Source organism: Pimephales promelas, chromosome 5 (genome assembly GCF_988280905.1).
Source record: "Pimephales promelas chromosome 5, fPimPro1.hap1.1, whole genome shotgun sequence".
Classification (NCBI taxonomy): domain Eukaryota; kingdom Metazoa; phylum Chordata; class Actinopteri; order Cypriniformes; family Leuciscidae; genus Pimephales; species Pimephales promelas.
This window is the reverse complement of record NC_142773.1, coordinates 14,687,521-14,975,878: the sequence shown is the minus strand read 5'-3', so window position 1 is coordinate 14,975,878 and position 288,358 is coordinate 14,687,521. Positions and strand designations below refer to the sequence as shown.

Here is a 288,358-nt window from a genome sequence, read left to right as displayed (position 1 = left end):
AGAATTTCGATATCTCAGCTCTGGAAGGGTCTAGAGCCTCCATTGTTGCACGCAGGTCTATGTCTCATGGCCCTCTATCAGAATCCAGAGTTTTGAGAAGATTGGGGATACTTAATTTTTCGCCCCAAAAAAAAAAACGTAAGGGGTAACACTGTCGTTTTTTTTTTCTGGTAGAAATTTTGAATTTCGATATCTCAGCTCTGGAAGGGTCTAAAGCCTCCATTGTTGCACTCAGGTCCATGTCTCATGGCCCTCTATCAGAATCCAGAGTTTTGAGAAGATTGGGGATACTTAATTTTTCGCCCCCCAAAAAAAACGTAAGGGGTAACACTGTCGTTTTTTTTCTGGTAGAAATTTTGAATTTCGATATCTCAGCTCTGGAAGGGTCTAGAGCCTCCATTGTTGCACTCAAGTCTATGTCTCATGGCCCTCTATCAGAATCCAGAGTTTTGAGAAGATTGGGGATACTTAATTTTTCGCCCCAAAAAAAAAAACGTAAGGGGTAACACTGTCGTTTTTTTTTTCTGGTAGAAATTTTGAATTTCGATATCTCAGCTCTGGAAGGGTCTAGAGCCTCCATTGTTGCACTCAGGTCTATGTCTCATGGCCCTCTATCAGAATCCAGAGTTTTGAAAAGATTGGGGATACTTAATTTTTCGCCCAAAAAAAAAAAAACGTAAGGGGTAACACTGTCGTTTTTTTTCTGGTAGAAATTTTGAATTTCGATATCTCAGCTCTGGAAGGGTCTAGAGCCTCCATTGTTGCACTCAGGTCTATGTCTCATGGCCCTCTATCAGAATCCAGAGTTTTGAGAAGATTGGGGATACTTAATTTTTCGCCCCCCAAAAAAAACCGTAAGGGGTAACACTGTCGTTTTTTTTCTGGTAGAAATTTTGAATTTCGATATCTCAGCTCTGGAAGGGTCTAGAGCCTCCATTGTTGCACTCAGGTCTATGTCTCATGGCCCTCTATCAGAATCCAGAGTTTTGAGAAGATTGGGGATACTTAATTTTTCACCCCCAAAAAAAAAAAACGTAAGGGGTAACACTGTCGTTTTTTTTTTCTGGTAGAAATTTTGAATTTCGATATCTCAGCTCTGGAAGGGTCTAGAGCCTCCATTGTTGCACTCAGGTCTATGTCTCATGGCCCTCTATCAGAATCCAGAGTTTTGAAAAGATTGGGGATACTTAATTTTTCGCCCCAAAAAAAAACGTAAGGGGTAACACTGTTGTTTTTTTTTCTGGTAGAAATTTTGAATTTCGATATCTCAGCTCTGGAAGGGTCTAGAGCCTCCATTGTTGCACTCAGGTCTATGTCTCATGGCCCTCTATCAGAATCCAGAGTTTTGAGAAGATTGGGGATACTTAATTTTTCGCCCCAAAAAAAAAAACGTAAGGGGTAACACTGTCGTTTTTTTTTCTGGTAGAAATTTTGAATTTCGATATCTCAGCTCTGGAAGGGTCTAGAGCCTCCATTGTTGCACTCAGGTCTATGTCTCATGGCCCTCTATCAGAATCCAGAGTTTTGAAAAGATTGGGGATACTTAATTTTTCGCCCAAAAAAAAAAAACGTAAGGGGTAACACTGTCGTTTTTTTTTCTGGTAGAAATTTTGAATTTCGATATCTCAGCTCTGGAAGGGTCTAGAGCCTCCATTGTTGCACTCAGGTCTATGTCTCATGGCCCTCTATCAGAATCCAGAGGTTTGAGAAGATTGGGGATACTTAATTTTTCGCCCCCCAAAAAAAACCGTAAGGGGTAACACTGTCGTTTTTTTTCTGGTAGAAATTTTGAATTTCGATATCTCAGCTCTGGAAGGGTCTAGAGCCTCCATTGTTGCACTCAGGTCTATGTCTCATGGCCCTCTATCAGAATCCAGAGTTTTGAAAAGATTGGGGATACTTAATTTTTCGCCCCAAAAAAAAAAACGTAAGGGGTAACACTGTTGTTGTTTTTTCTGGTAGAAATTTTGAATTTCGATATCTCAGCTCTGGAAGGGTCTAGAGCCTCCATTGTTGCACTCAGGTCTATGTCTCATGGCCCTCTATCAGAATCCAGAGTTTTGAGAAGATTGGGGATACTTAATTTTTCGCCCCCCAAAAAAAAACCGTAAGGGGTAACACTGTCGTTTTTTTTTCTGGTAGAAATTTTGAATTTCGATATCTCAGCTCTGGAAGGGTCTAGAGCCTCCATTGTTGCACTCAGGTCTATGTCTTGTGGCCCTCTATCAGAATCCAGAGTTTTGAGAAGATTGGGGATACTTAATTTTTCGCCCAAAAAAAAAAAAAAAACGTAAGGGGTAACACTGTCGTTTTTTTTTTTTCTGGTAGAAATTTTGAATTTCGATATCTTAGCTCTGGAAGGGTCTAGAGCCTCCATTGTTGCACTCAGGTATATGTCTCATGGCCCTCTATCAAAATCCAGAGTTTTGAGAAGATTGGGGATACGTAATTTTTCGCCCCCCCCCCCCCCCCAAAAAAAACGTAAGAGGTAACACTGTCGTTTTTTTTTTTGGGTCGAAATTTTGAATTTCGATATCTCAGCTCTGGAAGGGTCTAGAGCCTCTATTGTTGCACTCAGGTCTATGTCTCATGGCCCTCTATCAGAATCCAGAGTTTTGAGAAGATTGGGATACTTAATTTTTCGCCCAAAAAAAAAAAACGTAAGGGGTAACACTGTCGTTTTTTTTTCCTGGTAGTAATTTTGAATTTCTATATCTCAGCTCTGGAAGGGTCTAGAGCCTCCATTGTTGCACTGAGGTCTATGTCTCATGGCCCTCTATCAGAATCCAGAGTTTTGAGAAGATTGGGGATACTTAATTTTTCGCCCCCCAAAAAAAACCGTAAGGGGTAACACTGTCGTTTTTTTTTTGGGTCGAAATTTTGAATTTCGATATCTCAGCTCTGGAAGGGTCTAGAGCCTCCATTGTTGCACTCAGGTCTATGTCTCATGGCCCTCTATCAGAATCCAGAGTTTTGAGAAGATTGGGGATACTTAATTTTTCGCCCAAAAAAAAAAAACGTAAGGGGTAACACTGTCGTTTTTTTTTCTGGTAGAAATTTTGAATTTCGATATCTCAGCTCTGGAAGGGTCTAGAGCCTCCATTGTTGCACTGAGGTCTATGTCTCATGGCCCTCTATCAGAATCCAGAGTTTTGAGAAGATTGGGGATACTTCATTTTTCGCCCAAAAAAAAAAACGTAAGGGGTAACACTGTCGTTTTTTTTTTTTGGTAGAAATTTTGAATTTTGACATCTCAGCTCTGGAAGGGTCTAGAGCCTCCATTGTTGCACTCAGTTCTATGTCTCATGGCCCTCTATCAGAATCCAGAGTTTTGAGAAGATTGGGGATACGTAATTTTTCGCCCCCCAAAAAAAACGTAAGGGGTAACACTGTCGGTTTTTTTTTTCGGGTCGAAATTTTGAATTTCGATATCTCAGCTCCCGAAGGGTCTAGAGCCTCCATTGTTGCACTCAGGTCTATGTCTCATGGCCCTCTATCAGAATCCAGCGTTTTGAGAAGATTGGGGATACTTAATTTTTCGCCCCCCCAAAAAAAACGTAAGGGGTAACACTGTCGTTTTTTTTTGGGTCGAAATTTTGAATTCCGATATCTCAGCTCTGGAAGGGTCTAGAGCCTCTATTGTTGCACTCAGGTCTATGTCTCATGGCCCTCTATCAGAATCCAGAGTTTTGAGAAGATTGGGATACTTAATTTTTCGCCCAAAAAAAAAAACGTAAGGGGTAACACTGTCGTTTTTTTTTCCTGGTAGTAATTTTGAATTTCTATATCTCAGCTCTGGAAGGGTCTAGAGCCTCCATTGTTGTACTGAGGTCTATGTCTCATGGCCCTCTATCAGAATCCAGAGTTTTGAGAAGATTGGGGATACTTAATTTTTCGCGCAAAAAAAAAACGTAAGGGGTAACACGGTCGTTTTTTTTTCTGGTAGAAATTTTGAATTTCGATATCTCAGCTCTGGAAGGGTCTAGAGCCTCCATTGTTGCACTCAGGTCTATGTCTCATGGCCCTCTATCAGAATCCAGAGTTTTGAGAAGATTGGGGATACTTAATTTTTCGCCCCCCAAAAAAAACCGTAAGGGGTAACACTGTTGTTTTTTTTTTTTGGTCGAAATTTTGAATTTCGATATCTCAGCTCTGGAAGGGTCTAGAGCCTCCATTGTTGCACTCAGGTCTATGTCTCATGGCCCTCTATCAGAATCCAGAGTTTTGAGAAGATTGGTGATACTTAATTTTTCGCCCAAAAAAAAAAAAAACGTAAGGGGTAACACTGTCGGTTTTTTTTTCTGGTAGAAATTTTGAATTTCGATATCTCAGCTCTGGAAGGGTCTAGAGCCTCCATTGTTGCACTCAGGTCTATGTCTCGTGGCCCTCTATCAGAATCCAGAGTTTTGAGAAGATTGGGGATACTTAATTTTTCGCCCCAAAAAAAAAAAAAAAACGTAAGGGGTAACACTGTCGTTTTTTTTTTTCTGGTAGAAATTTTGAATTTCGATATCTTAGCTCTGGAAGGGTCTAGAGCCTCCATTGTTGCACTCAGGTATATGTCTCATGGCCCTCTATCAGAATCCAGAGTTTTGAGAAGATTGGGGATACTTAATTTTTCGCCCCCCCCAAAAAAAACGTAAGGGGTAACACTGTCGTGTTTTTTTTGGGGTCGAAATTTTGAATTTCGATATCTCAGCCCTGGAAGGGTCTAGAGCCTCCATTGTTGCACTCAGGTCTATGTCTCATGGCCCTCTATCAGAATCCAGAGTTTTGAGAAGATTGGGGATACTTAATTTTTCGCCCAAAAAAAAAAACGTAAGGGGTAACACTGTCGTTTTTTTTTCTGGTAGAAATTTTGAATTTCGATATCTCAGCTCTGGAAGGGTCTAGAGCCTCCATTGTTGCACTCAGGTCTATGTCTCATGGCCCTCTATCAGAATCCAGAGTTTTGAGAAGATTGGGGATACTTAATTTTTCGCCCCAAAAAAAAAACAAAACGTAAGGGGTAACACTGTCGTTTTTTTTTTCGGGTCGAAATTTTGAATTTCGATATCTCAGCTCTGGAAGGGTCTAGAGCCTCCATTGTTGCACTCAGGTCTATATCTCATGGCCCTCTATCAGAATCCAGAGTTTTTGAGAAGATTGGGGATACTTAATTTTTCGCCCCCCCCCAAAAAAAACGTAAGGGGTAACACTGTCGTTTTTTTTTTGGGTCGAAATTTTGAATTTCAATATCTCAGCTCTGGAAGGGTCTAGAGCCTCCATTGTTGCACTCAGGTGTATGTCTCATGGCCCTCTATCAGAATCCAGAGTTTTGAGAAGATTGGGGATACTTAATTTTTCGCCCAAAAAAAAAACCGTAAGGGGTAACACTGTCGTTTTTTTTTCTGGTAGAAATTTTGAATTTCAATATCTCAGCTCTGGAAGGGTCTAGAGCCTCCATTGTTGCACTCAGGTCTATGTCTCATGGCCCTCTATCAGAATCCAGAGTTTTGAGAAGATTGGGGATACTTAATTTTTCGCCCAAAAAAAAAAACGTAAGGGGTAACACTGTCGTTTTTTTTTTCTGATAGAAATTTTGAATTTCGATATCTCAGCTCTGGAAGGGTCTAGAGCCTCCATTGTTGCACTCAGGTCTATGTCTCATGGCCCTCTATCAGAATCCAGAGTTTTGAGAAGATTGGGGATACTTAATTTTTCGCCCCCAAAAAAACTTAAGGGGTAACACTGTCGCTGTCATAACACCCCTTACGTTTTTGTTTTTTTTGGGCGAAAAATTAAGTATCCCCAATCTTCTCAAAACTCTGGATTCTGATAGAGGGCCATGAGACATAGACCTGAGTGCAACAATGGAGGCTCTAGACCCTTCCAGAGCTGAGATATCGAAATTCAAAATTTCTACCAGAAAAAAAAACGATATTGTTACCCCTTACGTTTTTTTTTTGGGGCGAAAAATTAAGTATTCCCAATCTTCTCAAAACTCTGGATTCTGATAGAGGGCCATGAGACATAGACCTGAGTGCAACAATGGAGGCTCTAGACCCTTCGAGAGCTGAGATATCGAAATTCAAAATTTCGACCCGAAAAAAAAAACGACAGTGTTACCCCTTACGTTTTTTTTTTTGGGGGCGAAAAATTAAGTATCCCCAATCTTCTCAAAACTCTGGATTCTGATAGAGGACCATGAGACATAGACCTGAGTGCAACAATGGAGGCTCTAGACCCTTCCAGAGCTGAGATATCGAAATTCAAAATTTCTACCAGAAAAAAAAACGACAGTGTTACCCCTTACGTTTTTTTTTTTTTGGGCGAAAAATTAAGTATCCCCAATCTTCTCAAAACTCTGGATTCTGATAGAGGGCCATGAGACATAGACCTGAGTGCAACAATGGAGGCTCTAGACCCTTCCAGAGCTGAGATATCGAAATTCAAAATTTCGACCAAAAAAAAAAAACAACAGTGTTACCCCTTACGTTTTTTTGGGGGGGGCGAAAAATTAAGTATCCCCAATCTTCTCAAAACTCTGGATTCTGATAGAGGGCCATGAGACATAGACCTGAGTGCAACAATGGAGGCTCTAGACCCTTCCAGAGCTAAGATATCGAAATTCTAAATTTCTACCAGAAAAAAAAAACGACAGTGTTACTCCTTACGTTTTTTTTTGGGGGGCGAAAAATTAAGTATCCCCAATCTTCTCAAAACTCTGGATTCTGATAGAGGGCCATGAGACTTAGACCTGAGTGCAACAATGAAGGCTCTAGACCCTTCCAGAGCTGAGATATCGAAATTCAAAATTTCGACCCGAAAAAAAAAAAAACGACAGTGTTACCCCTTACGTTTTTTTTTGGGGGGCGAAAAATTAAGTATCCCCAATCTTCTCAAAACTCTGGATTCTGATAGAGGGCCATGAGATATAGACCTGAGTGCAACAATGGAGGCTCTAGACCCTTTCAGAGCGGAGATATCGAAATTCAAAATTTCTACCAGAAAAAAAAACGACAGTGTTACCCCTAACGGTTTTTTTTTTGGGCGAAAAATTAAGTATCCCCAATCTTCTCAAAACTCTGGATTCTGATAGAGGACCATGAGACATAGACCTGAGTGCAACAATAAAGGCTCTAGACCCTTCCAGAGCTGAGATATCGAAATTCAAAATTTCTACCAGAAAAAAAAACGACAGTATTACCCCTAACGGTTTTTTTTTTGGGCGAAAAATTAAGTATCCCCAATCTTCTCAAAACTCTGGATTCTGATAGAGGACCATGAGACATAGACCTGAGTGCAACAATAAAGGCTCTAGACCCTTCCAGAGCTGAGATATCGAAATTCAAAATTTCTACCAGAAAAAAAAAACGACAGTATTACCCCTTACGGTTTTTTTTTGGGCGAAAAATTAAGTATCCCCAATCTTCTCAAAACTCTGGATTCTGATAGAGGGCCATGAGACATAGACCTGAGTGCAACAATGGAGGCTCTAGACCCTTCCAGAGCTGAGATATCGAAATTCAAAATTTCGACCCAAAAAAAAAAACGACAGTGTTACCCCTTACGTTTTTTTTTTTTGGGCGAAAAATTAAGTATCCCCAATCTTCTCAAAACTCTGGATTCTGATAGCGGGCCATGAGACATAGACCTGAGTGCAACAATGGAGGCTCTAGACCCTTCCAGAGCTGAGATATCGAAATTCAAAATTTCTACCAGAAAAAAAAAAACGACAGTGTTACCCCTTATGTTTTTTTTGGGGGGGGGGCGAAAAATTAAGTATCCCCAATCTTCTCAAAACTCTGGATTCTGATAGAGGGCAATGAGACATAGACCTGAGTGCAACAATGGAGGCTCTAGACCCTTCCAGAGCTGAGATATCGAAATTCAAAATTTCGACCAAAAAAAAAACGACAGTGTTACCCCTTACGTTTTTTTTGGGGGGGCGAAAAATTAAGTATCCCCAATCTTCTCAAAACTCTGGATTCTGATAGAGGGCCATGAGACATAGACCTGAGTGCAACAATGGAGGCTCTAGACCCTTCCAGAGCTGAGATATCGAAATTCTAAATTTCTACCAGAAAAAAAAACGACAGTGTTACCCCTTACGTTTTTTTTTTTGGGCGAAAAATTAAGTATCTCCAATCTTCTCAAAACTCTGGATTCTGATAGAGGGCCATGAGACATAGACCTGAGTGCAACAATGGAGGCTCTAGACCCTTCCAGAGCTGAGATATCGAAATTCAAAATTTCTACCAGAAAAAAAAACGACAGTGTTACCCCTTACGTTTTTTTTTTGGGGCGTAAAATTAAGTATCCCCAATCTTCTCAAAACTCTGGATTCTGATAGAGGGCCATGAGACATAGACCTGAGTGCAACAATGGAGGCTCTAGACCCTTCCAGAGCTGAGATATCGAAATTCAAAATTTCTACCAGAAAAAAAAAACGACAGTGTTACCCCTTACGTTTTTTTTTTTTGGGCGAAAAATTAAGTATCTCCAATCTTCTCAAAACTCTGGATTCTGATAGAGGGCAATGAGACATAGACCTGAGTGCAACAATGGAGGCTCTAGACCCTTCCAGAGCTGAGATATCGAAATTCAAAATTTCGACCAAAAAAAAAAACGACAGTGTTACCCCTTACGTTTTTTTTGGGGGGCGAAAAATTAAGTATCCCCAATCTTCTCAAAACTCTGGATTCTGATAGAGGGCCATGAGACATAGACCTGAGTGCAACAATGGAGGCTCTAGACCCTTCCAGAGCTGAGATATCGAAATTCAAAATTTCTACCAGAAAAAAAAACGACAGTGTTACCCCTTACGTTTTTTTTTTTTGGGCGAAAAATTAAGTATCTCCAATCTTCTCAAAACTCTGGATTCTGATAGAGGGCCATGAGACATAGACCTGAGTGCAACAATGGAGGCTCTAGACCCTTCCAGAGCTGAGATATCGAAATTCAAAATTTCTACCAGAAAAAAAAACGACAGTGTTACCCCTTACGTTTTTTTTTGGGCGAAAAATTAAGTATCCTCAATCTTCTCAAAACTCTGGATTCTGATAGAGGGCCATGAGACATAGACCTGAGTGCAACAATGGAGGCTCTAGACCCTTCCAGAGCTGAGATATCGAAATTCAAAATTTCTACCAGAAAAAAAAACGACAGTGTTACCCCTTACGTTTTTTTTTTGGGGCGTAAAATTAAGTATCCCCAATCTTCTCAAAACTCTGGATTGGGATAGAGGGCCATGAGACTTAGACCTGAGTGCAACAATGGAGGCTCTAGACCCTTCCAGAGCTGAGATATCGAAATTCAAAATTTCTACCAGAAAAAAAAAAATGACAGTGTTACCCCTTACGTTTTTTTTGGGGGGGCGAAAAATTAAGTATCCCCAATCTTCTCAAAACTCTGGATTCTGATAGAGGGCCATGAGACATAGACCTGAGTGCAACAATGGAGGCTCTAGACCCTTCCAGAGCTGAGATATCGAAATTCAAAAATTCGACCCAAAAAAAAAAACGACAGTGTTACCCCTTACGTTTTTTTTGGGGGGCGAAAAATTAAGTATCCCCAATCTTCTCAAAACTCTGGATTCTGATAGAGGGCCATGAGACATAGACCTGAGTGCAACAATGGAGGCTCTAGACCCTTCCAGAGCTGAGATATCGAAATTCAAAATTTCTACCAGAAAAAAAAACGACAGTGTTACCCCTTATGTTTTTTTTTTTTTGGGCGAAAAATTAAGTATCCCCAATCTTCTCAAAACTCTGGAATCTGATAGAGGGTCATGAGACATAGACCTGAGTGCAACAATGGAGGCTCTAGACCCTTCGAGAGCTGAGATATCGAAATTCAAAATTTCGACCCGAAAAAAAAAAAAACGAAGTGTTACCCCTTACGTTTTTTTTTTTGGGGGGGCGAAAAATTAAGTATCCCCAATCTTCTCAAAACTCTGGATTCTGATAGAGGGCCATGAGACATAGACCTGAGTGCAACAATGGAGGCTCTAGACCCTTCGAGAGCTGAGATATCGAAATTCAAAATTTCGACCCGAAAAAAAAAAAAACGACAGTGTTACCCCTTAATGTTTTTTTTTTGGGGGCGAAAAATTAAGTATCCCAAATCTTCTCAAAACTCTGTATTCTGATAGAGGGCCATGAGACATAGACCTGAGTGCAACAATGGAGGCTCTAGACCCTTCGAGAGCTGAGATATCGAAATTCAAAATTTCTACCAGAAAAAAAAACGACAGTGTTACCCCTTACGTTTTTTTTTTTTGGTGGCGAAAAATTAAGTATCCCAAATCTTCTCAAAACTCTGTATTCTGATAGAGGGCCATGAGACATAGACCTGAGTGCAACAATGGAGGCTCTAGACCCTTCCAGAGCTGAGATATCGAAATTCAAAATTTCTACCCCAAAAAAAACGACAGTGTTACCCCTTACGTTTTTTTTTTTTTTGGGCGAAAAATTAAGTATCCCCAATCTTCTCAAAACTCTGGATTCTGATAGAGGGCCATGAGACATAGACCTGAGTGCAACAATGGAGGCTCTAGACCCTTCCAGAGCTGAGATATCGAAATTCAAAATTTCGACCAAAAAAAAAAACAACAGTGTTACCCCTTACGTTTTTTTGGGGGGGGCGAAAAATTAAGTATCCCCAATCTTCTCAAAACTCTGGATTCTGATAGAGGGCCATGAGACATAGACCTGAGTGCAACAATGGAGGCTCTAGACCCTTCCAGAGCTAAGATATCGAAATTCTAAATTTCTACCAGAAAAAAAAAACGACAGTGTTACTCCTTACGTTTTTTTTTGGGGGGCGAAAAATTAAGTATCCCCAATCTTCTCAAAACTCTGGATTCTGATAGAGGGCCATGAGACTTAGACCTGAGTGCAACAATGAAGGCTCTAGACCCTTCCAGAGCTGAGATATCGAAATTCAAAATTTCGACCCGAAAAAAAAAAACGACAGTGTTACCCCTTACGTTTTTTTTTGGGGGGCGAAAAATTAAGTATCCCCAATCTTCTCAAAACTCTGGATTCTGATAGAGGGCCATGAGATATAGACCTGAGTGCAACAATGGAGGCTCTAGACCCTTTCAGAGCGGAGATATCGAAATTCAAAATTTCTACCAGAAAAAAAAACGACAGTGTTACCCCTAACGGTTTTTTTTTTGGGCGAAAAATTAAGTATCCCCAATCTTCTCAAAACTCTGGATTCTGATAGAGGACCATGAGACATAGACCTGAGTGCAACAATAAAGGCTCTAGACCCTTCCAGAGCTGAGATATCGAAATTCAAAATTTCTACCAGAAAAAAAAACGACAGTATTACCCCTAACGGTTTTTTTTTTGGGCGAAAAATTAAGTATCCCCAATCTTCTCAAAACTCTGGATTCTGATAGAGGACCATGAGACATAGACCTGAGTGCAACAATAAAGGCTCTAGACCCTTCCAGAGCTGAGATATCGAAATTCAAAATTTCTACCAGAAAAAAAAAAACAACAGTATTACCCCTTACGTTTTTTTTTTTGGGCGAAAAATTAAGTATCCCCAATCTTCTCAAAACTCTGGATTCTGATAGAGGGCCATGAGACATAGACCTGAGTGCAACAATGGAGGCTCTAGACCCTTCCAGAGCTGAGATATCGAAATTCAAAATTTCGACCCAAAAAAAAAAACGACAGTGTTACCCCTTACGTTTTTTTTTTTTGGGCGAAAAATTAAGTATCCCCAATCTTCTCAAAACTCTGGATTCTGATAGCGGGCCATGAGACATAGACCTGAGTGCAACAATGGAGGCTCTAGACCCTTCCAGAGCTGAGATATCGAAATTCAAAATTTCTACCAGAAAAAAAAAAACGACAGTGTTACCCCTTATGTTTTTTTTGGGGGGGGGGCGAAAAATTAAGTATCCCCAATCTTCTCAAAACTCTGGATTCTGATAGAGGGCAATGAGACATAGACCTGAGTGCAACAATGGAGGCTCTAGACCCTTCCAGAGCTGAGATATCGAAATTCAAAATTTCGACCAAAAAAAAAACGACAGTGTTACCCCTTACGTTTTTTTTGGGGGGGCGAAAAATTAAGTATCCCCAATCTTCTCAAAACTCTGGATTCTGATAGAGGGCCATGAGACATAGACCTGAGTGCAACAATGGAGGCTCTAGACCCTTCCAGAGCTGAGATATCGAAATTCTAAATTTCTACCAGAAAAAAAAACGACAGTGTTACCCCTTACGTTTTTTTTTTGGGGCGAAAAATTAAGTATCTCCAATCTTCTCAAAACTCTGGATTCTGATAGAGGGCCATGAGACATAGACCTGAGTGCAACAATGGAGGCTCTAGACCCTTCCAGAGCTGAGATATCGAAATTCAAAATTTCTACCAGAAAAAAAAACGACAGTGTTACCCCTTACGTTTTTTTTTTGGGGCGTAAAATTAAGTATCCCCAATCTTCTCAAAACTCTGGATTCTGATAGAGGGCCATGAGACATAGACCTGAGTGCAACAATGGAGGCTCTAGACCCTTCCAGAGCTGAGATATCGAAATTCAAAATTTCTACCAGAAAAAAAAAAACGACAGTATTACCCCTTACGTTTTTTTTTTTGGGCGAAAAATTAAGTATCCCCAATCTTCTCAAAACTCTGGATTCTGATAGAGGGCCATGAGACAGACCTGAGTGCAACAATGGAGGCTCTAGACCCTTCCAGAGCTGAGATATCGAAATTCAAAATTTCTACCCAAAAAAAACGACAGTGTTACCCCTTACGTTTTTTTTGGGGGGGGCGAAAAATTAAGTATCCCCAATCTTCTCAAAACTCTGGATTCTGATAGAGGGCCATGAGACATAGACCTGAGTGCAACAATGGAGGCTCTAGACCCTTCCAGAGCTGAGATATCGAAATTCAAAATTTCTACCAGAAAAAAAACGACAGTGTTATCCCTTACGTTTTTTTTTTTTGGGGCGAAAAATTAAGTATCCCCAATCTTCTCAAAACTCCGGATTCTGATAGAGGGCCATGAGACATAGACCTGAGTGCAACAATGGAGGCTCTAGACCCTTCGAGAGCTGAGATATCGAAATTCAAAATTTCTACCAGAAAAAAAAACGACAGTGTTACCCCTTACGTTTTTTTTTTTTGGTGGCGAAAAATTAAGTATCCCAAATCTTCTCAAAACTCTGTATTCTGATAGAGGGCCATGAGACATAGACCTGAGTGCAACAATGGAGGCTCTAGACCCTTCCAGAGCTGAGATATCGAAATTCAAAATTTCTACCCCAAAAAAAACGACAGTGTTACCCCTTACGTTTTTTTTTTTTTGGGCGAAAAATTAAGTATCCCCAATCTTCTCAAAACTCTGGATTCTGATAGAGGGCCATGAGACATAGACCTGAGTGCAACAATGGAGGCTCTAGACCCTTCCAGAGCTGAGATATCGAAATTCAAAATTTCGACCAAAAAAAAAAACAACAGTGTTACCCCTTACGTTTTTTTGGGGGGGGCGAAAAATTAAGTATCCCCAATCTTCTCAAAACTCTGGATTCTGATAGAGGGCCATGAGACATAGACCTGAGTGCAACAATGGAGGCTCTAGACCCTTCCAGAGCTAAGATATCGAAATTCTAAATTTCTACCAGAAAAAAAAAACGACAGTGTTACTCCTTACGTTTTTTTTTGGGGGGCGAAAAATTAAGTATCCCCAATCTTCTCAAAACTCTGGATTCTGATAGAGGGCCATGAGACTTAGACCTGAGTGCAACAATGAAGGCTCTAGACCCTTCCAGAGCTGAGATATCGAAATTCAAAATTTCGACCCGAAAAAAAAAAACGACAGTGTTACCCCTTACGTTTTTTTTTGGGGGGCGAAAAATTAAGTATCCCCAATCTTCTCAAAACTCTGGATTCTGATAGAGGGCCATGAGATATAGACCTGAGTGCAACAATGGAGGCTCTAGACCCTTTCAGAGCGGAGATATCGAAATTCAAAATTTCTACCAGAAAAAAAAACGACAGTGTTACCCCTAACGGTTTTTTTTTTGGGCGAAAAATTAAGTATCCCCAATCTTCTCAAAACTCTGGATTCTGATAGAGGACCATGAGACATAGACCTGAGTGCAACAATAAAGGCTCTAGACCCTTCCAGAGCTGAGATATCGAAATTCAAAATTTCTACCAGAAAAAAAAACGACAGTATTACCCCTAACGGTTTTTTTTTTGGGCGAAAAATTAAGTATCCCCAATCTTCTCAAAACTCTGGATTCTGAAAGAGGACCATGAGACATAGACCTGAGTGCAACAATAAAGGCTCTAGACCCTTCCAGAGCTGAGATATCGAAATTCAAAATTTCTACCAGAAAAAAAAAAACGACAGTATTACCCCTTACGTTTTTTTTTTTGGGCGAAAAATTAAGTATCCCCAATCTTCTCAAAACTCTGGATTCTGATAGAGGGCCATGAGACATAGACCTGAGTGCAACAATGGAGGCTCTAGACCCTTCCAGAGCTGAGATATCGAAATTCAAAATTTCGACCCAAAAAAAAAAACGACAGTGTTACCCCTTACGTTTTTTTTTTTTTGGGCGAAAAATTAAGTATCCCCAATCTTCTCAAAACTCTGGATTCTGATAGCGGGCCATGAGACATAGACCTGAGTGCAACAATGGAGGCTCTAGACCCTTCCAGAGCTGAGATATCGAAATTCAAAATTTCTACCAGAAAAAAAAAAACGACAGTGTTACCCCTTATGTTTTTTTTAGGGGGGGGGCGAAAAATTAAGTATCCCCAATCTTCTCAAAACTCTGGATTCTGATAGAGGGCAATGAGACATAGACCTGAGTGCAACAATGGAGGCTCTAGACCCTTCCAGAGCTGAGATATCGAAATTCAAAATTTCGACCAAAAAAAAAACGACAGTGTTACCCCTTACGTTTTTTTTGGGGGGGCGAAAAATTAAGTATCCCCAATCTTCTCAAAACTCTGGATTCTGATAGAGGGCCATGAGACATAGACCTGAGTGCAACAATGGAGGCTCTAGACCCTTCCAGAGCTGAGATATCGAAATTCTAAATTTCTACCAGAAAAAAAAACGACAGTGTTACCCCTTACGTTTTTTTTTTTGGGCGAAAAATTAAGTATCTCCAATCTTCTCAAAACTCTGGATTCTGATAGAGGGCCATGAGACATAGACCTGAGTGCAACAATGGAGGCTCTAGACCCTTCCAGAGCTGAGATATCGAAATTCAAAATTTCTACCAGAAAAAAAAACGACAGTGTTACCCCTTACGTTTTTTTTTTGGGGCGTAAAATTAAGTATCCCCAATCTTCTCAAAACTCTGGATTCTGATAGAGGGCCATGAGACATAGACCTGAGTGCAACAATGGAGGCTCTAGACCCTTCCAGAGCTGAGATATCGAAATTCAAAATTTCTACCAGAAAAAAAAAAACGACAGTATTACCCCTTACGTTTTTTTTTTTGGGCGAAAAATTAAGTATCCCCAATCTTCTCAAAACTCTGGATTCTGATAGAGGGCCATGAGACAGACCTGAGTGCAACAATGGAGGCTCTAGACCCTTCCAGAGCTGAGATATCGAAATTCAAAATTTCTACCCAAAAAAAACGACAGTGTTACCCCTTACGTTTTTTTTGGGGGGGGCGAAAAATTAAGTATCCCCAATCTTCTCAAAACTCTGGATTCTGATAGAGGGCCATGAGACATAGACCTGAGTGCAACAATGGAGGCTCTAGACCCTTCCAGAGCTGAGATATCGAAATTCAAAATTTCTACCAGAAAAAAAACGACAGTGTTATCCCTTACGTTTTTTTTTTTTGGGGCGAAAAATTAAGTATCCCCAATCTTCTCAAAACTCCGGATTCTGATAGAGGGCCATGAGACATAGACCTGAGTGCAACAATGGAGGCTCTAGACCCTTCCAGAGCTGAGATATCGAAATTCAAAATTTCTACCAGAAAAAAAAACGACAGTGTTACCCCTTACGTTTTTTTTTTTGGGCGAAAAATTAAGTATCCCCAATCTTCTCAAAACTCTGGATTCTGATAGAGGGCAATGAGACATAGACCTGAGTGCAACAATGGAGGCTCTAGACCCTTCCAGAGCTGAGATATCGAAATTCAAAATTTCGACCAAAAAAAAAAACGACAGTGTTACCCCTTACGTTTTTTTGGGGGGGCGAAAAATTAAGTATCCCCAATCTTCTCAAAACTCTGGATTCTGATAGAGGGCCATGAGACATAGACCTGAGTGCAACAATGGAGGCTCTAGACCCTTCCAGAGCTGAGATATCGAAATTCAAAATTTCTACCAGAAAAAAAAACGACAGTGTTACCCCTTACGTTTTTTTTTTTTGGGCGAAAAATTAAGTATCTCCAATCTTCTCAAAACTCTGGATTCTGATAGAGGGCCATGAGACATAGACCTGAGTGCAACAATGGAGGCTCTAGACCCTTCCAGAGCTGAGATATCGAAATTCAAAATTTCTACCCGAAAAAAAAAACGACAGTGTTACCCCTTACGTTTTTTTTTTGGGGCGTAAAATTAAGTATCCCCAATCTTCTCAAAACTCTGGATTCTGATAGAGGGCCATGAGACATAGACCTGAGTGCAACAATGGAGGCTCTAGACCCTTCCAGAGCTGAGATATCGAAATTCAAAATTTCTACCAGAAAAAAAAAACGACAGTGTTACCCCTTACGTTTTTTTTTTTTGGGCGAAAAATTAAGTATCTCCAATCTTCTCAAAACTCTGGATTCTGATAGAGGGCAATGAGACATAGACCTGAGTGCAACAATGGAGGCTCTAGACCCTTCCAGAGCTGAGATATCGAAATTCAAAATTTCGACCAAAAAAAAAACGACAGTGTTACCCCTTACGTTTTTTTTTTGGGGCGTAAAATTAAGTATCCCCAATCTTCTCAAAACTCTGGATTCTGATAGAGGGCCATGAGACATAGACCTGAGTGCAACAATGGAGGCTCTAGACCCTTCCAGAGCTGAGATATCGAAATTCAAAATTTCTACCAGAAAAAAAAAACGACAGTGTTACCCCTTACGTTTTTTTTTTTTGGGCGAAAAATTAAGTATCTCCAATCTTCTCAAAACTCTGGATTCTGATAGAGGGCAATGAGACATAGACCTGAGTGCAACAATGGAGGCTCTAGACCCTTCCAGAGCTGAGATATCGAAATTCAAAATTTCGACCAAAAAAAAAACGACAGTGTTACCCCTTACGTTTTTTTTGGGGGGCGAAAAATTAAGTATCCCCAATCTTCTCAAAACTCTGGATTCTGATAGAGGGCCATGAGACATAGACCTGAGTGCAACAATGGAGGCTCTAGACCCTTCCAGAGCTGAGATATCGAAATTCAAAATTTCTACCAGAAAAAAAAAACGACAGTGTTACCCCTTACGTTTTTTTTTTTTTTGGGCGAAAAATTAAGTATCTCCAATCTTCTCAAAACTCTGGATTCTGATAGAGGGCCATGAGACATAGACCTGAGTGCAACAATGGAGGCTCTAGACCCTTCCAGAGCTGAGATATCGAAATTCAAAATTTCTACCAGAAAAAAAAACGACAGTGTTACCCCTTACGTTTTTTTTTTGGGCGAAAAATTAAGTATCCCCAATCTTCTCAAAACTCTGGATTCTGATAAAGGGGCCATGAGACATAGACCTGAGTGCAACAATGGAGGCTCTAGACCCTTCCAGAGCTGAGATATCGAAATTCAAAATTTCTACCAGAAAAAAAAACGACAGTGTTACCCCTTACGTTTTTTTTTTGGGGCGTAAAATTAAGTATCCCCAATCTTCTCAAAACTCTGGATTGGGATAGAGGGCCATGAGACATAGACCTGAGTGCAACAATGGAGGCTCTAGACCCTTCCAGAGCTGAGATATCGAAATTCAAAATTTCTACCAGAAAAAAAAAATGACAGTGTTACCCCTTACGTTTTTTTTGGGGGGGCGAAAAATTAAGTATCCCCAATCTTCTCAAAACTCTGGATTCTGATAGAGGGCCATGAGACATAGACCTGAGTGCAACAATGGAGGCTCTAGACCCTTCCAGAGCTGAGATATCGAAATTCAAAAATTCGACCCAAAAAAAAAATGACAGTGTTACCCCTTACGTTTTTTTTGGGGGGCGAAAAATTAAGTATCCCCAATCTTCTCAAAACTCTGGATTCTGATAGAGGGCCATGAGACATAGACCTGAGTGCAACAATGGAGGCTCTAGACCCTTCCAGAGCTGAGATATCGAAATTCAAAATTTCTACCAGAAAAAAAAACGACAGTGTTACCCCTTATGTTTTTTTTTTTTTTGGGCGAAAAATTAAGTATCCCCAATCTTCTCAAAACTCTGGAATCTGATAGAGGGTCATGAGACATAGACCTGAGTGCAACAATGGAGGCTCTAGACCCTTCGAGAGCTGAGATATCGAAATTCAAAATTTCGACCCGAAAAAAAAAACGACAGTGTTACCCCTTACGTTTTTTTTTTGGGGGGGGCGAAAAATTAAGTATCCCCAATCTTCTCAAAACTCTGGATTCTGATAGAGAGCCATGAGACATAGACCTGAGTGCAACAATGGAGGCTCTAGACCCTTCGAGAGCTGAGATATCGAAATTCAAAATTTCGACCCGAAAAAAAAAAAAACGACAGTGTTACCCCTTAATGTTTTTTTTTTTTGGGGCGAAAAATTAAGTATCCCAAATCTTCTCAAAACTCTGTATTCTGATAGAGGGCCATGAGACATAGACCTGAGTGCAACAATGGAGGCTCTAGACCCTTCGAGAGCTGAGATATCGAAATTCAAAATTTCTACCAGAAAAAAAAACGACAGTGTTACCCCTTACGTTTTTTTTTTGGTGGCGAAAAATTAAGTATCCCAAATCTTCTCAAAACTCTGTATTCTGATAGAGGGCCATGAGACATAGACCTGAGTGCAACAATGGAGGCTCTAGACCCTTCCAGAGCTGAGATATCGAAATTCAAAATTTCTACCCCAAAAAAAACGACAGTGTTACCCCTTACGTTTTTTTTGGGGGGGGCGAAAAATTAAGTATCCCCAATCTTCTCAAAACTCTGGATTCTTATAGAGGGCCATGAGACATAGACCTGAGTGCAACAATGGAGGCTCTAGACCCTTCCAGAGCTGAGATATCGAAATTCAAAATTTCTACCAGAAAAAAAAACGATAGTGTTACCCCTTACGTTTTTTTTTGGGGGGCGAAAAATTAAGTATCCCCAATCTTCTCAAAACTCTGGATTCTGATAGAGGGCCATGAGACATAGACCTGAGTGCAACAATGGAGGCTCTAGACCCTTCCAGAGCTGAGATATCGAAATTCACAATTTCTACCAGAAAAAAAAACGACAGTGTTACCCCTTACGTTTTTTTTTGGGGCGAAAAATTAAGTATCCCCAATCTTCTCAAAACTCTGGATTCTGATAGAGGGCCATGAGACATAGACCTGAGTGCAACAATGGAGGCTCTAGACCCTTCCAGAGCTGAGATATCGAAATTCAAAATTTCTACCAGAAAAAAAAAAACGACAGTGTTACCCCTTACAGTTTTTTTTTTGGGAGAAAAATTATGTATCCCCAATCTTCTCAAAACTCTGGATTCTGATAAAGGGGCCATGAGACATAGACCTGAGTGCAACAACGGAGGCTCTAGACCCTTCCAGAGCTGAGATATCGAAATTCAAAATTTCTACCAGAAAAAAAACCGACAGTGTTACCCCTTACGTTTTTTTTGGGGGGGGGGGGTGAAAAATTAAGTATCCCCAATCTTCTCAAAACTCTGTATTCTGATAGAGGGCCATGAGACATAGACCTGAGTGCAACAATGGAGGCTCTTGACCCTTCGAGAGCTGAGATATCGAAATTCAAAATTTCGACCCGAAAAAAAAAAGACAGTGTTACCCCTTACGGTTTTTTTTTTGGGGCGAAAAATTAAGTATCCCCAATCTTCTCAAAACTCTGGATTCTGATAGAGGGCCATGAGACATAGACCTGAGTGCAACAATGGAGGCTCTAGACCCTTCCAGAGCTGAGATATCGAAATTCAAAATTTCTACCAGAAAAAAAACGACAGTGTTACCCCTTACGTTTTTTTTTTTGGGCGAAAAATTAAGTATCCCCAATCTTCTTAAAACTCTGGATTCTGATAGAGGGCCATGAGACATAGACCTGAGTGCAACAATGGAGGCTCTAGACCCTTCCAGAGCTGAGATATCGAAATTCAAAATTTCTACCAGAAAAAAAAAAACGACAGTGTTACCCCCTACGTTTTTTTTTGGGGAGAAAAATTAAGTATCCCCAACCTTCTCAAAACTCTGGATTCTGATAGAGGGCCATGAGACATAGACCTGAGTGCAACAATGGAGGCTCTAGACCCTTCCAGAGCTGAGATATCGAAATTCAAAATTTCTACCAGAAAAAAAAAACGACAGTGTTACCCCTTACGTTTTTTTTGGGGGGGCGAAAAATTAAGTATCCCCAATCTTTTCAAAACTCTGGATTCTGATAGAGGGCCATGAGACATAGACCTGAGTGCAACAATGGAGGCTCTAGACCCTTCCAGAGCTGAGATATCGAAATTCAAAATTTCTACCAGAAAAAAAAAAACGACAGTGTTACCCCTTACGTTTTTTTTTTTGGGGCGAAAAATTAAGTATCCCCAATCTTCTCAAAACTCTGGATTCTGATAGAGGGCCATGAGACATAGACCTGAGTGCAACAATGGAGGCTCTAGACCCTTCCAGAGCTGAGATATCGAAATTCAAAATTTCTACCAGAAAAAAAAAACTATAGTGTTACCCCTTACGTTTTTTTTTTGGGGGCGAAAAATTAAGTATCCCCAATCTTCTCAAAACTCTGGATTCTGATAGAGGGCCATGAGACATAGACCTGAGTGCAACAATGGAGGCTCTAGACCCTTCCAGAGCTGAGATATCGAAATTCACAATTTCTACCAGAAAAAAAAACGACAGTGTTACCCCTTACGTTTTTTTTTGGGGCGAAAAATTAAGTATCCCCAATCTTCTCAAAACTCTGGATTCTGATAGAGGGCCATGAGACATAGACCTGAGTGCAACAATGGAGGCTCTAGACCCTTCCAGAGCTGAGATATCGAAATTCAAAATTTCTACCAGAAAAAAAAAACGACAGTGTTACCCCTTACAGTTTTTTTTTGGGAGAAAAATTATGTATCCCCAATCTTCTCAAAACTCTGGATTCTGATAAAGGGGCCATGAGACATAGACCTGAGTGCAACAACGGAGGCTCTAGACCCTTCCAGAGCTGAGATATCGAAATTCAAAATTTCTACCAGAAAAAAAACCGACAGTGTTACCCCTTACGTTTTTTTTTTTGGGGGGGCGAAAAATTAAGTATCCCCAATCTTCTCAAAACTCTGTATTCTGATAGAGGGCCATGAGACATAGACCTGAGTGCAACAATGGAGGCTCTTGACCCTTCGAGAGCTGAGATATCGAAATTCAAAATTTCGACCCGAAAAAAAAAAGACAGTGTTACCCCTTACGGTTTTTTTTTTGGGGCGAAAAATTAAGTATCCCCAATCTTCTCAAAACTCTGGATTCTGATAGAGGGCCATGAGACATAGACCTGAGTGCAACAATGGAGGCTCTAGACCCTTCCAGAGCTGAGATATCGAAATTCAAAATTTCTACCAGAAAAAAAAACGACAGTGTTACCCCTTACGTTTTTTTTTTTTGGGCGAAAAATTAAGTATCCCCAATCTTCTCAAAACTCTGGATTCTGATAGAGGGCCATGAGACATAGACCTGAGTGCAACAATGGAGGCTCTAGACCCTTCCAGAGCTGAGATATCGAAATTCAAAATTTCTACCAGAAAAAAAAAACGACAGTGTTACCCCCTACGTTTTTTTTGGGGGAGAAAAATTAAGTATCCCCAACCTTCTCAAAACTCTGGATTCTGATAGAGGGCCATGAGACATAGACCTGAGTGCAACAATGGAGGCTCTAGACCCTTCCAGAGCTGAGATATCGAAATTCAAAATTTCTACCAGAAAAAAAAAACGACAGTGTTACCCCTTACGTTTTTTTTTGGGGTGCGAAAAATTAAGTATCCACAATCTTTTCAAAACTCTGGATTCTGATAGAGGGCCATGAGACATAGACCTGAGTGCAACAATGGAGGCTCTAGACCCTTCCAGAGCTGAGATATCGAAATTCAAAATTTCTACCAGAAAAAAAAAAACGACAGTGTTACCCCTTACGTTTTTTTTTTTGGGGCGAAAAATTAAGTATCCCCAATCTTCTCAAAACTCTGGATTCTGATAGAGGGCCATGAGACATAGACCTGAGTGCAACAATGGAGGCTCTAGACCCTTCCAGAGCTGAGATATCGAAATTCAAAATTTCTACCAGAAAAAACAACAACAGTGTTACCCCTTACGTTTTTTTTTTTTGGGGCGAAAAATTAAGTATACCCAATCTTCTCAAAACTCTGGATTCTGATAGAGGGCCATGAGACATAGACCTGAGTGCAACAATGGAGGCTCTAGACCCTTCCAGAGCTGAGATATCGAAATTCAAAATTTCTACCAGAAAAAAAAACGACAGTGTAACCCCTTACGTTTTTTTTGGGGGGGCGAAAAATTAAGTATCCCCAATCTTCTCAAAACTCTGGATTCTGATAGAGGGCCATGAGACATAGACCTGAGTGCAACAATGGAGGCTCTAGACCCTTCCAGAGCTGAGATATCGAAATTCAAAATTTCTACCAGAAAAAAAACGACAGTGTTACCCCTTACGTTTTTTTTTTGGGCAAAAAATTAAGTATCCCCAATCTTCTCAAAACTCTGGATTCTGATAGAGGGCCATGAGACTTAGACCTGAGTGCAACAATGGAGGCTCTAGACCCTTCCAGAGCTGATATATCGAAATTCAAAATTTCGACCCGAAAAAAAACCCGACAGTGTTACCCCTTAAGTTTTTTTTGGGGGGGCGAAAAATTAAGTATCCCCAATCTTCTCAAAACTCTGGATTCTGATAGAGGGCCATGAGACATAGACCTGAGTGCAACAATGGAGGCTCTAGACCCTTCCAGAGCTGAGATATCGAAATTCAAAATTTCTACCAGAAAAAAGAACGACAGTGTTACCCCTTACGTTTTTTTTTTTTTTTTGGGCGAAAAATTAAGTATCCCCAATCTTCTCAAAACTCTGGATTCTGATAGAGGGCCATGAGACTTAGACCTGAGTGCAACAATGGAGGCTCTAGACCCTTCCAGAGCTGAGATATCGAAATTCAAAATTTCGACCAGAAAAAAAAAACGACAGTGTTACCCCTTACGTTTTTTTTTTTGGGGCCAAAAATTAAGTATCCCCAATCTTCTCAAAACTCTGGATTCTGATAGAGGGCCATGAGACAAAGACCTGAGTAGAACAATGGAGGCTCTAGACCCTTTCAGTGCTGAGATATCGAAACTCAAAATTTCGACCCGTAAAAAAAACGACAGTGTTACCCCTTACGTTTTTTTTTTTTTGGGCGAAAAATTAAGTATCCCTAATTTTCTCAAAACTCTGGATTCTGATAGAGAGCCATGAGACTTAGACCTGAGTGCAACAATGGAGGCTCTAGACCCTTCCAGAGCTGAGATATCGAAATTCAAAATTTCGACCATAAAAAAAAACGACAGTGTTACCCCTTACGTTTTTGTTTTTTTTTCGGGCGAAAAATGAAGTTTCTCCAATCTTCTCAAAACTCTGGATTCTGATAGAGGGCCATGAGACTTAAACTTGAGTGCAAAAATGGAGGCTCTAGACCCTTCCAGAGCTGAGATATCGAAAATCAAAATTTCGACCAGAAAAAAAACCGACAGTGTTACCCCTTACAATTTTTTTTTTTGGGCGAAAAATTAAGTATCCCCAATCTTCTCAAAACTCTGGATTCTGATAGAGGGCCATGAGACTTAGACCTGAGTGCAACAATGGAGGCTCTAGACCCTTCCAGAGCTGAGATATTGAAATTCAAAATTTCTACCAGAAAAAAAACGACAGTGTTACCCCTTACGTTTTTTTTTTTTGGGCGAAAAATTAAGTATCCCCAATCTTCTCAAAACTCTGGATTCTGATAGAGGACCATGAGACATAGACCTGAGTGCAACAATGGAGGCTCTAGACCCTTCCAGAGCTGAGATATCGAAATTCAAAATTTCGACCAAAAAAAAACGACAGTGTTACCCCTTACGTTTTTTTTTTTGGGGGCGAAAAATTAAGTATCCCCAATCTTCTCAAAACTCTGGATTCTGATAGAGGGCCATGAGACAAAGACCTGAGTAGAACAATGGAGGCTCTAGACCCTTTCAGTGCTGAGATATCGAAACTCAAAATTTCGACCCGTAAAAAAAAAACGACAGTGTTACCCCTTACGTTTTTTTTTTTTTGGGCGAAAAATTAAGTCTCCCTAATTTTCTCAAAACTCTGGATTCTGATAGAGAGCCATGAGACTTAGACCTGAGTGCAACAATGGAGGCTCTAGACCCTTCCAGAGCTGAGATATCGAAATTCAAAATTTCGACCAGAAAAAAAAAACGACAGTGTTACCCCTTACGTTTTTGTTTTTTTTTCGGGCGAAAAATGAAGTTTCTCCAATCTTCTCAAAACTCTGGATTCTGATAGAGGGCCATGAGACTTAAACTTGAGTGCAAAAATGGAGGCTCTAGACCCTTCCAGAGCTGAGATATCGAAAATCAAAATTTCGACCAGAAAAAAAACCGACAGTGTTACCCCTTACAATTTTTTTTTTTTGGGCGAAAAATTAAGTATCCCCAATCTTCTCAAAACTCTGGATTCTGATAGAGGGCCATGAGACTTAGACCTGAGTGCAACAATGGAGGCTCTAGACCCTTCCAGAGCTGAGATATCGAAATTCAAAATTTCTACCAGAAAAAAAAACGACAGTGTTACCCCTTACGTTTTTTTTTTTGGGCGAAAAATTAAGTATCCCCAATCTTCTCAAAACTCTGGATTCTGATAGAGGGCCATGAGACATAGACCTGAGTGCAACAATGGAGGCTCTAGACCCTTCCAGAGCTGAGATATCGAAATTCAAAATTTCTACCAGAAAAAAAAAAACGACAGTGTTACCCCTTACGTTTTTTTTTGGGGGGCGAAAAATTAAGTATCCCCAATCTTCTCAAAACTCTGGATTCTGATAGAGGGTCATGAGACATAGACCTGAGTGCAACAATGGAGGCTCTAGACCCTTCCAGAGCTGAGATATCGAAATTCAAAATGTCTACCAGAAAAAAAAACGACAGTGTTACCCCTTACGTTTTTTTTTTGGGCCGAAAAATTAAGTATCCCCAATCTTCTCAAAACTCTGGATTCTGATAGAGGGCCATGAGACATAGACCTGAGTGCAACAATGGAGGCTCTAGACCCTTCCAGAGCTGAGATATCGAAATTCAAAATTTCTACCAGAAAAAAAAACAACAGTGTTACCCCTTACGTTTTTTTTTTGGGGCGAAAAATTAAGTATCCCCAATCTTCTCAAAACTCTGGATTCTGATAGAGGGCCATGAGACATAGACCTGAGTGCAACAATGGAGGCTCTAGACCCTTCCAGAGCTGAGATATCGAAATTCTAAATTTCTACCAGAAAAAAAAACGACAGTGTTACCCCTTACGTTTTTTTTGGGGGGGGCAAAAAATTAAGTATCCCCAATCTTCTCAAAACTCTGGATTCTGATAGAGGGCCATGAGACATAGACCTGAGTGCAACAATGGAGGCTCTAGACCCTTCCAGAGCTGAGATATCGAAATTCAAAATTTCTACCAGAAAAAAAAACGACAGTGTAACCCCTTACGTTTTTTTTTGGGGGGGCAAAAAATTAAGTATCCCCAATCTTCTCAAAACTCTGGATTCTGATAGAGGGCCATGAGACATAGACCTGAGTGCAACAATGGAGGCTCTAGACCCTTCGAGAGCTGAGATATCGAAATTCAAAATTTCGACCGGAAAAAAAAACGACAGTGTTACCCCTTACGTTTTTTTTTTTGGGGGCGAAAAATTAAGTATCCCCAATCTTCTCAAAACTCTGGATTCTGATAGAGGGCCATGAGACATAGACCTGAGTGCAACAATGGAGGCTCTAGACCCTTCCAGAGCTGAGATATCGAAATTCAAAATTTCTACCAGAAAAAAAAAACGACAGTGTTACTCCTTACGTTTTTTTTTGGGCGAAAAATTAAGTATCCCCAATCTTCTCAAAACTCTGGATTCTGATAGAGGGCCATGAGACTTAGACCTGAGTGCAACAATGGAGGCTCTAGACCCTTCCAGAGCTGAGATATCGAAATTCAAAATTTCGACCAGAAAAAAAAAACGACAATGTTACCCCTTACGTTTTTTTTGGGGGGCGAAAAATTAAGTATCCTCAATCTTCTCAAAACTCTGGATTCTGATAGAGTGCCATGAGACATAGACCTGAGTGCAACAATGGAGGCTCTAGACCCTTCCAGAGCTGAGATATCGAAATTCAAAATTTCTACCAGAAAAAAACGACAGTGTTATCCCTTACGTTTTTTTTTTTTTGGGCGAAAAATTAAGTATCCCCAATCTTCTCAAAACTCTGGATTCTGATAGAGGGCCATGAGAGATAGACCTGTGTGCAACAATGGAGGCTCTAGACCCTTCCAGAGCTGAGATATCGAAATTCAAAATTTCGACCAGAAAAAAAAAACGACAGTGTTACCCCTTACGTTTTTTTTTTTGGGCGAAAAATTAAGTATCCCCAATCTTCTCAAAACTCTGGATTCTGATAGAGGGCCATGAGACATAGACCTGAGTGCAACAATGGAGGCTCTAGACCCTTCCAGAGCTGAGATATCGAAATTCAAAATTTCTACCAGAAAAAAACGACAGTGTTATCCCTTACGTTTTTTTTTTTTGGGCGAAAAATTAAGTATCCCCAATCTTCTCAAAACTCTGGATTCTGATAGAGGGCCATGAGAGATAGACCTGTATGCAACAATGGAGGCTCTAGACCCTTCCAGAGCTGAGATATCGAAATTCAAAATTTCGACCAGAAAAAAAAAACGACAGTGTTACCCCTTACGTTTTTTTTTGGGCGAAAAATTAAGTATCCCCAATCTTCTCAAAACTCTGGATTCTGATAGAAGGCCATGACACATAGACCTGAGTCCAACAATGGAGGCTCTAGACCCTTCCATAACTGAGATATCGAAATTCAAAATTTCGACCCGAAAAAAAAAACGACAGTGTTACCCCTTACGGTTTTTTTTTGGGTAAAAAAAATTAAGTATCCCCAATCTTCTCAAAACTCTGGATTCTGATAGAGGGCCATGAGACATAGACCTGAGTGCAACAATGGAGGCTCTAGACCCTTCCAGAGCTGAGATATCGAAATTCAAAATTTCTACCAGAAAAAAAAACGACAGTGTTACCCCTTACGTTTTTTTTTTTTGGGCGAAAAATTAAGTATCCCCAATCTTCTCAAAACTCTGGATTCTGATAGAGGGCCATGAGACATAGACCTGAGTGCAACAATGGAGGCTCTAGACCCTTCCAGAGCTGAGATATCGAAATTCAAAATTTCTACCAGAAAAAAAAAACGACAGTGTTACCCCCTACGTTTTTTTTGGGGGAGAAAAATTAAGTATCCCCAACCTTCTCAAAACTCTGGATTCTGATAGAGGGCCATGAGACATAGACCTGAGTGCAACAATGGAGGCTCTAGACCCTTCCAGAGCTGAGATATCGAAATTCAAAATTTCTACCAGAAAAAAAAAACGACAGTGTTACCCCTTACGTTTTTTTTTGGGGTGCGAAAAATTAAGTATCCACAATCTTTTCAAAACTCTGGATTCTGATAGAGGGCCATGAGACATAGACCTGAGTGCAACAATGGAGGCTCTAGACCCTTCCAGAGCTGAGATATCGAAATTCAAAATTTCTACCAGAAAAAAAAAAACGACAGTGTTACCCCTTACGTTTTTTTTTTTGGGGCGAAAAATTAAGTATCCCCAATCTTCTCAAAACTCTGGATTCTGATAGAGGGCCATGAGACATAGACCTGAGTGCAACAATGGAGGCTCTAGACCCTTCCAGAGCTGAGATATCGAAATTCAAAATTTCTACCAGAAAAAACAACAACAGTGTTACCCCTTACGTTTTTTTTTTTTGGGGCGAAAAATTAAGTATACCCAATCTTCTCAAAACTCTGGATTCTGATAGAGGGCCATGAGACATAGACCTGAGTGCAACAATGGAGGCTCTAGACCCTTCCAGAGCTGAGATATCGAAATTCAAAATTTCTACCAGAAAAAAAAAACGACAGTGTAACCCCTTACGTTTTTTTTGGGGGGGCGAAAAATTAAGTATCCCCAATCTTCTCAAAACTCTGGATTCTGATAGAGGGCCATGAGACATAGACCTGAGTGCAACAATGGAGGCTCTAGACCCTTCCAGAGCTGAGATATCGAAATTCAAAATTTCTACCAGAAAAAAAACGACAGTGTTACCCCTTACGTTTTTTTTTTGGGCAAAAAATTAAGTATCCCCAATCTTCTCAAAACTCTGGATTCTGATAGAGGGCCATGAGACTTAGACCTGAGTGCAACAATGGAGGCTCTAGACCCTTCCAGAGCTGATATATCGAAATTCAAAATTTCGACCCGAAAAAAAACCCGACAGTGTTACCCCTTAAGTTTTTTTTGGGGGGGCGAAAAATTAAGTATCCCCAATCTTCTCAAAACTCTGGATTCTGATAGAGGGCCATGAGACATAGACCTGAGTGCAACAATGGAGGCTCTAGACCCTTCCAGAGCTGAGATATCGAAATTCAAAATTTCTACCAGAAAAAAGAACGACAGTGTTACCCCTTACGTTTTTTTTTTTTTTTTGGGCGAAAAATTAAGTATCCCCAATCTTCTCAAAACTCTGGATTCTGATAGAGGGCCATGAGACTTAGACCTGAGTGCAACAATGGAGGCTCTAGACCCTTCCAGAGCTGAGATATCGAAATTCAAAATTTCGACCAGAAAAAAAAAACGACAGTGTTACCCCTTACGTTTTTTTTTTTGGGGCCAAAAATTAAGTATCCCCAATCTTCTCAAAACTCTGGATTCTGATAGAGGGCCATGAGACAAAGACCTGAGTAGAACAATGGAGGCTCTAGACCCTTTCAGTGCTGAGATATCGAAACTCAAAATTTCGACCCGTAAAAAAAACGACAGTGTTACCCCTTACGTTTTTTTTTTTTGGGCGAAAAATTAAGTATCCCTAATTTTCTCAAAACTCTGGATTCTGATAGAGAGCCATGAGACTTAGACCTGAGTGCAACAATGGAGGCTCTAGACCCTTCCAGAGCTGAGATATCGAAATTCAAAATTTCGACCATAAAAAAAAACGACAGTGTTACCCCTTACGTTTTTGTTTTTTTTTCGGGCGAAAAATGAAGTTTCTCCAATCTTCTCAAAACTCTGGATTCTGATAGAGGGCCATGAGACTTAAACTTGAGTGCAAAAATGGAGGCTCTAGACCCTTCCAGAGCTGAGATATCGAAAATCAAAATTTCGACCAGAAAAAAAACCGACAGTGTTACCCCTTACAATTTTTTTTTTTGGGCGAAAAATTAAGTATCCCCAATCTTCTCAAAACTCTGGATTCTGATAGAGGGCCATGAGACTTAGACCTGAGTGCAACAATGGAGGCTCTAGACCCTTCCAGAGCTGAGATATTGAAATTCAAAATTTCTACCAGAAAAAAAACGACAGTGTTACCCCTTACGTTTTTTTTTTTTGGGCGAAAAATTAAGTATCCCCAATCTTCTCAAAACTCTGGATTCTGATAGAGGACCATGAGACATAGACCTGAGTGCAACAATGGAGGCTCTAGACCCTTCCAGAGCTGAGATATCGAAATTCAAAATTTCGACCAAAAAAAAACGACAGTGTTACCCCTTACGTTTTTTTTTTTGGGGGCGAAAAATTAAGTATCCCCAATCTTCTCAAAACTCTGGATTCTGATAGAGGGCCATGAGACAAAGACCTGAGTAGAACAATGGAGGCTCTAGACCCTTTCAGTGCTGAGATATCGAAACTCAAAATTTCGACCCGTAAAAAAAAAACGACAGTGTTACCCCTTACGTTTTTTTTTTTTTGGGCGAAAAATTAAGTCTCCCTAATTTTCTCAAAACTCTGGATTCTGATAGAGAGCCATGAGACTTAGACCTGAGTGCAACAATGGAGGCTCTAGACCCTTCCAGAGCTGAGATATCGAAATTCAAAATTTCGACCAGAAAAAAAAAACGACAGTGTTACCCCTTACGTTTTTGTTTTTTTTTCGGGCGAAAAATGAAGTTTCTCCAATCTTCTCAAAACTCTGGATTCTGATAGAGGGCCATGAGACTTAAACTTGAGTGCAAAAATGGAGGCTCTAGACCCTTCCAGAGCTGAGATATCGAAAATCAAAATTTCGACCAGAAAAAAAACCGACAGTGTTACCCCTTACAATTTTTTTTTTTTGGGCGAAAAATTAAGTATCCCCAATCTTCTCAAAACTCTGGATTCTGATAGAGGGCCATGAGACTTAGACCTGAGTGCAACAATGGAGGCTCTAGACCCTTCCAGAGCTGAGATATCGAAATTCAAAATTTCTACCAGAAAAAAAAACGACAGTGTTACCCCTTACGTTTTTTTTTTTTGGGCGAAAAATTAAGTATCCCCAATCTTCTCAAAACTCTGGATTCTGATAGAGGGCCATGAGACATAGACCTGAGTGCAACAATGGAGGCTCTAGACCCTTCCAGAGCTGAGATATCGAAATTCAAAATTTCTACCAGAAAAAAAAAAACGACAGTGTTACCCCTTACGTTTTTTTTTGGGGGGCGAAAAATTAAGTATCCCCAATCTTCTCAAAACTCTGGATTCTGATAGAGGGTCATGAGACATAGACCTGAGTGCAACAATGGAGGCTCTAGACCCTTCCAGAGCTGAGATATCGAAATTCAAAATGTCTACCAGAAAAAAAAACGACAGTGTTACCCCTTACGTTTTTTTTTTGGGCCGAAAAATTAAGTATCCCCAATCTTCTCAAAACTCTGGATTCTGATAGAGGGCCATGAGACATAGACCTGAGTGCAACAATGGAGGCTCTAGACCCTTCCAGAGCTGAGATATCGAAATTCAAAATTTCTACCAGAAAAAAAAACAACAGTGTTACCCCTTACGTTTTTTTTTTGGGGCGAAAAATTAAGTATCCCCAATCTTCTCAAAACTCTGGATTCTGATAGAGGGCCATGAGACATAGACCTGAGTGCAACAATGGAGGCTCTAGACCCTTCCAGAGCTGAGATATCGAAATTCTAAATTTCTACCAGAAAAAAAAACGACAGTGTTACCCCTTACGTTTTTTTTGGGGGGGGCAAAAAATTAAGTATCCCCAATCTTCTCAAAACTCTGGATTCTGATAGAGGGCCATGAGACATAGACCTGAGTGCAACAATGGAGGCTCTAGACCCTTCCAGAGCTGAGATATCGAAATTCAAAATTTCTACCAGAAAAAAAAACGACAGTGTAACCCCTTACGTTTTTTTTTGGGGGGGCAAAAAATTAAGTATCCCCAATCTTCTCAAAACTCTGGATTCTGATAGAGGGCCATGAGACATAGACCTGAGTGCAACAATGGAGGCTCTAGACCCTTCGAGAGCTGAGATATCGAAATTCAAAATTTCGACCGGAAAAAAAAACGACAGTGTTACCCCTTACGTTTTTTTTTTTGGGGGCGAAAAATTAAGTATCCCCAATCTTCTCAAAACTCTGGATTCTGATAGAGGGCCATGAGACATAGACCTGAGTGCAACAATGGAGGCTCTAGACCCTTCCAGAGCTGAGATATCGAAATTCAAAATTTCTACCAGAAAAAAAAAACGACAGTGTTACTCCTTACGTTTTTTTTTGGGCGAAAAATTAAGTATCCCCAATCTTCTCAAAACTCTGGATTCTGATAGAGGGCCATGAGACTTAGACCTGAGTGCAACAATGGAGGCTCTAGACCCTTCCAGAGCTGAGATATCGAAATTCAAAATTTCGACCAGAAAAAAAAAACGACAATGTTACCCCTTACGTTTTTTTTGGGGGGCGAAAAATTAAGTATCCTCAATCTTCTCAAAACTCTGGATTCTGATAGAGTGCCATGAGACATAGACCTGAGTGCAACAATGGAGGCTCTAGACCCTTCCAGAGCTGAGATATCGAAATTCAAAATTTCTACCAGAAAAAAACGACAGTGTTATCCCTTACGTTTTTTTTTTTTGGGCGAAAAATTAAGTATCCCCAATCTTCTCAAAACTCTGGATTCTGATAGAGGGCCATGAGAGATAGACCTGTGTGCAACAATGGAGGCTCTAGACCCTTCCAGAGCTGAGATATCGAAATTCAAAATTTCGACCAGAAAAAAAAAACGACAGTGTTACCCCTTACGTTTTTTTTTTTGGGCGAAAAATTAAGTATCCCCAATCTTCTCAAAACTCTGGATTCTGATAGAGGGCCATGAGACATAGACCTGAGTGCAACAATGGAGGCTCTAGACCCTTCCAGAGCTGAGATATCGAAATTCAAAATTTCTACCAGAAAAAAACGACAGTGTTATCCCTTACGTTTTTTTTTTTTGGGCGAAAAATTAAGTATCCCCAATCTTCTCAAAACTCTGGATTCTGATAGAGGGCCATGAGAGATAGACCTGTATGCAACAATGGAGGCTCTAGACCCTTCCAGAGCTGAGATATCGAAATTCAAAATTTCGACCAGAAAAAAAAAACGACAGTGTTACCCCTTACGTTTTTTTTTGGGCGAAAAATTAAGTATCCCCAATCTTCTCAAAACTCTGGATTCTGATAGAAGGCCATGACACATAGACCTGAGTCCAACAATGGAGGCTCTAGACCCTTCCATAACTGAGATATCGAAATTCAAAATTTCGACCCGAAAAAAAAAACGACAGTGTTACCCCTTACGGTTTTTTTTTGGGTAAAAAAAATTAAGTATCCCCAATCTTCTCAAAACTCTGGATTCTGATAGAGGGCCATGAGACATAGACCTGAGTGCAACAATGGAGGCTCTAGACCCTTCCAGAGCTAAGATATCGAAATTCAAAATTTCTACCAGAAAAAAAAACGACAGTGTTACCCCTTACGTTTTCTTTTTTTTTTTCGGGCGAAAAATGAAGTTTCTCCAATCTTCTCAAAACTCTGGATTCTGATAGAGGGCCATGAGAGATAGACCTGTATGCAACAATGGAGGCTCTAGACCCTTCCAGAGCTGAGATATCGAAATTCAAAATTTCGACCAGAAAAAAAAAACGACAGTGTTACCCCTTACGTTTTTTTTGGGCGAAAAAATAAGTATCCCCAATCTTCTCAAAACTCTGGATTCTGATAGAAGGCCATGACACATAGACCTGAGTCCAACAATGGAGGCTCTAGACCCTTCCATAACTGAGATATCGAAATTCAAAATTTCGACCCGAAAAAAAAACACGACAGTGTTACCCCTTACGGTTTTTTTTTTGGGTAAAAAAAATTAAGTATCCCCAATCTTCTCAAAACTCTGGATTCTGATAGAGGGCCATGAGACATAGACCTGAGTAGAACAATGGAGGCTCTAGACCCTTCCAGTGCTGAGATATCGAAACTCAAAATTTCGACCCGTAAAAAAAACGACAGTGTTACCCCTTACGTTTTTTTTTTTTTGGGCGAAAAATTAAGTATCCCTAATTTTCTCAAAACTCTGGATTCTGATAGAGAGCCATGAGACTTAGACCTGAGTGCAACAATGGAGGCTCTAGACCCTTCCAGAGCTGAGATATCGAAATTCAAAATTTCGACCAGAAAAAAAAACGACAGTGTTACCCCTTACGTTTTTGTTTTGTTTTTCGGGCGAAAAATGAAGTTTCTCCAATCTTCTCAAAACTCTGGATTCTGATAGAGGGCCATGAGACTTAAACTTGAGTGCAAAAATGGAGGCTCTAGACCCTTCCAGAGCTGAGATATCGAAAATCAAAATTTCGACCAGAAAAAAAAACGACAGTGTTACCCCTTACGTTTTTTTTTTTGGGGCGAAAAATTAAGTATCCCCAATCTTCTCAAAACTCTGGATTCTGATAGAGGGCCATGAGACTTAGACCTGAGTGCAACAATGGAGGCTCTAGACCCTTCCAGAGCTGAGATATCGAAAATCAAAATTTCGACCCGTAAAAAAACGACAGTGTTACCCCTTACGTTTTTTTTGGGGGGGCGAAAAATTAAGTATCCCTAATCTTCTAAAAACTCTGGATTCTGATAGAGGGCCATGAGACTTAGACCTGAGTGCAACAATGGAGGCTCTAGACCCTTCCAGAGCTGAGATATCGAAATTCAAAATTTCGACCAGAAAAAAAAACGACAGTGTTACCCCTTACGTTTTTTTTTTGGGCGAAAAATTAAGTATCCCCAATCTTCTCAAAACTCTGGATTCTGATAGAGGACCATGAGACATAGACCTGAGTGCAACAATGGAGGCTCTAGACCCTTCCAGAGCTGAGATATCGAAATTCAAAATTTCTACCAGAAAAAAACGACAGTGTTACCCCTTACGTTTTTTTTTTTTTGGGCGAAAAATTAAGTATCCCCAATCTTCTAAAAACTCTGGATTCTGATAGAGGGCCATGAGAGATAGACCTGTGTGCAACAATGGAGGCTCTAGACCCTTCCAGAGCTGAGATATCGAAATTCAAAATTTCGACCAGAAAAAAAAAACGACAGTGTTACCCCTTACGGTTTTTTTTGGGCGAAAAATTAAGTATCCCCAATCTTCTCAAAACTCTGGATTCTGATAGAAGGCCATGACACATAGACCTGAGTCCAACAATGGAGGCTCTAGACCCTTCCATAACTGAGATATCGAAATTCAAAATTTCGACCCGAAAAAAAAACGACAGTGTTACCCCTTACGTTTTTTTTTTGGGTAAAAAAATTAAGTATCCCCAATCTTCTCAAAACTCTGGATTCTGATAGAGGGCCATGAGACATAGACCTGAGTAGAACAATGGAGGCTCTAGACCCTTCCAGTGCTGAGATATCGAAACTCAAAATTTCGACCCTTAAAAAAAACGACAGTGTTACCCCTTACGTTTTTTTTTTTTTTGGGCGAAAAATTAAGTATCCCTAATTTTCTCAAAACTCTGGATTCTGATAGAGAGCCATGAGACTTAGACCTTGGTGCAACAATGGAGGCTCTAGACCCTTCCAGAGCTGAGATATCGAAATTCAAAATTTCGACCCGAAAAAAAAACACGACAGTGTTACCCCTTACGGTTTTTTTTTTGGGTAAAAAAAATTAAGTATCCCCAATCTTCTCAAAACTCTGGATTCTGATAGAGGGCCATGAGACATAGACCTGAGTAGAACAATGGAGGCTCTAGACCCTTCCAGTGCTGAGATATCGAAACTCAAAATTTCGACCCGTAAAAAAACCGACAGTGTTACCCCTTACGTTTTTTTTTTTTTGGGCGAAAAATTAAGTATCCCTAATTTTCTCAAAACTCTGGATTCTGATAGAGAGCCATGAGACTTAGACCTGAGTGCAACAATGGAGGCTCTAGACCCTTCCAGAGCTGAGATATCGAAATTCAAAATTTCGACCAGAAAAAAAAACGACAGTGTTACCCCTTACGTTTTTGTTTTTTTTTTCGGGCGAAAAATGAAGTTTCTCCAATCTTCTCAAAACTCTGGATTCTGATAGAGGGCCATGAGACTTAAACTTGAGTGCAAAAATGGAGGCTCTAGACCCTTCCAGAGCTGAGATATCGAAAATCAAAATTTCGACCAGAAAAAAAAACGACAGTGTTACCCCTTACGTTTTTTTTTTTTGGGCGAAAAATTAAGTATCCCCAATCTTCTCAAAACTCTGGATTCTGATAGAGGGCCATGAGACTTAGACCTGAGTGCAACAATGGAGGCTCTAGACCCTTCCAGAGCTGAGATATCGAAAATCAAAATTTCGACCCGTAAAAAAACGACAGTGTTACCCCTTACGTTTTTTTTGGGGGGGCGAAAAATTAAGTATCCCTAATCTTCTAAAAACTCTGGATTCTGATAGAGGGCCATGAGACTTAGACCTGAGTGCAACAATGGAGGCTCTAGACCCTTCCAGAGCTGAGATATCGAAATTCAAAATTTCGACCAGAAAAAAAAACGACAGTGTTACCCCTTACGTTTTTTTTTTGGGCGAAAAATTAAGTATCCCCAATCTTCTCAAAACTCTGGATTCTGATAGAGGACCATGAGACATAGACCTGAGTGCAACAATGGAGGCTCTAGACCCTTCCAGAGCTGAGATATCGAAATTCAAAATTTCTACCAGAAAAAAACGACAGTGTTACCCCTTACGTTTTTTTTTTTTGGGCGAAAAATTAAGTATCCCCAATCTTCTAAAAACTCTGGATTCTGATAGAGGGCCATGAGAGATAGACCTGTGTGCAACAATGGAGGCTCTAGACCCTTCCAGAGCTGAGATATCGAAATTCAAAATTTCGACCAGAAAAAAAAAACGACAGTGTTACCCCTTACGTTTTTTTTTTGGGCGAAAAATTAAGTATCCCCAATCTTCTCAAAACTCTGGATTCTGATAGAAGGCCATGACACATAGACCTGAGTCCAACAATGGAGGCTCTAGACCCTTCCATAACTGAGATATCGAAATTCAAAATTTCGACCCGAAAAAAAAACGACAGTGTTACCCCTTACGTTTTTTTTTTGGGTAAAAAAATTAAGTATCCCCAATCTTCTCAAAACTCTGGATTCTGATAGAGAGACATAGACCTGAGTAGAACAATGGAGGCTCTAGACCCTTCCAGTGCTGAGATATCGAAACTCAAAATTTCGACCCTTAAAAAAAACGACAGTGTTACCCCTTACGTTTTTTTTTTTTTGGGCGAAAAATTAAGTATCCCTAATTTTCTCAAAACTCTGGATTCTGATAGAGAGCCATGAGACTTAGACCTTGGTGCAACAATGGAGGCTCTAGACCCTTCCAGAGCTGAGATATCGAAATTCAAAATTTCGACCAGAAAAAAAAACGACAGTGTTACCCCTTACGTTTTTGTTTTTTTTTTCGGGCGAAAAATGAAGTTTCTCCAATCTTCTCAAAATTCTGGATTCTGATAGAGGGCCATGAGACTTAAACTTGAGTGCAAAAATGGAGGCTCTAGACCCTTCCAGAGCTGAGATATCGAAATTCAAAATTTCGACCAGAAAAAAAAAAACGACAGTGTTACCCCTTACGTTTTTTTTTTTGGGGCGAAAAATTAAGTATCCCCAATCTTCTCAAAACTCTGGATTCTGATAGAGGGCCATGAGACATAGACCTGAGTGCAACAATGGAGGCTCTAGACCCTTCCAGAGCTGAGATATCGAAATTCAACATTTCTACCAGAAAAAAACGACAGTGTTATCCCTTACGTTTTTTTTTTTTTGGGCGAAAAATTAAGTATCCCCAATCTTCTCAAAACTCTGGATTCTGATAGAGGGTCATGAGACATAGACCTGAGTAGAACAATGGAGGCTCTAGACCCTTCCAGTGCTGAGATATCGAAACTCAAAATTTCGACCCGTAAAAAAAACCACAGTGTTACCCCTTACGTTTTTTTTTTTTGGGCGAAAAATTAAGTATCCCTAATTTTCTCAAAACTCTGGATTCTGATAGAGGACCATGAGACATAAACCTGAGTGCAACAATGGAGGCTCTAGACCCTTCCAGAGCTGAGATATCGAAATTCAAAATTTCTACCAGAAAAAAACGACAGTGTTACCCCTTACGTTTTTTTTTTTTTGGGCGAAAAATTAAGTATCCCCAATCTTCTAAAAACTCTGGATTCTGATAGAGGGCCATGAGAGATAGACCTGTGTGCAACAATGGAGGCTCTAGACCCTTCCAGAGCTGAGATATCGAAATTCAAAATTTCGACCAGAAAAAAAAAACGACAGTGTTACCCCTTACGTTTTTTTTTTGGGCGAAAAATTAAGTATCCCCAATCTTCTCAAAACTCTGGATTCTGATAGAAGGCCATGACACATAGACCTGAGTCCAACAATGGAGGCTCTAGACCCTTCCATAACTGAGATATCGAAATTCAAAATTTCGACCCGAAAAAAAAACGACAGTGTTACCCCTTACGTTTTTTTTTTGGGTAAAAAAATTAAGTATCCCCAATCTTCTCAAAACTCTGGATTCTGATAGAGGGCCATGAGACATAGACCTGAGTAGAACAATGGAGGCTCTAGACCCTTCCAGTGCTGAGATATCGAAACTCAAAATTTCGACCCTTAAAAAAAACGACAGTGTTACCCCTTACGTTTTTTTTTTTTGGGCGAAAAATTAAGTATCCCTAATTTTCTCAAAACTCTGGATTCTGATAGAGAGCCATGAGACTTAGACCTTGGTGCAACAATGGAGGCTCTAGACCCTTCCAGAGCTGAGATATCGAAATTCAAAATTTCGACCAGAAAAAAAAACGACAGTGTTACCCCTTACGTTTTTGTTTTTTTTTTCGGGCGAAAAATGAAGTTTCTCCAATCTTCTCAAAATTCTGGATTCTGATAGAGGGCCATGAGACTTAAACTTGAGTGCAAAAATGGAGGCTCTAGACCCTTCCAGAGCTGAGATATCGAAATTCAAAATTTCGACCAGAAAAAAAAAACGACAGTGTTACCCCTTACGTTTTTTTTTTGGGGCGAAAAATTAAGTATCCCCAATCTTCTCAAAACTCTGGATTCTGATAGAGGGCCATGAGACATAGACCTGAGTGCAACAATGGAGGCTCTAGACCCTTCCAGAGCTGAGATATCGAAAATCTAAATTTCGACCCGTAAAAAAAACGACAGTGTTACCCCTTACGTTTTTTTTTTTTTGGGCGAAAAATTAAGTATCCCCAATCTTCTCAAATCTCTGGATTCTGATAGAGGGCCATGAGACATAGACCTGTGTTCAACAATGGAGGCTCTAGACCCTTCCAGAGCTGAGATATCGAAAATCAAAATTTCGACCAGAAAAAAAAACGACAGTGTTACCCCTTACGTTTTTGTTTTTTTTTTCGGGCGAAAAATGAAGTTTCTCCAATCTTCTCAAAACTCTGGATTCTGATAGAGGGCCATGAGACTTAAACTTGAGTGCAAAAATGGAGGCTCTAGACCCTTCCAGAGCTGAGATATCGAAAATCAAAATTTAGACCATAAAAAAAAACGACACTGTTACCCCTTACGTTTTTTTTTGGGGGGGGGGGGGGGGGCGAAAAATTAAGTATCCCCAATCTTCTCAAAACTCTGGATTCTGATAGAGGGCCATGAGACATAGACCTGAGTGCAACAATGGAGGCTCTAGACCCTTCCAGAGCTGAGATATCGAAAATCAAAATTTCGACCCGTAAAAAAAACGACAGTGTTACCCCTTACGTTTTTTTTTTTTGGGGAGAAAAATTAAGTATCCCCAATCTTCTCAAATCTCTGGATTCTGATAGAGGGCCATGAGACATAGACCTGTGTTCAACAATGGAGGCTCTAGACCCTTCCAGAGCTGAGATATCGAAATTCAAAATTTCGACCAGAAAAAAAAACGACAGTGTTACCCCTTACGTTTTTGTTTTTTTTTGGGGCGAAAAAATAAGTATCCCCAATCTTCTAAAAACTCTGGATTCTGATAGAGGGCCATGAGACATAGACCTGAGTGCAACAATGGAGGCTCTAGACCCTTCCAGAGCTGAGATATCGAAAATCAAAATTTCGACCAGAAAAAAAAACGACAGTGTTACCCCTTACATTTTTTTTTCGGGCGAAAAATGAAGTTTCTCCAATCTTCTCAAAACTCTGGATTATGATAGAGGGCCATGAGACTTAAACCTGAGTGCAAAAATTGAGGCTCTAGACCCTTCCAAAGCTGAGATATCGAAAATCAAAATTTCAACCAAAAAAAAAAAACGACAGTGTTACCCCTTACGTTTTTTTTTTTGGGCGAAAAATTAAGTATCCCCAATCTTCTCAAAACTCTGGATTCTGATAGAGGGCAGACCTGAGTGCAAAAATTGAGGCTCTAGACCCTTCCAGAGCTGAGATATCGAAAAGCAAAATTTCGACCAGAAAAAAAAACGACAGTGTTACCCCTTACGTTTTTTTTTTTTGGGGCGAAAAATTAAGTATCCCCAATCTTCTCAAAAATCTGGATTCTGAAAGAGGGCCATGAGACTTAGACCTGAGTGCAACAATGGAGGCTCTAGACCCTTCCAGAGCTGAGATACCGAAAATCAAAATTTCGACCCGTAAAAAAAACGACACTGTTACCCCTTACGTTTTTTTTTTGGGCGAAAAATTAAGTATCCCCAATCTTCTCAAAACTCTGGATTCTGATAGAGGGCCATGAGACTTAGACCTGAGTGCAACAATGGAGGCTCTAGACCCTTCCAGAGCTGAGATATCGAAAATCAAAATTTCGACCCGAAAAAAAAACGACAGTGTTACCCCTTACGTTTTTTTTTTTGGGGCGAAAAATTAAGTATCCCCAATCTTCTCAAAACTCTGGATTGGGATAGAGGGCCATGAGACTTAGACCTGAGTGCAACAATGGAGGCTCTAGACCCTTCCAGAGCTGAGATATCGAAAATCAAAATTTCGACCCGTAAAAAAAACGACAGTGTTACCCCTTACGTTTTTTTTGGTGGGGCGAAAAATTAAGTATCCCCAATCTCCTCAAAACTCTGGATTCTGATAGAGGGCAGACCTGAGTGCAAAAATTGAGGCTCTAGACCCTTCCAGAGCTGAGATATCGAAATTCAAAATTTTGACCAGAAAAAAAAACGACAGTGTTACCCCTTACGTTTTTTTTTTTTTGGGGCGAAAAATTAAGTATCCCCAATCTTCTCAAAAATCTGGATTCTGAAAGAGGGCCATGAGACTTAGACCTGAGTGCAACAATGGAGGCTCTAGACCCTTCCAGAGCTGAGATACCGAAAATCAAAATTTCGACCCGTAAAAAAAACGACAGTGTTACCCCTTACGTTTTTTTTTTGGGCGAAAAATTAAGTATCCCCAATCTTCTCAAAACTCTGGATTCTGATAGAGGGCCATGAGACTTAGACCTGAGTGCAACAATGGAGGCTCTAGACCCTTCCAGAGCTGAGATATCGAAAATCAAAATTTCGACCCGAAAAAAAACGACAGTGTTACCCCTTACGTTTTTTTTTTGGGCGAAAAATTATGTATCCCTAATCTTCTCAAAACTCTGGATTCTGATAGAGGGCCATGAGACTTAGACCTGAGTGCAACAATGGAGGCTCTAGACCCTTCCAGAGCTGAGATATCGAAATTAAAAATTTCGACCAGAAAAAAAAACGACAGTGTTACCCCTTACATTTTTTTTTGGGCGAAAAATGAAGTTTCTCCAATCTTCTCAAAACTCTGGATTTTGATAGAGGGCCATGAGACTTAAACCTGAGTGCAAAAATGGAGGCTCTAGACCCTTCCAGAGCTGAGATATCGAAAATCAAAATTTCGACCAGAAAAAAAAACGACAGTGTTGCCTCTTACATTTATTTTGGGGGGGGGGGGGGGGGGGCGAAAAATTAAGTATCCCCAATCTTCTCAAAACTCTGGATTGGGATAGAGGGCCATGAGACTTAGACCTGAGTGCAACAATGGAGGCTCTAGACCCTTCCAGAGCTGAGATATCGAAAATCAAAATTTCGACCCGTAAAAAAACGACAGTGTTACCCCTTACGGTTTTTTTTGGGGGGGGGGGGGGCGAAAAATTAAGTATCCCCAATCTTCTCAAAACTCTGGATTCTGATAGAGGGCAGACCTGAGTGCAAAAATGGAGGCTCTAGACCCTTCCAGAGTTGAGATATCGAAATTCAAAATTTCGACCAGAAAAAAAAAACGACAGTGTTACCCCTTATGTTTTTGTTTTTTTTTTGGGTGAAAAATTAAGTATCCCCAATCTTCTCAAAACTCTGGATTCTGATAGATGGCCATGAGACATAGACCTGAGTGCAACAATGGAGGCTCTAGACCCTTCCAGAGCTGAGATATCGAAAATCAAAATTTCGACCAGAAAAAAAAAACGACAGTGTTACCCCTTACGTTTTTTTTGGGGGGGGGGGGGGCGAAAAATTAAGTATCCCCAATCTTCTCAAAAATCTGGATTCTGAAAGAGGGCCATGAGACTTAGACCTGAGTGCAACAATTGAGGCTCTAGACCCTTCCAGAGCTGAGATATCGAAAATCTAAATTTCGACCCGTAAAAAAAACGACAGTGTTACCCCTTACGTTTTTTTTTGGGGGCGAAAAATTAAGTATCCCCAATCTTCTCAAAACTCTGGATTCTGATAGAGGGCTATGAGACTTAGACCTGAGTGCAACAATGGAGGTTCTAGACCCTTCCAGAGCTGAGATATCGAAAATCAAAATTTCGACCCGTAAAAAAAACGACAGTGTTACCCCTTACGTTTTTTTTTTTTTGGGCGAAAAATTATGTATCCCTAATCTTCTCAAAACTCTGGATTCTGATAGAGGGCCATGAGACTTAGACCTGAGTGCAACAATGGAGGCTCTAGACCCTTCCAGAGCTGAGATATCGAAATTCAAAATTTCGACCAGAAAAAAAAACGACAGTGTTACCCCTTACGTTTTTTTTTTTTGGGCGAAAAATTAAGTATCCCCAATCTTCTCAAAACTCTGGATTCTGATAGAGGGCCATGAGACATAGACCTGAGTGCAACAATGGAGGATCTAGACCCTTCCAGTGCTGAGATATCGAAACTCAAAATTTCGACCCGAAAAAAAAAACGACAGTGTTACCCGTTACGTTTTTTTTTTTTTGGGCGAAAAATTAAGTATCCCCAATCTTCTCAAATTTCTGGATTCTGATAGAGCTGGAGCGTGTTAACGCAAACGTGTAAGTTAAACCGTGACATCTACACATTTTCCAAAGTGGACCAACATGATTATTTCACGTCTCTTCGTGATACGGGTTGGGTTATCGGTTAACGTGGTTTAACGTCGATGTAATACGTTGTTTTAGCGTACCTTTTGCTTAAACGAGGAGCTGGGGGACGCCCAAAAAAATAGACATTTAATTCATTAGGCTGCTTCATTAAAAACGTGACATTTAGACGTTTTCTTCGGCGTGGATCCAGGCAAAAGAATCCTTTTTTTACTTTGAAAATAATAAATGTTTTTTTTTTTTTTTTTTTTTTGCATTTTAAATAATAGAACATTTCTCAGTGATTGAAATAAAACAAAATTCAATTTTTTCGGTTTATTGAAAACCTGACATCTACACATTTTCCAAAGTGGACTATTTAGGCTGCTTCATTAAAAATGTGACATTTAGACGTTTTCTTCGGCGTGGATCCAGGCAAATGAATCCTTTTCACCTTGAAAATAATAATGTTGTTTTTTTTTTGTTTTTTTTGCATTTTAAACAATAGACCATTTCTCAGTGATCGTAAATAAAACTTTTATGATGGACAGATGGACTTTTATGATGGATAGATGCACTTTTATGATGGACAGATGCACTTTTATGATGGACAGATGCACTTATGTGATGGATAGATGCACTTTTATGATGGATAGATGCACTTTTATGATGGATAGATGCACTTTTATGATGGACAGATGCACTTGATGGACAGATGAACATTTATGATGGACAGATGCACTTTTATGATGGATAGATTCACTTTTATGATGGACAGATGGACGTTTATGATGGATAGATGCACTTTTATGATGGATAGATGCACTTCTGTGATGGATAGATGCACTTTTATGATGGATAGATGCACTTTTATGATGGACAGATGGACTTTTATGATGGACAGATGGACTTTTATGATGGACAGATGCACTTTTATGATGGATAGATGCACTTTTATGATGGACAGATGCACTTTTATGATTGATAGATGCACTTTTATGATGGATAGATGCACTTTTATGATGGGCAGATGGACTTTTATGATGGATAGATGCACTTTTATGATGGACAGATGCACTTTTATGATGGACAGATGCACTTATGTGATGGATAGATGCACTTTTATAATGGATAGATGCACTTTTATGATGGACAGATGCACTTATGTGATGGATAGATGCACTTTTATGATGGACAGATGCACTTTTATGATGGACAGATGCACTTTTATGATGGTTAGATGCACTTTTATGATGGATAGATGCACTTTTATGATGGACAGATGCACTTTTATGATGGATAGATGCACTTTTATGATGGACAGATGCACTTATGTGATGGACAGATGCACTTTTATGATGGGCAGATGCACTTTAATGATGGATAGATAGTTATTTCAGGTGGGGATCATCAACATTTGCTTCTTAGACATCATAAAGACTGTAAAAGTACAAAAGTTAGAAAACATATATCAATAGGGTCCTGAGGACAGGAGTTCCAGTGATCCAATGTCACAATTTATTTGTACATTTTTTGGTGTTCATTTGAGTGTTTATGCACTATACATCATCTAATCATGACTTGATGATGAATTTAGGGTCTCAGGTATATCTACCATAAGGGAGCGCGTCTTTTTCCACTCGTAGAGTGGGAGCATTCGTGGAATTTCCAGAGAGTTGGGGGCATCAAATTCAGGTTTCACCTCCTGTATCATGATCCCACTGGTCCAGTTCACCACATTTGAGCCATGAATGTTTGTTGTTCTTTTGTTCAGATTGTCCCACTCGAGATGAAACACATTCCCTCACCAGTAGTAATAATAATAATAATGAAAGTATAATTAATTAATTATTAAGCATAACATTTTTTTTTCAACTTAACAGAAACCTGGAGAGACCATTATCTGCCAGTTAATGTGGGCTTCCATAACGCTAAATGCTCTTCACCAAGAAAGACCTTTCTAATTGTGTGTTGGTGCATGGTGTAGGCTATGTATTTGTGTAGTTAGTTTAAAAATGTATGTTAAATAAACCTCACATTACCAGTGAATCCTAATTACATGATGTGATTTTTAATTAATGTATATTTTTGAACACGTTGTATCTTAAAATGTATTATTTAATTAAAATATCTATGTTATATTTTTAATGTGCAACAAGTGAACATTGGGAACAAGCTCAACATGTGCTCAACAATAATTTACATAGCCAGTTATGAAAAATGGAGGAGATTTATCAAATCGAAAACTAAAGGAGAAAAACAGACTGCCTATAAATGTGCTTTTTTGCTTTTTTGGATATCCAGGGTGGCAACCAATATAGCCAGAAAATACATACATGTGACAATATTTCAGGTGGGGATCATCAACATTTGCTTCTTAGACATCCTAAAGACTGTAAAAATACAAAAGTTACAAAACATATATCAGAAGGGTCCATAGGGGAGGAGTTCCAGTGATCCAATGTCACTATTTTTTGACATTTTTTGGTGTTTATTTGAGTTTTTATGCACTATACATCATCTAATCAAGACAATCCTCATATCTATCAATTCCTCATGCAAAGACGAAGAGAAAATGGGGTAGATTGTCTGTCTGTAGGATGTATTTTTCAGATTCTATGTAGGTTTAAAGTTTTCATTTTCCGCAGCCAAAAATCAAGCACGGACACAAAAGATGATACAAAAAATCACATATGGGACAAAAATTTGCGCGGGGAACATCAAAATTCCTTTTCTAGACACCTTAAGGATATTAAGAATATATATATATATATATATATATATATATATATATATATATATATTGCATTTGAAATAATAGAACATTTCTCAGTGATCGTAAATAAAACAAAATTCCATTTTCTCGGTTTAATGAAAACCAATAGGTCGTTATGGCAGAGGCAATAAACATCCGGATATCTCTCCAATGGAGCGTGTTAACGCAAACGTGTAAGTTTCACGTTTGAGGGGGTTAAACCGTGACATCTACACATTTTCCAAAGTGGACTATTTAGGCTGCTTCATTAAAAATGTGACATTTAGACGTTTTTTTCAGCGTGGATCGAGGCAATTGAATCCTGTTCACCTTGAAAATAATAAATGTTTTTTGCATTTTGAATATTAGACCATTTCTCAGTGATCGTCAATAAAACAAAATTCCATTTTTCTCAGTTTAATGAAAACCAATAGGTAAGTTTCAGTTTAAGTGTAAGTTTCACGTTTGAGGGGGTTTAAACCGTGACATCTACGCGTTTTCAAAAGTGCACCAAAGTGATTATTTCACGTCTTGTCGTGATACCGGGTTTAAGAAATGTTGTTTTGGCCACATTGTTTGATATAATCACAACAATTTAACGTAAGCAAGAATGGGAATTAAACTCAGCTAGGTCTTCTTGATTAAAGCCCAACGGTTTATCAACTGAGCCACTGAGTCTGTTGAGCTCAGAGCCGGCCCAAGGCATAAGCGAACTTCTCAACTAAGCGGCCGCTTTCGGGGTTATTTTTTATTTTTATTTTTTTAAGATTACTTAAGTGACATAAATCAATTTGAATGAAAATGACTGAATGAAAATGACTGAATGAATCATTCAAGACAAAACTCTGATTTAATGATCAATATACCTGCCTACAAGTCACAACTGTTGCTGTGTCTGCCTGCGTTTAAGTCGTGCGCGTAATCCTCGATCCACCTCGCGCGTGCATAGACAATTTGTGCGCAACTGCGCTTTTAGTCACGGTATCGGTATTGGAGAAAACAGCCCGCAGGGGAACTTAACCTTCAAGGTGTAAAGGGTAGCAGTTTGAATAAATAATAAACATAGCAGTTTGAATTCTTCTCCACTTTATTATACCACACATCATCAGACCTCCAAAAACCCGCAACACTCCAGTAGCCTACCAAGTGCAAGTACACCTGTCTGCAGCCTGCAGATCGGGGTGGGGCTACACCTGGGGCGGGGCTACACGTGCAGCTCCGCCCATAACAATTCTCATTGGTTAGTGACAAAGTGATGACGTCGATCGAGCCAGGTGCTTCTCCAAGTGCGCACGACCCATCTACGGCAAGCCCCGAGGGGAAAAACACATTGCATACACATACAACGAGCGCCAGAACATCATTACCGGTATTATAGTAACAGACTTTGTTGGATTATGTCATGTAATATCTAACAAAGTCTCTTACGATAATAATAATAATAATAATAAAGCTTTTGAGGACAGTTACACTGTATTGAGACAGTTGAGAAATAGTAGGCCAAATATTTTTAGTTTTCAACAATAGGCTTGTTGTTATGTTTCTCAGTTTTGTCATAATTTTAGCAAATAATTTCTTTTATATGTTTTGTTAAGACTGTTAAAACTTTTTTTATTTAAGTAGGCATCTTTTTTCTTTTTATTAAATATTAATTTAGTTGTAGCCTAATGCATAACCTAAGTGTATTCATTTATAATGCATCATTATTGCGTGACATTTGTGTCAATAATCGTCAAACACAGGTGACTCCGCGTCGTGGGAGGGGCCCCCAATCAAATTCTGCTTAGGGCCCCCAAAAGGCTCGGGCCGGCTAGGAAGCAAGATAGGATTCCTGAAGATAATTCGTATTTTCTTCGATAATACCAATTGGGAAAAATCCTATCTTATCCAATCTTATCTTAGCCAAATCAGATACTTCATCTACATTCTTCACAAGAAACGGATTATGATGACTCACAAAATGGATTAGCTTGTTTAGGCGAAATAGTAAGGGCCCACGTACTTTACACGTTCTGCATTAAAACCACAATGAGTAACGTCTGGTTGGAGGGATTCGATAACCTCTGGAAGTGGTCGAAAGAGGACAAACTCTTCACGCATCTTAGTACCAGGTGTAAACAGGGCCAATGATTTGTGCATTCCTCTTCATACCTACACACACATAATTCTAGCACACCGCTATTATTAAGAAACACATGAATCCATTAAACATAATAATGTCTTTATTTCACTCTGGTTGATAAAGATGAATACAGTTATCACCTCGTTGTGAAATTGATGTAAAAGCCAGACTGTGAAATTCAAATCATTTCCCTTTCCAGCTCACTCATTTCCGCTTCAACTACAATAAATCACTATTTCTGGCACGCTTAGCACGATATAATGAATAAAGTTACGATATAAAAAAAACGCTCTCCAGCGGCCAATCCTTCATGCTTCTCGGTTTTGTTGATTTCAGTACTCAAGGATACTGATTTGAGTCCAAAAACACCAAAACGGCACCAGACTGTAGTAAATAACCCTCTTTCTGTGTTTTATGAAGCTGAAAGCTAGCTTAAGCATACAGGTTCGATACCAAGAGATAAACACAGGTGATTTATTGGGCTGGTATTTACAGTGAACGATGATGATGTGAAAAGAACAGGTGCCAGTTTTCCAAGTGGAAGTGCCATACAGAAGCTGTTATCACAGGTGTGTGTGTGTGTAAATGTGAGAAGCTGTAGGTGATGGTTTTGTCCTCCAGGGGGCAGTGCGAGTGCAAGCTCTCTAACAGGAGTCTAAGACGAGGCAGATCTGCTCAAAGACGTCTTCCGGGGGCTGCTCGGCATCAATCTACATACACACACACACACACACACACACACACACAACACGGCTGTTAGAAATCAGAAGCTGAAAAGTAGGGCATCAACCCACAGGAGAATCATCATACAGCGCTAATAAATCCTACAAGCACAAAGATGTTCGGAATGTGTTCACTCTTTACATGTATAGAGACACAGGTTAATCTGTCATCATCACTGGATCAGATACGATTAAAGTGTCATACATTTTGTTCTATTAAAAGGGTTTTCTGCAGTAAACTTATTATTAATAAATTATCATTATTTGTTGTGGTAATTGGCCTGAACTGCAAGATTTTCTTTTGTAGCACTAAATGCACTAACAAACAAAAAAAGCTTTTCCCTTTAAGATTATTTTATAGATATTTCAGCTGGTGGATTTACATTTGCATGTCAGTTACTAATCCTTTGAATGATTGTTATCTTTAAATTACTCAGTGGGCAAACTGCTCAAAGAGCAACATTTAGTGCATAACTAGAAAAATCTTTTAAAGGGTTAGTCCACCAAAAAAAATCACCCTCATGTCGTTCCAAATCTTCAAAACTTTTGTTCTTTGAAAGATATTGGTAATGTAATCTGAGATCTTTCCCTCCATTGATGGTTCCCAACTACCACTTCAAAAAATCTTCAAATCTTCATCTTCAAATCCCGAATGATGATTTTTAATGTAATCTGAGCGATTAACAGTCTAGTCTACGCAATACCACGTTGATACTTTAACGGTTCATAAAGAGATTGTAAAACTAATCCATATGAATTGAGCAGTTTAGTTCAAATTTTCTACAGATTGAATTTAGGCTTTTATTCACATATAAACTGATCAGTGTACATAAGCTCACCCATAACCGCTTGATACAGAAGAACAAACCTATTTGGTTCTAGTAAAGCTCAAAATGATCCACTTAACGGCCAAATAACACTGAAACTACTACTAACTGTATCTTATCTTCTCCACACCGACCTTATGCAGAACCTCTCTGTGTTGGTAGTGGGCGACCACGGGATTGACCAGACTGCAGAACCCGTCCACCCTACGACCAGTGTCTCTGTCTCGGGCTTCTTTAGTGTGCAGGCTGCAAGTGGCCCTCTGCTGCAGCCGTCGGCTCATGATGTCCGCAGAACATTCCAGAAGCAGGACAATGTCGGGCTGCCCCATCTGAAACACAAACACACACACATATACTGTCAGATCAGTGATTGAAGGCATTAACACAGAAGTCTCAAGAAACCCTATTCCTGGCCACATGTCAATGTCGGGTCACTGTGATTTTGCCAAGTAAGATCAACATATTTAATTGATCCTGGAACAACATTCCCGTCCAAAAATGCAGTCCTAACCCTAACTTATCCATAAAATCAGGAGGAAATGATAGGCGAATAACAGAGATGTACAAGCACCTAAACCTGGTTGTAAGCCTAACTTGACATAAACTCTAAGCTTGTCTTTTAAATCTGATTTGTTGATTGGAATGCTTTTCCAGGATCAACAAAAATGTTCATCTAGGAATGTTGTACTTTGTGAAATCACGTTCACCGTCAATGTCAATGGACCAAAGTTGTAAGGATCACTGTCGAGTCCAGCTGCCTTCAACCAGGGGGATTGTTGTGTGTTCAGGTGGGAAAGTTATATCAATGCATAACCTCGATTTCTTCTGGGCCAGTGAACACATACCATGAGTGTGTGAAACAAATCAAACGTTAATCCAATAGTCATTGGAAATCTGGTCCTCGGAAATAGCTCTCAGATCTTGGCTGTCATGTTTGGTACCAAAGTGACTGGCATCAATGATGTTAAAACTGGTTATACTCAAATGCAAATGACATTTGAGAGCTGCAGTGAAGAGAACATTTTCAGCAAATTACATTAGATGTTCCACCTGTATCTCAAAGAACGCAATCATATGGCTTTGGAAGACCTGGAATCTGCTTTTGTGGGCGTGAACACTTTTCAAAATGTCTCAGTTTGTGTATCATAAAGATAAAGCTAGTCCACTGACTTTAAAACAACATGAAGGTAAAGTAAACAATGCCAGAATTTTCATTTTGAGAAACTTTTTCCTTAAAGTAGTTAAGGTAAACTACTTTAGTAAACTTCTGCTGACAATTTACCCCCATGTCATTCTTTCTTTAGTCGAAAAGAAATGAAGGTTTTTGATGAAAACATTCCAGGATTTTCTCCATATAATGGACTTCAGTGGGAACCAAACAGTTCAAGGGCCAAGGTCAAAAAGACACTTTCAGTACAAACTGCAAACTGTTCAAAGGGCTTTAAATGATTCCAGACGATGAATAAGGGTCTTATCAAGCGAAACACGCAATCGCTCATTTAAAAAAAAAAAAAAGTTTACGTTTTATAAGCTCAAATGCTCGCCTTGCTCTGTTCTGTGACGCACATTTGTGACTCTCTTGTTCAAACTAGTTCATCAAAATGAACAAATCTTTTTCCAAGATTTGTTTTCCGAACAAATCTTTTTTGGTTCGTTCAACGAACGAATTGACTCAGAAAAAGATTCGTTCATTTTGATGAACAAGTTCGAACAGGAGTGTCACGAACGGGCATCGCAGAACAGAGCAAGGCGAGGGTTTTGAGCTTATAAAACTTAAACTTTGTTTGTTTTTTTAAATGACTGATCATTTCATTTGATAAAACCCTTATTCATCGTCTGGAATTGTTTAAAGCCCTTTTGAACAGTTTGCAGTTTGTACTGAAAGTGTCTTTTGGACCTTGAACCGTTTGGTGCCCATTAAAGTCCATTATATGAAGAAAAATGCTGGAATGTTTTCATCGAAAACCTTAATTTCTTTTCGACTGAAGAAAGAAAGACATGGACATCTTGGATGACATGGGAGTGAGTAAATTATCAGCAAATGTTTTTTGAAAAGTGAACTACTCCTTTAATATTGGTAACTTCCTGTCGTTGTGCTCAACATAGTGCAACAACTGTGTTATAGCATTTGTTACTGGTGACTGCAGTCTTACTCCCAGTGATTCTACCCTTTCCTGAAGACCACTGACCTTGGCTTCATATTCTTGCGCCTGCTTCACATTCTTCGGGAAGCCAGTGACCAGGAAGCCCTTCCCCTGACGTACAGTAGACGCCATGGCCTCACACAACAGATCCAGCAGTGTATCCTTAAACACACCCAAACAGAAGCGAACAACAGATGAACACTCTCATACAGATATGCATTCAATGACAACAGCTGGACACATAAAAACACAAACACATATTAGATAAGAAGTGAGAAGTTCTGATGTCTGGGATGACTAAAAAGTAGTTCACAGCAAATGTTAATGACAGACGTGTTGCTAAGCAACACCACTGTAACATAAATCATCTGATTAGGAGTGAATCTCCCTGAGCCACATGCTAAACCTCAGCAAATAAAACTTAACAACAAGAGATGATGAAACGACGACCTCATCTGACCCGCTACTGAAAAAAAAGAAGTGTAGACATTTAAACGATTGCTTCATTAAATGTGTTTGTAAGTGATGGTGGAATATACTGTGTAATGATGACATACCTTAAAATATAACAGTGCCATTGTTTTGTTTCAAGATTCACGCCAGTAATGTTTATTAAAGCCACTTAAAGGGATACTCCACTTTTTTTTGGAAATAGGCTCATTTTACCACTCCCCCAGAGTTAAACATTTGAGTTTTACCGTTTTCGAACATATTCAGTCGATTTTTTGATATTTAGAAGAATATCAGTAAACAGACAGTTTCTGGTCTCATTGACTTCTATAGTATATTTTTTTCCTACTATGGAAGTCAATGAGACCAGAAACTGTCTGGTTACTGATATTCTTCTAAATATCAGAAAATCAGCTGAATGGATTCGAAAACGGTAAAACTGAACTGTTTAACTCTGGGGGAGTGGTAAAATGAGCCTATTTAAAAAAAAAAAGTGGAGTATCCCTTTAAATGTCCTCACTGAACTAAGGCTTAATTCGGACTTAATCTAAGCCCTGTCCTAAAGGCCCCGATATACTTCAAGCAAAATCGAGGAACAAACTGATCTGAAGTCATTTCATGCCGAAACAAAGTTCGTTTTGGGAGTTCGAAACAGCTTGCAAATGAGAACTTTCTGGAAAAGAATGTTTTAACCCTAAATGAAGAACAAAATAGAACTTCGCCGTGAGTATATCGAGGCCTTAAAAGTCTTAGGATTAGCTCCATCTCTAATCAAACACACCTGCCTGTAATTTTAAAGTAATCCTGAAGATTTTCCAAATGTGTGTGATTTAATACTATAGGACCGTGGACTTCCAGAACTGGAGTTATTGGACTAGAGGCCAAGACTGAGAGGCTGCTTGTGGGCATAAAACCCAAGTCAGAGTCTATATTTCTCTCCTGGGTGGTTCAGCTGAGTAATGTTTGCCATGAGAATTTACTTTAGCCCTCCCTCCTCCCCAGCACCACTTGTCTAGATCCTCTACAGCAGGGTTTCTCAAAATCGGTCCTCAAAGGCCGATGTCCTGCAGAGTTTAGTTCCAAACCTGATCAAGCCACCTGAGCAAGCTAATCAAGGTCTTCAGGATCACTAGAAAGTCACAGGTAAGAGTGATCAGGGTTGAAGATAAACTCTGCAAACATCTGCCCTCCAGGACCGAGTTTGAGAAACCCTGCTCTACAGCTTCTCCCTACCTTACCTCGCAACAGCAACACACTACCTGAAGAGTCTTCTGAGTATGCTTTTGCACAGGAGCAGTGTAGCAATATACTAGTCTGCTAAGATGAATCGTACTTACACTGCATTCTTATGTATAAAATGAGAGTTTTGTGGCTTTTTCCAGAACTGTCAGGTTTAAATGAATCTGTGCTCTTAAAAGTTGACAAAATTACCGATAAACACATTTAAACGTCTTTCTCTTCTGGGAAAATGGACCAAAACTATTGGAATTGGAAATGCTTTCAAGCATCACAGTAAAAGGTGTCAAGGTGTGTCCAAAAAAAGCGTTAAAGGGTTAGTTCACCCAAAAATGAAAATTCTGTCAGTATTTACTCACCCTCAAGGTGTTCCAAACCTCTATGTGTTTATTTTAAGGAAGATATTTGATTTTTTTTTTTAAATCAAACAGATTTCATTCCCCATTGACTACAATGGGGAATGAGATCTGTTTGATTAAAACATTCTTCCAAATATCTTCCTTTGTGTTCAGCAGAACAAATAAACACATAGAGGTTTGGAACAACATGAGGGTCAGTAAATACTGACAGAATTTTCATTTTTGGGTGAACTAACCCTTTAAACCCAGTAAAGCTTCTCTTTTTATCGTTATAATTTTCAGTGATGGACTTTCTCGAGATTGCGCACCTCGGGAAGCTGCTCTCCTCTCTCCAGAAGGTCTCGGAGAAAGCGTCCTCTCTCGCTGTGAGACTGGAGCTCGCTGCACAGGATGTCCCCGGGACACAGGCGCTTCAAACTGTACCGCTCCTCGATTTTCTCAGACTGGAGAGCTTTCCCCGATCCTGGCCCACCTGGTCAGAACGAGAAAAGTCAAGAATAGATCTGTAATGGAAAACTGTTATAGACAATGGATGGGAGAGACGGTTCTAAACACTCAGGAACAAGACCCACATCCTCAGTAATTGCCTGTCTTGGGAGATGTGAAATCAGTAGATGTCGTACGGTTTGCACCTCACACACTATTCGCTGGCTCTCCCCGACCCTGCCATCTGACTGAACTCCCACAGGCCTTCATTAAGATTCTGCACACAGCTCAGGGCAGCACTTATCTATCCAAACAGTCCACATCTAACAGATGTTGTCTATAACGCTGATGACGAGGATGTGGCAGGCTTGCTTTCAAACTTTTAAGAAAGCTTCTGAAATACACAGCAAAAAGCAAAATGTACCAACCAGCCAAAACAATAAGTGGCAGAACGTTGTTTAGTCTATACTGGATGAGCCCAGCGACCAACAAATCAATCAATATCATGCTTCATTACTAGAATGCAGAGATGGGGGACTCAAGTCACATGACTTCACTCGAGTCTGACTTGAGTCGCACATTTAAGGACTTGAGACTTGCTTGACTAAATTAAGAAAATTACTTGAGATCAAATGACTCAAGACTTGATTTGACTTGAAGTGTATGACTCGAGAATGACTTATATATATATATATATATATATATATATATATATATATATATATAAATCATTGCAACATCAATTGATGAACAAAAATGAAAGCAACTGAACCAATGACGCAGTCATCATCAGATTGCGTGATGCTGCACAAGCACAGGAGCGGTGAGCACGGTAAATACAAAAACATCTCCCAGCATCGTTTCTTTTTGGATATAAACACTAGAAATTGACCATATTCCTACAAGAAGATTGCTGTACGCATAATAACTGACAAAGGATATCGGACACGACCATCACAACCCCGAACTTCATTCACCATGTCTACAAGTAAGCTATATCTTGTTTAATCTGTTTGTTAGTTCACTTTACTAACGTTTAATCTAGAGAGAACAGTGGTGAAAACAGCATGCCTCTTTATACAAAATTATGTTTTCAAATGAAGCTTAAGGCTGTCAATAGATTAAAATGATAATAATTAGTGATGGCATACAGTATGTTTGGTAACGTGCATTGGTAAATCATGCTTTAAAGCCAAATATTTTGCACTTTCCAGTGATGAAAAACAACATAAGAAATATTTTGTGAAATGAATGTTGCTTTTAGTGTGGAATAACCGGTACCAATAACTCTAATTTAGTTAATTTAGAGTTGATAAATATAAATAAATATATTTAGCCATTCACCATTATGAAAGAAGCCTCATATATCTCACCTGAACTGCATTTATAAAAATAAAATAAAATGTAAAAATGTAATTTATTCCTGTGATGTCAGTTTCTCATCCCAAGGCGTCATATAGTGACAATGCGTAGACATCCAACGCACATGGCACCCTTTAGCGTCAATATAACAGGCTTCGGTTGTGGGTAGGTTTAGGTCTGGGGTAGGGTTAGGGTTAGACCACTAGGAGGCGCCTTCTGGCCCATATATATCTGCGTCTCATATTGACACCAAAGTGTGCCATGTGCGTTGGATGTATACACATTGTCAAAAGCGTCACTATATGACGCCTTGAGATCAGAACGGGCTGGAATTTTCATATGATCCTTCAGAAATCTTTCTTGTATGATTTGCTGCTCAAGAAACATTTCACATTATTATCAATGTTGTAAACCGTTCATTTTATGTAGGAACTGAGATGCACTTTATTTCAGGATTGTTTGATGAATAGAAAGTTTGAAATCAAAATCTTTTATAGCCTAAAAGTCTTTACTCTCATGTTTGATCAATTTAATGCATCATTTATACATCTGTGAGTCCAAAAACGTTTACGTTGTCAATGTTTTTGCAAAACCTACTCTGAATCTCTCTTTTACTGTCAAAGGAGCCAGAGTCCGACTATTAAATCTAATCTATTCCCTTTCTTGACAGGTACCACAGTGCAGATACAAAGCTGATAAATCTTTCCGCGAGTCTTTAACGTGTCAGTTAGGCTGGTCAAGTGCACTCTAGAGCGTAATTCACTCATGCTATCAATCTCAGATCAGCCATATCCAAAGCAATATAACAAGCATAAGCACTGCATGAATCTGCTGACGCAGCAGGACAGAAACACAGGCCGTATCCACCGGGTTCCTTTCAAAGCAACCAAACTCGTTTCTTCACGTCTCTTTTCGCCACAAAGAGATGTTAAGCTTGGCTTTTAGTTCACTTCACTACATTAGCTGGAGCTTTTGAACAAACGTGAGGGGAGGGAAGGCCCTAGCACACAAAGCCTCGTACCATCTTGACCGTCCGCTTTCCATCTATCCAGAACATGAGTCATTCTCAAATGAAGACTGCCAACAGTTTCAATTAGGAACCATCAGAAGCTTTCACCTGCCCCCAATTTTCAAACACATGCTGCTTGTGTGTCTGTTATTATGTCTGATCTAGCTGTGATGTATGTACTTTATATCAAAACATTGCTTCCTGATCTGTTCTTCTGGAGGAAATGAAGGCACAATAAAACAGTGCGTTGTGTTTCTGTCTATAATGACAATAATGTGCAATGAAAGTAATGTATAATGTGCTAATGCAGCTTTATTGACTAACATACCAATCACAAAGATGACCTTTTGTTTTTTGGTCTCCACCGGAAAACCTGGTGACATTTTGGAAAGAAAAAAAAACACACACACACACAATTATATTATGATCAGATAACAAAGTATAGCTTTGTCGTGTCATGTGGTCCAATCATTGTTGGAAATGAATGAGAATAATATGCAGGGTTAAAAAATGCAGGTTTACCACTAACAAATATAATAATATAATATATCATATAATGTAGTATAGTATAATAGAATATCATAAAATATAACACATTTATATTATATTATAACATAATGCATATAATTAATATAATATGATATAATATAAAAGCCTTGAATTTGAAATAAATAAATTAAAGGGGTCATGAACTGGCTTTTTAAATTTTTTTTATTTTATTGTTGTCTGAGGTCATCTTATGACGTTCGCTTGGTAATAGACTATTTTCTACCCTAGATTTAAAAACGCTTGGTTTTTATGGGCGGCTCGCACTGAAGACTTGGAAGTAAACGCCCACTGCTGTGAGTGGATAACAGTTTTGCATATTATAATGAGTTTCAACTCACTCGTCGGTCCACGTGGGGGAAATTGTTCTGAAAACGTCCAATGTTGTAAAATGGCAACCGGAATAATTCGCCCATACATGTTCGACCCAGAGTCCGTGTGTTGCACCATTCCTGTCAGATCCAATATAGATGGCACAGCACCGTTCTTTAATCTTAATCATCTGCAAAGCCAGTCTTGTTTACAAAACAATCCTCAGTGAAATTAAGCGAACAGACCGACAATGTTTTACCCTCATCAGCTATAAAGTTTATCCATGCAGTCCTATTGTAATCCAGAGGAAGCATATGCAGCGACTGTCTTCTTTCACAACCAGGCACTGCATAATATTCTGTTTTGCTCGGTAGCTCGATCCGGATTGTCATCACGAGGTAGGCATCTATGTTATTTAGCTATGCGTGAATGCGCGAATCGGTGGGCGGGGCTAAACCGGCCGTGTTGAAGTAGGAGTTGATCTTTTTCTGCGGGGGTGGTGTTTTATCCTCTTTGACGTCATAGTTCCCCACTTTGAAAAACGAGTCGTTTGCTGAGCATGGTGTCAATAAAAGCTTTTATTGGACTAACTAGGATGTTTTCAGTTCTGAAACTTACAGGATATTCTTATAATATGATGATGTCAAAAGCTCAAGGAAAATTTGATTTCTCAGTTCATCACCCCTTTAAATAATAAATGTATGGTCTTGACCGAAGGATTTGGCATTACTTGGTATCACTGACAATCAAATTTTAGAATCTTAAAAATGTAAAAGCAATTGTACCCAAATTTAAAACTATGTTTTTAAAATTGAGCTGCAAAATTCAAATCTCTCTTGGTTGCTGATATATTGAAAATCTTCGGTATAATACATCAAATATTAGTTGTTATTTCAAGATCAAGATTTTAAGTCTGGTGAAACTATTATGGCAACACAGAATGTGTTTGCTCTGCATCACTGTTTATGATTAATGCCACTGTACAGACATACAGACTTTAGAGGGCTATTAGACATCTGGTGCTGCTTAAACAAGTGTATACTCATTCCTCTATCAATAATATAACAAGAAATATACACACACAAATAAAGTATAGATCAATTAAGAGATACAACTCTCACTTTCTCCAAGCGCCTCTGCATATCCAGCCACCTCTTCATCGATCTGCCATAGAGAAAGACACATAAGAAACATGCTTTTATAAAGACCACAAATGAAGTGAAAGAGCAGATGATTCCCAAAATAGGCTCCATGTTTTTGATGCAAAAGAAAATACGATGCCTCTGGACGGTCATTTCATGAGTTTCACTGAGCTAATTAAAACAAAAACTGTGAGGTTTCCAGTGTTTGAATATAAACACATCGCCGGAAACTGGGAACTTAACAGTTTTGTGCCGTGATTACTGTGATTAAAAGAGTTCTGGGCTGTTTAACAGCAAAACCTTAGGTGGTATCTTGCCACTTTTTTGCAGCATTAGAGAAGATGAGATGAAAAAGAGAGTGTGTGTGTGTGTGTGTGTGGGAGGAGTGCAAGGTGCCACTGATGAGCGTGTTTGTGATGTGGGCAGGCCAGCCGGTCTGATTAGTCACTGGCAGAAAGAGAGAGAAATGATACACAGCCAACAATCCTGCAAACTTGGAACATTCAGGCCACAAATCCTGCGCCATAGACAATAAGGGGTACACGTCCACCCCAGTATTTACCTTAGTGCTTGATCAATATTGTTTCGCATGTTTGTTTTTGGACATAATCCCCCAATCTTGAATATTTTGATACATCCATTGCCTACATGCATTCGATTAAAAGCGTCAGTTTCTTTTCAGGACACTTCATGAGCATAACATCCTAATACAGGACCGATTCAAGCATGACACACCTTATCGCAACATATAAAGCCAGATTTAAGCTACTATCTAACCCCTCAACTGATATGCTGGCAATGATAGAGCAATCTATGAATCTGATTGGTTATTTCGCCTGCAAATGCTTCTCCATATGGTCACATGAAAAGCAAAGCAATATATGTTTGTCTTAATCAGTTTTTTATTTGTCAAAATAGAGCCAAACTGTGAAATATTATCTTTGCATATATTTCACTGAGGAGAAAAAGTGCTCAAACCATAAATCTAACAATATTCAGTGAAATTTGTACTTAAAAAAAATATTGCCGACCCCCCCGAGGCATGGACTACTAGACTCCTGAAGGTGTCCTGTGGTATCTGGCAGCAAGACATTACCAGTAGATCCGTCTAGTCCTGTAGGTTGCGAGGTATATATAACTATAACTACCACATTGGCTCCTAAAGGACTGCCTCTTGACGGCCCAGAAAGTCAATGAAGAAAATGTTTAAATATCCCAAGTGACTACCGTGGCTCAACTATATGTTTATCAAGCGACGAGAATACTTTTTTGTGCGAAAAAACAAACAAAAATAACGAGTTTATTCGACTATTTCTTTTCTTCCTTGTAGGCCAGAACGAGACTTCCTTAGATTTCCACGACGCATGCGCGAGAATTGCGATCTAAAGTAGTGTAAGCTGGTGTAAGCAGATCGCAATTCTCGCGCATGCGTCATGGAAATCTAAGGAAGTCTCGTTCTGGCCTACAAGGAAGAAAAGAAATAGTCGAATAAACTCGTTATTTTTGTTTGTTTTTTCGCACAAAAAGTATTCGCGTCGCTTGAGGCGACAGTCCTTTAGGAGCCAATGTGGTAGTTATACAGCTCTCAAATTTAATCAAAAATATCTTCATTTGTGTTCCGAAGACGAACGAAGGTCTTACGGGGTTGGTACAGCATGGGGGTGAGTAATTAATGACTTAATATTCATTTTTGGGTGAACTAACCCTTTAAACTCTTCATCATGTTCCTGAGCCACTTCCATTGTCAAGAAGGGGTGTACCTGGTCTGCAACAATGATTAGGTAGGTGTCACGTGTCAAACTTACATCCACATGATCCAGAGCATCGCACTCCCTCCACCAGCTTGTCATCGTCCTTCCCTAGGTAAATGACAAACATGTACACGACGGTGCGTGTGATGTAAAAGAAAACGGGACTCATTGGACCAGGCGACCTTCTTTCACTGCGTTAAGGTCCAGTTCTGACGCTCGTGTGCCCATTGAAGGCACTTTCGACAGTGGCCAGGGGTCATCACAGGCACTCTGGTTGGTATGCACCGTGGCTAGACAGGCAGAGTGTGATGCGCTGTGTATTGTGACACATTCCCCCATAACCATCATTAAAATTTGTTGTGACCTGTGCCACAGTAGACCTTCTGTTGGCTCGTACCAGACGGGATCGACTTCATTGTGGGGGTATGGGTAAATTAAGAGCAATCTGCTGTGACGTCACAATCATGGTACATTATGATCTATGGATCTGCCTGAAGTGTACATGTTGAGTAGACTTGCTCCCTCGGTCCAAACTGAGGGGTCGAGGGTCTGTCCAAATAAACATCCCTCGTCCACTTAACGAAGACAAACGCACTTCAAAATGGCAGTGGGGATTCCCCAGAGGGGAAGTGCTAAGGGAAGTTTGCGAGTTTATGTCAAGCGTGCCGCACAAGCCCTCAAAAGTGAAGCCAAAACGTCTCGATCGCCCCCCTGTGACCGGACCTAGTATAGCTGATAACCCCCGCCTCCCCATGTTAATCAATGGGACGCGAGACCAACTAAACAATTAAATTACACTTCACATATCCTTTTTCCAAAGATGGTTTCTGTCATTTACTGTAGTTTCTATCACGTTGATGTAATTTCAAGTGTTAGTTTTTAAAATAAGTTTGTTTTTAGTTAGTTATGTGATGATAATAACGGTGCTCTGACATCATGATTGACAGGTTCTCTGTGCGAGGTAGTCACTGAAGCACCAGCTGACTTTTTTTAAACTTTTTTTGTTGATTATGTGGTTAGTTGTATTTACCTTATTTTAACGAGGTTCTTCAATCAGCAGACATCATTGGAGAAGAACGAAGCAGACAGAGGACACTTAATGAAAGTGCGGGGGCGGGGCGTGTGCTTGAGTTTGATTCAGCGAGAATGAGGGCGCGGCCTTGATATCGCGGCTTTACTTCCTGCTTCCGACTGCGCATGACTGGTCCCGAAACACGCAAGTGCGCAGACTCAAGTTCCAAGATGTCAGCGTCATATCGAGACACTGGCGGCTTCAGTTCTCTCTGATGGAAAAGAGCGAAGGGGCGTCGTCCATCTTTTTTTTTTTACACTCTATGGTTTATGTCTATAAGTGTTAAGAGTTAAATGTGGCCCCTGTTGCTAGTTTGTGGTTTGTCCCTCTTCCGATCACTCACTGTTGGTAAATTCTCACCACTTCCAAGCCTTTCAGAGATGCTCTGACCCAGCCGCCTTGCCATTAAAAACTGACCCTTGCTAAAGTCGCTCAGATCTTTATTCCTGTCCATTTGACATGGATCCAACTCATTGATTAAGAGAACCGATTGTTTGCTTACAATCTAATCTATTCAGACCTTAATATGTGGCCTTGTTAGGAGATCCTCAGCAATATAGGGGTGACTGGTCAATGTTTTGGCCCATCAGTGTATTCCCTGAAAACCAATTTAAATATAGCCGCGTTTCCACCGCAGGAACTTTCCCCAGGAACCAGGAACTTTGGGGTGGTACTCGGTGTGTTTACACCGCAGGAACCAGGGTCTAAATGAAGTTCTGGGTAAAAATTTCCCCCCAGAAAGTCCCTGCTGGCGAGGTAGTACTTTTTCAGAGTTTGGGAACTTTCGGGGTGGGACTTATGCTGATTGGTTCTTACCACTTGTTCTTTCTGCCCGATGGCGCACATTCGTCCCATCCGTCTCACGGTCAATCTGCTGATAACAAACGTCTACTTTTATATCTAGCATTTCGAGCTTTCTGAATACACTTTGGGTGCTCGTCTCTTTTCTGCCATTTTGTTAATTACCTCGTTAGTAAACCAATCGCACACAAAACAAGCAGCACAGCTTGAATCTCCTCCATACAAAACTCAAAACAAACGCGCAGACTGGGAGGAGCAGTCACACGCAGTTCAACGTCACTTCATAATCTTCCCGCCCCGGACCGGTACTTTAGTCAGTGGTGTAAACGCAGTAAGCAAGTGGTCTGGGGCAAAAAAGTTCCTGGGACAAATAGTTCCTGGTAATTGCGGCGGAAACGTGGCTTATCTTCCAATGTTTAACCTCTGACGTACATTATATATATATATATATATATATATATATATATATATATATATATATATATAGGATGCTTAGGCAATTTGTCACTGAAAGCAACAGTAAAATGTTGATTAAAATACTGATTATTTTGCAGTGAAGTCCTTTGAGTCTAAATCTCCTACATCTCATGTTTTTGCCCCCCCCTCTTTTACTCGCTCTCTCTCTCTGAGCCTCTCATTAGCTGTGCAGACTGAACAGTGGCGAAGGTAGACGTTTGGCTTGTTTTTGTGCGTGGAGGAGCCGTGGGCGCTGCAGAAAGTGCTGGATGCATGATTTCAGCAGTCACCCCCTTCTATTAAAGCAGCACAAGCTACTATATGAGACACTCGTCCTGTTGTGCTGCAACATGTCTGCATTTAATTGTCTGATTGTCAATAGATAGATGTTACTGAAAGAACACCATATTTCATCCTTTGGAATGTAATCCCATACTATGTTATTTTCATGGTATTCAAAGGCACTACAAAGAATACAATAGAATTACCGGTGGATGGTAAGAAGTGTAACCACTGATGCATCAGATGAGAGACAACTGAAAGGAAAATCTGCTACCTCCTCAGGCATTTTGTTTTAAATAAGTACACTTATTTTTATGTGTTGACTAACAAGTACTTGATTATAATTTGCAATAGTGTATAGTAGTGTATATTACAAAATGGTGTTCTCAGTGTAGACTCAGTGAGCATGTGGTGAGAACGAGCAAATTAAAGAGCACAGACGCAGCCGGATCATTTCCATAATGACCAACACAATTTACCAATCTACGCATTAGAGTCTGGTTTAAAGGTGCACTGTGTAATATTTATGAGGATCTGTTGACATTAATGCAATATCATATACATAAATATGTTATCAGTGGTGTATAAAGACATTACATTCTGGACCGTTATGTTTTATCACCTTAGAATGAGCAGTTTCTATCTATACACAGCGGATTCCCACTTGTATGTATATAGAACAAGAACTTACATGTTAAGTGGCCATTTTGCGCCATCATGTTTCTACAGTGGCCCTAAACGGACAAACACGTTTCGTCACTATGTTGTTCTTCGTGCAAAGAAGCTAGCTAAAGTCAGCGAATAAAAAAACTGACACAATAATGAATAAGTAACAATAATATTCACAATAACATTTCGTTTGACTGAATAATTGCGTAAACATAATTTCTTACTTCATCTTTGTAAAGAAACCTCATTGCTTAACTGTCTAAAAACGCTTGTTTCGTCTCTTGGGCCATCAATGTGTACTTACATTTACGAGTCATTAAATCATGTTTAACCCTCTGGGGACGGATTGGGCGGTACCGCCTAAAATGACATACTTTAACAAATGTGTACTTATCTTAAAAACTATTTATGATAGAGAGGTGCGGTCTTTTTTGCAGTCTTCCTCAGATTCTGCTGAAAACAGTGAAAACTTAGCAGGCTTGTAGACACACCATAAAAGGCCAATGAAATCAATGTTGTTTGGCAGATTCACAAGCAACAACCAATGGAAAAATTGCCAATGGAGAAATATTTTCCTTACCCAATCAGGGGAAGGTTACCAATACGTATTCTAGCAAATCGGAGGACTCTGTAGCCTTACAAGGGATGGTACTATATTAAGTGATATGACGCAAACAGTGTCATGTGGTGGAGGAGACGACATTTACTGGAGAGTGACGAGGACAAATTCTAAGCATTCCTAAGAAAAACGCCTGGGATTATTTATAAATAAAGTTCGATTTTTCATTGTTCTTTACACATTTTATTTAACAATTACACATGTCTGTCAAGCAAAGGCTTTGACAAATATATTTTTTTGTTCAAAAACTGTTCACTATTGTTGTGTGATGTGTGATTTTCAGAAATAAGTGACAAAAATCTAATTTCCATTTTTGAAATTCTCTAACTAATGTACATTTTTCAATCATACTTTCTTTATAAACACATTACATGCATGCTTAAGTTAGCTTAGGGTCTTCTGAATCCATAGATACCAAACACATAGTGTTCCATCTCCATTACATATAGTTTATGAGCCCAAATGTAAAAATAGAAAAAAACGGACCAAAAATGGCTTAGTCCCTAGGGGGTTAATTTGGACTTCTCTGTGCATGCTCTTTGAGGTGGTGACCATAGACCTGCATTATATGATTGACAGACAAGAACGGTTTGACCTAAAAATATCAAAATTGAAAATACTGCGGAAACAAAGACACCTACATCTTGGATGCCCTTGCGGTAAGCTAAAACATATCAAAAAATAATTTCAAAGTGAACTATCCCTTTAAGTACTCCCCTTCCATAAATTTTGCATCTGAAAAGGAAACTCCTACAAAATGCACAGCCTAGGTCTGCAGCAAAAGCACAATTTTGTCCACTGCGTGTCTTTAGTAAATCCTGACAGTAATTGTTTAACACCATAAGAGGGTTTTAAAAACACAGGAAGCTATATAACAAGTACTGAACAAGTACAAAACTTTACTGAAGCTTTTCTGCACTACAGTTGGAATGTCTTAATCCAAGTGTGGCTGGCAAACATTCACAGTACAGAATGGAACCAACATGGCCGGAGCCAAAAAACCAGTTGAACACGTCGCACGCCGAGCCGAGAACTGCTCTGAGATCTGTTCTCATCTGCACAAGTGTTTTTCCCTGCGTGATGCCGACGGCGCGGAAAGTTTACTGTCAGCAGCACCGCTGATGGACACAGATGAAAGAGTCACGGTGGGAATGTGGGCTGATCCCCATCCACAAACACTCTTCACACTATCCTCCACCAAAGAACCTTACGGACTGCTTTTGTCTCACCCAGACACGATTTTAACCTAATAATAATGGAGAAAGCATGACAGCATCTCCATGGAAATGCATTGAGGAGCAACATATTCAGGAATTCAGTTTGACAGACATCTAGCAAGAGGGAGGATCTAATTGGTTCGCCTTTTACATGTAACCCTGCCGTATCGGTTGGTAGATAGCGAAAACCCTCTGAATAGATAATGTGTGTGTGTGTTTGTGTGAGGAGAAAGAAAAAAACATGTGAAGAGAACAAGATGCTCCCAGAAAGAAAGCAAAAGCAATGATAGTTTTGAGCTTATTCTGAATTGCTCATGAATCTGTGAAGCTGAAAATAGTGTAGTATAAAAAATGTACTATAAATATTATAAAAAATATAAAAATACTACGTATAAATACTATAATTTTTTATAGTGTACTTTTTATAGTGTAGAATTTAGGTCTGTTTATCACACACATATGTTGGGAATCCATGTTTTATGGAGACATTCAATAGACATATCAATTTTGATATCATTTGGCATAATGAACCTACCCAATTCACAGAAAACTTTCTGCATTTTTTTCTGATCATTATTAGTCTCCCTGGTAGTTAGTTAGTTCCTGGACCAGTTCTTTTTACCTTGATTACTCCCCTGTGTATTTAAGCCCTCAGTTTTCTTTGCTCCAGTATCTTTGCTTTATGTGGTTGTTTGTTAGTTTGCTCATGCGATCTCCTGAATGTTACTTTGTGGTTTAACCCTTGAATGCATGAATGTTTCGCCAATCATTTGAACATAATTGGGTCTTTAGTGACCCGGATTTATATCTAACATGGATGGATGGACCTGTCGCGATAATAACTCTCCTGATATTAGAATAACAATTACAGAAGAATAAACAAAGCATTTTTTTGGAGCTTGGAAATGTTCAGTTTGAGCAGATGTTTTACACCATCATCACTGTCCTCATCAGAGCTCATTTCCCAATACATTCAGCATTACAACAATACATTCCCTCAAACATATCTTAAAACTATCATTTTAAACATCTTTTTTACCAGATCCACCATCAAGTGACAGTAATATTTGATTCAGTACTTGCACTGTAGTAAATCACTGAGCCATTTTTTTTTTGTTGCTGATGATACTTTCTATTCTTTTGTTTTTTGTCTGTGATAACTCTGGGAAACATCACTTCATCATTGTGTATCAGACATTACCACATTATAGACTCGTCACTCATGACATGCTACTTGAAAACTTTTTACCAGGCCTTTATTTATCTGTGCTGCTAATTAGGAAATGGGGATGGTGATGGCACAGTGGATAAGACACATGCCTTTGGTGTGAGATACCCGGGTTCGAATCCACTGTGAGACACCAATGTGTCCCTGAGCAAGACACTTAAACCCTAATTACTCCAGAGGCGTGCGACCTCTGACATATAAAGCAATTGTAAGTCGCTTTGGATAAAATCATCAGCAAAATGAATAAATGTAAATAAATGTAAATGTGAAATGCCTTTTGTGTAAGGATGTAAGTTGTTTTACCCTCGCCCTAGATCCAGACTTCAGAAAGAAACTGCATAAAATATTACATTATTTTTATTTTTCTAAAAATATGTGTTATTTAAAAAAAAAAATTAATGAATCTGTTTATAAAGGGCCGGGTGTTTGACACGTGACGTGGTAGATATCACAAACAGAATATTTTTACTTTGCATGTAATCAAGCTAAATAACTATTTACATAGAATGCTAAACTAAAATGCATTTAAAACAATTAAGTTGAACACATACACACAAAATATATTTTGAGGGATATTGGTAACCAAAAGGAAAGGATTGAAAGAAGTTTGAATAGGGCATGAAATCTATTAGGAGCTACATGCGTTCCATCTCATAAGGTCAGAGAACATGGATGTATTGAGCTCCATATGGAATAATTCAATACTAAAAAAACCTTACTTTACAAGCTTCAGAGACAGAATCCGGGTGGGGATTACATAAAAATCTACTCTATAGCTCTATAGCTATTCTTCCTGACCTTGAGGAAAGAAATGGTCTCAGACAAACCCTTTACACACACACAGAGCTACATTTCTCATTATATCTGTATAACACACACTCAAAGACTCCAAGAGATAATGATTACATTTCCATATTGAAGGTCAGTGAACATATACCAGGTATTAATGCAATAATTGCTATTTAAATACCCAACAAATACACATGGCATTATTCTATGGGCTATTTTTAAAAGGGAACCAATTACACCCCTTTTTCCAAGATGTAATATAAGTCTCATGTGTCCCCAGAATGTGTTTGTGAAGTTTCAGCTCAAAATACCCCACAGATAATTTTTGTAAATTGCCATTTTCGTTCATGTCTCTTTAAATGCAAATGAGCTGACGCTCCCCACCCACTGACCCCTATTTAAAAACACACAATGTCGGTGTAACAACAACAACAAAAAAAGTTGGTTAGGTCTGTCCATAGATATCTATGTAAAGGCTAGATATTTCGTCCACGCTGCTGGCCAATGGAGGTCGACGTCTGCACCTGGCGGCCATCTTGTCACAGGCAGCTCGCTTACTCGTAACATTGTGTTAATGGTACATGTACTATTTAAATGACCATAACTTGCTAAATTTTCTACCGATTTTCAAACGGTTTGTTTTGTTATAAACGTCAGAGATGTAGTTATGACACGGCATACTTATGAATAAAAAGTGTATAAATAAATAATCATCCAGATAATTATAGCCACGTTAATAACGTTTGTAAGAAACCAAATCGTTTGTAAATACGTCAAGATTTCAACGAGATAAGAGTATTTGTGTTCGTGCTGACCACTCATCTTACATCAGCTTGTCTGTGACAAGATGGCCGCCGGTGATGACGATGGAAACTCTGCCGTAACACATCTAGCCTTTATATAAATATTTATGGGTCTGTCAGTATCCAACTTAAACAGCGGGGAACGAAATTGCAAGTGTATATTAGATCTGTTTTTTAAAGTGACAGCAGCATAATATACAGTACCTGTTTATGTGAATCAAACCACAAAAGAATAACATTAAATAACTTTAATAAGACTATATTTCTTACTTGATTGCTGCTGTTAAATGCCCTGGTGAGTAGAATAACATGGCGGACTGTGTACAGCTCACTGAGGGGAGGAGCTAAGCTAATAGGCCAGATTCCGTCGCCAGTCGTGGGCGGAGCCTGTTGCAATGTGATGTCCCATTGGATCACATTCTTAAACGGCTCATTTTGAGACACTAGTTCAGTTTTATGGGGGAAATACCAAAAGGAGTGGGTGGATTTTTACCAACAATAGGGATAGGTTGTGTACACACACTAGCCTACGGAATATTATGCTCAAAAAGCGAATTTTGCATAGGTCCCCTTTAAAAGATTAAAGGGTTAGTTCACCCAAAAATGAAAATTAAGTCATTAATTACTCACCCCCATGCTGTACCAACCCCGTAAGACCTTCATTCATCTTCGGAACACAAATGAAGATATTTTTGATTAAATTTGAGAGCTGTATAACTACCACATTGGCTCCTAAGGGACTGCCTCTTGACGGCCCAGAAATTCAATGAAGAAAATGTTTAAATACCCCAAGTGACTACCGTGGCTCAACTATATGTTTATCAAGCGACGCGAATACTTTTTGTGCGAAAAAACAAACAAAAATAACGAGTTTATTCGACTATTTCTTTTCTTCCTTGTGGGCCAGAACGAGAATTCCTTAGATTTCCACGACGCATGCGCGAGATTTGCGATCTGCTTACGCCAGCTTACACTACTTCAGATCGCAATTCTTGCGCATGCGTCGTGGAAATCTAAGGAATTCTCGTTCTGGCCCACAAGGAAGAAAAGAAATAGTCGAATAAACTCGTTATTTTTGTTTGTTTTTTCGCACAAAAAGTATTCGCGTCGCTTGATAAACATATAGTTGAGCCACGGTAGTCACTTGGGATATTTAAACATTTTCTTCATTGACTTTTTGGGCCGTCAAGAGGCAGTCCCTTAGGAGCCAATGTGGTAGTTATACAGCTCTCAAATTTAATCAAAAATATCTTCATTTGTGTTCCGAAGACGAACGAAGGTCTTACGGGGTTGGTACAGCATGGGGGTGAGTAATTAATGACTTAATTTTCATTTTTGGGTGAACTAACCCTTTAAGCTGAAAAGAGCACACTAATGAAAGTCAAGGACTATGGCTTAAGCTTCATCCATACAGAAGCTAATGCAGGAGAGAGAGTCATTCATAATGACCATCCGCTAATGCAGGACTGTCACTCAACAAGCATTTCCATTAAATACAGACTCAATCTGCCTATAATGGCCCTTCAGCAGTCTCATCTGAGCCTAATCTGAGACTCCAATAACTTTATAATGAATTAGTCCAGACAGATGGGACGTTTTCTGACATGCTAAATGCTATTGTGATATCACAATAAAGGCCGCATAAGATACCATCAAACCATTGTGTTGTTGGATTAAGAATTCGCAGTACACCGTAAAATTGTAAAACAAAAGATTACTGGAGTATCTTTTAGAAGAAATTACTATTTCAGTCTTTCTAGTTCATGTTTAATTCATTGTTACTTGCCTTTAATATTGTGCCGGGCCAGATCTGGCCCACATCTGGCACACGTGGAATCCACACATAACAGATGTGGGCCGGACCTGGGCTGACACTACGTTGCAGTCTGGGTTGTAATTATTTGTGAAATTTACTAGCAATTTCTAAGGGAAAATTGCTTATAATACACCAAGTATCTTTAAGTGTAGCCATCAAAGACAAGCAAAGGAAGAAGTGCTTAGGAAAGAACAGAAAAGATGAGGTAAAAGATATTCTCATACCTGTTCGTCAAATTTGGTGGGCATATCTGCCAGACTGCTGCTGTCTGTTAACAGACTGAGGTCGAGCTCACTGGGTCCTATGGAGAAAAGCAAAAGATTCAATCAAGCTCTAACAAAACGCATTTGAAAGAAACATTGTATTGAGGTCTGAAAGAGGAAAAATACAGCAATTACAGCAAACCCTTGTGTGAAAATAAAGGCGCTCTTGGACCTCTGTCATTGAAACGAAGTGCTGATGCTTCTTTATTGTTCTTTACCAGTAATTGCTCAAGGAACTCGGGCGTCCTTTCGGCATAGGCAACAATCACAAAGGTTTCGTTTCCTATATGTTAATTGGTCATTCATTTGTGGCACGAGTACATGTTTCACCACAGCAAAGAAAGAGTTATGAAACTGATAGTGTACTGGGTTCTTTCTACAAAGATGCATAGATATTTTCCTTGTTAAGACGGTTATAGTCATGTTTACTTCTGATGATTCTCTGGACATAATGTATTATTTGTTAATCGGAAACCCTTTTAGAACTTAGTAAAGGAAAGATTAGACTCGAAAAATCACACTGAGCATACGTTTAAAGAATGTATTCTGTATTTTAAATGTAGGTGTGCAGCAAGCAAACTGAAACGACGCTCTCATTTTTTCCAGGCGCAGCGAGATTTTCAGAATGTGACAAGAAACAAACAATGAGCTTCACCCTTTCCGTAACAACATTGAAAGCTCAGTTAACATGAAGGATGGGGGTGCACCCAAACACTACGGGGGGTTTTCTCTTCTCCGTAAATACATCTTTTAGCAGAGCTATGTTGTGGAGAGCAAACTGCATGGTTGCATAGCAACAACAGACGCCACGGCAAAATCGGACCGACGTTTACTATTAAATAACAAAAGATAAGCTAATGTGCATTGTAAAATGTCAGTATAATTTATCTTTTTTCTATCATTGTTTTTTTTTTTATAAAAATTGATGATTTATAGGCTGAAATATGTGAGGTTTATCTACTATAAAACCTTTTTGTCAAAATTTAATTTGAACTTGTACATGTACATGTAGATAACATGTTGAAAGCCACTCCATTAAAATCTGGCCATCATTTTTTAGATTATTATTTTAGTGTTTATGTAAACAAAACGAGCTAATTTTATTTGTTATTTGCTGTTTTTTTTGACACAAAACTTGGTGAATTGATTTTATTAGTACTTTTTGAACAGGATTCTGTGATAACCATGATCACTTTGGTCACTATAATTATGAAATGTAATTTTCATGCCATTTTTATCTCTAGTTATGATATAAAATCAATAAAAACAATATAAAACAATATAAAATCAACCATAATTTATTTTTTAATTGATTTAAAGGGATATAGTTCACCCAAAAATGAAAATTAAGTAATTAATTACTCACCCCTATGCTGTACCAACCCTGTAAGACCTTCGTTCATCTTCGGAACACAAATGAAGATATTTTGGATTAAATTTGAGAGGTGGATCACTACTACATAGGCACCCTAAGGGATATATGATGCATGCGTGCGAACTACAATATTTTTTTCTACTACTTCTTGTTCAGTTCTTGCATATGCGTCGTGAAAATCTCTTGAACTCTCGTCTCAGGCCCACAAGGAAGAAAAGGAATAGTCGAATAAAGTCGTTATTTTTGTTTTTTCGCACAAAAAGTATTCTCGTCGCTTGATAAACTTATACTTGAGCCACTGTTGTCACATGGAATATTTAAACATTGTCTTCGATTACTTTCTGGGCCGTCAAGTTTCAATCCCTTAGGGTGCCTATGTGGTAGTGATCAAGCTCATCAAATTTAATCAAAAAAATCTTCATTTGTGTTCTGAAGACGAACGAACTTCTTACCGGGTTGGTACAGCATGGGGGTGAGTAATTTTTGGGTGAACTAACCCTTTAATAATTGACTATAATATAATATGCAACGTACAATTTTCTATAAAAAAATGTATCTCTGTCATTTAGGGCAGTGTTTCCCAACCCTGTTCCTGGCGGCACACCAACACTGCGTGTTTTCTTTGTCTCCCTTATCAAACACACCCGATTCAACCCATCAGCTCATAATCAGGTGGGTTAATGAGCTGATGGGTTGAATCGGGTGTGTTTGATTAGGGAGACAAAGAAAACACGCAGTGTTGGTGTGCCGCCAGGAACAGGGTTGGAAAACGCTGATTTAGGGTGACATACAGGCCAACAAAAACTCTTTTAGTTCTAAAACAGTTTGGATAGTTGTTAATAGGATAGTCATGAGACATTATTTAAGAGATTTAAGTATTGTATTACATGAGTAACTCTCGGCCACATTCATTTTTAAAAAGTAGCTCTCAAATGAAAAAAGAGACCCCTGGTGTGAAGAAACTACGTGCCTATCGACTGAACACGTAATACGCATGCGCATAATGTCAATGTTTCACAAATTCATCTTTTTGTAGTGTACATGGTGATGATGATAATGGCATCGTTTTCAAAACTGGACCCCAAAACACTGTTGTCCTGTAAATGAACAACCAAAACGCATAAAAAGTTTTCTATTTTTTTTTTCAGTTGAAAATGGTGTTGTGTAAACGGCCCCTAAAACTGATGTACAGTAGCTTTACATAACAACATTTGGGAACCTTGTAAACAGCAAAATAGTGAAATAAAACACTACATTTCACCAAAAATGTCTCTTAACACTATAGAAATACTGCTTAAAGGGATACCTTTTTTCATTTTACAACTCCCTCAGAGTTGGGTTTTCCCATTTTCGAAGTCAATGAGAACAGAAACTGTCTGGTTATAACCTGACATTCTTCTAAATATCAGAAAATCGGCTGAATGGATTCGAAAATGGTAAAACCCAAATTTTAACTCTGGGGGAGTTGTAAAATGAGCCTATTTCCAAAAAAAGTGGAGTATCCCTTTAAAAGACAAAAGTTCAGTTTTCAGAAGGGATGATTTCTGCTTGGCAAACTTCAGTATTGTGTTCATAGTTAATCTGATGAATTACACTCTGATAGAAAGTAGCTAAAGCCTGCTCAAAAAGTCACTAAATGTAACTAGATGACGTAATGTACCAACTGTCTGCACTCTACATCTGTTTTCTCTCTTAATCCGTGCTCACATTACTGTATTTTAATATAACATAGCCGTATGTCCTGTAAAGTTGTTCTTATCTACAGATTTTCTGTCAGACAACAGAACAAGTATGATATAGTGACGGACTACAAGTTAACCAGCAGTCCAAAAAGTTGGCAACACTGGATAGAAAATTGTTACAATTCTTCCTTTATGTAGTGTATCTCGTTAAAGGAGTTGTTCACTTTTGAAAAAACTTTTGCTGATAATTCACTCACCCCCACGTGATCCAAGATGTCCATGTTTTTCTTAAGTCGTAAAGAAATAAAGGTTTTTGATGAAAACATTCCAGGATTTTTCTCCATATAATGGACTTCAATGGGAACCAAACAGTTCAAGTTCCAAAAGAGAGTTTCAGTGCAAAAAAGGGCTTTAAACGATTCCAGACGATGAATAAGGGTCTTTTTAAGCTAAACGATCACTCGTTTAATAAATAAATAACAAAGTTTAAGTTTATAAGCACAAATGCTTGACTTGCTCTGTTCTGTGATGTGCGTTCGTGACTCTCCCGTTCAAACTCGTTCATCAAAATTAACGAATCTTTTTTCGAGTCAATTGGTTAATTCACAACAAAACGAATGAATTGACTTGACAGAGCAAGGCGAGCTTTTGAGCTTATAAAACTTAAACTTTGTTAGTTTTTTTAAAAAATTAGAGATCGTTTCGCTTGATAAGACCCTTATTCATCATCTGGAATCGTTTAAAACCCTTTGAACAGTTTGCACTGAAACTGTCTTTCAGACCTTGAACCGTTTGGTTCCCACTGAAGTGCATTATATGGAGAAAATCCTGGAATGTTTTCATGAAAAAGCTTAATTTCTTTTCGACTGAAGAAGAAAGACATGGACATCTTGGATGACATGGGGGTGAGTAAAATATTAGCAAAAGTTTTTTTTTTTTAAAGCTCCTTTAACCGAACTATACAGTAACTATACGAAGCAATGGAGTGAAATCTCTACTTCTACTTCCGGGATCACTAAATATAACATCTGGATTAGAAGATCTAAGTGATATAACTGGGAGAGCATCACATAAACAACTTTAACCAATTCGAGTGCTGCACGCCTGAGTTCAATTGACATCAGAGTTTGGTTAGTTCAGATCAAATGAACACAGTTTTCCGTACATGAGTGTGCATAAAAAGGCGGTTTACGTGAATTCTGGTACGGTTCGCTGCAGATATGAATGTAATCATACCAAATGGCGGAAGTCAACCGTTTTATGTTTGTGTGCGTCTCACTCACTTTCCTGACAAGCATGACTCACACACTGCAAGCAGAGAGAATGTGCTCGCCTTCATGGAACAAGCCAAAAATGGCAAAATATTTAGTGGTCTTTTAATGGTCTTATCCATTTGAATCTAAATCACTGCTCAGGAAATTAGCAAGAATTGCACAAATACTGATAAACTTGGCATGGAATAGCCTTCCCCAACTTGGTAATTTCCATACCAATAATTTGTGGTATGTAAAACATTCAAAACTATAAAAGGTTAAGATTATTTCTGTTGTTTCATTTATTTTTAAATGTCAAAGTGTTTTCAACCATTCATTGACATTTTAAAGAGAGTTTTGTTTATTACAATCTAAAGACAGATACATCACATTATTATTTTTTTAATGAACACATCTGAACACATCTGGTCAAAAAAAAAAAAAAATTAAAAAATATAGCTGCGAGCAGCGATGGCGGGCCCAAGCCGGTGGCACCGCAACCCCTGGCTCCTTTAGTTACCTAAAGGCACCGGGGTGGCGGTGCCGAAGGCTTTGGCCCTTTCATGATTAAATGTTAAAACGGCTTGCCATAGTCTGTCATTTTGACTAGTCACAATTATGTTACAGATATCTTAAATGATAATACAAACTATCCAAAATGTAATTACGACTAGACAGAAAGACATTGTTGATATCTACAATGTTAATTTACGGATAGGCAAACTTAGCTTTTAAATGTTAAAAGGGCTTGCCATACACGGACGTAGGCTCAGAGAGAGTCTCACCATATTCAAACCAAAATATCTGACTTCCTCTTGGTCTGAGCTAATGACTATGAATTAGAAAGTTGTCTGGCTTGAGGAGTACAATGTATATAACGATTTTTGTAACTGTAGATAAAAATAACAACCCCACTTTTGTCAAAAGGTGGCGCTATTTAGTCCCTGCACCATGCCCGTTTCTGAAACTTTGCACATGTCTACTGGCTAATAAATGTGATGTGTCTGTTGAGTTTCATGCAATTTCAAGCATGCTAAGAGTCTCAAAAGCATCCTAAAATAATTTCAAAGTTTGAAGCTTTGCCACGGCAACAGTTTAAAAGATATCAAGAATCCATTCACAGGTCTACATCTACCGTATGTTTACATTATACAGATGAAGTTTTTCATCTGTTTTTCATCATTATACAGATGAAGTTTTTCATCTGTTTACATTATACAGATGAAGTTTTTCATTCATATTATTACATGCAAGCGTGTTTGATTTATGGACCAAGTTTTCGGACCCCGTTCCAGGGGGCGCTGTCTAGCCCCCCTGCCACGCCTAGGTACCATCTTCAGCCCGGGCCTGATGGCTGTGGGATATGACCTGTGTGCAAAGTTTCAAGAGTTTTCAAACCCGTTAAGGGCCTCAAAAGCCATTAAGAGTCTCAAAATCATCAAAAAAAAAAAGAATTTTAAAGTTTGATGCGTTGCCACGGCAACAGTATCAAAGATATCAAGAATCCATTCACAGGTCTTCATCTGCCATGTATTTACATTATACAGATGAAGTTTGAAGCAAATCGGGTAAAAATAAGAGGTTGATTTCAAAGCATTTTGAAAGTGACACACTTCCTGCTGCCAGTTGGTGGCGCTATAACTTTGACTCGAAATAGTCACATCCATGTGATCGTCCTCTTACAGCGAACACACTGATGAAGTTTCATCAAGATATGTTAATGTATGCTGAAGTTATAACACACTTCCTGTTTCACGTTTCTCGCCATAATTTTGTTTCCTCGCCACGGCCAAACCGTTTGAGATATCAAAAATCCCCTCACAAACTTTCATCCTCAATGTCTTGACTTCTTGCACACCGAGTTTGGTTGTGATTGGTAAACACATGCGTTGTAATTTGATGTATTTCTCCTAGGACAACTATTCAAACAACCCATAATTCTCAACTTCCATTTTAATTGTCGTAAAACTTAGAGCACGAAAGTTGTTTGGCCTGATGTGATCTATAATTGTACCGAGTTTCATATTAATTCACGCAAGTGTGTTTGATTTATGGACAAATGTTCGAATCCCAGTCCAGGGGGCGCTGTCGAGCCGCCCTGCCACGCCCGATGACCAGCTTCAGCCCGGCCCTGATGGCCATGGGTTCTGACCCGTGTGCAAAGTTTCAAGAGTTTTAGAGGATGTTAAGGCCCCCGAAAATGCCAGAGAAGTTGCACACAGCAAATAAAGGGTTAAAATTAACCTGACAGGCGCCCCTCCTCTCACTCACACAGAGAGACACTGAGAGACTGGCAAAATTCTAAGATTTTCTCTACATTCAAACAAAGATATCTGACTTTCTGTGGGTCCTAGCTAATGAGTGTCAATTAGAAAGTTGTCCGGCTCGAGGAGTACAATATACATACCGATTTTTGTAACTCTAGTTAAAACTAACAACCCCACTTTTGTCAAAAGGTGGCGCTACTGAGCCCTCACCACGCCCGTTTCTGAAACTTTGCACATGTCTACTGGCTAATAAATGTGATGTGTCTGTCGAGTTTCATGCGATTTGAAGCATGCTAAGGGTCTCAAAAGCATCCTAAAAGAATGGTAAAGTTTGATGCGTTGCCACGGCAACAGTTTAAAAGATATCAAGAATCCATTCACAGGTCTACATCTGCCGTATATTTACATTATACAGATTAAGTTTGAAGCAAATCAGGTAAAAATAAAAGGGTGATTTCAAAGCATTTTGAAAGTGACACACTTCCTGCTGCCAGTTGGTGGCGCTATAACTTTGACTCACAATAGTCACATCCATGTGATCGTCCTCTTACAGCGAACACACTGCTGAAGTTTCATCAAGATCAGTTAATGTATGCTGAAGTTATAACACACTTCCTGTTTCACGTTTCTCGCCATCATTTCGTTTCCTCGCCACGGCCAAACCGTTCGAGATATCAAAAATCCCCTCGCAAACTTTCATCCTCAATGCCTTGACTTCATGCTGACCGAGTTTCGTGCCGTGTGTTTGAATTCTCTAGGAGGAGTATTGCACATTCCATTGCGAGCGTTTTACAAACAAACCTCAATAGCCGACTTCCTGTTGGGCTGGGGTAAAAAGTAATAGTTTGAGGTATATATGAACGATGAGATCAACATGTGTACCGAGTTTCATATTATTACATGCAAGCGTGTTTGAGTTATGGACCAAGTGTTCGGACCCCGTTCCAGGGGGCGCTGTCTAGCCCCCCTGCCACACCCAGGTACCATCTTCAGCCCGGCTCTGATGGCTGTGGGATCTGACCTGTGTGCAAAGTTTCAAGAATTTTCAAACCCGTTAAGGGCCCCAAAAGCCGCTAAGAGTCTCAAAATCATCAAAAAAAAAGAATTTTAAAGTTTGATGCGTTGCCACGGCAACAGTATCAAAGATATCAAGAATCCATTCACAGGTCTTCATCTGCTATGTATTTACATTATACAGATTAAGTTTGAAGCAAATCGGGTAAAAATAAGAGGGTGATTTCAAAGCATTTTGAAAGTGACACACTTCCTGCTGCCAGTTGGTGGCGCTATAACTTTGACTCACAATATTCACATCCATGTGATCGTCCTCTTACAGCAAACAAACTGCTGAAGTTTCATCAAGATCAGTTAATGTATGCTGAAGTTCTGACACACTTCCTGTTTCACGATTATCGCCATAAGTTCGTTTCCTCGCCACGGCCAAACCGTTCGAGATATCAAAAATCCCCTCGCAAACTTTCATCCTCAATGCCTTGACTTCATGCTGACCGAGTTTCGTGCCGTGTGTTTGAATTCTCTAGGAGGAGTACTTCAAATTCCATTGCGAGTGTTTTATGAACAACCCTAAATAACCGACTTCCTGTTGGGCTGGGGTAAAAAGTAATAGTTTGAGGTATATATGAACGATGAGATCAACATGTGTACCGAGTTTCATATTATTACATGCAAGCGTGTTTGAGTTATGGACCAAGTTTTCGGACCCCGTTCCAGGGGGCGCTGTCTAGCCCCCCTGCCACGCCCGGGTACCATCTTCAGCCCGGCCCTGATGGCCGCGGATTCTGACCCGTGTGCAAAGTTTCAAGAGTTTTTGAGCATGTTAAGGGCCCCAAAAGTGCCCAAATAGTCGTATAAATAATAATAATAATAATAAATATAGCTGCGAGCAGCGATTGCGGGCCCAAGCCGGTGGCACCGCAACCCCGATGCCTTTAGTTACCCAAAGGCACCGGGATGGTGGTACCGCCGGCTTTGGCCCTTTATCGCTGCTCACAGCTATATTTATATTTAATAAAAAGCCGGTGGCACCGCCACCTTGGTGCCTTTAGGGTTATTCTGTACGACGTGTAAAAACGTAACCCCCGCTTTGACTATCAAAAAGAAGTGTATTGTAGAGCTTGCATCAATGCGGACTCGATGCGCTGTGCGCTGTAACTCCATGTGGCTTTAAGCACATCATTCTCTACTCGGGATGCGCATAAGCGTTTTGTGCCACACTGTACTGAGCCTTTCATATCATAATGCAGTGACGCAATGACAGATTATTAATTGCCTTTCTTGTTCTGTTCCATCTATTATATGTTGATAATAGATAGGACAGAGCACTAAAAACCTCAAACAAAAGCACTAAAAACTTAAGCTGTTTGCTGTGTAGTCTGAGAATGAGCTGTTTGATTTGCACCCTCTTCCTCTTCACTGTCCTCCATAAAAACCAGCTATCCAGGTCCATGTTGTTCTAGAAAGTTTGTATGTTGCTGCCTCAATTAACATCTCTGCTATACATTTAAAACATGGCTATATCTAAAATAATTTATCTTTTTGATTTTTGTTATCTTGTTTTTCATGAATATTTTACAACAATACAAAGAGCAATGTGTATTTTCCAATAATATAGTTTGTAATGGCTTTTTTTGTCATAGATTATAATCATATATTTTTTGGATTTGTTATTTATCTTTATAATGAAGTTGTCTGTATTAAGTAGATTGTGTTTAACACACACAAGAGTGATTTATTATTTCAACACATAGTTATAGAAATTCTACTTTATCTAAAAAAACCCTGCACTTTATATACACACACACACACACTCACACATAAATACATGTAAATAAAAATACCAAAAAAAAACATCAAATGTGTTTTTAGTCAGAGTATTATTTTATACAGAAACAAATATTTGTAATTCAGATAACAATGAAGTTAGTGTTTTAAAATCTTAAGGAAAACAAATATATTGAATGAAATATAGCACATTAATTTTAAATTCATTCAACTTCAATTACAAATACAATCTTACTTTTATTTAAAGCAATCTATACATTTAAAAGATGGGGGTTATATGCCTATTTTGTCATTTAAAAATATTGTTATACAAAATTGTTATGCAAAAAGACAAGGACTTAGAGACAAGGACTTGAAGGAAAAATCACAGCCAGCCACACACACACACATAAACACAGACAACAGCCCTCCCCTCCCCACACACACACACACACCCACACACACACACACACACACATAAACACAGACAACAGCCCTCCCCTCCCCACACACACACACACACCCACACACACACACACACACAGAGAGAGAGAGAGAGAGAGAGAGAGAGAGAGAGAGAGAGAGAGAGAGAATCGCAGGGGAAATAAATCCATTCAAACTACAATATCTGACTTTCTGTTGCTCAGAGCGAATGACTTTAAATTGGAAAGTTGATCGGCTTGACGAGAACAATATACGTGGTAAGTTTTGTAACTGTAGGTAAATTGAGCAAAGTTATAACACACTTTATGTGTCCTTTTTTAGTCATAAAATTCATTTCCTCGCCACGGCCAGACCGTTCGAGATATCAAAAATCCGTCCGGAATTGAGCATCCTCAATATCTTGACTTCATGCACACCGAGTTTGGTTGTGATTGGTAAACACATGCATTGTGATTTGATGTATTTCTCCTAGGACAATTATTCAAACAACCCATAATTCATAATTCATAAATAACTTCCATTTGAACTGTCATAAAACTTAGAGCACGAAAGTTGTTTGGCCTGATGTGATCTATAATTGTACCGAGTTTCATATTAATTCATGCAAGTGTGTTTGATTTATGGACAAATGTTCGAATCCCAGTCCAGGGGGCGCTGTCGAGCCGCCCTGCCACGCCCGGTTACCAGCTTCAGCCCGGCCCTGATGGCCATGGGTTCTGACCCGTGTGCAAAGTTTCAAGAGTTTTCGAGGATGTTAAGGCCCCCGAAAATGCCAGAGAAGTCGCACACAGCAAATAAAGGGTTAAAATTAACCTGACAGGCGCCCCTCCTCTCACTCACACAGAGGGACACTGAGAGACTGGCAAAATTCTGAGATTTTCTCTACATTCAAACAAACATATCTGACTTTCTGTGGGTCCTAGCTAATGAGTGTCAATTAGAAAGTTGTCCGGCTCGAGGAGTACAATATACATACCGATTTTTGTAACTGTAGATAAAACTAACAACCCCACTTTTGTCAAAAGGTGGCGCTACTGAGCCCTCACCACGCCCGTTTCTGAAACTTTGCACATGTCTACTGGCTAATAAATGTGATGTGTCTGTCGACTTTCATGTAATTTGAAGCATGCTAAGGGTCTCAAAAGCATCCTATAATAATGGTAAAGTTTGATGCGTTGCCACGGCAACAGTTTAAAAGATATCAAGAATCCATTCACAGGTCTACATCTATCGTATGTTTACATTATTCAGATGAAGTTTGAAGCAAATCGGGTAAAAATAAAAGGGTGATTTCAAAGCATTTTGAAAGTGACACACTTCCTGCTGCCAGTTGGTGGCACTATAACTTTGACTCACAATAGTCACATCCATGTGATCGTCCTCTTACAGCGAACACACTGCTGAAGTTTCATCAAGATCAGTTAATGTATGCTGAAGTTATAACACACTTCCTGTTTCACGTTTCTCGCCATAGTTTCGTTTCCTCGCCACGGACAAACCGTTCGAGATATCAAAAATCCCCTCGCAAACTTTCATCCTCAATGTCTTGACTTCACGCTGACTGAGTTTCGTCGAACTTGGATCAAAGCTCTAGGAGGAGTATTTAACATTCCATTGCGAGCGTTTTACAAACAAACCTCAATAGCCGACTTCCTGTTGGGCTGGGGTAAAAAGTAAGAGCGTGAGGTATAGATGAAACGATGAGAGCAACATGTGTACCGAGTTTCATATTATTACATACAAGCGTGTTTGAGTTATGGACCAAGTGTTCGGACCCCGTTCCAGGGGGCGCTGACGAGCCGCCCTGCCACGCCCAGGTACCAGCTTCAGCCCGGCTCTGATGGCCGCGGGTTCTGACCCGTGTGCAAAGTTTCAAGAGTTTTCGAGCATGTTAAGGGCCCCAAAAGTGCCCGAATAGTCGTTAGAAAAATAAAAGAAAAAAAAAAAATAATCGGAAGGAAAACAATAGGGCCTTCGCCCTTTCAGGGCTTGGGCCCTAATAATCGTTAGGAAAACAATAGGGCCTTCGCCCTTTCAGGGCTTGGGCCCTAATAACAGATTTCATTGAAGAAAATGCAAGTGCCCTGAGGAAAAGGAAAATATTCCATGAAGACTCTGACGGATCAGTGACTCTGACATGAAACCGTCGTCACAGGGGTCTGGCTTCAGCCATGTGTTGACGTTTGCCATAAAAGCATCTGTTCTGAGTTCTGATTCAGCGCTGCACTAACACAGGCTGGGAGAGGCTGATGCCTTTTGACATCGGTCGCCTCTGTTATCCCCTGACAGCTTCATTCCCTGTCCCCCAGTGCGAAACCAAACGTGGCAGCATCTTCCCATACCAAAAGAACAGGCTGTTTCAGCCTGCTACCCTTTTTCATATGAATGAGTCTTAGGGGAAGTGCAGCTGTCTGACAGACTGTTCCTCATACTATGAAGTGCATGTGGTGGGATTATATATTAAGGGAGAGTATTTGCACCTGAGACCACAGGAAGTAATGGAACATTTCTTGCCCCGGTAGGATTGTGAGTCACAGATATATATTTGTTGATAGAGACGTGGCATTATTGGAAGAGCGTTTGAGGGATCGTGCGAGTGGGCGGCAAGGTCATTCCTGTGATGCAGTACCTTTTGAACTCTGCCACTTTTAATAAATGAACATGCCTGACGTATTTCTATAAAAGGGCAACAGACTTTCTGAAATATGCTCTGGTCAGGATCTGGCACCATTATGTGAATAATCAAAGTTGATGACAAGAAAAACATTTCAGTGAGGGACTGGGAGTTAGTTTACATGAGGGGGTGAACTGTTCGACAACCAGTAGGGGCTTTTGCACCCTATAACTAATGGCGAAAGTACCCACGTATTGCCATGTTCACTGGGAATGTTGTTTTTTTTGGGGTGGGGGTGGGTACTTAATTATTCGTAATTAGGACTTAATAATTCTTGAGCACCATATGATTTCTCAAGGTACTAAAAATGGAGCTTTACCTTCACAGATTTTATTTTATTTTTTACATTTGAAGAGTTCAGATGCAAAAGCCTCTGAGTGCCATTTGAAATTTTCTTCTAGAATGATACGTTTTATCAAGCTGGATAGGTAATCTTCATTGCCATTTAAGTGAAATTACTGAACTTTAATATACAAGCTTGATCAAGATCATTCTAGAAGAAAATTTCAAATGGCACTTAGAGGCATCTTGAACTCTTCATTTATTAACATAGAAAACAGTTGTACTCAATTGTAATAACATTTCACAATATTACTTTTTTATTGATAGAAAAAAAATGCCACACTCTCAGAAAAAAAAGGTACAAAAGCTGTCACTGGGGCTGTAGCTTTTGAAAAGGTAAACTTTTGTACATTTTAGGTGCTAATATGTCCATTTTAGGTCCTAATATGTACAGTACATTTTAGGTGCTAATATGCACATTTAGGTACTAATATGTACATTTTAGGTGCTAAGTACATTTTAGGTGATAATATGTCAATTTCAAGAGCTAATATGTACATTTTAGGTGCTAATATGTCAATTTTAGGTGCTAATATGTACACTTAGGTACTAATGTGTACATTTTAGGTACTAATATGTACATTTTAGGTGCTAATATGTCCATTTCAGGAGCTAATATGTACATTTTAGGTCCTAATATGTACATTTTAGGTGCTAATATGTACATTTTAGATGCAAAGTACATTTTAGGTGCTAATATGTACATTTAGGTACTAATATGTCCATTTCAGGAGCTAATATGTCCATTTTAGGTGCTAAGTACATTTTAGGTGCAAATATGTCCATTTCAGGAGCTAATATGTCCATTTCAGGAGCTAATATGTCCATTTCAGGAGCTAATATGTCCATTTCAGGAGCTAATATGTCCATTTTAGGTGCTAAGTAGGCCTACATTTTAGGTGCTAATATGTCCATTTCAGGAGCTAATATGTACATTTTAGGTGCTAATATGTACATTTTAGGTGCTAATATGTACCACTAAGGTACCAATATGCAGCCTTTCGGTACAAAAGTGTACAGTGACAGCCCCAGTGACAGCTTTTGTACCCTTTTTTTCTGAGAGTGTACCATGGTGAGCATAAGTGACTTCTTTCAAAAACATAAAAAAAAAAATCTTACTGACCCAAAACTGTCATTGGTAAATACATTTTTATACCCAATCCAGTATATTGAGTGAATTCTTAATATTATACACAGCACAAAACAACTTTGCACCAGAAAGCTATAGGCCAATATCGGCTAGTACGAGCAAATGCACACCATGACAAATCTAAGGGACGGTTTGATTTGAAGCATTAAATTGCATTACCACGGGAGTTCTATTATTAATATCACAGTTTGCTGACAGTAATAGACTGAGAACACTGAAACCACTGTCCAGTGACGTATTTTTTTCTGTCAGCATGAAACAAATAATGACACAAAAATCATTATTAGCAGGGTTAACATGGCGGGCTAGGTGGAGGTGTTATTAACCTATGCCCGATTTGATCTGCAAACACCACAAACCTGGTCTATAAATCCAACGGCTAAAAGCTTGACAGAGCCTCATTAGTCTCTGATGCAATCAAATCAGAAGTTGCCCTGGTTTCCTACAGGATTCCACTGGCGCACAATGCCATCTAATTAACACTAGCACTATTATTATGCACTGTCAGTGTAATGTGGCACATGCATTGCAACTGCCGCCTTCACTAAAATCAACAGCTGTTCATTATAAATGAAAGATTAACTTTTTTATAAGTTTAGATGTGTGCCAAAAACATTGCAAATACATTAAGATTGAAGAGTTTGGTGGTCAAAAAGATTTAAAAAAAAAAAAAAAAAAAAAACACATTTTAATTCACCATGAGTTTAAGGGTTTGGGGCTATGTTCACTTCTGAAATCTTCTGGTCAAGTGCTTAAATGCCAGTATATTTATACATCGTTAACTGCATCCTATCAGCATCCAAGTACTGTTTCTGCTCTACGTCTTTCTAAAGTAGACCTCTATCAATACCTTCAAGTCCTCCTGATGCTGGTAAGGTTGTATCAGGACACGCTGGACAGATTCAGAGGCGTTCAGACGCTGTTATCTCTGGCTGTTCTGACTCAGGTTTGACAAGCTTTGCATGTGTTTGATCAGCTGGGTTGGGTAATCAGTGAACTTATAAGTAGAAAGTATGCAAATCTGCTCAAATTTTATTGGGCCGATCACACATGACAGGATTTGGCCATGATTTAACTGTTTACGCTGCCATTTTTTACCTCTCTTCTTACTGTTTTTCAGAATCTCGCATCATGAATGCCACATTTTTAAGATATCCAGTTAAAAGTAGTTTAATTTCTGAAAGCTTGAGACTGTGGTCTTGAGACCCCTGCATTCTGATCCGTTCTGTTCTGCTCAGTTGAGTGTTTTTTTAACGCAATAACAAGTTCATACTGTATGTGAATGGATTCTCACAACGCTGGTACTTCATGTTTGAACCTCTCAGATGGCAGGAAAACAAAATTAACTCAGCAAAATTTACTGGTCAGGAAAAAAGGCTTCTTTTTTTTTTTTTTTTTTTTTTTACAATTGCTGATCCATTTCCTAACACACACAGTATCAACTATCTGCTTGGTATACAGCAATTAATTTCACATCCAAAATGCACTAAAATGACCAAAAAACTTAACTCAGCTTATTCTTCTCTAACTATAAGTTCTATAAGTTATAAGTTCTAACTATAAGTTCTTCTATAGCAAAAGGTTTCACACAACAAATACACTGTATCACTCATGAAACAATGACTTAAAAAAGGTACAGTGTTTCTTTTGTAAAATCTCTTTACACTCTCTTACATGCACACTGCTTATACTGTAATTCACTGCAGTATATGTTACATAGTCCATGTTTACAATTAAAGTACAAAATTATACCTAAGTTTCCCTTTTACATAGAATTAATTTTTTTAGATTTTAAATATATTTCAATATGGTGTTGCTGTAGCAAATTGCTCTTATTCAGTTTTTTTTTTTTTTGTATTATGTTCAGGTTTTGGTGGTATTTGTGTCATTTGAAAGTAGTCACTGAATGCATTTTGTGCAAAAGCAATGTGGAATTTTCACAGTTTAGCCCACATACACTGCTGTTGTGTTCACTGTGTGAAGAGTTTTGAAAAAGTATTGAGAAATTAGACCAAGCAATTAAAAAAATAAAATAAATGTGTTGTCTGCTGGTAGCACCGGAGAAACTGCACCGATAAGCAATTAAATACGCTCTTAGGTTTTAGGCAGAACAGATGAAAAAAATATTCACCAGTAATATGGCTTAATTGCAATTTGGAATGGTCAGTGTGAGGTGATAATGACATATGCAAAGTGTGGGGTCAATATGCCAAAACATTACAGAGTTAGAGTATCAGTTTGGCAGTTAATCAGTTTGGCACCATGCCATTAAATTCATTGATGATGGATTGGTTGATCAAATATGACATAAATGCCAATGACCTTAGTTTCGTAACGATAGCATTTTATGATAAAATGGGAAAATTCGATTCAGACTGCACTGAAGAGACCAGATTCATGATTTTTGGGAAAACTGTTCAGAAGTTCTAAGCAAAAATAGCCATTTTCATATCTCCTGACCAGTAGGTGGTGCTGTGCCGAAACACAGCATGTAGCCTTAGGTCCTAATTGTGATGACAAGTACCAAGATTCGTTGCAATATGCTAAAGTGTTCTTCGTCAAATTAGTTAGTGTTATTAGAGAACAGTTTGGTTCATCAAAAAACAAACAAACAAACAAAAAAAAAAAAAAACCCAACTGTTTTGCCATCATGGATTTGACGAATATGTGAACCACTTTTTGTGAAAATCGGACAAACCATCTAAGTTTTTGCGAACATTTTTAAATGGCTGATTTTTTTTTTATTATGGAAAATTATGAAAATGCAATCTAAACATCTTGAGCCAAGGAATCAGAGGAAAGCTCTTACAGTACAAATGTTACTTGCATGAACGTAAGTGCAACTTCGAACAAAGACTCCAGAGACTCCAAATTTGGTGTGGTTTAGACTACTCAGACTCTCCTCTATCTGTGTGCCAAATTTCATCCTTTTCCCACAAGCGGTTCTATGGGCTGCCTGCCATAGACTTCCAGAGCGAAAAAAAGCAAGAGAAGGAGAAGAAGAACAACACCTTCCGTGACTGCATCTAGGGTTAGTGCCCATGCTAAACTTTTGGATTTCATTTTGAAAATCAGTATATAAAACGTCAAATGAATGTTTAATCTTTTGTTTGATAGATATTCTTTCCATGCAAAAGAAGGGAATAAGATGCTATGTCTGAAAACATTTCAGGTAGGCTTGAATGGTATTTATTTAGTTTCAATAATAATCCAAAATGTGTTCATTTATTTTTTTTCAATCTTTTCAAAAGTTCAAAGAACATTGTTAAAAAAAACACAATAAAAGATCACATAAAACAATGTTGTGTATAAATGCATGTTATCTGTTATAACTGTACTCATTCCAATACACAGTTTTATCTAAGCTACAGTACACCGTAAAAAATAATCCTGCAAAAAACGGTAAACTACTGGCAACTGTGGTTGCCAGCATCATACCGTAAAAATATGGTGTGTTACTGTTTTTAAAATTAACAGCTAAATAGCGTTTTGTCAGCTACAACTATATGCTGTTAAATTACAGTTATATACTGTAGCTGACAAACCGGTATTTAGCTGTTAATTTTAAAAACAGTTACACCGTATTTTTACGGTATGATATTGTTTACTAGCCTAGATATCTAGACGCACCCTAGCGGCAGCAAAAATGATTTTGCAGCAAAGTGTGGCCAACTCTGGTCAGGCCAATCACAATGTGTATAGAGTTGGTGGGCGGGCTTAACACAATGACTGCAGAGTTGTGACGGTTCTGCGCCGTGATTTCCCTGCTAAAACAAACAAGATGCTGCTGGCGAACAGCGGCCGTTCGATTCGGCTTTGGCCGTGACTCTGAATGACTTGGAGTTAAGAGAACGTCACTTAAGTCATTCTTAAAAAAGGAAGATGTGTTCAGAGTTTTGATGACCAGATATGGCAAAAGTTTAATATATCAACTTGCTCCACTGGAAGGAAAATGCATTGGACTCACTCATCCACAGCCGTTCGTTGCTCTGGTTGTTTGTGGTGCTATCCTATTGCGCCTTGGATTGAGGTATGCCAATTATGAGTTTCCAGACCTAACATCTTGATATGTTTGGCTTGCCAGGCTAGTTGTTTACCATTTTTTTTTTTTACAGTGTAGACATATATAACGTCTAACATCAACTTGCTGTTTCCAATGTGAGCCCTGACACTCACGTTAATAATTCAGCAGCAAGTAAAGGACAAAAGTGTATTACAACACTCACAAACTAGCTTTCCCTGACAGCCCAAATCCACTGAGGCCAATTTATTCAACCCCTCCATGTCTTTTGGTGGTTTCTGCTACTCTGAATAACACAGAAGAGAAAAATAGCCTCTGAAGTGATTCTATGGACTTTGTCTATTCTTTACTTCTGAAGTTCTCATCTTAATCTTTGTAAAGAGCACGTCTTCTCTGTTTTTACATGTTTCCTATTGAAACAGAAAGTTGGGATTGGGCATTTTTCTTTAAGGATGAGGTAAGATTTGTATTAAACTGGATGTTTTATGCAGCTGATGTGGGCGTTTTCATGGCTTGCCTCAAAATTAGCGTTTGAATGGCGCTCGCTCTCAGTGGGCGTGGTCACATTACGCTAAATTAGGTGAAAGGAAAAAGACTGACATCTCTCTCTATTTTCATACAGATTACATCAACTGAGAATAGTTGTTTTTTATATAAATTCCTTCATTTAAAAGAAGAGAATTTCAGCTTCATAAAGAGAAATCGTTTGCGTCTCTGTGACAAGTATTTACTGAGTTACAGTTCATTTTTCGGACGCGTTTCAGAATGACAGAGAAAAGGCAAAACGCGCGTCATGTTAATTTTTCTTTATTTGACAAAAAGCACAACCAAAGATGGCTTCTCTCAAATGATCTATATTGCAATTGCAAATAAGATAAAGCAGGCCTTGCGTTACGATTTTATCTGTCATCCCAAGTTGCTGTATTTGCTTTATTAACTTTCTAAATCATATTTTATGAAAACATATGTTAATAATCATACATTATGATTTGGAATAATTGCTACCATTTACATACTACTGTATGTACTTATTATAGCAATTATACAATACAATAACTACAATTGTATAATAACTAGGGCTATCAAAAGATTAATCGCAATTAATCGCATCCAAAATAAAAGTTTGTGTTTACATAATATATGTGGTTGCACTGATATATAAATACACACACATGATTGTATATATTTAAGAAATATGTTCATGTATATACTGTATATAGATTTATATACAGTATACGTTATACTTTATTATATATACATAATATTTTTTTTCTTAAATATACATGCATGTGTGTGTATTTTTATATATATATATATATATATATATATATATATATATATATATATACAAAATAATTATACACAGTGCACCCACATATATTATGTAAACACAAACTTTTATTTTGGATGCGATTAATCGCGATTAATCATTTGACAGCCCTAACAATATCTAATAACAAGGTACTTACCTTGAGCCTACACTTTTAACCCATAAACTTTATACCCATGTTGGGTAATTACACTGTAACTACACTGTAATAACCAAAATAAAGTGTTATTTAAACATTTTCATGTTGTCTGTATGCTACATCGCCTTGTATATTACGTACTAAACGTATATATCCCATCAACAATATTTCCTAGTATACTTTTTCTAGCAAAAGCTAATTTAATTTTTATAATTAAAAAATAAAATCCACTTTTAAGAGTACCATCACAGAAATGGCTTCAAATGTCACTGATTGAGACCTCATTAAACGTTTGCTTTTAGTTCATATCTATGTTGATATTATGAAAGAATGACTTCTCTTTACCTGCCACGGGCTCTTTTGAGGGGAACAGTTTGTTGTCGACTGTCATGCTGATGTCACAGAAGACTTCCTCTTCATCTCGATCTGCATCAAGCTGTATAAACAAGAAAGCACTTGTGTCAGGCAACATAATTAAAACAATACTAAAGAAATGATTTAAAAAGGAAAGCAATGAATGTCCTGAGTATCCAAACTTTAGAACTTTTTAAGTATTTTCATTTTGACGAATTTCTTTATTTTCAATACTGGCTTTTGTGTGCATGACATGTCTTGTCCCTTATCTCAAGAATCAGTGATGTATATTGTGATCATACATGGTATGACTTTTGTTTCCGTATAATGAGTTTCATTAGGTGGCTCGACACGATCACATAAACAAGATAACGAGATAACAAGATTTCAGACATCGTGCATCGACCTAAGGCTCGGCCAGAGATTCATTCATTTGAAACCATGGTGTGATTCACCATTAAAAGCAGGCTTCTTCACAATCTAACCATTACCTTCATAAACATTGAAAAAAGTATAAAAGCAGAACATATAACTAGACACTCTTAGTCCTGAACTGCAGAAGATTATCAAAAACACACTTCACAAGAACCATTTCTTGAGAAATGGGGAGGCGAAACAACGACCTCCTCCAACCTGTCTGAATGTTTCCATGACAACAGACTATAACGGGCCACAGCGTAGCAGGTACAGCGTGGGAGTGTCCCTTGGGCTTCAGAAGACTGTGTACCTGTCATATCATTATTGGATACACACTATTGTTGATTATTAAAAACGAACTAACATTTATTGGGTTTTCCGACCTTTCCCGCCTCAAAGACTGCGGGCCAAAATATGTCTAGCCAAAGTCCACCTTGAATCTATTTTTTATTTATTTATCTCCATATAAAAGCACTGTGGGTGTCACATTTTACTGACTTATTTCCATATTCCTGACTTATATATCCATTTCCATACTTTAAAATATGATTTGACTACAAATGCATGTGCACTTTATATCCTGTGAAGTTAAAAAAGGAATTTAGGTACAATTTGGATTGGATCAAAACTGATTTTGATTCTTTTTTTCAGTTTTTATTTATGTTTGCATTGTATATACATTTCAGTCATGGCAGAATCAAGCTATTATGGCTTTAGTCACTCTCAGCTTCACAAAACAGTCTTTGATAGAGGTCAGCCTAATGGTAATTGTAGCCATTCTCTTGTTTTGTTTCTTAGAAATCATAAATGGCCAAACACAACTAAAAAACGTGTGTCAACACAGCTTAGTGAGAGAGCAATCCCATTTCAGAGTGCTAAAGTGGTGCAGGGTATTCATTTTCTAAGGTCTGAGAAAGATAGAAAAAAACATGACTCGGTTCATTGCAACAGTCAAATCCATCTCTGAGGTCTGAGCTTAACACTCATGATGAAATGGCAGATCACACAGTGTGACCAAACTATTCCAGACTGCTAAAACTGCTGTTCACTTTTCTCTTTTTACCATGTAGATGTAGACTCATCAAAATACAAAATATGCACTGAACTCTATTAATGTTCAGATCCACATATACCGCATCTTTGCAACTTCTTCCTAGATTTTTTGCTGGCACTAGTACAGTTATGTGTAGACACCAGGTACATTGAATTCATACATCCTTGAAATGTTAATAATATAATTTGTACATTAATAAAAATTTTTTTGCAACATTTCTATTAATTGTGATTCAATTCATCAAAAATCAATGCGATGTTAGATATAGATATAGGTCACTAAAGACCAAAATTTGTAATAATGATTGGTGAAATATTCATGCATTTAATGGCTTATTTTTTTTTAAAGCTCAAGCATCAACATGTAAGTATATCATATTATATTTTCCCTACAAAATAACAAATTGCAAAAAAAAAAAAAAAAAAAATGTGATTCAATCAATGTGTATTCAATCAACCAATAATGATTGGTGAAATATTCATGCATTTAATGGCTTATTTTTTTCGAACGCTCATATCAACATGTAAGTTTATCATATTATATTTTCCCTACAGTTACAGCATGACGAGAACAAAATCCAATGTTGGTAACACTTTATAATACCTGCACGCTATTAATTATTAATCATAATACATTAATAAGTAGTTTATAAATACAGCTATTAATGCTTTTTTTCTTAATTTATAAGCATAATGTGTTTAATGATTGAATTTTCATACTTTGTTAATGATCAATTAATGAAGTATCATCTAAATGAAGTATAGCATTATTTACAAACCAGTAATTTAAGAGTTGTCAGTCTCTTCATAAGATCACTTAGAAAGTAAATGTAGTAAATACAGGTAGTTATAATGCATTTAGAAGTGCTCAGTAAACTATTTTGTGAGCTCATCTAAAGTGAGGACTATTCATGACTTGTAAAGCATTTATAAAGGAGATTTAAAGACTCGCCAATCTTCTAAACAGTAAAATGTAACAAACACAACACAGTGATACAGAACATAGAAATATTTAACAGCTTTTAAATCTCCTTTATAAATGCTTTACAAGGCATGACTAGTCCTCACTTTAGATGAGCTCACAACTTAGTTAACTGACCACTAATTGCTTTATAACTAGCCGAATTAACCCTGAATTACAGCATTAATACATGTTAATAAAGCATTTATTAACACACTAAGTAACCATCACTATGTCTGAATAATAGGATGTATGAATGTACATTTAAATACCTAATTAATCATTTACTTACACTTTCAAAGTGATCTTATGAACCAATGAAAACTGTTTGTAAATTATGCTTCATTTAGAAATGATAAATTTATCATTAATGAAGGATGAAAATACAATTATTAAACAAATTATAGATATGCTTTTAATAAATACCTAATTAATCATTTACTTACACTTTCTAAGTGATCTTATGAACCAATGAAAACTGTTTATAATTATGCTTCATTTAGAAATGATACACTTATCATTAATGAAGGATGAAAATACAATTATTAAACAAAGATATGCTTTTAAATGAAGAATAAAGCATTTATAGCTCTATTTATAAACTGCTTATTAATGTGTATAAATGCTTTATGAATGATGAATTAACTGTTTACTCATGCTTGACTAATGATTATTAACGTGTAGTTATTATAAAGTGTTACCCTAATCGATCCAAATAATAAGTAAATTAACCTCAGAGACCTGAACATCAGCACACACTTTTGTTCAACGGTCATTCCAGAGTTTTTTTTTCCTCAGGAAAGCACATCAAACCCCATGTGGCGACACTAAAGCGACTCACCACCAAAGATGGCTAATTAAATCAGTCTTTTTTTTTTTTTTTTGCTATGAAGGGATACACTTCAATCAAAACTCCACCACCATCAATTATTGCTCTCTCTCTCTCTGCAGTTACGCTTAATAGGTTAGAGCAGCGCCCATCATCAGAGAGCTCTGCTGGAATGCAGGAATTACTCATATATGAGATCCAAAGCAAAATAAAACAAACAATAATGTCACAGTGTGATTCTAAATGTATATGTTGTTTGTGTGTGATGCTTTTTATCTGGAATGCTTGCAAGTCAGGGCTGGGTAATTACTGACCTCAGATGACATCAATCAAAATGTATTGCAGGATAATGAGCAAGATATTGAGGGCATTTACAATTACTGTTTACAATTTACAACTATCTGTTTGTCAAGCCCAGGCATACTGGTTATAAATTATTTTGAAAATATCATTTGAGAGGCTTCATAATTATTTGATCTAACAGACTTGTTTAACATAATCTTCAGCCGGTCGTTCCTCATGGAGAGGTTCTTCAGAAGGACACGCAGCCAGGAACAGCACATGGTTTCATAAACTTTTTCGCTTTTTATTCTTACAACATTTAGAATTGATAGTATCTACCTCCTCATTACTTAACAGCGACTCGACAGACCAAAAAGTTGCCACGCAAAGAAGTAGGTAATGTCCAAAGTAAGCGGTCAGGCTGCAATCAGTTTTATGAAATCAAATGATTGTTGTAGTCTGCTTTCAAAAAGTGAGTGGTGTAAAGCATGTGATATGATGTACATGTATTAAGTTACTATACTCAAGTATCTTTTTGCTAGTAGTTACTGAGTGTCAAATATATTAGCAACTTTTACTCTCTACTTGACTACATTTTTGCACTGTAAAAAATATTGTTGGTTTAACTCAAAAAATGAAGTAAGTTGCCTTAAAATTTTAAGTTCATTGAAATGAAAAAATGAGTTAATACAATGAAGGAGATTAATTTAATCATACAAAACTCAAAATATTGTGTTATCTGAACAACGTAAATTAAGTTGATTTGACATAAGAAAAAATGTTGTGAATTCAAATCATGAAAATATTTTTTTACAGTGTGAGAGATTGTACTTTTGTATAAACTTGCTCTATTGCTTATACGTTTCACAGATTATCCATCATCACAATAAGTAAAGATAAAAGAATTTAGTTCTGATGTGCAGCAAGAGATTGTTGAGCTTCACAAAATAGAAAGTGGCAAGAAAATAGCTAAAGCATTGAAAATTCCCATTTCCAGAAGTTCCAATCAAGTAAAGATGTTTTACGAATCTGCCTGGAGTAAGATGCGAGTGTTGTCTTAATGTACAGCGAGGAGAGAAGTTTAAATGGCCAAAGAATCTTCAAGGATCACAGATAGAGAATTGCAGAGATTAGTGGGTTCAGAAAGCCTAAAAAGTTAAATCAATCAACCCCTACATCCCCACATGTTGTCTGGGAGGGTTTCAAGAAAAATCCTCCTCACCCAAAAACAAACTCCAGCATATGAAGAGTTCAGATGCAAAAGCCTCTAAATGCCATTTGAAATTTTCTTCTTTAATGATGATTTTTATCAAACTTGTATATTTAAGTTCAGTAATTTCACTTAAACAACAATTAATAGGTAATTATCATTGCCATTTAAGTGAAATCACTGAACTTAAATATACAAGTTTGATAAAAATCATCATTAAAGAAGAAAATTTCAAATGGCATTTAGAGGCTTTTGCATCTGAACTCTTCATTTCCAGGACACGGGGATAAAAAGTGTGCCATGTCCATGGTTAGTGCTGGAACTCTTATGCTGTGGTTGGATCGTCCATCAGGACAAGGACAATGATTCAAACCAAACATCAAAATCAAGACAAAAATGAGTCACTGAGCAATAAATGAAGCTTTGCCAGCTGTCCCAGACCCTGACCTGAACCTTACAGAAAATAGGGTTCAGGTATAGGGTGTGGTGAACAGAAGATGAGAAGCACCAACATGGTCATGAAGTCATGAATGGTCTCTGATCTCTTGTCAGGTGTTCTCCAAACTCATCAGGAATCTGTAACAACTGAGGCCAATCATTTGTTAAGGTTAACAAATAATCTTTAATAATCTTAACATCCCACAACAGTGCAAGAAGGGTCTTTGGGTTACCAGGAATACGATCCGATAAGTTGGTTTTATTGCTGTTAAAAATGTGGTCACATGTTCAAGACAAAGACGATGGGGAAGAAAGAAACAGCCTTTGCTGCATTAATTATAGACAAACTGATCTATAAATGAACATGAAGAACATTTTGTGAAAGATTTACTGTCTTTTGATACAATTATTTGATTGATGCTGTGTATTTTACAATAGAATCAATGGTCATATATACCATGTTTGGTCTCTATAAATTGGTACTTTGCAGATCGAAATGATTGGGTACATGATATTTCGATAGATGTGCAACATATTACCAGAATCGTTCTTAGTTTCTTCATCAGAAACAAATCCAGCTGCACATGCAAATGAACACGAGATTCATAAGTCAACCATAGTGGAATTTTCCCGCTTGGAAATTCCACCCTTCTCATTGGTCAAGCAAACCCGCAGAGGTGGGGCCTTTCTCAGGTTTTATTAGAGGCTCTCGTTACCTGCTGGTTGATGTCTGTGGGAACCCCCACCGGGGCCCATGATCCCCAGCAGGCTGTGACCACAAGCCCGCTATGCTTTCACTCTCCCAACAGAGTCAGACTGTTGTTTCTTCAATCCAAAACTGCAACTTTGCCATTACTGAATGGGCAACCATGAACTCTTCCGACTTCCTCATCTCCATGGTTACCTTAAGAGACTCTCCGGCACAGGGCCAACAGGCCTTAACTCACAACCAGCCATGTGCTCATGGAGAGAAAAAACCTTCATCCAGAACAGAGTCGAACTACCCATGCAAGTTCATCATATCTTCATCCAAAGGAGAAGAAAACAGAATTACAAATTCAATGTTTGACACTCAAAGGAAACGTCAACAGTTTTTCAAGATCTTCAAGAAATGTGTCTGGTGCAAATGTCATGCAAGTATATACATTTAATGAGGTATTCTAAAAATGATAATCTGTAAGCTTTTCATAGTTAAATGAATCTCGTCCATAGTTTCATTTCCGGCTTCCAGTTCTAATCTATCACTGACCCCTTTACCTATATGCAGGGCCTGAAATTAACTTTTTCGGCCACTGGCCACTGTGGCAGGTGGATTTAAAAATTCACCTGCCACAGAGATTTTTTACCAGCCACTTTTTTTTTTTTTTTGCCTCATATTTTGGCTGGTAATGGCAAAAAATGGCTGGTAAAAAGAACAATATTGTGAAATTCCTGTTTGTTTGTTTTTTCACCTTTATATAAAGGTGAAAAAAAAACAGGGATTTCACAATATTGTTCTTTCACTTGTAAGAATACACATTTAAGTGCTGTCAAGTAATAATAATAACTCTAAGAACATACATTTTTAAAAATCTTTTTATTCATTGATTTTGACACTCACACAACATATATAGTATAGGCTATATAGTAGGCTACTCAACAGATAGACCTACCGCAGCACGTATGTAGACAAATCACACGCGGCTGTGTTGATGGCTGATTTAGTCACGTAGACAGATCCTGACAGCTTTTAGTTACAGCGTTCAGGAACCGTTAACTATGAACTAAATTAATATTGTTATTACTGGTAAAGTTACCGGGTACCGGATATTTTCTCACTGGTTCCCAACTCCCAACACACATCTGTGCAACTCTCATTGTACTGTACATCAGCGTTACATTATCTCATCCCATCTCACCAACAGTTTAATACTCGCACATCCACAAATGTCAGAAAAGGGCCTCGTCTTCTTCTGATCGCATGAACGTTACGAAACAACAGTCGCTGTCATACCGGTAAATCAGCCTCTCACGAACCTTGCCATTGCCGCCAATTGTCCACTTTGTATTAAAATGTCTTCTTTTATTTTCTTTTTCTCATCCTCATCTTTTTGTTGGTATTTTGTTTCAGCTGGCCTCTTTACCCCAGTAATAATGAGCCGGCCCGCCACATTTGAGCTAAAATCAAACGCAATGGCGGACTTAGTTGAAATGTAAAAATCCTAATGAATCACTCAATTCTCATTGGCTACCTGCCAATGTGGCAAGTAGATTGACAGTGTTACCCGCCAATAGAAAAATATTCACCCTCATTTGGCAGGTGGTCGGGTGTTAAGTTCAGGCCCTCTATATATGTGTGTATTTATCTATGTATGTTTGTGATTCAGTTAATAAAACTTGTGCACAATATGTATTTGGTTCTGATTCTCCACTTGCATCAAAATCTATTTTACGATCTTGATCTTGTTACATGCTCTAAGCGCTGTGCATGCTAAGAAATAATTATTCTTCGGTGGCCATGGAAGATATTTATCTTGTGCGTTTTGCTCTTACTCACCCAAACTTGTCAACGAGCTGAGAATATGAGTGCATTAGCAGGTAGTTGTGAATCACAGGTGTTTTATATTTGAGATGAGGACATGACAGCAGACGGTGAAAAGACCGAAACCAGCACGTTCAGTGCAAGTAGCCTTTGACTATTTCATTTTACCTATCCGTTATACTGAACAAACCTTAAAGGATATTACTTATTCCCGTTTTGAGTCCTTTAGTTTTACTGAGACTTCAGTGTAGACGTCTAAGAGACTGTTGTGTTGACCTTGATTTATTGCAATTTTAAGGTGTTCAGTTTTATTTAGATTTTAAAAAATGAACATCCGATTGCTCTCCTCACGAATCAACTGTTTCTTGTTTTTTCACTGGCATGCCTAATGAGGACTAATGCATTTTGTGCCTACATTCAGTACAAGTAAAATACTTAAATACTGCTAAAATCAGACACCCCTAACTCCCAGTTTTACAGACAAGGCTTAAGCCTAGTACAAGACATGTTTGAGCTGTTTTAACTGAAAGCAACTTGCACTGACATATATCTTACAATGCTGTTGTTTTGTCTCAAGATACACACCAGTAATGATTTTTTTTTCTTGTAACTTGTAATAGAGTCGATGTTAGGTATCTTTACTTGTACTCAAGTATGGTTTTCAGGTACGCTTTACACCACACATCTTCATCATTGTCTCGGAAAAATCTCTTATGTGGTAAAAATGTGCTTTCACAGATATGTATTAAAAGTGGGCAGAGACATTCTGATGATACAAGGTGAACGGTGTTCATAAATATTCATTTAAAAGCATGAATATCAGGCCAGTTCAAACACTATCAGTATCAAACACCAAATCAAACACTTCACCTGTGCCTCGATCTGAGCTCTACGCCTGCAGATATCATGTATCATGTTTTTGTGAACCTTATATCTTCCTGTCACAGGGTAACGTCGTGTTAGATAACAGCACCAATTATAACATTCTGTATTCTTCAGAGATGCTGCATTCTTCTCCTCTCAGACTAATGAAGGTTGCTTCACCATAGCAACATATTGAAGAAATTACAGAAGACACAAGAGAATCCCAAACAGCATTTTCTGAGTCATTCTTCACATCGCTGCCACTTCCGAGAGTTGTCTGTAGTCAGAGCTTATTTTAAACTCCAACAACCAATTACAAACTTCTAGCGGAGATTATTACCACACAACATCTGTACCTGTAACTTGCATTTCTCCCCCCTCCCACAATCAAAAAAATGAGGGATCTGAACATGTTGGGCTTAGTTCGAGTGAATGAGTCATACACATCTACTATCAGCGCATATTATGCCCTGCTGTTCAGAAAGAAAGAAAGAAAGAAAGAAAGAAAGAAGAAAGAAAGAAAGAAAGAAAGAAAGAAAGAAAGAAAGAAAGAAAGAAAGAAAGAAAGAAAGAAAGAAAGAAAGAAAGAAAGAAAGAAAGAAAGAAAGAAAGAAAGAAATTCATTAAAGGAGTCATTCATTAAAAGATGTTGGCTTTAAAGGCTTTAAGTATAGATATTGTATTTATTTAAATGTAATAAATATATGAAATAATGAATTCATTCATCTACAGTAACAAACATTTTTCTGATATTTTACATTCAGTCTACATTTGGTCCATAAAAATTACTTTGCGGTAACACTTTACAATACGGGTACACTAATAAGCATTAATTCATGCTTAACTAATGTACAGATAATACTGAATTAATGTGTAACTAATGATTATTTAAGCTATTCATTAATGATTACCACATTAGGAACTAATTAAGAGTCTGTAAGGTTAATGTATTAGTTCATACATGAATTGTTATAAATTAAATATGTAATTGTGGATTAATTCCATAATAACTCATTTTTTTAACTAATGGTGTCAATTAATATGTTAATTACCAGAATGAGCCAAAGCCTTGTATTTCAGCTTCCAGATAATATGACAGGTACACTAATATGCATCAATACATGATTAATAACTTCATTGTTACTGCAAATTCATGTGCAAATTACTACAATTACTAAATGACTAGTTAATAATGATGTGCCCCATCAAGTAAAGTCATAACATAATGATACCTTTGCAAATCATTAGCTAATGATTAATTAAAGCAGACAACTAGAAGTTGTCCAGTTCATAGCTTTGACTAATTGTGGTAATTAACACATTAATTTACACTATTAGTTAATAAAATATGTTATTAAGGAATTAATACACAATGGCACGTTGAATTAATAGAAATTTGTGTATTACTTAATCTATTCATCATATAGACTCTTTATTGCTGATGCAGTAATCATTAATTAATGGTTTAGTTCTTTATGAGTTATACATTAACTCATGATTATCTGTGCATTAGTTAAGCATGAATTAATGCATATTAGTGCACCCGTATTGTAAAGTGTTAAGCCGCCTTTCCACTGCACACGACATTCGCATACGATTGTCGCATTTCGCCCCCTAGTGTCAGTCACACGGAACTTTGAAATTGGTCGTGAAGCAACCGTTACCCTAGGATATTCACAATGGTAAAATTAATGATTTTAATAAATGTAATGCATGCATGAATATATCTACACAAAACAAATGACCCTCAATTCATCTCAAATAAAAATATAGTAGTATAAATATTGGTTTAATAGTTATAAAATATTTTTTCTGCTATAGTTAATTATAACCAACATTTTACAGAGCGAGCGTTTACAGAAAAACATTAAAGAGTTAAAATATTGGTAATTCTAGCCTCGCGCTCATAGTTTTTATTAGAATACATCACTTCCGGTTGGCAGGTCGCATACGGCCTAGCCGCAGAAGTTCAGATATTTCAACGGATCCAAAGCTCAAAACGGATCCGAATTTTCCGCATACGCATATGATCGGAACTCCCCGCAGCTCCCGTACGACTCTCCATTGGAAATGAATGACTTCCGGTCTGACGGCGGTCGTTTGTCGTGTGCAGTGGAAAGGCGGCTTTACCGACTTTGCTTTTGTTTAATAATTTTGCTTTTAAATTACCTTTCCCTGTATATTTAAACCCTGAGTTCTGTCAGTTCCTTGTCTGGTATCATCAATGTTTTATGTGGTTGTGTTTGCTTGGTTGTATTCCTTGATGGGTTTATTATTAAAACATTTTCTGTTTAGTCTCCTTCTGTAACGAATGAGTTAAGTATCCATTCAGCCGACCTCCAGGGGGAGCCCTCTCCCAAATACTCGCCATGAACTTCATCTTTAATGGTTACTTCCTGTTATCACCTGCATAAACCATGCTTAAACATACTTTGCGAAGTTTCGCCAGTCTTTTCACTGCCTTACCGAGCAAGCGTTTCTCCTTTGCCTGTTTCACCAGCGCAGTCTCATCCCAAGACGTTGAGTACCCTTAAACGTCGGTTAGATGACGTTATCGGATCCTAACTCTAGCTACCCCATCACCTAACTGACGTTAAAGGTAAAGCTTCAGTTGTATGACATCCCAGGATTGTCATATAACCGACGTTTAAGGGTACCCTAAAAAGGCGGATATTAATGTATGGTCAAAAGACGTCCCAAGACGTCAGTTATATGACTTCTTGGGATGAGACTGTGTTAGTTTCACTGCCTTCCTGTTATGACCATTGTACTTTACTTATTGGGTTACTGTTGTTGGATTACTGTTTTTGCTTTATTTGCCTGGTTGGACGGATTACTTGTCACTGAATACCATGCATGCTTCACCAACATTGTCTCGGCCTTGTGTTTTGGATTTGTTTGCTGAATTTTATGAAAACTTCCTGCAATTTGATTGTATCTTTGTCTCCATATCCTTCACAGCAACCTTGTCCACTCATTATTGCAGCCAAATATGGCAATGATAATATCTGATATGAATATATATATATATATATATATATATAAATTTATAAACAGTGTCTATTTACACCAAGTGCAAACAGCCCACCTTGTTGGAAGAGGCTATTTACACTAACTCCGCCCACCATTGTTTGATTGAGCCGGAAAATTACAAAAGAAATACCATTCATAACAGGATCAGTGGCATGTAGAGTTGACAGGGATATGGGATTAATTACAGGGATAATTAATGTCCCATTCAGGCAGCATCCATTTATGTTTTTAATAAACATAAGCATATTATGTTGTTATTGCATTCTGTTTTATACTACACTAACATACACCAGAGATGGATTTACGATGATGATAGAAAATTGTATTGTTTGTCACACTTGCCGAACAGATACATGCCATTTCCATCAGTAATAGATAAACAGAGGCAGCGTGTGTGACACTGGAGCAGTGAGTCACGCCTTTTTTCCCAACTTTTTCTAAGCCTTCTTTCTACTCTGAAGCAGCCATTCTCCACGCCAGGAAACTGGGGCAGCTTGTTGAGGTGTTAACCATTTGGGCTGTGAGTGCTTAATTTCCCCAGTAACTTACAACAGAGATAAAATACTTATTTTTGTTTAATAGAACAAAAGTAAAGTGACTGTCTCCGCTTTCCTTTGGAGGACGTAGAGAGTGATACATTAACTGCATACCATTCTGATACATTGACCTGCATGTATGAGACCTATATAATTCACCCTTCCACTTGAACATATATGACTAAATTAAACCAGTATTTCTTTCCACTTGTCAATGTGCTCATTATGCTCACTTTGTCAAAGCAGACCGAGTGGATCAGGTAGTCAGAGCTCTTGTGATTGAGTGGAAGGGGAATAATCAACACTATCTCACAACCAATTCGCACGAATTCGACGCATGATTAAAAAGTGTCTAATTCGTACTAATTCGTACGACCTCACTCGTACTAATTCGTACGATTTGTCTAAACCCATGTGATGGTTAGGTTTAGGGGCGGGGTAAGGGGTAGGTCATTCGTACGAATTCATACGAATTGGCCAATTCGTAAAATATGTACGATTTAGCAAAATCGTATTAATTCGTACGAGTGAGGTCGTATGAATTGTTACGAATTAGCCACTTTTTAATCATTCTTTGAATTCGTACGACTTGGTCGTGAGATCGGGTTGGAATAATATGCATATTCATGGTTAAATTCATACAATACGCAGATCTGCATGATATACTAAATGAAGGAGGGGTGTAGAGTTACATTCAAGCTACTTTCAGGCATGAAGAAAATTACTCTCACAGTGACAACAAAACATTTAAATGTGTTATTTTGGTGATCAAAGACGAGTTTTAAGGGATAAAATTAGGCAAAATAAACCAATAAACATCTCAACAGAAAAAGAAAAGGCTATCAAGCTCCAAAAATAACTAATAGTTAACCTATATGATAGGTTTGTGAGAGTGAAAGACGGAAATTTAAGCTGTTGACGTGCTTCGTTTTGGTTTTTTCACAAACTGACTCACTTCAGGGAAGATAATCAGTGCATACAATGTGTTTTCCACTGATAAATAACAGCATGCAGATTTGAAGATGAGTAAATAATGACACAATTATGTGTTCAACTTTTCTTCAATAATACAGAACTACAAAAGAAATGTCTGACGCTTCCACAAACTTCTAACCACAAATACGCCACATATTCATTTTTTTCAATTAGCATTTAGTTCCCTATCGAGGGAACTCAACACTGCGTCGATAAAATCGACTCTTTGGGGACGCTCCCTAAGCGTGCGCCTCTGAAGTATGAATGAAACTAATCCAATCCTGATTGGTGTTGCGTCGTGACGTAACATGTGACGGCATACCCGGAAGTATAAAAGTGACGCTGTCACAACACACACTAGCTTTCGCTCTTCAGCAAGCGCTTTATGTTGAAACTGTCTGTCTTATTTGGTGTTGTTTGTCTTATTATTGAAAGAAAGTATGGCCAGTGAACAATTCAAGAGGTGTGTGCATCCCTGCCCTCGTTTCATCACGGGTGGGGACGCACACTCTCTCTGTGTGTATTGTTTGGGAGTGCAGCACGCACGGGCAGCTCTCGAGGGGGCTGCTTGTGAAATGTGTGAGGCTTTGCCTATTAGAGTGCTGCGCTCCCGGCTGGCGTGCTTTGACGAGCACGGTCAGGCTCGCGTTCCCCAGGGTTCCGGTCCCGCATATGTCGAGGCGATGCGGCGACTGAGATCCTGGGGTTCGCAGCGGGATCTGGCGGAGGAGAGTGAGAATGCTGAGGCATTTTCTCGCTCGCCATCGGCTGGTCCCGCAGCCTCTGAGAGTGGTGTGGGAGCCCGCGCTGCGGTTTCTCCTACCCGCGATCAGGTCCCGGTGCTTGAGCTGTCTACTTCTGAGGAAGGGGACGTGCTCAGCATCGATGCGGACGACCGTGATCTCAGCACGCCATCACGCGGCCTGGGTTATGAGGAGCTGGTGGAGGTTGTGACACGCGCTGTGGCCAGACTAAACATCAGCTGGCCACAACATGAGCAGGAAACGCAAGTCACCAGTAAAATGGACGAGCGTTACCTGCAGCGCAGGTCACAGCCTCACCGCCGGGGTCTGCTGTTTTTCCCTGATCTCCATAAAGAGATCTCGAGAACGTGGGAAAGACCGCATTCGTCCCGTATTTCGAGTCCCAATGTAATAGATTACAGCAATGTTATGGGGGCTCGAGATATGGGATATGGGAAGATGCCGAAGGTGGAGGAGGCTTTAGCGAGCTATCTCTCTCCCGACTCGGCGTCTTCCCTAAAGACCCCGGTGTTGCCTAGTAAGCCCTGCAGAGAGACATCTGCATTGGTGGGCAGGGCTTACATGGTGGCGGGTCGGGCTGGTTCGTGTCTGCACTCAATGGCGATTTTGCAGGCATACCAGGCCGACCTCCTGAAAGATTTGGATGAGGGGGAGGGGCCTACTCCTGAAGATGTCGCGGAGTTGAGGAAGGCCGCAGATTTGTCTCTCCGGGCCACTAGGGAAGCGGCCAGCGCTATTGGCCGCTCTATGGCGGCCATGGTGGCCACGGAGAGGCATCTGTGGCTGAACTTATCCGGTATTAAAGAAAAGGATAGGTCCTTCCTGCTGGATGCGCCGCTTTCGGCTTCTGGCCTGTTCGGCGACGCCGTTAATTCGGTTGTCGACAGGTTTCAGGAGTCGAGAAAACAATCTGCGGCGTTCCAGCAGTACCTCCCCCGGAAAGCGAAGGCCAAATCTAGTAGGGGGGGGCAAAGCAATCAGCCCCAGCCATCAGCCAGCTCCTCCCACAGGGCAGAGCAGAAGGAGAGCGTTTCCTCTAGAGCCCCCCCTCCGGGGTCTTGGCAACAGAGGAAACGCTCCCAAAAACCGAAGTCCTCCAGCCAGAGGGGCGACCTGAGGGACGTCATTCAGGCTAAGAGGACTTCGGAAAAGAGGTCCTAGCCAAGGCAGGACTTCAGAGGGCTGCCCCCTCCGCAGTGAGACAACCGAGGTTGTTCTCACAACGGGGCCCTCTAGGAAAAGATGCAGGTCCGCCGTTAACAGCGCTTCGGGCCGCATCAATTTCCAGCGAAAAGACACCAGAGGCCAGCCTCGAGAGGCTGGTACCCTTAGCAGATTTTGTAGAGGGATGGTATCATCTTCCCAACATATCTCCATGGGTCCTGCAGATAATACGAGTTGGGTACAGACTGCAGTTCGCGCACCGCCCCCCCAAGTTCTCTGGGGTGGTGCTCACTGCGGTGGTCCCAGAGCAGGCTCAGGTGTTGGGACAAGAAGTACAGACTCTGCTGTCGAAAGGAGCCATAGAACGTGTTCTTCCGGTAGACAGGGAGTCCGGGTTTTACAGCCGGTACTTTATAGTTCCAAAGAAGGATGGGGGGTTAAGGCCAATTTTGGATCTCAGGGTGTTGAACCGGTCTCTGAGAAGGTTCAAATTCAGAATGTTGACCATTCCAACAATCGTGAGTCAAATCAGATCCGAGGACTGGTTTGTCACGATAGATCTGAAAGACGCCTATTTTCACATCTCCATCCTTCCTTGTCACAGGAGGTACCTGAGGTTCGCTTTCGGGGGCGAAGCATACCAATATCGGGTTCTTCCGTTCGGCCTAGCACTCTCTCCCCGCACATTTACCAAGTGTATGGACGTGGCCCTTGCTCCACTGAGACTTCAGGGGATTCGCGTATTGAATTATCTCGACGACTGGCTTATTTTGGCCCAGTCTCGGGAGATGGCAGTTCGGCATCGAGATGTCGTTCTTGGCCATATTCAAAAATTGGGGTTAAGACTCAATTTGAAGAAGAGTGTGCTAGAACCGTCCCAGGGCACGACCTTTTTGGGAGTCGTGTGGAACTCGATTACAATGCAGGCACGTATGTTTCCCGCACGTATCGAGTCAATTCTGGCGATGGTGTCCAGGGTGAGGCTAGGTCAGGCCGTCACTGTGAAACACTTTCAAAGGATGCTGGGCCTCATGGCAGCGGCATCCAACATTATTCCTCTGGGCCTCCTTCACATGAGGCCCCTCCAGTGGTGGTTGAAGACCAAGGGGTTCTCACCCAAAGGAAATCCGTTCCGTATGATCAGAGTAACGTGCAAGTGCCTTCAGTCTCTGCAAATATGGAAGAAGCCTTGGTTCCTATCCCAAGGGCCAGTGTTGGGGGTGTCATGTCGCCGGGAAACCGTTTCGACAGACGCCTCCCTTACGGGCTGGGGCGCGGTCATGGACGGCCGCTTTACCAGGGGTCTGTGGCAGGACCATCATCGCACTTGGCATATAAATTGCCTGGAGATGATGGCGGTATTCAAGGCTTTGAGGAGCTTCCTCCCAGACATCGAGGGTCGCCACGTCCTTATACGGACGGACAATACGTCAGTGGTGGCCTATCTGAACCGACAGGGGGGACTCAGATCGCGCCCTCTGTGCAAACTGGCGCATCAGATTATCCTTTGGTCCCAGGGAAAGATATTGTCAATAAGGGCAATGTATATCCCAGGGGTTCAGAATCGGGGAGCAGACATCCTGTCGAGGCAGGGGCTGAGGCCCGGGGAATGGAGACTTCATCCGGATGTGGTGAAGTCGATATGGGAGAGGTTCGGACCGATGGAAGTGGATCTGTTTGCGTCTCGAGAGACGTCCCACTGTCCACTTTGGTTCTCCCTCTCACATCCAGCCCCGCTGGGGTTGGATGCCATGGTACAGGCTTGGCCGAGGCTTCGCCTGTATGCTTTCCCCCCGATCGCTCTGCTCCCAGGGGTCCTGGAGAGGGTCCGTCAAGAGGGCATCAGTCTACTTCTGGTTGCCCCGAGATGGCCGACACGAGTATGGTTCTCGGATATAATATCACTCCTCATAGCTCCGCCATGGCCGATTCCTCTGAGGAGGGATCTATTGTCTCAGGCGGAGGGCACAATCTTCCACCCTCGCCCAGAGTTGTGGAAGCTGTGGGTCTGGCCTCTGAGGGGGTTCAGTACCTAAATGCTGGCTTATCAGCTGAGGTGGTTGAAACCATACTTAGCTCTAGGGCCCCATCTACCAGGAGATTATATGGCCTCAAGTGGAAGGTGTTTCACACTTGGTGTGGAGAACGAAGGTTGGATCCAGTAAACTGCCCAGTGGCTTCAGTTCTGGAATTCCTTCAGGATCGTTTCTCTGCGGGTCTCTCCCCGTCCACTCTTAAGGTGTACGTGGCTGCCGTTTCGGCTTTCCACGCGCCAGTAGATGGTGGACCTCTGGGGAGGCACCAATTGGTCATTAGGTTTCTCAGTGGTGCTTGGAGGATGAGGCCGGCGATCAGGTCCAGGGTGCCTGCCTGGGATCTGGCAATAGTTCTGGAAGGGTTGTCCCTCGCTCCCTTCTAACCTTTAGAGTCGGCTTCGCCTAAGGACTTAACGTTGAAAATGGTCTTTCTCTTAGCGATTACCTCTCTTAAGAGGGTGGGAGATCTCCAGGCCCTGGCGGTAACGCCAGCTTGCTTGGAGTTTGCCCCTGGCAAAGTAAAGGCCTTTTTGCACCCGAGTCCGGGCTACGTGCCTAAAGTTCCTTCGAGTACGGCTCGCTCTGTAGTCCTTCAGGCATTCCATCCTCCACCTCATGTGTCGGCGGGAGAAGAGAGGCTTCACTTGCTCTGCTCCGTCAGAGCTTTGAGTGTATACTTGGAAAAGTCTGCTTCTTGGAGAAGATCTGACCAGTTGTTAGTATGCTTTGGGTCACCTAAGAGGGGGCTCCCGGCGACCAAACAAACTATAAGTAACTGGATTGTCCAGGCTATTACTGAGGCTTACAAGGTGCGTGGGGTTCCTTCACCTTTGGCCTTAAGGGCTCACTCGACTAGAGGCATGGCTTCCTCTAGGGCCCTTCTGTCGGGAGTACCTCTGCAGGAGATTTGTGAGGCAGCCGGCTGGGCTACCCCGCATACTTTCATCAGGTTTTACAGTCTCAGCCTTCCCAGTACGCCCGGTGCACACGTACTCGGCCCTTGCTGAGTGCCTAATCAGTTTCACTCTGGGGCGGGTCTGTTCGGTGCGTGGCCTAGTGGGTACTCGTTCCCCAAAGAGTCGATTTTATCGACGCAGTGTTGAGTTCCCTCGATAGGGAACGTCTCGGGTTATGACTATAACCCTTGTTCCCTGAGAAGGGAACGAGACACTGCGTCGTGTTGCCACGCCCCCTTTTCAGACCCTTGAGCGTCTTGCTTCATCGCGAGGCTAGTGTGTGTTGTGACAGCGTCACTTTTATACTTCCGGGTATGCCGTCACATGTTACGTCACGACGCAACACCAATCAGGATTGGATTAGTTTCATTCATACTTCAGAGGCGCACGCTTAGGGAGCGTCCCCAAAGAGTCGATTTTATCGACGCAGTGTCTCGTTCCCTTCTCAGGGAACAAGGGTTATAGTCATAACCCGAGACGTTTTGCTGAGAGCAGTAGCATAATTTATATTCTCAAAGTAGTTTTTAAGAAGGTTTTTCTGTACATAGAAGATCAGCAGGAAGCAATATGAGGAGTTATTATTATAGATCTTCACAGCCAGCGCTGAACTAATGCGGTTTCTCAGAATCCTGAGATATAAATATGTCTCAGGATCTCTCATGTTCATAGAAAATATAAGAGCACTGTAGCATATTGCAATTAGGCTCAGCTTGTTGTCCGCAATGAGGGGTTTGAGAAATAACTCAAACTGTTCAACATAATTATAAAAAAAACTGAATGAATTTGATGCGCCCTGAATTCCATTACCTTATTTAATGCAATCATTCTCACAAAAATCTCAATTAACAGAGGAAAAAGATGAAGGAAATATATAATAGATAACAGATATAATCTACTCACAAAACACTGATTCAATATTTTTTGTCTTTGTTAGATAAAGAATGTGAATCTACAGGTTAATGAGCTAGTGCAATAATCAATGTGAGTTTCCCAATAGGTAAACACAGATTTAGCCTGTATCAATGTAGTTAAGCTTTTCATGAAAATATAGCCTGTCCTGAATCAAGAAGATTTTCTGAGGACTTAATTAGCTATGAACAGTAGCACCCTTTAACATTCTGGCGTTCCCAAAACCCATGACAAAGCATATATTGTTCAAGTGGAAACATGTCATTTCTATTAAAGGAACACTGACATTTTCAGCTTGCATAGTTCACACAAAAACAAAAATTATTGGTTAGCTTATTTTAAAGTGTCCTTTTTACAGTGTAATCCCACCTTTTAGTGCGGAGTAATATTGTACATATTATGGGGTACATAATTTATACATAATTTAGTTATTACTATAAGTTCATGTAACACGGACACTAAAAGGTTACCAAAATGTCATCATTTAATCGCCCTCATGTCGTTCCAAACCTGTATGAAAAAAGGGAAGTAAGGGAAATATTTTAAAGAATGTTTCAGCTGTATAATGAAAGTCAATTGTATTTTATTATATGAACTATAAACAATTTTCTCCTTTATGTTTAACATAAGAAAAAAAAAAGTTAAAGGGGTGGTTAATTGTGATTTAATTTCTTCATTTTAAATAGTGTGTAATGTTGCTGTTGGTGAATGAACAGTATCTGCAAAGTTGCAGCGCTGAAAGTCCAATGTAAGCAGAGATATCGTCTTTTAAAAATCAGGAAGTTTAATGCCTACAAAAACGACTCGATTGGGACTATAACAGTTTTTATACGTCACTAACCTATACATTTACATCAACCCTCTCTCCAAAATATGGCAAAAAAAGGCATGGCCATATTTTTTGTGAATCATCGAAAGTGTGTTATTTTCACCAGCTGACAGGTCTTCTGTGTTCAGGCTTCCCACGGACGTTGTAGTTCGTCAACAATGGATAAAATTTATGTTTGATTATGTTCCTGAAAATGACGATCGTAATTTAGCTCTCTGTGCTGCGCATTTTACGAAAGACAGCTTCCAGAATCTTCAATCTCCACGAATTGAACACCGGATTCAACAACAAACTGTTACTAAAACATGAAGCAGATCCAACTTTAAAAGCAGAGGCAGCAGTTGTTGGGCCACAACCTGTAAGTAGGCTAAGACTTAATCATTTTAAATGTATTTGCATGTATAATTTTAGACGTAATGTTTTAGTTTTATCAAATGCCAGCGCTGGCTTTATAGCTACTAGGCTACTAGCTATGCTATTTTATGTCTATGACAAATGCGTACAAACATTATGGACCTGAATTTTGTATATGTACTAATATTTTAAATGTATTTTTCATGTATATATGCTTTAAGACGTTATTTTTCGATTTGATCAAGAACGTAAACCAGTGCCAACGCTGTTTGTATATATAGTAGCAAGTCAGTTTGGTGCTAAACAAACGTGTATAAAGTAAAAAAATAAATCTAGGCAAATTACCATTCAGAAACGTTTTGTAAGAGCCGTGTGTGGTGAGGTTCTGCTGGACTCTCTTCATCGCCGCTTTCTGGGTCTGATTCTGGCTCATAATGATACTGCAGTATCGATACCATTATTTACATTTGACATGAACAACACATGCAACTTTCGCCCGTAAAGGTAATGGGCGTTACGTATCCGGACAAAGTACACTACTCAGTTTAGCCAATCACAACACACCGGCCCAAACTAGCCAATCTGAGCCCACTGCCTGTTTCTGAGGGAGTGGTTATGGTTTCATAGACTCAGAAAGTCAACCAGTCCTTCAAATGACGAGGAGAAAGCGGCTTACAATAAAGGTGAAATTTATGAAAAATAAAACTTTTAAAAAAAGAAAAACCACAAATACATGTTATATTGCACCCCATAAACACAATCATGCAAAGAAAAAAAACAGTAAACCCCCGCCTTTAAATAGGTTTGGAACAACATGAAACTAGCTATGAAAGATCTCTGTTCTGCTGTTAATAAGCTGCAGACAGCGCATCCAGATGGTGCTTTTATCATTGCTGGTGATTTTAACCATGCCAATTTGAGGTCAGTACTGCCCAAATTTTATCAAAATGTCTCATGCCCTAAGAGGTGGTAAAACTCTTGATAATGTTTATGCAAACATCTCCGATGCCTACAAAGCTATCCCCCAGCCCCATGTTGGACAATCTGATCATTTATCTCTGCTCTTACTGCCCAAATACACCCCCGTTATTAAACGTGTGAAACCTACTGTGAAGACTGTAAAAGTGTGGCTAGAGGACGCCGACTCTTTATTACAGCAAGAATTTCAGAATACCGACTGGACTATATTTGCTCGTCAAGCTACTTTGGTCTCTCATACAGACATCAATATCTACACAAGTTCCGTTCTGCACTACATCAACAGGTGCGTTGACAAAGTATCCACCCAAAAAAATTATTAAAGTATTACCAAACCAGAAACCCTGGATGAACAAGGAAGTTCGACTCCAGTTAAAAGCACGTGATGCTGCCTTTAAAACTGGCGATGCCTACGGTTTATCCAGAGCCAATCTGAGAAGGGGTATCAAAGCAGCTAAACATAATCACAAACTCCGGATCGAGGATAAGTTTAACAACAACGATCCTCGACGTATGTGGAGAGGCATGCTGTCACGGATTATAAACCATCTAACAGCAACTATTCAACCAGCAAGCCTACTCTCCTTGACGATCTGAACGTCTTTTATGCTCGCTTCGATTTGGAAAATACAGAATCTCCTATCAAAGCTGAGCTTCCACCTGATCATCTGCTGCTCACACTTACCACCGATGATGTGTGCTCTGCCCTGAGCAGGGTGAATGCACATAAAGCGTCTGGCCCTGATGGCATTCCAGGCCGAGTGCTTAGGGCATGCGCTGAACAGTTGGCAGCTGTCTTCACCAATATCTTTAACCTCTCTCTGGCCCAGGCCATTGTTCCGACCTGTTTCAAAACAACCACTATTGTGCCAGTACCCAAACATGGAGCTGGACTGGCCCTTAATGACTTTCGTCCTGTTGTCCTCACGCCAATTATCGCTAAGTGTTTTGAGAGGCTGGTTCTCTCCCATCTGAAAAAGTGCCTGCCCCCAGCACTTGACCCATTTCAGTTTGCCAACAAATCCAACAGATCAACTGAAGATGCCATTGCCTCAGCTCTCCCAGCCTGGTCTCATTGTTAATATATAGGTATTTTACGTTTTTTCAAAGATAGAAAACGTACTTTTTAGTACGTTTGGATAGATGCTGAAACGTATAATATAGACATATCTGAAACATTTAAACGTAACATTATTACGTTTTTACAGCTACAAAACGTAAACTATTTACGTATATTCTATATCATAAAGATATCTGTATAATTTCTCTTTTTACCATTTTATAGATGAATGTAAGATCCCGTAACCCTAATCCCAAACCTAAACATACCCATTTTATACTTAATATAAAAAAGGATAAAACGTAACGGACAGGTGTTGGGAAAGGGCAGTTTTATTAACAATATAGCATTAAAATATATTTTGAGCCACCAATCCTACTCCTACCCCTAAACCTATTCATAACAATTCCTTAAAACTACGTAACAAACTGCAATTTTTAAGAAAAACATAACTAACAGACAAGTATAATCACAATAATTTATTTATTGCGAAAATGTCAAAACCGATACCAAAAGCCAAAGCGTTGCAGTCGCAGTCTTCTCTCTGGCAGTATTGTAATAGTTTTGTATGAAGTGCAGAGCATTAAATTACTAATAAAAATGTTAATCCGGCTTCGGTTCGCGCTTCTCCATTTCAAAATTCAAATGAACTAAACTAATCAACCGTCACAGTCCTTCATGTCGCAAACTGTGACGAAGCAGGGAAGAGCCAATGAACGTTTGATATCACTGCCGTAAAAGATGACGTAACGCTTCTCTACGGCGCAATGTTTGAATTTGAATTCATCACCAGTGCAGGATTTGACGTGTACGGTCGCTGCTGAGAATGGAGAGATCACGACTGGATAAGAGGCTGAATTAGTAGTTGTTTCTTGCAAACAACTATGGATTCTAAAGATTTGGATTACATCAAACTAATAAAATGGATGTCGTTTGGGAATTTTTGTTGTGTTTTATAGGAGAAAACGCTTTATGTGTCTCAAGGTAAATAAACTATTACAAAATGGTTGAACGAGTAACGTTAAAGAATGTATTTTTAAGGTTTTATAATCTATTGTTTAACACCATGCAGGCGAAACGAGCAAAATGTTCATATTTATGAGTATTATATCAATAAATGTGACTGAAAACTTAATTAATAAGTGGAATGCAATCGAGTCAAAACATAATGCTACGATATTAATATGCATAAATTGTGATACGTACAATGTGTACGTCAGTGGATTTGTTCATACGTAAATAAATTACGTTTTTGTGCTGTCAATACGTAAATATTTTACGTTTTAGTACTGTAAATACGTCAGTATTATACCTTTCTGTGCATATAAATTGTAATTATATACACGTATGATAGAACGACACTTTACGTACAAATACATACGTATTCTCATGAGATCACGTTGGCTCTCCATACTTCTTTGAATCCACCTGGATAAAAGCAATACATATGTTAGAATGTTATTTATTGATTTTAGTTCTGCTTTTAATACTGTGATCCCATCCAAGTTGATCTCTATGCTCACTGAACTCAGCATCAGCCCTTCCCTCTGCAACTGGTTCCTGGACCACAGTCTGTTAGGATGGACAACCATCACTCCTCTATACTCACCTTGAACACTGGTGTGCCACAGGGCTGTGTTTTGAGCCCAATCATCTACTCTATCTTTAACTACAACTGCCAACCTGTGCATGTCTCAAACTCTATAATTAAGTTTGCAGATGATATCACTGTGGTAGGCTTGGTCAGCGATAATAATGAAGATGCCTACAGGGAAGATGTTCAGCACCTGGTAGAGTGGTGTGTATCCAATAATCTTATATTCAATACCCAGAAAACCAAGGAGCTGATTGTGGACTATCGGCGGTCTAAGAAAGACACACACTCCCATTTATATTAATGGGTATCAAGTGGAACGAGTGACCAGTTTTAAATTTCTGGGTGTTCATATTTCTGAGGATTTTACCTGGACTATCAACACTTCTAGTCTCAATAAAAAGGCACAACAGCACCTCTACTTTCTTAGGAAATTAAAGAAAGCCCATCTGTCCCCTCCTATATTGCAGAACTTTTATCTATGTGTAATTCAAAGCATCCTAACAAACTGCATCACAGTGTGGTATGGCAACTGCACTGTTTTAGACCAGAAAGCCCTCCAACGTGTGGTCAAAACGGCCCAAAACATCATTGGTGCTAAATTGCCCTCAATACAAGACATTTACTTTAAGCGATGCCTACGAAAGGCAAGATGCATTATTAAAGACACTTCTCATCCCACCCATGGACTATTTACTCTTCGCTGTCGTACGAGCAGATTTAGGAACAGTTTCTGCCCATCTGCGGTCAAGATGCTAAACACTACCTCCAATTTCTGAGACATTGCATTGAGCTGATCCCTGCAACTGTACTTATTTATTCATATTTATATATTGCAACTACAGCTTTTTTATGTTTTCTTTTAAATTATTACTATTGTTTGCACTTCTGGTCAGATGCTAATTATGTTTTGTTGGCTTTATACTATTTTGTCAATGACAATAAAATTAATCTGAATCTGAATCTAAACATGAGGGACAGTAAAATTTGACAGAATATTTATGTTTGGGAGAACAGTCCTTTTAAAAGAAGAATGTCTGACATTTGAGGAGGTCAGTAAAGGACTGATAGGAAAACGACAGACAAACACTCAGGAAAGTGATTTCACTTTCAGTTCTTAGTTTTTTCCCCCTTTCAATACCACCCTGGCTCTCAGTTTAGATAAAAAAGGCTTTGTAAAGATCCATTCTAGGGTCATTTTTGGTGTAAAAAGTTTTGCAGTTGGCAATATCAGCCCTGAACTTGCTTCTACAATATGTGTAGGCAGAATGAGACATACTGCAGCAAACTAGCAAAGTTAGAGCAACACTAAAACTGAAAATGACAACCTGACAGCCAGCACACAAACTCTACAGTTGACATTAAGCAGGTAAATGACACACTTCATTCATCTCAGGGGAACTTGAAATGTCCCATAATTGACATTACAATCTCTCCTGCATCTCTAACAATGTTGCATCACCAGTATTTGCAACATCCAGTGACAAGATGTCTGCTAAACTAATTCATTGCAAACAAATTCAGCAGATGGAGGTCTTAAGTGCTTGTTGTGCCAGCAAATTGTGTCGGCCTAATGCTTTGCATTATATTTTTGTTTAATTTCCCCTATAAATAATGAGTAGCAAGTACGTTTCTAAACCTGTTGCATTTAATTTTTTTTTTCAATGGATCTAAAAATAAGCCCCATTATTTATATTATTTTCACCTGCATCCCACAGGGACCCCGTCACCATGGGAACTGCCGTGGTGATTGGGAAAAGATTTCACATCTTAGGCTTATCCAGCCTGTAACGCAAGCAGTTGTGTTTCATGAGATGCCAGACTCACTGACATGTAAACATATCTTCTCAGAAGGGAGCGTAGCATTCTCTCCACTTCTCACCAGCGGCAGTCAAACACATCAGCTGATTGGATTTCCCTCATATACGTATAAGAGAGGAAACCTCATTCACTAGTTTATGTCCGTTATAATCACTTATTTAAACTCTAGAGAGCAAAGGCTGATGGGTTTACATGCAATCTGCAAGCAATTACATCATTACCACATGGCACAAGATGATTGGTGCTGACATGGCACTTGAGGAGATTTCTTCCTCAATATTTAACTAGTGTGGTTCAGTGTTTGCTGTAGGCTAGTCTTGCAGCGAGTTCTTCTGAAACCCTCCACCTCCCCAGCTCCACAAGTCTATATGTGTTACGGGGATTCATGTATTTATTTATGCAGATTGTCCAGGCTCACATCGGCAGCAGCAATGTAGCAGATCTAGTCTGACATATTCAATAACATGCAACAACTATGTCGAGAGCTGTCTTTGAGAAAATAAAAATATATTTCTGACGATTTTTTTCACTCAACCATCCATCCGATATAAATGCTGCTTTTAAATTTGACTTAAGGATGAGTAAATAATGGAACTGTTTTTATTTGGGGAAAAACTATTCTTTTTGTAGTTGTTATGTATGCACATTTACTACACATATACTGAATAACCAGCCCGTTCTCTGACGATTTTGGACAATGCGTATACATCCAACGCACATGGCACCGTTTAGCGTCAATATGAGACGCAGATATATATGGGCCAGAAGGTGCCTCCTAGTGGTCTAAACCTAACCCTACCCCACACCTAAACCTACCCATAACCGAAGCGTGTTATATTGACTCTAAAGGGTGCCATGTGCGTTGGATATACAGTGGTGTGAATAAGTGTTGGCACCCATGCTAAAGTTGCCTAAAAAGAGGAATAAAAAATCATCTTTTGGATATTGATCTTAATGCCTTAATTAGAAAAATGAGGAAAACTCCAAACTTTAAGGACACCAATTTTCTTTGTGAATGAATAATGCATCATAAATAAATGTTTTTCCTTAAAATACAGGGTGCATAAGTCAGGGCCCTCCTGACTTATGTTAAATTCCCATAGAGTCAGGCAGATTTTTATTTTTAAAAGCCAGTTATTTAATGGATCCAGGATAATATGCATCCTGATAAAGTTCCCTTGGCCTTTGGAATTAAAATATCCCCACATCATCACACACCTTCCACCACACCTAGAGATTGGCATGGGGTACTTTCCATAAGATCATCTTTCAATGCAAATCAAACCAGCTATTAGGCTAACTGAAGTAAAACCATGCCAATCTCTAGGTGTGGTGGAAGGTGTGTGATGATGTGGGGATATTTTAATTCCAAAGGCCAAGGGAACTTTATCAGGATGCATATTATCCTGGATCCAAGAAATAACTGGCTTTTAAAAATAAAAATCTGCCTGACTCTATGGGAATTTAACATAGGGGGGCCATGACTTATGCACCCTGTATTTTAAGGAAAAACATTTATTTATTTATGATACATTATTCATTCACAAAGAAAATTGGTGTCCTTAAAGGTTGGAGTTTTCCTCATTTTTCTAATTAAGGCATTAAGATCAATATCCAAAAGATGATTTTTTTATTCCTCTTTTTAGGCAACTTTAGCATGGGTGCCAACACTTATTCACACCACTGTATACACATTGTCAAAAGCGTCACTATATGATGCCCTAGGATGAGAATGCATTGGAATAACAGATGTACTTAAATGGTTTATGACACATATTGCTTTGCACTTCATGGAGGACATCAGAGTCAAACACAGGCACAGTCAAATCTGAATGATCTACAAGGACATATCAAAACCCTCAAAATATCATTTAGGAATAGTTCAGATAAAAATGAAACTTCTGTCATCATTTATGCTTTCTCATGTAAATCTAAACCGGTTTGACTGGCCGTTTTCTGCGGAACACAAAATGAGTTATTCTGAAGAATGATCTGTTTTTGTCCATATACACACAGATATACACAGATATTTTGAGTGGCCGCACAAACGTTGAGTTTAGAGCACAAAAGACAATCTGACAACTATCCCATTAGCCTCAAGAGAACAATTATATGCTCAGACGTCTCTCTCTTCTTTTTCCCTGTGTTCCTGCCCTGGTGTCATTTCTTCTTGTATTCAACTGCCATGTAATTTCACTGAGCTTTGGGGGTTCAGTTCTCTGACAGCTCAGATTGAGGTTAATGGTCTGACATGCCAATGACCTGGCAAGTCATTCACTCACATCTCACTTGGTTTAAATGTGATTGGCTCTCTCACAGTACAGTATGTGAAAATAGCTTCGTGTGGTGCACTTACAGAGGGAGAAGAATGTCACAATGATGAATATCAAGATTTTGCTCAACTTTCATATTTCAATCCTCAGGTGGCATCCAGTATTTAAAAAGGTACAAAACTTTTAAAAAGATTCAGCAGTAATAATACATTAATTTAATATGAATTTAAACTTTAATACATTTTCATTTAATTGCAAATGGCATGCAGTTAAGCATCCAAAAACGTATCACAATCAAATACATTATTTTAAAGTATGTTATTTTTCGTAATCCTAAAGCAGTAAAACGTTACTTATTTTTCCACAAAGTCTCTCAATTGCTTCACAGAAGGCAGTGTGAAAATATCACAAAAACTTGGGATGCACAATATATCGACCACAATATGTTTTCGACCCGAAAAGTTCGCCGATATGCTAAAGCTGATAAATAATGGATTATTTCCATAATTGAGACACTTCAGATGCGCACTGTTCGTTGAAATCGCTTCAAAAAATATGTTTAAGTTCATAAAGTCAACATAAAATTATAATGAGAACATCAGAAGTGTATGCTTGGGAATTGGGATGAACTTTAATGGTGAGACTTTTGTTTTTTTAATCAGGTTCTCAAAAATTATATAAAAAATTGGATTCCGATTTATCGGTCAATATATCGGTTATCGGCTTTCAAGTATAAAGAATTATCGGTTATCGATGTCGACCAACATTTTCATATCGAAATTCTGTTTATATTTGTCTGTTATTCAAGAGCAAGTTTTCTCAAACTGGAGTTCATGATACCCTGGGCGAACCAACCACCAGTTGAATATATATATATATATATATATACAGTATATATATATATATATATATATATATATATATATATATATATATATATAAATATACTTGTTACCTGCACATTCATGCAACTCCAGTCTTTAGTGTCTCATGATCCTCCCGAAATCATTCTAATATAATCAGATGTTTAAGAAATACTTGAAGAGTTCAGATGCAAAAGCCTCTAAATGCCATTTGAAATTTTCTTCTTTAATGATGATTTTTATCAAACTTGTATATTTAAGTTCAGTAATTTCACTTAAATAACAATTAATAGGTAATTATCATTGCCATTTAAGTGAAATCACTGAACTTAAATATACAGGCTTGATAAAAATCATCATTAAAGAAGAAAATTTCAAATGGCATTTAGAGGCTTTTGCATCTGAACTCTTCACTTCTTCTAATTATTTATTAATTTTGAAAACTGTTGTGCTGCATAATGTTCATGTTCTTGTCCTTGTTTTTGAGTTTTTCATGCCACACCATGTTTTTGTTTCATGTTTAATCTTGTGTGTATAAACTGCACTTGGGTTCTCATCTACACTTGCCTCCAGTGGATCCCGTTACAGCAGTAGATTGAGCACATCCTCATTTACACTCATGCGCAGACTAATGAGAAAACAATTCATTCCTCATCTTATACACACCAACCATGTTATAAATCACACCACAGAAACAAAACCATTGACAATGCATATATTTGCGATTCATAAACATAAAAAAATGCCATATAGCTGCAACGTGCCCTGCAGCTGTGACAGAGAAAACATGGAATTTATGTTTGTGATTTATGATGCTATACAAATAGATTTTGCCAGAATAAAAACGTCTGAATAACTATAAATGAAGCCAAATAATGGTTCATAATTAATTATGGTGATCTGCCAGGGCTGGCCAAACAAACTTTGGCTTGAATGAGGTTTGGGGGGAAAAAGAAAAAAAAATCTCTGTTAAAACATGAACTGTTCGGTAATTAAATTCACATTAATAAGAAATGTCATACAGCTTATTCGACCTGATTATTGCAGTGTGCTTGTGGTACCGCAGATGGAAGAGATTAAGATTAATTCAGTCATCTCGCCTGAATCACATTAGCCATCTGAAATGCCATTTAACACAAGCCTCTTCACTTTATACCATATCAACACATTTTATTAAAAACTACGTCACATAAAGCATTGATTAAATATTCACACTTATTCAACCCAACTAATCCACTTTGACTAAGTTGAATGCTTTAATTTGATCAAAGATTGTCACGTCTTGGTTTTAGGTAAAGCTTAATTTGCAACCAAACGAATATTTAAAGGACTGCTATCATGAGGAATCAAACTTTCCATTATCTTCTGAAATAAATAAAATGTGCCATGGACTTTTGGGAACATTCCACCAAAGATAAAACGACCAATAATAGAAACTAGGCAAAAACGTCTCATTCTGAAATCCGGAAATATTAACACAGAGTCATAGTGAGGTAATACAGTGAAAGTAAGATCATGTTAACTCTAAACACCAGAAGAACTAATGACAAGTATAAAATCTAGGTCCCTGTGAATGAGATTTTTATAGCGACCCTTGATAATTTCAGCATATATTAGGGCAAGCTGTTGAAGGTTATTATTAAAGGATGAGGCAGTTAAAAACTATATTGGATCTGACAGCAATCCAACAGCTTGGTAGCAAAAATTCAGCATAGCACTATCACTCCAGGGAGGAAGTTTTGAGAGCCAACCAGCAAAAAATAACTCTTTTCTATTTAAACAAACTTTAAAATGTAATTTATTCCTGTGACGCTAAAGCTGAATTTTCAGCATCATTACTCCAGTCTTCAGTGTCTCATGATCCTCCAGAAATCATTCTAATATAATCAGTTGATGTTTATGAAATATATTTCCTATTATTATTTATTAATGTTATTTTTGTGGAAACCAGGATACATTTGAAGCATTTTTTGATGAATAGAAAGTTCAAAATATCAGCATTAATTTGTCACATTATTATGTCTAGGGTTACTTTTGATCAATTTAATGCATATACACTCACCTAAAGGATTATTAGAAACACCATACTAATAGACCCCTTTTGCGCCGACGTTACAGTTACATCACGGCGCTAGCTGGAGGCAAAACAAAGTGAAAACTGGAGGCGGCCAATACAAACCAGCACAGATTCGGCTACATAATAAGGAGTTAAAATTATTGTTACTATTATTAAATGTCATCTTGTTGTGTTGTTTAGTGCAAGAATTGATGAAAAATTAATATTCTGTATCTGGAATTTTCATTTCTAGAAAATATTCACATCATTAAAATCACACCGTAATGTCACTCTTTACATTGTCGTCTTGTACAGGACCATATAGTTATAGGCATCAAAAGATTTATATGCCCTCAGTTTCTCTTTACGATCGGTTTCTCTATAAGGTAGGTGTAGAAGTCAGGCCACTCAACCGAGGTAACCTAACGTTAATCCTGTCAGATCGTCCATGCATTGAGTGAGCATGGCATGTGGGCGGCTACGGGTCGGCCAATCTGGTTCCGTCCGTTAAAAAAAACTTTTGGAAATAACAATCACGGCCCTGGACACTGAGTGACCTTACACATTAAGATAAAATCGGATTTTCTCCAGTCATTGTTTAAAAACAAGCCAACAATACTTAATAACTAGCGTTAGTGAAGCAGCCAGAGGGATCGTTCTGCCTCCACCTAAGCTCCGCCCACATAAAAACGTCACCATGTTTACCAACTGAAAAGAGGTCTATACTGTGTTTGACCCCCTTTCGCCTTCAGAACTGCCTTAATTCTACATGGCACTGATTCAACAAGGTGCCGAAAGCATTCTTTAGAAATGTTGGCCCATATTGATAGGATAGCATCCTGCAGTTGATGGAGATTTGTGGGATGCACATCCAGAGCATTAAGCTCCCATTCCACCACATCCCAAAGATGCTCTATTGGGTTGAGATCTGGTGACTGTGGGGGCCATTTTAGTACAGTGAACTCATTGTCATGTTCAATAAAACAATTTGAAATGATTCGAGCTTTGTGACATGGTGCATTATCCTGCTGGAAGCAGCCATCAGAGGATGAGTACATGGTGGCCATAAAGGGATGGACATGGTCAGAAACAAAGCTCAGGTAGGCCGTGACATTTAAAAGATGCCCAATTGCCACTAAAGGGCCTAAAGTGTGTCAAGAAATCAACCCCCACACCATTACACCACCACCACCAGCCTGCACAGTGGTAACAAGGCATTATGGATCCATGTTGTCATTCTGTTTACGCCAAATTCTGACCCTACCATAATACATTTTATTTATAATGCACTTTACATCAATTCAATGACCTCAAAGTGATACAATATAAACAGAATAAAAACAGAAACATTAAAATAACACTTTTAGTCATAAAAGGATTTTTTAAAGAGTCCACAGTCTGAGGGACCCTTAGATGGACAGGGAGAGCACTCCAGAGACTGGGTGCAACTGAACAGAAGGCTCGGCCACCCATAGTAGGAAACCTTGTCCTCAAAGGCAGAAGGAGATTGGCCTGTCCAGAGCGGAGATGGCATGATGAGGAAAGGGGAGTGATGAGTTGTTTGAGATATGGTAGAGCAGTGCCATGGAGGCAAAGATGGGCCAGAAGGAAAACTTTGAATTCAATCCTGTATTGGACAGGAAGCCAATGGAGCGATTTAAGGATGGGTGTGATATGGTGGTACTTCTGTACGCCCATCAAGATCCTAGCCCCACAGTTCTGGATGTACTGCAGTGGCTTGATGTTCTTGCTTGGGATCCCGATTAGTAGTGCATTGCAATAGTCCAGCCTGGAGGAAACAAATGCACGGACAAATTTTTCGGCATCAAGGAAAGTGAGAATTGGGCGAAGTTTTGCAATGTTCCTAAGATGAAAGAAAGAGGCTTTACAAAGATGTTTAATGTGGGCCTCAAAGTTCAAGTGAGGGTCCATTCTAACACCAAGGTTTGTGACTGAGAGTGAGAGGTGGATATAATGACCAAAGAAGGTGATGCTGGTGGATGACCGGGTCTAGTGCGGAGTGCCAACAAGAATGGCTTCCATTTTTAAGCTGTTGAGTTGCAGAAAATTATCCGCCATCCACATCTTTACCTCCTCCAGGCAGGTTAAAAGTGTGGAAAGGGCTTCAGAGGGGTTAGGATTTGTTTTGATGTAAATTTGAGTGTCATCAAATCAGCAGTGAAAAAAAATATTTCCTGACCAAAGCAGTTTTCGTACTGTGGCCAGAGCGAAAACCAGAGTGGAACTTGTCATAAAGACTGTTTGTTGCGAGATGATTGTGGAGCTGAGCAGAAACTACCTTTTCCAGCACCTTTGACAAGAAAGGGAGATTGGAGGTGGGGCGGTAGTTGGCAGATACTTCGGGGTGAAGGCAGGGCTTTTTGAGTATTGGCTTGATGACCGCAGTTTTCAGAGACTTAGGAACATGGCCAGATCGGAGAGACTGATTAATGATGTTGGTGATCATGGGACTTATTGCGGAGGAATGACTTTTTATCAGGGCTGAGGGAAAAGGGTCTAGATCACAGGTGGAGGGCTTCACCTTCCTTAGAATGTCTTCGATGTCATGCTGAGTGATATCCCTAAAACAGCAGAGCCGTGTAGGGCCAGATTGAGGGTCAGTGAATGTAACTACGGGAGCAGAGGGGCTAGAGAGAAGGGAACGGATCTTTTTAACTTTTGTTTTGAAGAAGGAGATGAAGGTGTTGCAATGCTCCTGCATGTTCTCTGAGTGTAGGGGGAGATGATTTACGGTTGAGAAAAGTTGCTTGGAGTTACCATGGCTATTGTTGATTATATGGGAGTAGAACCGGGACTGGGTGTCACTGAGGGACTTGCTGTAGGCCCTCTGATGTTCCCGATATGCTAACTTGTGAACAGCAAGCCCTGAGTGCTTGAAACGCCGTTCAAGGACACACCCTGTTCTCTGCTGCAGCTCCCTGGTGTACCAGGGAGCTGAGTTTTTTTAAGGTGACGATTTAGGACTTGACTGGGGCATGATGGTCCAGTAGGGTGCTTAGTGATGAATTGTAAAGATCCACGGATTCAATGACTGAAAGGGGATTAGCAGCAAATAAAACACGGAGGTTGGTAGTCAGGGTGACTGGATTCATGTTTTTAAGATTCCTGAAACTAATTTGTCTGGGGGGACACAGTATGGGAAGCTCCATTGAAATAACCTTATGGTCTAACACACCCAGATCGTGCACCGAGAGATTGCTGATAGAGGTGTAATTGGTGATCAACAAATCCAGCGTGTTGCCTCTGGAGTGTGTTGGGACATTGAAGTGTTGAGTGAAATTGAGACTGTCAAGAAGATGAATAAATTCAGCTGCCGAGTAGGAAGAGGGATCATTTACATGGATATTAAAATCACCAAGTATGATGATATTCCCTGGGGTTGAGTAAAACATGGTAAGGAGATCATGTATCTCAGGAAGGAAAGCTGGGTTCGGTTTGGAGGGCCAGTAAATCAGGAGCATTGTATTGTGGCACATGAAGTGTATATGCTCATTGATGATGTGGTCATGAATAACAAATGCCTTATTATTAAGGGATTATGCATTTAAAAGTTCAATTTTGACTGGGGGTGATGGGTTAAGGGTAGCAGAGTTTCTGTAGGGGCAGGAGTAGGCTGAGATCCACTCCACGTTTTATTTCCCGCTTGGAATGAAATAGCCTCTTGGTGGCAGCGCTCTGATGACGTGTCAGTTGTGCGACGGGCATCCAGAAAAAAAGCCAGACACAGAGGACGGCCGACAGACAAACAAAATTAAAAATCTAAACCCGCGATGACAAATAGCCCCTCAGGTTAGTCAAACTTTGATTAGTATCTAAACAATCCGAAAGACTCCAGACAAATTTGTGAAGAACTGAAACAGAGGACCTTTTTTCCCAGGTTGGTCAAAAATTTGGTTTATATAAAACAGTCCAAAAGATTTAAATAAAACAGTCCAAAAGGAGAACTCTAATCCCAGTGAGCAGCAGCAGCCAAACGCCATCTGAACCATCTGCATGTCTCAACAGAAATCAAGACTCATCAGACCAGACAACATTTTTCCAGTCTTCAACTGTCCAATTTTGGCGAGCTCCTGCAAATTGTAGCCTCTTTTTCCTATTTGTAGTGGAGATGAGTGGTACCCAGTGGCGTCTTCTGCTGTTATAGGCCATCCGCCTCAAGGTTGTGCGTGTTGTGGCTTCAAAAATGCTTTGCTGCATACCTCGGTTGTAACGAGTGGTTATTTCAGTCAAAGTTGCTCTTCTATCAGCTTGAATCAGTCGGCCCATTCTCCTCAGACCTCTAGCATCAACAAGGCATTTTTGCCCACAGGACTGGCGCGTACTGGATGTTTTTCCCTTTTCACACCATTCTTTTTAAACCCTAGAAATGGTTGTGCATGAAAACAGTAACTGAGAAGATTGTGAAATACTCAGACTGGCCCGTCTGGCACCAACAACCATGCCACGCTCAAAACTACAAATTAATGATGGAGCATTTTCAGGTGAACTACCTGTTACGTCCTAGGACGTAGTGTGTTTTGCTGTTATGTTATTTTTTTTCTAATTTGTGTTGTGATTTGAGGTGTGTGCAGTTGGTTCCTCCCTCTTTCTTTCTCTCTCTCTTTCTCTCTCCCTCCGTGCAGGCCTTGATTGGGTTCAGCTGCGGCCGATTACGATGAGGAGCGGGAGCGCTTAAAAGCGGAGACAGACTGCAGTGAAACAGAGCTCCTTAGAACGCGCGTCGCGGAGTTCCGTGGTCCTTGTCTCCTGCCCCAGACACGCTGTTGAGATCAATGATATTGATGTGTTGATCTTTTAGTGAGTTTTCCTAGTGGGGAATACTCACGGTGTGTTTTAGAGAACACTTTTCTCTTGAGTTGATTGTTGTAAGTTTATTTCCTTGTTTACTGATTTGTGTTTACTTGTTTTCGTTTATTTCGTTTTTGATTTATGTCATTAAACTAATGTTTGGAATGTTTCTTTAGAAAGCCGTAGGGAGGAGGTTGCCATTCTTTTTTTTTATTTAAACATTTTCTCTTGGTTATTGACTAGTTAGGGAGTAAGGGAAGTTTGTTGTATTTTCTTTGGGGATTTTTATTTGTTAGGTAATTTATATTTAAGTCGGCGTTAGTTAGAATTCATTTTGGTTTGTTATTTTGGCTTGAACCCCTCCTGAAGATTCACGCTTTCAGCTTTCTTTATTTCTGTGTAAATAAAAAAGCTTATTCTTTTGACACTATATTCTGGTGTGGTACTCTGTTTGTGATCTGGGACAGGAGAGGGGATATCTATATTGTTTTATTTGTTATTGGCGTTCCTAACCCTGGACTAGGAGGTCGTAACAATTGGGGGCTCGTCCGTCCGCGTATTTTAATATTCGTAAAATCTATTGACCGTTTCCAGTAGTGTTGCTTGGCTGCTTTGAATTTTTTTTGTGGGGGAGGAAGTGTTATTTAATATGGATTTTGATCTAGTTAAGTTTACGCTTTCACCTACATTAAAGGAGTTTGAGCGGTGTAGAAAAGTAGATCTAATTGTAATAGCAGAATTTTACAATGTAACCGTCCCGAAAGAGGAAAAGAAACAAGTCATTAAAGACGAGTTGTATGGTAAGTTAGTTGAAATTGGTATTTTTCCTCGGTCAGAGCCTGACGAATCCGATTTGGCAAGCGGTAAAGGGGCTGGTATAGATCCGAAGGTGACTGTTCGCTTAAGAGAGTTAGAACTGGAGTTAAAGAAGCAGGAGCATGAAACGCAATTACTTTGACTGAAAGAGTTAGAGTTAAGGACTGACCGGGATGTTCAATTGCGTAGGCTGGAGGTGGAAGCTCAGAGGCAGCGTGACAGACCAGGTCCGTCACCGCGCGCTAGAACTGATTCCAGTAGTTCTGATGTGGGGCAACCTGATTTTGATGTGGGTAAGTACATTAAGCTTGTACCTCCATTTCGTGAGTCTGAAGTTGACTCGTATTTTGTGGCTTTCGAACGTGTCGCGGCTAAATTAAAATGGCCCAGAGATATGTGGGCGTTATTGTTACAGTGTAATCTCGTTGGCAAAGCCCAGGAGGCTTGCGCAGCTTTGCCAATCGATGATTCGCTGGATTATGATCTTGTGAAATCGGCTGTGTTGCGTGCTTATGAATTGGTACCGGAGGCGTACCGGCAGAAGTTTAGGGCGTGTTCAAAGACAGCCAAGCAAACGTTTGTGGAATTTGCGCGTGAAAAGAGATCGCTATTCGAGAAGTGGTGTGGTTCTATTAAAATTACAACTCTTGAGGAATTGCAAGAACTGATTTTGCTCGAAGATTTTAAAAATAGTTTGCCAGACAATATTGTAGTGCATTTAAACGAGCAGAAAGTATCTAAGCTTTTCGATGCGGCAAAATTTGCAGACGAATTCGCACTTACTCATAAAACTGTGTTCCCAGTGATGCGCGCTCTCAAACCTTCTTTAGTCGTGGACGTAGGGAGGGATAAAAGAATGACGAGGGACAACTCTTTTAGGGTCGAGGGTGAAGCACATGCACAAAAGCGGCCTGATAAAAAAAGAGCTTGTTTCTATTGTCTTGATCCAGGTCATCTGATTACCAGCTGTAAAGCTTGGCAGCAGAAAGCAGGCGGTAAACCTAAAGGGGTAGCGTTTACCTCCATTCCCGAACTCTCATCAGGGGAAAAATTGAATGCGTTTGGATCGTTTTTACAAACGTGTTTAGTTTCGCTTTCAGACAATGACGAGGAAAAACCTATAGTGATGCTGCGAGATACGGGAGCCGCACAATCCCTAATCTTAGAAAGTGCTCTGCCGTTCTCGGTGAAATCGTATACCGGTAATGATGTGCTCATTCGTGGTATAGAAATGGGCTGTACTCCCGTGCCTTTGCATACCGTTCAGTTGAAATCTGACCTTATTTCCGGCACGGTTAATATCGGGGTGCATTCACAATTACCTGTGGATGGTGTGAGTATGATCTTGGGTAATGATTTGGCTGGAACTAAAGTGTTTCCGTACCCGATTGTATCTGCTGAGCCGAACGTAAACACTCCGGTAGCTGCTTTGTCACAGTTTCCCACAGTTTTTCCAGCATGTGTTGTAACACGCGCGCAGAAAAAGAAATTTGAAGATGTGGTGGATCTTTCAAGCTCTTTTCTCGCTGCATCGCCAGATAGTGTGGAATGCAAACTGTTTGTTAAACCTCAACCGCTTTTGAGTGATGAGTATATGAATGCAAACGAAATTCCCTTAAAAGTGGGTAGGGAACAGTTAATTGCTGCGCAAAAATCTGATTTAACTTTAAGCAAATGTATCAGTGCGGCTGCGGACAAAACTCAGGTTTCGGATGGGTCAGTAGGGTATTTTTGGGACGAGGAAGTTTTGATGCGCTGGTGGAAGCCGTCAAACTCTGAAGGTGACCGTGTTTCCCAGATTGTTCTTCCTACGGGGTATCGGTATCAAATCATGCAGTTAGCTCATGAACATCCATGTTCAGGACACCTTGGTGTTACGAAAACATACGATCGAATTTCCAGAAATTTCTTTTGGCCAAGTTTAAAATCATCAGTGTCTGCATTTGTTCGATCCTGTCATGTGTGCCAACTGGCTGGCAAGCCTAATCAAAAGATTCCTCAAGCGCCACTTAAACCCATTCCTGTAGTAGGAGAACCTTTTGAAAGACTCATTCTTGATTGCGTTGGCCCATTGCCGAAGGCTAAGTCAGGTCATCAGTATCTCCTTACCATAATGTGTGCCACCACTCGCTATCCGGAAGCTGTGCCATTGCGCTCGATTAAAACGAAAGCCGTGGTTAAAGAGCTGATTAAGTTTTGCTCTATGTTCGGATTGCCTAAAGTAATTCAGACAGATCAGGGAACAAATTTTACCTCCCGCCTGTTTGAACAGTTGGTACACGAACTGGGGGTAGAACATCAGATGTCAAGTGCGTACCATCCTGAGTCGCAAGGTGCACTCGAGCGCTTCCATCAGACGTTAAAGTCGATGCTGCGCACCTACTGTGTCGAAACGGGTAAAGAATGGGTGGATGGGTTACCGTTATTAATGTTGGCCATAAGGAGTACAGTGCAAGAGTCTTTGGGGTTCAGTCCAGCCGAACTTGTGTTCGGACACACTGTTCGGGGACCATTGGAATTGATAAGTGATCAGTTTCAATCTAAAGATCCTCCCTCTGTGCCGATTTTGCAGTATGTGAGTTCATTTCGTGAACAACTCCACAAAATGTGGGAAGTTGCGAAACAGCATCTTGTTGAGTCTCAATGTAAGATGAAGAGCAGATATGATAAAACCAGCGTAGCCCGTAATTTTGAACCGGGTGATTCTGTGCTCGTGTTCTTGCCTGTACCTAATTCTCCGATGTCTGCTCGGTTTGTTGGTCCATATAAGATAGAGAAAAAACTGAATGAGACCAATTATACAGTTTTGACCCCTGATCGACGACGTAAAAGTAGAGTCTGCCACATAAATATGCTGAAGAGGTATGTTTCCCGAGATGCGCCTGAAGTTAACCCTGCTGTGGTTGAAACGGTGGCTGCTGTTCACGCTATTGAAGTGCCGTCTACTTATGTGGTAGAATCAGATTATCTAATTGAGAAGGCTGCCCAAGTCTCTTGTGGAAAACTTTCAAACTCTGCTGTCCTGGCCAACTTATCGTCTCATCTTTCTTATTTGTCTGAGAGTCAGCGTCGGGATATCGTTGCGTTGATTAACCGTCATCCTACGTTGTTTAATGATGTTCCTTCGCAGACAAATGTGTTGACGCATGATATTGATGTGTGTCAAAGCCCACCAGTTAAACAGCATCCATACCGTGTTAATCCGCTCAAACGTCAAGTCATGAAGGATGAAGTTAATTATTTGGTGCGTAATGGTTTTGCTGTACCCAGCCAGAGTCCATGGAGTTCGCCTTGTATACTTGTGCCGAAGTCTGATCGCTCTTTCCGATTCTGTACGGATTTTCGCAGAGTTAACAGTGTCACCAAAGCTGACTCCTTTCCTCTCCCCAGAATGGAGGACTGTGTGGACAGCGTAGGTTCTTCACGTTATGTAACAAAACTCGATCTGCTGAAGGGCTATTGGCAGGTGCCATTGACACCGCGCGCCTCTGAAATCTCCGCCTTTGTCACGCCTGATGCATTTATGCAATATACAGTAATGGCTTTCGGGATGCGAAACGCACCTGCCACATTCCAACGGCTAATGAGGATTGTGTTGTCAGAGGTACAGAATTGTGAGGTCTATCTAGATGATGTGGTGGTTTATTCTATGACATGGGAAGATCACTTATGCACTCTGAGATTGGTCTTGAAACGCTTGGCTGAAGCGTCCTTGACGCTTAACCTCAGTAAGTGTGAGTTTGCGAGAGCAGCAGTGACTTATCTCGGTAAAACAGTCGGGCAAGGTCAGGTTAAGCCTGTTCAAGCTAAAGTCGAAGCTATTGTTGCATTTCCTTCACCCACTAATAAACGCGAGTTGAGGCGTTTCTTGGGAATGGCTGGATATTATAGGGGTTTTTGTCAGAATTTTGCCACAGTGGTTGCACCCCTTACTGACCTTTTGAGTACGGAGCGGAAATTTGTGTGGAACGAAGTATGCGAATCTGCTTTGTCTTCTGCTAAAGATTTACTATGTAATGCTCCTGTGCTTTCTGCCCCGAACTACACTCAACCTTTCAGCCTGCAGGTGGATGCGAGTGCTCATGGCGCCGGTGCGGTGCTGATGCAAGCAGATAACGCTGGTATTGAACATCCCGTGAGCTATTTCTCAAAGAAATTTACCCGGTGTCAGAGAAATTATAGCACAATAGAGAAAGAGGCTCTGGCGTTGCTGCTGGCTGTCCAACACTTCGAGGTGTATTTGAGTTCCGGTGATCATATTGTGGCATACACAGACCACAACCCTCTAATCTTCCTGGCTCGTATGGCTAATTCGAATCAGCGTTTGATGAGATGGGCACTCATCTTACAAGAGTTCAACTTAGAGATACGCTATAAAAAAGGTGCCGATAACGTCGTAGCCGACGCGCTGTCAAGGGTGCATTCTAATGATGATTAGTTGACTGTTGCAGACAAGTAGGAAATGTTGATTTACCTAACTCATTGTTCCAAATCCGGTTTTGTAACTAAGGGTGGGGGTGTTACGTCCTAGGACGTAGTGTGTTTTGCTGTTATGTTATTTTTTTTCTAATTTGTGTTGTGATTTGAGGTGTGTGCAGTTGGTTCCTCCCTCTTTCTTTCTCTCTCTCTTTCTCTCTCCCTCCGTGCAGGCCTTGATTGGGTTCAGCTGCGGCCGATTACGATGAGGAGCGGGAGCGCTTAAAAGCGGAGACAGACTGCAGTGAAACAGAGCTCCTTAGAACGCGCGTCGCGGAGTTCCGTGGTCCTTGTCTCCTGCCCCAGACACGCTGTTGAGATCAATGATATTGATGTGTTGATCTTTTAGTGAGTTTTCCTAGTGGGGAATACTCACGGTGTGTTTTAGAGAACACTTTTCTCTTGAGTTGATTGTTGTAAGTTTATTTCCTTGTTTACTGATTTGTGTTTACTTGTTTTCGTTTATTTCGTTTTTGATTTATGTCATTAAACTAATGTTTGGAATGTTTCTTTAGAAAGCCGTAGGGAGGAGGTTGCCATTCTTTTTTTTTATTTAAACATTTTCTCTTGGTTATTGACTAGTTAGGGAGTAAGGGAAGTTTGTTGTATTTTCTTTGGGGATTTTTATTTGTTAGGTAATTTATATTTAAGTCGGCGTTAGTTAGAATTCATTTTGGTTTGTTATTTTGGCTTGAACCCCTCCTGAAGATTCACGCTTTCAGCTTTCTTTATTTCTGTGTAAATAAAAAAGCTTATTCTTTTGACACTATATTCTGGTGTGGTACTCTGTTTGTGATCTGGGACAGGAGAGGGGATATCTATATTGTTTTATTTGTTATTGGCGTTCCTAACCCTGGACTAGGAGGTCGTAACAATTGGGGGCTCGTCCGTCCGCGTATTTTAATATTCGTAAAATCTATTGACCGTTTCCAGTAGTGTTGCTTGGCTGCTTTGAATTTTTTTTGTGGGGGAGGAAGTGTTATTTAATATGGATTTTGATCTAGTTAAGTTTACGCTTTCACCTACATTAAAGGAGTTTGAGCGGTGTAGAAAAGTAGATCTAATTGTAATAGCAGAATTTTACAATGTAACCGTCCCGAAAGAGGAAAAGAAACAAGTCATTAAAGACGAGTTGTATGGTAAGTTAGTTGAAATTGGTATTTTTCCTCGGTCAGAGCCTGACGAATCCGATTTGGCAAGCGGTAAAGGGGCTGGTATAGATCCGAAGGTGACTGTTCGCTTAAGAGAGTTAGAACTGGAGTTAAAGAAGCAGGAGCATGAAACGCAATTACTTTGACTGAAAGAGTTAGAGTTAAGGACTGACCGGGATGTTCAATTGCGTAGGCTGGAGGTGGAAGCTCAGAGGCAGCGTGACAGACCAGGTCCGTCACCGCGCGCTAGAACTGATTCCAGTAGTTCTGATGTGGGGCAACCTGATTTTGATGTGGGTAAGTACATTAAGCTTGTACCTCCATTTCGTGAGTCTGAAGTTGACTCGTATTTTGTGGCTTTCGAACGTGTCGCGGCTAAATTAAAATGGCCCAGAGATATGTGGGCGTTATTGTTACAGTGTAATCTCGTTGGCAAAGCCCAGGAGGCTTGCGCAGCTTTGCCAATCGATGATTCGCTGGATTATGATCTTGTGAAATCGGCTGTGTTGCGTGCTTATGAATTGGTACCGGAGGCGTACCGGCAGAAGTTTAGGGCGTGTTCAAAGACAGCCAAGCAAACGTTTGTGGAATTTGCGCGTGAAAAGAGATCGCTATTCGAGAAGTGGTGTGGTTCTATTAAAATTACAACTCTTGAGGAATTGCAAGAACTGATTTTGCTCGAAGATTTTAAAAATAGTTTGCCAGACAATATTGTAGTGCATTTAAACGAGCAGAAAGTATCTAAGCTTTTCGATGCGGCAAAATTTGCAGACGAATTCGCACTTACTCATAAAACTGTGTTCCCAGTGATGCGCGCTCTCAAACCTTCTTTAGTCGTGGACGTAGGGAGGGATAAAAGAATGACGAGGGACAACTCTTTTAGGGTCGAGGGTGAAGCACATGCACAAAAGCGGCCTGATAAAAAAAGAGCTTGTTTCTATTGTCTTGATCCAGGTCATCTGATTACCAGCTGTAAAGCTTGGCAGCAGAAAGCAGGCGGTAAACCTAAAGGGGTAGCGTTTACCTCCATTCCCGAACTCTCATCAGGGGAAAAATTGAATGCGTTTGGATCGTTTTTACAAACGTGTTTAGTTTCGCTTTCAGACAATGACGAGGAAAAACCTATAGTGATGCTGCGAGATACGGGAGCCGCACAATCCCTAATCTTAGAAAGTGCTCTGCCGTTCTCGGTGAATTCGTATACCGGTAATGATGTGCTCATTCGTGGTATAGAAATGGGCTGTACTCCCGTGCCTTTGCATACCGTTCAGTTGAAATCTGACCTTATTTCCGGCACGGTTAATATCGGGGTGCATTCACAATTACCTGTGGATGGTGTGAGTATGATCTTGGGTAATGATTTGGCTGGAACTAAAGTGTTTCCGTACCCGATTGTATCTGCTGAGCCGAACGTAAACACTCCGGTAGCTGCTTTGTCACAGTTTCCCACAGTTTTTCCAGCATGTGTTGTAACACGCGCGCAGAAAAAGAAATTTGAAGATGTGGTGGATCTTTCAAGCTCTTTTCTCGCTGCATCGCCAGATAGTGTGGAATGCAAACTGTTTGTTAAACCTCAACCGCTTTTGAGTGATGAGTATATGAATGCAAACGAAATTCCCTTAAAAGTGGGTAGGGAACAGTTAATTGCTGCGCAAAAATCTGATTTAACTTTAAGCAAATGTATCAGTGCGGCTGCGGACAAAACTCAGGTTTCGGATGGGTCAGTAGGGTATTTTTGGGACGAGGAAGTTTTGATGCGCTGGTGGAAGCCGTCAAACTCTGAAGGTGACCGTGTTTCCCAGATTGTTCTTCCTACGGGGTATCGGTATCAAATCATGCAGTTAGCTCATGAACATCCATGTTCAGGACACCTTGGTGTTACGAAAACATACGATCGAATTTCCAGAAATTTCTTTTGGCCAAGTTTAAAATCATCAGTGTCTGCATTTGTTCGATCCTGTCATGTGTGCCAACTGGCTGGCAAGCCTAATCAAAAGATTCCTCAAGCGCCACTTAAACCCATTCCTGTAGTAGGAGAACCTTTTGAAAGACTCATTCTTGATTGCGTTGGCCCATTGCCGAAGGCTAAGTCAGGTCATCAGTATCTCCTTACCATAATGTGTGCCACCACTCGCTATCCGGAAGCTGTGCCATTGCGCTCGATTAAAACGAAAGCCGTGGTTAAAGAGCTGATTAAGTTTTGCTCTATGTTCGGATTGCCTAAAGTAATTCAGACAGATCAGGGAACAAATTTTACCTCCCGCCTGTTTGAACAGTTGGTACACGAACTGGGGGTAGAACATCAGATGTCAAGTGCGTACCATCCTGAGTCGCAAGGTGCACTCGAGCGCTTCCATCAGACGTTAAAGTCGATGCTGCGCACCTACTGTGTCGAAACGGGTAAAGAATGGGTGGATGGGTTACCGTTATTAATGTTGGCCATAAGGAGTACAGTGCAAGAGTCTTTGGGGTTCAGTCCAGCCGAACTTGTGTTCGGACACACTGTTCGGGGACCATTGGAATTGATAAGTGATCAGTTTCAATCTAAAGATCCTCCCTCTGTGCCGATTTTGCAGTATGTGAGTTCATTTCGTGAACAACTCCACAAAATGTGGGAAGTTGCGAAACAGCATCTTGTTGAGTCTCAATGTAAGATGAAGAGCAGATATGATAAAACCAGCGTAGCCCGTAATTTTGAACCGGGTGATTCTGTGCTCGTGTTCTTGCCTGTACCTAATTCTCCGATGTCTGCTCGGTTTGTTGGTCCATATAAGATAGAGAAAAAACTGAATGAGACCAATTATACAGTTTTGACCCCTGATCGACGACGTAAAAGTAGAGTCTGCCACATAAATATGCTGAAGAGGTATGTTTCCCGAGATGCGCCTGAAGTTAACCCTGCTGTGGTTGAAACGGTGGCTGCTGTTCACGCTATTGAAGTGCCGTCTACTTATGTGGTAGAATCAGATTATCTAATTGAGAAGGCTGCCCAAGTCTCTTGTGGAAAACTTTCAAACTCTGCTGTCCTGGCCAACTTATCGTCTCATCTTTCTTATTTGTCTGAGAGTCAGCGTCGGGATATCGTTGCGTTGATTAACCGTCATCCTACGTTGTTTAATGATGTTCCTTCGCAGACAAATGTGTTGACGCATGATATTGATGTGTGTCAAAGCCCACCAGTTAAACAGCATCCATACCGTGTTAATCCGCTCAAACGTCAAGTCATGAAGGATGAAGTTAATTATTTGGTGCGTAATGGTTTTGCTGTACCCAGCCAGAGTCCATGGAGTTCGCCTTGTATACTTGTGCCGAAGTCTGATCGCTCTTTCCGATTCTGTACGGATTTTCGCAGAGTTAACAGTGTCACCAAAGCTGACTCCTTTCCTCTCCCCAGAATGGAGGACTGTGTGGACAGCGTAGGTTCTTCACGTTATGTAACAAAACTCGATCTGCTGAAGGGCTATTGGCAGGTGCCATTGACACCGCGCGCCTCTGAAATCTCCGCCTTTGTCACGCCTGATGCATTTATGCAATATACAGTAATGGCTTTCGGGATGCGAAACGCACCTGCCACATTCCAACGGCTAATGAGGATTGTGTTGTCAGAGGTACAGAATTGTGAGGTCTATCTAGATGATGTGGTGGTTTATTCTATGACATGGGAAGATCACTTATGCACTCTGAGATTGGTCTTGAAACGCTTGGCTGAAGCGTCCTTGACGCTTAACCTCAGTAAGTGTGAGTTTGCGAGAGCAGCAGTGACTTATCTCGGTAAAACAGTCGGGCAAGGTCAGGTTAAGCCTGTTCAAGCTAAAGTCGAAGCTATTGTTGCATTTCCTTCACCCACTAATAAACGCGAGTTGAGGCGTTTCTTGGGAATGGCTGGATATTATAGGGGTTTTTGTCAGAATTTTGCCACAGTGGTTGCACCCCTTACTGACCTTTTGAGTACGGAGCGGAAATTTGTGTGGAACGAAGTATGCGAATCTGCTTTGTCTTCTGCTAAAGATTTACTATGTAATGCTCCTGTGCTTTCTGCCCCGAACTACACTCAACCTTTCAGCCTGCAGGTGGATGCGAGTGCTCATGGCGCCGGTGCGGTGCTGATGCAAGCAGATAACGCTGGTATTGAACATCCCGTGAGCTATTTCTCAAAGAAATTTACCCGGTGTCAGAGAAATTATAGCACAATAGAGAAAGAGGCTCTGGCGTTGCTGCTGGCTGTCCAACACTTCGAGGTGTATTTGAGTTCCGGTGATCATATTGTGGCATACACAGACCACAACCCTCTAATCTTCCTGGCTCGTATGGCTAATTCGAATCAGCGTTTGATGAGATGGGCACTCATCTTACAAGAGTTCAACTTAGAGATACGCTATAAAAAAGGTGCCGATAACGTCGTAGCCGACGCGCTGTCAAGGGTGCATTCTAATGATGATTAGTTGACTGTTGCAGACAAGTAGGAAATGTTGATTTACCTAACTCATTGTTCCAAATCCGGTTTTGTAACTAAGGGTGGGGGTGTTACGTCCTAGGACGTAGTGTGTTTTGCTGTTATGTTATTTTTTTTCTAATTTGTGTTGTGATTTGAGGTGTGTGCAGTTGGTTCCTCCCTCTTTCTTTCTCTCTCTCTTTCTCTCTCCCTCCGTGCAGGCCTTGATTGGGTTCAGCTGCGGCCGATTACGATGAGGAGCGGGAGCGCTTAAAAGCGGAGACAGACTGCAGTGAAACAGAGCTCCTTAGAACGCGCGTCGCGGAGTTCCGTGGTCCTTGTCTCCTGCCCCAGACACGCTGTTGAGATCAATGATATTGATGTGTTGATCTTTTAGTGAGTTTTCCTAGTGGGGAATACTCACGGTGTGTTTTAGAGAACACTTTTCTCTTGAGTTGATTGTTGTAAGTTTATTTCCTTGTTTACTGATTTGTGTTTACTTGTTTTCGTTTATTTCGTTTTTGATTTATGTCATTAAACTAATGTTTGGAATGTTTCTTTAGAAAGCCGTAGGGAGGAGGTTGCCATTCTTTTTTTTTATTTAAACATTTTCTCTTGGTTATTGACTAGTTAGGGAGTAAGGGAAGTTTGTTGTATTTTCTTTGGGGATTTTTATTTGTTAGGTAATTTATATTTAAGTCGGCGTTAGTTAGAATTCATTTTGGTTTGTTATTTTGGCTTGAACCCCTCCTGAAGATTCACGCTTTCAGCTTTCTTTATTTCTGTGTAAATAAAAAAGCTTATTCTTTTGACACTATATTCTGGTGTGGTACTCTGTTTGTGATCTGGGACAGGAGAGGGGATATCTATATTGTTTTATTTGTTATTGGCGTTCCTAACCCTGGACTAGGAGGTCGTAACAATTGGGGGCTCGTCCGTCCGCGTATTTTAATATTCGTAAAATCTATTGACCGTTTCCAGTAGTGTTGCTTGGCTGCTTTGAATTTTTTTTGTGGGGGAGGAAGTGTTATTTAATATGGATTTTGATCTAGTTAAGTTTACGCTTTCACCTACATTAAAGGAGTTTGAGCGGTGTAGAAAAGTAGATCTAATTGTAATAGCAGAATTTTACAATGTAACCGTCCCGAAAGAGGAAAAGAAACAAGTCATTAAAGACGAGTTGTATGGTAAGTTAGTTGAAATTGGTATTTTTCCTCGGTCAGAGCCTGACGAATCCGATTTGGCAAGCGGTAAAGGGGCTGGTATAGATCCGAAGGTGACTGTTCGCTTAAGAGAGTTAGAACTGGAGTTAAAGAAGCAGGAGCATGAAACGCAATTACTTTGACTGAAAGAGTTAGAGTTAAGGACTGACCGGGATGTTCAATTGCGTAGGCTGGAGGTGGAAGCTCAGAGGCAGCGTGACAGACCAGGTCCGTCACCGCGCGCTAGAACTGATTCCAGTAGTTCTGATGTGGGGCAACCTGATTTTGATGTGGGTAAGTACATTAAGCTTGTACCTCCATTTCGTGAGTCTGAAGTTGACTCGTATTTTGTGGCTTTCGAACGTGTCGCGGCTAAATTAAAATGGCCCAGAGATATGTGGGCGTTATTGTTACAGTGTAATCTCGTTGGCAAAGCCCAGGAGGCTTGCGCAGCTTTGCCAATCGATGATTCGCTGGATTATGATCTTGTGAAATCGGCTGTGTTGCGTGCTTATGAATTGGTACCGGAGGCGTACCGGCAGAAGTTTAGGGCGTGTTCAAAGACAGCCAAGCAAACGTTTGTGGAATTTGCGCGTGAAAAGAGATCGCTATTCGAGAAGTGGTGTGGTTCTATTAAAATTACAACTCTTGAGGAATTGCAAGAACTGATTTTGCTCGAAGATTTTAAAAATAGTTTGCCAGACAATATTGTAGTGCATTTAAACGAGCAGAAAGTATCTAAGCTTTTCGATGCGGCAAAATTTGCAGACGAATTCGCACTTACTCATAAAACTGTGTTCCCAGTGATGCGCGCTCTCAAACCTTCTTTAGTCGTGGACGTAGGGAGGGATAAAAGAATGACGAGGGACAACTCTTTTAGGGTCGAGGGTGAAGCACATGCACAAAAGCGGCCTGATAAAAAAAGAGCTTGTTTCTATTGTCTTGATCCAGGTCATCTGATTACCAGCTGTAAAGCTTGGCAGCAGAAAGCAGGCGGTAAACCTAAAGGGGTAGCGTTTACCTCCATTCCCGAACTCTCATCAGGGGAAAAATTGAATGCGTTTGGATCGTTTTTACAAACGTGTTTAGTTTCGCTTTCAGACAATGACGAGGAAAAACCTATAGTGATGCTGCGAGATACGGGAGCCGCACAATCCCTAATCTTAGAAAGTGCTCTGCCGTTCTCGGTGAATTCGTATACCGGTAATGATGTGCTCATTCGTGGTATAGAAATGGGCTGTACTCCCGTGCCTTTGCATACCGTTCAGTTGAAATCTGACCTTATTTCCGGCACGGTTAATATCGGGGTGCATTCACAATTACCTGTGGATGGTGTGAGTATGATCTTGGGTAATGATTTGGCTGGAACTAAAGTGTTTCCGTACCCGATTGTATCTGCTGAGCCGAACGTAAACACTCCGGTAGCTGCTTTGTCACAGTTTCCCACAGTTTTTCCAGCATGTGTTGTAACACGCGCGCAGAAAAAGAAATTTGAAGATGTGGTGGATCTTTCAAGCTCTTTTCTCGCTGCATCGCCAGATAGTGTGGAATGCAAACTGTTTGTTAAACCTCAACCGCTTTTGAGTGATGAGTATATGAATGCAAACGAAATTCCCTTAAAAGTGGGTAGGGAACAGTTAATTGCTGCGCAAAAATCTGATTTAACTTTAAGCAAATGTATCAGTGCGGCTGCGGACAAAACTCAGGTTTCGGATGGGTCAGTAGGGTATTTTTGGGACGAGGAAGTTTTGATGCGCTGGTGGAAGCCGTCAAACTCTGAAGGTGACCGTGTTTCCCAGATTGTTCTTCCTACGGGGTATCGGTATCAAATCATGCAGTTAGCTCATGAACATCCATGTTCAGGACACCTTGGTGTTACGAAAACATACGATCGAATTTCCAGAAATTTCTTTTGGCCAAGTTTAAAATCATCAGTGTCTGCATTTGTTCGATCCTGTCATGTGTGCCAACTGGCTGGCAAGCCTAATCAAAAGATTCCTCAAGCGCCACTTAAACCCATTCCTGTAGTAGGAGAACCTTTTGAAAGACTCATTCTTGATTGCGTTGGCCCATTGCCGAAGGCTAAGTCAGGTCATCAGTATCTCCTTACCATAATGTGTGCCACCACTCGCTATCCGGAAGCTGTGCCATTGCGCTCGATTAAAACGAAAGCCGTGGTTAAAGAGCTGATTAAGTTTTGCTCTATGTTCGGATTGCCTAAAGTAATTCAGACAGATCAGGGAACAAATTTTACCTCCCGCCTGTTTGAACAGTTGGTACACGAACTGGGGGTAGAACATCAGATGTCAAGTGCGTACCATCCTGAGTCGCAAGGTGCACTCGAGCGCTTCCATCAGACGTTAAAGTCGATGCTGCGCACCTACTGTGTCGAAACGGGTAAAGAATGGGTGGATGGGTTACCGTTATTAATGTTGGCCATAAGGAGTACAGTGCAAGAGTCTTTGGGGTTCAGTCCAGCCGAACTTGTGTTCGGACACACTGTTCGGGGACCATTGGAATTGATAAGTGATCAGTTTCAATCTAAAGATCCTCCCTCTGTGCCGATTTTGCAGTATGTGAGTTCATTTCGTGAACAACTCCACAAAATGTGGGAAGTTGCGAAACAGCATCTTGTTGAGTCTCAATGTAAGATGAAGAGCAGATATGATAAAACCAGCGTAGCCCGTAATTTTGAACCGGGTGATTCTGTGCTCGTGTTCTTGCCTGTACCTAATTCTCCGATGTCTGCTCGGTTTGTTGGTCCATATAAGATAGAGAAAAAACTGAATGAGACCAATTATACAGTTTTGACCCCTGATCGACGACGTAAAAGTAGAGTCTGCCACATAAATATGCTGAAGAGGTATGTTTCCCGAGATGCGCCTGAAGTTAACCCTGCTGTGGTTGAAACGGTGGCTGCTGTTCACGCTATTGAAGTGCCGTCTACTTATGTGGTAGAATCAGATTATCTAATTGAGAAGGCTGCCCAAGTCTCTTGTGGAAAACTTTCAAACTCTGCTGTCCTGGCCAACTTATCGTCTCATCTTTCTTATTTGTCTGAGAGTCAGCGTCGGGATATCGTTGCGTTGATTAACCGTCATCCTACGTTGTTTAATGATGTTCCTTCGCAGACAAATGTGTTGACGCATGATATTGATGTGTGTCAAAGCCCACCAGTTAAACAGCATCCATACCGTGTTAATCCGCTCAAACGTCAAGTCATGAAGGATGAAGTTAATTATTTGGTGCGTAATGGTTTTGCTGTACCCAGCCAGAGTCCATGGAGTTCGCCTTGTATACTTGTGCCGAAGTCTGATCGCTCTTTCCGATTCTGTACGGATTTTCGCAGAGTTAACAGTGTCACCAAAGCTGACTCCTTTCCTCTCCCCAGAATGGAGGACTGTGTGGACAGCGTAGGTTCTTCACGTTATGTAACAAAACTCGATCTGCTGAAGGGCTATTGGCAGGTGCCATTGACACCGCGCGCCTCTGAAATCTCCGCCTTTGTCACGCCTGATGCATTTATGCAATATACAGTAATGGCTTTCGGGATGCGAAACGCACCTGCCACATTCCAACGGCTAATGAGGATTGTGTTGTCAGAGGTACAGAATTGTGAGGTCTATCTAGATGATGTGGTGGTTTATTCTATGACATGGGAAGATCACTTATGCACTCTGAGATTGGTCTTGAAACGCTTGGCTGAAGCGTCCTTGACGCTTAACCTCAGTAAGTGTGAGTTTGCGAGAGCAGCAGTGACTTATCTCGGTAAAACAGTCGGGCAAGGTCAGGTTAAGCCTGTTCAAGCTAAAGTCGAAGCTATTGTTGCATTTCCTTCACCCACTAATAAACGCGAGTTGAGGCGTTTCTTGGGAATGGCTGGATATTATAGGGGTTTTTGTCAGAATTTTGCCACAGTGGTTGCACCCCTTACTGACCTTTTGAGTACGGAGCGGAAATTTGTGTGGAACGAAGTATGCGAATCTGCTTTGTCTTCTGCTAAAGATTTACTATGTAATGCTCCTGTGCTTTCTGCCCCGAACTACACTCAACCTTTCAGCCTGCAGGTGGATGCGAGTGCTCATGGCGCCGGTGCGGTGCTGATGCAAGCAGATAACGCTGGTATTGAACATCCCGTGAGCTATTTCTCAAAGAAATTTACCCGGTGTCAGAGAAATTATAGCACAATAGAGAAAGAGGCTCTGGCGTTGCTGCTGGCTGTCCAACACTTCGAGGTGTATTTGAGTTCCGGTGATCATATTGTGGCATACACAGACCACAACCCTCTAATCTTCCTGGCTCGTATGGCTAATTCGAATCAGCGTTTGATGAGATGGGCACTCATCTTACAAGAGTTCAACTTAGAGATACGCTATAAAAAAGGTGCCGATAACGTCGTAGCCGACGCGCTGTCAAGGGTGCATTCTAATGATGATTAGTTGACTGTTGCAGACAAGTAGGAAATGTTGATTTACCTAACTCATTGTTCCAAATCCGGTTTTGTAACTAAGGGTGGGGGTGTTACGTCCTAGGACGTAGTGTGTTTTGCTGTTATGTTATTTTTTTTCTAATTTGTGTTGTGATTTGAGGTGTGTGCAGTTGGTTCCTCCCTCTTTCTTTCTCTCTCTCTTTCTCTCTCCCTCCGTGCAGGCCTTGATTGGGTTCAGCTGCGGCCGATTACGATGAGGAGCGGGAGCGCTTAAAAGCGGAGACAGACTGCAGTGAAACAGAGCTCCTTAGAACGCGCGTCGCGGAGTTCCGTGGTCCTTGTCTCCTGCCCCAGACACGCTGTTGAGATCAATGATATTGATGTGTTGATCTTTTAGTGAGTTTTCCTAGTGGGGAATACTCACGGTGTGTTTTAGAGAACACTTTTCTCTTGAGTTGATTGTTGTAAGTTTATTTCCTTGTTTACTGATTTGTGTTTACTTGTTTTCGTTTATTTCGTTTTTGATTTATGTCATTAAACTAATGTTTGGAATGTTTCTTTAGAAAGCCGTAGGGAGGAGGTTGCCATTCTTTTTTTTTATTTAAACATTTTCTCTTGGTTATTGACTAGTTAGGGAGTAAGGGAAGTTTGTTGTATTTTCTTTGGGGATTTTTATTTGTTAGGTAATTTATATTTAAGTCGGCGTTAGTTAGAATTCATTTTGGTTTGTTATTTTGGCTTGAACCCCTCCTGAAGATTCACGCTTTCAGCTTTCTTTATTTCTGTGTAAATAAAAAAGCTTATTCTTTTGACACTATATTCTGGTGTGGTACTCTGTTTGTGATCTGGGACAGGAGAGGGGATATCTATATTGTTTTATTTGTTATTGGCGTTCCTAACCCTGGACTAGGAGGTCGTAACAATTGGGGGCTCGTCCGTCCGCGTATTTTAATATTCGTAAAATCTATTGACCGTTTCCAGTAGTGTTGCTTGGCTGCTTTGAATTTTTTTTGTGGGGGAGGAAGTGTTATTTAATATGGATTTTGATCTAGTTAAGTTTACGCTTTCACCTACATTAAAGGAGTTTGAGCGGTGTAGAAAAGTAGATCTAATTGTAATAGCAGAATTTTACAATGTAACCGTCCCGAAAGAGGAAAAGAAACAAGTCATTAAAGACGAGTTGTATGGTAAGTGAGTTGAAATTGGTATTTTTCCTCGGTCAGAGCCTGACGAATCCGATTTGGCAAGCGGTAAAGGGGCTGGTATAGATCCGAAGGTGACTGTTCGCTTAAGAGAGTTAGAACTGGAGTTAAAGAAGCAGGAGCATGAAACGCAATTACTTTGACTGAAAGAGTTAGAGTTAAGGACTGACCGGGATGTTCAATTGCGTAGGCTGGAGGTGGAAGCTCAGAGGCAGCGTGACAGACCAGGTCCGTCACCGCGCGCTAGAACTGATTCCAGTAGTTCTGATGTGGGGCAACCTGATTTTGATGTGGGTAAGTACATTAAGCTTGTACCTCCATTTCGTGAGTCTGAAGTTGACTCGTATTTTGTGGCTTTCGAACGTGTCGCGGCTAAATTAAAATGGCCCAGAGATATGTGGGCGTTATTGTTACAGTGTAATCTCGTTGGCAAAGCCCAGGAGGCTTGCGCAGCTTTGCCAATCGATGATTCGCTGGATTATGATCTTGTGAAATCGGCTGTGTTGCGTGCTTATGAATTGGTACCGGAGGCGTACCGGCAGAAGTTTAGGGCGTGTTCAAAGACAGCCAAGCAAACGTTTGTGGAATTTGCGCGTGAAAAGAGATCGCTATTCGAGAAGTGGTGTGGTTCTATTAAAATTACAACTCTTGAGGAATTGCAAGAACTGATTTTGCTCGAAGATTTTAAAAATAGTTTGCCAGACAATATTGTAGTGCATTTAAACGAGCAGAAAGTATCTAAGCTTTTCGATGCGGCAAAATTTGCAGACGAATTCGCACTTACTCATAAAACTGTGTTCCCAGTGATGCGCGCTCTCAAACCTTCTTTAGTCGTGGACGTAGGGAGGGATAAAAGAATGACGAGGGACAACTCTTTTAGGGTCGAGGGTGAAGCACATGCACAAAAGCGGCCTGATAAAAAAAGAGCTTGTTTCTATTGTCTTGATCCAGGTCATCTGATTACCAGCTGTAAAGCTTGGCAGCAGAAAGCAGGCGGTAAACCTAAAGGGGTAGCGTTTACCTCCATTCCCGAACTCTCATCAGGGGAAAAATTGAATGCGTTTGGATCGTTTTTACAAACGTGTTTAGTTTCGCTTTCAGACAATGACGAGGAAAAACCTATAGTGATGCTGCGAGATACGGGAGCCGCACAATCCCTAATCTTAGAAAGTGCTCTGCCGTTCTCGGTGAATTCGTATACCGGTAATGATGTGCTCATTCGTGGTATAGAAATGGGCTGTACTCCCGTGCCTTTGCATACCGTTCAGTTGAAATCTGACCTTATTTCCGGCACGGTTAATATCGGGGTGCATTCACAATTACCTGTGGATGGTGTGAGTATGATCTTGGGTAATGATTTGGCTGGAACTAAAGTGTTTCCGTACCCGATTGTATCTGCTGAGCCGAACGTAAACACTCCGGTAGCTGCTTTGTCACAGTTTCCCACAGTTTTTCCAGCATGTGTTGTAACACGCGCGCAGAAAAAGAAATTTGAAGATGTGGTGGATCTTTCAAGCTCTTTTCTCGCTGCATCGCCAGATAGTGTGGAATGCAAACTGTTTGTTAAACCTCAACCGCTTTTGAGTGATGAGTATATGAATGCAAACGAAATTCCCTTAAAAGTGGGTAGGGAACAGTTAATTGCTGCGCAAAAATCTGATTTAACTTTAAGCAAATGTATCAGTGCGGCTGCGGACAAAACTCAGGTTTCGGATGGGTCAGTAGGGTATTTTTGGGACGAGGAAGTTTTGATGCGCTGGTGGAAGCCGTCAAACTCTGAAGGTGACCGTGTTTCCCAGATTGTTCTTCCTACGGGGTATCGGTATCAAATCATGCAGTTAGCTCATGAACATCCATGTTCAGGACACCTTGGTGTTACGAAAACATACGATCGAATTTCCAGAAATTTCTTTTGGCCAAGTTTAAAATCATCAGTGTCTGCATTTGTTCGATCCTGTCATGTGTGCCAACTGGCTGGCAAGCCTAATCAAAAGATTCCTCAAGCGCCACTTAAACCCATTCCTGTAGTAGGAGAACCTTTTGAAAGACTCATTCTTGATTGCGTTGGCCCATTGCCGAAGGCTAAGTCAGGTCATCAGTATCTCCTTACCATAATGTGTGCCACCACTCGCTATCCGGAAGCTGTGCCATTGCGCTCGATTAAAACGAAAGCCGTGGTTAAAGAGCTGATTAAGTTTTGCTCTATGTTCGGATTGCCTAAAGTAATTCAGACAGATCAGGGAACAAATTTTACCTCCCGCCTGTTTGAACAGTTGGTACACGAACTGGGGGTAGAACATCAGATGTCAAGTGCGTACCATCCTGAGTCGCAAGGTGCACTCGAGCGCTTCCATCAGACGTTAAAGTCGATGCTGCGCACCTACTGTGTCGAAACGGGTAAAGAATGGGTGGATGGGTTACCGTTATTAATGTTGGCCATAAGGAGTACAGTGCAAGAGTCTTTGGGGTTCAGTCCAGCCGAACTTGTGTTCGGACACACTGTTCGGGGACCATTGGAATTGATAAGTGATCAGTTTCAATCTAAAGATCCTCCCTCTGTGCCGATTTTGCAGTATGTGAGTTCATTTCGTGAACAACTCCACAAAATGTGGGAAGTTGCGAAACAGCATCTTGTTGAGTCTCAATGTAAGATGAAGAGCAGATATGATAAAACCAGCGTAGCCCGTAATTTTGAACCGGGTGATTCTGTGCTCGTGTTCTTGCCTGTACCTAATTCTCCGATGTCTGCTCGGTTTGTTGGTCCATATAAGATAGAGAAAAAACTGAATGAGACCAATTATACAGTTTTGACCCCTGATCGACGACGTAAAAGTAGAGTCTGCCACATAAATATGCTGAAGAGGTATGTTTCCCGAGATGCGCCTGAAGTTAACCCTGCTGTGGTTGAAACGGTGGCTGCTGTTCACGCTATTGAAGTGCCGTCTACTTATGTGGTAGAATCAGATTATCTAATTGAGAAGGCTGCCCAAGTCTCTTGTGGAAAACTTTCAAACTCTGCTGTCCTGGCCAACTTATCGTCTCATCTTTCTTATTTGTCTGAGAGTCAGCGTCGGGATATCGTTGCGTTGATTAACCGTCATCCTACGTTGTTTAATGATGTTCCTTCGCAGACAAATTTGTTGACGCATGATATTGATGTGTGTCAAAGCCCACCAGTTAAACAGCATCCATACCGTGTTAATCCGCTCAAACGTCAAGTCATGAAGGATGAAGTTAATTATTTGGTGCGTAATGGTTTTGCTGTACCCAGCCAGAGTCCATGGAGTTCGCCTTGTATACTTGTGCCGAAGTCTGATCGCTCTTTCCGATTCTGTACGGATTTTCGCAGAGTTAACAGTGTCACCAAAGCTGACTCCTTTCCTCTCCCCAGAATGGAGGACTGTGTGGACAGCGTAGGTTCTTCACGTTATGTAACAAAACTCGATCTGCTGAAGGGCTATTGGCAGGTGCCATTGACACCGCGCGCCTCTGAAATCTCCGCCTTTGTCACGCCTGATGCATTTATGCAATATACAGTAATGGCTTTCGGGATGCGAAACGCACCTGCCACATTCCAACGGCTAATGAGGATTGTGTTGTCAGAGGTACAGAATTGTGAGGTCTATCTAGATGATGTGGTGGTTTATTCTATGACATGGGAAGATCACTTATGCACTCTGAGATTGGTCTTGAAACGCTTGGCTGAAGCGTCCTTGACGCTTAACCTCAGTAAGTGTGAGTTTGCGAGAGCAGCAGTGACTTATCTCGGTAAAACAGTCGGGCAAGGTCAGGTTAAGCCTGTTCAAGCTAAAGTCGAAGCTATTGTTGCATTTCCTTCACCCACTAATAAACGCGAGTTGAGGCGTTTCTTGGGAATGGCTGGATATTATAGGGGTTTTTGTCAGAATTTTGCCACAGTGGTTGCACCCCTTACTGACCTTTTGAGTACGGAGCGGAAATTTGTGTGGAACGAAGTATGCGAATCTGCTTTGTCTTCTGCTAAAGATTTACTATGTAATGCTCCTGTGCTTTCTGCCCCGAACTACACTCAACCTTTCAGCCTGCAGGTGGATGCGAGTGCTCATGGCGCCGGTGCGGTGCTGATGCAAGCAGATAACGCTGGTATTGAACATCCCGTGAGCTATTTCTCAAAGAAATTTACCCGGTGTCAGAGAAATTATAGCACAATAGAGAAAGAGGCTCTGGCGTTGCTGCTGGCTGTCCAACACTTCGAGGTGTATTTGAGTTCCGGTGATCATATTGTGGCATACACAGACCACAACCCTCTAATCTTCCTGGCTCGTATGGCTAATTCGAATCAGCGTTTGATGAGATGGGCACTCATCTTACAAGAGTTCAACTTAGAGATACGCTATAAAAAAGGTGCCGATAACGTCGTAGCCGACGCGCTGTCAAGGGTGCATTCTAATGATGATTAGTTGACTGTTGCAGACAAGTAGGAAATGTTGATTTACCTAACTCATTGTTCCAAATCCGGTTTTGTAACTAAGGGTGGGGGTGTTACGTCCTAGGACGTAGTGTGTTTTGCTGTTATGTTATTTTTTTTCTAATTTGTGTTGTGATTTGAGGTGTGTGCAGTTGGTTCCTCCCTCTTTCTTTCTCTCTCTCTTTCTCTCTCCCTCCGTGCAGGCCTTGATTGGGTTCAGCTGCGGCCGATTACGATGAGGAGCGGGAGCGCTTAAAAGCGGAGACAGACTGCAGTGAAACAGAGCTCCTTAGAACGCGCGTCGCGGAGTTCCGTGGTCCTTGTCTCCTGCCCCAGACACGCTGTTGAGATCAATGATATTGATGTGTTGATCTTTTAGTGAGTTTTCCTAGTGGGGAATACTCACGGTGTGTTTTAGAGAACACTTTTCTCTTGAGTTGATTGTTGTAAGTTTATTTCCTTGTTTACTGATTTGTGTTTACTTGTTTTCGTTTATTTCGTTTTTGATTTATGTCATTAAACTAATGTTTGGAATGTTTCTTTAGAAAGCCGTAGGGAGGAGGTTGCCATTCTTTTTTTTTATTTAAACATTTTCTCTTGGTTATTGACTAGTTAGGGAGTAAGGGAAGTTTGTTGTATTTTCTTTGGGGATTTTTATTTGTTAGGTAATTTATATTTAAGTCGGCGTTAGTTAGAATTCATTTTGGTTTGTTATTTTGGCTTGAACCCCTCCTGAAGATTCACGCTTTCAGCTTTCTTTATTTCTGTGTAAATAAAAAAGCTTATTCTTTTGACACTATATTCTGGTGTGGTACTCTGTTTGTGATCTGGGACAGGAGAGGGGATATCTATATTGTTTTATTTGTTATTGGCGTTCCTAACCCTGGACTAGGAGGTCGTAACAATTGGGGGCTCGTCCGTCCGCGTATTTTAATATTCGTAAAATCTATTGACCGTTTCCAGTAGTGTTGCTTGGCTGCTTTGAATTTTTTTTGTGGGGGAGGAAGTGTTATTTAATATGGATTTTGATCTAGTTAAGTTTACGCTTTCACCTACATTAAAGGAGTTTGAGCGGTGTAGAAAAGTAGATCTAATTGTAATAGCAGAATTTTACAATGTAACCGTCCCGAAAGAGGAAAAGAAACAAGTCATTAAAGACGAGTTGTATGGTAAGTTAGTTGAAATTGGTATTTTTCCTCGGTCAGAGCCTGACGAATCCGATTTGGCAAGCGGTAAAGGGGCTGGTATAGATCCGAAGGTGACTGTTCGCTTAAGAGAGTTAGAACTGGAGTTAAAGAAGCAGGAGCATGAAACGCAATTACTTTGACTGAAAGAGTTAGAGTTAAGGACTGACCGGGATGTTCAATTGCGTAGGCTGGAGGTGGAAGCTCAGAGGCAGCGTGACAGACCAGGTCCGTCACCGCGCGCTAGAACTGATTCCAGTAGTTCTGATGTGGGGCAACCTGATTTTGATGTGGGTAAGTACATTAAGCTTGTACCTCCATTTCGTGAGTCTGAAGTTGACTCGTATTTTGTGGCTTTCGAACGTGTCGCGGCTAAATTAAAATGGCCCAGAGATATGTGGGCGTTATTGTTACAGTGTAATCTCGTTGGCAAAGCCCAGGAGGCTTGCGCAGCTTTGCCAATCGATGATTCGCTGGATTATGATCTTGTGAAATCGGCTGTGTTGCGTGCTTATGAATTGGTACCGGAGGCGTACCGGCAGAAGTTTAGGGCGTGTTCAAAGACAGCCAAGCAAACGTTTGTGGAATTTGCGCGTGAAAAGAGATCGCTATTCGAGAAGTGGTGTGGTTCTATTAAAATTACAACTCTTGAGGAATTGCAAGAACTGATTTTGCTCGAAGATTTTAAAAATAGTTTGCCAGACAATATTGTAGTGCATTTAAACGAGCAGAAAGTATCTAAGCTTTTCGATGCGGCAAAATTTGCAGACGAATTCGCACTTACTCATAAAACTGTGTTCCCAGTGATGCGCGCTCTCAAACCTTCTTTAGTCGTGGACGTAGGGAGGGATAAAAGAATGACGAGGGACAACTCTTTTAGGGTCGAGGGTGAAGCACATGCACAAAAGCGGCCTGATAAAAAAAGAGCTTGTTTCTATTGTCTTGATCCAGGTCATCTGATTACCAGCTGTAAAGCTTGGCAGCAGAAAGCAGGCGGTAAACCTAAAGGGGTAGCGTTTACCTCCATTCCCGAACTCTCATCAGGGGAAAAATTGAATGCGTTTGGATCGTTTTTACAAACGTGTTTAGTTTCGCTTTCAGACAATGACGAGGAAAAACCTATAGTGATGCTGCGAGATACGGGAGCCGCACAATCCCTAATCTTAGAAAGTGCTCTGCCGTTCTCGGTGAATTCGTATACCGGTAATGATGTGCTCATTCGTGGTATAGAAATGGGCTGTACTCCCGTGCCTTTGCATACCGTTCAGTTGAAATCTGACCTTATTTCCGGCACGGTTAATATCGGGGTGCATTCACAATTACCTGTGGATGGTGTGAGTATGATCTTGGGTAATGATTTGGCTGGAACTAAAGTGTTTCCGTACCCGATTGTATCTGCTGAGCCGAACGTAAACACTCCGGTAGCTGCTTTGTCACAGTTTCCCACAGTTTTTCCAGCATGTGTTGTAACACGCGCGCAGAAAAAGAAATTTGAAGATGTGGTGGATCTTTCAAGCTCTTTTCTCGCTGCATCGCCAGATAGTGTGGAATGCAAACTGTTTGTTAAACCTCAACCGCTTTTGAGTGATGAGTATATGAATGCAAACGAAATTCCCTTAAAAGTGGGTAGGGAACAGTTAATTGCTGCGCAAAAATCTGATTTAACTTTAAGCAAATGTATCAGTGCGGCTGCGGACAAAACTCAGGTTTCGGATGGGTCAGTAGGGTATTTTTGGGACGAGGAAGTTTTGATGCGCTGGTGGAAGCCGTCAAACTCTGAAGGTGACCGTGTTTCCCAGATTGTTCTTCCTACGGGGTATCGGTATCAAATCATGCAGTTAGCTCATGAACATCCATGTTCAGGACACCTTGGTGTTACGAAAACATACGATCGAATTTCCAGAAATTTCTTTTGGCCAAGTTTAAAATCATCAGTGTCTGCATTTGTTCGATCCTGTCATGTGTGCCAACTGGCTGGCAAGCCTAATCAAAAGATTCCTCAAGCGCCACTTAAACCCATTCCTGTAGTAGGAGAACCTTTTGAAAGACTCATTCTTGATTGCGTTGGCCCATTGCCGAAGGCTAAGTCAGGTCATCAGTATCTCCTTACCATAATGTGTGCCACCACTCGCTATCCGGAAGCTGTGCCATTGCGCTCGATTAAAACGAAAGCCGTGGTTAAAGAGCTGATTAAGTTTTGCTCTATGTTCGGATTGCCTAAAGTAATTCAGACAGATCAGGGAACAAATTTTACCTCCCGCCTGTTTGAACAGTTGGTACACGAACTGGGGGTAGAACATCAGATGTCAAGTGCGTACCATCCTGAGTCGCAAGGTGCACTCGAGCGCTTCCATCAGACGTTAAAGTCGATGCTGCGCACCTACTGTGTCGAAACGGGTAAAGAATGGGTGGATGGGTTACCGTTATTAATGTTGGCCATAAGGAGTACAGTGCAAGAGTCTTTGGGGTTCAGTCCAGCCGAACTTGTGTTCGGACACACTGTTCGGGGACCATTGGAATTGATAAGTGATCAGTTTCAATCTAAAGATCCTCCCTCTGTGCCGATTTTGCAGTATGTGAGTTCATTTCGTGAACAACTCCACAAAATGTGGGAAGTTGCGAAACAGCATCTTGTTGAGTCTCAATGTAAGATGAAGAGCAGATATGATAAAACCAGCGTAGCCCGTAATTTTGAACCGGGTGATTCTGTGCTCGTGTTCTTGCCTGTACCTAATTCTCCGATGTCTGCTCGGTTTGTTGGTCCATATAAGATAGAGAAAAAACTGAATGAGACCAATTATACAGTTTTGACCCCTGATCGACGACGTAAAAGTAGAGTCTGCCACATAAATATGCTGAAGAGGTATGTTTCCCGAGATGCGCCTGAAGTTAACCCTGCTGTGGTTGAAACGGTGGCTGCTGTTCACGCTATTGAAGTGCCGTCTACTTATGTGGTAGAATCAGATTATCTAATTGAGAAGGCTGCCCAAGTCTCTTGTGGAAAACTTTCAAACTCTGCTGTCCTGGCCAACTTATCGTCTCATCTTTCTTATTTGTCTGAGAGTCAGCGTCGGGATATCGTTGCGTTGATTAACCGTCATCCTACGTTGTTTAATGATGTTCCTTCGCAGACAAATTTGTTGACGCATGATATTGATGTGTGTCAAAGCCCACCAGTTAAACAGCATCCATACCGTGTTAATCCGCTCAAACGTCAAGTCATGAAGGATGAAGTTAATTATTTGGTGCGTAATGGTTTTGCTGTACCCAGCCAGAGTCCATGGAGTTCGCCTTGTATACTTGTGCCGAAGTCTGATCGCTCTTTCCGATTCTGTACGGATTTTCGCAGAGTTAACAGTGTCACCAAAGCTGACTCCTTTCCTCTCCCCAGAATGGAGGACTGTGTGGACAGCGTAGGTTCTTCACGTTATGTAACAAAACTCGATCTGCTGAAGGGCTATTGGCAGGTGCCATTGACACCGCGCGCCTCTGAAATCTCCGCCTTTGTCACGCCTGATGCATTTATGCAATATACAGTAATGGCTTTCGGGATGCGAAACGCACCTGCCACATTCCAACGGCTAATGAGGATTGTGTTGTCAGAGGTACAGAATTGTGAGGTCTATCTAGATGATGTGGTGGTTTATTCTATGACATGGGAAGATCACTTATGCACTCTGAGATTGGTCTTGAAACGCTTGGCTGAAGCGTCCTTGACGCTTAACCTCAGTAAGTGTGAGTTTGCGAGAGCAGCAGTGACTTATCTCGGTAAAACAGTCGGGCAAGGTCAGGTTAAGCCTGTTCAAGCTAAAGTCGAAGCTATTGTTGCATTTCCTTCACCCACTAATAAACGCGAGTTGAGGCGTTTCTTGGGAATGGCTGGATATTATAGGGGTTTTTGTCAGAATTTTGCCACAGTGGTTGCACCCCTTACTGACCTTTTGAGTACGGAGCGGAAATTTGTGTGGAACGAAGTATGCGAATCTGCTTTGTCTTCTGCTAAAGATTTACTATGTAATGCTCCTGTGCTTTCTGCCCCGAACTACACTCAACCTTTCAGCCTGCAGGTGGATGCGAGTGCTCATGGCGCCGGTGCGGTGCTGATGCAAGCAGATAACGCTGGTATTGAACATCCCGTGAGCTATTTCTCAAAGAAATTTACCCGGTGTCAGAGAAATTATAGCACAATAGAGAAAGAGGCTCTGGCGTTGCTGCTGGCTGTCCAACACTTCGAGGTGTATTTGAGTTCCGGTGATCATATTGTGGCATACACAGACCACAACCCTCTAATCTTCCTGGCTCGTATGGCTAATTCGAATCAGCGTTTGATGAGATGGGCACTCATCTTACAAGAGTTCAACTTAGAGATACGCTATAAAAAAGGTGCCGATAACGTCGTAGCCGACGCGCTGTCAAGGGTGCATTCTAATGATGATTAGTTGACTGTTGCAGACAAGTAGGAAATGTTGATTTACCTAACTCATTGTTCCAAATCCGGTTTTGTAACTAAGGGTGGGGGTGTTACGTCCTAGGACGTAGTGTGTTTTGCTGTTATGTTATTTTTTTTCTAATTTGTGTTGTGATTTGAGGTGTGTGCAGTTGGTTCCTCCCTCTTTCTTTCTCTCTCTCTTTCTCTCTCCCTCCGTGCAGGCCTTGATTGGGTTCAGCTGCGGCCGATTACGATGAGGAGCGGGAGCGCTTAAAAGCGGAGACAGACTGCAGTGAAACAGAGCTCCTTAGAACGCGCGTCGCGGAGTTCCGTGGTCCTTGTCTCCTGCCCCAGACACGCTGTTGAGATCAATGATATTGATGTGTTGATCTTTTAGTGAGTTTTCCTAGTGGGGAATACTCACGGTGTGTTTTAGAGAACACTTTTCTCTTGAGTTGATTGTTGTAAGTTTATTTCCTTGTTTACTGATTTGTGTTTACTTGTTTTCGTTTATTTCGTTTTTGATTTATGTCATTAAACTAATGTTTGGAATGTTTCTTTAGAAAGCCGTAGGGAGGAGGTTGCCATTCTTTTTTTTTATTTAAACATTTTCTCTTGGTTATTGACTAGTTAGGGAGTAAGGGAAGTTTGTTGTATTTTCTTTGGGGATTTTTATTTGTTAGGTAATTTATATTTAAGTCGGCGTTAGTTAGAATTCATTTTGGTTTGTTATTTTGGCTTGAACCCCTCCTGAAGATTCACGCTTTCAGCTTTCTTTATTTCTGTGTAAATAAAAAAGCTTATTCTTTTGACACTATATTCTGGTGTGGTACTCTGTTTGTGATCTGGGACAGGAGAGGGGATATCTATATTGTTTTATTTGTTATTGGCGTTCCTAACCCTGGACTAGGAGGTCGTAACAATTGGGGGCTCGTCCGTCCGCGTATTTTAATATTCGTAAAATCTATTGACCGTTTCCAGTAGTGTTGCTTGGCTGCTTTGAATTTTTTTTGTGGGGGAGGAAGTGTTATTTAATATGGATTTTGATCTAGTTAAGTTTACGCTTTCACCTACATTAAAGGAGTTTGAGCGGTGTAGAAAAGTAGATCTAATTGTAATAGCAGAATTTTACAATGTAACCGTCCCGAAAGAGGAAAAGAAACAAGTCATTAAAGACGAGTTGTATGGTAAGTTAGTTGAAATTGGTATTTTTCCTCGGTCAGAGCCTGACGAATCCGATTTGGCAAGCGGTAAAGGGGCTGGTATAGATCCGAAGGTGACTGTTCGCTTAAGAGAGTTAGAACTGGAGTTAAAGAAGCAGGAGCATGAAACGCAATTACTTTGACTGAAAGAGTTAGAGTTAAGGACTGACCGGGATGTTCAATTGCGTAGGCTGGAGGTGGAAGCTCAGAGGCAGCGTGACAGACCAGGTCCGTCACCGCGCGCTAGAACTGATTCCAGTAGTTCTGATGTGGGGCAACCTGATTTTGATGTGGGTAAGTACATTAAGCTTGTACCTCCATTTCGTGAGTCTGAAGTTGACTCGTATTTTGTGGCTTTCGAACGTGTCGCGGCTAAATTAAAATGGCCCAGAGATATGTGGGCGTTATTGTTACAGTGTAATCTCGTTGGCAAAGCCCAGGAGGCTTGCGCAGCTTTGCCAATCGATGATTCGCTGGATTATGATCTTGTGAAATCGGCTGTGTTGCGTGCTTATGAATTGGTACCGGAGGCGTACCGGCAGAAGTTTAGGGCGTGTTCAAAGACAGCCAAGCAAACGTTTGTGGAATTTGCGCGTGAAAAGAGATCGCTATTCGAGAAGTGGTGTGGTTCTATTAAAATTACAACTCTTGAGGAATTGCAAGAACTGATTTTGCTCGAAGATTTTAAAAATAGTTTGCCAGACAATATTGTAGTGCATTTAAACGAGCAGAAAGTATCTAAGCTTTTCGATGCGGCAAAATTTGCAGACGAATTCGCACTTACTCATAAAACTGTGTTCCCAGTGATGCGCGCTCTCAAACCTTCTTTAGTCGTGGACGTAGGGAGGGATAAAAGAATGACGAGGGACAACTCTTTTAGGGTCGAGGGTGAAGCACATGCACAAAAGCGGCCTGATAAAAAAAGAGCTTGTTTCTATTGTCTTGATCCAGGTCATCTGATTACCAGCTGTAAAGCTTGGCAGCAGAAAGCAGGCGGTAAACCTAAAGGGGTAGCGTTTACCTCCATTCCCGAACTCTCATCAGGGGAAAAATTGAATGCGTTTGGATCGTTTTTACAAACGTGTTTAGTTTCGCTTTCAGACAATGACGAGGAAAAACCTATAGTGATGCTGCGAGATACGGGAGCCGCACAATCCCTAATCTTAGAAAGTGCTCTGCCGTTCTCGGTGAATTCGTATACCGGTAATGATGTGCTCATTCGTGGTATAGAAATGGGCTGTACTCCCGTGCCTTTGCATACCGTTCAGTTGAAATCTGACCTTATTTCCGGCACGGTTAATATCGGGGTGCATTCACAATTACCTGTGGATGGTGTGAGTATGATCTTGGGTAATGATTTGGCTGGAACTAAAGTGTTTCCGTACCCGATTGTATCTGCTGAGCCGAACGTAAACACTCCGGTAGCTGCTTTGTCACAGTTTCCCACAGTTTTTCCAGCATGTGTTGTAACACGCGCGCAGAAAAAGAAATTTGAAGATGTGGTGGATCTTTCAAGCTCTTTTCTCGCTGCATCGCCAGATAGTGTGGAATGCAAACTGTTTGTTAAACCTCAACCGCTTTTGAGTGATGAGTATATGAATGCAAACGAAATTCCCTTAAAAGTGGGTAGGGAACAGTTAATTGCTGCGCAAAAATCTGATTTAACTTTAAGCAAATGTATCAGTGCGGCTGCGGACAAAACTCAGGTTTCGGATGGGTCAGTAGGGTATTTTTGGGACGAGGAAGTTTTGATGCGCTGGTGGAAGCCGTCAAACTCTGAAGGTGACCGTGTTTCCCAGATTGTTCTTCCTACGGGGTATCGGTATCAAATCATGCAGTTAGCTCATGAACATCCATGTTCAGGACACCTTGGTGTTACGAAAACATACGATCGAATTTCCAGAAATTTCTTTTGGCCAAGTTTAAAATCATCAGTGTCTGCATTTGTTCGATCCTGTCATGTGTGCCAACTGGCTGGCAAGCCTAATCAAAAGATTCCTCAAGCGCCACTTAAACCCATTCCTGTAGTAGGAGAACCTTTTGAAAGACTCATTCTTGATTGCGTTGGCCCATTGCCGAAGGCTAAGTCAGGTCATCAGTATCTCCTTACCATAATGTGTGCCACCACTCGCTATCCGGAAGCTGTGCCATTGCGCTCGATTAAAACGAAAGCCGTGGTTAAAGAGCTGATTAAGTTTTGCTCTATGTTCGGATTGCCTAAAGTAATTCAGACAGATCAGGGAACAAATTTTACCTCCCGCCTGTTTGAACAGTTGGTACACGAACTGGGGGTAGAACATCAGATGTCAAGTGCGTACCATCCTGAGTCGCAAGGTGCACTCGAGCGCTTCCATCAGACGTTAAAGTCGATGCTGCGCACCTACTGTGTCGAAACGGGTAAAGAATGGGTGGATGGGTTACCGTTATTAATGTTGGCCATAAGGAGTACAGTGCAAGAGTCTTTGGGGTTCAGTCCAGCCGAACTTGTGTTCGGACACACTGTTCGGGGACCATTGGAATTGATAAGTGATCAGTTTCAATCTAAAGATCCTCCCTCTGTGCCGATTTTGCAGTATGTGAGTTCATTTCGTGAACAACTCCACAAAATGTGGGAAGTTGCGAAACAGCATCTTGTTGAGTCTCAATGTAAGATGAAGAGCAGATATGATAAAACCAGCGTAGCCCGTAATTTTGAACCGGGTGATTCTGTGCTCGTGTTCTTGCCTGTACCTAATTCTCCGATGTCTGCTCGGTTTGTTGGTCCATATAAGATAGAGAAAAAACTGAATGAGACCAATTATACAGTTTTGACCCCTGATCGACGACGTAAAAGTAGAGTCTGCCACATAAATATGCTGAAGAGGTATGTTTCCCGAGATGCGCCTGAAGTTAACCCTGCTGTGGTTGAAACGGTGGCTGCTGTTCACGCTATTGAAGTGCCGTCTACTTATGTGGTAGAATCAGATTATCTAATTGAGAAGGCTGCCCAAGTCTCTTGTGGAAAACTTTCAAACTCTGCTGTCCTGGCCAACTTATCGTCTCATCTTTCTTATTTGTCTGAGAGTCAGCGTCGGGATATCGTTGCGTTGATTAACCGTCATCCTACGTTGTTTAATGATGTTCCTTCGCAGACAAATGTGTTGACGCATGATATTGATGTGTGTCAAAGCCCACCAGTTAAACAGCATCCATACCGTGTTAATCCGCTCAAACGTCAAGTCATGAAGGATGAAGTTAATTATTTGGTGCGTAATGGTTTTGCTGTACCCAGCCAGAGTCCATGGAGTTCGCCTTGTATACTTGTGCCGAAGTCTGATCGCTCTTTCCGATTCTGTACGGATTTTCGCAGAGTTAACAGTGTCACCAAAGCTGACTCCTTTCCTCTCCCCAGAATGGAGGACTGTGTGGACAGCGTAGGTTCTTCACGTTATGTAACAAAACTCGATCTGCTGAAGGGCTATTGGCAGGTGCCATTGACACCGCGCGCCTCTGAAATCTCCGCCTTTGTCACGCCTGATGCATTTATGCAATATACAGTAATGGCTTTCGGGATGCGAAACGCACCTGCCACATTCCAACGGCTAATGAGGATTGTGTTGTCAGAGGTACAGAATTGTGAGGTCTATCTAGATGATGTGGTGGTTTATTCTATGACATGGGAAGATCACTTATGCACTCTGAGATTGGTCTTGAAACGCTTGGCTGAAGCGTCCTTGACGCTTAACCTCAGTAAGTGTGAGTTTGCGAGAGCAGCAGTGACTTATCTCGGTAAAACAGTCGGGCAAGGTCAGGTTAAGCCTGTTCAAGCTAAAGTCGAAGCTATTGTTGCATTTCCTTCACCCACTAATAAACGCGAGTTGAGGCGTTTCTTGGGAATGGCTGGATATTATAGGGGTTTTTGTCAGAATTTTGCCACAGTGGTTGCACCCCTTACTGACCTTTTGAGTACGGAGCGGAAATTTGTGTGGAACGAAGTATGCGAATCTGCTTTGTCTTCTGCTAAAGATTTACTATGTAATGCTCCTGTGCTTTCTGCCCCGAACTACACTCAACCTTTCAGCCTGCAGGTGGATGCGAGTGCTCATGGCGCCGGTGCGGTGCTGATGCAAGCAGATAACGCTGGTATTGAACATCCCGTGAGCTATTTCTCAAAGAAATTTACCCGGTGTCAGAGAAATTATAGCACAATAGAGAAAGAGGCTCTGGCGTTGCTGCTGGCTGTCCAACACTTCGAGGTGTATTTGAGTTCCGGTGATCATATTGTGGCATACACAGACCACAACCCTCTAATCTTCCTGGCTCGTATGGCTAATTCGAATCAGCGTTTGATGAGATGGGCACTCATCTTACAAGAGTTCAACTTAGAGATACGCTATAAAAAAGGTGCCGATAACGTCGTAGCCGACGCGCTGTCAAGGGTGCATTCTAATGATGATTAGTTGACTGTTGCAGACAAGTAGGAAATGTTGATTTACCTAACTCATTGTTCCAAATCCGGTTTTGTAACTAAGGGTGGGGGTGTTACGTCCTAGGACGTAGTGTGTTTTGCTGTTATGTTATTTTTTTTCTAATTTGTGTTGTGATTTGAGGTGTGTGCAGTTGGTTCCTCCCTCTTTCTTTCTCTCTCTCTTTCTCTCTCCCTCCGTGCAGGCCTTGATTGGGTTCAGCTGCGGCCGATTACGATGAGGAGCGGGAGCGCTTAAAAGCGGAGACAGACTGCAGTGAAACAGAGCTCCTTAGAACGCGCGTCGCGGAGTTCCGTGGTCCTTGTCTCCTGCCCCAGACACGCTGTTGAGATCAATGATATTGATGTGTTGATCTTTTAGTGAGTTTTCCTAGTGGGGAATACTCACGGTGTGTTTTAGAGAACACTTTTCTCTTGAGTTGATTGTTGTAAGTTTATTTCCTTGTTTACTGATTTGTGTTTACTTGTTTTCGTTTATTTCGTTTTTGATTTATGTCATTAAACTAATGTTTGGAATGTTTCTTTAGAAAGCCGTAGGGAGGAGGTTGCCATTCTTTTTTTTTATTTAAACATTTTCTCTTGGTTATTGACTAGTTAGGGAGTAAGGGAAGTTTGTTGTATTTTCTTTGGGGATTTTTATTTGTTAGGTAATTTATATTTAAGTCGGCGTTAGTTAGAATTCATTTTGGTTTGTTATTTTGGCTTGAACCCCTCCTGAAGATTCACGCTTTCAGCTTTCTTTATTTCTGTGTAAATAAAAAAGCTTATTCTTTTGACACTATATTCTGGTGTGGTACTCTGTTTGTGATCTGGGACAGGAGAGGGGATATCTATATTGTTTTATTTGTTATTGGCGTTCCTAACCCTGGACTAGGAGGTCGTAACAATTGGGGGCTCGTCCGTCCGCGTATTTTAATATTCGTAAAATCTATTGACCGTTTCCAGTAGTGTTGCTTGGCTGCTTTGAATTTTTTTTGTGGGGGAGGAAGTGTTATTTAATATGGATTTTGATCTAGTTAAGTTTACGCTTTCACCTACATTAAAGGAGTTTGAGCGGTGTAGAAAAGTAGATCTAATTGTAATAGCAGAATTTTACAATGTAACCGTCCCGAAAGAGGAAAAGAAACAAGTCATTAAAGACGAGTTGTATGGTAAGTTAGTTGAAATTGGTATTTTTCCTCGGTCAGAGCCTGACGAATCCGATTTGGCAAGCGGTAAAGGGGCTGGTATAGATCCGAAGGTGACTGTTCGCTTAAGAGAGTTAGAACTGGAGTTAAAGAAGCAGGAGCATGAAACGCAATTACTTTGACTGAAAGAGTTAGAGTTAAGGACTGACCGGGATGTTCAATTGCGTAGGCTGGAGGTGGAAGCTCAGAGGCAGCGTGACAGACCAGGTCCGTCACCGCGCGCTAGAACTGATTCCAGTAGTTCTGATGTGGGGCAACCTGATTTTGATGTGGGTAAGTACATTAAGCTTGTACCTCCATTTCGTGAGTCTGAAGTTGACTCGTATTTTGTGGCTTTCGAACGTGTCGCGGCTAAATTAAAATGGCCCAGAGATATGTGGGCGTTATTGTTACAGTGTAATCTCGTTGGCAAAGCCCAGGAGGCTTGCGCAGCTTTGCCAATCGATGATTCGCTGGATTATGATCTTGTGAAATCGGCTGTGTTGCGTGCTTATGAATTGGTACCGGAGGCGTACCGGCAGAAGTTTAGGGCGTGTTCAAAGACAGCCAAGCAAACGTTTGTGGAATTTGCGCGTGAAAAGAGATCGCTATTCGAGAAGTGGTGTGGTTCTATTAAAATTACAACTCTTGAGGAATTGCAAGAACTGATTTTGCTCGAAGATTTTAAAAATAGTTTGCCAGACAATATTGTAGTGCATTTAAACGAGCAGAAAGTATCTAAGCTTTTCGATGCGGCAAAATTTGCAGACGAATTCGCACTTACTCATAAAACTGTGTTCCCAGTGATGCGCGCTCTCAAACCTTCTTTAGTCGTGGACGTAGGGAGGGATAAAAGAATGACGAGGGACAACTCTTTTAGGGTCGAGGGTGAAGCACATGCACAAAAGCGGCCTGATAAAAAAAGAGCTTGTTTCTATTGTCTTGATCCAGGTCATCTGATTACCAGCTGTAAAGCTTGGCAGCAGAAAGCAGGCGGTAAACCTAAAGGGGTAGCGTTTACCTCCATTCCCGAACTCTCATCAGGGGAAAAATTGAATGCGTTTGGATCGTTTTTACAAACGTGTTTAGTTTCGCTTTCAGACAATGACGAGGAAAAACCTATAGTGATGCTGCGAGATACGGGAGCCGCACAATCCCTAATCTTAGAAAGTGCTCTGCCGTTCTCGGTGAATTCGTATACCGGTAATGATGTGCTCATTCGTGGTATAGAAATGGGCTGTACTCCCGTGCCTTTGCATACCGTTCAGTTGAAATCTGACCTTATTTCCGGCACGGTTAATATCGGGGTGCATTCACAATTACCTGTGGATGGTGTGAGTATGATCTTGGGTAATGATTTGGCTGGAACTAAAGTGTTTCCGTACCCGATTGTATCTGCTGAGCCGAACGTAAACACTCCGGTAGCTGCTTTGTCACAGTTTCCCACAGTTTTTCCAGCATGTGTTGTAACACGCGCGCAGAAAAAGAAATTTGAAGATGTGGTGGATCTTTCAAGCTCTTTTCTCGCTGCATCGCCAGATAGTGTGGAATGCAAACTGTTTGTTAAACCTCAACCGCTTTTGAGTGATGAGTATATGAATGCAAACGAAATTCCCTTAAAAGTGGGTAGGGAACAGTTAATTGCTGCGCAAAAATCTGATTTAACTTTAAGCAAATGTATCAGTGCGGCTGCGGACAAAACTCAGGTTTCGGATGGGTCAGTAGGGTATTTTTGGGACGAGGAAGTTTTGATGCGCTGGTGGAAGCCGTCAAACTCTGAAGGTGACCGTGTTTCCCAGATTGTTCTTCCTACGGGGTATCGGTATCAAATCATGCAGTTAGCTCATGAACATCCATGTTCAGGACACCTTGGTGTTACGAAAACATACGATCGAATTTCCAGAAATTTCTTTTGGCCAAGTTTAAAATCATCAGTGTCTGCATTTGTTCGATCCTGTCATGTGTGCCAACTGGCTGGCAAGCCTAATCAAAAGATTCCTCAAGCGCCACTTAAACCCATTCCTGTAGTAGGAGAACCTTTTGAAAGACTCATTCTTGATTGCGTTGGCCCATTGCCGAAGGCTAAGTCAGGTCATCAGTATCTCCTTACCATAATGTGTGCCACCACTCGCTATCCGGAAGCTGTGCCATTGCGCTCGATTAAAACGAAAGCCGTGGTTAAAGAGCTGATTAAGTTTTGCTCTATGTTCGGATTGCCTAAAGTAATTCAGACAGATCAGGGAACAAATTTTACCTCCCGCCTGTTTGAACAGTTGGTACACGAACTGGGGGTAGAACATCAGATGTCAAGTGCGTACCATCCTGAGTCGCAAGGTGCACTCGAGCGCTTCCATCAGACGTTAAAGTCGATGCTGCGCACCTACTGTGTCGAAACGGGTAAAGAATGGGTGGATGGGTTACCGTTATTAATGTTGGCCATAAGGAGTACAGTGCAAGAGTCTTTGGGGTTCAGTCCAGCCGAACTTGTGTTCGGACACACTGTTCGGGGACCATTGGAATTGATAAGTGATCAGTTTCAATCTAAAGATCCTCCCTCTGTGCCGATTTTGCAGTATGTGAGTTCATTTCGTGAACAACTCCACAAAATGTGGGAAGTTGCGAAACAGCATCTTGTTGAGTCTCAATGTAAGATGAAGAGCAGATATGATAAAACCAGCGTAGCCCGTAATTTTGAACCGGGTGATTCTGTGCTCGTGTTCTTGCCTGTACCTAATTCTCCGATGTCTGCTCGGTTTGTTGGTCCATATAAGATAGAGAAAAAACTGAATGAGACCAATTATACAGTTTTGACCCCTGATCGACGACGTAAAAGTAGAGTCTGCCACATAAATATGCTGAAGAGGTATGTTTCCCGAGATGCGCCTGAAGTTAACCCTGCTGTGGTTGAAACGGTGGCTGCTGTTCACGCTATTGAAGTGCCGTCTACTTATGTGGTAGAATCAGATTATCTAATTGAGAAGGCTGCCCAAGTCTCTTGTGGAAAACTTTCAAACTCTGCTGTCCTGGCCAACTTATCGTCTCATCTTTCTTATTTGTCTGAGAGTCAGCGTCGGGATATCGTTGCGTTGATTAACCGTCATCCTACGTTGTTTAATGATGTTCCTTCGCAGACAAATGTGTTGACGCATGATATTGATGTGTGTCAAAGCCCACCAGTTAAACAGCATCCATACCGTGTTAATCCGCTCAAACGTCAAGTCATGAAGGATGAAGTTAATTATTTGGTGCGTAATGGTTTTGCTGTACCCAGCCAGAGTCCATGGAGTTCGCCTTGTATACTTGTGCCGAAGTCTGATCGCTCTTTCCGATTCTGTACGGATTTTCGCAGAGTTAACAGTGTCACCAAAGCTGACTCCTTTCCTCTCCCCAGAATGGAGGACTGTGTGGACAGCGTAGGTTCTTCACGTTATGTAACAAAACTCGATCTGCTGAAGGGCTATTGGCAGGTGCCATTGACACCGCGCGCCTCTGAAATCTCCGCCTTTGTCACGCCTGATGCATTTATGCAATATACAGTAATGGCTTTCGGGATGCGAAACGCACCTGCCACATTCCAACGGCTAATGAGGATTGTGTTGTCAGAGGTACAGAATTGTGAGGTCTATCTAGATGATGTGGTGGTTTATTCTATGACATGGGAAGATCACTTATGCACTCTGAGATTGGTCTTGAAACGCTTGGCTGAAGCGTCCTTGACGCTTAACCTCAGTAAGTGTGAGTTTGCGAGAGCAGCAGTGACTTATCTCGGTAAAACAGTCGGGCAAGGTCAGGTTAAGCCTGTTCAAGCTAAAGTCGAAGCTATTGTTGCATTTCCTTCACCCACTAATAAACGCGAGTTGAGGCGTTTCTTGGGAATGGCTGGATATTATAGGGGTTTTTGTCAGAATTTTGCCACAGTGGTTGCACCCCTTACTGACCTTTTGAGTACGGAGCGGAAATTTGTGTGGAACGAAGTATGCGAATCTGCTTTGTCTTCTGCTAAAGATTTACTATGTAATGCTCCTGTGCTTTCTGCCCCGAACTACACTCAACCTTTCAGCCTGCAGGTGGATGCGAGTGCTCATGGCGCCGGTGCGGTGCTGATGCAAGCAGATAACGCTGGTATTGAACATCCCGTGAGCTATTTCTCAAAGAAATTTACCCGGTGTCAGAGAAATTATAGCACAATAGAGAAAGAGGCTCTGGCGTTGCTGCTGGCTGTCCAACACTTCGAGGTGTATTTGAGTTCCGGTGATCATATTGTGGCATACACAGACCACAACCCTCTAATCTTCCTGGCTCGTATGGCTAATTCGAATCAGCGTTTGATGAGATGGGCACTCATCTTACAAGAGTTCAACTTAGAGATACGCTATAAAAAAGGTGCCGATAACGTCGTAGCCGACGCGCTGTCAAGGGTGCATTCTAATGATGATTAGTTGACTGTTGCAGACAAGTAGGAAATGTTGATTTACCTAACTCATTGTTCCAAATCCGGTTTTGTAACTAAGGGTGGGGGTGTTACGTCCTAGGACGTAGTGTGTTTTGCTGTTATGTTATTTTTTTTCTAATTTGTGTTGTGATTTGAGGTGTGTGCAGTTGGTTCCTCCCTCTTTCTTTCTCTCTCTCTTTCTCTCTCCCTCCGTGCAGGCCTTGATTGGGTTCAGCTGCGGCCGATTACGATGAGGAGCGGGAGCGCTTAAAAGCGGAGACAGACTGCAGTGAAACAGAGCTCCTTAGAACGCGCGTCGCGGAGTTCCGTGGTCCTTGTCTCCTGCCCCAGACACGCTGTTGAGATCAATGATATTGATGTGTTGATCTTTTAGTGAGTTTTCCTAGTGGGGAATACTCACGGTGTGTTTTAGAGAACACTTTTCTCTTGAGTTGATTGTTGTAAGTTTATTTCCTTGTTTACTGATTTGTGTTTACTTGTTTTCGTTTATTTCGTTTTTGATTTATGTCATTAAACTAATGTTTGGAATGTTTCTTTAGAAAGCCGTAGGGAGGAGGTTGCCATTCTTTTTTTTTATTTAAACATTTTCTCTTGGTTATTGACTAGTTAGGGAGTAAGGGAAGTTTGTTGTATTTTCTTTGGGGATTTTTATTTGTTAGGTAATTTATATTTAAGTCGGCGTTAGTTAGAATTCATTTTGGTTTGTTATTTTGGCTTGAACCCCTCCTGAAGATTCACGCTTTCAGCTTTCTTTATTTCTGTGTAAATAAAAAAGCTTATTCTTTTGACACTATATTCTGGTGTGGTACTCTGTTTGTGATCTGGGACAGGAGAGGGGATATCTATATTGTTTTATTTGTTATTGGCGTTCCTAACCCTGGACTAGGAGGTCGTAACATACCTCTTTAATATATATATATATATATATATATATATATATATATATATATATATTTTATTGACCTGAAACTTTTAAAAGATAGTAAGTATGTTTGAGACACTTATGCATTTGTCAATTTTGAGTTTTTAGGCTTTTTAGTCTTTCATAAAGTACTTTTTTCCAGAGTAGAGGAAAGAAAACACCCAAAATACACTTTTATGTGTATCTTTTAGCACTTTACATCTATGTGCATCTGTAGATTTAAATTACAGTACCGGTACATATCTTTAAAGGTCACTTTTTTTTTCCTGACAGTATTCTGTGATTTATATACTGATAAAAAGAGAACTTTAAAACTGGTTTTACCTTATGTTCAAATTTGTGAACGCAAATGAGTGCATATTTAATTAGATGATGTATCTTTTGCATATTTAAACATTAAACATTTCAGGAAACTTGTAATACAATTTTTTTTTTGCAATTCTCAATCAGCTGGGAAAGTATGGGGATATCTATAAGTTTGCTATTAGGAACAAACATATTTCAAATAGTTACTTAAAAAAGGAAAGATACTAATCCAATGGCTTCAGTCAGTGTTTGCTAAGCTTGTGTTGTGAAATGTGGCCACCCTCACATCACACATCCCAGCATCCACACCAGTTAAGGCAGTGCAGGAAACACTGAAGAATCTGCAGCCTGAGCTGACAGACATACTGTCAGAATCTAGCTTTATTTACACTCAGTTGCGATGGCCTTGCGAAGCGGGAGTCCACACAACACTCAGGCTGTCAATCTACCATCAGTTAATTAAATCTGCTCAACCCGCTGCAGTTCTAAACAGGAAGTGAATATAGAATTGATGTCAAGAGGAAAACAGCAGAACATAATTTTTTTTCTCTCTTCTTCTTCCAGTGGGCTTCCCAATGGTAGTATGATTATGAAAAGTAATATTTGTGTGTAACCTCCAACAGTAAATGCATAATTTGAGGGTGAAGTGGATCAATGCAGGCAGCACGCTGTGAATGAGAACCGTACTCCTATCACACACACACATGTATCCCCAAACACCTGCTCATGCTGGCATATCATCTAAAACGAGAGAGGTAGCATCCATTTAAATGAGTATGAATGATTTGCTCTCATTTTTCATTATTTCAATATTAAATTTCATTTTTGGTGCTGGCACACCAGCGGCTGAAATGTGAGCTGGTAGAGGTGCTTAAGAATGCATAGGCAGACAGATTAGGCTTGGATATTCTTTGGCTACAGCTCAGTGTTTCACTTTTAAAGGGTTCAAGACATCAGACAGTATCATTAAAACATCCTGCAAGCTTCATAGCTTAAAATATCAAACCCATTTTAACAAAGAATTAATTTAACCACAATTGGTTCATTTAGATATTCTAATACACCCTCGTATTGTTTTGTTTTTCTCATCAAAATAATAGATGTTAATCATTGATTGTATATCAAGAGCAGGGACAAGTTTTTGTTTATTTTGTTTTGTGATTTCACTATAATGAATAGAGAGTCTCCACTATAATTTCACTATTATGAATATAGAGTTTAAGTGATAAATTGAAGAGCTTGTGTGTGTGAAAACTGTGCAGCAACTTAATAACAGTGGCAACGAACACTCAGCATGATTAAAAAAACAAACATATTCCAGCACCAGATCACCTCTTATTTAACAAATGAACTAAGTTAATATTCTGCTGATGGTGGGGACAATTTTGACTCAAATTGTTGGGGACATGACCCACCCGCAAATTACTCCTATGTCCAAAGTCAATAGCTCCACTTCCTGTCTTATCTGATCATCTGTTCATCTGATCGATTTTTGAAGGCACTCTGCTTTTGATGTATTTCTGCCTTTGATATCCCACAATCCTGTGCCTTCCAATCTGTGACAGACAGTTAAGCTAAAAAATAATGTTGTGTTGGCTTAGCAGCTGCAAGAACTGTTAAATGAACTGTTAAAACTTACATTTGCTCTGTCCTCTTCTGTTTTACTACTTGGTGATTTCAATATACATGTTGATTAGGGGTGTAACGGTTCATAAAATTCACGGTTCGGTTCGATATGATACACTTGTGTCACGGTTCGGTTCGTTTCAAATACAGCAATAAGAAAGAAATGGCAGAGACATTTCCTTGCTTTAATTTTTTTAATTATTTTTTATTAAAACTAACACGATAAAGTTTGATATTTTTTAACTTTGAGCAATGATGGAACTATACTTGACTTTTATTAGGAGCATATAAAACACAACAGCTCCTTGGACAAAATGAAATGTAATATTGTAGTAGGCCTAGTTATAAACAAAAGTTTATTTTAGTTCAGGTTAACATTTGAGGGCAGCAGTTGTATTGATAATGTCAAAATACAACCAACGTGATGTTACTTGAAAGTATTAACCTACTATTCCTGCCAAACTTACAGATAGTAGTGTTATACAGTAAATCCATGGTGAATGTTGCTGATCTGTGGACACTGAATAGTTCATTCATGGCACAATGCTTCTTCCTGGTTTCCACGTCAGCACTGTTTGATCCGTTAATAACGGAGAAATGTGAATGTTTCTCACTAGATCTCGCAGCGATGTTATTACTTCAGTGGCGAATTCAAATGTTTTCTTTACTGGATGTTTTATTTGGCTAACAATGCTGATCAAGATCAGCTCGCGTTGCATTGATCCAAACTGATAAACGGTCCGTCATCCAGACAACCACACAATAACGAGCAGCTCAGTTTCGTTTCCGCTTACATTACATGCCATTTGATGTTGGGCAATGTTGTGGTCACGCCAGCGTTTCTTACATTATGAGCACGCTTGCCATGCGCGACACATCTACATTTGAATAACGAAATGTTGGTTGGCAGGAAAAATGAACCGAACGAACCGTGGTGGGGCATTGAGGTGGAGAACAGGGACCCAGCTAGAGAGGCCAGGAGGTGGCCCAAAGAGGGCCTCTTGGCGCCCAGGAAGGGAGAAATTGATCTTTCTTTGAATAAGTGGATGCCACTGGCTCCACTTTTTTGGGAAGCGGTGGCGGAACAGACACACACACACAAAAAAAAAAACATTTCACCCAGTCCTCCTATGGGTGAAGGTATGGCTTGGTGACCATCTCAAAGAGCATCCCTCTATCACTTGGTGGCCCGCTCAGGTTTAATGCTTTCGCTTGCCTCCTGGCTTGGCAGTGCCTGAAGCGAGAGGGGCACCTTTTCTGCAGCCGGCTTCGTGCTCAGACCTGTGTGGACGCTGCTTTGACAGTCCAGCGGGAGAGGAGGTGGCTGCAGGCAGGTGCCCTGGGCGATGAGTAGGCGGAGGATCTGCCACCAATGGATGGGTGGAGACAGCAGCAGGCCGTTGGGGCAGGATGTGCCGGTTGGCCTCCATTTGCTTCTGGGCGGCAGAGAACTCCTTGGAAAAGTTCTCTACTGCATCGCCGAACAGCCCAACCTGAGAAATTGGAGAGTCCAGGAATCAAACCTCATCCGCTTCTTTCATATTCGCCAGGTTGAGCCAGAGCCCTGGACCACAAGGGTAGACATGGCCAGATCGATCGCGCAAACTGCAACCTTTGTGCCCCGGAGGGCGAGGTCATTTGCAGTGCAAAGCTTTATCAACCAGTTACTTTATGTCTCAGTGTTACGTTAGTAATCTAAGTAGCCTATGTTTGCCCAAATGTGTTGGTATGGATAGCTTACGTTAGCACTTGTTGGGCAGGTTCGTTAGCTTTGTTTGCACTGAAATCCGTGTGAACGTGACTTTAGGTGTATAAACATGTCCAGATGAAGGAATAAAGTTCGGCTTTTTGGAAGAATGTTGATGGATGCTGATGAGACGGGCGCGTTCACAGAAAAGCTGGTGCACACGCACGGACGAGCACCAACTCTGTGGGAGGGTATTTGTTAATAGTGGGGAGGGGCATGAGAGCTGTAAACATTCAAAATGTTGCCTAAGTCCACTCAATCTGCCAGACTTGCTGACTGCAGCTTTAACCAATGAGATTCGGCAAAACTCGGGCGTGAATGCTTTCCTTTGTCTTGTCGATATCTTATTTATGACAGGATGAGAGTCTTAGTCTTTTTTCACTCCAAAGATGGAAAACATAGTAAACTATATTTCACTGGATATTTCAATGCATATTTGGGTTGTCCACGCCACAAGCATTCTGGATATATCAAAAACACTATGCAACAGTTAAAGCAATTCACCTTATGCTCCAATACAATCATAGTTATTCCAATGTGACGTTCCTTTGAGGAAGAAACCTTTACCATGCAGCTATTTTAAAACAGAAAATAATAAAGTATGAAGTGACACATTTGGTATTTGCCAAATGAACTCTCGTAACAAAACTTTGATGTAAAGTTTATTGCATTTCTCCTTTCTCAATTCACTTGCTCCTTTTGTTTTTATAAACGTCTCCAAAATCTTATATTTTTTTTCTGAAAATGTCAGGTTGAAGTGTTGATTTAAAGAATGTAACCCATTTCTAATAGCACATCCTCATTACCTTTGTTTAGTAACTGAAAAAAGAGCAAAAGAGCTTCAGCTTGTTAAATAAGTGACTCCATTGGGATTCGGATGCTGGATCTCACTGCCTTTAATTTCCACCCTGTCCCTGATCACTCTATTTGTCTGTAATAATTACTTAGAGTGATAAAGAGCATGTCTTAATGAAACAGACAGCACTGGGATGATGTGGTGCTTTATATGCTGCTGGGTTTGCCAGAAATTAATCTCGAAATGTGTGTGCAGGTGTGTTATAGATGTCGATACCAGTTTAATTTGCAAGATAAATGCACATAATCCACAAGATGCATGCCATTATCTACACTAATTTGCAAGTTAAATGCACATGATCCACACACCATTATCAACACAATAGCCTGAAATTATGCACTTTTAATATACACATTTATAAAGTATCTTTTAATATAGGAATAATGTATGGCTCTATTTACTGCAATTGTTGTGTTCAGCCTTCATTGCAAAGTGTATTAAATGGTATTCTACAACAAGTAACAAATGGTTAAAAACAGGTTTAGTTTTTCAGACGTCAAGTCATCCTCATTCATATAGCACTTTTAACAATGTAGATTGTTTCAAAGCAGCTTTACAGAGATAAACATAGAATTTAAGGTAACAAAAATTAAATTGGTTTTATAGCAGTTCTTGAATAATGTTATTTTCCGGCTAAAGTTTTGATTGATTCCTATCCTAACTATCCTATCATTACTCATTTCATGAACAATATTTCTACGTTAATAAGACTGATCAATGTTTGTATGTGCATAAAAGCCTAAATTTAAAATATTCATCATATAAAGCGATTATGTCACTTCAAGAGACTTGGATTTGATTGAATTAACAGGGATAACTTTTATGATGTCATTAAGAACTTTTTTAAAATGAAAGTTTATGGACTTTGAATGGAGGGACACAATTAAAATATCTTCATTTGATTTTCAAAGATGAACAAAGTCTTATGGCTTTGGAGCAACATGAGGACAAACAAATGACAGATTTTTTGTGTGAACTATAAGTGTTCTTAAGACATGTACTTGCAGTTACTATAATATTAATGAATTAAAAGGCTACTTAAAATATTTTAAATGTACTAAATTGCAACATCTTTAAAAATGTGTAATACAAGTTTCCATAGAAATGGCATTGAAATATATTTTAGTTAGTTTTAGTTTTAGTACATTCACAGTAGGCTACACTTTACTTTTAAATTAACTGAATTTAGTGTGACTTTAAACTATAATGTATTGTCTAATATGTTTACTAAAACATCACCTTCAGTTTGCACTGCATCTTTTAAAGTATATTATTTCTGTAATGAGTACTCTTTTTAAAAGTGTGCTAAATTGTACTATTTTACCCGATTAAGAAGTCATATCCAATTACAAGTCTCCCATTTACGTCTTACTAACCTTCGAGTAATATGCTCAAAAATATTCCTTACTGTGATGATGAGGCCTTTTTCTTGGAAGTATTTGACCAGGGGGATGGCATTCTGTTTGAAATTAGTCAAGCGTCGATCGATAGCTTTAGGGTTGTCATCTGGGCGACCCTGCTGCTCCTCACGCTTTTCCAGACGCTCCTTCAGACGCTGGTTAGAGCAGGCCAGAAACACCACCAGGTCTGGAGTACAGATCTACAGAGACAGAACAAAGGAGGTGAGTGTCTATTAACTAGTAGGACCCTATCTTGCACCCAGCGCAATTGACTTTGTACAACGATGCATGTATCATTCATATTTTGCACCTGTATAAAGAAGACTTTTCCCTCCACAGACGCAAACTAAGGGAAAAACATGCCGGCAAACTAAGGGAAATAAACTTGCCCTCCCTGAGCGGTTCAGTGCAAAAAAGGAGGTACGTTCCAGCGCAAACAATCCCTAGTGCTATTTTGCAGTTCAAGAAAGCAATTGCGCCACTGACCATAAAAAAGTCAGTGGCGCACTCTGCATACATTCAGATGCTATTAACACGCATCTTGGCCATAATAGCCTACAGAGTGTGGACAACGAAAATGATACATTATTATAAGGAAAAAATATTAAAACATGAGGGAAATCATTGTTGTGTCCATGACTAAGGCATAAAGCTCATAAATTTACCCAAATTATTATGTGCATTTTTAAACTAAGCTAATTTGGGTGGGTTTGTCCCATCCTCAACGTCACTTCTCTTTTGTCTTTTATGGCCTTGACGAGAACATCCATCTCCTCGGTTGTGAACCGATTCTGAAGCACGCCTGGTAAATGTACCGTTAAAATTGCGCCATGGAACAAACGCACCTTGTTCATCATGCTCTTGAAGGGAATGTGATATGACGCTTTTATTGGTTTGTTTCCAGTTACGCCCAAACCACACCTATGAATCTACTTCAGAGTCCAACCCCTTTTAGATTTGTGTCGAGTGCAAGAGTCATTTATTCTGCTGGTTAGGAAATAGCAACAGCGCCGAGATCCGCCCACAAATTAGACCGTTTAAATAGGGCTCATAACGTCTCTGTTCAAGTTAATATTCATGGAGCTCATTCACCTTCTGGCAGTCAAGTTCAAAGTGACTGTCAGAAGTGATGTGTGAAGATGTACCACTCTGCTCTCATACGTCTATTTGAGAGCCAAATAAGCATACATCAAGTATCTTAGACATAACGTTCACACATGAAACCACAGGACATTCTCAGTATTTTGTATGACTGAGGCTTTACAGAAAACTTATTTTTTGAAGGCTGTATTGTGCACAACAATATTGTTCAGTTGAAAAGAAATCTGGTCAGTTGTTATGGTTACTGACACAGTTAAACAGTTGATAAAACAACTGATGTTTAATATACATTTCCACAATATCCACATATCAGCCGTTTAAACAATGGTAATGCTTATATATGTTTATTATATACTGCTTACAGTGGGTATGGAAAGTATTTAGACCCCCTTAAATTTTTCAGTCTTTGTTATATTGCAGCCATTTGCTAAAATCATTTAAGATCATTCTTTCCCCTCGTTATTGTACACACATCATCCCATATTGACAGAAAAACACAAAATTGTTGACATTTTTGCACATTTATTAAAAAAGAAAAACTGAAATATCACATGGTCCTAAGTATTCAGACCCTTTGCGGAGACGCTCATATATTTAACTCAGGTGCTGTCTTTTTCTTCTGATCATCCTTGAGATGGTTCTACAGCTTCTTTTGAGTCCAACAGTGTTTGATTATACTGATTGGACTTTTTTAGGAAAGCCACACACCTGCCTATAAGACCTTATAGCTCAGTGCATGTCAGAGCAAATGAGAATCATGAGGTCAAAGGAACTGCCTGAAGAGCTCAGAGACAGAATTTTGGCAAGGCACAGATCTGGCCAAGGTTACAAAAAAATTTCTGCACAGATATTGAAGCTAAAAATTCTTTGTCAACACAGTGCAGCAGCTATAGGCAGGCCTAGAGCACTTTAGCACGTTCATTGGATGCTCTGAGGCAACTGCAGAAGCCTACCACTGAGCCTGCCGTGACATCACGCCCAATGGTGGAGATTCGCACTCACTACGTGTCACAGCCCACAAAAGTGGGTGTGGCTTAGCGTATAAAAGCACGTCTCGGGGGCTGCTTCCCTGATTTTCATCTCTGCAGCAAAGCTCTTTGCACCACTGGATCTGCTACAACGCTGGTTGAACGGTCACGTTCCTCTCAGAGGATGGACGCACGGCCACAAGCAGATCAGAGTGTCTCAGAGCTGCATTTCAGCTCTACAGCCCTGGTTAGCGGCTGAATGGTGCCAGCAGGGGGTGACTATGGGAGTTATCTCAGACACCTCCAACTCATTGGGCGTGACGTCACACCAGGCTCAGTGGTAAGCTTCTGCATTAGCCGCAGAGCATCCAATGAGCGCTCCAGACAGCCCACTCAAGGTCTGCTAGCTGCTGCACTGCATTGACAAATAATACAAAATTAAGGATAATTTTGGGCTTCAATATCTCGAGAAAAGATTACTTTACCGGCAGCGTAAGCTAAACTTACGCAATACTCATTCCCTCTCTAGAGAGAACCGAGGTTACATTAGGTAACCGAGTACGGTTTCTCTGCTTGTCATGCAACTAATTGAAGACTGGGAATATTTAAAAAAACAATACACTGAATGCTTTAACTAAAACCTTGGACTTTTTCTTTTGTCTATGTGCTAAACTGGCAGCAGTTTATGTGCAATAAGTCTTAACAAAATGATGGAATGTGTTTAAACTAAATATTAAACTAACCATGTTAAGTTAACCAACTTAACATGGTTAGTTAACCAACCATCGGGTAGTTAACCAACCGTCTTACCTTATTTAACATCTAAAATTTGAACAGAATGTAATGTTCAAAACCAAGGGAAAACTTGTGACTTTGAGTGTGTGTGTGTGTGTGTGTAAATAACAAATATGGGAAATGAGACTAGACAGATAAGATGTCTAAACTCGAAACCAAAAACAGAGTTTGGTTACCTAGTAACAAGAGGGCTTGTCAAATCAAATGAAGTAATGCTCCATGTAATTTTTGTTCCTTATTCTATAAAACGGTTGTATTTGTGTTTTACTAGTGGGTTTCTCAAAGGGATTTGTCTGAGATACTTAAGATAGTGGCCACGCAAGCTTCTTCGTAGTGGAAGTTCTCTGAGGAAATGTCGAGAACTCTCGGCTGTGATTAGGCAACGCAAGGCAAGTTTATTTATATAGCATATTTCATACACAATGGTAATTCAATGTGCTTTACGTATAAGAAATTAAAATAATCAAAACAAATAAGAATAATTAAAACAGTTTACTATGAAAAATAAAATAAAGTACAGTAAAAACATTGGATGAACAGTGGCACAGTGCTCATTCAGTAAATGCATAGCTAAACAAATGTGTTTTGAGTCTGAGTTTGAATGTAACTACTGTAGGAGCACATCTGATCTCCTCTGAAAGATGGTTCCAGCTGTGGCTGGCATAATAGCTAAAAGCAGACTCTCCGTGCTTAGAGTGAACCCTTGGTATTTCTAGCTGATATGATCCTAATGATCTAAGTGATCTGTTAGGTTTATATTCAGTGAGCATATTTGCAATATATTGAGGTCCTAGCCCATTAAATGATTTATATACCAGTAATAATACTTAAATCCTAAATGTAACTGGGAGCCAGTGTAAAGACCTGAGGACTGGTGTAATATGTTCATATTTTCTGGTTCTGCTCAGAATCCTGGCAGCAGTGTTCTGTATGAGCTGCAACTGTCTTATGGTTTTTTAGGAAGGCCAGTGAGGAATCCATTACAATAATACACCCCATGCTGGTGATAAAAGCCTGCACAAGTTTCTCCAAGTCTTGACTGGAAACAAAGCATCTAATTCTTGCATTATTTTTCAGATGATATAGTCATTGCTTTGACATGACTACTGAAACTAAGGTCTGACTCTAGAGACACACCAAGATTCCTGACCTGATTTTTAGTTGTTAGACCCCTAGCCTCGAGGTTTGCATTCACCTTGAGAACTTCATCTTTGTTTCCAAATCCAATGACTTCAGTTTTGTCTTTGTTTAACTGAAGAACGTTTTGGCACATCCAACTGTTTACTTCATCAATGCATTAGCAAAGGGAGTCAATGGGGGTGTAGTCGTTAGGCGATAGGGCTAAGTAAAGATGTGTGTTGTCTGCATAGCTGTGGTAAGAAATTTGGTTCCTTCTCATTATTTGGCTCATTGGGATTATATACACGTTGAACAGGAGTGGTACAAGAATTGAGCCTTGAAGCACTCCGCAAGTCATGTATGTCCACTCAACACTTATGGTCTCCTATACTCACACAATAACCTGAACCTGAACCTAAGTATGACCTGAAATCTTTTAGGACTATCCCAGAAAGCCCCAGCCTTTAAGAAGTATGTAAGTAAGCCCCAGTTTTCCAGCCTGTCAAGAAGTATGTCATGATGGACACTGTCAAATGCAGCACTGAGGTCGAGTAGTACCAGATAATTTGTCTGTATCAGTATTTAAGCGAATATTATCTTATGAGTGCTGTCTCTGTGATGCGATTGCAAACCAGATTGAAAATTGTCAAGGTATCCATTCAAGCTAAAGAGTTTGTTCACCTGCTTGAAGACAACTTTTTTAATGATCTTGCTTATGAAAGGAAGATTTAAGATCGGTCTATAGTTGCTTAGGGTGGTCTTATCCCGATTGATCTTTTTCAGGAAGGGCTTGACAACTGCAGTTTTCAGGGAGTTCGGAAAACTCACAGAGAGAAGTGAGGCATTTACCACTTCCAGGATATCTTCTTCTAAGCTGTTTAACACACTATTGAAAAAAAATGTCGGAAGTGCCTCAAGGGCGCAGTTGATGTTTTAAGGTGCCGTACGGTTTCCTCCAAAATTTTGCCTTCAATTTCTTTGAAAACAGACATGGTAACTTCTTAGGTTGTGGTCTGATCTGTATGACCCCCCAGAGCAACTCAAGGATGTGCTGATCACCTTTCTGAAAGTAATGATTTTCTCAGAGAAGAAAAAAGCAAACTCACTGCACTTGCTATCTGAGAGCATTTCATTGGGAACCTGGCATAGGGGGTTTGTCAGTCTCTCTACAGTAGCAAAAAGAGTGTGTGCTGTTTAAGTTGATGTTTATAATATTCGAGAAGAATGTCTGTCTAGCTTTGACTAGTTCCATATGAAAAGCATGGATGCTGTCTTTGTAGATGTTATAATGGACAAGTTTTGTCTTCCGCCACATCTGCTCTGCTCTTCTGCATTGTCTTTTCATATTTTGCACAGCTGTTGAGTTTCTCCAAGGTGCTTTTTGTCTACCACTATTCTTCCTGACTTTCACAGGAGCAATATCATCAATTACACTTTTAACTACTAAGTTAAAAGAATTAAGGAGAAACTCAACAGAGTCAGCAGATATGCTTGGTTTTAAAGATAGCCTTCATAAATTGCACACTAGTGTTCACATTTAAGCATCTCTTCTTGACAGACACAGATCTAGCTTCAATGGCAGGAGAGATCATTATATCAAAGAAAATACAGAAATTTTCAGACAGTGCTACATCCTTAATAGCGATCGATGAGATGTTTAGACCCTTACTGATAAGTAAATCTAGAGTGTGTCCACGATTGTGTGTGGGACCATGAGTTTAAAAGTGCTAACTTAACAGTCTTTTTGTCCCCACAGCAATCTTAGTTTGGCGTGTAATAGGCACGAGCTTAGATGGGTTTGCTGTACGACTTTTGAAGGCCTTGGATTTTCTATCATGTAATTGAACAGCAATAGAGAAAGATTCAGGCACACTGGGTTCCCGCTTGTTTTATAAACATTTAATAAAGTTACTGTTATCATAGCAGGGACCCGACACATATCACTGAGAGCTGGTATCAGTTGTTTTTGGTTCACTTCGAGCCGATGGAGGAGGGTGCGAGCCCTGGCGCTGAGGCAGAGGCCGAAGAGCTCTCACAGGAGGAGGGGGAGGAGGAGGGGCTGGGCCCGCAGGCTTTGGTAGTTGTGTGGCCTGCTGTTTTTTGGTTGATCTCTGGGGGCTTGCAGCAAAAGAGTGGGATAGTTGGTTTCAGCATACACCAGAGATTTTCTTCTCTGGTGTATGCTGAGATCTTCTCAGAGATTTTTCCATCTCTGAGAAGCACAGAAGTGGAGATGCTAGAGAGAGGGATAACGTGTCTGGGGAGAGGGGCTGATTAAAGCATTTAGAGGACATTTGCTGAAGTCTGTTTGTCGATTATTCCTGTGCAGGAAGTAAGCTAGTTAGTGGAACAAGTTATTTAGTGAAACACTAGAGACCTTACTACCAAGTGATGGTGTGGATCTATGCTCCCAATGAGCCATGTTAGGAACACTACACTAGAGACCTTATTCCCAAGTGAGAGTGTTCAATAAGGGGCAAGATGTTGTTCGACTCTTTGTGAGACTGTTAGGCGGGGTTAGATTGAGTCAACTAACGCATTCAGAGGTAACTCAACTCAGTATAATATTTTCCGATGTCAAGGACACCAGGTTCAACCCATTCAGGTGCGTAGGGGAAAATCTACCACACCCAAAAAGGCAGATATTTGATGCCATACCTCCCATGTCTTTACCTGTGTGATTTCCTGTGTCTTCTCGAGCGATTCCTCCAGTGTTCTTCAGCGATTCCTCCAGTGGTTAGGTCACATGTGATCTAAACGGAAAAAGCAACCTCAGCAGCAGGAGGGAGGTAAAGGACAGTAAGCTGGGCTGAGTTGTGGGGGGGGGGGGGTCACTGTCGAACCCTCTTGAGGTGTCGTGGCCAAGTCAACGAAACACTGAGGACAGAAGGTGCCCACTTGAAGACCCTAGAGATGTCCCCTACTCGGCTCAATCCAGACGGTTGTTGTGCTGGTCCACTGGGGAGACCATAATGTAGTTGCAGCCGTCGTGTGTGCCGACATGCCAAGTACACTGCAGCCATTAACGTCGGACAGAAGAAGATTCACATCACCATATGGAAAGAATCATAAAAGGATGGAGAAGCATAGGTTTCTGTAAAGCTGCATCTTAGTTTGTCTTGACGAAAGCTGAGTACAAATCAGCATGAAGTTTTAACATGTCTAGTGTAATGGAAATCAAGTCCTGTATCTGTTTTTCTGAGTTTCCCCCATCATTGTGTACTTGGTTCAGTCATGTTCTTAGTTTTCCTGCTCCTCTTTAGTGTTCAGTTTATTCACCTGTGTTGAGTTGATTTACCCCAGCTGTGCCTTGCTTCCCTATTCTTTTCTCTGTGTATTTTTACCCTATTTTCTCCCTCCTTCCTGGTCAGTTCTCGTTTGTGTATAGTGCGTTTATGTCAAGTGTGTGTTAATGTTCCTGAGTTCTTCATTATTAAATATCCTGTTTCCTCTTTCGCCTGGTCTTCTTGTGTTTATTGGTCTACCATGTATCGTATCAGAAGAATGGACCAAAGAACAACTGGCCTCAATGCAGAGATGAAGGCATGCCTGCCCGGCCTGGGACATCAAGAGAACTTTGAGGCTTATGTGGAGTGGGTGCTTTGGCATAATAGATGCCCTTTCACTGTGGGCCCTGAGTCTTGTTCTGCTGAGCCCGAGCCCGAGCCTGAGCTTCTTCAAGGCATGCCTGAGCTTCTTCCTGCCGAGACCTGCGCTGGGTCTCGTTCTGCAGCATCTTTACCGCTGATTCCGTCCTGCCCTGTCGAGCCTGCGCTCCTCGTCACGCCTGCCGAGCCAGAGCTTCACGTCACGCCTGCCAACCCAGCAATTCACGTCACACCTGCCGAGCAAGCGCTTCACGTCACACCTGCCATACCAGTGGGAATTTTAGTTGAGTTTGATGAAGACTGGCTTAAAGACTTGACACCAATGTCAAGAAGAACCAATGGTTCTTCACATCATCCCTGAAGGGCATCTGCACTGTGGCCACCGGAAGGGGCGTCTGCAGCCTGGTTTTACAAAGGGGCATCTCCACCCTGGCCACCGGAAGGGGCGTCTGCACCCTGGTCTTCCAAAGGGGCGTCTCCACCTTGGCCACCTGCACAAGCTGCTCCGCCCTGAAGGCGTCCTGTTCCGGGAAAGCCATCCCCTCGTCAGCCTCCAGGGCGCCCACCCTCCTGCCCTTATTTGATGTTTGATGTTTATACGATGTTGTATTTTCAAGGAGGGGTGTAATGTTAAAGTTATGTCTGTCCTGTATCTGTTTTCCTGAGTTTCCCCCATCATTGTGTACTTGGTTCAGTCCTGTTCTTAATTTTCCTGCTACTCGTTAGTGTTCAGTTAATTCACCTTTATTGAGTTGATTTGCCCCAGCAGTGCCTTGTTTCCCTATTCTGATCTCTGTGTATTTTTACCCTGTGTTCTCCCTCACTCATTTGTGCATGGTGCGTTTATGTCAAGAGTGTGTTAATGTTTCTTCTGTCTGCTCTTCTGTCTCAGGGTCCCTGTTCCATAACAGAAAACTGGACCTAGACAGATTGCAGTACGATGGGCATCTTCCTCGACCCAATAGATCCCACCGACCTACTCCTCACTATCATCCAGGATCACCGCCCAATCGAGGACTGTATTGGGGAATTCCTTGACCTCACGTCCCGGGTGCCATGGAACAATAGGACCCTTAAGACCATCTACTGAAGGAGTTTGGATGATCCACTCTTCCAGCAATTACCAGCTGCTGCCACCACGTGTTCCTTAAAGGATTAGTTCACTTTTGAAAAAACTTTTGCTGATAATTTACTGACCCCCATGTCATCCAAGATGTCAATGTCTTTCTTTCCTCAGTCGAAAAGAAATTAAGGTTTTTGATGAAAACGTTTCAGGATTTTTCTCCATATAATGGACTTACATTAATAACAGTTTCAGATGCAGCTGCGCGTTTGTAATGTCACGTAATACGTAATTACGTTCAAAAGGTCATGGGCGACGTAGCCGGAAGTACAGAATCAAAATCGTCCGACATCGTTGTTTTACCTTTTAATTCCTTCAAACTTTGTTCAACCTTTGAACGTGCAAAATAACTCAAACGGCCTTTACAAAAAAAGGAATTAAAAGGTAAAACAACGATGTCGGGCGATTTTGATTCTGTACTTCCGGCTACGTCACCCGTGACCTTTTGAACGTAATTACGTATTACGTGACGTTACAAACGCACCTCACAGAATAGAGCAAGGCTAGCATTTGTCCTTAGAAAAGTTACATTTTTGGAATAAGTTTTGAAATAACCAATCGTTTCGCATGATAAGACCCTTATTCATCGTCTGGTGTCGTTTAAAGACATTTGAAGCTGCATCTGAAACTGTTATTAACTGTCTTTTGGATCTTGGACCGTCTGGTTCCCATGTAAGTCCATTATATGGAGAAAAATCCTGGATTGTTTTCATCAAAAACCTTAATTTCTTTTCGACTGAGAAAAGAAAGACATGGACATCTTGGATGACATGGGGGTGAGTAAATTATCAGCAAAAGTTTTTTCAAAAGTGAACTAATCCTTTAAAACCAGATTACATTCTGTGTTAAGTGGATCCTCCAACACCGCCGAAGAAGCAGTTCCAGTCTCCCTTCCGTCCCTATCTCCCCACTGTGTCCTGAACCTGAGTCCATTCCTGAGCCTGAGTCCCATCTCAAGATGTCGGCACAGCCCTTGAGTCTGCATACCCTGCTCACCCTCTGGATTTAGACTGCGGGACGCCTGCCTCCGATACCTCCCGTATCTATGGGAGGCATAACTACCGCAGCGATTTCCATACATACCGCAGCAATTCCTCCAGTGTTCATCCCCAGCAATCCTCTCCAGTGTTTGTGTCCTGTGCTCTCCTCTACCTTGTGTTTGCAATTTACCTGTTTGTCTGGCCACTGCTGTGAAGAAATAAACTCTTTCAACTGCTTTTCTGTTTCTGGGTCCATTTTCCGTAACAACTGTCATACTCTTAACCAGTTGCCTGCTGGGAAGCCTTTTGGGAATGTGTACTTTATTAGTCACTGGAGGGGGAAAAGGACTACAAATGTCAGTTCACAAATGCCTAAAAGCTTGTCACAAAAGAGACAAGCATAATGATTATCTCAACAGAAACATGACAGGCAAAATGTCAGTGAAAGCTGTTGTTATTTAAACTAGAGTCTGTTCCTGCCATTCACCCCAATCTGGACAGATCTGGATGTAACGGAGGTCACATCATCAGTAAAGGTCAACTGAGGGAAAATTGGTCAATCATTGTTTATTTTTTAAATAAAAAAACTTTACACTAAAAGGGACACTCCACCCATTTGCATTAAGATTTCCATTGTTAGAAACCTAGTTATACTATTGAATGGTCGTGCAACACTCTCTCATTTTCCACTGAGACGAGAAAAATCAGCTACTGACCTTTTTCACTTCCTCCTACAATGACGCAAATATTGTCATTTTACGTCATTGTAGGAGGAAGTGTAATAGGGGGGGGGGGGGGTTGCTCTGTAAAGACTACAAGCACTAGATCTCACCCTTTCAAACCCGCCCTTAGGGGGTTGGACCTAATGCGTTAACAGACCTATCACAGATCAGTGCCAGTGCATTTAATTTCACCGGCAGAAACTTTCTGAAAATATGGACGGAGGTAATGAATACGTAGACGGATGCATCATGGAGGATTGGGGTTACGCATAGTGTCAGCCATCTTTTTTGGAAGCTAAGCTAGCAGGCTCTTGTTCTGCGGAGAAAGCTGAGTAGTAACTTTAGGGATTACCGTCCTCTTTTTCCCGGACATGTCTGGGATTCAGCTTTTGCTTTCTGCGGTCGTCATTCATTGTTTACATGTACAGCTTTCGGTAATCATGCCACCGGCCTCGCGTCGTTCTCCCACGGCCCTGTGGAGCCTCGTCCTGCTCGCCACAGTAAACATGATGAATGGTGACTATAGAATGCAATAGTCGAATCCCGGACATTTTGGGCGATCTCGAAACACATTTTCGGGCAGACTCATCACGGAGACTCACTGGACTAGCCTAGACTTGTTGTTTAACAACTGCACTGGTAGGCGTGGCCTCCTAGGGCAAGGAAGCAAGTGCATTCTGGGAGTTGTTGTCTTTCATCCACATCAGTCAAAAATACATTTTCTGGCTTTTCTCAGTCTAGAAAGCTCCAAATTCAAAAATCATTTCACATTTCTTCTACATAAATTACCCATTTTAAATTCACATTCATCTTTCCAGAGGTGGAATGACCCTTTAATGAAATTGTAAATATGTGTAAATATATTAATTATAATTTAAATTATAATATGTTGAAAATTTGCTATGCTAAATGACAGCCATGTTGGTTTTTCAGGTAAACTGTGTGTTTTGTGGGTTGCTTTCATGGAACCTGGTTAGCAGAATATCTAGGCTGTTCATTTCCATGCAACCAAATATAAGAATGATCTAATTCAAATGTGTAAATTAACAAAATTGTAGATTTAAATTACAATTGTTTTATAATGGCTTATAAAATATAGATATATTTGATATTCTGCACTATTTTTAGGTCACTTTTCACATTTTGTGTCATTGAGCATGTGAACTCAAAAGGTCTTAATACAAACTGTATATAAATGGTAAAATGTTCGGGATTCCTTTGAAGCACTTACGTTTCATCCCTGAATCAATTCATAAAGCAGTGCAAGCTAAATCAAAGGAAACCGGATGAGGTCTCGTGGGATACCGTGAACTGAAGATAAACATGGTGCTGTCCCTTAGGGTTGTCAGAAAATCTCTGACGTTTCGTTTTAAAGGGTATTGCACCTAGAAGAACCCTCAGAGCCCCCGTCAATTATACCCCCCGATGTGTAGGCTAATACACAAGACACACTGCCAATCTAACTGTGATCATAACCCTCTGAGAAATGCTCATGTCCCACTCTTCTCACTTGTCTTCCTGCAGATTTACCTTTCTGCTAATGTTCAAAAGCTATGAATAGTGTTCTGTTTTTAATTTCTAGTTTCCATCATTCATTCCAGTCGGTCATTTTCATGCTTCTGTAAATTTCACCTTTTGTAAGATCCAACTATTGTAAAGAATAACCCCCCTAAAAACCATGAAAATTCTGTATTTACTCACCCTCATGTCGTTCCAACCATATATGAATTTTTACAGAGATCTGGGACAACATGACAGAATTTTTATTTTGAACCAGTCTTTTTTTATGCCACCAAAGCTGACGTCTTGCTAATTCCTGTCAGTGCAGAGTTAGTTTTTCGCCCTCAGATAAAACGCTGTGCTACTACATGCAAAACTGCACTCAGAAAACAGCTTGTTGAAACAACCTCGAGCTTGTAACGCCACATTAGCAAAGGCCCTTCATGCCCAAAAGAAAGAAAAACCTCATGAGCACATATCATTATTAAAATGACAGTAAAGGCCACTAAAACAGCAGACAAAGTCAACCAAAAAACTCTCCAAAAGAATACATGTAAGTCTCTATGGCTTGTGTCTCACGCTCTATGTACAGTAAGTCTAAAATTGTCTGCCAATCGGAAATCAGAAGTTGTTGTTTAAAAAAGTAACTGTAGTAGAATTAGTATTTAATGCCATAGTTAAAACCAGTCCAAATGGCACACAAAAGAAGATATTTGGAAAAATGTCTCCAGTTGTTGGTTTGGACCCCATTGATTTTCAATGTACGAAAAAATAGCTGAACATAGAATTTCTCTAATTTCTATAAAACTAGTATGTGTTCACAGGGCTGTTGGTAACACATTTGGCCCCATGTCACGTCTGTTTCATACTGTGTTTTTACTGTTTGTCTCCACACATTTACACACATTTTGTTTTTCCTAATAACTATATGGTATATATATATATATATATATATATATGTGTGTGTGATAAGTCCAAAATTGATTTGCGGCAGCCCCGTCACATCATGGCCATCATACCAAAAACTGCTCATGTCAGAGTCTTCTCCTGCCTTAATCTCTGCCTTGACTCCCAAAGAAATTTTTGGGGGGATAAGGGTGACCAGGGAGGCCAGTCTCATGCCCGCCACAGCTCATGAGCCAGTGCTCCTAATTCTGGTGGTCTCAGCACTCTGAAGTCTGATGGTCTCAGATGGTCTCATTTGGCCGGTGATCACAGAATTCTTTAGCCCGGTGACCCCTTTTCCTTGTCCTCAGCGCTCCCAGTGTTGGTAGCCACCATTTCAGTGCTGGTAGCAACGAAGTTTCTGTGTCTCCATGTCATTTCAACGGAGGCCATCCACGAACTTTCTGTGTTCCCTGTAATAGACGTAGACACGGTCTTATGCTTTGCCAAGGTGGATCCATCCATCTCCCGGATCCACCCTGGTGCACCCTCCATTTGCACTAGCTTCACCACATCCACCTGATCCTCCATGGCCCAGCCCCGCCTCTGCATCATGGTCCAGGTCCACCGCCATGTCATAACCCTGTCACCCCTTCCTCTTCATGGCCCTGAACCTCCATATCTCCCCATTCTCCTATACCCTCCAGAACTGTTTTGTTATAATTGGCGGTTTCCTCCCCTCGAAGGGGGATACGTCATGTCTGGTTAGATTTTTGTCTCAGGTCATGTTTTCATGTCTTTTATTTTGAAGTTTATGTGGTACATCTGTTTATGCCAAGAACAAGCTAAGTTTAATCATCACCTTGTTTTGTTAGTTATGTATTTGTTCACTGCACATGAGTTCGTTCAACCTGCCTCTCAGTGGATGACTTGTTACAAGTATCCCAATAACATTTGATAGATATGACAGAATAGTGACTCTTTTATTGCTCATCACATATATAGTCAGCTTCTCCAGGACTGACATACAGGAATAATATTTAGCTAACATTTGAAAAGGCTGGGGAGTCTCTCAGGTTTGCTCACGGTGTAGATTTTTGGTAACCCTATAATAATCCCTGTTTAAGCTGTGGTCTGATCCCCTCTCATTCTGTTCTCATCTCATAATTGGGTTTTAAATCCCTTCATTGCTGCTGCTCATCTCTATTCTGTGAGAGTCAAAGCTAATTCAGTTACTGAGGTTAGCTGTGCTGTGGTGACACTGTTATTGGTTGCCTGGTCACCGAACACACTGTCACACAACACAGAGAGCCTGTTTAAACCTTTCTCCATCCCACAAACACACAATAATATGTGTTTCAGTCTTCTCTGATCTGGCTTTCTTTGTATTCTATGCTTTCCTTAAATCTAAACTAATCTCACACCCTCCATTTTTGTTCCATAAGGATCCCTCAAAGTTTTTTAGCCATCAGAATCAAATGAAAACCTTTTTTGTCAATGTATATCTGTCACGGGGTGAGGTGGTGGAGTGCAGGAGTGCAGGCAGAAGTAGCGGGAGGAATCCAGATTAACAAAAGATACGTATTTATTATAAACATACAGGCAGGAGGACGGGGTTTCACAGAGTAACATTTAACATCGACCGACAATCATAGAGTAAAACAGAGGGAACTAAATACACAGAATAATCAAACATAATGGGGTGAAAACAGGTGAAACAGATGATCAAGACGAGGAACAGGTGGCTGATGAGGGAGTGAACACGGGATAGGGTGACGAGAGGATCCTGGGAAGTGTAGTGCTGAAGACAAGACAGACTGGTGCAGACGGAGGACTGTGACAATATCGCTAAATTCTTATTTTATTTCAAGTTATTTTATGTCATGTCTTTTTGGCAGTTGGTGCCTTAAAATTATATTTTATTACCCTCATGTTGTTCCAAACATGTGACTTTTTTCTGTGGATAAAAAAAAAAAGAAAGAATAAATTTTGACATTTTGAATGCCTATACAATAAAGGTCCAACGCTGTTTGAATCTCTTTGTTTTTAAGATCTTCATTTGTGTCTCACTGAAGAATGAAAGTCATTCAGGTTTGGGACAGCATGGGTGTGAATAAATAAATAAATACATAACAATTGAATTTTAATTTTTGATTAAAATATACATTTAACCATACTTCTAAGGATGGACTATTTTTCCCATTTGAGTTTAACTTAAAAAGTAACAATTTCAATCGTTACTTAATCATTACAATCAATCAATCAATCAATCAATCAATCAATCAATCAATCAATCAATCAATCAATCAATCAATCAATCAATCAATCAATCAATCAATCAATCAATCAATCTGTCTGTCTATACCATGTGACAGTGTCAAAGTGTAACCTAATGTATTTGGTTTAACCTGTCATATTACATTTTTGACATTTTACTTAAGTGGTTATGAATTAAGCTATTTTAGACAATATTACATAAAGTACATGTAACCTATTGGATAAAACATGCTGTGCAATAAAGTGTTGAGAAAAGACTGTGCTGAATGATGGCTGTTGTGCTGGCGACTGCTGTATGCTCCCCAGAAGGCTTGCGAGGTGCAGCCTATCACACAAAATGCACAATTTTTTTTTGGCATGCTTTCACTCATAAATTCTCTCACTGACTGTTCCGGCACCTCCAGGAAAAGGCAGAGATAGAGAGAATAAGGATGCTCACAGTGCCTGAATATGGGTTTCCTTTAAACCATGACAGCCAGCAGACAGGAAGTAAATGATCAGTAATGCCAGCCATCACTTAACCTTTACTTTGGTAATATACAGGAATGTGCCATATGTGAGCTTGTATCATGTAAAAATGCCAGTGACGGAAATGGGCTCTTCCATAGAGGTGATACTTTCCCCCTTAAACTGATTTCCAGGGCATCATCTTTTGTGTTTAGATATGAAACAGGTTTTGAACATTGCAGTGCAGTGGTGACAGATGTTTCCAGGACAGGGTTTAAATTAAGCCAGGAATAGGCCTTAATATAGAATAGTTCATCGTGTCTTAAAATAATGGCTTTCTGTAACAAAGATTAAGTACAAATGGACATTGACATTTCATTAAAGCTGCAGTCCATAGCTTTTTTGGGATTAAAAATGATCCAAAATACATATTTGAGAAAATACATAACCAGCCAGTGATCAGCTTGTAATAATGTTTTTAATTCCAGTGGTACTGGCGGATTTCCACGGGAGATTCGAGCTTGTCTTTGCATCATTACGTCACATCTGTACACATAAAGATAGAGTCTCGGCTAATAAGCTATGTTTAGTGTGAGGATGCTGGAGGTGGAGATTTATAGCCTTTTCTCACAGCACTTGATACAATTAAACTTATCAATTTGATGGCGGATCCAGAAAGGTTCAAACGACAATCACCAGTGACAGATTCACCCGCTGTAAAATGCAAAAGACTTCGGAGTGGCTACAGAAAAAAAAAGAGACTGCAACCGGACCCATGCGAAAACAAGGATACATAACGGAAGGACATTACATGTAGTCACGCAATGCTGATGTTGAACATTAACAATTTGAGAACAAAGATTAATTTGCACAGTTTTGCGCAATATGATTAAGTGATTGATCGATAAAATCAGCGTGATTGCAATGTCAGAACCAGAACAAAAGTGGATGTTAGTTACTTGTTCAGATGACATTTTCCACTGAAAATTATTACGTTGGTCATACTTCCAAAAATAATAATCTGTGATTCTGAATGCCAGTATCCACACCGGTGACTGACAGACTCACACTCTCATCAAACATTGTGTTCATCCACGCTGTGCCATGCCGAGGCACAACCCACGAATTATTAATTCCGCGAATAACTGCAATTGCAGATTTTCAACAGAGATGGCGACAAAGAGGGAAAAACAGCAGACTGAAGCTTTAACAATGAATGGTTTTAATTTAAAATGAATTATTCAAAATAATCCTACAATTAATGTGATGGACTTGGAGATCTGGAGATCTGATGAGATCTGGATCCAACCCCTTGGTTGGTTTGGTTCTGTTTTCCCTGTTCCCGTTTTGCCTGTGTTCCTGATCATTATTAGTCTCCCTTGTAGTTAAATAGTTCCCGAACCTGTTCTTTATTACTTTAATTACTCCCTTTTAGGGGTGTCATGATTCTCCAAATCCTCGGTTCGATTACATTTTCGATTCTAAGGTCACGGTTCGATTCGATTCTCGATTTTTATCAATCGGCCAATCAGAATGCTCTCTGTCTTACATGCGCTTTATGTGGCACACGCACAAGGTCTCTCGGTCTCTCCCTCTCTGCCGTGCGCGCAATATAGTTTGGAGCACAGTTTTTTCTGTCTCGGCATGCACGCACGCTCGCTCTTGCTCGCTCACTCTAGATTCCGGAATATTTTAACTAATTTGCGTGCATCAGGGAGCCGCTATCAACAGGAGACTCCCGGAACTTCTACGAGACTTGTGATGTTTGCAAACTGTGTTTTTTTTTTAACCGCGAATGTTGTCAACATAACTCACTGGAAATCTTCAACGAAAGTGGAGGGGGTTCAAGTTCTGTTGATGGCAAGCAGCAACATTATAATCTGAAAAATGAAGCCTACCCGGAAGTGTGAAAAACTGCAATACATTGAAAATCCACTAGAGGCAGGTCTCAAAAGGGAGCAAATGTCCATATACCCCATGTTAAAATGTCAGTTTTCACAGCATAAATTCATGCTTTTACAGGTTGGTCCCATGGACTTTAATTGTAATCTTAAATATGTTCCGAGTGCCTGACAACTGTGAGGGGGGTGATTTACTCGTTAGTTTAGATCGTATTTAGATATCCACAAGTTTCCGAGGGGCGCTCCTGTAAAAAATAAAGTGGGTGAAACTTCCGGTGACGCGGCGGAAGTAGCATTCCAATGGTATTTTGTGTGTTAGTTAGCGAAGATGCTAGCTGTTTTTCGGAGAATTATTTTACTATTTAAAGACGCAAATCTTTATGAGAGATGTCGTTACGGAGCTCAGGGACAATATGTGCTGTTCGCGGTTGTATGTATAACCGGACTAAACTAGTTCAGTGGCTTAAACGTGATTGTTTTGAACATAAGCTGAAAACGAGTGATCCTGCCAGAGCCCGTCTCTGATCCTGCCAACGACTGTAACGTTAGTTTCCATCACCTCCCAAAAGACGACGAATCTTCCTGTGTACATTTTTTTTTAATTCTTTATATTTTATAAACTCTATCAGCATGTGATTGGCTGTTCGCTACTGATGTTACAGCTAAACTCAGGATCAAAGCCTGTGTTGACAGAATACCAAATGTGCCAGTTAATGTATTCAAGTAGCACATTCATTTATAATTTTGAATAAACTCCAAAGCACAATGACTAAGTGTGTATTTTTTTATTTGAATTGTTTGTCAGTTCGCACATCTGTCTGTCACCATGCCTTGATGAGTATTGATAATTAATAATGTTATTAATACTCCCAATCAACGACTGCGGAGGGTAAAGGTACTGTTATTTCACCCTTTTTAATTTCGTTGAGGTTGTGTTCCCACATCGTTAGCTAGTTTGGATCGCTATAATTTGAATGACTGTCAACTGTTGAATGAACGAGTGTCAAGCATGTCAAGTCGCGCTTTGTTTACTTCCAACCGGAAGTCGCGCCCACTTTTGACGCAAAGCCTCATGGGGTGTAGGAAACTTGTGGATATAATGTGTGACAAATAAGGGCTGTTAACTTTGATTGACAGCTGATAACGGGCTGCGCTGAGTGAATTTGACGTCTCGGCCATGATCTGACACAACACATCATATCACCTCTGTATCCTCTCTGAACATTTGTATTTTGTATTTCTCAAGATTTTTCAGTATAGCGCCGCCCATACCCCCATAAACAGCCACAAACCCGTTCTTCAGAGAGTCTATGGGTGACGTCACAGATGCTTTGACCATATTTTTTTACAGTCTATGGTTGATGGGTCTCCTGCCTCTGCAGTTGCCATGCTATCTTTTGAATGGCTGTAGCTAAGTTAGAGAAGGTTGACCATAGACTCGCAGGACTTCAACACGCGTTTTTTTCCGCTTGGCAAGCCGAACGGACGTGACATGGGGGCGTAGCGTCATCGACGATTCCATTTTTTAATTCGAAGTTCGAGATTGTGAAGTAATTTCGATCGATTTCGATTTAAAATCAAAATCGTGACTTCTTTTTGTATTTAAAGGGTAACTAAACCCCTGGTCAGAGCCTGACTCCACCGACTGGCAATATTTGAAAATGCCAAAAAAGTGGGTAGACCCCAGCGGAGATAGAGGGGACGATATAGATGCTAAAACACTCTATCCTGATCATTTTCAATACTCACAATTCCAATTAGTGACTCCCTATAGTGGTTTTGACGACACACAGCCCATTCTCACCCCCAAGGCATCACTTAACTGTCAGTTTATAAAAGGACTTCAACACGCGTTTTTTTCCGCTTGGCAAGCCGAACGGACGTGACATGGGGGCGTAGCGTCATCGACGATTCCATTTTTTATCCTTGGGAACACTGTGTGGGAGCCTTGGGAAGCATTTGGACATGCTTCAATATCTGACGCTTTGGGCGCCCTTTAGCGTCAGTTAGATGACGCCCTAGGATCGCGTGTACCCTACCCCCACCCCACACCTAAACCTAACTGCGTCCTCTAACTGACGCTTTCCTTTAGCGTCAGTTAGATGACGCCGTAGGATCGCGTCATGTAATTGACGCTAAAGGGCGCCTAAAACGTCAAATATTGAAGCATGGTCAAAGGTGACGCCTTGGGGTGAGGATGCGTTGCGACACAAGACAGTTTTTATACTGCCAAAGGCGTAGCTCACGTGGTGAGCTGAAACCTGCGTACGTCACGAAGTGTGGAACATCCAATAGGAAAATTCAACTGCAGTAGCCACCGTTCAACCTAAAGAGGGCAGCACTAAGACGTTTTTACACCATATATTGTAGAAATAAAACACTTTATAAACAAATGGGTAACACTTTAGAATACTGTATCTTACTTACTGCATAACTAATAAGGAATTAATGAAGAACTAATAGGTAATTCTTTATTAACACTTAAGTCACTACTGTTAACTACTAAGGAAGATGTGTTAACTAATCAGTATGTAATATAATTTTATGATTGTGTTAAGTATCAGTTAGTTAATCAATAGCTAATGAATTCTGTCATACTTCCCGAAGAACTACTATTAATTATCTATTAATTAAGGTTCAAGAAATATAACTATGAAGTAACTACTAATTAACACTCATAGACAGTAGTCAGTTTGTCATTCTTCAGCACTAATAAGAAAAATAAGTGCAGACATTTACCTATAGGCTATGATCTGCAAATAAGCAAAAACATCTCATGTATATAACACCTTATTATTATACTTAGTTCTTATACATTTTAAACTTCTTTTGCACCATTCAAGTTCCGGCAATATGGCGGTAGCCACGTACACTGAGCCTGGGTTCTCCCAAGGTTTTTTTCTCCATTCCGTCACCTGATGGAGTTTTGGTTCCTTGCCACTGTTGCCTTTTTCACTTCTCTTCGCCTTTGTCGCAAGTAACTGTCGTGTATTTTACAAAGGTTTAGATGATTACGTTAATATATATATAGGCTAATATTTTTTTTATTTACAGTAAGTTTGATTTGAGTCAGAAGTATGTGGTAATTCTTTATTAATTACTAATGGGTTCCCTATATTGTCCCTTTAGAATACTGTTCCAGGTTCTAAGTAATTCCTGAAGGACTATCTAATAATTATTTATTAATTACTAATAAGTTCCTTATATTTTTACTTTAGAAGACTGTTTCAGGTTATAAGTAGCCTAATTCCTAGATAATTAATTTGATAATTATTTATTAATTACTAATGGGTTCCCTGTATTTTCACTTTAGAATACTGTTCCAGGTTCTAAGTAATTCCTGAAGAACTATTTAAAAGTTAATTATTAATTACTAACAAGTTCCTTATATTTTCACTTTAGAAGACTGTTTCAGATTATAAGTAGCCTAATTCCTAGATAATTATTTGATAATTCTTTATTAATTACTAATGGGTTCCCTATATTTTCACTTTAGAATACTGTTCCAGCTTCTAAGTAATTCCTGCAGAATTATTTGATACTTATTTATTAATTACTAATAAGTTCCCTATATTTTCAGTTTCCCTCAGTCGTTGCCTCAAATACATGAATTTACTCAGTGGCATTCTATGCTGAGGAAAACAGACACACACAGTACTGTATATAAAATATACAAATAATATGAGGTTAGTTTTGTATGACTGTTAAGTAGTTACTTCTTAGTTATTTTTCTTGAACCTTAATTAGTAGATAATTAATAGTAGTTCTTCAGGAGGTATGACAGAATTCATTAGTTATTGATTAACTAACTGATACTTAACACAATCATAAAATTATATTACATACTGGTTAGTTAACACATCTTCCTTAGTAGTTAACAGTAGTGAAGAAGTAGTTAATGAAGAATTACCTATTAGTTCGTCAATAATTCCTTATTAATTCTGCAGTAAGTAAGATACAGTATTCTAAAGTGTTACCAACAAATGTCCATTTTTACAGATCATTAACTGAAAAAAAGTAAAAAAAAAAAGTTACTTTTTAAGCTCAGTTTCCTTTGTTTCAGTGTTCAGTATCGTCTTTGCTTTATGTGGTTGTTCATAAGTTTGCTCATGCAAGCCATACAACCGCATACATTAAATATATGCTTATTGCCGGGTGATTGTGACATCACACATCATTTTCACAAGGAATCAGGCTTGGTTGGAGGACACAGTGTTACATTTTGTCTGCCAGTGCAATCGGCAGATGAGACAAAATTACCCACCACTGTGCAAAAATACCTGCATGCCATTACATGCAGTACCTGCAAAAGGAAATCAACCGATAATGTGACCTCACAAGTTCATTTCTGAGATAAGCGTTTGGAAAAATCTGTTTCCAGCAGCAACAAGAGAACACAGATCTCTGTCTATGTTAAAGCATCTCTTAGATTATTGGTGTGAAATAAGGAAGGCTGTAAAGAGAGGAAGAGGAAAGCATATCTGATTCTTGGTGCTTGTTAAATTTTACTGCTCATATCGACAAACTGAACTTGGTGATTGCTTCATTCGCACCCTAGAAAAGGCTCTGTGTGACATTTGCAGGTGGTGGCTTCCTCAATTTTCAAATCCGGACTAGCAATCTTGTGTTTGTGTAAAATTTAAAGGTTAATTCGAGACTGACCGCAGTGGTGAGTAGTGTTGTACAGGAAATAGAACAAAAATATGAAAGCTAAATAGCCACAATGAAATGGGAAACAGGAATAGGCTGTAATTTAGAGATGAACGTGCATTGAGACATGCAATCGAGAACTGTCACATGGTTTCCTTTTAGCAAAGATGACATTAGCTCCTTTTTGACAGGTTTATAGACATTAATATATACTCCTGTCACTGAATCTCATCTCTTGATGTTGTCAAGTGGTTCCTGTCAAAAACAGAGGAAATAAAGAGTTTCAGTAGGCTACACGTTTGAGATCTGACGCGTGTCACATAGACAACTCACTCACGCGGATGCGAATCACCAGGGTGTGAATTGAATATAAGATCTCAACCCATTCTTTGGTTGACAAAATTGTCCCAATGTCTATCAGGCGCAGAGATCTTTTCCGACCCCTTGTGAAAATAAGTGCATTTAATTGTATTAAATGTGCACTTGTAGAGTACTACAAATCTTAGAAGTATATTTTTACTAATAGAAATAAAAAATGTATTTTTACCATAAATGCTTTTCAGTACATTAGGTGGTACATTAACTATATTTCAAAGATAAAATGGTAACACTTTACAATATGGGTGCACTAATAAGCATTAATTCATGCGTATCTAATGTACAGATAATACTGAATTAATGTGTAACTAATGATTATCTAAGCTATTCATTAATGATTACCACATTATGAAGTAATTAAGAGTCTGTAAGGTTAATCTATTAGTTCATACATTAACTGCTATTAATTAAATATGTAATTGTGGATTAATTCCATAATTACTCATTTTTAAACTAATAGTGTTAATTAAAACGTTAATTACCAGAATGAGCCAAAGCCTTGTATTTCAGCGTCCAGATAATATGACAGGTACACTAATATGCATTAATACATGATAAATTACTTCATTTTTAGTGCAAATTCATGTGCAAATTACTACAATTACTAAATGACTAGTTAATAATGATGTGCCTCAACAAGTAAAGTCATAACATAATGATACCTCTGCAAATCATTAGCTAATGATCAATTACAGCAGGCAACTGGATATTGGAATGCATAGCTTTGACTAATTGTGGTAATTAACACATTAATTTACACTATTACTTAATAAAACATGTTATTAAGGAATTAATACAAAATGACACAATGAATTAATAACAACTCATGTATTACTTAATCTATTAATCATATAGACTCTTTATTAGTTGCTGATGCAGTAATCATTAATTAATGGTTTAGTTCTTCATTAGTTATGCATTAAATCATGATTATCTGTGCATTCGTTAAGCATGAATTAATGCATATTAGTGCACCCGTATTGTAAAGTGTTACCGAAAAAATAAGTAATTATGAAATATAAAGATGCAACATGCAATAAAGTAACCGAAACATTACATTCAGTTTACACTTTTCACTTGCAAGTTCTCTTTTTAAAAGTATGCTAAAGTGCAATTCTTTTCACAATTTTTCTTTTCATTTTTTCATACTGAGTCTTTCTGAAAGCTAAAAAAGACATCAGCAGGGTAAACACAGTAACAACAGTCCTGTCTATGCAACTGTATTATCCACTTGAGCAATCACTCACTCGACTGTGAGAATCTAGTCCATTATCTGTATTCTGATTCTGACATGTTATATTGGGTCCTCAGTGATGCCTTACTTTTGAACACACCGCAGATGAGAGCCCTGAACGTGACTGGAGAAAAACGTACTTGTTAACTAATGCTTCAGAAGTATTCATGCTGCAGGCTCTAGTCGTGACAAAAGTGGCTTTGGAAGTTAATAAATCTGGACTTAGAAGACTTACAGTGATTTTCTACAACAGTGCAACTAGATACATTTATATATTTTCAGAAGAATGTGTTTGGCCATGCAAAACTAATCCTTGCTAGGGTGTTGTGAGTAGGGTGGTTGTTAGGGTGTTATGGGTGGTGGCTATGCTGCTAGAATGTTCTAGATAAGGCATTGCTAAGGCATTGTTAGGGTGTTATGGGTGGTTGCTAGGTTTTTATGAATAGGCTGATATATGTGGATGGAAGAGCATCAAAGGTGGTCGCTAGAATATTGCTAGGGTGTTCTTGTTGTTGCTAGGGTGTTTAAGGTATTTATTTATTTTTTTGCATTGCCATAGGCCGTTATGAGAAGGATGTTATACATTAGGTGGTTGCTAGATTGTTAAGAGTGAGGTGTTTTAGGTGGTTGGTAGAGTGTCAAGGGTGGTCGCTAGACTGTTGCTAGAGTGCTCTTGTTGTTGCTAGGGTGTGTTGTGTGGTTGCTCTGGCATTACTAGGGTTTTATGAGAAGGATGTTATACAGTAGCGGTTCTAGGCACGGGCGAACCGGGCAGTCGCCCGGGGCGGCATTTCTTCATGTCACATGGGGGGCGGCACGAGCAGTTAAAAAAAATCCTCTGTGCCGTGAAGTTTTTCTATTTTTTATCATTTCGATTCATATATTGGCAATGGCGCCCTGCTTGCTGAGAAGGTGCCGTGCGCAGAAGCGATGTCAAGGGGATTTCCTGATTAGTTCATGTATCGCGTCTTTTGCGCGCTCGGGGTCGTTATTTCAAATCCTCTTCAAATAGGCGCACGGGAAGCGTGCTCATTATGCGCTCACGGGAAGCGCGCTCATAAACTTTTCAGTATGGGAGTGCACGTGCACCCAAACACTTGGGTGTTTTTTCTCTTTTCCGTAAATAAATCTTTTAGCAAAGCTACAGCAAGCGTTTTTCTGTGGTGGAAATACATAAGCTACTAAAACTCCTTTGTCGTTGTGGAGAGAGCGCAGTGTAATAAGTGCATGGTTCTATAGCAACGACAGCCATGGGAAAATCAAGTACGAATTTTACTATTAATAATAAAAGATAAGTTACTGTGCATTATAACTGTCAGGAATGTATCTTTATTGACTCATTCTTTTTATAGAGATGATTTAAATGCTGAAATATGAGGTTTATCTTTATATAAAACCTTTTTTTGTGTGTTAACCTTTTTTTAGTAGTAAGAAAAAAGACACTCCTTTAAAACAAATCTTTAATGTTATTAACTTGGTGAATTGATTTCACTGTGTATTAGGCTTTTTGAACAAGATTCTGTGTATGTGATCATTTTGGTCACTATATTATCTAATACTTTTCATAATGATCAACTAAAATCAACTTTAATCTTTAATTACGAGTTTTTACTGTAGCCTATAATATGCAAAGTTTTTTTTTTTTTTTTTTTTTTGGGGGGGGGCGCTCGAAGTGTGTCTCGCCCTGGGTGTAGTTCAAAGTAATAATAATAATAATAATTCATCACATTTATATAGCGCCTTTCTGGACACTCAAAGCGCTTCACATACAGAGGGGAATCTCCTCAACCACCACCAATGTGCAGCATCCACCTGGATGATGTGACGGCTGCCATAGTGCGCCAGAACGCTCACCACACACCAGCTTACTGGTGGAGAGGAGACAGTGATGAAGCCAATTGGTAATATGGGGATGATTAGGAGGCCATGATGGACAGAGGCCACTGGGCAAATTTGGCCAGGATGCCGGGGTTACACCCCTACTCTTTCGAAAGACATCCTGGGATTTTTAATGACCACAGAGAGTCAGGACCTCGGTTTAACGTCTCATCCGAAGGACGGTGCTCTTTGACAGTATAGTATCCCCATTACTATACTGGGGCATTAGGACCCACACAGACCACAGGGTGAGCACCCCCTGCTGGCCTCACTAACACCTCTTCCAGCAGCAACCTGGCTTTCTCAGAAGGTCTCCCATCCAGGTACTAACCAGGCTCAGCCCTGCTTAGCTTCAGTGGGCAACCAGTCTTGGGCTACAGGGTGATATGGCTGCTGACAAGTAGAACCGCCACTGATGTTATACATTATGTGGTTGCTAGATTGTTATGAGTAAGGTGTTTTAAGTGGTTGGTAAAGTGTTCAGAGTGTTGCTAGGGTGTGTTGTGTGGTTGCTCTGGCATTAGGGTATTATGGGAAGGATGTTATACTTAAGGTGGTTGCTAGATTGTTATGAGTAAGGTGTTATAGGTGGTTGGTAAAGTGTGGCATTACTAGGGAGTTATTAGAGGGATGTTATACATTAGGTGGTTTCTATGGAATTGCTACTTTATTGTGTTCTAGATCAGTGCCCAGTTACATAAAGCACCTTAAGTGTAATTTTCCCTTAAGAACACCGTTAGGTTTCCCTTAAACTTATGGGTGTTGCAAAAAATAACCGTTAAGTGTTACTTAAGGGTTTGTTTCGGTGAAACGTCATACACCCTAAGAATTTCCCTTAAATATCTATTTTTCTCGTAAGTAATCTCTTAACAAACGTATTGCATTAAGACCCTAAATAGTAATTATAACGTACAGTTTGGAAAACTTAAGTGTTACATGGAACAAACAGGTTGGCTGCTTTTATATGACAAACAAATTAAAATTTTGCCATTTTTCACATAGTATAAACACATAAAGCACATCTCAGCACAACCAACCCAATCTCAAGACCAAGTCGTACGAATTCGACGAATTATTAGAAAGTGGCTAATTCGTAACAATTCATACGACCTCACTCGTACGAATTAATACGATTTTGCTAAATCGTACATATTTTACGAATTGGCCCATTCGTATGAATTCGTACGAATGACCTACCCCTTACCCCGCCCCTAAACCTAACCATCACGTGGGTTTAGACAAATCGTATGAATTAGTACGAGTGAGGTCGTACGAATTAGTACGAATTAGACACTTTTTAATCATGCGTCGAATTCGTACGAATTGGTCGTGAGATAGTGTTGGCACAACTCATTGGTTCTCGAGCTTGCGCACACATTTGAGCTTTCGAAACAGCATGAATCATTCAGATTAATATTATGTCTTTCAATAAATGGCCAGAAATGATGAGCGAATATTAAAAATGTCTTTCCAGAGGAGAGGTTTTACTATAAGCCATTGGGGGTTTCTTATCTCTCATGCATAATCCATATGTACAGTATTGTTTTAATATCTATCGTTTTTTTCTTGTGCTAAATAAATAATGAATAAATAAATAAATGTGTGTCTAAAGATGAATGAAAGACTTAGGGCCGGTTCACATATCGCGTCTTTTGCGCGTTCAAGTTCGTTATTTCAAATGTAGGCGCGCGGTATGCGCGCTCATAATGGAAGCGACGCGGTCGCGGTGCGACGCGCTCGTTTTTTCCAGGCGCGTCCGCGCCGCATCGAGATAAAAACATCTCAACTTTTCAGAATGCCGCAAGCGCACCGTAGGTCACGTGACACGAACCAACCAATCAGCTTCCTCGCCATTTTTGTTACCTCTTCTTAAAATATAATCAAACTGGTCCTTGTCCACTCTGGAATAGGCTTTGAACCTCCCATTGTTCAGGCGGAGTTCCTGAATCAGCTGGTGAAATTCCCCATGGTTCTTGCGTTTTTGTAGTATGGGGTGCACCCAAACACTGCGGCGTTTTTTTACTTTTCTGAGTAAATAAATCTTGTAACAGAGTTACAGCAAGGGTTTTTCGGTGGTGGAAATCCATTGCTGAAATTTCCTTCATGTAATGGAGAGCGCAGCTGATGGTTGCTTAGCAACGACAGACGCCTCCGGAGTGCAACCGCCCTAGCGCTTCTTTGGAAATAGGAGAACGCGTGCGCCTAGCATTTTCTACGCGTTTTTAGGCGCGATATGTGAATGGCCCCTTCTGGGTTTAAACCGACATGATTAGGAGTATGATGACAGGATTTTCAGTATTTATGTAAACTATCAATTGGAGTTTCATCTCGTCTGGTCCTTCTCTTTCATTTTTGGTTTTCTTTTTTGTTTTCCTTATCCATGTCATGCTGTTTTCTGTGAAACGTCCCACTATTTGTATTAACAAATAACATGTCCATGGCACCAATTGAATTTTATAACAGCAAAACCTGGGTCGCTATTGTGATTTCCATTACACAAGAGATGTTTAAACTTCATGCTGATTTGTACTCAGCTTTTGCCAACATAAACACAAACTAAGACGTAGCTTTGCAGTAACCTATGTTTCTCCATCCACTTATGCTTCTTTCCATATGGTGATGTGAATCCCCTTCTGTCCGGCGTTAACGGCTGCAGTGTACTTGGCGTGTCAGCACACACAATGGCTGCACCTACAGTGTGGTCTCCCCAGTGGACCAGCACCACAACCGTTTGGATTGAGCCGAGTAGGGGACATGTCTAGGGTCTTCAAGTGGCCACCTTCCATCCACTCCACAGTGTTTCGTCGACTAGCCCATGACACCTCATGAGGACTCGACAGTGACTCCGTCCCCTACTCAACTCAGTCCATCTTACTGACCTTTACATATCTCCTGCTGCTGAGGTTGCTCCTTCCTCATAGTTCACTTGCAACCTAACCACAATCTCACAATCTCTCCGCAACCCAACCATACAAGCCAACAAGCCCCACTGCCTTCCTTAAAGGTCCCGTTCTTCGTGATCCCATGTTTCAAACTTTAGTTAGTGTGTAATGTTGTTGTTAGAGTATAAATAATATCTGTAAAATTATAAAGCTCAAAGTTCAATGCCAAGCGAGATATTTTATTTAACAGAAGAAGCCATCGAACGGCCCGTTTGGACTACATCCCTCTACTTCCTTCTTTAATGACGTCAGAACAACAGTTTTTTGACTAACGTCCGCCCACAGGAATGCTCCCTCAACCTGCGCACTTTTTATAACATACCGTGTTTACTCAGCTTTTACTGTGATTTTCTGAAGTAAAACTGACGCTTCATCTTTTGTGTGATGTACAATAAACTTTATTAAACTCATCCGTATATGTTTGATTATCATTTGGACCTGGTCCGAAACAGCAGACTTGTAGGCTATTAATAATGAATACATACAAGCAGATGACAAATACGTTATAATAACCGTAATTAAACTACTAACTATACCTGTTCCATCTCTATACAGCACTCTGACTCTGTAGGCATTATTGTCCAACTCGAAATGAACAGCGTTACTGAGAGTTTCTGATATTATCATCATTCCGTGAGATGAAATTGTCCTGAGAAGCTCCGCCCCCTGTGCCAGCAGCAGCAGCTTTTTTGCATTTAAAAAGCACACACTAAAACAGCGCGTTATTCTGAGCCCCAACAAAATGACAATTTAAACATGCTGTAAAAAATGATCTGTTGGGTATTTTGAGCTGAAACTTCACAGTCACATTCTGGGGACATCAGAGACTTATTTTACATCTTGTGAAAAGGGGTATAATACGGGACCTTTAAAGTAGGTTCAGTAGCAATGGTTCCGTATGGCCTACTTCCTACCGCAAAACACAATATCTGACAATATACCCAAACACCAACCCACATTCACGCACTCAACGGTTTCCGTTACCCCAAGAGAACCATTTAAAGGGATTAAATGCAACACTCTTTAAGTCATTCCCTTAGCTGAGGGGAAATCACACCTTAAATCTCATATTTAAGGGAAAAAAAACTTAAGGTGCTTTATTCAACCGGGCACAGTTGTTTTCAACTCTGCTCCTAGGGACCCACTGACAGTCCTGCAGTTCAGGCCCTGTTTACACGAGAACGCTCGCGGGTGAAAACGTAAAAATATTTTATCGCATGTGCCTTTCGTTTACATGGCAACGGCGTTTTTGGGGCTTAAAAACGCAAAAAAGTGAAACCACCCTCCAGAGGGGAAGTCTTAAAAACGCTCCACCGCCGCGTACCCGTCTAAAAGGTAAAAACGCAAAAGTCTGCTTGACAGTGAAGGTTGTACGCAGGCGCATGGTTGTGTGACAGTGCTCCATGTTGCCACCTAGCTGCTTGGAATGCATACTACATTGAATTTCACACTCTTTTGCGTCACCATGTGCACGTGGATTTCCCACCTAAAACGCTCGTCTAAACGCAGAATAAAAAGTGATAACGCAACGCCACTCTTTTTCTCTTCAGAATCTTTTCCGTGTAAACATAGCCTCAGTTCCAATCCTGATCAAACACACCTGAAGCAGCTAATCAAGGATCACTTGAAAATAGGTTGGAAATAAACTTCGCAGGACTGTGGGTCTCCAGGAACAATGTAGAAAATGAGTAGAAATGAGAGGGTGTTTTCAGTACAGTCTCTATGAGAGCTGAGTGGCATACCTTACACGGCTAATTATGGGATCGACAGTGAAGCAGAGTGACAAGTCAAAAATGTATAAACATTCATGCAAATTAGAGGGAAAAAAATGCAGGCGGCAGTGATGGCAGTGAGGTTTGTCAAAAACATTTCACGCCATTGCATAGCAGACTACAATATTAAAATCAGATCTCAAGTTTATAACTCCATAAATGCATTTCTTCAATGTTAGTGGATCCACAAGGTAATGCAAGTAAAGTAAAATGCACTCACCTGGTCCTCAAAAGAAAGTGCTTGTCCCACATCTCGAGGGAAGCCGTCTATAACTATTCCGCTGGCCTCTGAGATCTTCATGATCTTCTGCTTGATCTCAGTTATGGTAGTTTCCTAATGGGAATGAATAAACGTACTCAGGTAAAAATAATACATTCGAACCACAAAGAAAAATGCTGTAGGAACATTGCAATTTTTAACAGATTGAAACTAAATTGACAATAATAAACTCATGTAGCAATTTAGTCTTCATAGATCAAGTACCTGCAGGCAAATGTGCTTTGTAATTCTGGGCTATTTTAAACATCACAATGAATCAGTTTGTATGAAAGATGGGGGCATGACTGCTCAGATGAGTTGGTCTTCAAAGGCAGCCATTCCATATTTCACAAGAGTATTTTAGAGCATTCTCTGAATTTCTTTAAGCATCTTTCTGAAAGGGTTAAATTAACAAATATCACATCTCCCATTCTGTGTTATTTCTAGTGTTATTGAAGAGTGCAGCGACATTTTCAGATAATTTTAAGCGCTGGAGGGAGAATATATATTCAAGCGTAACAAATCGGATGATGTGGATGGCATTATTTACAACGGACATCTAGCGTCAGTAACAGATTGCTCTAAAAATAAATCTTATATCAGTCATTATTTGTTGCTCAGTTTGGAATGTAATTTGCATGAACAAATTTGCAGTTTTCTATCACTATATGAAGTGATCCAGACACGATTCAAAGCAGAGGATATTTTTAGAATGCAAGAGACCGCCAACCACATGATATCATGACATCAAATACATTCAGAAATAAAGCCAGCTATCCTAATTTGCAAATCTGTATGTGGTTTTGATACAGTGGATAATAAAATGTGTGAAAGTTGTGTTCGGTCTGTTGTGCATCTGAATCAATAATCGACATTAGATTACATAATATGCGTCTGTGTGGAATCAAAGGTAAACAAACTGTATAATTGCTGCTTTGATTCACCATGTACACAAAGTAAAATTGCTCTGAATTCACCCATAACCGACCAGAACCATAACGAAGTGAGAGTCTCCTGCATGAGTTTCTCATTGAACACTATGTGCAATAAACTCAAAATCCCAAAAGATCGAAACCGATTCATTTAAATATGATGATGTAATTGGGGTTATATCATACACTTTTTTAAATATAGTTTTAGTGAAGTATGATAATCCCAAGTTTTCACCATTGACTAAATTCAAATTAAACTCTCCTTTACCTTTCGAAAGGGAACTCACACTGCGTTGATGACGCTATTGGGGAACGCCCACCACATGAACCGGCGACTGAAAACCTATCCAATCAAAGCAATCGATATTGACCGGCGACAGCCTATGACGTCATTACTAGTACGACCTGGAAGTATGGGAGCGCCTAGAGAACATGTCATCCTCTTTTCGTCTTCAGGGACTGTTTTGTCTGATTTACAATACCTTAAAAAGGTAAGAACAATTATGGCAAGTGATAAGCCTTTCAAAAGTGTGTGGATCCATGTCTCAGGCTTCTGACACGAGATGACACACACACAACTTGTGCGTTTATTGTTTGGGCTCAGAGCACGTATCTGGTTGTGAAGAATGTGAGAGTTCTCTTAATGAGAGGTTCTCTCGTACTGCGTAATATCTTACGCTAGGGGAAAACCTCTTTTCAATGAGATAATGAAGTCAAAAATTAATTAATGTAAAATGCGTTGCTGTAGCTCGCGTGCCTACACTCTAAAAAATGCTGGGTTATTTTAACCCAACTTTGGGTCAAATATGGACTAACCCAGCCGTTGGGTTAATTTTTTACATTACATTTTTAACCCAACATTTAGGGTTTGTCCATATTTGACCCAAAATTGGGTTAAAACAACCCAGCATTTTTTAGAGTGTATTGGCTGTCCTGCGGCAACTGCAGCAGCCTATCGAGAGAAGCCTTTTGGTGATGCTTCACGCCCACTACGTCACCTTCCCGACAAAGCGGGAGTGGCCTAGCCCTATAAATATAGCTCGATGGGCTGATATAATCAGATTTTTCATCTCTTCAGTGAAGCTCACACATTGCTGGATCCAGATTGAAGAAGCCACGCCGTCTGAGAATAAGCCATCTGTGGGACATGCCATTGCATCTAAAGTCGCTGGGCTTCGTCTCGCTGCCTTCAGTCAACGTACCTGCTACGCTTTCCGACGTTCATATCCTTTTACTCTGCTGTTGCAACGCACACTCTCACAAAAAAGCAAGCATCTTTTTAAAGATCTTCTAGATATTCTCTAGCCAGAGAAAGCTCGCCAGTTCGCTCGAGTCACTCACCGACGGACATCGGCCTCCGACTGCCGCCGCTTCTGCCATTGTCAATGATGAGATAGCTACATCTGTGGAGGAGGCCAGCTGCTCTATCCCAGCGTCAGACCCTTCTGCCCATGAGTCGTCAAGGAAACAGGCCAGCATCAAAACCGCGGCTATCTTTCTTTATGCTATAAGGAAGCTACCCCGCCCCCCGTGGGCATGCGTCACCGCCTAATTGAGGAAAGAGTGCGTTTCTAGTCCTGCTGAGGCCGGACCAATCTTGATTTCTCAGCTCCCCTTAGTTTGAGCGGCTGGAAATGTCAATATTGCAGCAATGAGCCTGTTAAAGGGGAAATGAAGCAGTGAATCAAGTTTACATGATTTACAAGATGGATTTCCAATACAATCAACAATTATATAAGGAACATTACAAATGTAAACATTTACAAGAAAAAAAGAAAAAAACTTTGTATCTTTCGCTGCCAGGGCGCCGCCATTGTGCAGTTGACGTCACGAGGTTGGTTGGCTCTGGGCATTGAAAATCACGACATCAAACGGTGTTTACACCAGTGTTTTGACCGCGAACGACTAATGTTAGGTACAGTCATTAGACAAAAAGATGACGTCTCATGTTATATGTTGACAAACTGCACATAGAAACATTGTTCCCGATGTCTGCCGTCATATTCCCTTATTCTACCATGCAAGTTAGCATGTATTTGTTAAAGGGGAAATGAAACGTCAATATTTTCGCACTGGTAGTGCTAGTAGCTACAGCCTACATATAGTAGGAAAAAGTGTCTCCGCTCTGACATCCTTCAGGGAAAGCATCGCCGCTTCCACGCGTCTAACTCCCGGCACAGCATGGTAAACGTGCGTGCCGATGATGCAGAATTGACCACGCAATACATGCTCAAGATCAACCTCTTGACAACAGATGGACTCTGACACGGAGGGCATCGCAATACAACAGCCACACTGACATGGTAAGTTAGCATTGCAAACCCGCTCTTCGGCCCAAACCACCACCGGCTGTTCTACACAGCAACGTAACTTACATGGTGTTGACGAGACGGGAATCTGACGGCAGACATCGCGAACAATGTTTCTATGTGCAGTTTGTCAACATATAACATGAGACGTCGTCTTTTTGTCTAATAACTGTACCTAACATTAGTCGTTCGCGGTCAAAACACTGGTGGAAACACAGTTTGATGTCGCGATTTTCAATGCCCAGAGCCTGTTAAACTTGAGCCAACCAACCCCGTGACGTCACCTGCACAATGGCGGCGCCCTGGCGGCGAAAGATACAAAGTTTTTTCTTTTTTTCTTCTAAATGTTTACATTTGTAATGTTTCTTATATAATTGTTGATTATATTGGAAATCCATCTTGTAAATCATGTAAACTTGATTCATTGCTTCATTTCCCCTTTAAAAGCCTGACACACAAAACTGTGATGACGCTCTCTTATCTGCTCACACTAACTTAAGCTCATGTCATTTTCCCCTGCGGCTCGGTGGTAAAACCCAAAGCCTTCTCGCCAGAGACCCGTGTTCGATCCCAGCTCTCGAAGCAGATACAATTTAGTCACGTCGTACTCACTACTCGGTCCCCACAAACACTACATAGCGCACGTCCCACGGTTTCTGTAAAAACAAAACCAACACATATACAGTCAAGCTCAGGCCGACGGTGTTTTCAGTGCAGTAAATGTGCCCGCTGTCCCGCGCCCACATTCACTCACAGACATTTACACGGCCCCGCTCGCTCTCTCTCAGCAGACTGCTATAAGGGAATCGAGCACAGCCAGGCTGCCCCCTGCCTCAAGTACTGCAAGCACAGTGTTTACGTTACAGCACACCAGAGCGTCCCTGTCGCCACTATGTCGCGGCCAGAGCCTAGATCTCATTCTATCCCTAGCTATTCATACAAATGTGTTGGCACAGTCTCCCAGGGTATCAGAATGGATGCTGAACAATATGAAAAGAGGCTATCACTGCAGTACGCTCGACGTCTTCGCCACTACACGTCAAATCTACGGTAAAAACGACTTTATTGAGAAAAGGGGCAATAGAGCCTTTATCTCAAGCTCAGAGCGAAGGGGGCCTGTACAGCAGATATTTTCTGGTACCCAAAAAAGATGGGGGTCTCAGACCCATTCGAGATCTAAGACAGCTAAACAGAGTGCTTGTGAATGCTCATAACCAAGAAAATCCTTTTTCCAGATTTGCCATGGGGACTGGTTTATGTCAATAGACCTGAAGGACGCTTATTTCCAAATACAAATAGCGTCACATCACAAGCGATTCTTGAGATTCGCCTTTGAGGGCCAGGCATATCAATACACAGTCCTACCGTTCGGACGGTCCCAAGCAACCCATACATTTACAATGTGCATGGACGCGGCTCTAGCACCCCTGAAACTTCGGGTCATGCGAGTGTTGAACTACTTGGACGATTGGCTGATTCTAGCTCGATCGCACTCAGAGCTCATAGAACACAGGACCATATTACTCGAACACCTCTAGAATCTAGGTCTCACAGGCAATTGGGTGAAAATTTGTTGTCTGTCAGTCTGAAAATATCTTTTCTGGGCACTGTCGCCAGAAAGCAGTCTGAATATTCAGTGCATCAAAAAATCCTTCTGCAGCTGCACTAAAGTCCCGCTCAAGAGGTTTAGAAAATGCTGGGTCTCATGGCCTCAGCATCATCAATACTTCAGCTGGGTCTGCTTTGCATGGGCCCACTGCAGTTAAAGGGTTAGTTCACCCAAAAATGAAAATTAAGTCATTAATTACTCACCCCCATGCTGTACCAACCCCGTAAGACCTTCGTTCGTCTTCGGAACACAAATGAAGATATTTTTGATTCAATTTGAGAGCTGTATAACTACCACATTGGCTCCTAAGGGACTGCCTCTTGACGGCCCAAAAAGTCAATGAAGAAAATGTTTAAATATTCCATGTGACTACAGTGGCTCAACTATATGTTTATCAAGCGACGCGAATACTTTTTGTGCGAAAAAACAAACAAAAATAACGAGTTTATTCGACTATTTCTTTTTTTCTTTCCTTGTAGGCCAGAACGAGACTTCCTTATAGATTTCCACGACGCATGCGCAAGAATTGCGATCTGAAGTAGTGTAAGCTGGCGTAAGCAGATCGCAAATCTCGCGCATGCGTCGTGGAAATCTAAGGAATTCTCGTTCTGGCCCACAAGGAAGAAAAGAAATAGTCGAATAAACTCGTTATTTTTGTTTGTTTTTTCGCACAAAAAGTATTCGCGTTGCTTGATAAACATATTGAGCCACGGTAGTCACTTGGGATATTTAAACATTTTCTTCATTGACTTTCTGGGCCGTCAAGAGGCAGTCCCTTAGGAGCCAATGTGGTAGTGATACAGCTCTCAAATTTAATCAAAAATATCTTCATTTGTGTTCCGAAGACGAACGAAGGTCTTACGGGGTTGGTACAGCATGGGGGTGAGTAATTAATGACTTAATTTTCATTTTTGGGTGAACTAACCCTTTAAGGCTAAAAGCACAAGTACCGCCTCAAGCATGGGCCTCCGGTCTGTTTCGCCCTCAAGGTTGATCAGAAATGCGTCACTGCTCTGAAACCTTAAAGAACGACCGACTGGTATCAGTCAGGTGTAAACCAGGGGGCTTCCTTGAGTGTGAAGGTGGTGTCCATGGACGCCTCCACATTGTGATGGGGAGCGCTGCACAAGGGCAGACCATTCTTCAGCTAGTGAGACTCAGAACGAGAGAAGCTTCTACACATAAACTGTCTAGAAATTATGTTGGTTCCAAGCTTTTGAGCGGTCTTGGTAGGCCTTCCGTTGTTCGGAGGTCACGTTGAGGCAGTGACCATTGGGAATAATGTCAAAAATGCCGAAGGGTGAAAGATAATTTTAAATGTTTTCGAACATTTTGCAGGAAGAAATTATTTCTAATACATTGCAATTCTCTACTTTAGAACAATTCAGAAAGAGATGCTTACAGAAATTAGAAAGTAATAAAAGGGAAGAAAATAAGTGCCCAAAGAGATGTGAAAGAAGATTTGCAGTGAATTTCTTTTTCACACTGTGAGACCAGAATAAAAAAATAAACAGAAGTCAAGATCCCACAACACGATGCGAAAGGCCAAAGACGAAAGGGTCTGATATCAATACCACAAGCATTATAATATTCTATTGACGGATAAAAATACCACGTCACAGTCTGCCAAAAAGTTGGATAAATATTATTCATAGCAATCTCTGAAAGCACGATAGCATCAGCATGATTCCTGCTTTAGACTAGACCAAAAGACGTCTAGAAACAAATTGTTTTTGTGGCTTAGTTTCAATACATTTTTGCACTAGTAAAGAAGTTTTGAGATTTAAATGGACGCTTTATCATGATACAACCCACAGTATATCTGATTTGAGACGTGTCCACTTATACATTTTCTTTTACTATCTGGGAAAAGTCTCCTGTGCTTCCCTAATCCAGGATGGCATTAGTGGAAAGTGGCTTTATTTCTCTGGCTGTGTCAAGAAGCTCGACTCAACCTGTGTCTCAGTACAAAGGTGCATTTAATGCAGCTAAGGATTGAATGACATGGGTTGGTCATTTTATCCCCAAGTCAATAATCTTTGAAGATAGCCTGCCCCCTCTAAAAGCGTGCAAAGCATTTCTGGAGTTCTTCAGGGAATCAACACCCAGTAGGATGTCTTCTGTTTCTCTTTCCCTCGCTAAAATATGGTGCCCTCATTTCCAGCGCCACACACTTCTGTGCTTAGTTCTCGAATGGAACTTAATATGCAGGAAAGGGTGTGTGGGTACATTGCTATAGGGAGGGAATTTAGGAAGCGGAGCTATTGTCAGGTCTGGTAATATAAACAGAATAAAGAAATGCAGTAAGCTCTTTAAAAACAGTCACTTTATCCATAAAATGTCAGAAAATAGCAAATTTGGAGTCGTTTTAAAAGGTTTCTACAGGTATCTATGACAAACAAATTCAGTATGGCTAAAACATCTAACAATGAGATCTAAGAAACACTTTACATTTGTTGTTGTAGTTCATTTTCTATACAGTACCTGAAAATACATCTGTCCACTGCATTGTATTGAAGGGGTCCTATTTCGCCATTTTACGAAGTCTCGATATTGTTTTTGAGGTGTACAAGAATACGGTTTTATGCTTGATTGTTCAAAAAACGCATTATTTTTTCACATACTTTAAATTGTTACTGGCTCGAACACACTGATTTTGATGAAACCCCTCCTTCTCAAAACACACGTGCTGTGATTGGTTAGCTGTACCGGTGCGTTGTGATTGGCACTGCAATTAGTGCATGTTCGGGAAATATCCCTCCCCTCCATAACTGCGAGTTCTTCTCTAGTGTAAATATTAAAGGGATACTCCCCTTTTTTGGGAAATAGGCTCATTTTACAACTCCCTCAGGGTTAAACATTTGAGCTTTACCGTTTTCGAATCCATTCAGCCGATTTTCTGATATTTAGAAGAATATCAGTAACCAGACAGTTTCTGGTCTCATTGACTTCCATCGTAGGAAACTATGGAAGTCAATGAGATCAGAAACTGTCTGGTTACTGATATTCTTCTAAATATCAGAAAATCGGCTGGATGGATTCGAAAACGGTAAAACCCAACTGTTTAACTCTGGGGGAGTGGTAAAATGAGCCTATTTTCAAAAAAAGTGGAGTATCCCTTTAAGGTTATTTCAAACTAATTCAGACCCTGACTATTTTAACAAACAAGAGGATCATCCAGAACGGATTTCATGTACAGACTTTAAGCACGGATTGCACAGTATGTTTTTTTTGTAATTTTCTTAAAAATTATACTGTAGATACGATGTTATCCACCAATTAATTGTGACATTTGTCGACAACTAAAGTAATACAAATAGTAATCAATCACAAAACCAGGGTTCATTTTCCCAAGGAGTGCAAAAGCAAGAGAAATAAATTGTTTTCTATAAAATGTGCAGAACACAGATAAACATTGGGGTTATAATGTTCAGAAACAGTGTTTAAAATACGTTTGAACCACTTTAAATTCGTCAGGAAGGCCAAACAAATTAGTTTTGGAAATACTGTGGAAAAAACAGCGTCTCTTTGACATAGTGACAACACTGTCTTCTCAAATGCAGCTCAACAAGGCCTCGTCCACCTTTTTTGCGTATTTCGCGGGAGGGGATTGTTTAAATGAAGAACATTGTGACTTCATAAGATTCCGAAAAATTGCACTGCAGTCCAAATGAGTCATTCATTATAGTTCTTGAATCTTCTCATCGTTTAATGGATGAAAAGAACATGGGTCAAAAAGTACTGGGTCACGTACTAAAGATTCTAATTTCCTTGAGCTTTTAACATATGAAGAGTTCAGATGCAAAAGCCTCTAAATGCCATTTGAAATTTTCTTCTTTAATGATGATTTTTATCAAACTTGTATATTTAATTTCAGTAATTTCACTTAAATAACAATTAATAGGTAATTATCATTGCCATTTAAGTGAAATCACTGAACTTAAATATACAAGCTTGATAAAAATTATCATTCTAGAAGCAAATCTCAAATGGCACTTAGAGGCTTTTGCATCTGAACTCTTCATATACAGTAAGTGGTCATCATGAGTTTAACCGCGACTGAGTTCTGGACACTCGCCAAAACTCCCATTATAAAAACGTCCCTTTTATCTATGGTCTTAGATTGTAATCAACAAATCTTATTTACATCATGTTTGAACTGTTAGTTATGATGAAAGTAGGGTTGGGCGATATGGCAAAAATATCGAGCCCGTTCTCATCCCAAAGCGCCATATAGGACGCTTTTGCAAAAGCGTAAATATCCAACGCACATGGCACCCTTTAACGTGAAATGGGACGCAGATATATTTGGTCAGAAGGCGCCCCCTAGTGGTCTAACCCTTACCCTACACCTTACCTAAACTTAACCCTAACCGAAGCGTCTCATTAAACGTTAAAGTGTGCCATGTACGTTGGATATTTACGCTTTTGCAAAAGCGTCCTATATGGCGCTTTGGGATGAGAACGCGTTGAAATATCGTATCACGATTTTTTCCATGAAAATCATGATACACGTTTCTTTTTCATATTGGTTTTACTATTTTGCAAGTGAATGACAGGCAAACTAATGGAAAATGGAAAATGATGTCATAATTTACTCTCTCAAGTTGTTTTAAACATAAAGTGTCTTTCTTCTGTTGAAAATGAAATTTATTTAAGAATATGGGTAACCAAACAGTTGCTGGTTCCAATTGACTAGACTTATAGTATATTTTTTCCTACTATGGAATTCAATGGGAAACAGCAAATGTTTGGTTACCCACATTCTTCAAAATATCTTCTTTTGTGTTCAGCACAAGAAAGTAATGAATACAGGTTTGGAACACCATTAGAGTGAGTAAATAGTGATAGAATTTAGCCTGGCTAACGCCAGACCACATTTCATTGAGCATGAGACGTGGTCTGGAAAGCACATGTTCATTTTCTCGTATTTGAGGCGTGATTTACGAATGCCCAGAGCTGTATTATTGCCCAGAGCCAAGTCATTTCCTTCAGAGGCTAGACGAGGCTCCTCTTTAGAATTCGGAGAACACATAAATGTAACAGACTAGCGAGTGCACGTTATTGCGTCATTACATCAGTGAAAGGTCCGCTTTAGGCGCTGCAAAAATGGTCGTGCTACTGGTTTAGTTGCTGTACCGCACTGTTTAAACACACTTGACAGTCCTTATTTTGTCTTGTCAGCCCTCATAGAAATAAATAAATAAAAGTAAGGGATAATGTTTAGCAAGACGTTTGTTATAGCGAATACAACCCCGAAAACCCTAACGCGAAGCGGAGGGGTCTTGAATTAGCCTGAAGGGTTTGTATTCGCTGTAACAACCGCCTCGCTATACATTTTCCCACTTATAACATGGCTACTTGCCAAATAAATCAATAATTTGACACAAAATATTGATTTAAAAAGGAGTGTATTAATTAAAAAACGATTATATTATAGGTTGTATCAAAAGGTAACTTTGTGTCCACTGTCCACTGCCATGATGGGTCCACAGAAATAAACAAACTGCTTTGGTGTGTCGCATATACGTAGTCATCATCTTGCTGCTCCCTCCCCGTTCTGTGATTGGTCCCCTATCTCAGGGGAAAATTTGGTTCATGGTGTCCAGGCTGCCAAGCAGCGTGAATAAAATCGCGCTGGGGCAAGGCAGCATGGGGAAACCCAGGCTAGATAGAATTGTCATTTTTGGGTGAACTACCCCTTTTAGGACAAGCTGCAGCATGTTTACTATGAGCTACTGTCACTTTAAGGCTGGCACGCATCTAATACACACGTATATAGAGTGCCAAAGTGATGACGTCACTTTGTAGGACAACTCGGAAGCTAGCGGCACATGGGTTCCCTCGGTCGAAAAGCAATGCATTTTCCCCATAGACTTTTGGAAAATCGCAAAAAATAAGATCTGTGTTCAACAAAGAATTGTGACCCTTCCACGTTTTGTCTAGCAAGATAATCTTTACAAGTTAATCCAAAATTTATGCATTTTGAAGCCTATATAAAGATTTAAAAAAACACAATCAGACACAATAAAGTTTAAAAACCACAAGCAGGTTAGAACACTGTGTTCTATGTCATAGATCAAAACGTGAAAGTATTTAGAGGCTTTGTTCACCACAGACCTTATTTCAGGCGATTTAGCACCCATTCAAAAATCCCATAGGCTTTAGAGCGAGGGAACCGTATTGCTAAAATGCTAACTCACTTCCGCGTTTTGGCCTACAGAGTGACGTCGTAACTTCGGCACTCTATTACATGCACCCGATTTACTTTAGACATAACCAACTGTGTTTATGTAAACCTTGCAAGTATTTGACAGTATTAGCACAATAAGACTTATAATAAATATAACTATATATAACTTAAAAATATAACTTAGTCCAGTAACCAGGCACTGTTTGACAGGCTTTCATTTTCTGTGCGCTTTGGATGTAGGCTGTACACTCAGAAAAGTGCATGTTAGAACAGCGCATCAGCACGCGAATGAAATGTTTAACAGCCAAAGCTTTAAAGCATATACTGTACAAATACTGTACTTTTGTGAATTGCAGTGTCCAGTGAGTGTAACTCTACTCTACATAAACATGTGACGTGAATGTACGTCGCGTTGTGTAGACGGAGGCGCCAAAACTGCAACTGATAACACCAACTAAAGTTAAAAAGAGGAAATGCATAATAGGACCCCTTTAAAGGGTTAATTGGGTCGTTGACATTACATTTTCCGCAGTTTCAGCAGCATCCTGTGGTTTGCAACGACATTTTTCCAGTTTGTCAATCATTTTTGTATCACCCCATATTAACTGACAGGAATTGGACTATTTGTTCCACACCACAGGATGTTATTTGTTATTTTTATGCAATTTATAATGAATTGAAGCAAAAAGAAGATTAAGTCCTACACTACATTTCCCTTATGGGCTACAGATGTATTTTTAACCTAAAATGTTAGAAAGTCATGAATCATGGACAAATCACCTATTTGTTAATAGATCATTTCAATGGGAATTTCCATTCAGCTTTAATCTTATCTATTTATTTTTGTTAAATATATATATATATATATATATATATATATATACACACACACACATACATACATACATATATATATATATATATATATATATATATATTATTTTATTTATTTATTGTTTTTATTTTTTTATTTTTTTATTTAATATACTTTGTATAAAGTTAGTAATGTTGTCTAAGCACATACAGCATTTCTTCAATCCATCAAACACCACAGATACTATTACAATATGTGATATTTACTAATGACGGAGGAATCCTAATTTATTATGTTACAAGAAGTTCAAGTTTTTTGTAACTGATTATTAAAGGATGTATTCTTTCTGTCACACATGCATTAATTGTGGTTTTATTCACAATCGCTATAGGACACATTTCTCAATACTTAGATCCCTTTTTCAAAACTCTTCACACAGTTCTCCAAACCAACTTTCATCTTGTCACAGCAGTTATTTTCACATTTAAAATCTTCCTCATATCAAGTAATTCTTCCATAAACACAGCAAATGTTTTCATCCAACAAACATACTTTGTCACTTAACAATGAGCTAAATCACTAACAAGCAGCATTATGTTTTCTTTATTAAAAAATTCTTTACAAAAAAAAGAATGACACCCTCTACTGCTCATAATTCACTGCCGTATATGTAATATAGTTCATGTTTCCATTAGAGTACAAAATTATTTCTTAGTTTTCCCTTTTGTATGGTGATGGCAATGAAATTTAAAGACTAACACTTGTGTAAGTGTTCAGGTAATTGCTTTGATAGTATTCACATTTTTTGGGGGTTCAGAATATATTTCTAAATGGTATTACTGTAGAAATGTAACACATTGTTGTCTTATTCATGTTTGTCATATGCTAGGTTTTGAACGCAAGTTAAACAGTTTTGAAAAGAGTATGTAAACATGCAAATCAGCATGTGGGTACATAGAGTTTTGTTGGTGTTTGTGTCTAAGTCAAAAAAGAAATGATGCAATTTGAAAGAAGTAGTCAGTGAATGCATTTTGTGCCAAAGTATTGATAAATGATCCACAGTTAAGATGTTGTGATCACTGTGTGAAGAGTTTTGAAAAAGCGTTGAGAAAGTAGTGAGAAAACTATTGAGAAATCTGTCCTAGCATGTGATGTGTAGATGTTTAACCCTCTCAAAACATATTCAATTAGCAGTATGGGCCTTTTCATACCTGTGGTGCCAGTTCACCATTGGTGATGATCCTGGCAATCAGACTCCATTTTCTGTTGCTGGTGGCGTTATGAATCATCTTCTTCCTGAGTAGCTCACCCACTGAGACATATTCAAATCCATAACGCTCGGCAATCTTCAGACACTGTGTGCCTTTACCGCTGCCTGGGCCACCTGTTTGGGAAGACAGCAGAAAGACATTTGAACCTGTACAGTCACACATGCTTTTCATATTTCATTAAAGAACTTAATGTTATGTACCTTACATTTGTGTGTTTTTAACAAATCGGTTGAGTGCATAATGCAACGACTCCCTTAATTTAAATTAATTGTTAATAGTTAATTGTTTTGATCCTGAATGAATCTGTTGAATGAATGATTCAATGACTCATTCATAAAGACAACAATCTAACCCGCAAAAAGAGTCACTGAAAAATATGTGTAATACCCATTACACCAGCTCAGAGATCCACTCATTGATGATTAATTGGTTACAAGTTAGTTTACGACGTAAGAAACGCCGAACTGTAAAAAATATTTTTCAAGATTTGTTATCACAACATATTTTCTTTTGTCAAATCAACTTAAATAATTTATTTAGTTCAGATAACATACCTGTACAATTTTGAGTTTCTGATGATTAAATCATTCTCCTTCATTGTATTAACTCACTTTTTCCAGTTCAATGAACTTCAAATTTTAAGGCAACCAGGTTACTTACTTTTTTAAGTTAAACCAACAATATTTTTTTACAGTGCAGTGATTTCAAACCGCGTTTTTGAGACTGTCTTTGGTTCACTGCAGAGAGAATATTTTGTATTTTGGCACTGGTGTCATCTTATGAATTTATAATGACATGAAAACAACAATAAAAATCAGATTTTCACCACAGGCGGATTTTAAATTGCATCCAGGTTATTAGCAACACAGCTCATGTGTGTCTATCCCGCAATATCCGCCTTTGATCTCGTAGGAGTCTGATCCACCACGACAAGAGAGAACTTTCCGTCTTGCCTGCTATTTTTATAGTCCTCCCTTCACAGCATTCGCCTACCCTCGCCTAAATTTCAGGTGGCCCATGATCTCAAATGAGCCTATTGTGCAGGCAATCAGCACTGTGATTGACATGACGAATGAAATCTTAAGAATCGGCTGCGGGGCGGAGTGTGCATTGAACTGGTTTGGATTTTTTTTTTTTTAAATCACACATCTGTAAGTTCCAATACAGACAGGAGGAGTTCAAAAACAATGAAAAACAATGAATTAAGTGTAAGATAAAAAAAATATATATATTAATAAACATCCCATATTAAACTATTTTACCAACACCAATGTGGATTATGGACTGAATGTCCAACAACTGATATCAGCTATCAGGCTAAGTTTCAGCCACAAAAATGCATAAAAAAAAAAAAATAGATTATTAAAACCCAGACAATTGAATGCCGACCAGTGACAGGAAACGATTCCTATGGCTAATATCTTAGTGAGATAATGCTGGAGGTGGGTGGCCACTCGCCTGGTGGAATATGCACATTCATTTGCTTGTGGGTTACGCTCAGCACAGATAACATTTTCTCTCACAAATGACAACAGTTAATAACGTAGAGACATGCATGCTGTTCAGGGAAGTCTGATAAGGCATGAGGGAAATGTTCAAATATCAGATATGTGCCTGAACTATTAGCACAGTGGTCTTGTTTATCCATCTCAAATGCATCCCCACTGACCTCATATAATTGGATTTTGGCAAGGGGAGGGTCTCTGAAACATGGACTATAATCAAACTTGAATTTAAATCTAACAAACACATTTTGAGCGGAAGACTAAGGTACAGTATTTTAGTCCAGTGGTTACCAGTGTAAATAAAGTAGGGATGCGTCATTAAACTCCTCACAAATCGAAACCGTTTTGGTTTCATTTTCACTCTGTTATGTTCCTGTTTTGCCTCGCTTAGTTCTCTAGTTCAACTACCTTTGTTCTCATTTTCCCGCCACTGGTTAGTTTCATTGGTTATTCTTTATATAATTAAACAGATAAATGACACCTGTTTGCATTGGGTTCATTATCTTGTGTATTTAAGCCCTTCAGTTCTTTCTTTTTTCAAGCAATGTTACGTTGCTACTCTGTTTGGAATACTGACTTTTTGGGGGGGATGCACCGATATCAACATTTTGGCCGATACCGTTAACCGATAATTCTATTTATTTGAAAGCCGATAACCGATAAATTGGCAGAAAAATTTAAATCCAATATTTTTTATATAATTTTTGAGAGTCTGATTGCAAAAACAAAGTCTCACCAATAAAAAACACGTCCCAAGCACACAATTATGATGTTCGCATTATAATTTTATGTAGCCTAAATGATAGACTTGCTCTGCACATGTTGCTCAACCGTGTTTTACTTTTTAGAAGTGATTCCAATCATTATTAAGCAGTTCAAAACGATCCCAGTGCGCATCTTAAGTGTCTAAGTAGAAGGAAATAATTCATTAATTATCGGTTTTAATATATCGGCCAAATTTTCTTATCAGGTCGATTACATTATCATATATCGCCTGATAGATAGATCAGCCTTTATTTGTCTCACAAATGAGAAATTTCATCATTACAGCAGAAAATGGATAGTATAGAGTAGAATAATAAGTTAAGATAAATATATGTATAAAACATGCTTCTCCTTAAGCTTAAAACAGATAAAAACAATAAAAACAAGATCCCATTAATGATGCAAAGTGACATTGTGCACTGTTGATACCAATATGATGGCCGATATATCTTGCATCCCGACTTTTTAAAATAAAAGTTATTTTATTAGCATGTTAACCTTCTCCCTAATCTTTTGGACCTAACAGTGACATCAATAAAAAATGAGCTGATGATTATTTTATAGGCAATATTAAAATATAATTTTGTTCAAAAGGTTAGATTCATTGCGCAAAGAATATTTTTATGCTCTTATCGCTTATGCTCACCAAGGCTGCATTTATTTGATCAAAGATACAGTAAAACAGTTATATTGTGGTAAATATTATTACCATGATATTATTCCTGTGATGGTAAAGCAGAATTTTCAGCATCTTCAGTGCCACAAATCATTTTAATATGCTGATTCAGTGCTCAAGAAACATTTCTTATTATTACCAATGCTGAAAACAGTTGTGTCGCTTAATAGTTTTCACTTAATTCGTTTAGTTTTAGCTTAATAGTTTTCTGAAAACTGTAATATTTTTTTTTAGTTATTCCTGAATGAAAACTTCAAAAATAAAAGCATTGATTTGAAATAGAAATATTTTTTGTAACATGTCCTTACTGTCAAATTTGATGAATCTAATAAACCCTTGCTGAATAAAATATTATTTTATGTCACAGAAACTCAACATTTTGAAGAATGATAGTGTGTTTTCATAGGATAGTGATAGATGATTTCGAGTGCACATACACAGACACCATTACCACAGAGGCCTGTTTCTCTCCATTGGCTTGTTATCAGTGATGAAGTATACTATAGCCAGTTTTTGGTCTTACCTATAATAAGGATGACTTTGGGTCTGGGTCTAGATGGGTCAAACACTTCATATTCCTCTATGAGCTCCGCTGTCTCAGACAAGTCTGAGTCACTCTCTATGGAAAACTGGTTGATGGGTGGGAGGCGCTCGTACCTCCGATAGGGGAAGTTGGGGCTATCCGGGAGAACTGCGTGGAAGAATGCAAATAGTTAGTCATGAGAGCTTCTGAAGTCCTCAGCAATGCAAAAGTTTCAGAGGAAAGCCCACTGATAGTCTATCATTGGAAGAATAGGTTTTTGTCGTTTTGGTACTTTGCATTCATTTGCCTTTTTTCATTGCCCCGAGGTGGGTAGAACAATGTTGCCCAGCACAAAGACAGGAAAACCCCTACTGATGGTTTCCATGCTCTGACAGCATCCAAATAATGAATAACAGACCTGCTGTGCAAGACCCAACAACACAGCAGTTTGTGGCCAGTTCTAGTTTGCATGAATTTCAGCATCGCCTACAATTTAGAGTTGCGTCAGCTGATGACAACACCTCCTACTCACCGTTCCGGAAAAAAGATCGGCGTGACTGCCCACCGTTGAGAGGCGGTAACGACTTCTTCTCCTGTCCGACGAACGTGTCCCAACGAACTTTGTCGGTCCCACCGATCTCCTTCACCTTCTTAAGGCAGGTCTCTAGATAGTCCAGGGGGTCGTCTGGCCGGTAGTACATCAGACCCGTCAGCAGACTCTGGGAAATCAGTGACAGATCAGGGAGTCGTACTGTGTTTATCCATTATTACCATTGTAAATACCGGTAGCATGATTTTTTTTTAATCCAGTTTTTTTAATCCTAATCCAGTTTTCCACATACTAAGGGATACTGCAGCCTATTTGATGTTATAATAAAAATGGATATTAAAAATGCACAGACATATATATGTATGCATGTACGTACGTGTATACACACACATGCACAAAAAAGTATATAAACATATTTTTATGTTTTTTTTATATTTATTTATTATAATATCCAAATATGGTATGTATATATGTATATATATATATATATATATATATATATATATATATATATATAGGCTATGTGTGTGTACATACATACATATATGTAATGAGTACAGTCATGTACACATTTTGTTACACATTTTAAAAATGACTTTACCAACATATTGTCCTTTAAAACTGTAATGCATGACAACTGCATGACCGTCATTAGCGACTACGGAACACAAAATAAACTAATAATAAATTACTTTGTTACACACATGACCATTTCAAATAAACTAGAGTATAGACAATGCAAAAAAAAAAAAAGTTATTAAAATGTTGAAAAAGAAATTGTAAAGAGTGACAGCTCCATATAGGCTACACCTTCCTATGCATTTGATGGCTAAATACCCAAATGCAAATCATCATCATTCGCATCATATGGCCAGGATATTGCAAACAAAGTCTCTAAGCGAGAGCACATAAATATGCACTAATCCTATCGAATTATTCTACTGTTTTTATAACAATAGTAAAATATTAATTGGTCACTGTAAAATGATTATCAGTTACAGAATAAGCCTGTTATATTCAATAAGACTTGACTTTGATAATGTGTACGCTTCTGACACGCCTACCATAATAAACAATGACACGATCGGTAGCTTTGTGCGTAAAAACGCAAATAAGCGCGTAAGTAACCCTCATTTTATATTAATTTATATAGCCTATAACCAAATTTAATGCAACATTCAGCAACCCAGTCAGCTTAACGTTACATTATTTTCAGCATGCGAAGCCTTCACATACCTTTAAATCAACCATATTTAACCACATAACTTTATAATGGCCCTTTAATAATGAATCAACAATATGTCCATACGCTTTTGCAGTGAGACAACTTCTCCGTGTTATTGTTTTTTATTTGCAACTGCTATCTTTAGGTTTCACCACAACAAAAGTTCCAACACAAATGCTCACCTCAAACAGCTGAGGTATCTCTCTACTGGAGAGGTATTCCTTCGCGTCGTTGGTGTTCATGTTTCGGGAGAACTATCGATGCTGTTGAGTTGAGTGTAGAATGTAGATTGTTGCAGGTTCACGAATCCGTGATGTTGTTGCGAGCTTAAAGCATTCTCCAAGTGCTGACTAAACTAGACGGACACAGACAGCTTCGCTTTCAGTAAATCTTTGTGCATGTTACATGCTTGGTCTAACCTCTTCTCTTAGTGTCTCACTTCAGTGTTTAAATCCGACGACACAACGCGATACACCTGCGCGCCGCTGAGAGAGACTCGTGTTCGGCCAGCTGACGCGCGCGTTCTGGCGACTGATGCGCGTCTCTGGAGTTCACAGCACAGGAGGAAAGCATGTTAGCGAGGGAAAACAAAAACACACTTAAAAAGTTTTGGTATGCCTGTTTACATTATTTAAAACATACATGTATTTTGAATAGGCTACATCTTGAATTGTGTGGGCACACAATGTTTACAAAACAGTTATATTTTTAATATGTTTCATTAATTAATAGCCTAATTCACAGTTTAATCATTCATATTTTACATAATATGCTGTGTACAATAATTTAACATTTATCTATTTAAAAAAATAAATAAAAAAAATCAAGATTTTGTGCGTGTTGTATTCTATCTGCTTTAATCTGCCAAATATTTCGCAAAATGTTTGACTTTAGGTTACTGCTCGTCATGAATTCATATTATTTTTTGACAAACTATGGCAAAGTTATTTTTTAAGAATGTCAGCCTTTTATTATAATTATGTGCAGTAGGCTATTCTGTTAGACATTTGTAATACCTTAACCCAAAATTATGTAGGCTAATGTCAACAAAACATGTCCACTGCAAAGGTCAATGAATTTAATGAATCTCATGTTGGTGTGTTTCATATTTCATCAGACGGACTATGCAACCAATATAGTAACACTCTGACATACTTATCACAGTAGTGCCACACAGGAACCAAATGTTCCATGACGGATTTTGACATTTTTAGCCTCCATCTGTCCTACAATCTCATTTAATCCATCGTCAGTGTTCCAGTGCCTGCCGATAAACAGGTCCTAGAAATTATAGCATCATGTAAATTGTGTAAGGTGAAATTCTCAAGCATTGTTCATATATGAGATGACATGTTTAATCTGCTGTAGCCTAATCCTTGTTGCAATGCTTTTAAAAGGCAGTTAGCTAATTGTGGGTAAATTGTATGAAAAAAATAAATGTTTAAATGAAAAATGAGTAGGCCTATGATATACATTTTTCAATGCCCCATTTTTGCTTGATGCTTGCAAGACCAGGGATGTTGCTTAAATTTATGGGACATGGGGTGAAAGCATGGGCAAAAGTCCTGTCTCATAGGGTCCAATATATCCAACCATAGATATTTGCTATGCAACAAAAATAACAATTGTTATAATAACTAACAGCATACTGTAGTGACAAGGTGAACAAGCCAAACCAAGGTTAAGTAAGTAAGCTGTATGTCATTTTTACATGACTGGAATGCTGTGCAATTAGCATGCACCATCTTTTTATATCAAAAGTAATGGTTTATCACTGAATATACTACACATTTATATTAATAATAATTATTATTTATATCGTCATTGATGAAACGTAATGCATAATCATATTCATATGCCTCCGCTTCTAAATGTGAGCAGAGGAAGGACTTTTATTTTAGGAAAATGCATGGGACTTTTAATCAAACCGGAAATTATGCGCTTCCTGGTTGCCGTTGCAAATATACCCTGTCACTAAACCGGTGACGAAATAAAATGGGTTATTACAATTTAATGGCAATATGTGCATGTATTTATTTGCTTTCTTTCATACCGCATGTATACAGTAATCATGTTGAGGTAAGTGTCTTTATTTATAGGTGTTGTAAAGCGTTTATTTGATGCATTGGACTGGCAGTGAAGCTTTCAGCAGTATTCTCAGCTCAGCATTAAGGTTTCTTTTTTAACATTTATTTTATTATTTTATATTATTGTCGATTTTGTCACACACGCACATATAAAACATACACTGGGTTCAGTTCATATGAGAGCGTGCTTATGATGCCCAAACATGCAATACTGTCTATGTAGGTAACATATTAGGTTTTGAAACAGCCTGTGAGTTACATTATGATGTTTGTTGTAAACAGCACATCTCTGAGGGCATTTGGAATGATTTAATCAGTCAACTAGTTATGTCATTATTTTGGTTCACAGTTTTCTGTTAAGGTGACAGCAACGCACAGACTTGCCTGTATTTATTTGTCATCCTAGGTGCACTTTTGTAAAGCATTTTGAATGAACAAATGTAAAATATCATGTATGTTATTCAGAAATAGTTGTCAAACAAAATATCTTGTCATCTTCAAATATAATCTTTCAGTTCTGTCTTACATTGCATTATATACCCATCCACATCCACACAAGTGCATCAATTTCACACAAAAAATGGCCACAATATGAAATATATTCACAATCAAAATGTCAAACAATATAAAAATAAAATGTTTATTTTACTGTATATTCAGTGTGCTTATTTTAAACCGAACAAATCTTTTTGTGACATAAATGAGCTTCTGGTGAAAAATAAGTGCACTTCTGTATTATTCTGTATCGAATTTGCATGTGTAGAGTACTTCAAATCTTTAAAACATATTAAAAAAACGTTCATGCCGATAATGTAGGCCGAATATCCATGAACTAAAAGACCACTTAGATGACACTTTCACGTCACAACTGTTTCTTTACACTCTTAAAGTCCCAGTGAAATCAAAATTAAACCTATTTATTTTGTTAGCGCATATTACTAGTCTTGTGGTGAACAATTAATCCGTGCAAGTAAATGTATATTAAAAAAAATGTTTTACCTTGGTAATCTTTAATCAAAATCTGAAAAGTTACTTCCGGTCTGGAAACGGTTTCTTTTTCTGATGACGTAGGTTTCACAGCTTGGGTGGGGAAACGCTTAACCACTCCCCTCAAACCGTTAGTTTGCTATGAGCGAGAGATGGAGAGGAGGAGCGCTAGAGTAAAACCCTGCCCTCTGTTCAATATTCCGTTTCACTTGCAAATATGTCACAGCACTGGAGAAAAATCGTTTGCAACTTCCAGTTCACGGGGGCTTTAAAGGAGTAGTTCACTTTTCAAAAAACTTTTTTTTCTGATAATTTACTCACCCCCATGTCATCCAAGATGTCCTCGTCTGTCTTTCTTCAGGCGAAAAGAAATTAAGGTTTTTGATGAAAACATTCCAGGATTTTCTCCATATAATGGAATTCAATGGGAACCAAACGGTTCAAGGTCCAAATGAGAATTTTAGTGCAGCTTCAAAGGGCTTTAAACGACACCAGATGATGAATAAGGGTCTATATAGGACCCTTCGAGTCATGACTCGAAAAAAGATTTGTTCATTTTGATGAGTGTGAACAGGAGAGTCACGAACGCTCATCACAGAACAGAGCAAGGCGAGCATTTGTGCTTATAAAACTTAAACTTTTTTATTTATTTTTTAAATGGCCTATCGTTTATTATCGTAAGACCCTTATTCATCGTCTGGTGTACTTTAAAGCCCTTTAAAACTGCACTGAAACTCTCATTTGGACCTTGAACCGTTTGGTTCCCATTAAAGTCCATTATATGGAGAAAATCCTGGAATGTTTTCATCAAAAACCTTAATTTCTTTTCGACTGAAGAAAGAACAAATGAAAGACATGGATATCTTGGATGACATGGGGGTGAGTAAATTATCAGTAAAAGTTTTTTTTTTTTTTAAGTGACCTACTCCTTTAAGTACACTTTTAAAAAGTGTAATATTTCAAGAACAATGTTTACTTCACACACAGGCAGTAGATTTTAAATCATCACGTTTTAATTTGATGTGTTGACTAAAATAATAATGCACATGTAAAGTACTTGATTATAACTTTAAATGTGGAGTGTTATTATATTCGATAATACACTTTAATTATATATCAAAGACAATAAAACTAATAATGAAATGACATATTAAGATTAAAGCCCTACTTAATTTGGTCAAAAAGCACTCAAACTATTTTCATTTATTATAAATTTAATCTATAATATGGTGTCATTTAATTGTAAATAACATGCATTTAATTGTCTGAAAACATTACACTCAGTTTGCACTTAAGTATGTTGTTTTAAAGTATATTATTTCCATAATAAGCACTCTTAAAAAAGAAAACAGAACAAGTATGCTAAAGTATAGGCTATTTCTTTTGACAAGGATTGTGCTATCTTTAAAATATATGCCGCTTGGTTGTTTATTACAGTTTTTCTCAATTGCTTAAACACTATAACCAGGCTTTTGAACTAAAATTTCAAAACCATAATGCCATTTATCAAAAAGCACACCCATTTCCCTAAACTATAAACACTATTCCCTGTTTTGACACATGAATCAGAATTGTTGAACAATCACTGCAAAACTCTACACACAAATCCCTTAATTTCTCATTGCCTAGACCATGTGGTCATTTAGAAAGCACTAGCATTCAATATTGTTCACTCAAGTCAGCATAGTTTCAGCTCACTTAGCACACAATTACCCAGATGAAAACACTGAGAGTCACAATTTAACACACATCAGTCAGAACTTTCAAGATGCCTAAAAGTGCCAGAGTCAGTTCATCTGAGTTTTGGAACAATGGATCCACAAAGAAATAAAGGAAGAGGACGTGGAGGGAGCGGAAGAGGATATGGTGAAGGAGGAGGAAGAGGATATGGTGAATCCTCTTTAAAGAGAATCACCATAAAGAGGATATGGTGAAGGAGGAGGAAGAGGAGGATGCGATGAAGGAGGAGGAAGAGGATATGGTGAAGGAGGAGGAAGAAGAGGAGGACGTGGTGAAGGAGGAGGAAGAGGATATGGTGAAGGAGGAGGAAGAAGAGGAAGAGGAGGACGTGGTGAAGGAGGAGGAAGAGGACATCGTGAAGGAGGGAGAGGAGGAGGAAGAGGGGGACGTGGTGAAGGATGAGGTAGAAGAGATGGTGGTGAAGCAGGAGGAGAAAAGCAGTCTCAGATGAAATTAGAGCCACTTGAGTTGATCATGTCCTTGTCCATGGCATGACTATGAGGGAGGCTGGACAACGAGTACAGCCTAATTTGAGTCACTTCACCTTCGCCTCCATCATCAGAAATTTCAGGGAGAAAAACAGGAAAACAGGGGTGAGTCAGGCAAAAGAATTTTACCTCTGCTGCCGGGCTAGGGCTAATATAGCCTGTGATGTGGATGTGATTGGCTTGACCCAGACCAAAGGCAGGAGGCTGAGGTGGAATAATCTTTTTTTTTTTTTTTTTTTTTTTTTTTGTGGTACTGTGTAGTACATGAATGAATAAAAATGCGCCAATGTATCCATTGGTTGTGTCTTTTGTCATGTGAAAAAGTTTGTGAGGAGGGGAACCACAAGTAACATAACTTACCAGTTTTGGAAATGTTGTTTTGAATTTATTGGACCAGTGTGTTAGACTATGTTGTAGTGTGTGTTATTTTGAGGGCTTGTGTGTCCTGTCTGAGGGCAAAGTTTGTTTTTTCAGCAAGAGTGAATGGTTTTGAATGTAGAGTTTCATTTTGACCTGAAAATAGGTTGTTTGGGAAACTGGGTGAGACGTTATGGATTTGTGTTTACTGTTTTGAGAATAAGAGGCATAGTTTCAAGAAATGTGTTTAAGCAATCGAGAAAAACTGTAATATATAAAGCAATGGCTATTATGCTAGATTTAGTTTTAACTAGTTTTAAAGCTTCTTCAGTTGAAAACCCGTAGCCTAATATGATGTTTTACTTCACATGACCTTATATAGCAAGCATTCAAAGTCGGGGCAATTTTTGCGTTTAGCATTTTGCTACTATTACTTCCATAATATCAGTGCCTTTCATACAGTGGCTAAAAGGGACAAAGTCTCTACTTATGGCCTTCATTTGCTTTCCTTTTCTCCTTTTATTTGCCTTAAAGAGAACATTTTCACATTCTACAGATTAATAATGCAAGCTTATAGTCTGCATTAAAGGGATAGTTCACTTTGAAATTAATTTTTGATATGTTTTAGCTTTCCTGAAGTGCATACAAGATGTAGGTGTCTTTGTTTCTACAGTATTTTTAATTTTGATATTTTTAGCTCAAACCGTTCTTGTCTGTCAGTCATATAATGGAGGTCTATGGTCACGAGTCATTATATCATGTTTAATTTGGACTTCTCTGTGCATGCTCTTTGAGGTGGTGACCATAGACCTCCATTATATGACTGACAGACAGGAACGGTTTGACCTAAAAATATCAAAATTGAAAATACTGTGGAAACAAAGATACCTACATCTTGGATGCCCTTGAGGTAAGATAAACATATCAAACATTAATTTCAAAGTGAACTATCCATTTAAGGAGACAATACATAGCCTAGGTACAAACATACAAATACAAATGAAACTGAATTGAAATTAAATATTTCAAAGTTACTTAATGTCTTAAGAGTCTTGCTCATCTGCACACCATTAATTGTGTAATAATTGTATTTTCTGATTGTTGTTTAGACAAAGGTTGGACAGTTTTTCAGCAGTGGCCACACCAACAACTGGGCAGTCCTCGTAAGTTTGACTTCTGGGAATTTAGAAGGATTCTTATCTTAATGCATAAATTCATAAATACATAATTGCATTAAAGGGATACTCCACTTTTTTGGGAAATAGTCTAATTTTACAACTCCCTCTGGGTTAAACGTTTGAGTTTTACCGTTTTTAAATCCATCCAGCCGATTTTCTGATATTTAGTAGAATATCAGTAACCAGACAGTTTCTGGTCTCATTGACAATGAGATTAGAAACTGTCTGGTTACTGATATTCTTCTAAATATCAAAACACTGGCTGAATACATTCGAAAACGGTAAAACCTAACTGTTTAACTCTGGGGCAGTGTTGTGCAAGTTACTTCCAAACTGTAATACATTAGGTATTACTTGTTACTGTTATTTAAAAGTAATTCATTACCTTACAATATTACTGTCTCAGAATTGTAATGCGTTACATTACTCATGTATTACTTTTTAGTTACTTTCACCAAAATAACTAAGTAGAACTTAACTTTGGGGCTGTAACGATATGCAATATGAAACCGAAATCGCGATTCGCCACACGACTCAGATCCACGAACCTACAGAATCGCGACACACCTCTTCCAACTCCAGCGTTGTTCTCCTTACCGTCCATATCCAATGCTGCCTTATCTTTAAATTAGGCTATTATTATTTGAAGTTAACATTATAAAATACGTAGACCTACACCACAAAATTACCACAATAAATTATTTAAAATTGGGGAAGTCCAGCATTATGGACATTACATTTGCAGTTAAAACATGAAATAAAAATTCTCAGAAAATACATGTATTGAAACGTATATAGGCTACTTCCTTAAAGGACTCCAGACATTAGACAAATATCAGTCTATGTTTTATTTTTAATATTAGGGAAAAGACAAACATTCATGCGTGACAAAAAAATTGGAGGCAAAATATATTTTTTGTAATTCTGTTAATTACACTGCGCAAATCGGATGAGGAAGGGTTGGCTCTCCAGTCTCCATAGAACTTAAAATATTCATTTTATTTTAGTTTTTGTGTTCGCATTTAAGAGGAAAAAACAGACGCGACCGCTCTGAACTGGCACTAAAAGACTGCTTTAAAACTTTCACATAGTCTGTTGCCTTTAAGAAGTAAAAGCAGACAATACACTGTAATACAACTGTAATACAAGCCTCACTGAACATGTAACGAGTAAAATATTACTGAAAATTGATTAGTAATGCCTTACACTACTGCGTTACTGCAAAAAGTAATATATTACTGTAATGTATTACTTTTGTAATGCGTTACTCCCAACACTGCTCTGGGGGAGTGGTAAAATGAGCCTATTTCCAAAAAAAGTGGAGTATCCCTTAAAGTTACTTTTTTTTTTTTTCAAGACAGTGGGAATCCAAGCTCTTCTAAGAAGAAAAGAGGGGAATTAAAATTGTTAGTCATAAAATAAAGCTGAAAATAAATTAAATGTACATTTAACTATTTTAAATACATTTAAATTGAAAGTTTAAAGTAATGCGATTACTTAAACTGAAATAAACCTGCATTGAAGCTATATACAGTAGGCCTATATTTATGAAAACTGATATATTACACTCTAAAAAAATGCTGGGTTGTTTTAAAGGGGTACTCCACTTTTTCTGGAAATATGCTCATTTTACCACTCCCCCAGAGTTAAACAGTTCAGTTTTACCATTTTCGAATCCATTTAGCCGATTTTCTGATATTTAGAAGAATATCAGTAACGAGACCATTTCTGGTCTCATTGACTTCCATAGTAGGAAAAAAATATACTATGGAAGTCAATGAGACCAGAAACTGTCTGGTTACTGATATTCTTCTAAATATCAGAAAATCGGCTGAATACATCTGAAAACGGTAAAACCCAACTGTTTAACTCTGGGGGAGTGGTAAAATGAGCCTATTTTCAAAAAAAAAAAAAAAAAAAAAGTGGAGTATTACTTTAACCCATCTTTGGTTCAAATACAACACAGCCATTGAGTTAAATGTTTAAATTACGTTTTTAACCCAACATTTGGGTTTGTCCATATTTGACCCACATTTGGGTTAAAACAACCCAGCATTTTTTTAGATTGTACAGTACATTATTGGTTAATGCTGTTCTTATAGGTTTTGTGAAATCCTGAAATTTATTGCCAGTTAGGGTACAAATAAATAAGAGCACATAAAAGGGAAAGACAACAAAAGGGTAATTTACAGGTATAACAAATTGTTTGAAATTGTATATGATTATATTTTTAATTCTAATCATGCTTTTGTCTAGGTCTGCACATCTAGATTCTGGTTTAATTATCGGCATGTGGCAAACACGCTGTCGGTATACAGGAGCGTAAAGAGACTGGGCATTCCAGACAGGTAAACTTCAGGTCATTTACTTCAATTATGCTGTAAAGCGTTCTTATCTGGACACAATTATATATAAAAAAACATAAACTGGCCTATAGTTGGACAAATCCATTGTATATCAACTATTATTCCCTCCTGGCATCCTCATTATATAGTGACACGTTATTTAAATAGACTTTTAACCACTGTTTTCCATTGCTTAATTTGGTGCTGTCCAGAGATAGGGTCATGTTCGACCTTTTGTCACAATGAGGCAGTCATATTTGTGTCTCTAGCCGCAGTCCTGTCGGCTCTGATTAGATGTGTTTGCTCTGCTTTTCCCCAGTCACATCGTGCTGATGCTAGCCGATGATATGGCCTGTAACTATAGAAACCCCAAACCAGCCACTGTGTTCAGTCATAAGAACATGGAGCTCAATGTGTATGGAGACGACGTGGAGGTGGATTACCGCGGATATGAGGTGAAGCCGCTCTTGCTTTAATATTGGATTTTGAAAGCTCGTCTTCAAAAGGTCTGCTAGCTGTTTTCAGCACGTAAACTTAATGAAAATAGTCAAAGTAGGATCAACCTGCACATTTCCGAGTGTTTTTGAGTCAATCAGTTGAGGGAATGACTCTTACTCACTTACTTATTGTAATTTACTTGATCTGCCATAACAATATACAATCTGCACTGTCACTGTATAATCACTTGCCTTTTGTGACAGTTGTTTCTTAGTTTAAAGGCATTTCTTTTTGTTTCACAGGTCACAGTAGAGAACTTCCTGCGAGTCCTGACAGGCCGTCTCCCCACCAGCACCCCTCGATCCAAACGTCTGCTATCAGACGACCGGAGCAACATTCTCATCTACCTGACAGGTCAGATCGCTAACGGAGTCATTGATGGCTGTTTTTTTTTATATATACCTTCTTTTTTCTGAATCTGTGACACTTCTTTTTCACAGGTCATGGTGGAAACGGCTTCCTGAAGTTCCAGGATTCTGAGGAAATCAGCAACATGGAGCTGGCTGATGCATTTGAGCAGATGTGGCAAAAGAGGAGGTAATTATACAGTGGAAATGCCGTACCTCTCACATATTTGGCATGATTTCATCATTATGTACTCTGTTTTTACCACACACAATGTCATTGACGTGGTCAGGCATGGTGTTGGCTCGTGGTGAAAGATCTTGGCTGATAATTGAATGGTTATCGGATTCGCGCCTCAGTTCTCAGTGTCAGGTCTCGTACAATTAGGCGTGAGTGTTAATGTAGGCTATTGTGATTTGGTAGCCCAACTAAACAATTTCATTAAGTTTAGTGACAGCATGTTATGGTGCAATGACTGGTAGGCTATTGATTTTATTATTTCTTTCATACAAATTTTAAAATTTCAATTCAGTTATTGATATATTGATGAATATCGATTCATTTTAAATAATATATATATATATATATATATATATATATATATATATATTTGGTTATATTAATCCATAAATATTTGGTACAGTAAAGATGTTAAGTTTTCATTGGCTACAGAGAGGCCCTTCTGCTGGTATTCTTAAATGTTAAAAATAACAACTCAATTGAAATATAATGGTGTTTTTATTATAATAACGCTTTATAATATTTTAATGCTATTAATAAATATGTAATAATGCACATGTTTAGCAAAATTCTAATTTATTCTAATACTACACTGTAAAAAAATATTGATGGTTTAACTTAAAAAAGTAAGTAACCTGGTTGCGTTAAAATTTTTAAGTTCATTGCACTAGAAAAAGTGAGTTAATACAATGAAGGAGATTAATTTAACCATCAGAAACTCAAAATTATATGTTATCAGAACTAAATAAATTATTTAAGTTGATTTGACAAAAGAAAAAATGTTGTGATTACTACAGTGTAAAAAATATTGTTGGTTTAACTTAAAAAAGTAAGTAACCTGGGTTGCCTTAATTTTAAGTTGATTGAACTGGAAAAAGTGAGTTAATACAATGAAGTAGATTAATTTAACCATCAGAAACTCAAAATAATAAGTTATCTCAACTAAATAAATTATTATAAAGTTGATTTGACAAAAGAAAATATGTTGTGATAACAAATCTTGAAAATATTTTTTACAGTGTAAATATATTATAAAATACACATTTTTCCAGCCAACTTTGGTCATTAAATGTTTATTTTTCTGAGGTAAATGTAACTTTATGTGACATATTGACCTCTTTCCGCGGTTGAAAAACACCGATTTATCGATGTTATGTATGAGGCATATACATTTCGGTAAGTTGTACTGTATCTTTCAACATGGGCGACCTTTTATAGTTCATTTAACTAGTAGTAAAGAGAGATTTTCGGTTCACGTGCCGCCAGGTGCTGCAGCGATCTGTCACATCACATTTAAAATCGCCAAAACGGTATTTATTGTTTGAATTTTGTAATAAAATTGACAGAATCTGAGAGCTGAGAATTTCTTTCATATCAAAACCTGCTCTGTCTTGTCTGTCGATGTCCTCTTTGCTCCATGATTTTTCTCTGTGTGAGAAAATGGATGTGTGGCGTGAAAGGTGAAAGTTAGGGGTGTAACTATACCCTCATGTCACGATTCGATACATATCACGATACTGAACTCACGATTCGATATTATTGCGATACTCCAAGACATATGGTAAAAGGTTAACAAAAAGTGTACTGTTGATTAAAATGCTAAATTTGATTTTACATTGTGGGTTTAAATGAATAGGCTTGGACTTGGTGCTTGTAACCCAAGGAAAATGGTGACAGCAGAATAAAAATTTTCATGATTCTGAAGCTGAAAATACAGAATAATTTTAGATGAATATGCTTACACTCTTTTACTGGCTAGATATATTTAAAATAATTTAGGACACTTTGCACTGGGAACATCAGACATTTGGCATTATCAGGACCCACAAATACAGTATTCCCCCATTGCTTTATTATACATTATAATCAACATTATATATAGTAGTTTAATGTAGTACTGACACTAAAACTCTGAAAACTTGGGACAATCCATGATACATATTGTCACTATCCACGATACGTATTGTAGCATTTTTGTATTGCGATATATTGTGGCGCGATATATTCATTGTTACACCCCTAGTGAAAGTGTGCGAAAAGTGTCAATTGCGTGACAGTGAATGCATAAGAGTTGGCAGCTATATATTTAAAAAAAATGGGGGTTCGCGTCTTCCGACACCGTTTACACCCACGTTAGTTTGCATTCCTGATTAATCCAGGAATAAAACCACTTACTATATTTATGATTAAGTCATTGACTCAACTGATTCATTCATAACCACTGATTTATTCAGTAACAATGAATGTTTGATTCTGCTTTGGTTTCATTTGGGACTATTTTTGTTGGCAGAGGAAAAATAAAGTAATTAGCAATACTGTGTCTAAAATGCAAGTTCGTCGACTCAATACAAACGCTCATTGAATGCGTGTTAAACCATTTTATAAAAGCACACTTCCAGTCATTTCATCAAACGTACTTGTTCAGCTTAATCATTGTGTAAATGCTGCTATTGAGAGCAAATTACAGTAATTGACCAAAACAAATCCAAAACTCACATGAAACATGCATTAGTCTTCATTGTGGAGCTTCGAGACACAGTATTAATGTACATGGCCGTCATGGCGTATTAATTGTGTGTTATAAATGCGCTAATAGGCTGTTTAGGTTCCAGAGCTGTGTAAATATTGTAGGTGCAATGAGAGCTTCCTTTCTTCCTGTAGAGCACAGGATGTTTTGTGCCTGTCAGTGTAGTAATTGCAGACTTGATCCAATAAATTAGTGAAGCCCCCTTTTGTGCTTCATTGCTCCCCCATTACATTTCAGGTTCATGCTATTCCAAGCCGTCTCATTCTCTGGTTCGCTCATCTGAGATGGCCTGAAGTGGTTTCTAATTTGTATTATATATATATATATATATTTGTGAATGGGGCAGTAATGGGTGCTACGTAGGTTCTTGGTTACCGTGGCGACGGCTTGTATAGAGTACTGTGTTGGTTGTAAGGATTTGAGCCCAGTGCTGCAGGTCAGATCTGTCTCTTATTACTTCACAACCAGCTTTAATTACAAATGATATCAGACATATACATGGAAAGTGGTTTAAAGCTGACAACCATGAATGACTGGCTCTAAAACGGCCTTATTTCTTTGCAGGTACAACGAGCTGTTGTTCATCATAGACACGTGCCAGGGAGCCTCCATGTATGAGAGGTTTTACTCGCCGAACCTCATGGCTCTGGCCAGCAGTCAAGTGGGAGAGGACTCGCTCTCGGTGAGTCAAACCTGAGGAACTTGATCTTCTGCACTTCAGTTATAGCTGTTGAATTACATTCCAAAAAACATTAACATGGAAATTATAGAGAGAAAGGGTTTTGGGGATGTGATGAGGTTTGGGATCAAACTTGCACCTCTTAAACAAGCACCAAGGTTTGGTGTGTAACATTTCATAACTTTTAGATCACATTTTGGAGTGATTTAAAGGGATAGTTCACTTTGAAATGAATTTTTGATATGTTTTAGCTTACCTCAAGGGCATCCAAGATGTAGGTGTCTTTGTTTCAACAGCATTTTCAATTTTGACATTTTTTTGGTCAAACCGTTCTTGTCTATAAGTCATATAATGCAGTTTTAGGGGGTCCACCTCAAAGATCATGCACAGAGAAGTCCACATTAAACATGATGATAATGACTCGTGAATGTAAGTACACGTTGATGGCCTAAGACACGAAACGGGTTGTTTGTGTGAGAAAACGAACAGAATTTATATCGTTTTTACCTCTTGTTAACAGCCGTCGAACTGATCTTAATCAGATGTCCAACTGAACCGTCTCCAGACGTGACGCCGGAAGTGATCTCTCGCGTCTACGTCACGCGTTGTTTACACGGAGATTTCGGAAGTTTTACCTTTCACTGAACATATTTCGATAAATTGAAATCGTCTTCCATTGCGATTTCCTGTATATCTTAATATGTTTAGTGAAAGAGCAGTGATGTGGACGCTAAGCGCCGAGTTTTACATCGTAGGTAAGACTAGAGAAATCGAATGGGAAACGAGACACGGGATGCAATTCGCTCTGTTATAGAGAACTTTCTGAACTTTCTTGTTCAAACTGAAGCCAGAACAAGAAGAGTGTTTGATAAACCTTTTAAATGGAGGTGATGTTGTGGCCCTACTCCCGACTGGTTTTGGGAAAAGTTTAATTTATCAATTGTTACTGTTAGTTATGTCTGTCTAAGCAAAGTGAAGTAGCAGAGTCTGGTATTACCAGGCTAGAGGAGCAAAAATCTGTGTTTAAAAGAGATCTTATCCTAGGTTTGAGAGTTGGCTACAAATGTTTTATTGTTTCACTCTGGCAAAAGTAAGGTTAGAGCACCGTGATTGTACCGTGGATGCATAGGTTCGTTTACAGCCATGTTCACTCCGGTATTTCACTCGCATCATCAAGAGTTTAGAGCAGGTTTACAGTGGAAGTTCGACCATAGATTTGAGTTGGATGCATGATGTCTGTGGTTCGATGCAGCTGGCTTATGGGTAACCAATGATAAAACTTCAGAGAAGCTCCCCCTAGCAAGAGAGAAAACACTTCTCTATTATGCCATTCCATTCTCTGTCTACGAAGCAAAGTGGAGTAGCAGAGTCTTGGGATTACCAGGCTACACCTTAAAGGGAGACTCCACTTTTTTTTGGAAATAGGCTCATTTTATCACTCCCCCAGAGTTAAACAGTCGAGTTTTACCGTTTTCAAATCCATTCAGCCGATTTTCTGATATTTAGTAGAATATCAGTAACCAGACAGTTTCTGGTCCCATTGACTTCCATAGTATATATTTTTTTTCCTACTATGGAAGTCAATGAGACCAGAAACTATCTGGTTACTGATATTCTACTAAATATCAGAAAATCAGCTGAATGGATTCTAAAATGGTAAAATTCAACTGTTTAACTCTGAGGGAGTGGTAAAATGAGCCTATTTCCAAAAAAAGTATCCCTTTAAATGCACGCATTGTAAAATAAAGTGCAACCATTTAAATAAAATTTGACTACAATTATGTGCCATTTCACAAAGATAGATCTGACTAATTGTATTGAATATAACACGACAAAATATTGAAAACATTTAAACGTACAGTATGCGATTTTTGGCCACCAGGGGTCACTTTTTTAAAATAATAACAAAAGACGTACTTTGATGACGTCGGGAAAGAGCGTGGGCTCACGGGAGTTGTTGTCGCTGTCAATGACAACCAGCTCAGCTCATGACATCACAAAATATACGGTTATACGGCATCTCTCTGTAGATTTAGCTTGTCAAGAAGCTTTAAATGCAACCCCAATGTTTACCTGTGTCATGCTTCTCCTGTCCCAAACCCTTCTCGGGTCATATTTTTCAGGTACGTTTGAGCTTTAGCTAATGAGCTGGCTGTAGCAGCAGAACGTGCAGGCAAAGCGTAATCGTGGTCCATAACTATAATACAGACGAATATAAATATTAATATTACTACTTCAATGAATGACCTATTTTAGAACATTTTTCATATATAGAGCGCACCGGATTATAAAGCACATAAGATACTGCAGTCTAACGTTTGACTGGGTTTGCGTTATTCATCCACTATGTGCTAAAGGCTAAAGGGAATGTAGTAAGTGCGCGGCGCCGGAGGTGAGGCGTTTTTTAGTAAGCATGAGAGAGCTGAAGCGGGCACATACATTCGCAGCCTGACTCATAAGAGTATTCAATGTGCGCGGCTCGCTGACCGCAACAGTTGGCTGTTTTGAATGAGACGACACGGTTACTGTGAACGGGGAGCGCTTTATGCGCGAGCAGCACCGGGGACAGTCTGTCTGTTAAGAGTGAGCGCTCGTGAGCGGGCACGTGATTTACACACATAAAAATACGTACTACTTTTTTTTCTTCATCATTTTCTTTGCTTTATTGGCGGTAGTCCAGTGTTCCCCTTTGTGTTTGGCGGTTTCGCCGGGTTCCGCAAGGAAGTTAGAGAAAATAGAGGAGTCAAAGGTTATATGACGCCATAGACGGGCGACGAAACGGAAATAAAGAAACGTCCCGTGTCTTCGAATTTAACTATAAATTTCTCCGTATTTGAAATTTGGTGGAAACTGTCGGGATAATGTAAGTACACATCTAACAGAAATATATAACATAGATACAATTATTTGTGCTATTTTTAATGCAGAAAAAATACATATTGTGGCTTTAAGGGTCATTTTGGTCAGAATCGTTGACCAAACTACTGTTTATAGTTTTTAGTGCCAAAAAATTGATTGCAAACATTTTACACTTTTGTTTTATCTAGTCACATTGGACTTCGTGTGAACAGACTGTACTACACACTAAACTAGATTCTACATCTGTACAACATGACTCTCTAAAAATCCCTGAATAATTCTAATAAGTTTTAAATGACTAAAGAAGTATAAAAGATTGGGATTGGTTCACCTGTATTGTTCTGTCCTTACAGCATCAGCCAGATTTGGCAATAGGGGTCCATTTGATGGACAAGTACACCTTCTACTTACTGGAGTTCCTGGAGGAAGTCCACCCAGCCAGCCAAGCCAACATGAATGATCTGGTAAGTGTCTGTGTGCTTGTGTATTTTGTGTTGGTGCCTGTTTATACGTAATTCCAACCAAATGATATGGAGAATGCAGATGCTTTGACAAGTTTTTGGGCACCTGGTAATTGAAAACCAGTCGTAAAATCCTACAGGAGCATTTCTCACATCCTCAACGCTTGTACAAATTGAACTTAAAAAGCAGCGGTCACAAAGACGTCCCGTCACCTCAGATGAAAAGAACGACCTTGCTGACCACAGGTCTCATAACGCACCACTTTAAACAGAGCGACTAACGCAGGCGTAGGTCAAACAGCTTTGAAACAGTCAGGAGGGAGACCTTTTCTCTGAAGGCCTGGGCGAGCTTTAGTTTCTCTTCCCTTCATCTGAGTGGTTGGAGTCCCACCAACTCCCACAATCCATTTTGATCTCTTCTGCCCTCCACATCCTCTCTGCTTCCCAGATCAAACAGGTGCAACAACAGCCTCTTTTCTGGCTGCTTTTTTGTTCCCTGTCCTCTTCTGACTCTCTCTCTCTCCCCATTCTATTGCATTAGCAGTGATATTATTGATTTCCCGTGGGAGCAAGAGAGAGGTTTTAATGTTGATAGAAAAGCGCCACTTGATCTTTCATGAATGATCTTTCACATGAATGATCTCTCTTTCACTCTCATCATCAGAAAGATTGCAGAATGCGTTTCTGGCTGTCACTGTGCACTGGGAGTTGCGGTAGAAAATAATGCAGTTCGTTTAAACCAGATTCATTTGGCTTAATTCAAGTATGCACTTGAAACTTGTTTCTGAACTGGATGTTCAGAGAAATGACATTTTGAAATCGTAAAGAGTCATGTCGAGTTTGATTTATTTGATTTATTTATGCTTAGCTTTTTTCGCTGGCCGTCGTGGCCTAATGGTTAGACTGGTAACCCGAAGGTTGCGGGTCTGGCAGGAAGTGACTGAGGTGATCTTGAGTAAGGCACATGACCCCCAATCACTCTCTAGGCGCCACAGCAAATGGCTTCCCACTGCTCCGGGTGTGTGTGTGTGTGTGTGTGTGTGCGTTCACTCACTGCTCCTAATGTTTGTGCAGTAATTTGGATGAGTTAAGCGCAGAGGACAAATTCCAAGTATGCATCCACATGGGTTGCATGTGTGTGTGTTTACAAAATAACTACACACACACAGCACACACAGCCCTAGACAAAATATTACAATTTTTGGCTGAACGCCGATATTTTAATTTCTTTCGATTGACGAAACTATTGTTGGTCTTTTTTTTTTATTAGGAGCTGCATGCTTATGAATTTCACACGCTTATTTATTGTATTAATTCCTGCGTTCATTTAACAAACATTTTTAAAGGACTTAAATGACATGTTAAATCAGTTTACAGTGATGCCAGTCGTTATGGTTAGCTGATACGCCTCTTCGTCCACATTACTGGCCTTGTTGTGCATTATTCATATGTGCAGTAAAAAATAAAATGCCCCCATTTCCCAGTCAGAAACTCGATTCCCAGCAAGTCAAAATTTCCATCTCCCCACAATTAACTGCAAACCCGCATTCGGGGCTGCCTCCATTCTGATACGGAAAGTCAGACATTATTGAATCTCATTTAATATTCAGTTTCACATTGTGGAAACTAAATGTATTCTGAATGCAATTTAATGTCCTCCGCCCCAAACACACACACACACACATCTCATTCCAGCTGGACAGGATTGGGTCTTAAATGATTTCATCCTGAGGTCACACTAAAAAGGATGATTAAGAGTTTAGAGTGGATTAAGATTAAAAGTCCCAAATTACGATTTATTAAATGTTTAGGTAATGGCTTCATCATTTCGAAAGGAATCTATACAGGGTAAAGTTTTTGCTGTTACAATTCGTTTCAACGTAATGAAAAAATGTGCAAGGTCTAGAGACGTGTGCTTAAAGATGTCCGTCTAGCGCATTTACATTGAAAAACAATGAAAAAGTAGCGCAGTGGAATGGAAAAACGCGTTCTATGTGAACCACCCCATAACTGGTTAAATGTTCATGTCTGTGTTTTATTTACAAGCTTTTTTTAAATAAGAATTCACAAGATCACATATTAAAGGAGTAAAACTTTTGCTGATAATTTACTCACCCCCATTGTCATCCAAGATATCCATGTCATTGAATCATTCAGTTGAAAAATAAGAATTTTTTCAGAGATTTTGAACGAATCTTTTTCCGAGTCAATTCGTTCATTTCGTTTGTTGAATGAACCAAATGACACGAAAAAAGATTTGTTCATTTTGATGAACGAGTTCGAACAGGAGAGTCAGGAATGTGCATCACAGTACAGAGCAAGAGCTTAAACTTTGTTATTTATTTATTTTTTTTAAATGAGTGATCATTTCGCTTGATAAGACACTTATTCGTCGTCTGGAATCGTTTAAAGCCCTTTGAAAAGTTTGCAGTTTGCACTGAAACTGTCTTTTGGACCTTGAACCGTTTGGTTCCCATTGAGGTCCATTATATGTAGAAAAATCCTGGAATGTTTTCATCAAAAACCTTAATTTCTTTTTCGACTGAAGAAAAAATGACATGGACATCTTGGATGACATGGGGGTGAGTAAATTATCAGCAAAAGTTTTTTTTTTTTTTTTTTAAAGTGAACTACTCCTTTAATGTCAGTTTCCTGCAGCACATTGCTAAATGCCGCAGAGAACAAATGTTATTTAAATGGTAATTTTTGTTCTTTTTCTTTGTATTCATTTCTGACAGCATCTAATAAACTGCAAAAAAACACATTTGGGAATGAATGCACTCTCAGAACTTGGCAACCCGTAATTAATCTCTTTGTTTGCGTTTCTTAGTCTCGTTTGACTGATTGTATTGTGTCTGTTTCAGTTTAAGGTGTGCCCGCAGAGTCAGTGTGTGTCCACTCCAGGCCACCGTACTGACCTGTTCCAGAGAGATCCGGGGAGTGTCCTCATCACTGACTTTTTCGGAAGTGTTCGTAAAGTGGAGATCACCAAGGACACCATCAATCTCACGCCCCCTTTAGAGACGTCATTGCAAAGGTAAGTGGAACACAGTCATCAGTCTTTTAATTATCTTGAGTATTACAGTTTCCTGGAAAAATGCAGTGCATTTACTGGAGTAAATTAGCCCATTTAGTGTTGGCTTTTATGGGACACAATGTACGTTTACATAATGCAGTTGGCTTATACTGACTTTATTGTAATTTAAAGCTTAATACTAATATAAATTAATTTATGTATGTGTGTGGGCATGAGGATCATGTTTGATGTCAAAGACATGGATGTTAAATGGTTCATGATTTGAGAAATCAAATTTTCCTTAATCTTTTGAGATTTAAGAGGTCATTTTACTACCAAAACATCCTATAACTCCACATTTCCTTGTTAGTTCAAAAACTTTTATTAAAACGACTCGTTTCGGATTTTTGTCTCATTATGATGTAATGGTGCAACGACAGACCACTGTTTTTATACTGTACAAATTATATATATTCTTTCCCCTTATATACTGTATAAAAGAAGAACACGCACACAAACACTAAATGTTTTGATTATCACAAGTTAAATCGCTTACTGTAGAAAGAATTAATTATTACATTCATTATTGCAAGCAAGATTTATATAAGGAATATCTATAGAATCTATATGCATATAAATCTATATTCCAAATAATTTATTGATTAAATATTAATATCAGCTTGCTTTTATTTACTGTGGTAGACAAATGAATTGAAATAAATGTGTAGTAATTTAAATGCTTTTATTTACTATCATAGTAAATAAAAGCACTTGAAAAGTTTGATATTAACAACATAATGAAAGGCTGTTACTGTGAGTAAAACATTTATAGATATCAAACATTTATTTTTGTGAATACTTTTGATAATGTGTTCTACTAACATTGCTGAATGCTTGAAAAAAAGTGCATCTATTGTGAGATTAGTACTAAGAGTTTATATAATTTATACTTGCTTGCAAAAATTGCACCAAAGAAAATAATTAAACTAATGTCCACACTGTTAGACCTTACCAGGTTTTTTACAGTAAAATACTGGCAACACTGTTGCCAGTAATTTACTGTAAAAATGCACTAAAACTAATAAGTTGTATTTTTTAGTTAACTTGAGTTTTAGTGCATTTTTACAGTAAATTACTGTCAACAGTGTTGCCAGTATTTTACTGTAAAAAACCTGGTAAGGTCTAACAGTGCATTTTAATGTGAAAATAATAATAATTAAAAAAAAACTATAATAATAAATATTTTATAATATAAATAGTAAAACTCTTGTCAGGTTGTCCCATTCCTGACACATGCCATTGGTAAGGCAATGTTGCTGTTTAGGCTAAAAAAAGGGGGGTGGAAAGAAAGAAAGAAAAAATGGGGAAGTGGTTTATTTGTGCTTTTTTGGAAAATTAATCTGTGAGTGTTTTACTTATAGCTGTCCTAGCACATTAAGCTACTATAGGATATATACACTCACCTAAAGGATTATTAGGAACACCATACTAATACTGTCTTTGACCCCCTTTTGCCTTCAGAACTGCCTTAATTCTGCGTGGCACCTTGCTCAAAATTGCTTAAATCACTTTCTTTCCCATTCTGACATTCAGTTTGGAGTTCAGGAGATTGTCTTGACCAGGACCACACCCCTAAATGGTCAGCCAAAATTGCTAAATATAGTATTTTTCTTATAGAAAGAGCCGTTCCTCAAACTATAATCAATGTGCTCGCATTTCACACACGTTTCAAATCTGTTTAAATCTTAACACCTCTAAACTCAATTTCAGCATTTTACGTCATGTTTTGCATGTGTTCGTTTAGAAAGCATGGCATTGAAAAATAATCACTATTATCATGTCGCACGTTCAGATTTTGCTGAGTTAGACACGTTCCTGGGTCAACTTATTTTGTTGATCCCCTGGAACAACATTCCTGTCTGAAAATGTAATCCTAAACCTAACCCTACTTATAACTTATCCCTAAAATCAGAGGGAAATTAAATGACAGGTGGTTAACACTGATGTAGAAACACCTATAACCTTGATTGTACATATGAACTTGACATAAACTTAAACGTAAACTTGTCACTTTAATCTGATTGGTTGATTGGAATGTTGTTCCATGATCAACAAACATGTTGGTCCAGGTACATGTTCCTCTTGGTGAAATCAGGTTCTGCGATCATGAACCTGAGCATAATCATTCAGACAGCATTCAGAACATCACTGTGAATAAAGTTGCCACAAAAGGATCCAAAGAAAGTGACGAAATGAGAGGAAATGTACAAGAGGGTGGAGACCATTGAGATCATTAGTCTTAGAAGAGATCTGCGCTGCTGCAGCTGACCTTTTCTGAGGCGAGCTGGAAGGAATATAAAATATGATTTTTTTTATATGAAACACACACACACATACTATATATATATATATATATATATATGTGTGTGTGTGTGTGTGTGTGTGTGTGTGTGTATAATTATTTAATATAATTTATAATATAATATAATTATTTTGTATATACACACACATGCATATATTTAAGAAAATGTGTTATTCATATAAAATATTTCTAGTTATATAATATAGATTATGTATATATATATATATATATATATACAGAATTTAAGCGCAAATAATTCTTAAATATATACATGCATGCATAGGTATTTATATATAGAAAATAATTATATACAGCACACAGAAATATATTATGTAAACAAAGACTTTTATTTTGGATGTGATTAATCGCAATTAATTTTTGCACAGCCCTAATATATATATATATATATATATATGTATATATATATATATATATATGTATATATGTATATTGCTTTTACATTTGTCTTACAAAAGATATTTCTCTTACTGGTGTTGGTTGAATATTTGGAGAATTTTTTTTTAATGTTTGTAGTTTTACTAAGAATAGCACAAAATTCTAACTTTTCAGAAATGATTTAATTTAAATAAAAAATAAAACAATTATTTGACTTGCTTTGATTTCATAAATATACCTAAAAAGTCTGTAATTGAGGAAAATATATTTTAAATAGAGTGTATAATTTTGAAATTTGTAGTTTTGATTTTGATTGTGTGGTTATAATTTCAGGAAATGTGCAGTAGAATAAACGTGCATGTTAATAGCATTAGCAGGCATTGTGTTTTGAAACATGTTGGCCACAAGATGGCAGTAGTATTTCTTGGTTCACTAATCTAAGAAAAAAAAAATAATCTTGTTTTTTTTTTTCTTTCTTTTTCTCTGCTGTCAAACTAATCTGTAATGCAGTCTGTGTGTGGATGACATTAGATAAACATTAGATTCCACAGCATCAAAGTAAAGTGAATGAATTGTTTCTACTGTAGCTCTATTGGAATAGCACCAGCATTTGTGCATTTGGACCTAACTCTGAAACTACAGTACATTGTTGTGCTTTTGACCAGAAAGCTTGTTTGCATAATTATTTCATTATTCATTCACAAACAGATTATGTAAACATAATTACACGTTTTTTATTCTAATCTTCAAAGATAATTTCTATCTAATTAGTGTATAAAAGCTAATTTAGCTAAACAGTTCAGGTCTTCCTTGTCTTCTCAATTATTATTTTCGGTTACTGGAAAAACAACATTATTACGGAGGAAAGCATTTTGAATGGATCAGACTGAGAATGATGATGAGAGGTAATAATGTCCCATCTTAGTTAGCAGCAGATTCTTTATAAGCCACCGTCATTTCTAGCTCCCCTGACTAAAAGTCCACTCTTTGTGAATAAAATGAGTGTGACTAGAGTAAACAGAAACTGAGAATTCAATGAATTACATTATCATATGATGAATAAATAAATAATTCATGAATAATAAGTAAATGATATATGAGATAAATCACCTTGTTTCACTGAAATGCAGCTGAACACTGATGATTTTCACCTGGTCTCGTGTGAATTGTCCTACATTCAACATTGATATTTACTATATTGATATTTATTACATAGATGTGTAAGCAGGATGATGATCACACTTCTAAAGTCATAAGTTTGGGGTCAAGATATATTTTTAATAAATTATGAAAGAAATCATAAGATATTTTATGAAATTTAAAGAAATTAATACTTTTTTTATTAGGCATACTTTTACTTTTATTTGTCGTCTATCTGTCTGTCTATCCATTCATCTATCGATCTATGCCTGCCTTGTTTTACTGTGGGGGGAATTAGTCCCATCAGACTGAATTATCTTGCTTATTTATTTACTTGTTGTAAAATGAACAAATTTAAAATCTGCTGCAGGCTTACAGTTGATAAGTTATTCTATTGGCGTGACAGAAACTGAATTGCTTGGATCCACTGGAGTCTTCTTTAATCGTCTTTTTTATATTGGTTGGCAGGAGAAAAAAGGCTTTTTTTCATTAATCTTTTTCTTTAAAAAAAAAAAATACCCCAATTTAGTGGAAATTGCTTTTCATAAACTATGGGAACAGGATTTATTTTTACTCATTCTAAACCAGTTGCATTACACTGCATCAACTGTTAATGTCACACGACTAAAATGACCAGTCAATCAAAAGAAAGCAGACATAGCAGATCCTTGTGATTAGGGTTGGGTATCGAGAATCGAGTATCGATTGGAACCGGGACTAACTTTTCGTTTTTCCCGGAATCGTTCAAAAGTTAAAATTTCGATTCCTAGTTTCGATATTCACAGTCCGCCGAGCGGAAGAAGTAACCACTGAACAACACCAACGAAGAAGCGTCTACCGGAAGTGTTGGCATAACCGCGCGAGTCGAACATGAGTAGCTTACGTCGGCGGTCCAAAGTGTGGCTTCACTTCTCTAAAAATAACGAAATCTCGGCAAAATGCAAAATTTGTGACAAAAGGAGTATTTGTGACAGAAGGAGTATTTCCTTCCGAAAGACCGTTGGTTAGCAAGGTTAGCTAAACTTTTTTGACCCTGCCTCTTAAAAGAATCGGAATCGAGAATCGTTAGGAACCGGAATCGAAACAAGGAATCGGAATCGGAATCAGAATCGTTCAAATTCAAACGATACCCAACCCTACTTGTGATAGGTTTTGTAGCATGTGAATGGTTGAATGAATGTTGTTTTTTCTTGACCATTTATTTAAAGCTGCAGTCTGTAGTTTTTCCTCTTTGTCGCCATCTCTGTTTGAAATCTGCAATTGCAACTATCAACTTTACGTGGGTTGTGCCTCGGCACGGCACAGTGTGGATGAACACAATGTTTGAAAAGAGTGCGAGTCTGTCAGTCGCCGCGCTGGTGTGGATACTGGCATTCAGAATCACAGATTCTACTTTTCGGAAAGACATGCTCGAATCTCCCGCGGAAATCCACTGGAATTAAAAACATTATTGCAAGCTTACCGCTTTGAATCAAGCTAAGGCAAGTACATTTTGAACACCGGCTGGTTATGTACTTGCTCAAATTTATTTGGGATCATTTTTAACCCAAAAAAGTTATGGACTGCAGCTTTAATAATTAAAACATCACTCGATTTTCTGGTGAAACAACTTCTCTGGTGACATATGGACTTCTTAAATCATTTAGTCCTACAATCCAATGCAAGTCCTCATTCAGATCTGCTGCCATCCAATCAACATCTGCATGGAACCAAGTCATTTTATTCTGCTCAGTATGTCTCAAAAAGATTGGACGTCTACTTCCGCTGCATCGCAAATGTATGTTTTGCGAAACGCATGACGCAGTTAAAAAATAATTCTAATAACGGTGACTTTTCATTTTGTTCTTAATAATAAGAACAAATAATCTGATATTTCACGCATGGCCAAAAAGGTTAGGGTTCGTCAGCATATCCACTGAACAAGCTGTCAACCAGAGCTCCAGTCAAGAGTCAACTCCGTCTCTTGCTTTGGGAAAGGGAAGTATTCTCTTTTGTCCCTCACGTCACAGCCTGTCATGACTCATATAGTGGCACATCTGTGGGTGAAACGGCAGCATATGCACCTGAGGGAAGGTCTCTGTCCCGTGTCTCTTTGCTGTCTTTCAGCTGACATGCATGGATGGCAACTCCTGCTCTCTTCTACCATCAGACTCACTTGACAAGGACACTCTCTAATGCCCGGTCACCTTGCTCACTCTGTCTGGGCCTGTGACCGTATGGACTAGTTGTCACATCCGGAGCAATGCATGTCTGTCATGTGGCAGCAGAGCGCTTGCGGGGCGTCGGGGGTGGACAACTTTCACTTAACCTTCTATCAAATATACTGATTACCACCTTTGACTTTCTTCATTCTGTGGAACACAAAGGGGGGATTTTCAAGTCAAGTTTCAAAAGAGAAGAATGCCACGACAGTCTCATATACTGTATATAAACTCACTGTATACTTTATTAGGTATTTATATATATATATATATATATATATATATATATATATATATATATATATATATATTTGACGAACTAGATCATTTAGAACAGATCATTCATTCCATTATTAAAGTCATTTTGTAATCTGACAGCCCCAAGCCATTTTTTTATATTGCGCTTTATACAATACAAATGGCTTCAAAGCATCTTCATAGTAATAAGAAGGAAAATATCAGTATTAAGATTGCGAAATCCTTCAATTATGTAACTAATTCCATTTCACCAGTAAAGCAAGTCTACAGAACACAATATGAAGGTTAAATGATGCCATAAAGAATCGCATGATCTGATTATCATGCATGATTATTACCCTTTTGGCACGTTTGTTTTTTGCAAGCCTGTGAACTGCAAAACGGATTGACTGCGTATCTGTATTTGTAAAAAACAAAACTGGTGTAAATGTCCAAATGACTTGTGAGCGTAGGGCAAAAAGTTCCCAAAATATCCCGATATTTACTGTTTCTTTTAGCTGCGCTTACAGTTTTGCCACCATTCTTTCACTCATTGAGTTTTTCATCTTAGGAATAAATTACATTTTAAAAATGATTAAAATAGAAAAAATAGATTAAATTGTAATTATATTTCACAAAATTACTGTTATATATAATACTGTTACATATTAAAACCAAAACAAAAAACTGAATTAAAACATGGTTCTTTATAAGCTTTCATTAGGCTAGCCTCCCATGTGTTCATATTAAATTTCGAGTTGGTGCGTATGCAATTCCTTATAGCATAATTTTACCTTCATAGACAATAGTGTCAACCCCAGCATCAAATTATATTTAAAATGTTGCAAAGAAAAGTCACGAGGTAAGTGAATCATGACAGAATATCCCTTTTTGGGCGAACTAACCCTTTTTTAGCATACGTTTTAGAACATCATGTTCCCAAGTGTTTAAAAGCAACATAACTCTTATTCCCCCCCTCCATGAGACGTGTCTCTGTAGTGTGACAGTAGAGGCGTGACGACGCTAAATCATTCTGTAGCCATCCTGTTTTCCGCCTCCTTTCCTCCGTAGTCTTTGCTGCTGTATCAGAGGGCTTCCATTAGGTAAATTAAGTTTTACAGAAGAGGCTGGTTTAATAGACTCCCCACTCGTCTTTATAATACGTGCCCACTCTTTACGAGATTGTATTGTAATTCAGGTTTGCCCAGGGTGATGATGTTGACTGCCTAGTGCAGGTCTCAAGTCTCAAAGTAATTAAATGTCAGGTGATGTTACGGAATGAAAAATAAATCAGGAGGTGCGGCGTGGGCATAAAAGAAATGAAAGTGTGCTCTCAGTACACACTCGCCCCCTCTCTAGACACCATCTGATGGTTTTTCATATGAATTGACCAAAACTATTTCAAGTTCACCGTGAAAATAGTTGAAAATAGTTGCAGTGACAGATGTTGAATCATTTGGAGTTTCTTTAAATGAGTCATTAGTCTCATATTGCCAACCGGCTTTCCAAGGAATCATCACTGCATAGGGATTTCAACAACAATCTGAAGGTGCATTCAAACTAACAAGTCGCAAATCCACAGGTCATTCGATTTCAGTGAGATTTGGCGATTTCCAGCGGCATGAGCTAGGACTTTAAAGTCTACATGAACCAAAAGATGTGACCGACTTAAGTGTTGTGACATGTTTTCAAGTGAAACAGAATAATTCATTGTAAATAATAGATGATAGGGCTTGATTTCCAAGCCATCAAACTAATGTCATCAGATGAGGAACACAAATTACAGAGGAGAAACACACTTTGACTTCAGATTTGAAACTTGACTTGAAATTTTGAAAACAATCCGATACCGTGTGTCGTTGAGCGCTATCCTGTCGTCGGATTTTCATTCGATTGAACGTTGAATTGGTGGCGTAATCTGTTGGTGAGTCAGATCTTTCAAAAACAGAAGGAAGTGCAAGCAAAGCAAGCAAAACAAACCAAGATGGCCAACACAAGGCTGTATCTAAAATTGCATACTTCCAATAACAGTGATAAATTAGATATAGATTAACTATTAACAGATATTGCTGAAAAACAATATCTCATAAAAGAAGTATGTCTGACTTCACAGTACTCATAAAAGAATTGTCAAAAAGAACCCGGGTGACCTATGTGCATATGATGGACACCTTACCATCCCATGAGGCCACGGGAGAGGATTTATGAATAATACCAGAGCCCGTCTAACGAAGATCCTTGGCACTTTCTATTAGCCCTATTGTGTATCATCTTGGTTGCAGTTCCATTAGAATTCCACTGGAGGTGATCACGGGCGAGTGCAGAATGAATGGGAGTCTATGGGGCTAAACGGCTAAATGTGTCTCTTTCACCTTGTAAAAAAGGCTATAGTTACTAACCGCTTTCTAAAATCTCTTCCCCTGTATTTTGAGGCACATGCGCACACCCAGTACCTTACCTGAGCCAATCAGCGTCCAGAAACCTTGACCATGTGATCTCCCCCGCCCTCACAGAGACGCTATTGCAATGCAGCGGGACACGGAGAATGACGCTGAAGCCAAAGCAGTATAACTGTTTATATATCATATTTTGGATGAAGGGTTGTGCATGAATGCCAAAGTAAGTTTGTAATCTTTAATTATACAGTCGATGAGCACTGCATCCGCTCTGAGAAACGAGTTATTATGATGTAACGAGATACCATAGAGACGTTCGTGTATTTCCGATTGTGTATGCTTGTCACACTCTAGATCAAATGTTTTGTTTACCTAACTTTATTACTGTCTGCACTTGAGTTACAGTTGCCTTATAATTACATGTTATGTTATTGTTTGAAGCGAAGTTCGCTGTATTTCTTTCTATATTTAATGGGAAAATTGTTGTTTTTTTCGCAACAGTTTGCTATGCGCATGCGCTCTCATAACCCCGAAAGAGCGGCGTTATACAGATTTCGCGGGCTTGGGTGTCAGATTACAGCTGTACATAACAACGATTACAGCCTACTTTATATTTGCTTTCAATTTATTCTAGTAATGTTTAATTATTGATGCTATATTATTACTCCTATGTTTAATTGTTGTAATTATTACTATTATGTATATTCATGTTTATGTTACTGTTTATTTATAGAAAACCACAGCCACAACCATACAAGTGATTCTGTTGAGTGGTGATAATAAATGGGTTATTCCCGGAATTTAACTGCATCTTCGATTTAGACTCTAATCGGACAGTCTTTGGTGGGTCAACACCCTGAGCTGGCAGTCTATTATAAGTGCTACAACAAATAAGCATTATTTCATGGTCCTTCGAGCCGGAGCCTGGACTTGCCAAAGCGATAGAAGATGACAGAATATGAGGAGGATGATCCAGCTGTGCGAGTCAGGAGGAAGATTGTCCTTCCCGCACGATACAACGAGTACGATCTCACTGGCTTCCCCCTCCATAAGCCTGTTCCAGAACCCATGTCACCACTCATTCACTCAACCAGAATGGCAGAGGAAGGTGCAACTTGCTTTACTCCACAGCTAGCAGATTATACAGCTTACAGTTCGTCACAGTGGTCTGATGAAGAGTGTGAGTCTGCATCAGAAATCATAAGGAGAGAGAATAAGGATCTCCACAAAGCCCTTCAAGTGTTACAGCAGGAAAGGGACACAGTTCAGAGCTCCAATGACCAATATGCAAAGGAGCTTTATCAGCTTAAGCAACAAATGAAGCAGCTGCAAATTCAGATGGAGCATCAACGCCCTGGAAATCCGCCCTTTCCGCCTGTCACCCCCAGGAGGCAGTATAGCTCCAATCATCCTATACCTGCACCACGCGCCCAGCTACAGGCACGTTATGATGAACCGAGTTTCAGGCCTGTACCAGCTCCGCGTCTCAAACCGCAAAAAAAGCATCAGACTGAGTATGAGCTTCAAAGTCCTCCACATTATCCAACTCCAGCATCAGCCTCAAATATTATACAGAGCTCTTCTTACCACTTTAGGCCACAAGGGGTTCAGAGTTCAGAGGGATGTCATTCCCACAGAAAAGAGTGCTTAAATCCTCCAGACTGGGTACCTCAAGATAATGCAATGCATCCACAAAGGCCATACCCGCCACTTACGCCATCACCTCCCCCTGAACCGGAACTGATGTATCGAGGTCCAACCCCCACGATTCCTGACTTTATACATCCAAATCCGAGAGAGTTCTCAAGACTAAAAATTGCTCTGGAAAATATCCTCCCAGCTAATGCTTCAGAGAGGTTCAAATTTCAGATACTGATGGACCATCTGAAATTAGAGGAAGCTCTGTTAATTGCTGACTCATACTGCCATTCGCAACACCCTTACACAAGGACGATGGCTGCTCTAGATCAGCAGTATGGTCAGCCACATCAATTAGCTCTACAACGGATTGCAGAGTTGATGGATGGAGCCAATGTAGCTAGTGGAGACCAGAAGGCCTTTAGACTTTTTGCTCTCAAAGTCCGTTCTCTTGTTGGCATGTTGGAGCAATTAGGAGAGAAGGGTAATTTCGAGTTACAGTGCGGATCTCATGTGTCTCGGCTGCTTGGGAAGCTTCCGCATGACCTCAGATCAGGATTTCGGAGGTTTGCTCACCCACATCATGTGCCCATCCCTACACTTCTGGATTTTGCGGAATGGCTGGAATTTGAAATTCAAGTTCAAGAGGACACTACAAGGTTTGCAAGCAATCCACATGGAGGGGCATTGACACGAACAAGAGAGACTATCAGAGGCTCTAAGCCAGCTGCTAAAAGCACCACTGTCTTTCTGAGCACAGAGAAGGCGATTTCTGAGTCCACACCATCTGCGTTACCATTTAAGTCTGCTCCAAAACCCTACTGCACCTACTGTGACAACAATAAGCACTCCCTCAACAACTGCACCAACTTCAAGCTGCTTACTAAAGATCAAAAACGAAGCTGGGTCAAAGACAACAACAGATGTTGGCGTTGTGGCAGAACTCATAAGTCAGCAGAATGTAACTTAAAAATGCGATGCAGACAGTGCAACAGCCGACATCTTATGGCTTTGCATGACATCAGTGCTGGGAAGCTAGAGAATTCAAAGCCTGTCCACGATGACACTGCTGATGCTAACACCTGTCTGCTCAACACTATGAATGAGATTCTCCTGATTCATAAGCCACCTACCAGTCGGAAAGTTCTACTTAAAGTCATCAAAGTGATTCTCAGAAATGGAAAGAGAAAGATGGATGCATATGCAATCCAGGATGACGGATCTGAGAGAACTATCCTTCTCCACAATGCAGCTCAGCAGTTGGGACTTAAAGGTCAGCCTGAAGACCTTCCACTTCGGACAGTCAGGCAGGAGTTTCAAGTTCTCAGAGGTGCAGCAGTCTCATTCACAATTTCCCCAATGGCTCAGCCCACGAAACAGTATCGCATCAAAGGTGCTTTCACCGCCCAACAGCTAAGTTTAGCAGAACACTCACACCCAGTGAAAAATCTGAGGAAGAGATATCATCACCTTAAAGGGCTTCCACTGAATGATTTTGAAGGAGTCTGTCCCGTGCTGCTCATTGGATCAGATTACCCCCATCTGATCACTCCTGTAGAGCCAGTAAGGTGGGGACCTCCAGGGGGGCCAGCAGCTATAAAGACACGTCTCGGCTGGACATTACAGGGCCCGGTCCAACACTTTCAGAAAGAGATGACTGAACAGCACTGTCTCTTCACTTCAGTCTCATCCCCAGAATCAGATCTCTACAAGCAGGTGGAGAAGTTATGGCAGATGGATATACTGCCCTGGCGTAACGAAAAGATTTGCATCAGATCCAGACTGGACCAGGAGGCGGTGGAACTCTTAGAGAGGAAGACAGTCCGGGTTGAGATTGATGGTGTGAATCGATATGCAACCCCTCTCTTGCGTGTCAAGGACATGCCTGAACTCAGAGCACCCAAAGAGGCAGTTTTATCACAGCTGAGGGCCACTGAAAGGAGACTTATAAAAAATCCAGAGCAAGCAGACGCTTATACGGCAGAGATTTCAAAACTGGAACAAGCAGGCTATGTTAGCAAATTGCCACAGAGTGCTGAGACAGATCCTACTTGCTCCTGGTACATCCCGCATCACATGGTGCAGCACAATGGGAAAAACAGGATCGTCTTCAATTGCTCGTTCCAATATCACGGACAAAACTTGAATGAGCTTTTGCTCCCAGGGCCAGTGTTGGGGCCATCCCTACTTGCTGTGCTACTAAGATTTAGGGAACATTCAGTGGCAGTCAGCAGTGACATTAAGGGGATGTTCCACCAAGTTCGTCTTCTTCCAGAAGACAAACCACTCTTGCGTTTTATCTGGAGAGACCTAAACATACAGGAACAACCCAGTGTGTACGAATGGCAAGTCCTCCCATTCGGCACTACCTGTAGTCCTTGCTGTGCGGTATTTGTACTCCAGAAACACGTCCTTGATCATAGCCGGCCAGGAGATGATGTCTGCAATTCGGTGCTGAGATCCTTTTATGTAGACAATTGCCTACAAAGTTTCACTTCAGCAGAAGTAGCAAAGTGTTTCGTTGACAGAATAAGGAACCTGCTGGCAGACGGAGGATTTGAGCTGAGGCAGTGGTCCAGCAATTCCCCTTCAACTATAAGTCACCTCCCTCAGGATGCCAGATCGGACGGTGCAGAACTCTGGATTTCACAAGGCCGTACAGACATCCAGGAATCAACATTGGGGCTCCTCTGGAACCATCAGTCTGACACAATATCCTATAAATACCGTGCCATGGACAGTAGGGAGACTACCATGCGTAACATATACAGGATCCTAGCCAGCCAGTATGACCCGTTGGGCTACCTTATCCCTTATACCACTCGCGCTAAGATCCTCGTACAACGCCTGTGGGACAAGAAACGGGATTGGGATGATCCACACTTGCCCACAGATCTTCTACAAACCTGGATTGAATGGGAGGAGGAGCTACCAGCCCTACAGAATATCGTTCTTCCTCGGTGTTACTGTAGCCCCACCAAGGACACAGAAACGAGTTTTAGAGACATACACATTTTCTGTGATGCCTCTGAACGTGCCTATGGTTCTGTGGCATATCTTCGAACAGAGGACCAACACGGGCAGACAGAGGTAGCCTTCTTAACAGCGAGATCACGTGTAGCACCAAAGAAACAACAATCTGTTCCCCGACTGGAACTGTGCGCTGCACTGACAGGAGCTCAAATTGCCAAAGTACTCTGTAATGAGTTGAACTTGCCCATTCGTCAAACAATCTTGTGGACTGATTCTACCACAGTCCTCACATGGTTACAATCAGACTCTTGCCGATTCAAAGTATTTGTTGGTACTCGTGTATCAGAAATCCAGGACCTCACAGAACAACACAGCTGGCGATATGTACCCTCCGCAAATAATCCAGCCGATGACATCACTCGGGGATTAAGTCTGCGCGAGCTTGGTCCGGGAAGACGTTGGTACCAAGGACCACCTTTCCTAAAAGATCCCGCCAATCTGTGGCCTGAATGCCCCAGTCTAGTCGATGTAGACAATAATGAACTTCGCAAGACTGGCTCCAGTACTCTGGTCTGCTTCACCTCCTCTGATTTCAGTCAGTTCAAAACTCTCGAAGAGCTAATCGAGTCCACAGCTCGTCAAGAGGCCGTCGATGGTGAGCCCACAGCCAATGACTACAGAAATGCCGAGATTAGTGTTTTAAGGCAATCACAGCAAGAATGCTTTACATCAGAATTAGAACAACTACGGGCAGGTAAACCACTTTCACGGAGCAGTCGACTAAGCGCACTGGCCCCAGAACTTGATGGAGAAACCGAATTGATCAGAGTTGGCGGACGTTTACGGTATAGTCCATACCTTGAACCCGATAACATGCACCCTATAGTACTGGATCCAAAGCACCCCATCACTAAACTTATCATCCAAAGTTATGATTCCAAACTTTGTCATCCAGGTCCTGAGAGGGTGTTCGCCGAACTCCGCCGTAAATATTGGGTTCTACGTGGTAGAGAGGCCATTAAGCACCTGCAGCGAGAATGTGTGCAGTGCCAAAAATGGAAAAACAAACCCCACGTACCTAAAATGGCGGACCTTCCCCCAGCGAGACTGCGTCTTTTCAAGCCTACCTTTTACTCCACTGGTATGGACTGTTTTGGCCCCTATACTGTCAAAGTGGGTCGACGCAATGAGAAAAAATGGGGAATAATATTCAAATGCCTTACCACCAGAGCAGTATATATCGACATCCTCCATAGTCTGGAAGCCGACTCCTTCCTTATGTCTCTCAGACGATTTACAGCTAGACGAGGGAAACCCCATGAGCTTTTGTCAGACCAAGGCACAAACTTCCGAGGAGGTGAAAGAGAGTTAAAGGAAGCTTTTATCGCTCTTGCCCCAGATCTGCAAAGACAATTGGCTAAACAGCAAATTGAATTCCATTTTAACCCTCCTAGCTCGCCACACTTTGGAGGTTGTTGGGAGCGAGAAATTCGCTCCTTGAAAAACGCATTGATGGTGACTTTAGGAACTCAATCAGTGACGCTTGAGGTCCTTCAAACTGTGCTGGTAGAGGTTGAAGGCATCTTGAACTCCAAACCGCTGGGATATACATCATCTGATGTTTCTGATCCTGACCCCATTACGCCAAATTGTCTCCTAATGGGGCGGCCAGACGCTTCACTCCCCCTGACAGTTTATCCTCAGTCTGAGCTGATCAGCAGACGGCGATGGCGCCAAAGCCAGGTTCTTGCGGACCAATTCTGGAGACATTACCTTAAATACTACCTCCCAAGTCTTCAGTACCGTGGAAAATGGCAAAAAGACACTCCAGATATCCAGGTTGGCACTACCGTGTTGATCCTCGATCCCCAACTACCAAGAGCTCTCTGGCCTGTGGGAAAGGTGTCAGAAGTATTCCCTGGAGCTGACACCAGAGTGAGGACAGCCAAGGTTCAGGTGGGAGAAAAAACTTACACTCGGCCAGTTGCACGCCTTGTGCAATTACCTGCCATTCCTGATTAAAGTAATTGTAACTGATAGTTGAAGAAAGGCCTTTTTGAATGTGTACATATTTCTTTACATAAATCTGGGGGCGGCTGTAAAAAAGGCTATAGTTACTAACCGCTTTCTAAAATCTCTTCCCCTGTATTTTGAGGCACATGCGCACACCCAGTACCTTACCTGAGCCAATCAGCGTCCAGAAACCTTGACCATGTGATCTCCCCCGCCCTCACAGAGACGCTATTGCAATGCAGCGGGACACGGAGAATGACGCTGAAGCCAAAGCAGTATAACTGTTTATATATCATATTTTGGATGAAGGGTTGTGCATGAATGCCAAAGTAAGTTTGTAATCTTTAATTATACAGTCGATGAGCACTGCATCCGCTCTGAGAAACGAGTTATTATGATGTAACGAGATACCATAGAGACGTTCGTGTATTTCCGATTGTGTATGCTTGTCACACTCTAGATCAAATGTTTTGTTTACCTAACTTTATTACTGTCTGCACTTGAGTTACAGTTGCCTTATAATTACATGTTATGTTATTGTTTGAAGCGAAGTTCGCTGTATTTCTTTCTATATTTAATGGGAAAATTGTTGTTTTTTTCGCAACAGTTTGCTATGCGCATGCGCTCTCATAACCCCGAAAGAGCGGCGTTATACAGATTTCGCGGGCTTGGGTGTCAGATTACAGCTGTACATAACAACGATTACAGCCTACTTTATATTTGCTTTCAATTTATTCTAGTAATGTTTAATTATTGATGCTATATTATTACTCCTATGTTTAATTGTTGTAATTATTACTATTATGTATATTCATGTTTATGTTACTGTTTATTTATAGAAAACCACAGCCACAACCATACAAGTGATTCTGTTGAGTGGTGATAATAAATGGGTTATTCCCGGAATTTAACTGCATCTTCGATTTAGACTCTAATCGGACAGTCTTTGGTGGGTCAACACCCTGAGCTGGCAGTCTATTATAAGTGCTACAACAAAGAAGCATTATTTCACACCTGCTTGTCGTTAAATCAACATAGATTTTATTGCTGATTCTGCAAGTTCAATATAGATTATAGGCCAAAAGTCGAATGAACGAATGAAAATTACATCCTGAGAAAAGTCGATTTCTGGGGGTGAAACCCCATTCACTCCCATTCATTCTGCACTTGACGCGAGCGCCCCCGCATGGACAGAGACGTGTAACTCCAGCCAGTCCAGAAACCGGAAGTAACCAGCCAGTGCCAATTCTCTTCAATTAGACATTCTCTGATGATACTATCCAACTGATGCTGGTGGTCACGTGATAAAGGCAACCTGTCAAATGCATGTCCAGATTATTTTCCTGCTATATGCATTCATAGTAAGGTGCGGTTTCTTCATTAGGGCGATTGGGCGATGCACCACAAGTGCAAAAAAGACTTTTTTCAATCACATTTGCATTCAAAACACAGAGTTACGCTAGCCGTCACTGTTGTTTTGCCTCCGGATATAGTCCAATCAGCATTAAGTCGCGTCCTGTGGAGTACCGTCTCTTTTTGAGCGATTTCACCAATTTGTTCCCTTAGATTTCCATACAAATTTTTTTTCCTCTATGGGTTCCGGGAGGGCTCGCACTAACATGCTTTTGTTATAGGTAACCTTAACTTGTGCAGCGATTGGTGGAAACAAATATACCTCTATTAATTATCTTTAAGCTGAAGTGATATCCAATCATTTCCTCAGTGCATGACTTACATTTCACGGACATATTCTCCCTCTGTAAATGTTAGAAAGTCAAGCAAAAATTTTCATTTTGCTGCCAGGAGTGGTTATGTATTTTCATTTTAATTTAAAGGGATACCCTACCGTTTTTTCATATTAAACTATTGGCGCTTTTCCACTACACAGTACCAGCTCGACTCAACTTGACTCGGCTCACCTTTGTTTGGTTTTCCACTGTGTAAAAGTTGTACCTGTACCTTGTTTCGGGTACTTTTTTTAGTATCACCTCCGGCGAGGTTCTGAACGATCTAAGGCGAGCTTAGCCAGTACTAAAATGTGACGTAAAAACAATGCCGACTGCTGATTGGTCAGAGAGAATCGTCACCATTCACTGCGTCATCATTGCACGCGCCAGATGGAGTATCCAGAATATCCCAGCCATTTTTAAATAGTTTGACCACTTACAACTATTATTATTATGGCAACTCGGAAGAATACGCCGTGGGAGGTGCAGACTTTCCTTTGTTTGGTTGCTGAAGAGAGGATCCAGTAAAGGCTTGATAGGGCAACGAGGAACAAAAGGTGTCGCTATGACGACCGGGTACTATTTGTGGCGGTATTGTCTGCAATGGAAAACGAAGCGAAAAGCGAGCCGAGTCGAGGCGAGCTAGTACTGGAAATGGAAAAGCGCCATTTGTTATTCCCTTAAGTAAGACGAGTTGATACGAGTTGGCGTGAAAAGTGGATAATTATATTGTATGGCGGAGTTGCTTGTGAGCACTTCGACTCGGCGCATATCGGCTCCCAAGCACTTGCTGTGGTATTCCGCCATACAATATAGTTATCCATTTTACACGCTTAGAAAAGCGCAACGTTTTATTTAGTGTCACCGTCCTAGGTCGAGTTACACTACTAGTGTAACTGTTTTTAAATAGGGAAAATGTGGAGATGTTTGGTCGCTGCTCTGCTTGGCCCATATTGAATGAACTGGGCTAGTGAAGTGCGATCAAAGTGTCTCGCACGCCAGAGCGATTGAGTGCACGCACTGAAACGAGAGATGTATGTATCAACTCGTCTAAGTTAAGGCAAAAACATAGTTTAATATAAAAAAAACGGTGGAGTTTCCCTTTAAGTGAATTTAACTACTTCTTTAATCAATTTTCATTCAATCAATCATTATTTTGTTTTAGATTGTAAACTTAGAATGCAATGATTTGACCCCTTTTTTGGATAGACTGCAAGGTTAGATTAACTATGTTTGTTTTCATTGCCTAGCCCTTGGATAATCTTGATCAGGATATAATATCATTTTTTTTTTTTAATGAAATACAGATTCAAATACTTATTCAAAATAAGGATCTACTTAAGAGAATATGCCGTTTTGGACACAGCCAAGGCTCTTCTCATTGTATATTCGCAGTCCTATGCTGTGTTGAAATCGCCCCCTGTATCTTCATTCACTATTCCCTGCATTACTCCACTAATTTAGTCCACTGAGAGAGTGAATTAAAATGAGTGAGGGAATTCGGACACAGTGTGCTAAAGCGCTGCTGTTGCTGCATGATTTGTGCTGTTTGATAATAATTTAAAATGTAGCAAACTGATTCATCTTGAACTCTGTCATGGAAACTAGCATACATAAACAGTAATTAAACAATCTAATTATTCATTTAAAGGGAATGTATACATGTATGATGTTACACTGTAGCCACATTGAACCAGCGGTTTGGAAAATGGATGGATGGATGGATGAATGATTCAGCTGTGAGCACCATCTTCTGGTCAGACGCGGGAATCCATTTGACGCGCGACTCTCACAGTGCATTATGGGTATTCTCTACCCGTTTTGAGTGCACACTCGTTATTGCGGTTCATTATGGGATTGAATGACTGTCACGTGACCAACCTGTATGTCTTCTAGTAGCTGGTCCGAGTGAAATTTGAATAATTCCCTTCCAAATCTCACAAAGACGGAGACAGTGAGTATTCGCTGTCCATGAGCTAGCAGCAGGAGCAAATTTATGACTCTCCATGGGCTTCTCCCTCGACTTTATCTGACTTTATGCCTCCACGTCCTCCCGATTACACTGTGAGCTTCTCCTCCTGTCTATATGGTAATTTCTCAGCTGTGCGATGGAGAGTCGATTCGTTATGATGCAATTGCCTATTTTTTACAAAAACTGCTTCCCCAGGGCCATAATGTAAGATACAAGGAAGGTAATTTATACATTGTCGTGTTTCTCTAGAAATAAATAATGGACAAATGGAGTCTTTGGACGCCTCAGATGTAAAGTTATTCGCTGTCAAAAGTGACGCCAAAATGAATGGGAGTCAATGGGACACTAACAGCAGGTGAAGTTCTGTTACAATGGCGTCTCCTGCGAGGCTTCAACTTTCTGGCTGATGGATTACCCCCATAGACAGTATAAGAAATGGACAGAGCGATCTTATTGGAACTCCATTGAGACGATTGAAGCCCGTTTTTGGCGATTTTTTTTTTTAGCACTTCCGTCCCTGACGCGCAGACTCAAACAGAGCTTGACTACGTAGATGTGACGTGAGCGACCCATCTGTCTTCTAGGGCTGTGGCATGAGAAATCTGAATCATTCCCTTCCGAAACATGCAGAGGCGGAGAGTGTGAGTAGGAGCTGTCCATGAGCTAGGAGCAGGAGACACTTTTGCTTGGTATTCTGATTTGTTATTTTGTCATTTTGCCTCCATGTTTCCCCGATTGCCCGCGAGCTTCTTCTAAAATTGCTTCTACGGGGCCATAACATAAGCTACAAGGTAATGGAGCATTTTACACATAGTCGTGTTTCTTTAGAAATAAATAAACGTCAAATGGGGTCTTCAAACGCCTCAGATGTAAAGTTATTCGCCGTCAAAGTGACGCCAAAATGAATAGGAGTCATTGGGAATACTAACGCAAGTGAATTTCTGCTACAAGATGGCAGCTCCCGCGAGGCTTCAACTTCCGGTCGATGGATTACCCCCTTGATTACCCCCGACACAGCCCTAGCTCTTCTGGTTTTCTGTTTTTGAGTGATGAATACAGACTACTGCCATCTCCTGGCATGGAGAGTTATTTCCTCTCACATAGACGCAGAACGTACGTGTTAGTTGGCCGACGACTGTAGTCTTTGCAGTATGCTCAAGTGCAACTTTTTGACCCAGACGTGGACAATGTGAGACGACACCACAGCTGACTTTTGTCGCTGTTAGTTCTTTGATGTCTGTTTAGTGTTTTGGGGCCTTTATGCAAATGCAGTGTGATGTAGCAACAGCCAATGGGAGTAGTTGGATAGTGTTGGATATTGTAGTTGAGTAGCAACTAGGGCTGGGTATTCACAAGCTTGCAGTTCCGATAATAACGAATCAATTTGATTTGACATTGATTAATTTGGATGTATATCAGGTACATGCAGGAAAAAAAACTTTTACTATCTAACAGTCACATTATAGCATTTAATGGCTTTTCTAAGGTAAATGCAGTGTTACGCAACATTGTTTAAAAGCTGTTTTGGACATTTTCATGTGAAACACTGGTTGAGCGATTATATAAGACATGGTACATTTTGGTAAGTTGCACTGTATCGTTCAGCAAAATGAGAATTGAAGAAAATTGAGAAAATTTTTCAACTATTTTCAGCCCTATAGCAACCCCACAGATTATCTGTCAAGAATTAGGTTTTGATGCATACCTTGTAGGGATGTAATAGTGCACGGTTGAATACAGTGTTGTTTTAACCACTGCATGTTCTTAACTTTGTGTGGAATGTAATTTCAAACTCAGTTTCCCCCCTTGTTTGGGGTGATATCGTTTTTATCGATATTCTTTTGTGTGATATGCGATATTGCGGTGAGCTTCTGCCAGATAAGTGCACGATCCAATTCGTCATAAACATGTGATGGGCTTTATGTTAAGCTCTTTAAACTAAATCATAAACATGGCTTGCTCTACTGTCAGCTGTTTGTGATAATGTGCTTGAGATTTGTTTTCTTCAGTGCGAAACTTACATTTTTTTGTATACATATCAATTGTATACTTGCATGTAAATGTTACAAATTCACGCAAGTATTTCCATTTATTATCCTGACAGCAAGCGTGTACATGTTTAACTTCGCAGACTTCAATGAACCAGCGTCACATGCTCAAAACAAATGGAGCGGGTGAGAATGGGACCACTGCAATTCTAACCTTATCCAAAAACACACAGTATTTTGCATCCAAAGATGTTAACACTTCAGATCTCTTCCCTCAATTACAGCACCATAAACTGTGCATTTGCAACAACATTGACAGACCTTTTTTTATTTAAATACAGACCTAGTTTGTTCAGTAAACCACTGTTTAATAAAAATAAATTATTTAATTTAATTTAATTATTTAATAAAAAACATACCAAATCGTGACTTCAGAACCGTCATTTTTGTGTACAGTTACACCCTTAGTAACTTGTCCCCCACCATTTTTGTCTACATACATGAATTACACCTCAAATTGTGTGGCTTGTTTGGAGATTCTCTGAGGTTTTGGGATTATAATGTCATAAAGAGGGTGGGCTGTTTTGACTCTCTTCAAACCACGAAACAATCACTTCAGAACACCCTAGCAACCTCTTAGAAACGCGTTAAAACTAACCCAGAACATATTAGCAACCTCATCATTGGAATTGTGAAGTTTTAAACAAAACGCAAATGAAAAAATGTGTTCATTTTATTACTTGTTAGAATGAAGTCATTTGTTGCATTGCTACTGCAGAGTATCGCAGTTTTATTTCTGGTGTGCAGATGTTGTAGCTGGCAGGCTCACAGTAAATAATCTTGCTGTGTTCTTGTTGCTGTTTTCCGTTTTGCAGTAATTCAAGCCTAGCCATTTGAACAGAGACCAAAAGTGGTTCAATGTGCCTATACCTTACACATGGCTAGAATGACAGGCCATTTTGTCACCTAATAGAAAAAGCCTCATCCCGATGGGCCATGAATTTGCTGCCCAGGCCGCTCATTGAAATACAGGAGTGATTTGTCGGCTGAAATGCTGTACCCACCTATAGATTACCAATTGCCTCCACTCTCCAACACATAGCTGCGCTACACTCGTTTTGTTAACCTCCATTTCTCATTCTTTATACAAACACGTTTCGGTTTGTTTGCTGCTTGTTCATTGAATAGCAATGACACCTCTAAAATTACCTGTCAGTCACCACCCCCTCATCACCCAGTGAATTTTTGAAAAGCTCGATTTGTTTTTTTTGTTTTTTTCTTTGTCTTGCTAACCATATAAAAGTGTTGCTTCAACTAACTGGGGATGCAGAACCTTTCTTTCCAAAATCTATTCCAGTGGGATTTCTCAAGGGTTTTCTTACACTTACTGTTATCTTCCCTTTATTCATTATAAAGGGAAGTTGTTTTTGTTGTGGTACCACTCCAGATCATCCTCTGTCTCAGTCAGTTGTTGTGTGGAATTGAGAGCTGGATCCTGAATTCAATTTCAGCAGCCACTCATGTATGAAGCCGGAGAGAGCCAGGCTGAAGCAGACTCTTTGGTCCGGTCGTGAGCTTTGTTGGTCCACATGAAGGCCAAAACATCGTCCCACCACTCAAACGAACAGACTGTGGGCAATTTCGTAAGGGGATGGCTGTATGTTAATGAGGCTTTGGCTTCTTCAGCCCACTGCATAGTAATGTGGTTAGATTTGAGGGTGCTTCAATTTTACGGAAGACAAAACAAGTGATTTGTTTAGTCTGAAAATACGTTTTTGTTGTTTTGCCGCAGGTAAACTTGGAAAACATTACACTTAAAAAGAACTTGTTTTGTCTCCTGTTAAGGCCGTTGTCTCTTGTTTTTTTCTTCAGGTCTGGAAGTGGCAATCTACAGATCGAATCTTTGACATATGTGGACCAACTTCCAGTGGCTGAAATTATTCATCAGGTAAGTCTAATTGTTAAATATTGTTGGAATATGTAAGTGAGGAAATGGTTGATGTGGTCTATGATTGTGATCGCTTAAAATGTACAATTTATTGTTCATAAGAAACATTTTTCTTCTTCAACAAATTTTTCTTTAAAGCAAAAAATAAACAAAGAAGTAGGGCTGTCAAACGATTAATCGTGATTAATCGCATCCAAAATAAAAGTTTGAGTTTACATAATATACTGTATCTGAGTGCACTGTGCATAATTATTTTATATATATATATAGAAATACACACACATGACCATATTTAAGAAATATGTTCATGTATATACTGTAGATAGATTTATATATAACTTATAATATATATATAAATATAAAGATTTTATATAATATTTTTTTCTTAAATATACATGCATGTGTGTGTATTTATATATATATATATATATATATATATATATATATATATATACACAGTGCATTCACATATATTATATAAACACAAAATTTTATTTTAGATGCGATTAATCGCGATTAATCGTTTGACAGCCCTACAAAGAAGCCTTTTTTTTCTTCTTCTTCATTTATTTCACTATAGGCTACTGTTGTGTTATATTATTCTGGCATGAAATTACTGTGAATTAGTTAACACAGCTGCAGTGTGGTTTTAAGTAGAGCTGCTAAGGGAGTGACTGTAATTTTGACATCTGTTTTCTCAATCCATTGTTTTAATTTGCTGTTGCAGCAAATGCAAAAATTATATTTGCTATGCTCTTCCAGTCATTTAGCAGCAAACCCTAATATAGTTTACTTTCGAGTATTATTTGCATATAATTTACATCTGATTTTTTTTAAAGGGATTGTTCACCTTGAAACGTTTTTTTTATACTCTGTCATTTACACACCCTCATAAATTTCCAAAGCTGTAAAAGTTTGTTCATTTTCGAAACATAAATTATCTTTTTTTTTAAATGAAATTCGTCCATAGACAGCTATGCAACTACTAGGGCTGGGTAATAAATATCGATTTCTCGATATTAATCGATTCTCATTTTTACAAACCGATATCGATTCTTAAACCTCAAGAATTGATTAGTCATCCTGTTTCATTTGAATGAATGAGACATTGTATCGCGGCTGCGCGCATCCAAAAAATCGCAATAATCTTTGTCCTTTGTTACTATTGATATGAAACAAAGTCTCAATTTTCAAATTACGTCCATTTTCTTTAGAAATTTAAAAACATAAATAAGGTTTTGGCGCTGTGGCGTGAGATCGCTCTGGCAGAGCTCAAGAGAAGCAACAGCGCTGATCTCTCTTCCGGCTTAATAATACCAGTGACAGCGCAAAATAATAAACATGAATGAGCATCTGAAAGTGAGTTAAAAGATAGAGTACAACTTATCGAAATCCATATCATGTCACATTGATTTCTCTCAATCTGCGTTTCAACCGTGGAAAGACGTCAGTAAAACAGCTTGTAATCAATGGCATGTATCGTTTTTTTTTTACCTGCGAACACGAGAATTAAAGGAGTAGTTCACTTTTGAAAAAACTTTTGCTGATAATTTACTCACCCCCATCTCATCCAAGATGTCCATGTCTTTCTTTCTTCAATCGAAAAGAAATTAAGGTAACATTCCAGCATTTTTCTCCATATAATGGACTTCAATGGGAACCAAACGGTTCAAGGTCCAAAAGACGCTTTCAGTGCAAACTACAAACTGTTCAAAGGGCTTTAAACGATTGCAGACGGTGAATAAGGGTCTTATCAAGTGAAACGCTCATTTAAAAAAACAGTTTAAGTTTTATAAGCTCAAATGGTCGCCTTGCTCTGTTCTATAATGCGCGTGACTCTCCTGTTCGAACTCGTTCATCAAAATGAACGAATATTTTTTTAGTCAATTCGTTCGTTTCGTTCGTTGAATGAACCTAATGACTCTGAAAAAGATTCGTTCATTTTGATGAACAAGTTCAAATAGGAGAGTCACAAACGTGCGTCAACGAACAGAGCAAGTTGAGCATTGGAGCTTATTAAACTTAAACTTTGTTATTTATGTTTGAAATGAGCGATCGTTTCGCTTGATAAGACCCTTATTCATCGTCTGGAATCGTCTAAAGCCCTGAAGTAGTTGAAGGAAATCGCGCATGAGTCGTGGAAATCTCTTGAACTCTCGTCTGTGGCCTACAAGGAAGAAAAGGAATAGTCGAATAAAGTCGTTATTTTTGTTTGTTTTTCTTGCACAAAAAGTATTCTCGTCGCTTGATAAACTTAGGCCCCGTCCACACTACTGCATTTTCGTTTTAAAACGGAGAAGTTTAGAAACGCTGCAGCTCCGTTTTTCGTTTTGAATCTCCGGAGGGCGTTTTAGTGTGGACGAGACAAAACGGTGGAGTTTAGAAACGCTGACGCAGAGGCTGACGCTCTGCTCTATGATTGGGTGTTATCAGTCATGAAGTATCCTTCCCTGATTCGCCAACCACTGTTTACACCGGCACGCGCATGCCCAGTGTTGGTGAACCATGTCACGTGATCCACGTTTTAAGTAGTTTTAATGTGGACGGAGATCATTTCTAATACGCAGATAAAATGCTAGTGTGGACGGAGATCGTATTCTTTTTAATTCTCCGTTTTTAAGCGAAAGTAGTGTGGACGAGGCCTTATAGTTGAGCCACTGTAGTCACATGGAATATTTAAACATTTTCTTCAATGACTTTCTGGGCCGTCAAGTTTCGATCCTTTAGGCAGCCTATGTAGCAGTGATCCACCTCCCAAATTTAAGCAAAATTATCTTAATTTGTGTTCCGAAGACGAACGAAGGTCTTACGGGGTTGGTACTGCATGGGGGTGAGTAATTAATCACTTAATTTTCATTTTTGGGTGAGCTAGCCCTTTTAAGAGGTCTGAATCCATTTGCAAACCATCTAGAAAAGAACTAAATCTTTGAGGTGGACTGACACTGACTACTGTATTACATCTCTGAAATTTCTGCTTAATTCTAGAACATATTTCAGTATTCAATTTCCATATTCTACAACCAGATATTTTCCAGGATGTGATAAAGGGATTGTCATGTTCAATTGTGAATGGACAAAAAAACACCTTCTGTCAATTTGTTTGATACAGTGATTTTTGCTGTCTAAACCCCAGTGGCTTTAAGAAATCATCTGGAGGACTGCAGCATATTGCTAAAGATTCAGACCTGTCATGAGTCATGACTGTCTTTAGAGTAATGATATCGAACTGTCATAATGGAGCTTTGCAATGGCATTTATAAATATGTGAGTGTTCTATTCGGGATAAAAAGACAGTGTGAGGCAGTGTGTGTAGATGTAGCGGGATGAGTCGTCCCCCTAGCATCCTTTCACTCTGTATTCGGATGATTGGACGCTCCCTCCCACTGCGTGCTGGACTCTATTACTGGCCTCATGCAGACTACATAAGAACCTTTGATCTTTTTATCTCCATCTCTACTTTCTCTTCATCAATTTTTATTAGTGAATATGTTAAGCAGAGACTCTCTTTACTGATTCCTTTATTAAAACATTACTTCTGGACAAAATGCCCAAGCATTTAAAATGCTTGCTGTCTGAACACCAAACATGAAGATCTCAAATTAATGTATTATCTCATTGTCAGTGTTTCATAAATCAGTTCTTTATTTGCCATTCCCTGTTTGTCCAAACACTTTCATTTTTTTTCTTTTTTCTTTTGCACCTCCTCCACAGTCTTACACGGTTTGATTTTAGCCCATTCTTTCTGGCAGATTTGCTTGGATGGTGGTTGTGCGCCACAATTTTCGAACAGAGCAACAGATTCTTTCTAGGTTTCTATGAAGAAAATTTGTGTTGGTCGCCAAATGTTCGCCTTGCTCTGTTCTGTGACGCACGTTTGTGACTCTCCTGTTCAAACTCGTTTAGCAAAATGAAGAAATCTTTTTCCGAGGCGTTTATTCAACGAATGAAACGAACGAATTGACTCGGAAAAAGATTTGTTCATTTTGATAAACGAGTTCGAACAGGAGAGTCACGAACGTGCATCACAGAACAGAGCAAGGCGAGCATTTGAGCTTATAAAACTTAAACTTTGTTATTTATTTATTAAATGAGCGATCGTTTCGCTTGATAAGACCCTTATTCATCATCTGAAATCGTTTAAAGCCCTTTGAACAGTTTGGAGTTTGTACTGAAAGTGTCTTTTAGACCTTGAACCATTTGGTTCCCACTGAAGTGTATTATACAGTATGGAGAAAAATCCTGGAATGTTTTCATCAAAAACATTAATTTCTTTTCGACTGAAAAAAGAAAGACATGGACATCTTGGATGACGGTGGTGAGTAATTTATCAGCAAAAGTTTTTTTGAAAAGTGAACTACTCATTCAGGTTTGGCAATATTTCCCCTGATGCATGGTTATGGAGATAATAGCTAAGGCAAAAACCTAATTATTTCTAAAACTCTGATTAAGATTAAGAATATGATAAAACCCCTTAAACCATTTCCTACCCAAGCATAATGCAATAAAAGATACTTTTTTTCCCCTAACCAGCCAAAAGTAAGAAACAGCTAAAAGAAACTGAAACATTGTGCAAGGTAAACCCTTAGAGAAAACCACATGAATTCCCAATGGTTTCCAACTTATTTCATGCAAATGATTTCAAATGCGAAATTGGAAAAATTTACATTTTAAAACTATGCATGAAATATATTGGAAAACATTTGAAATTCATACGTTTTGTTGTTGTTTTTTATTTTATTTTCACAGTGAAACTTCATGCACCAAAGTTGAATATAAAAAATCAAACATGTTTTGATTGGCTGTGGTTTTGTCGCATCGAAAAAATTTACAAAGAACTTGTGGTCGGAAAATGTACATTGTCGCAGTTGGTTTGGACATGATGTAACCCTGTAATTACAGCGCAGTCTCATCCCAAGACGTCATATAACTGACGTCTTGGGACGTCTTTTGACCATACGTCAACATCCACCTTTTTAGGGTACCCTTAAACGTTGGTTAGATGACGTTATCGGATCCTAACCCTATGCCCAGACCTAAACCTACTCCGTCACCTAACCGACGTTAAAGGTAAAGCGTCAGTTGTATGACGGCCCGGGATCGTCATGTAACCGACGTTAAAGGATACCCTAAAAAGGCGGATGTTGACGTATGGTCAAAAGACGTCCCAAGACGTCAGTTATATGACTTCTTGGGATGAGACTGTGTTAATAATTAAACTTTGGTGTGCATTTCTTTCTGGACTTGTGTTACAACATGAATGATGCCACAAATTGTTGAGGAGAGATCCCCCACCCCCCACAAACACACACAAAGAAAAATCCTTTAGATTAACATTGAAGGAGACTTCCAAGCCATCAGAATATCATAGAGATTCTATGATAGCAGAATTTAATGCAGATGAGCAGCGGTGTGATGCGGGACTGTTTTGTGAAATATTAGAATAACTGAATAAATGTAATGCTGAAAAAAAGTGTGGTTTTCAGGTCCGATTTTCCTGTAGCCGCTCTTCACAGATAATGAAGGGGGTGTTCTTGCTCAATTCCAAAAAAGAGTGTTAGTGTTCTAAGAGTGCTGAATGGACATCTTTCCTTATCAAGCCAAATACATAGTCACATTTCTTCATGTGGTATATAGGCTTTCAAGAGCCCTTTAAATTGATTCACATTCTTGTTGTAGTCTTAAAATAGTCATTTTTAGTCTTTCTAAACTAAACATAATGTTTAAAATGTGCAGATATTTTGTAGTTTAAGATGTCTCTTCTTAGATTCAAAATGTTTAATGATCAAAGTTCTAAAGTGTCTTATGACAGATACTTTAAAGAGCATTTTTAGAACTGCACAGAATTATTTAAGATAGCTAAGGATGAATAATTATACCACAAATTGCTCTGATACTATGCGCCTAATTCACTGAATAGTTGCATCACTTTTTTTTACGCATTAAAGGGATAGTTCACCCAAAAATGAAAATTATCCCATGATTTACTCATACGTAAGTCATCCTAGGTGTATATGACTTTTTCTGTCTAGAAACAATCTTTTCTGGCTGAATAGAATCAGAGTTAATAAAAAAAAAACATATATCCTGACTTATCCTGATATATATCCAAGCTTTATAATGGCAATGAATGGAGGATATGATTTTGAAGGGGGGAAAAAAGTGCACCCATCCTTCATAAAAGTAATCCACACAGCTCCGGGGGTTAAAAAAAGGCCTTCTGAAGCAAAACAATGTGTTTCGTTTAAAAAAAAAATAAATACATAAACTTTATCAACTAAAATAACTAGCTTCCGGCAGACAACCGTACACATCGATTTACGGCGAAAGAGTAAGACTTGACCTGACGCATTACACATGAGCGTGGAAGTGCAGAGGAAAAAAGCTAAACTAAATTAATTAGAAGTCTAAAAGGAGAATTTAAAAAAAAAATAAATTCAGAGGTGCTTGAGTTTGTTGCCTAGCCTTATTTATTTGAACCACGAGAGGCGTCAAAGCTTACGATACTCCGACACCGGACGTCCTACATCGCGTCAGAAGTCTTGTGGCGTAAGTCGACTTTATACGGCCATCTGCCATTATTCTAGTTAATAAGTTTGTAAATATGGATATTTTTTAACACAAACACCTGGAGATGGCCTGGGCCTAACCCCCGAGCCGAATGGATTACTTTTAATGATGGATGCACTTTTTTGGGCTTCAATATCTCGTTTTCCATTCACTGCCATTAGCTTGGAAGAGCCAGGACATTTTTTAATATAACTCGGATTGTATTCATCTGAAAGATGAAAGTCATATTACACCTAGGATGGCTTGAGGGTGTGTAAATCATGGGGTAATTTTCATTTTTAGGTGAACTATCCTTTTAACATCTGCATCATATTACCTTATCACCCTCATGCCAGTTTAACCAGGGATGATTTGTGCACCATAGTTCTATTAATATATATTTAGTATATATAATATAATATATTCAGTCAATAAATGTCCCTCCTTTCTACAAAAATTGAGATGGAGACACTAACGGTCAACAAAAACTTGGAATAATTTAAGTCAAATTTTATTTGATTCAAAATAGCAATATTTTGAAATACGATCAAAATTTAACCAAATTGAACTGCATAACTTTAATTTCAATTTTAATATTAATTGATGTTTTCATTTTAAAATGTCATTTATTCCTATGATGGCTAAGCTTATTAGGCTTAAACATGCTTATTTGGTGCTCAATTATTATTTATCACTGGTGCTCATGTTATTAGTAATGGATCGTATTATCAATGTTGAAAACCGTTTTTGCGGCTTCTTTTTTGCTTGTGGAAATGGAGATACATTTTAGGATTCTTTTATAAATAGAAAGTTCAAAAGAAACTTTTATTTGACAACTAAATCTTTTGACAAACAAAATAGGCAGCAAAAATCTGTTTTTGGCATTGGTTAATAATAAACGTTTCTTGAGCGGCAAATCTGATTTCTGAAGGATCATGTGACACTGAAGACAGGAATCACAGGAATTATACTAATATTTCACAATAGTTCTGTTTTTACTCTATTTTGGATCAAATAGATAGACTTAGTGAGCATGAGAGACTTCTTTCAAAAACAGTGCAGAATGCAAATTTGTTCTTAGAGAAATCCCCCATGTTTAATTTAACAAATCTATGAGGTCATACAGTAGCAGTGGGAACACTGGGCCTTTTCTTTCAAGAACTCTTGTTAGCCGTGTGCTGTCTCCTGGTTCAAACAGTCTATCTCCGGTTGAGGATGAGGTTATTCCCCTTTGTGCGGCGATCATTCTTGCTTCTAAAACAGGATTTAAATGTCAGAGACTAAGCAGTGTGCTCAGCTGAATGCTTTTCTCCAAACTCAATTACTCTGCTTGTTGTGATGATTTTGCTCTGAGGACTCTTGGTTTCAGCTTTGAATAGTTATTTGTTGGCTTGACAGTTTGATGCCTCAGCACTATGGCTTTAGGCAATCAAAGCTGGAGGAGGAGGATGCATTGCTTGTCCTCCTTTTGTCCTTTTTTGGCTGGGTTGTGAACCAGTCAAATAAAAATAAAAAAGGATTCACTGAGTAACATGAGGTTTGATGGCCAGCAGAATGGAGTGCAATTCCATACATAAAGCATGATTTACCAGAAAACATAAAGAGGTAGTTCACCCAAAAATGAAAATTTGCCCATGATTTACTCACCCTCAAGTCATCCCAGGTGTAAATGAGATTCTTCTTTCAGACGAATACAATCAGAGTTATATTATAAAATGTCCTGGCTCTTCGAAGCTTTATAATGGCAGTAAATGTCCATAAGAGTGCATCTGTCCATCATAAACAAACTCTGTACGGCTCCAAGGGTTCATAAAGGCCTTCTGAAGAGATTTGTTTGTGTAAGAAAAACAAAGTTTTGCAAAGTAAAATTCTAGCTTCCGGCCAAACGGCCATATGCAGTCTACTTTCGCCTCGTTTTGCTTCAGAAGGCCTTTATTAACCCCTGGAGCCGTATGGAGTTTATGAAGGACAGATGCACTTTTATGGATAGAAGAGATAGGACATTTTATAATATAACTCAGATTGTATTTGTCTGAAAGAAGAATGCCATATATACAATAAGGATGATTTGAAGGTGAGTAAATACTGGGCTAATTTAAATTTTTGTGTGAACTATCCCATGAACAATGTCTACTTTGACCTGCCTTCAGAAACTATAGTTGTAACTGAGGCCTGGCCTGGAAGAGTTTGGTTCATGTTGTCGACATGTCGAAAAGAGGCTGTTTTCTGTGCTGTGAATGCAAATCAAAAAAAGATGAGGACCCAGGCTGATAAGATAAAACTGACGGCATTGTTACTGTTTGTATCACTCCGTATCAAGCGCTGAGGAAGCGTCCGAGGCTGAAATTCGGATATGGTAATGAACTTTTCGTTTACAACGCGCAGTAAGCAGTAGACCAATCACAACAGACTGAGCCATCTGACCAATCAGAGCAGAGTAGACCAATCACAACAGACTGAGCCATCTGACCAATCAGAACAGAGTTGACCAATCACAACAGACTGGTGCCATTTGACCAATCAGAACAGAGTAGACCAATCACAACAGACTGGTGCCATCTGACCAATCAGAGTAGAGTAGACCAATCACAACAGACTGGTGCCATCTGACCAATCAGAACAGAGTAGACCAATCACAACAGACTGGTGCCATCTGACCAATCAGAGCAGAGTAGACCAATCACAACAGACTGGTGCCATCTGACCAATCAGAACAGAGTAGACCAATCACAACAGACTGGTGCCATCTGACCAATCAGAGCAGAGTAGACAAATCACAACAGACTGGTGCCCTCTGACCAATCAGAGCAGAGTAGACCAATCACAACAGACTGGTGCCATCTGACCAATCAGAGCAGAATAGACCAATCACAACAGACTGGTGCCATTTGACCAATCAGAGCAGAGTAGACCAATCACAACAGACTGGTGCCATCTGACCAATCAGAGCAGAGTAGACCAATCACAACAGACTGGTGCCATCTGACCAATCAGAACAGAGTAGACCAATCACAACAGACTGGTGCCATCTGACCAATCAGAGCAGAGTAGACCAATCACAACAGACTGGTGCCATCTGACCAATCAGAGCAGAATAGACCAATCACAACAGACTGGTGCCATCTGACCAATCAGAGCAGAGTAGACCAATCACAACAGACTGGTGCCATCTGACCAATCAGAGCAGAATAGACCAATCACAACAGACTGGTGCCATCTGACCAATCAGAGCAGAGTAGACCAATCGCAACAGACTGGACCATCTGACTAATCAGAGCAGAGTTGACCAATCACAACAGACTGGTGCCATCTGACCAATCAGAGCAGAGTAGACCAATCACAACTGACTGGGCCATCTGACCAATCGGAGCAGAGTAGACCAATCGCAACAGACTGGACCATCTGACTAATCAGAGCAGAGTTGACCAATCACAACAGACTGGTGCCATCTGACCAATCAGAGCAGAGTAGACCAATCATAACAAACTGTGCCCTCTGACCAATCAAAGCAGAGTTGACCAATCATAACAGACTAGGTCATCTGACCAATCAGAGCAGAGTAGACCAATCACAGCAGACTGGGTCATCTGACCAATCAGAGCAGAGGGTGACCAATCATAACAGACTTGGTCATCTGACCAATCACGGCAGAGTAGGCTCACAGAAAGGAGGGGTTTAGAGACTCTGAATCCTGTATCATTTATCAGAAAGTAAAATGCACTTGAAAAAAGTATTTTTTTAATTAAAAAGTATTTGAACATTAAAAATGGAACACTTGTCTTAGAACTTTAAATTGACTTTTGAAAACAAAACACATTCGTTGAGTCTGTCTGAAAGAGATTATTCACCCAAAAATGACCTTATGTGTGTGTGATTGATTGGCTTGTTAGGATAAAGAAAAAAATATGATAAAGAAAAATACTTTCAAGTCATGATGACCAATGTACTTTGAAGTCTACATTAAATTGTAATGGAGCATTTATCATAAATGTAATTGAGTTTTAACAGAACTCAAGGACACATTGACACATCCATACCACTTAAGTATAGTGAAGTACTAGCCTATCACTTTACATCTGTTCATTCAGTATTTATGCACAAATATGCAGTTGCTTTACCGAAGTGTTAATCTTCATTCAAATCATCATTTTGAATGTCCTTTCAGCAAAAAGACCCAGAAAAAAGCAAATATATTGGCCAAAGCAAATACACAATTTCCATTTTTGTCAAAAAAAAAAACAAAAAACAAATATATATATATATTTTTTAATTTTTGTTTGCATTGGACAATATTTTAGTTTTTTCCTGGGTCTTTAGCTGTGGTAGAATATACAGCTCTTAGAAATAACTGATATTATTCAGCAAAGGTAATTGGACAATTATCATGTAATCAGAATCAGGCATTCTCGTGTGCTTTGTAATCATTGTGTGTGATCTCCTACATCGTTCTAATTCCACATCTCTCATAGCACACTCAATCGTTCTCACATAATCAAATAAATAAATGGGCATGAAGTATTGATTTGGGTTGAAATTTTTCATTTATTTGGTTAGTAGTAGTATTCTATAGTAGTGTATAATACTTCTGTAATACCTCTATACTTCTAGGCTATGTCCCAAAATACTATAGTATTCCTATAGGATTAACATTACTATAATATTTTGTCCTAAAATACTACAAGATTCCTATAGTTGTTTTTCATAAGGGATGTCTCATTCACATTAGCGTTATCAGCTGAAGGTTATCAGCTTGATACAGACTGCAGTCTGTGAGAATTCGGATAACCGTCAGCAAAGTCCCTCTGCAACTTCGTAGCTACTACTACTGATCACCGTTTTACAAAATCATGAATAGTTTGAAGTGAAGCATACGTACAATTGGTAAGTGACAAGGTTTTATGGACTTATAGTAACTTATACACAAGTTGATTGAGTTATAGGCTTATGTTACCGGTAGCTACCGCAATGTCTTACCTGGAGATTCAACCAGATAACAATAGTCTGGAAACGACACCTCCGGTCATTTGGTTGGGTCATTGACCCAGTTTTTAATTAAAGGAATACTCCACTTTTTTTGGAAATAGGCTCATTTTACCACTCTCCCAGAGTTAAACTGTTGAGTTTTACCATTTTCGAATCCATTCAGCCGATTTTCTAATATTTAGAAGAATATCAGTAACCAGACAGTTTCTGGTCTCATTGACTTCATAGTAAAAAAAAAAATATACTATGGAAGTCAATGAGACCAGAAACTGTCTGGTTCCTGATATTCTTCTAAATATAAAAACACTGGCTGAATACATTCGAAAACGGTAAAACCCAACTGTTTAACTCTGGGGGAGTGGTAAAATGAGCCTATTTCCCAAAAAAGTGGAGTATCCCTTTAAATAAGGGCAATCATAACCTATTGCAGTTCATTTTGCAATGTACCGTTGCCGGTCGACAGGCGTCAATGACTCGCAATATGACATTTTTGCCATTCAAATACATACGATGGTCGCACTGCTTTCCCCCTCGCCGACCACGCCCCCCAACTATGACGCGTTGCCGACTGTATATGTGTTTTGAAAGAGGCGTGTCTTTGGAGAGGCTGTGAAGGGAGGGTGGATCTTATGCTTTCAAAGCTCAATATTGCTAGCCTCTCTGAAAATTGCCTACCCTACCTTTAAATGCAGCAAATCTCTGCATATTCTGCAAGTTCAACGTGCATTTTGGAACTCAACATGCGCTAGGCTCACTTTTTTTTAAACATTTTTGTGGGCTGAAGTTTACAGCATTTCAGCAGTACTCCGCCAAATTAAGAGCTCAAGGATTTTAAATGTTCAAAACTTGAGGGTTTAAATGTTTGAAAGGGCATACTTAGTTTTTTTAACTAAATACAATTATTATTATATTTATCATCAAATAGATAGACATTTTTATTTTACAGTAAAATTATTGTTTAATTATAACAGTTAAATACTCGTGGAGATCGTGGTTCACGAAACCCTTTGGTTGAAGCATCTTTTTGCTTTGTCCACATACAGTATATCTGTCTTTGTTGACATCCGCCATGTGTGCGCAAACAGACTGGCTGGAAATGAACTCGTCTTCTGGCGTGTTGCAAGCATAAAAGGGCCTAAAACTTAATCGCAATTCATTATTTATTCGGCAAATAACGTTTCCATCAGCTTTTATCGCATTAGCCGTATATCGATCAAGAGAAAATCCGATGAGACCGAACGTATTTCATTTGAGTCGATTTTCATGAAATTTAATCGAATTTTACTGTTTCCATAAGGCATTTTTCATTCGATTAAAAAAAAAAACGTGTCGGTGGAAACATGGCTATTAATTGAAATATTAACGTATTACCTATCTCGGGGGGTACTTCAAGTACATCCAAGGGGTTTGGCTTATAAAAAAGTTTGGGAACTCCTGAAATAGAGTGAGTTGTGATTGTCAAAACACACACACAAAACACACACATACAAAAATCAGGACCCATCCTGTCCAGGTTTATTTTGCAATAGAGACCAACTCATCTGATGCTCTGAGTTCAGATGATCTGAGTGTTTTAGCTTGTTACTATATGAAGTCACTAGGGTGTTCTGGGTACTTTTGATATTCTGGTCTCTCACATTCTTCCTGCAATGTCTGAAATGTTTCACCCATTTCATCATTCGCTAGGTAGGAATGTGTGATCCCATAACGGACTAGCAAAGGACTGTGTGGCTTATTTGTGAGTGCAGTCCCAACACCATGATCTAAACAATTTTTAACTTTTCAAGTGCTAATAATCTCGGAACAATCCCATTCATCTTCCTCTTCCACATTACCGTGGCTCTAGTTAACTCCAGCTCAGTTCCCCGACTGTTCCCGGAGGTAGACTGAGCCGTCTGTCGGAGTCAATCCATCAGTTCGCGTTCAGCCATGTGCGAAACCCCCTTATGTACAGGCTTCACCCTCCCGTTCCCCTCTTACTTGTGGAGGTTAACTACCTCAGCGCCCGGGACGTCTCCTCCGCTGTCCTCCACACTCAGCTGCAATGTATTATGCATATGAAGGCCACTCATTATTGCTGTCCTTACTGTCTGATGGAGCAAAAGACGTTGTCTTGCAGCATGTGAACAGAGGAGTATAAAGTAAAAAGAAATGTTAGGAAGGTACAACGTACAAGTGTGCTGATGTCATATGAAGAAATGTGTGGCAGCATCATGCAACATTATCATTTCTTAGAGAAATAAAACGTGAAGTTTTGTTAAATTAGGCCATATTTAGGGTTGGGTATCGTTTAAATTGGAACGATTCTGATTCCGATTCCTTGTTTCGATTCCGGTTCCTAACGATTCTCGATTCCGATTCTTTTAAGAGGCAGGGTCAAAAAAGTTTAGCTAACCTTGCTAACCAACGGTCTTTCGGAAGGAAATACTCCTTCTGTCACAAATACTCCCTTTGTCACAAATTTTGCATTTTGCCGATATTTCGTTATTTTTAGAAAAATGAAGCCACACTTTGGACCGCCGACGTAAGCTACTCATGTTCGACTCGCGCGGTTATGCCAACACTTCCGGTAGACGCTTCTTCGTTGGTGTTGTTCAGTGGTTACTTCTTCCGCTCGGCGGACTGTGAATATCGAAACTAGGAATCGAAATTTTAACTTTTGAACGATTCCGGGAAAAACGAAAAGTTAGCCCCGGTTCCAATCGATACTCGATTCTCGATACCCAACCCTAGCCATATTATGCCTTTTTATAAAGTCTTGATTTTGAATTTGGTGTCCGCTAAATGTTTGAATGTTCAAAAAACATTGTTTTTCAGTTATTCTACATTGTTGCAGCAGCTCTCTTCGCAGTCTGTCAGTAAAGCTCTGGTCTCTACAAAGCCACTCTGTAGATTTGAAAATCAGGCTTTTCCCCATTATTGTTGAATCACGGAAGCTATCGGATATTTTTGCCAAGAGATTTCTATTTATTATTTAATATACATCAGACAGAGAGAAACAGGCATGGAAGAAAAATGCTACAGGTGAGGAGGTCTTCATTCCAGAACATTCTCTGTTCCACATTTCTCTATTCCCTCACCCCATCATACAAGCTGTAAATAGTTTATTGTTGTTTCTCTCCCCCCCCCCCCCCCCCATGCCTTTATTTCTCCTCCCTTTCACTCCATCATGCCTCTATGTTTCTCCGAGGCGGTACAGTAAGATTATATACAGCACAGAGCGACTTTTAGCTTCCTTGTAAGGTAGAAAAACATGCTGCTTATGTTTAAAAATGGAACGTATACCTCATGCTTACACATGCTACAATCCACTTTCCCTCTGTGTATACATTAGTGGTACTGTACATTTGCATTAGTTGAAACATTCTCTTCCATGTAAAGATCATACCAACTGTACTCATTTGATGTATCATCATTAGTGGAAAATCTCTGCTCAGTGAACATTGCATTGCACACATCCTTGTAAGCAAAATATAGCTCATCCCATATCTCTCAGCACACATGTACAGATACCCTGACTTCAAAATACATTGTGAAATTAAGATGAAAATGAATAAAGAAAAATAATACTAAAGAATTAAGGCCCGTTCACACCAGGACAAATATCAGCAAGCGTTATTCGTTAGCGTTTTTCAACGCGTTTTTTGTGTTCACACCCAAGCGTTTTTCGCTGACGATGAGCTGAGTGAACATGCAAATTCATTCCCTTACATTAGATGGCGCCAATTTGCCATGCGATACCACTCCATAACAGTTCTCTTTTATCAAGATGTGTAGTCCCTGTTTGCGTTTGTCATATAGTTCTTTATGTTCTACCACCAACTAGAACAGCAGCTCTACATTCATCTTGCCTTGCATCTTCTTCGTTCATCAACACGTATTTCTTCTTCACCGTTGCATATGTGTGCTCGGCAAGACCGTTTTGTGTTTGAGCGCCCCCAAGTTGTGTTTTACTGTCTCTTCAGAAGCTCCAAACACATGAGCAAAAGCGGCAATTTCATTGGTCGGATAGTTTTTGACGTGGTGCGTCAAATTAAAAAAACAAACCCGAGGCGTTTTTTTTTTTAAAATGACGCTTTTACGCATGCCGTTTTACGCGTCGATGTGAACACTCACATTGGTTTTGTGCTTTGTTTAGTCACGAGGCGTTAAACGTCGGCGAATAGCGCGCGCGAAATTCGTCCCGGTGTGAAAAGGCCTTAACAGTAAACAGTAAAATTCCTAAAAGGGCATTGTTTTAGCGTATTCCTTGAGTGGGAATTATTTAAACGAGGAATATTGTGACGTGTTTGTTCCTTGAAGAAAACTCAAGACTACAACCGAGGCATTTCAGGGAGTTCAGAAACAGTGCGCACTGATATAGAGAATAAGGGTGACTTGTAACTTTACACCTTTTTCATGCTCAAACGGCCAATATATATATATATGTATATATATATACAGCAGAATAGGTCCTCTTCAAGATATTATACATATTTGATTTTTTTTTTTTTTTTTTGCCAAGTTAAAGTGCAACCAACAAAGTCATGTGGTGCAACTAGCATTCAGAAACATGCAGGGGGTGAAAAAATGATATCGAGAGACACCTGCAGACCCTCAGGAGTGTGTTTCAAGCAGGTATTTTTATTAATTGAAATTAGGCTGAAATCAAATAAATATAAATTTTAGATGAAAAACCTAATTCTAATTCTTATGAAAAACCTAATGAAATTCTTTTTACCTTAAAGGTGCATTGTGCAACATGTTAAAAATAGCCGTTTTTCTAACCCATACATGCTTAAACAATTGTCTGATGGGCTGAATGAGCCTTTCTCCTCTATAGTCCTGTACAGTGAAATAAATAAGAGGGATTCGGGATGGAATTTGAGACCGGGCGTGATGTCATGCGTGTTCACGCTCACCTGGCTATGTATGGCAGGTTTGTGTATTCGCCGGCATTCTCCGTATCAGCGAAGACAACTTGTGCGACAAAACTTTAGTCAACTTTCCACAAAAGTAAAAGATGGATTCAAAGAGACAGTTCTTCCAAACCTCAACGCAAACTCCAAAACACCAATTGGAGTCAGACAGGCGTCAGAATAAGACGAGAGTCAACATCGGGAAGTTTTCAACAAATGGAGAGATCTCCGGTCTGCTCTAGGGCTCAAATGGGATACAAAGTAATAACTTATATTGTTCATGAACGTGTTTCCATAATAATACAATCATAAGTGGATACAGTAAACACATAAAACAGTTCAACATGGAGATAGATGGAAACAAAAAGCAACGTTTTCTACCACCCCCGTTTTCCCCTCACACATAGGTGTGTAATTTACTCAAATGCGTTTCCTTTCATATATTTAAAATGACTTGCAGATTTATAACTTTATTACCTCTGAAGACATTATGACTGTAACAAAAGATTTGTGCGGATGAACAGCTCGTGCAAGCGTGCGTGTGCGTAGTGTGTGTGATCCATGAGCGTGCACAGCTCTGGTTGCAGTTTCGCTTGTTGCCAGAGGGGGCATAGTTCTGCAAAAACTCAAGAGACTTGCGCAATGCACCTTTAAAAAAAAGAAACTTAAAAGATGTGTACAATCATGTATTCAAGGTGCAAGTAAAATGTTCTTTTGTGCAAATTTGTAGAGTAATTAGATATAAATGTTTGGTTAAAAATGGTACAAAATTTGTTTTATTGTTTGTTTTTTCAAAACTATATAAACCAACATGAACATTGAGAGCTCACAACCAATCACTGTTTAAACAACATTTTTGTGCATTTCCCTTGGTTTATTTAGGACACTCTAATTTGACTCCATTATAGTCAATGAACAATATTATGCTTTATTTAAATATGCTTTATTTATCCCATATCCCATGAATGTCCCATTCACTTTTATTATATGGAAAAGAGTGACAAGTGCATTCTTCAACAATTCTCGTTTTCTGTTCCACGGAAAAACGAAACTCTTATTTTTCAGAACAACATGAGGGTGAGAGAATTTTCACTTTTCGGGTGAATTATTCCTTTGAAAGTGTGTATCCAGCACAGTCGCGAACACACACATGCTCCCAGGCATAAACCCCATGCACAAATGTTCTGTATCCATCCATCTTTCCCCAAAGCTGTATGTGTCACGGGTTCCTGTGGGTGTGTCCGGTTATGTGCACTCTGGTGGGCAGTTTGGATATGTATTATTCATTTCTAGATCACACAGTCATGTTCACATACTGTGCAGCAAAAGGCCTAGAAGAATGTGTTCTCAAGCCAAGATCATTGGAAAAGTTATGAACACTTTCTTTTTAGAGGTTAACCTTTTCTTTTCAGTAGAATATTCAGTCGGCATTAGCATATAAATGCTCTTCTGGTGATGCATGTTTAATGGTGGGTGATTTAAATGTATAATATTCATACACAAAGTGATGATGTAGCTGTTAATGTGCAAACATTGACTGAAGCAGGTCTGCTTGCTTTCTTTCTTTCTTTCCTTCTTTCTTTCTTTCTTTCTTTCTTTCTTTCTTTCTTTCTTTCTTTTGTTTTTCTGTTCGTTTCTTTTTGCTTGCAAGTGCTTCTTCCATTTGCTCTATAATTTCCTTTGTGCTTTTCATTCATCTTGAATTTTGTTTGCTTTCTTTCTTTCATCCTCTAGTTCTGTTCTTTCCTTCTTTTTCACTTGTTCATTCTTTTTTCGCATTAATTTAAGTGCTTTTTTTGCAACCGATTAGTCTTCCTTTCTTTTGTTAGTTCTTTCTTTCGTTCTGTCTTTTTTTCATTCATTCCATTTATTTATTCGCTTGCACTATTCCTTCTTTCATTCACTTGATGATTTTTCCCTTTTTTATTCATTTGTGCTCTTTCAATCAATTCATTTTTCTCTTTTTCTTTCACTCATTTATTCTGTTTTTGTTCTTGTAATCTCTTTAGTTTGTTCATTTTTTTCTGTCCATTCATTTGTTCTTTGCACGTTCTTTGTTCCATTTGTCCAATCAGCCTCTTCCATATTTTTTATCTTCTTTTCTTTTTTTTTTTTGTTTGTTTGTGCTGCTTACTCGCTTATGCTGTCTTTTCCTCTTCCATTCTGTTTTTTTTTTTCCTCAATTTTGTTCACTTGTTTGTTGGGATTTTCATTATATGATTTGTTTGATTTGGTTTTCCTTCACTCGTTCATTCATTTTTTTTTCAATTGATCATTCCCTCTTTTTTGTTAGTTTTATTCTGTTCATTTGTTCATTGGTTTGCTTTTTCTCTTTCATTCGTTCTTTATATTTATGTCTTTATATTTAATCTTTCAGTTTTTCTTTCTGTTTCGTTTCCTTCTCTCATTTGTTCTTTCTTTTTTTTGTTCACTTGTTCTGTTCTTCATCTCTTTCTTTGGCCACGTTCACACAGTAGCAGAATGCAGTTGTCAGTTCTGTATTTGAGTCCTTAATATTGTTATGTTCACAGACAAATCAGTTACGGTACTAGTGGTACTAGTGACAACCTCCTTGTATTACCAAACTTACACCCAGACAGTTTCAGGACTCACAACTGTATTCTTGAAAACCTGCACTGTGTGAACGAAAGCCGCTCTTGTGCAGCACAAACAGATAGGTTTCGAGGTATGAGCTGTGTGTCGTCTGATGGTTTGAGATCCAGTCTCTGTTCTCCACCAGAGCTGCTCTCGTCAGACTCCTAATAGAAAGCTGTTGTCGGTTTATGAAGATTAGACAGATAAACTTGTTGCTCAATTGGACTCCTGTTGTGTTAAAAATGATAAGACTAATCAGTTTTATGGATGTTCGCCATCTTTGAGATTGCTTTGGTCTCTTGTAGAATATGGGCTTGACTCCCATTGCATGTTTATATCTCGTAATTTTTACATCTCGTAATTTCTTTATTTACTTTATTTTAGACTTTATTTCTCAGAATTGGCATTTACATTTCACAATTTTGACTTTATTTCTCAGAATAGCCAGTTTACATCCCTAATTTGGTCTTTATTTCTCAGAATTGCCAGTTTGCATCCCGTAATTTTATCTTTATTTCTCAGAATTGCCAGTTTACGTCTCGCAATTCTGATGAGACGTAAGTTTACGTCTCGCAATTTTGACATTATTTCTCCAAATTGGCAGTTTACATCCCGTAATTTTGTCTTTATTTCTCCGAATTGCCAGTTTACGTCTCGTAATTCTGACATTATTTCTCCGAATTGGCAGTTTACATCCCCTAATTTTTACATCCCCAGTTTACGTCTCGCAATTCTGACATTATTTCTCCAAATTGCCAGTTTACATCCCGTAATTTTGTCTTTATTTCTCCGAATTGCCAGTTTACGTCTTGAATTCTGACATTTCTCCGAATTGGCAGTTTACATCCCCTAATTTTGTCTTTTTTTCTCCAAATTGGCAGTTTACGTCTCGAAATTCGGACTTTATTTCTCCGAATTGCCAGTTTACATCTTGGTATTCTGACTTTATTTCTCCGAATTGCCAGTTTACATCCCCTAATTTTGTCTTTATTTCTCAGAATTGCCAGTTTACGTCTCGTAATTCTGACATTATTTCTCCGAATTGGCAGTTTACATCCCCTAATTTTGTCTTTTTTCTCAGAATTGCCCGTTTACATCCGCTAATTTAGTCTTTATTTCTCAGAATTGCCAGTTTACGTCTCCCAATTCTGACTTTATTTCTCTAAATTGCCAGTTTACATTCCGTAATTTTGTCTTTATTTCTCAGAATTGGCAGTTTACATCTCGTTACTTTATTTCTCATATTTCCCCGTTTGTATCTCACAATTCTGACTTTAGTTTTCATTGATAGAAACTCACAATTGCCCGTTATAAAGTCAGACTTGTGAGATCTACATAAACTCGCAATTGCAAGAAAATGCGGTGAGCTGTTTTTTTCCCTCTCAGTATTAGTTGAATGTGTGTGATTGGTAATAACATTTGCTGTCCAGGGTTTGCACTGTAACAGTAAAAGCCTTTGTGTAAACATTATCTTTTTTTCCAACATCGGGCCGAACGGTTCTAAGAACAGTAAGGTTATACAATTCAAGTTACACTTCCACCTAAGACCGATTATGATTACACGATTCTCGGCCCAGAAGTCTACCGTACTGGTAGAATGCGTGTAATGGCGTCGGCACTCAGGATTGGTCACTTGTCTGTTGCTCTACCAGTTGCTGGCTAAACGTGCTATTTGATGGACGTAAACTCAATCAAATTTTTTAATCAAATAAAAAAAATATCTGATCATCCTCCATAATGCAGTCGCTATTTAAATCTCATATCGTCTGTTAAAGGTAACGACTGGCACACTCAGTGCTTACATAGTGAATCCAGTTCTTATATTTCAGAAGAGCAAATGAAATCCAGTTGTTCGTGCTATGAAACAGACTCTCCCTACATGTCTTCACAGAAACCCAAGCAGAAAGACTGGCACCCTCCTGATGGCTTCATTCTGGGGCTCTGGACTCTAATCCTGCTGGTGTTCTTCAAGACCTATGGCATCAAACATCTCAAACACATCTTCTGATCCCACAGAGGTCAAAGAACCTGCTGCGTCTGCGTCTTCTCTGTCATAAGAAAGTCCACCATAACTTTCTTCATGATTGATTTGGTCAGGAATAGGTTTTATTTATTTCTTGATGCAAGTTTGTTTTCTTTTGGTTCTGCCGTGTATCATATTTTGAAAGTGACATGCACTGACTTGTTCTTTGTTGTTGTTGTTTTTAGCTCTGTAGTGAAATCCATTTGAATTTCACATAGGGACTTTCTTTTGAACTAAACACACACACACAGCTTGCAGGGAGAAGCATACTTCTTGTTTTTGTTTTTTTGGTTTGTTTCTGTTTTTTTTTTTTTTCTCTTCAGTATGGAAGCTTGTTTTCACCACAGAATAAAATAATTAAAGGATAATTGTGACTTTTTATCTCACAATTCTGACTCTTTTTTTTCTCTTGTTATTATAAGTTTGTCACAATTCTTGTGATATAAACTTGCAATTGCGAGTCCAATTCTGAGGTAAAAATACTGTATTGAGTGTATATCAAGTTTATATCATGCACTTCTGAGGGGGAAAAAATCAGAATCGCGAGATGTAAATGTGCAATTGCAAAAAAAATTGACATTTTTGGTAAATAAAAAGTCGTAATTATCTTTTTTACTTTTTATTCAGTGGCGGAAACAAGATAGAATACTTCAGCCCAGGGAAGGGATCAATTCTTTTCTAACGTGTTTTATGGCACACATGAAATTGTAACTTGTAATGAGGGCATGTTCTCAGCTTTTTACAGATATTCTAAATCTCTATATGCAATTGCTTGATCTATTGTTTCAGTTGCATTTTATTATTTCCATTCTTATTCTTCAATGGTTATATGAAGTGGGAAAAGACACTACTGTTCAGGGTAGCTCTGATAAGAGTTGTGAAAACCAACTATGAACATAAGAAAACCACTTATTCAATGTTTGGATCATAGAAAGAAAATTAAGCTTATTTTAGGATAATGATTTTTTTTCTTTTCTTTGTTTAATTTTCATAAGGAAAATAAACATCTCATTGTCATTTAAGTAAAACAGTGATTTTTTTTTAAATCAGTAAAAAACAAAAAAAAAAAAATGTTGTGTAATTAAAATTGTCTCATTTAAAGGGATTGTTCACTTTGAAATTAGTTTTTGATGTGTTTTAGCTTACTTCAAGGGCATCCAAGATGTAGGTGTATTTGTTTCCACAATATTTTAAATTTTGATATTGTTAGGTCAAACTGTTGTTCTCTATCAGTCATATAATGGAGGTCTATGGTCACCACCTCAAAGAGCATGCACAGAGAAGTCCAAATTAAACATGATTTAATGACTCGTAAATGTAAGTACACGTTGATGGCCTAAGACATGAAACGAGTGGTTTGTGTGAGAAAACAAACAGTATTTATATCGTTTTTACCTTTTGCAACCACAGCCACGTCCAAGTGATCTGAAGGCACAGGCACTTCGGTCTGCGCATGCGCCGGAAGTAGTAATTTTCTCACACAAACCGTTTGTTTCGTGTCTTAGGCCATCAACGTGTACTTACATTTACAAGTCATTATATCATGTTTAATTTGGACTTCTCTGTGTATGCTCTTTGAGGTGGTGACCATAGACCTCCATTATATGACTGACAGACAAGAACGGTTTGACCTAAAAATATCAAAATTGAAAATACTGTGGAATCAAAGACACCTGCATCTCGGATGCCCTTGAGGTAAGCTAAAACATATCAAAAATTAAATTCAAAGTGAACTATCCCTTTAAGTAATGTAACCGTTATTTCCAAATTACAGTAATGAGAATGGGCTTTTTTTTTTTTCCTACATATCATTAAGCTGCTGACAATTAACTAACAAGTGGAAAATGTCAAATATCTTATTGGTCCTAAAATAGGCTATATTTTTTTTTTCCTAAGCAAAATGTATTTAATGGACAGCAAACACATTTCCATGTACTGCAACCAAATCACTCCATTTGCCTTTGGCTGTGTCCTGTATCTGTCCATTAGCATCTCCGCTCCACTTGAACCGTGTTAAGAACATGCTCTAAAAGGGGTCGACCGAATTCACCCCCTGCTACACAGTGAGTGTGAATGAGAGATTGACAAATTGGACAATTCTAACTATTTTTTTCTCTCTGTTTGTCTAATGCAGCATTAACTGTTGCTAGGTCAGACATCACAATGTATTTAGGAGAGCCAATATCAAAATATTCACTGGCACTCACTCACGTTATGCAAGTTAATGCATTATGAGAATTTCTACAGTGCCATTTTGCCTTTTTCACATTCATGTTCTCTGGCATTTTGCTGTTTTTTTTTTTATGACTGGCTAAAGGTGACGTTTTGAATAAAGCCTACAGAGAAAAGACTGAAAGCTTTTCATGTTCGGTTCCTTTTAAAAGTTGAAGGAGAGTCATAAAGCAGAAAGTAGTGGAAAGCAGGAGCTCCTTTTTCTGTGTGAAATGAAAGAGAACAAAGAACTCACATTTTTCAATGGAGAAGAATTATGAAAATGAATCCTTGTAACAGGATGTTGAGTTGAAAGCTGTGAATTATTTTCTGGTCAGGTTGTCTGAAAAATCTACTTAAATGCATATATCTATTAAACTATGAAATCTTGTTCAAATATAAATTATAGGATGCCAGCTCTCTTAACTCATCAAGCATTATTAATTACGCCAATTACATTTTTCAGCTCATTAGTGCCTATTAAAAGGCTTATTTTTTTAAAACCTGTTTAAAGGGATAGTTCACTTTGAAATTCATTTTTGGTATGTTTTAGCTTACCGTAAGGGCATCCAAGATGCAGGTGTCTTTGTTTCCACAGTATTTTCAATTTTGATATTTTTAGGTCAAACTGTTCTTGTCTGTCAGTCATATAATGGAGGTCTATGGTCACCACTTCAAAGAGCATGCACAGAGAAGTCCAAATTAAATAGGATTTAATGACTCGTGAATGTAAGTACACATCGATGGCCTAAGACACGAAACGAGCGGTTTGTGTGAGAAAACGAACAGTATATCGTTTTTACCAAGTGATCCGAGGGCGCGGGCACTTTGTGGCTGTGGTAACGAGGTAAAAACAATTTAAAAACTATTCGTTTTCTCACACAAACCGCTCGTTTTGTGTCTTAGGCCATCATTGTATACTTACATTTACGAGTCATTAAATCATGTTTAATTTGGACTTCCCTGTGCATGCTCTTTGAGGTGGTGACCATAAACCTCCATTATATGACTAATAGACAAGGAAACAAAGACACCTACATCTTGGATGCCCTTGAGGTAAGCTAAAACATACCACAAAATAATTTCAAACTGAACTATCCCTTAAAATGTTGGTCATGAGTACAATCAATTGTCCCAAATTCCAGGGTTGGTTACATATGGCCATATTGTGGGTTTTTACAGCTCAGCACTCAGTGATTTCATCATTCTGTCTGTTTTCTCAGAGCAAGAGACTATTGTCTCTCAGTCAGCGACTCGCTGTTTGGAAAATAGCTGGGCCACAATGGATCAATACACCACTCAATGCCACAGTAATCTAGTCTAGCTGCAGTGGCCCATATTGCTTTATTTCTCAACAATTCTCTCTTTCAGCATCATATAGTGCCACACTTGAGCTATTCTGATCAAAACTGTGAGTTTTCCTCTACACAGTGTAACCCGCTTTCAAGGATTGCCTACAGCGTGGCTAAACCTGAAAATGAGAAGGTGTCCATGTAATACCACCACCTAGAACATGTGCACTCTTTACCAATAAAGGAATATTCTGGGTTGAATATAACTTTAGCTCACTCTTGTTGCTCACAAAGGCATTTTGACTTCTTGTTATAAAAAGTAATTCACACTAATAACTAAAAGAATTGCAGAGCACACACCAGAAGTATAACTATAACAGCACCGAGAAACAATACTATTGGAATCATTTTTTGAATGATTTTCTCTGCCGATCAGATTTAAGCCGGTTACACACTGCGATTTATAATAGTCCTTACGACTGTTGCTTGTCAGACTTTACGAACATGATCATCGCTGTAAGCCATGTCACATTGTAAGATCTTAGTTGTCATTGATGTCAGACTGTACGACAGTCAAGACGCGTTAA

General features: G+C 39.6%; 2 protein-coding genes across 4 annotated transcripts; one reads left to right on the top strand and one right to left on the bottom strand.

The window, feature by feature from the left end:
- Positions 1-47,987: 47,987 nt before the first annotated feature.
- Positions 47,988-220,961, bottom strand: ak5 (adenylate kinase 5). Of its 3 annotated transcripts, none has more exons than XM_089131013.1 (15): positions 220,608-220,961; positions 219,216-219,369; positions 218,651-218,818; positions 215,122-215,294; positions 202,015-202,128; positions 171,523-171,714; positions 90,010-90,100; positions 70,168-70,244; positions 60,246-60,299; positions 58,420-58,462; positions 56,769-56,813; positions 53,952-54,115; positions 51,644-51,760; positions 49,589-49,783; positions 47,988-48,615 (listed from the first exon to the last, which is right to left on the bottom strand). In XM_089131013.1, exons 1-15 carry the CDS (start codon positions 220,665-220,667, stop codon positions 48,550-48,552), a joined length of 1,713 nt encoding a protein of 570 aa, XP_088987139.1. In that variant the 5' UTR covers positions 220,668-220,961; the 3' UTR covers positions 47,988-48,549. The 3 variants fall into 3 exon arrangements, with proteins under 3 accessions (XP_088987139.1, XP_088987138.1, XP_039517174.2); XM_089131012.1 differs by having other exon boundaries at positions 219,183-219,369; positions 220,608-220,960; XM_039661240.2 differs by lacking the exon at positions 60,246-60,299 and having other exon boundaries at positions 219,183-219,369; positions 220,608-220,960.
- A 1,397-nt stretch (positions 220,962-222,358) lies between these two features.
- On the top strand, positions 222,359-284,391 carry pigk (phosphatidylinositol glycan anchor biosynthesis, class K). The gene is made up of 11 exons (XM_039661317.2): positions 222,359-222,504; positions 227,194-227,247; positions 229,519-229,610; positions 229,927-230,062; positions 230,348-230,459; positions 230,546-230,642; positions 233,782-233,899; positions 237,109-237,219; positions 240,081-240,253; positions 263,148-263,223; positions 284,137-284,391. The coding sequence occupies exons 1-11, from the start codon at positions 222,421-222,423 to the stop codon at positions 284,251-284,253; spliced, it is 1,170 nt and encodes a 389-aa protein (XP_039517251.1). The 5' UTR covers positions 222,359-222,420; the 3' UTR covers positions 284,254-284,391.
- The last annotated feature ends 3,967 nt before the right edge of the window (positions 284,392-288,358 follow it).

What these genes read in the sequence shown, in the direction of transcription:
- pigk (XM_039661317.2), top strand. Translation starts at nt 222,421, where the DNA reads ATGGGTTATTACAATTTAATGGCAATATGTGCATGTATTTATTTGCTT. An exon ending in CAGATGTGGCAAAAGAGGAG is followed by an intron (nt 230,643 to 233,781) that starts GTAATTATACAG and finishes ATTTCTTTGCAG; the next exon opens with GTACAACGAGCTGTTGTTCA. An exon ending in TGGCTGAAATTATTCATCAG is followed by an intron (nt 263,224 to 284,136) that starts GTAAGTCTAATT and finishes ATGTCTTCACAG; the next exon opens with AAACCCAAGCAGAAAGACTG.
- ak5 (XM_089131012.1), bottom strand. Translation starts at nt 220,667, where the DNA reads ATGAACACCAACGACGCGAAGGAATACCTCTCCAGTAGAGAGATACCT. An exon ending in CTCAAAAGAGCCCGTGGCAG is followed by an intron (nt 70,245 to 90,009) that starts GTAAAGAGAAGT and finishes TTTTCTCCATAG; the next exon opens with GACCCAGTGAGCTCGACCTC. An exon ending in AAAGGTCATCTTTGTGATTG is followed by an intron (nt 54,116 to 56,768) that starts GTATGTTAGTCA and finishes CGTTCTGACCAG; the next exon opens with GTGGGCCAGGATCGGGGAAA.